Raw genomic sequence first — 280875 nt, 5'->3', positions numbered from 1 at the left:
GATTACTTTTGATAATAACATATAAAAAAAAGATATGTTAAGATTCTTCACAACAGACCAAATGACTCAGAAATTAACAACTATAGGCCATCGTATGGTTTTCAACAATGAGCATATACAAGACGAAATACTATTCAGCTATAACAGGGAACAAGATAACAAGTGGAAAACAATTCAAAGGAGAAAAATAACAGCTTAAATTAGGAAATTGCAGGCGCCTGACTTGGGACAGGCAAATACATACAGAATGTGGCGGAGTTAAATATGTTAGCGGGATTCCAGTCCTTCTCTAACCTGGGACATGCAGTGGTATAACAATACAACACACTGTTAAGCTGACTATAACTTTGTGTATTGCCTTTTGTTTGTTTATACTACATTGACTAGAGGTAAAGGGGAGGGTTGAGATATCACAAAACATGTGTAACCCCGCCGCTCTTTTCGCGCCGGTCCCAAGTCATAAACCGCTGGCGTTTGTAAGTCTTGTATGTTCTTTTAGTTTTAGCTCACTTGTTTGATTTGGAGTTAAGTGTGACGTCCAATGATACTTAACTATTCACTGATAGTAATGATACATACCCCGATATAACACACATTTCCTGGCAGAGATATCTATATTTATGCTTACATGTTGTTATATGACCATCGGCAGTCTTCTGATGTCACCTTAATTGTTAATTAGATGGCATATAGAATAAATTACATAGGAGCCTATGCATCGTAAATGGTTTTTTTTCTTTCTTTTTATAATTGAGATATACGTTTTTGGTAAATTGTAAATCAAATTTGAAAGATAGAGTCAAATAGGTGAACATGAATTTGACAGCTAATGCCCCTTTAAATTGAATGAAAATTATAAGTAGTCATATTGTTTTTAGCAAAAGTTGTTACAGTATCTTCCTGTCCAACTTATAGGTAAATTCATTGTCAAACTTGTTTACCCTTATGTTCAGTTCTTATTGGTCATTCTGGACACACCCCCTAATTTTGGAAAAGACGTGAAGGTAGTTAATTCTCAAAAATTTGAGACATAGATATTTGACATGTATATTTTATTCAATCTTCACAAAGTGAAACTTATATATAGACATTATGTATAGTGAACGTTAATACTCCCTGACGTATACGTATTTTAAAATTCCTACAATAATTGGGTTACTTTATTTATATCTAGTAAGTAACATTTTATAGATTTTTTGCAGGTATAAAAAGATGATAAAATTGTCATGCATTTACCCATTCGGATATAAGACTACGATTTCTTTTGATATGATAAAGATGTGGAAAGATTGCCACTGAGGGAATTCTTTACAAGAAACAAAATGACACAGAAATCACCAACTATAGTTGATATTATGGCCTTCAACAATGAACAAAGCCCATACCAAATATTCAGCTATAAAAGGCCTAAAATAACAAAAACAAACATAAAACAATTCAAACGAGAAAACCGACAGAATTATTTAGGTACAACAAACGATCGAAAACAAATATGTAATACAGCAACAAATTTAACGACAACTACAGAATTGGGCCATTCGAGTTAATTTCGAGGTGGGGATAGATGGGGAGAATTTTGTTCATATGTATCAGAAAAAAACATCATGAAAAACTACCTATCAGATATGAAAATTAAGACCTATCAGATATAGTTTCTGTACATATTGTGTGAATAGGCTTTCATGGGAAACAAACTTTTTACTGCTGCAAGACTCATAGAAGTTTTTGGGTATGATTGTACTTGTCAGATGAAAACAACCCAAAAATACATCCCTTAATATGTATAAATTTTACACCACTCAGAAAGGACCATCCATTCCCCTTTAGCAGACATTAACTGGAATGGCCCATCACATACTCCTGACTTGGGACAGACACATACATACAGAATGTGGCAGGGTTAATAGACATAAGAAGATGTGGTATGAGCGCTATTGAAACAGCTCTCCATCCAAATCACAGTTTGTAAAAGTAAACAATTATAGGTCATTGTACGGCCTTCGACACGAAGCCTTGACTCACACCGAACAGCAAGATATAAATGGCACCACAACCATTCAAACGGGAAATCAACGGTCTAGTCCATATAAAAGAAACCCCAAGAAACACTTAGTATATGAACCACATCAACAAGCGATAACGACTGACTTATTTGCCAATAACTGTTTATTGTTCTGTGCTATGAAAATGAAGTGTATGAACTAGTAAACAAGAAATAGGTACTGTTTTATCTTCTTCTGTGAAAAGCATAATATGCAGTGCATGCTATACAATTATATTCGTTTGTAGGTAAGTATACCATAGGTTCCATATATGATAGAAGTAAGTTAGTATGTTTATGAATCTGAGAATATATGTTTTGATTGATTTGATTTGATTTTTGGTGTTTTAACGCCAATTTTAAGACCCCCGTTCGGGCTATTTCGTGGCGGCCAGTCTTTATTGATGGAGGATGCCGGAGTGCCCGGTACTGCCGACCTTCGATAGGAAAACTGACAGTCCTAGTTAGTTAAGATTGGAGTCTAGTGCACCCGCACGTGCGGGGTTCGAACAAACAACCTCAGTGTTGACTGGCTAGTAATTACAGTAGTAACTACTTAGACCACTCGGTCACCGAGGCCCCTTAATGTTTTGAATCTGTAGTTTGGATGTAGAAAGGGAGAGTAACAAATTTTTTAAAAGTGACCTTACTTTTTAGTCATTTATAAAGGCAACCGCAGTATACAACTGTTCGATTTTAATAAATAGAATAAACGAAAACAAATCCGGGTGAAACAAACAAATCCGAGGAAATACATCAATTTTTAGAGGTAAAAAAAGACAATTGATCTATGACGACGCTTTGAAAAGTGAGCTCAGATTATTGTTATATACGATTATTGTGTGTAATAGATTGATTTTATAATAGCTGTCTTGTATAAATTGTATTTTCTTTTAGGGATTTTTGTCCCCTTAGATCCTAGAGTTATTATTTTATATTATGTTCAGGACGCATAGATTATGATGATCCTTTAAAATACTGGTTTTACTATAAAGTAGATGTTAGATATATAACCTAGTTCCACAAATTGGAAATGTTCATATTATAATGTTATTATGTATATAAGTGTTGTCACATTGACAGTCTTGACTAACCAGTTACTCGGAAAATCTGTCGTCCGACCGTTTTCTTTGAATAATTTGTCCGTCAAATTGTATTCAGACGCGACGAGTTTCCTAAAATCTTCTTTCACGACAAGAATTTCAGTGGTAAGATTTACAGCGTATCTGAACTAGTCATTTGATAAAGATAAAGTTTACACTTTACTTCAGTCTATTTTGTAACTGGTCTTCAATGGCTGTTGAATATAATTTCATGTATTCGTCAGAGATACAAGGTTGGTTAAATTCTGTAATCATGTACCGAGGTTAATGACACTGTGGATCTCATGTATTGTCGAGTTCTTGCCAACCTTTCCACGTCTCACTCCATATAACATAGCTGGTCCTGTAAAATATGAAAATTTGGAATTATTAAGAATACTTGGAATTCAGCTCCCTTTTTATCAACGAAAAACGGATCATACGGAAGGGACATTCAGACCGACAAAACCATGGCAAACAAAATGTAAACAAAAATGAAACTATGGTAAAACAACAGTTCATAAAACAAAACATAGCAACTAAACAAAATGGCAAATGACCCTATACTAAATCAAAGTAAACTGTTGCATTTAAAGTTGGAAAACCAAAGTTTGTTTTCTCACAAAGATGCCTCGATCTTTATGAGTTAATTGTTTTTTTTGGCTTCGTGTCTTTCTGATGCGTCAAGCCCTTCCAAATGTTTTGATTTTATTTTTATAAACGCCGTTTGGGAACCTGTAAATGTTTACATCCTTGTCTATTGAAACTTGTCAAATCGGTTGATTCTATTTGATTTTTTATGTTTTAACGCCACTTTTAAGCACTGCTTTTGGGGTATTTCGTGGCGGCCAATTTCTATTTGTGGAGAAAGCTGGAGTGCCCGGAGACAAACCTCCGACCATCGATAGGAAAACTGACAATCCTAGTCAATTGAGATTGAAGTCAAGTGCACCCACACAAGCGGGGTTCGAACTCACAACCTCAGTACTGTTGACTGGCTAGTGCTTACAATAGTAAATACGTAGACCGCTCGGCCGCAGAGGCAGGCCCCTTTGTCGAATCGAAAAAAAACACCATCTACTTCCATGAGCATTAAGGTGAGTGGTAACCGTTGCTTAAGGATGTACGTAGGTGATCTAAGGTGAAAGTAAATAAATCAATTATTTAAAATTGATACTATAAGCTGGAAGGGTATTAGTTATGGATCAGAATAAGCTAAAAAAACCTGATAGGTCATTGAGCTCCTTTTCAAGATATTTTATTCATGAAATATGGCAAGAAAAGGCTGACTCGGACTTTTAACTTATGTTTGCATTGGTATTATTTTGGTCTCAAATCAAAAGAAAGGAAATCAAGAATCTGCTTAAACTTTGTCAAAAGACTTGTTATGAGCTATTAAGTCTTATATTAAATGATAACTAGGTGTTTTGGGGCAAAATATTTACCTTGTATCGTTTTTTCAAAGTTTATCTTTTTTGTGTATGAGCCGTCTGAAAAAAACACCTAATCAGGGCATGTAGTCAACGACTGTTATCACAACACCTCCTACCGGTTAAAATACTCTGGGGTCATATTTTGTGAAAAAGGATAGATTGTCAGGAATTGTTTGCTTGTACTATAAACATACTTGATAACGAGTAAGCCACACTAGCTTTATGTAAACACCAAATTGCCAGATGGTATGTTGTAAAGTAAATACAGTTGTTACTAGAATCGATAGGGACACCAATTTAATTTTATCATCGAAGGTTGAATCAGTTTCCGATTATTGTAAATAAAAATACGCTATGCAGTAAAAACAAATACAACTTCCGAAATGTTCTAACCATTACACCAGATGGATATGGCCATTCGCAAGGAACTTGTTTTTTTATTACGTGTTCAAATACCTTAAAGATAATTTTACCTTTTTATTATCATTATTAGCTGCCACTGGCAATTCTATTGTAAATTTATCGTCCAGAATATCATTGCATTCTGATATGCATGTATGAAGGTCGTAATGAGGGTACCTCATGACACAATCTTTTAGAGAAAAAAAACAAACCCCGAATGATTTTGACGAATCACCTTAATTTGTTTCAAAAAAAAAAAAGAAAATTAGTAGAGACCTCTGACGAATCGCGATCAGGAAATGTTGACGAATCACGGTAAAAGTTTAACCAATTTGACTCTAACGGTAGCCGAAAATGACCGTTTGAAGGGCATTACTACCCTCATGTATATCGGATAATTTTGCAAATTGTAACAGGGTATATGAATCGCTTGATTCCTTTTTATGCAGATTAAAATCTATATATATATATAAATTGTGTTCACTGCTATTTTTATAAATCAGCGACCCACATAATAGACTGAAGCGAGGACATTTAAATATATCCTACACCTTCATTTGTTTAAACTTTAGATAATAATGCCTTGGGTAGTGAATCTTGTCTATCGAAATTGATTTGCTCTTAATCTTAGTTTATACATGTTCTATGTGGGACGTTAAAAAGGGTTTTCATATCCCTGGCATAAATCAAAGAGGCGATGTCTGAAGTTTGTCTCGCAAAAGGGATTACAAACTGCTAGAGGGTATGTATATTTAAAATTAGAAATTATACATAAACAAGGCGATAGTAATGCATAAAGTTTTGATTTTTCAATAGTTTATTGTGTACTGCTATGAGGTCTGGATTAGGTTTACAAAATGTATAACAATGGACACAAAGTGCAAAAAAAAAAAGGCAACGATAGACAAAACATGTCAATGCAATTAAGAATTTTGAAAAATAGAAAAACACAATAAAGAAAAGAGAATGCGGGGGTAGCTTACTTATAATAAATATAGAAAAAGGGGCATAAAAACTAAAGAGTAGAGAAATAGTGTCTAAAATGAAAGAATGAATTAATAAATATCTTCTCCTCCCAATCCTCCTTAGTATTTAAAGGTTGTCTCTTTTGATGGCAATTTTACATAAACTCAGAATAGAATAAAATACTATCATATCGCTATGTGTATATCTTCATTTATAAAGCAATCTGTTATGAGTAGGTGGATTCTTTTTTTCAGTTCTCGTGCGTGCAACCAAATCGTTTCTTATCCGAAATGCCACCATTAACTTTCATTTTAAAAAATGAAGTTATAAAACATTCATTGTACGAGTATATTTAAATAGTTTATCTTGTACATTTACAATCGATAAGTTAAAATAGTTTTTGAAAATAACATTTCAAGGTTTCGAAATGCAATATGGATACGATAATTTCTTTTTTCACTTTAACGCGATTCTTTTCAACGGAATTCGGAGATCCTGTATCATATTGTTTATTATTTGTGACGACAACAACATGCACATCTAGTATTACTTGTATGTTATGCTATGTATGGCTTTACCCTCTCTTTAAGTTCGTCAAAATAACAGATTTTTCGACAATCATTAGACATTTGTTAATATGTAACAACATCAGTAATATCCTGTAATGATATTCAACATACTAGTAGAACTTGAATATGGATAGTTGTCTCATTGGCACTCATACCACATCTTCCTATATCTATAGGAATACAATTCTGGTACGGGATTTTAAAGATTGAAAGAATTTGAAAAAAAAAATTAGCCGAAATAAAGTCAATGAGTTGAGAAATGAAAAGAAACATTAAAGCCATTTGATACTTCACGAATTTGGCTGTTCTCTAAATGTCTCTTAGGTCACACATCTCCTGAAGTGTTGTCATATTCATGGCTTTTTAAATTTTAGGTGTGAAGTGAATAAGAAAAGAACTCCATATGCACGAATTCATGTTGTGTTTATTTATTTACTAGAGGTGTATCGATACCTCTGCTGTTGGTATATAAGTCCCCTGAGTAATCAGTATTGACATGAACTAAAACCTACTTTCTAAAATTTCCCGTTTCTAATTAAAAATATTTTTGTGAAGTTAAAGTCGAATTTCCGCAAAGTAAGTAGACTTTATTTGTGTTCTTTTTGGTCATGTAGTTCCTAACATGTCTGCCGATTTACACATCCCTCGCTTTTAAATATTTAGGTTTGAGAGTTCCTGATGAAGGTTCATCCAGAAAAAAAAAACGATTTTCGCACGACTTTTGAGTTTTGATGTCTCTTCGGTATCTTTTGCCTCTCTTATGTAAAAGAAAAGAACGTCTGGTGTACACAATATTTATCCTGGTATCTATGATGAGTTCATTAATCAAGTGTTTTTTTCATGTAGCTATTGAATCGAATTTCTGAATCAAACATATCTAAGTATCTTCTGAAACAACTACATATCAATCAGAAGAAAGATATTTCTTCTTTGGAGGAACAAATATTATTTAAGTTTTAGGATTAATTCGATTTTCGACTGACTTATATAACAATGTTTAGAAGAAGGGTATTATCCTTCCTGCAGATAAATGTAGTTTAAATCCAATGTGGTAAACTCTTCAAATTGCCATGTTGACCTTGTCAATAAATGCAGGATCAAACTTTAAAATTCAATTTATACAGATTTATTTAGATATAATATAGTTCTCTCATTTCAGGTAATATGATTGACAAAATATTTTAAAGGTAAATATTTTTTTGTAGAGAGTGTCTTATTTCGAAACGCTTTTAAATTCTAAAATTTTATTATTAAGTTAAAGAAAACTTAATGCATTTTATTTAACTACAAAATCGTATGTTATATAATATAATGTAAGACCTACAAAATCCTATAAACAGTTTTGCATGACAGAGAACAAAGAAATAATCGTATCAATGTAGCGTTTTGAAATCTTGGAACGGCATTTCATAAACTATTTAAATATACTAAATTAATGGAATGTTTTATCACGTATGTTTTTGAAATGAGAGTTAATGTTGATACTTGGATCATTAAGGTGTACATAAATATCGGACTGAAAAAAATCCCCTTACTCGATATCTATTTTATATAAATGATCCAATTCATTATTGTATTTAAATCTAAGTAGAATTCAAAATATTTTCTATATATTCTAAGTACGTTATGATTTACATGATCGATTGTTAAATATTCTTGACTTCCTGGTATTCAACAGAGAAATACGTCATCGGAATGTGAAAATATCAATTTTCTGACAGCCTATCCTTTTCAAACCACATAAATGAAGGGAAAAAAGGGGGGATATGAATACGGAAACACATGAAATCCAAATTGCAAAAACATTGCACGAAAAATAAAAATCATGAATAATTGCTTTTAAACAAATTTTGTTCTGTTTTTTTTACTACTATAATGTATCAAAACAAGATGAAAACGACAACGAAATTATATTTGACTCGTGGAAGACACTTTTATGGATTAACTTTAAATTCACATATTTGAAATTCAGCACGTATTAGTGTTTGAAGAATTATATGACCAATTGACACTAAAAACAAAGAGTCAATTCATGGGAATATCTATGCTATTACTACTACAAGGACGATGAAGATTGCGATTTTTGATACATGTTATTTTATCGTGAGAAAATCTTAAAAAACTGCTTTAAACATTTTGCACTATATCGCTTTCGGTTCAAATATATTTTGTCAATCAATACTCATTAAATATATTTAATACAACGACAGAGGAGATATATGTATACAAAAGTTTAATTATGTGGGTGATATTTTAACCCTTTTTAAGATATGGATATAAAGTAAAATGTTAAGACGAGTAAAACGTTTCCAACATTTTATTATTGATAGCAACGATAAATATGAAAAATAGATGCGTTTGAACATTTGAAATAATTCGTTCAATTTTATTTTGTATTAAGAAGAAATTCTCTATTCAAATATAGTTTATAATACTTTAGTTTAATAACTTTAATGTATTATTACTATATCGAATTACATATCCTTTTATGCAAATGATAAAACTTATTACGTATTTTTACTATTTGTATATTTCTTACCTCAATAAGAGTTTATACGTGGGTTTAAACATGTCACACATATTACAATGAGTGATCCAAACGTCAATTTTATTGATTGTTAAAAGAAAACAAAATAACGCCTGAATGATGTTCTGCAAATTTCGACAATAAATCTAAAAGTTTAATGAAATTTTTTACCAAATGTTTCCGCTAAGTTTCTCCAGGAAATCTTTTACAAATGTTTCTGCATGGTCTCTCCAGAATTCAAGAAAATCAATAAGCATTCACCTCTCAGTGAGATTAATATGGGAGCTTTCGAAGGACAAGTAGAACTCGCATTTTTCGCTGATAAGTATTTTGTAGACGAAACGGGCGTTTGGCGCAAATATAAAATTTCAATCCTGGTATCTATCATGAGCTTATTTACAACCACTGTGTCGATACCACTGCGGATGGAATTTTAATTCCACAAGGGTATCACTGGCAAAGCAGTCAGTGTTGGTTTGACATGAGTTATCATTAATATGTTCATATTTATAATTGATCTGTTTATAAAACTTAGAATTTTTGAAATACTAAGGCTTTTTTAACTCCTGGAGGGATAAGCTTAGCTGTATTTGGAAATACTTTTAGGACATGTATGGTCCTCAATGCTCTTCATTTAGTATTTCATTTGGCCTTTTTAACATTTGTTTTATTTGAGCGTTACTGACGGAGTTATTTGTAGCTGTAAAATTTCAATCTTGGTATATATGATAAGTTCATTTTTAAGTAATTCAATACAAAATTAAATATTTTTTTTTATCCTTTTTACTTGTGATGATATTCAACAAGTTCTCAAAACGACACACAATAATTGTCTTCAAGCAAACCATTACCACCAATTCTACGTCATAGACTTTTGTTTTTCGGATTTTATGCACATGACATTCATACTATCATTTTGAAACCGACTAAATTTGAAGAAAAACAAACACATCACCAACACGATTTGAATCGGGTTTAGACAAAAAAGACCAATACTGTAGAAATTAGTGCCTGTCAAAGAGAGGTGAAAGATACTTTAAAGAGTACTCCAACTTGTCAACCCATTAATAATTTGACTGTAGAAAACTTTAGAATGTATACATTTATTTGAAAAAACTCTAGTACAAAAACAAATGACCTGAGGTGGTTCTCCCTCAAGTAAACCATACTTAAATAAATGAGACAATAGAGAATGGCCTTGACTTATGCTATATTCATCAATATACAAAGTAAGTTTATTCGCCGGTTCGCATGTTCTTGTCATAGACAATTTACTTTCCATTTCATTATGAAATAGAGGTCCATGAAACTTTGTCGACACATTCTGGACAATATTTCATTTTAAGATACTGTCCACGAGAACATTACACTGTGAAATTCCGTCCATAAAAAAATATTTGGTTGTGAAACACTGTCGTTGAAAAATCTATTTATTTTTTCCATGAGGATTTTTCTGTCATGACATTGTTGGTTTATCGGGATGTTTGTTTTATATTTTTGTGTGTTGCATCAATTAGTTATACAGGTTTGTTAAATGATACCATTACCCGAAATATTAAATGTCTATAAAATTCATCTCATGAGTTTAAATTTCATGACAATTCATCTATAAACATCATATAATATTATGCAATCTACAACATGTACAGCCTTGTATATTTTAATTCCCTTTAACAATACACAATTTCGTAATATTCATTTATAAAATAAATATGGAATTTCATCTTTCACTGCACATTATTCTAAAAAAAGAACAAAATTTCATGATACAACGCCATAAAGGGACACTGTGTTATATATATATTTCTCCTGTTAAATACTATATCATATTAAAACATATGTTTAACTTATTTCTCAAATGTAAAAAAATAATAGAAACACAGATATTTATTTATGGTGTATCCATCCATGACAAAACCTCCCAACATGTGCAGCAAAATAATAAAAACACAAACATTCTAAGAAACACAAACAAAATCAATCAAAAAAGCATTTCTACATTCTTCAGAGATTTTCTTTTTCACTGGTCATATATTCTAGTTATTAATGGAACACATAATTATACAAATGTATATTTTGCGATAGTGTTTGCAATTCTGATAGACGTTGATCACAATCTTTACTTCTACTTTTAATGTTATCTCCCCTATATTGATCCAGAAGCGCTTAGCAACACAATTAATTTCTGGGTGTCTTTTGATATTGGTCTTTCCATCTTGACTTTCCTTGCTTATAACAATGAAATCAGATGTACGCTTATTCAAGGAAATGTATCCATCAATATATAAAAAGTTTAACAGCTTCTCTACGGATAATAAATAAACCTGTCTTTCAAGTAAAAAAGTGTTAACACGAGAAAGTGACAATACATAAATGGAAACAACGATTCATTCATCAGCAAGTTTATGTTCACAGTTGTTTTGCAGCTTTGAAACCATTACTACCAAATTGGAACAATGAACCTTCAGAAAGCATTATATCCTGTTTGTTCAAAAAAACATGCGTTTTTGTGTATTATTGACATACAACTAAGATCCAAGTATATTCATATATGTTATATACCTGCTCAAAAATATCGTCCACATCAGAAACGTTAGGCTCAAATAACTGACAAAAGGACAAGAGAGAGACTATATCGAGTTGAAATCAAAACATCTTATCACTCTTTAGACGGGGAAAGGCAGTTTCTTAGAGAACTTCTGGGTGAGTTTTTTAGTTGGAAAAACAAAGGTCTTCAGCAATGAGCAGAAAAAAAATTTCAAAGTGAAGATTTTTAAATTTTGATTGTTTAAACCTCAGATTTTTTATATATTTATTCAAATCATTGAAAATCCTTAGTTCGATGTGTTTACGATGGTTAAAACATGTTCCTATGAAAGGTTTTATACACAATACAATATTTAAACAGCGCCCGCCCAATATCGCTTCAACTGATTTGATAAAGTTTGGTAATTTTAGAACTTATAAGCTTTTGAGAGGCACTCTTAGCACCATCGGCTACACTTTTTGGTTAAACCTTTTGTGGAGGACTACACTTTCAGAGCACCATTCATATATTTTGTGCAGATATGAAAGCATGGACAGGAATTTCTTCAAAATATACATTTTGGTACTTTTGTTTCATTTTTACTAGTAAGAAATGTAGATATTTATGTACGGTTATTAACTTTATTTCATTTTTGATAAAATAATCGCTGCTATTAGAATCTTGATAGAACAACTGCCTCGTCCAAAAGTCATAGATCGATCGTGTACAAAACTTAAATGAGGGAAACACATCAACTATTAATAGAAAACAAAGGAACAACAGGAACATCGAACATGACCTGAGGTGGTTCTCCCTCAAGTAAAAAATACTTAAATAAATGAGACAATAGAGAAGTACAACAAAAAACACCAACAAACATATAAACAAATAATGTGATAAGAACTGCCATATTACTGACTAGATACAAGACATTTAAAAAAAATGGTGGGTTGAACCTTGTTTAATGGCTTGTCAAACCTCCCAGCTTGATGACATGGTTAAAAAAAAACCGATAAAACGTAAACACTACATGACAGCAAGTAATAAACGTGTTTAGACTTGCATGACCAAGAGCCTAAATTGTATGTATTGCTTTAAGCTACACAAACAATGGTAAACTAAAACGGTTTTGATCTGATATGTTTATACAAATCAAAGCTATCATTACCTTGTCTCCCAACAAAACACAACGTTTGAGACTAATAATTTTCCCTTCAATGCTACAGTTACTTTTATTATATATTCAACGGTGTCAAAACTAAATGATTTATTCACTTAACTCCAATTTCACCAAGATAAATGTAAGAAAGCCTTCATAATTTCACACTAAATCCGACCAAAAACATAAAGTGGTAGTTCTTAAAAATCAGTAACAAAAATCAGCTGATGGTCGACGTAATTTTCATCCAATGCATTGAAAAAATTGTAACTCAAACGTTCGTTTTGTTTCCCTTTATTGTCTACATACTGGTTTCGCAGTGGTACAGTCGACATAGTCGATTTAGGATGAACCATGAACCGTATAAGCACTCGGATGCTTCAAATTTGTTTAAACATAACTATATAATTCAATTAAAAGACGGCCAAACAATTAGAATTTCGTCCAAACGGGAAATTACTCAAACTGTTCTTCTTAACCTTAAAGATGAATGTCAGAACCAATCTTAAATTACGGCATGCCACCATTATTTTTCTTTCCACAAAAAGGTCAAGGCATCGTGAAAAGTGGATATCGCGCTTTAGCATGCCAAAAATCCCTACAAGAAACACTGCATTTCATTCCATATATCAAGTCAGCCAATATTTTTTTTTATCAAATACCTGTTATCTCTTAGTTATTTATTGCCCAACCGTGTGACATCACAATTGTTTATTCTCAGTACTTTTTGTTTCAGTTGAATACAAAATCTTCAAAACTCAAGATGGCAGGGATTGGAAATAGACTAAAAATACATCCTAGTGATAAAAACTTGCTGGCTTTTGGAAGGCAAGATTTCAGCATTCAGTCACAGTTTGACACAGGGGGCGGGACAAGTTCACGGATGATGATGACTAGAGACGAAACTGACATTAAAAAAGCTAAAACACAGGAAAGACTTACATTAGAAGATGTCAGATTTTCAGACATGAGGAAGAAAGTTCCTTTACTCGGAAGGGTCCCACAAAGTAAAATGATGGTTTCTGATGTGGACGATATTTTTGAGCAGGTATATAACATATATGAATATACTTGGATCTTAGTTGTATGTCAATAATACACAAAAACAAGAAAAAAAAATACACCACTTGTTCAGTAAACAAAAGTAAATTGTCATAGGTCGAGGGAGAGTTGATCGCCAATAAATATGTTTAATCCCGCCACTTTTCTCATGTCACAGGCAGTCGTGTGTTGCTGAAGATCATTGAGATTTTATTGGTGCTTTTTATATAAATAACGCCATTATAGTTGTTTACCATTTATCATGTCATTTTCAAAAATCCAGATTATTTAATTTCACTTTTAGATATATTTATGATGTTCTTTCCATTAACAATTCTAATATTTCCCCAGAACTAGAAATTAAAAACACAACAGACACGGCTTCCTCCGCCTCATTTTTAGACGTATACCTCGAATTTGACATACACAGTCTTCTCAGTACCAGAATGTATGATAAACGAGACGATTTTAATTTTGAATTTATCAATTTCCCTCACCTTAGTAGCAATATATCAACTCCCCCTGCATGTGGGATATACATTTCACAACGTAAACGATTTTCAAGAGCTTGCAGATCCTACTATGACTTTGAAAATGACAGTTGTTGATCATTGGCTTGATGTGTGATGTGTTTTATCATTTGAATTTGCCATTTGATGAGGGACTTTTCGTTTTGAATTTTCCTCCGAGGTCATTATTTTTGTGATTTTACTATTTTTATAACTTAATTTTGGTTTTCAATGCTCTTCAACTTCGTACTTTATTTGGCCTTTAAAACGTTTCTGGATTCGAGCGTCACTGATGAGTCTTTTATAAACGAAACCCGCGTCTGGCATAAACACAAAATTTAATCTTGTTATCTATGATGAGTTTATTTACTAAAGACTTTAAGTAAACTGTTTGCTTTTTCAGCAAAAGAAGGTACACATCAGTTTCATCAAACTAAACTTTAGGCAGTTAGAATGTCAGCAATTTGTTCCTGCAATAAATCAACAAAAAATAGAGAAAACAGGAGCCTTAAAGTATGTGTTGTAATGAAAGTGCATGACATTATAAATATTTGTCATTAATTTAGTATTCCCCAATATCTAAAGATATGCATGATACTGTGTGGCAAATAAAATGACATATATCCCAAAAAACTGTTGATTTTTTTTTATATTTTAGTGCAATTCACGTCCACATGTATTTGTAGTATTTGTATTGGTATCCATCTGTTGAGTTAAGTCTTTTTCAACTGATTTTTAAAATTCGTTTTTATATTGTACTGTTATGCAACTGTCCCAGGTTAGAGGAGGGTTGGGATCCCACCAACATGTTTAACTCCGCCACATGCTGTATGTATGTGCTTGTCCCAAGTCAGGAGCCTGTAATTCAGTGGTTGTCGTTTGTTTATGTGTTACATATTTGTTTTCGATCATTTTTTTTACATAAATTAGGCCGTTAGTTTTCTCGTTTGAATTGTTTTACATTCTCATTTTGAGGCCTTTTATAGCTGCCTTTTAAAAACACATTGTTTGGAAAATTAGTAGTATATTTTTGAAAATCTTATTTAATATTATTTTTAGATGTCACTGTGGAGAAGTTTTAAAAAATCATATTCCATATGAATTTCATGAATCAACCCAACAAAGAAAACGTAACGTACCGGCATATAGATATGAGAACCTAATTCCACCTGGTATGTTCATGGATTAAAACATTTCTTTTGCTACAAGATAGTTAATCACATATTTATTATTAATTAAAGTTAGTTTATGATAAATCAAGAATTTGAAAGCAATATGTTCACCATTTAACAATTGTACATGTATATTAAGTGCGTTCCTAAATACAAAAACATTGTAAGAACTAACATGGTTCAAAAATCTATTTGAATGGGGAATTGGTCTTTGGTGGGGAGATGTCGCATTTTTAATCATACCACATCTTGTTGTCTTTCAATATATACAAGTCTATTAGTTGTCAGTTTTGTTTTAAAATAAAAAATAATTAAATTATGAATACTTAGTGAACAATTTTAATGTGTTTTATAGATTTAGAGCCTTTTATTGATCTCAACAACCTTGGATCTAAACCTCCTGAAAAGTTTCCTCCTGTGGAATGGAAAGCTGACCAGGCTATAAAAGTAAAAACTACGACGTCTTTTGGTAAAATAAAATTTACTGGCATGGAACAAGTCGGTGGCATGAAACCTGCAAAGGTATTAATCTAGACAGATTCAGTTTTAAATAATAATGAATAAACTCGTATAATATTTTAATGATTGAAAATTGCACTCTATATCGTTTTTATGCCCCATTTTTAAATCAATGCTTGATTCTGATGAAAAAAATGTAGGTCAAATTTTGTATTGATGATTAAGAAAAAGGCACAAAAATTTGCGGTTAAAACAAGCATAAAAACGCATCTAAATAACAGAAAACATGGTTTGGTGACAATTTGACAGCTTTCTCTTTCCATATTACAAACTATGTTTGCAGGTGTTTTTTTAATCATGATATTTGTTTTCTTCTAAAACACGCAAATGCATTTTAATTAAAAACTTAATTAACTCAAAAACTAGTAGAGTATTTTCTATCTGAATTTAATTTTGATCCTTAAATTATGTTTTCACAATTTTATTGTCATTGATTACCTCTTGACCAAAGAAAAATTATAAAAAAACAATGATTTTCCGTCATGTGATCGAATGTCTTAATTAAACCATTGAAAATTGTGTTCGTTCTAGTACTTACGTTTAACAGATGAAGAAAAACCAGATTCAGTAAGTCTTGCTATTAAGCTGATGAAAGACCACTGGAAAATAATGGAGCCGAATACACCTAGTCTGATCATATCTGTTGTTGGCGGTGCTAAAAACTTCAAGCTTAATGGTAAAATGAGAGAAACATTCCAGTCTGGTCTAATTAAAGTAAGTGAAGTGATCTGCTGTAAAATGAGAGAAACGTTCAAGTCTGTTCTTATTAAAGAAAGTATAATTGTCTTTGGTAAAATGAGGGAAACCTTCCAGTCTGGTCATATTAAAGTTTGTATGGTGATCTGTGGTAAAACGTGGGAAATTTTTCAGTCTGGTCTAATTAAAGTTAGTACAAGGGTCTGCGGTAAAATGAGAGAAACTTTCAGTTTGGTCTGATTAAAGTTAGTATAGAGATCTGCTGTAAAATGAGGGAAACTTTCCTGTCCGGTTTAATTGAAGTAAGTATAGTGATCTGCTTTAAAATTAGGAAAACGTTCCAGACTGTTCTCTAATTAAAGTAAGTATAGTGGTCTGTGGTAAAAAGAGGGAAACTTTCCACTCTGGTCTAATTAAAGTAAATATATTGGTCTGTGGTAAAAAGAGGGAAACTTGCCAGTCTAATATAATCAAAGTAAGTATAGTGATCTGCAGTAAAATGAGGAAAATTAACGTTCGAGACTGTTCTCTTATTAAAGTAAGTATAGTGGTCTGTGGTAAAAAGAGGGAAACTTTCCAGTCTGATCTATTCAAAGTAAGTATAGTGATCTGTTGTAAAATGAGGAAAATGTTTCAGTCTGGCATTAATAAAGTAAGTATAGTGATCTGCAGTAAAATGATGACGTTCCAGACTGGTCTTATTAAAGGAAGTATAGTGATCTGCTGTTAAATGAGGGAAACTTTCCAGTCTGGTCTGATTAAAGTAAGTATAGTGGTCTGCGGTAAAATTATTGAAACCTTCAAGTCTGGTCTTATTTAAGTAAGTATAGTGATCTGCGAAAAAAATTAGTGAAACCTTTTAGTCTGGTCTATTTTAAGTAAGTATAGTGATCTGCAGTAAAATGATGGAAACTTTCCAGTCTGGTCTGATTAAAATAAGTATAATGGTCTGTTATAAAATTAGGGAAACTTCAAGTCTGGTCTAATCATAGTAAGTATAGTGATCTGTTGTTAAATGAGGGGACCTGGTCCGTGTATATCTGCGTCCATTCGTTTTTCGTTTTGAAATATCAAAAACAAAAAACGAAAGTGTTTTCATTTTTCGTTTTTGATTTCATAAAAACCAAAATGTTTTCATTTTTCGTTTTTGATTTCTTAAAAACCAAAATGAAAAAACAAAAGTGTTTTCGTTTTTCGTTTTTGATTTCACAAACAAAAAACGAAAAACAAAAGTATTTTCATTTTTCAATTTTGATTTATCAAAAACTAAAATCGAAAAATGAAAGTGTTTTCATTTTTCATTTTTGATTTCACAAAAACAAAAAACGAAAAACGAAAGTGTATTTATGTCATCTTTCCAACACAGTTTAATTGTCATTCAAAAATGACAATGTTGTCATTTGTCATTCATTTAAAGGTCGTTAAAGTATACATGCACATTGGTTGTCAGATCAATACTACTTTAATTGAAGATAATGTCGACGGATGCAAAAGTCTTTATCAATCTAAACAATAAGGGTGCGTGATCTTTACTTTTAAGTTTGGAGAGGTTAATCGAAGATGATAATATTGTAGCGTAACTAGCCTCTTTTACAAATAAAGCAAACTATATATTGTTGACGAGGGAAGGGCTCAAAGACTCCAGAAGAACTGGAAAAAATGATACAAAATCTTTCACACCCTTTCTTAATCTTAAGGGCAAGTTTTAATTTATCTATTTTATTATGTTCTGGTCTCGGAGCAAAATATATAGATACAGTGTAAAACTTTTAGTATTTACATGTATGAACAATATCAAAAGACATATGTAGGATGATGAAAAAAATAATGTAATCCACAAAGTCAAGTGTGTGGCTATTGTTAGTTTAAACATATTTATTAATAGTGGATTGGAAATTTTCTCACCGGAACGGTGATCGAACCAGGAACTTATCTTTTTGTATAGTCCGATGCATTAACCTATGTTACTTTTGTATAATGAGAATCAATGGTCTAGTTCCTCGTTGAAGACCCTCCAGCTCCTTTCAAGATGAAGAACAAGCATATAAGCCCTGTTCATTAATAATTTGTATTTTTACTATATGTTGTGTGCGATTTTGTCCCGTGTACATTTACTCCACATCTCTTTATTTTCTATTTCGGACCTGGACACGGCTCAATGCTAGTTTAGACCTCCAATGTTAAAGGTCATATGTTTTTTTTTAATTATTTGATGCCGTGGGATTGGGATTTTTAGCTTTAATGTAAACCATGTCAGGTTTTTGACTTGTATTTACAGCAAAGATAGCCAGTTTTGTGTTCTGTAATATACTGTAACAGTTTAATTTTACTTGTCCGGTCGCATCGGAACTTCTCAAAACATCTTTCGAACAATATCTGGACGTCGGTGTCGTGGGCATGTACAATTGCTAAACCACACATGAACGTTCTTTACTCTACGTAGATCTATTCCAACTGGAAGTCTTTTTGAGTCTACGACAAGCAGAATATGTTATTTTATACCATTAAATATTGAAGCCATAGTCATGAAGATCGATTACTTGATTGATGTTCCGTTAACGTAGCCGCAGTACAAAAACGCGAGAGCTACTTTAGAATATTTCTACAATTTTAAGTAGTTTTCCACTCACAAACACAATAATATTTTCAACATTTATTAAAATATTTTTTTTTTACATTTTTTAACTTTTATGTTGTTTTTAAATATCAATTTGACTTGAATTTGGCATCCCGCTTACATGTTTAACCCAGCCACATTCAAAATGTATGTGCCTGTCCCAAGTCAGGAGCCTGTAATCCAGTGGTTGTCGTTTGTTTATGTGTTACATTTTTGTTTTTCGTTCAATTTTTGTGCATAAATTAGGCCGTTAGTTTTCTTGTTTGAATTATTTTACATTGTCATTTCGGGGCCTTTTATATTTGACTATGCGGTATGGGCTTTGCTCATTGTTGAAGGCCGTACGATGACCTATAGTTTATAATTTCTGTGTTATGTTGGTCTCAGGCTTGTGGAGAGTTGTCTCATTGACAATCATACCACATCTTCTTTTTTATATTTATATGAGTATATTAAATAAACATGTATATACCAAGCTAAGTCAGTTTATATCTTGTTTTTCGTCTGACTATACAAAAGGCGAGGAGAGCTACTTTGATAGATCAGGTTGACTGATAAGCTGTCTATATAAAGTAATGGGATAATGCATGGCATGAAGACATCACCAAATCACCGTATGCAATACTCAAAAACACATCCAGAGCTTACCATATAGTCAACAACTACCCACCAACAGGCTGTGAGCTTTGGTTGGCTCTTAACTCAAATCCAAGAGCACAGAAAAATGTCAAAATATTCTATTCAAACTGGGTGACCTGGTAGAAAAACATTGACATTTTCCAAAGAAACACACACACCCCTCAACTTTTAATAAGGAGATTTGGTATTAATGCAAATGAGTCAACTATCCAACAAAGTTCAAATGTAGTGGATGTAAGCAATTATATTTAGGCAACCATATAATCTTCAACAATGAGAAAAAAACATACGGTATTGTCGGCTACAATAGTTCATGAATTGAAAAATATGAAACAGTTCAATTGAGAAAAATAACAGCCTATTTTAAAACAACATGAATTACGAAAAACACATATTCTTTTAAACGAAAACCATTGAACTGCATGCTCCTGAGTTGGAGCAGGCACATGCAATATATTGTGGCGTTTAACATGCTTGTAAACAGCAGGGACAGTTTTGTTACATCACAGCATAAGAACAAACTATACAAATCAGTGGAAAAGGGCTTAACGTATGAGATCGATACAAAACAGAAGGAAAAAAAGGTCTAACAAAAACACATACCGAATGTGGCAGGGTATTTTTACCTCGTTTTCAAACAATCAAAGTACTGAAGTACTGAACATCGAATGACTGCAAGTTCTTTTGGATTGTCACAACCACTTGTCTCAGAAAAAAAATCACATCTCTATACTTGAAAGTGAAGTTAATGTACAGATATATTTTTTTTGAAACTCAGTACACATATTCTATATCATATGATCTTTTTAATTTCAATGCCAAATATAGAGTTCTGACCCTCAATTCCACGGTCCACTAGACATGGAAAATGATAGTGCGAGTGGGGCATTTATGTGGTATGGACACATTCTTATTCAAACCCTTTATTAAAGAAGTCAGTAAATTTACTACAGATAACACTACATTTGTAAATTAGACGAACTAATCTAATCAAAATGTATATCTCTGATTTCGTAATATTTATGTGTATATTTTAATAAGATTGTTGAACGAACGCGTTTAATCTTAGGATTTTATTCTTGTCAATTTTTCCGACCGAGCAGAGCGAGTCGAAAACAATTAAATAGACGTCTTTCAAGCCAAAGTTAATATGTTTGCTATACACACATATGATTTTATTAAACTTGGTTATCAATTGTTAATCAACAATACAGTCCTAGATAATAAAAAATCATGAAATATTTGGTCTAGTAATAAAAAAAAAAAAATCACACAAAAAACAGTAGTTGTCGTTTGTTGATGTCGTTATCGCTTCTCGTTTTTTAGCTCACCTGGCCCGAAGTGTCAAGTGAGCTTTTCTTATATCTTGGCGTCCGTCGTCCGTCGTCGTAGCTAATACGAAAATCTTCTCATCTGAAACTACTGAGCTAAATTCAACCAAACTTAGTCACCATCATCATTGGGATATCTAGTATAACAAATGTGTCCGGTGACCTTGCCAACTAACCAAGATGGTCGCCATTGATAAAAATAGAACATAGGAGTAAAATGAACATTTTGGCTTATATCTCAGAAATCAAAGCATTAAGAGCAAATCTGACATGGGGTAAAATTGTTTATTAGGTCATTATCTATCTGCCCTGAAATTTTCAGATGAATCAGAAAACCTGTTGTTATGTTGCTGTCCCTGAATTGGTAATTTTATGAAAATTTTGAAGCTTTTGGTTATTTTCTTGAATATTATTATAGATAGAGATAAACTGTAAAATCAATAATGTACAGCAAAGTAAGACCTACAAATAAGTCAACATGACGAAAATGGTCAATTGACCCGTTAAGGAGAAATTGCCCTTTATAGTCAATTTTTAACAATTTTCATAAAATTGTACATTTTTACAAAATATTTTCCACTGAAACTACTACTAGGCTAAGTTCATTATTGATAGAGATAATTGTAAGCATCAACAATGTTTTGTAGAGTAAGATCTACGAACACATCACCATCACCAAAAACACAGACCAAGGTGAGCGACACTGGCTCTTTAGAGCCTCTAGTTATATATAGAGTTTAGACCTTTGGTTTTCCTGTTTGAATGGTTTTACACTAGTCATTTTGGAGGATCCTTATAACTTGCTATTCGGTGTGAGCCAAGGATTCGTGTTGAAGAGGGTACTTTAACCTATAATAGTTTCCTTCTACACACTGTGACTTGGATGGAGAGTTGTCTCATTGGCACTCATACCATGCACATCTTCTTATATCTATATAGTTATTCTTTCGATATTTTTGATTGGGGTCTGGAGCTGGCATGTCAGTGACTGCTAGTAGTTCTTTGTTAATATATGAATCATATTCGTTTTGTGTAGTTTCTTTTGTTTATTATTTTGTCATCGGACTCGGATATCTTTTAAACTGAGTTTCTCTGTGCCTATTGTTGTGTGTTTGTTTATTCTACATGAGCTAGATATAATTGTATAGCGAGAGGGTTGAGATCTAACAAAGCATGTTTAGCCCCGCCGTATTTTTGCGCCTGTCCCAAGACAGTAGACTCTGATCTTTGTTAGTTTTTTATGTTTTTTGTCTAAGTTAAGTGTGACGTCCATTTTCACATTACTAGTATATATTTTTATTTAGAGACCAGCTGAAGCCCGCCTCTGGTTGCGAGATTTTCTCGTTGTGTTGAAGACTCATTGGTGGCCTTCGGCTGTGCTCTCCGGTTAGGCTGACTGTTGTTTCTTTGACACATTTTTTATTTCCATTCTCAATTTTATTGATTGATCAATTGATTGATTGATTGATTGATTGATTGATTCATTCATTGATCATTTTACTACAAGCAAAAGTCATGATCATTTGAGAATCCTTTATTTGTATTGTAGTGTTAATTTCACCAATGAAACTCGACATTAATGTTTGTCTTAATATTAAATTTCTTTGTAAACTCTAAAATTACCGTCTGATTATAATAAGACACGCAAGAATAAAAAAAAAATATTTGGCCTTCAATGTCTCAACCTTTTTTAATGTGAGTAACTTCATTGTTCACTTAGATTTCGATTTTGATATTGTTTTTGCAAGTTTCCATAATAGATTTCCGGTAATTGTTCTGCATAAAACCCTATGGGAAAGCACATTAACTAAATTTTCCAAACGTTTATTGGAACCTAATGATTTGGAAAGGTGTTGCAACCTGTAATGTAAAAAAAGTAACAGCCGATTGCACTGAGTGTGTAGTCAAAGGTAGCATATCCTTGGATAGCTTGCTTGTATTATTAGGTTAGGTAAAGTACCCTCCTTTAAGAGTAGACTAGTTTGACAAATAACCAATCAATCTGTTTGTAGGACTAGGCTCCTTCTACAGGAGGGTGGTATACCTTACCTAGTTACTTCATAGTTCAGCTAACAAACAAGCGATCCAAAGATATTACCTTTGTCTACACACTCAATGTAATCGGCTGTAATGAAAATGCGGAGTTTGTGAGACCAGGCTCAAGCAACCAGTAGGTAGCAGTCAGTTTTCAAATATATAAAAACAAATATTACATAAGACTCAAACGTACTTAAAATGTTTTTATTAATATATAACCACTATATCATGAGTTTTTAAAATATAATTAAGCAGTCAAAGACACTTTTCAATGAATTTTAAAATTTCATTTCTGGTTTATTTAAGAATTGAATGCTTTTTTTGTTGTTACGTCATTGAGGTGTAAAGCGATGACCGAAATACATTTTGTATGAAAAGCGGGAGCGCTTCATTCTGAAAATGTACGCACGGTCAACGCTTTTACAACCCTATGAAGTTACAAAAAGAAGCATTCAATATTTATAATTACATGTTTTAGCTAGGATCATAAAAACACGATTTTTATCAAGTTTTTATTAAATTCACGATTGCACTTTATTGTGGGATCCGTGTCATCCTGAATAATGATTTTCGTTGTGTAATGTAACATGAGATGTGCAGTTAGCCAATCAGAATAACGAATTATAATGAAATATACATCTTATGTTATTATTAGTTATATAAAGGCAAAATCAATCGTTTTCGATATATTACACAGCGTACTGCCCGCTTTACATTATAAATAGTCAACACTTGGAGTGTTTATAGAATCGTAAATAATTATGATTTTTTTTAATGATGGCAAAATTGCACTATTGGGTGAAATAGCTTTCCTTATTATCGGCATCCTGTCAAATAGTTCATGAAAAGTAATAATAATTCTGCATTAAAAGAAAAGAAAGTTGCACTCGTGCTTTAACTTTTTTTTTGCCACATAAAATTGTTTTTACAAAACATTCTACCTCTGAACTAGTGGATTTCGCTTATAGTCCGGCCGATCGGTGAAAAAAATGCTCAAATAATGAGGAAAGCACCATTTTTTTTATGATGGTACATTTTTGTGTACTGAGCAATATTGGCTATGGACCCACCCTCAAAATTCAATATGGCGGCTTATTTTAAGATGGCTGCCGTGCGTTCTAAAATATTTTCCAGTATTGCACAAACCACAGTGGATTTGATGCTGGAAGCACAAAAATCAACATATTTGAATGACTTTGTGTACTTAGCAAGATCTTGTTTTGATTTATCTTTGAAATACAAAATGGCGGCTATTTTCAAAATGGCCGCCTTGAAAAATAAGCAAATATTAATTTTTGAAAATTGACCTGAATATAAGAATTTTATTGACGTATAGTGTCATTTAGTATCTGTCCCAGTTCTGACCTTTTTGATTTTGCCTTGCTTGTCATTTCATACACAAAGTAGTAGCTTTCATAAAAAGCTGCAGTAGTAGCTTTCATTAAAAGCTGCACTATTTGTTGTCTTGGGCGACAAATAAAAGCTGTGATTTGGGATTCATCTTTCCCGTAAGATATTATTCAGTGCCTATCTTATTTCTTGGTTCACAATATTTTGCAATATGAGATATAATATTGTGAATTGAAAATCATTTAAACACATATCAGTGAAATTGCAGAAATTAAAGACAACAAGGACAAGAACATTAAAATGGCAGAAACTGAATCACTTGGGGATATGGAGAAACCCACAGCTGAAGACTCTTTAATAGAGGACAGCTCAGAAATGACTATTAAACAATTGTACCAAGAAATTTTAGCAGATAGAAAATCTAATGCTCAAAGAACAACTGAGATTTACCGCAATATGAAACATCGCGAAGCGCGAATTGATAAAGTATGTGTTGATCTCATTACGATTCAAGCTGAACAAAAAGAGGCAATGAATAATAACAAATAGATGGGAACAATATATCAGCAACTGCAGCAGTCTGAATACAGGATAGACCACAAGGCTAGTGGTGATTGCTTGGCGGAATTAATGGTCAGACCAATAAGATATTCAATGTTGTGGTGAAACGGATGGACAAGCTGACAACAACTGAGAAAGGAGACACAGTTCAATTTAAAAGTGCATTTAAACAGCAAGGTACCTTCCAACAACTGGCATCTGTTGTTAATGAATTAGTGGACAATCGAAATAAAGAAGTCAAAACTCGTGCAATGGACACATCATCTAAGCCAAAATTTTACCTTAGCCAGTACATTGCAAGTTTACCAAAAGTACACAACAAAATCCATGCCTTGGGTTTCCCCAATTGTAGTTCGCATGAACCATCAACCGCGCCAACTTTGTTGAAGGTGTCTTCACCTGAAGTCAAAAGTCTTATGTCATGGCCCTTAGCCCTGCATGAGACAGTTTAAATTATTAAACAACAATCCCCATTTAAGAACATACTATAAGCCTCTAGTACTAATCAAGGATACCTGCAAAAGGCTTATGTGTCTTCATACGCAAACTTACAACACTGGACACTTTAAATTTGCAAAACACTCATTTGCAAATCCGCCGCCGCCTCAAATAAGAGCTACAGAGTCATGTATATAACCAAAATGTGCAGAATTACATGGGATTCAATAATTTCATTGGTTTTCTACTGTGACTATTATATTTATTTTGCTATTTGATTTATAAAAACATGGGATTTTCAATATCCCATGGGACAGGGCAAAATCCCATGGGATTGATCATTATCCCATGGGATTTTGGTTAAATCCCATGGGATTTTTTTTGGTCCCATGGGATAATTGTAGTCCCATGGGATATTGGTTGTCCCATGGGACTATAATTATCCCATGGGATTTTAAATATCCCATGGGACAAAATAAAATCCTATGGGATTATAAATATACAGTAATGTGTATGTTACAATGTATTATATTTGGTAGTAAATTGTTATAAGATGAATCCTTTTAATGGAATATCTTTTTTTCTTTGGAAATGTTAATTCAACATATTGTTCACTAAACTTTTAAACAACAAAGCAGATAATGTAAGTATTAATAATATGTTTATTTATGAATTATAGAATACTTTCTTGACAATTATTTACCATTTGAAATCAATGAAAAACCCTATTATTAGGTTTAACGTGCTACAAAATGTAGTAGCTATTTAAGTAAATCTATTTTTTTTCACAATATCCCTCCACATAAAACATTATTGATTAATAGTTTCTCATCATTCAGCATTGTGTGATCGTATAGTCCACTTTTTGGTCATTCAGCACAGAACATTGACATTATTGTGGTTTCAAAATCTTTTGGTATTTAAAAGAACTTCAAATCATTGACCGAGTGATGAAAATAATAACTGATCCAACTTTTGTCTTTGAATTTATTCTGGTCTTGTTTCTATGTTTTCTCCATTTATTTTAGATGATGAATTTCAATCCTTCTGAAAAAGAACCAATAAAATCAGAAGTTATGTATTATACAAAATTGTTTGCATACATGTAGCATAATATGATTTTCAATAAAAATAGCTATGCGGTATGGATTTTACTGATTGTTGTGTCATCAGTTGCGAAACTTCTAGATCCTTTGGTCTCTGATGGAGAGTTGTCAAATAAGCAATATACCACATCTTCCTATTCTAATACTATATAACAATCAATTAATTTATTCTTCTTTATAACATTTGGGTATTTTCCAAAGTTATATATATAATATATGAGTACGTCTGAGTCAGTGACAACTCTACAACAGATTTATCCATCGGATCACCAGCAATGATGGTGATACATGGCTGTGTACATTATGTATATACAACTTGTCTAAACATCAACCCAACAATGTAAGATATGTAAATTTGCTTTTGCAAATTTTGCGAAGCAAATTTACAGATCTTACATTGTTGGGTTGATGTTTAGACGAGTTGTATAATATATATATATGATATATATTACATGTATAAAGATCAATGGTAAAAATGAGTGTTTTGCAAATTTAAAGTGTCCAGTGTTTTACCATCTACTATGAGTCAATAATATTTGGTTCAGGGCAGCACACTATTAAAGAAACATGCAATTGGCTGCAAGTGTATTCTATCAAGTTTTTCCAATGCTAAATACAGTGCCTACTTACGATATCATCTCCGTCGAGTCAATGGTAAATCCCACTTATATCACTCCAATTATGAAAACCTCGTCAGCTCCTGTAGCTCTAACAGGCTTTCCATAACAGGAAGCTGACTCTACTGACCGATCCAGGAAAGGACAGAGGAAACAAAAAGAGTGTGGCAACAGCTCTTCTCCAGACTCCTTATTGGAGAGAGAATATATCTGATGGCAAGAAAATCTTGGTGCAAGGGACCGGAACTAAGCATAACCGTGGAATTGGCCGATCAATATAACCCCGGTTCTTCTGATCAAATAGTCATGGAAGATCAACAGTTCAATGGAAGTTCCCCTGATCAATATACACTCGGAAGATCTCCTGAGCAACACAAACGCAGTAGATCGCCAGATAGAAATACACTCAAGCTTAATGCCTATCGATCATCAATACTCCCACTTAGCTAGAGATCGTAAAGTCCCTAAAGAAAACAGTAAGCATCTTCACGAATAAACTCCAGAAATCACGGGTATTTCAGACAACGGTCACCTTCACCAGGATACGCAGCAAATCAAAGTGTAACCCATACAATGGAGTCTTTAAACAGCAAAAGGTCGGGTCAGTAGGCCAACGCACGATTACAAAGTCTATTGGCCATGAAACATCACCTCATCACAAAATCAAACAGGGGTCCACGGACTCGTCCGATATTGTCATCAGACGAACCATTTGAAAGAGCTTAAAAGTACGAGGTACTATACATGACCAGAATAGGAGCATGATTGTGGACACTGCTGCAATGATAACATTAGTAAATGAGAAATTAATTTGGGTTTGGGTTAACAGCTTGTTATTGGGAAGATTATAAAGAAAGACTTTCGACACTAATAGAGTAAACATAAAATGGGATGTTTGCAAAGAGCCATAAACAGATGATGTTATACTTACGCTAGATATTTAGGACACAATGAGCGCGGTGATAAACCTGAGTACTCCCACAATCACCATCAACAATAAAGGGATAAATGCGGCATTTGTTAACAGTGGAAACGAGATTTCAACTCAGCGAGTTTGCATAAAACGAACCATCACAGTTCCGCCAAACTCAAAAATGACTATTACCTTTAAAACTAATAAAAGTACTGACCAGTAGTGCATTTTAGGACTATGCTCGCTGAATAGTTGCGAATTGGTTTCACACGTAGTTGGAAAGGGAAAAAGTTGCCCCTTAACCATTTTGAATTATGTCAATCGTCTAATCAGCCTGAAGAAAGGTACACCTATTGATTACATAGAATAAATTCACGATGTAGTGTAAACGGCAGATGAAAACGCGATAAGTGACGCAAGTCGTGGCATTGAAGAGACACGAGACAAGGTGCCCTCGGCACTGTCTCAAAGTTCAGATAGGTTACCTACTATTCCACCACATTTAACCGACCTATATTAACGTTCAATCGACTCGTTTCAACCTATTTCACTCCAACCATTAAAACTGAAAGCGTTTAAAGAACAATTACAATAACATGTTACATATTGATTAACATTTTGAATTTCAGTTTTTGTATATACAGTCATATTTGCAAATGTACATGTCTATGTGTTATAGAAATAATCAAATTATTTTTTTTATATCTTAAAATTAATTGATAACAATTCAAGAACATAAAGTCCATTTTTAAAGAATCATTACTTTAATTTCCGAAATTATATAGAATACCTTGAGGACTATCTTGATATTTAAACCGTTTTTCCGACATCTTGAAAATGGTAGCCATATTGGATTTTTCAGAGTGGGTCCATAGCTGAAATCAAAGGGTATATAACCAAGAACTACTATGCAAAGTTTCATGATTTCCTCATCAAGTGAGCAATTCTGCTCTATATCTGCACCAATCGGCCGGACTATTAAATATGACTGGACAAAAGGTTTATTTTTTGTATTCAAAGTATGGTGGGCAAGTAAATTATTTATTAGCTTAAAAAAGATTGATCCGTGCAGTCCGATATGCGGTTTAAATAGAACAAAAGAATTCGACCTCTTGTGTTTAGAAGGTAGAAAAGTGTAACGAACTTTGTATACAGTTGTCAAGATGTCACAAAAGTTACTTTCCGTAAAGTCATTATATTTGCATTCACGTTGTTTAATTTTCATATTGTACAATTGTTCACAATGCAACTTGCAAGCAATCGTTTTTAAAACGACCATAAGTCAAGCTGTTACGTCATTTAGGGGGTCTCCTTATAAACTGCTACTTTTTTTTGCTCGACATAGAAAAAATCTGGAAAAAATTACAAAACTTGAAAAATGAATTGTCAATCGTTTAAGACCATTCCCAAAGTGGCACACCTAAATTTGACATTTGGACGCAACTTCAAAGCTGGATGTTATATGACGGGGTTTTGTTAATTAATTTACGCATCGAACACACCCGTCCTATATATGTAACATCACATGACTTTTAAGTGATTAAAACTATTTTTAAAAAATAATATTTGCATGCTCGACATGTTTTTTTTTTTAAACAATTACAATTACATCGACAGTCATAATTTTTGTATTATTTAAAAAAAGTTTTGTTACACATTTTGTTACACCTTAGTTATACAGTAACCCGGATTGGTTGACCATTGTGAAGTTGAGTTTTTTGGGTAGCATAGATTTATATCGTTGTATTCCTTTTGTTTGTGTTAACCAATTGTCGTTCGGAATTATTTTTTATACATCATTTATTGATCTTACAATTCTTGTAATGTAGTTTGCGTCTTATTTCTTGAGTGTCATATTTTGGCTATGTTTGTGTTCGATCATACAGTATAAGTCGGTATTTGCCCGCGAATGGATTTTTTTTTAATTTCTTGCGACTCTTTGCGTCTTATTTGCTGATCGTAGTTGGTTTTTTTGTTTTGTGTCATGTGGAGATATGGTGTTATTTTGTTTTTCTTTTCATGTGTTTGCATCTTAAATTTGGATTGCACTGAATTATTTCATGATTTCTTTTGTGCTATATTTTCGATACATTTTTAGTCTATCTTATAGCATCTTACAATTGTCCGACGACATAATGTGATACTTTTTTTGTTCGCCAATATTATTCATACGTTTCATACGTTTTGAATTTACTATTTATATCTTATTTTTTTCTTAATAATAGTTTATCTACAGTCGAAAATTTGCTAGACATTAAGAGTCTTAACTTATTTAACAGTTTAACATTAGACTCAATTTTATTATATAGCCGAAAATTTGCTAGACATTAAGAGTCTTAACTTATTTAACAGTTTAACATTAGACTCAATTTTATTGTAGTAATTTTCTTGAATAACCGTCCCACTGTTAGTTGTATGTTAGTTCTTCACAACTCAGAAACAGATTCAAGGATATCAAAGTTCCCTTATATGATTTTTTACCGTATATGGTAGCTCACTCTATTTGTCTCATACATGCTCACTATTACAAGTCACAGAGTCGGATTTAGGGGGCCCATTTTCAGAAAAAATTTGGTTGGTTATATAGGGAATCACTGAAGCGTGACGGAATCCCCCTCCCCCTTTTTAGGCAGTCAGTGGGCCCCCTCTTGTGAAAATTTTATTTGATCCGCCACTGAGTCAAGTACTATAGTATACAACGGTGTCTTCATATTTCATGTACAACACATGCGTATATATATTACTTGAGTGTGAAACATGCAACAATACTCTACCAAAGCAAGCCAGGAAACAATCCATCAACAAGGAAGTAAGTTAATCCTTGAACTTCAAAGGGGGTATGGTTTTCTTGTTTGAGCGCGAACATTTATTGTCCAATTCTCCATCAATCAATTTTTTTTCTTTCAAAACTTAACACTATAAGGTTTTAGAAGATCAGAATTCATAATATTTAGACGATATTTTTTTAATGAATCTTACCCCTCACTCTTTTTCACAATTTGAAGTTAAATTTGCGTTCCCGTATGTAAATAACTAGCACAAAGACTTTCATTATTTTTTATTTTTTTATTCATTTGAAGACTTCCATCTCACTGTTAAAACCAATATTCAGTGACCGATCCAGAATTTTACATTAGAGGGGGTGGGCGCTGACTGAGCTTAAGAGAGCTCGCTCCAGTCCTGCTTCAGTGAATCCCGTTTGTTTAAGCTAACAAATTTTTCCGACTAAAGCCCCAGCTCGAATCTGCCTATATGCTTGAAAACGTTGTTCTTATACAAACTTACCTCCATGTTATTGTCTCAAGTGTACAGTCTCTGCACCGAACACTTACAATCGGCCAAGCCGTTGATAAGACGGTGCTTAAAAGAGCAGGGGCTTGGGTTAAAAATGTACTAACTAGACAGTCTACAGTTTTGTGCAAGAGTTAGTCCTTTGTTTTTTTTAATAATAACACAGAACTATTATGATATTATGGAAAATATCGAGTTTGCTTGATATTGACAAATCAAAAACTCAAGTCACATGGTAATGTTCGGGATGCTTAAACCTTTGACATGTTCTGTAAGTTTGAAAAATGAATATACTAAAGACCTTTTGGGATGTTAACATTTACGGTTGACTGGCATATTTTATGTAGAATGTACAACCTGATTCATTTAAAAAAAATGATGATTCTAAAAAATAACGAAAACTGAGCATATGTATGCTCTTTTAACTGTTCTTGGACAGGGCTCAAATTTAAAAAAAAAGTTCAGATTATCAAATTCTTTGAAGAAGTTAATTAAGAAGAAAGGGAAACCAATGGCACTGCTATATCATCTCAGAAATTGTATAAATTATTACCATCAGTATTGCAAGGCTATATAAAGGATGCATTTACATCTCTTCTAGTATGGATACGTTTGGCATATTCTGTATATAAAAAAACAAGTTCCTTTTGTGGCATAACTTTATTCATATAGATTATTTCTCCTACATATCTTTATATTTTGCTTTCTTTAGTTCAAATTGAAATCTCAGATAAGCATCTGGTACTTTAAAACCTCTCCTCTCTGTTCCATGTCTCTGGTCGACATGTGTACTTCAGAATAATTCCTGACTGTCAGATGTATAGCAGAACTTTCACATAACTTCTTGATAAAACTGCTGTCTTACTCCCTTTTCAACACTGCAAACAAAAAATCGAACAGGCAATTAAAGAGGGGGTTGCAACCACATGTTCCCCGTACAAACGGATCGGAACTAAGAGCTCTTTCCCGGATCTGGCACTGGATTTATACATCAGATGCGTCACAAAATTTAAACATGTTATTAAATATACTAGAATATGAAATAAAGAAAAATATAAATAGGAAATGGTGAATTATCATTTATGTCTACGAAACCACAAGATCCTACTTAATTGGCCATGTTTTCAAATCATATCAAATGTTTTCATTGGTCTTCACTTGTTAGAAAAATGCACTTCACTTGTTAGAAAAATGTACTGAAGTTATTGTTAGCTAAATTATCAATGTTAGGTTATTGCATATTCTTCAGAACTGTATCTTGAACTAATGATGAATTGAAAAAGAGGGAATGGGTATACGTACTAAACATTTGTCTGTATTTTCAACATGTCTAAAAAACATGTGAGAAACACTAGTTTTAGAATACGAAATATTTCTCATTCTGTAAACAGATATTAGTTTTCTCGTTTTAATTGTTCTACATTGTCTTATCGTGGCCTTTTATAGCTGACTATTCGGTATGGGCTTTGCTCATTGTTGAAGGCCGTACGGTGACCTAGAGTTGTTAATGTCTGTGTCATTTTGGTATCTTGTTGACAGGTGTCTCATTGGCATACCAAATCTTATTTTTTTTACATTGTAGGATTGTTAAGGTATTTTGGTGTTTTACCCCCCCACACACCTTTTTGTAATATACACCACAAAAAACATTTAGTTAGGATAAAGAACTAATAATCAATAGCCCAATAATGTCAGGCTTGAGAGTTTCATATCATTTACATTCAACATGCTTATCAGATTTATTTTTACTATCGATGTTGAACCATTAATTTTTATCGGATTTTTTTTTAACTACCAATGTTGAACCGTTCGACATTGAAAGTAAACAAAAAATAGGTAAACAATGTTGAATGTAAATGATATGAACCTCCAGTCTTATATTAAAGGACAAAATATAAGACTTCTGAGGTTCATATCATTTACATTCAACGGTTTTATCGGATTTTTTTTTACTATGAACCGTTTAACATCAATAGTAAAAAAAAATCCGATATAAAAACGTTGAATATAAGTGATATGAACCTCCGAAGTCTTATGTAATAGCACTACGGTAAATAGAATAATTGAAATTCAGTTAATTGAGTGTGGGAGGCTATTTTAATCCACTTTATGAGTGTGTATTATATAATGTTACAATGTAACAAACCTATCAAACACACCGTGAAAAATAACATTATCTCCCCTGGAAATGCTTAACAACAAGACACAAAAAACTGCTACCTTTTTTTGCTCTATATCACATAATTATGAAAACACATTACATAGATAGGGAATACTGTGCTTGTGTTCACGTTTGAATGTGTAGGTGGCACACTCAGAACGATCGTCTCTAGATTTTGTTTTAAAATTCGTCCCGGCCTTTCCGGGTTCACGTAGCAACACGTTTCTTTTCTTCCCAGCTATTCCTGATTATGAATTAATCCAAAACATGCATTTATCCCAATGCAACAACTATTAAACAACACACCTATACCAATGGTGATCGTCTAATTCCTAGCTGATTCCTTTAATCGTACCTTTCTTGACGATACCCATCGTTGTAGCGTCTACCATTGGAGGTAGCGAAATTACATGATTGACAGAAGAGCGAAATAAACAAGGGGAACAATTTTATCGAACCGCATTCCGGACTGCGTGCTATAAATTAACTTGTAATTTTGATCAAGTAGGCCCTAGATCTCTAGCTTACGTTCTCACCTAGAGCAGATAAAAGTATTGCCGCAGAATTTTTTTATTAACTGTCTGGTAGGGGTTTTTGTAGGGTATACGACCTCAACTTTAGACCTACTTAAAAAAAAAAACTAAGCAGAACAACAGACATCAGCTACCAAGCTCCCCTTTACACATTGTTCGGACAGAAGTATTTCCGTAGACATTTGTTTATTAACTTTTATGTATGATGGAGTAGGGTGGGTAACTGAGGTCCACTTGAAAAAAAAATGTGGTGTGGTCTATGCCGAACAATTACCGGAAATCTATAGTAGTCTTTTTTTATAATGTGATATGTAAAATGTTGGTAAATAATGAAAGCATGCTTCTTAATTAATAGACATAGAAATAAAGAGAAACCGTATGATAACCAATAGCAATCTCCCAGAGACAAACTAACGTGCATTAAGGCAACTAGTATGATGGTCTGGATTCGGGGTTCTTAATTTCCGTATTCTTTGATATTTTATGCCATATTTCTTTATTCTTTATACTTTTTGACAATTATTCTCTTATCATTACATTTTAACACCATTATTCTAGCTATTTTATTTATTTCTTCGTCCATTGTCTCTATTATTTAAATTTTTTGTCCACTATTCTCAATTCCATAATCCCCCATCAACGACCTCTTGTTAATGTCACCTTATAGTCTTCACAAATAAGCAAAATTAATACCTTATAGGCTCCTAATTACAAACCAATTTAATATCCCAGTTTGAATTGTGAAATTGCGGAAATTTTGAAAATTTGATCAAGCAAAATACATTATCGTCCTCGTAGTTCGTAAAATACTGGCAGATGGATCTTGGTCATCAATTCTAATAAATTCTATTAAACTTAAAAGTAATAAAGTTCACGTACCCATATTGTTTAGATTGATAAAGACTTTTGCATCCGTCGACATTATCTTCGATTAAAGTAATATTGATCTGACAACCGCTGTACTTTAACGACCTTTAAATGAATGACAAATAACAACATTGTCATTTTTTGAATGAAAATTAAACTGTGTTGGAAGGATAACATAAATACACTTTCGTTTTTCGTTTTTTGTGTTTGTGAAATCAAAAATGAAAAATGAAAACACTTTCATTTTTCGATTTTAGTTTTTGAGAAATCAAAATTGAAAAATGAAAATACTTTTGTTTTTCGTTTTTTGTTTGTGAAATCAAAAACAAAAAACGAAAACATTTTGTTTTTCATTTTGGTTTTTAAGCAATCAAAAACGAAAAATGAAAACACTTTCGTTTTTCAATTTGGTTTTTATGAAATCAAAAACGAAAAATGAAAACACTTTCGTTTTTTGTTTTTTGTTTTTGATTTTTCAAAACGAAAAACGAATGGACGCAGATATACACGGACCGAAACTTTCCAGTCTGGTCTATTTAAAGTAAGTATAGTGGTCTGTTGTGTATTTAGCGTTAATGTATAGAATAACATAACTAATTCCAAAATTTGAAAGCAAAAGTTGTCCACTAAGTGACTAAAAAAACGTTTCAATTCAAGAATGTCATTATGTAGATAAAGGCAACAGTAGTATACCGCTGTTCAAACTCATAAATCCATGGACAAAAAACAAAATCGGGGTAACAAACTAAAATTGAGGGAAACGCATTAAATATAAGAGGAGAACAACGACACACCACTACAATGTAACACACACAGAAACGGACCAAGCATCAGATAAAATCCCACGAGATTAACAAATATAATATCAAAACCAAATACATGGATTTGGGATAGACAAGTACTGTGATACGTCTTATCGCAATATGAATTTACACTAAAAAATAAGAGAAAACAAACGACGCAACGTTAAAATGTAACACACACAGAAACGAACTATAATATTACAATGGCCATATTCCTGACTTGGTACTATCTAATAATAATATCTAATATTATAACATTGTCGTTTTGATTATTTTTTTGATATAGGAGAAAATTATATCATATATCGTAAATCTTTTTTCACTATTGTGCAACATAACGAATACCAACTTGACAATACCAATTGTTGATTGGTGTCAGGAGAGGTAAACTGCAGAATTAAATCCCTAGTGAGAAACCAATTATATTTGACAGTTATAAAGAAATCACGGTTTGTCATTATTACCAATGCAATAAATACTTTATGTTATTTTACAGGCTTCCCAAACAACAAATGCTTGGCTGATAACATCAGGATTCAATATGGGGGCAATGAAGGAAGTAGGATTAGCAGTGAGAGAAGGCCAGTCATTTGAATGGTATAAAGACAGATTTGCCCATGGTCTGCGTTGTATTGGAATAGCTCCATGGGGATATGTTAAAAACAGAAATTGTCTGACAGACCACACTATCAAAGTAGAGGTAAATTTACACAGTAGATTCGTGACTTTTCGTTTGATACCAATTTTCAATGATTGTGTTGGTTTATATGGTGGCCAGTTAAGTACATTTCGCGTTTTCGTGTTTTCACCTTTCATATTGTTTAGGGCAAAACGTGAAAACGCGGAAATGGCGATGTCGAAAACGCGGAAATGCAAGTCGGAATTTTTTCTTTCCAATTTCTCATTTTCGACTTAGTGTTATAGCGTTTTCACGTTTTTGTCTCGGAAGTAATCTACTTGTTGTAGTTGTTCCTTTTTGCATTATTCTGCAAGCAATGTTTCCTCATTATATATTTTGGAGTTACAAATTAAGTCTAGTGATAAAATAGTAAATGTGAATTGCCACCAGAAGAAAGAGTACTCATATTCTGTCTTTGAAATTTGGATTTAGCACTCGAGAAAATAAAGTGTTTTAGAACTATTTCAAATTTGCAAAGAATTATTTAGAAAATCAGAATTCAAAGAAATATAAAAACATTATTTAAGATTTTTGTTTACAACGTCCAAGTTAGGTAATAAAATTCACCAAGTGCAGAGCAAAAACGGAAACTGCTAAGTTCTATGCACTTTTCCTTCAGTATTTCCTTTGTTGCCATGATAAATGATAAATTTGTTTTCTTTACTGAACACTTTGTACTATTTGAGCAAAATAAAGGACTTATTACCCTTCACCTTTAAAAAAAGAATGTATGTACATGTACGCTGTAAGAATTGCGTGATTTTACATAAAAAAAAATTTCCTGATCACATGATTTCCTCGTAGTAACATACCATAACTAGTGTTAGGCCAATTATATGTGTAATGCAGTTGTATTATAATTGGCTCATATTGTTGTCTATCTGATGATTTAAGCCTTTTTCAACTGATTTTTATAGTTCGTTTTTATGTTGTACTGTTATACCACTGGCGTAGGTTAGGGGGAGGGTTGGGATTCCACTAACTTGTTTAACCCCGCCACATTATTTATGTATGTGACTGTCTCAAGTAAGGATCTTGTAATTCATTGGTTGTTGTTTGTTAATGTGTTACATATTTGTTTTTCGGTCATTTTTTTATATAAATTAGGCCGTTAGTTTTCTCTTTTCAATTGTTTTACATTGTCATTTCGGGGACTTTTATAGCTGACTATGCGGTATGGGCTTTGCTCATTGTTGGTGACCTATATTTGTTAATTTCTGTGTCATTTTGGTAATTTATAGAGGGTTGTTTCATTGGGAATCATACCACATCTTCTTTTGTATATCATCACTATTCCACGGACATTATTTTGATCAGCCCTTCAGTCATGGTTTAATGACACCGAAAAGAGGTGCAAAATATACCAGAGGGATATTCAAACTGATATATCGATAATAAAGTGACAACGCCATAGCCAAAAACGAGAAAGACAAACAGACAAACAATTGTACACAATAATAACATAGAAAAATAAAGACTAATCATTACGAAACCTGAGTACAGACTAACATGTGCAGTTTGAAAGTTGCAAAAGAGGGACGAAAGATACCAAAGGGACAGTCAAACTCATAAATCTTAAACAAACTGACAACGCCATGGCTAAAAATGAAAAAGACAAACAGAAAAACAATAGTACACATGACACAACATAGAAAACTAAAGAATTAACAACACGAACCCCACCTAAAACTAGGTTTGATCTCAGGTGCTCCGGAAGGGTAAGCAGATCCTGCTCCACATGTGGAACCCGTCGTGTTGCTAATGTGATTACAAATCCGGTAAGGGTTGTTATCCATTAGATATATAAAATTTAAAAAACGGATCAACAGAAGTTCTTTCTTAAAAGGGGAGTTCATCTAGCGGAATCATTGTCTTCGTATCTATTTAGGCCTTCTCTTGCATATGTGTTGTAAATTGTATGTTTCAGGGAAAGTTTGATAAAATAGCTGAATACTTAACCAGTAATGTGATAGAACATGCAAAACCAGTGCCGCTGAATTCAGATCATACACATTTCATCTTTGTTGATGATGGATACAGAAACTTGTACAGGGGTGTGGCTAAATTTAGAGCTAGATTTGAAAAGAAGCTGTCTGATCCAATAGAAAAAGGTAAGAGTAAATGTCTAATGTTTGGAATGTGAAGTTAAATATATAATAAAAAAACAGGGACATGTGATATAGTTGTCAATGAGAAAAAAATTAACTAAAACCTAGAATTGGAAACAAAACAGATCAATGTGTATTCTTCATCAATGAGCAATACTAATTCCGAACATTAAGCTATAAAGACCATGTTTAACTTGCAAATATTACAATCCAGCTTGTGTTTTAAAACAAAATTAGATTTATAAAAAAATAAATCCAAATAGCCAGTCATTTAATTTGAAACACTGCAATTATTTATAAATTAATTACCCTATACTTTTTGAAAGAGCAAAACACTATAAATTCAGTTAACAGTACACATACATGGTTTGTGATACTGTGGATTCACAAATATTCCTAGGATACCGATGTTCATGGCTAAAGATGAACCATAAATTTATAAGCTCATGGATGTAAAATTTTCTAAAGATTTGCAGACCGAAACAACACCACAAAATTGATAAAATGATTATGAATAGAAAACTTTTCATTATAAGACTTTATTCAACAAAACAATAAGTTTCAGAGACAAACAATGCGTTAATTGGTTTGTATTAGTACATTAACTCTTGAATATTTAATAAATCGGGGCACCAAAGTCCCGTATACGCATTCTTCTTTTTTTTCTTTTTACAGGTGGAGAGGGGATACCAGTTGTATTGATTGTAGTAGAAGGAGGTCGGGATGCTATAGAAGATGCGAAAACCTCTCTAGAACATAACATTCCTGTTATATTGTGTGAGGGTACTGGTCGAGCTGCTGACATACTAGTGTATGCTTACACTAATCCAGAGAGAGGGTAAATGAATCTCTCATTACACATGTTTTAATTTAAAATGCATCCTATTCTTGCTTCTAAACCTACTACATAAGTAATTAATTGTCATTTGATTATTTTGGTGTAAATTCACATTGCGATAAAACGTGTCACGGTACTTGTCTATCCCAAATTCATGTATTTGGTTTTGATGTTATATTGGTTATTCTCGTGGTTTTTTTTCTGGTGCTTGGTCCGTTTCTGTGTGTGTTACATTGTAGTGTTGTGTCGTTGTTCTCCTCTTATATTTAATGCGTTTCCCTCAGTTTTAGTTTGTTACCCCGATTTTGTTTTTTGTCTATGGATTTATGAGTTTGAACAGCGGTATACTACCGTTGCCTTTATTTTTGTTATCTTTTAAAATCAATCAATTAATTGTTTGTTACTAATGGAAACTTTAGCAACATTAGGGTCAAGAAGATCAACATGTGAAGAATAATTTCATCATCTTTTCAAAAATATGATAATATAGATTAGCACTTCAGTATTTTGTTGGTTCGTTGTTTTCCTCTAATAGATGTGTTTTCCTTGGTTTTGTAACCAGGATTGTTTTATCTCAACCGATTTATGACTTTTGAACAAAGAAATACTATTGTTGCCTTTATAAAGGATCTAACGAAACAAACTTTTTTCGGTTTAAAGAACAAAAAAATTATAAAATGAGTTAATTGGAACACATGTTTACTTTTTCGAATTTCTTTAACTTTGTGATACAAATGAAAGTAAAAGAAAATCTTTGAGACTGATAAGAAATAACATAGAGCATGTTTTCTTTTTACTATGTTAAAGTAAAAAAAAGCACCTTGATTCCAAAAAGAACCAAAATGATGAACCAAAATGTTCTCAACCGGTCTCAAGTTGATCGTAGACTTTTAAATAAGGACAGTCATTGAAACATGAATGTTTTTATTTTCATGTTTTAATCAGGACTAAGATTCGTAAGTTGATAAAGAAGGCGTACTTTGAACTGAAGCAAGCAGACAAGGATGATCCGAAGGCTAAACAGAAGGCTGAAGATGGGATCAATAATGTGTTTGAAAGTGTCAAGAGTTGTATTGAAAAAAAAGATATGGTAAGCAGTTGATTCACACAAAATCGTTGAAAGTCTCTGTACTACTTTGTAACGAATCACTCTGATTCAAACAAATATAATCTGAAACTGGTATTATCAAGACTTGTGATTTGTTGATTGACCAAATATTTGTTACATTTGGAGGACGTGTTTTAAACAGACTGTCGGTATTCCAATAGAAACTAAGTGAGCTCTTTTTCTTGTCAACTTGTTTCTTTATTTTAATGAGGCTGACTTCATACAAGTACTTCTTAGGAAGAGAGATAAGAAGTTAGCAATATCCTTTAATTTTTATTTTCCGCTATATAGATGATGTACTCTCACTAACTAATTCAAAATTGGTTGACTTTGTTGAACACATTAATCCCATCGAACTAGAGATAAATGATACAACAGATACAGTTAAATCTGTCTCATACCTTGTCTTACATCTAGATTGACAAGAAGGGCCGGTTGAAAACAAAATTGTACGACCAGTTTTGAACTTTTCATGAAGCAACATTCAGGCAGCGCTGGTATACGGAGTATATATCTCCCAATTGATACGGTTTTCCTGGCTTGAATTTGAAATGTCGAGGTGCAATCTGCCGTTTGTACTTTTGTAAGAACGGTTTACTTTTAAACCTTGATTTTTCTCAGATACTGATCATTATGTTGAACCATATTGACAGCAAGTTTTTGTAAATTTTCTTTATTTATCAAAGTCATATTAATTTTGATTGATTTATTCATTAGTTTGTAAGAGTTAATTGTTTAATTTTAGATCAGTATATTTCATATAAACAAACACGAAGAACTTGATAATGAAATTCTGAAGATTTTACTGAAAGGTATATACATATATATATGTTTCTACATTTCATAAACAATTGACCAATTTAAAGAATGACAATATTTATAACATGCATAAAGGACTATATTTTGCTACCGAAGATTAATAAATGTTTTCATGCTGATTAATATTCAATGTCACCTTATTAATGTGATGTCACGTTTAAGATAAAAAAAATTGTAAACAGATATGGTGATGTAATTTACCAAAACAATCTACATATGAAGATACACACAAACTATACGTCAGAGTAGTTAATTTATTTCAAAGATGAATGCACTGTAGAAAAAATTTGAATATCTGAATATTTTCCGGGTACAGTAATATATAGTTGATAGTATTTTTGTACAGAAAAACGGTGTACAGAACGTTATACATGCTTTAGGTAAAGTCATGGTGAACCTGCATCAATTGCGATTATCCAATAGCTGTCTCTATAACTCCTGTACCATTTCTATTCTTTTTGATCGTTTGATCGTTTGATGTGTTTCATCATTGGTTTTGCCATTTGATTAGGGACTTCCGTTTTGAATTTTCCTCGGAGTTCAGTATTTTTGTGATTTTACTTTTTACAGCTAAAGCTGGGGAAGTAACAGAAAAACAGAGATTAGAGAGATTAAAACTGGCTCTGAAATGGGACAGGGCTGACATAGCACAGGAAGAAATATTTAGAGAAGATGCTTTATGGAGTAGAGGTTTGTTAAACATGTATAGAAAAAACATGACAACTTGAAAAATTTATACAAAATCGTTTGTGAAACAGCGCTATACAAATATACTAACTACCACTTCATCATAGTTTTTCCACATCAAATCGTTTATAACCTGAACACATCAAAACCCACAATGTATATTTACATCAGCACAATGATACACTACTCACAGCGATTCCATTACAGGATAGAAATGACTTCACAACTGTAGCTTACTGGAACGATTGACAAAAACAAAATATAATTAAGTCGAGATCATTGGAAAAAACTAATCTGTTCTCATCTATTTCTCTTTTATCGATTAAACATCAAATCAATACAATGAGATCTTTTAATTCATCATGTTTACTGAATTTTAAAGAACTCAATATTTTTCCTTTTAAATTATTGCCTATGTCACTATTTTATAGGAAGTTTTGATGAAGCGATGGAGACAGCCATACTAACTGATAACGTAAAGTTTGTCCAGATAATTTTGAACCAAGGAGTCATGATGAGAGAATTTCTCACCAGCAAAAGATTGTTAAAACTTTATGACTTGGTAATATTTCATTGTAATAATAAATTGTTTGTTTTGTTAATTTACATGAAATGTGTCAATGGAAAGTTCGTTCACGCGATCTTTGAAACAAATATCCATAGATAACTTCGTTTGGCATGCGCCTATTTGTTTTGTGTTTAATACAATTGAAATCGATTATATCATAGTTCAGATCAATTGTTAGTTGTTCATCCAAAATATGTTTTAGTTCTTTTTTTTTATATCATACATGTATTATTGAACCTAATGACTTCATATTTTGTCAGCAGTTTGATATTTTCTCTTTCAGAAAACCACTTCCTGTTTGTTGATTCTGTCAACAAATATTGAACGGGAGATAACTGACATTGAATTTTTCTAAAAATTTAGGGCAACGTTTACAAGGTTTTCTAAATAACTTAAAATTATTTTCATTTTTAGGCATTGAAAGAAATAGATATAAATAGCATGCCGTTTAAACAGTTAATCACTAAACTGGGCATGCGCGAGAATGAAGAAATGAAAATGGAGAAATTGTCGATAATTGTGATTTCGTTAATGGACAAGTTTGATTATGACATGGAAGAAGAAGAAGATATAGATGATTATGCCAATGATAATGATAATGAAAGACATAAGAATGAACCTATACACTTTAAATATCCATACAAACAATTGCTTATATGGTCAGCCCTATTACTTAGGTAAGTTTTAATAGATGTGTATACTGTTAAAAAGGAGAATTTAAATATCCATACAAACAATTGCTCATATGGTCAGCCCTACTACTTAGGTAAGTTTTAATAAACGTGTATACTGTCAAAAAGGACACTTTAATGTCCATACAAACAGTTGCTCATATGGTCAGCATTACTTCTTAGGTAAGTTTTAATAGATGTGTAAGCTGTCAAAAAGGACACTATGAATATACGTACAAACAATTGCTCATATGGGCAGCACTACTACTTAGTAAGTTTTTATAAATGTACAAAATTGTATATACCTTCAAACAGGACAATTCAAATATCCAAATACACAAATTGTGATATTGTTGGTCTTCATACTAAAGTGGACCAATTACTGTTAACATCAAAATATTAGTGTAGGGGTTATTTTCTCAAAACTTTGCTAATTCTAATGCAATAAATGAATGCAATTGAGTGTATTCATTATTGTGGCAACAGTCTAAGTAAAATGAATGCGATTCATATCTTGTTATCATAAGAAGATTACATATATTATTATCATAAGAAGATTACATATTTTATTATCATCAGAAAATTACTGATGAAGTTAGGATTGTAATTGTTTTATAATTGAAAACTTGATTCTGTCGGATTTTTTCCTGTCATTAAAACATCACATAAATTTCTGAATTTACAATATTTGTCCATTAGATGAAATGCACAATCATGTTACCCTTCACATGGTGTGTAGAAAGCGATGATTTACTGGCGGACTTTAAAACGCAAAATATATTTTGTTGATTTTATTATAACCGAATCATGATTGATCATCAAATAATAACTACTGTTCATGCTTACCATACTACTTTCTGTTCGGAAAAACTTAATAAATGACTTACCTGAGGTTATTGAACATAGCGGATTATTGAGGTTGCACAAATTTCTTAAAACGAAGACTCCGGGTGCCGGAGTTTCTCGCTTCATTGGTGGCCTTCGGCTGTTGTCTGTTCTATGGTCGGGTTGCTGTCGCTTTGACACATTCCCCATTTCCATTCTCAACTTTAGTTGAAAACGATATCTGAAGTTTTTGTCTTCGTGAAACAATCTACATTTTAATCAGTTAAAAATAGTGCATCCCCATATTGCAGACACTTAACCCTTAAGAAGGAAAACGTGTATGTGCTGTAACCAGATATTTTTTGTACTTTACCTAGGCCTGTTGATGAATTGCATATTGCAGTCCTAAGTATGAAATCGTCAAACATTTTTATCAAGTTGATCCAACCCCTTACGCGGGATTTTCCTGCTGCGATAAAGACCCATTGCTGACCGTCGGCTGTTATCTGCTCGTTGGTCGGGTTGTTGTCTCTTTGACATATTCACCATTTTTATTCTCAATCTTAATTTGACATCAACTTGTCTTACTGTTCTTCCAAAAACGATACAGCTAGACGAGATTTGTTGGTGACCACCAATGACCAGATCAATATGCAGTGACAATGTCAAGTAACAAACAATTGATAACGCATCGTCATTTACAAAACATGTTCAACTGCGAATTAAATTGCTAAATATAATGGCAGAAATATTCATGTCTAAATTTTTCCAAAAGATTTAAAAAAATGCAAAAGAATTAATAATTAGTAAAACAATTAAAATCTTAAAGTTTAAAGTTTAACTGCACAATGGCCAACATTCGCTGACATGGATGTGACATGGGCAAAATCCGAAAGTATGAAAACGGAACTCAAAACATGCCGGACAGAACTCGTTGACATTTCTGACAATTATTTTTGAAATTGATAACAGGCAGGCATTGCCTACGACGGCACATCCAATAATACGGGGGAAACATGATTAGAACTAAAGTCTTTCGAACTGTAAGACAATGAAATAAAATGAAATTCATACTCATACATTTGTTTAACAAAAACTGCATATTTTAAAAGAGATCTTAAAAAGAATAATCTAGTGTTGTCTTTATACGGTCGGTCAGTATATTAATGTAGAGTGAACATTAATTATTGATCCATGAAATTAACAAGCACACGCAAACTCAAAATATCAACCTTTAAAAATATCCTTGTTTACTGAACATGCTAAAGGTGACTGGAATTCGGGTAATTTGGTTTTTGTCTTCTCTTAATAAAGTCGTAAAGAATTGACACAGCCTATTTCCATCAATAAAATTTGGCCCTGTCCCATCAATTATGGTATATTGTATTTATAATTTTGCTGAGTTAAGTGTTAAAGTTTGAAAATAGCTCCTTTTGAGGAGAACCACCAATGGTTAGACAATGACAATAGGTATGCAGATATGTTAGCATTAGTGAATCTCCGTTCTATGAAGATACTTTGACCTCACTCCCTCCATAATGCTGAATTGCCTTTGAACAAATATACTGTTTTCATGTTAATGTTTGTAAAAGTCATTGAAAGGTATCATGAAGCCATTTTGTTATTTAAATCATATCATTGTAATAAAAGGCTCTTGAGATGTTTGCCAATGAAGGATAATAAGAATGCAAGATGTCTTTTCCTACCAACAAGATGTAATAAGCTGAATATTACCATACTCTTGTCAAAAAGGGTAAACTATGTGTAGTGAATTTCAAACAATTTACATGAAACCTGATGTTCAGTAGTTGTCCTTTGTTGATGGGGTTATAGTGTTTCTCGTTTCTTGTTTGTTTTATATATAGATTAGACTGTAAGTTTTCCCGTTGAAAATGGTTTTACACTAGTAATATTTTGGGGACCTTTATAGCTTGTTGTTCGGTGTGAGCCAAGACTCCGTGTTGAATACCGTACTTTGACCTGTAATGGTTTAATTTTATAAATTTGACTTAAATGGAGAGTTGTGCCATTGGCACTCAAACCACATCTTCATATATCTATATTTTGCATTATTTTCAGACAGCAGATGACCCACTTTGCATTAAAAATGGGAGGTGAACCAGTGACAAGTACAGTAGCAGCTTCCAGAATACATTTCTCCTTAGCCAAATATATACACAGAAATGAATTGTCTGTCAAAAATAAAGTCTTAGCATATAAAGAGTAAGTAGAAAGCGATGGAGTCTTGTGTTGTTAGATAATAAAATTTTATCCAATAAAATGGTCTAAATGGAGGTCCTTATTTGCTTCATTCTAGTCTTAATCTATTTGTCCTATTATTCTTTATTCTGAATGTTGAAGCACCTCATGATTGTCTATCATTTGTTTTTGACCATTTTCTGTACCCTGTGTCCACTATTAACCATTCTCTAAACTCCATTACATTAGTCCACATTATAGTCAATTGTACCCAAACTTATGAAGAACAGTAAAAAAGTTTTCGTCCTTCCTTTCATTGTAAGTGCATGTGTTGAATTTTGCGTTTTGTGATTCTTTTGTTTGTTTTGTTTGTCCATATTTGAGTCCCGTATAATATGTATGTTGAAGTTTTAGTTTTACAATGTAAGTCTACAAATACATTTTCTTTGGAAATATTGTTTAAAGAAAAATTGTTAAGGCTTCAAGGAATGTCTGTCTTCTCGAATAATAATTGTTCAGGTTTCGAGTGATAAAGTTGTTGGTCATATTTGGAGGAAGTTGTTTCTATTTCTAGAAAAAGGTGTCATCTTTTGAGGGCGGTATTCTTTTATAGAATTAAGAGGCACATCTTATGTAAGATCTTGATTTTTCGAATAAAAAGCCTAGTTAGATTCTGTTTGACATTGATTCTTTTCTTGATGTTTTGAAAATGAAGTATATATTCAAGTTGTATGTGTTCATTTAATGAAACTTTACCCTTATCTGGTTTTTTTTACAGCAAGCAATGTATAAAAATATCCTCGTCAATGATTTCTTGCTTTTTTTTTATGTTATCTATAATCTGTGTCAACTATGAATACCTATTTTTATTTTGGTCCCCGTCGTTGTGCGACACATTGGACATGGAAATACCGTTATCTCTCCGTCCGTGTGTATGTTTGTCCGTCCTTTTCTCCGTCCGTCCATTTGTCTGTTCTCACAGGTACAATTAATGCCAGATTTTAATGACACTTATTCTTTAGGTTAATATCAGTAATATCTAAGTTAAGTTTTATAATGGTGGACGATCAATTTTATTTTAAATGAACCTAGGAAACATCAAATTTATGGAAATGGCGTCGTTAGTGCTCTCAAGGGAATACTTATTTCCAGTTTTTGTTATGAAACTTATTTTATGGGTTAAAATCAGTAATATCGCAGACAAATTTTGTAAAGGTTGACAATCAACTTCGTTAAAAAAAACTTATATCTCTTGGAAATCGGAAATATGTGCAACGCAGGGGACATTGATTGTTTTATCTTACAGAGAGTTTGATGAATTAGCTTCAGACGTTCTAGACGAATGTCATACTAGAGATCCTACTACAGCAATGATGATTGCTGAAAGGAGATCCCCTACATGGAGTAATATGACAAGTATGCAGATGGCAGCTTCTGCCGACAATCAGGTAAAGAAATATTATTAAGTATCTAACTTGTATAATTGTGAATAATTATATGATCAAAGTTCAATACTACAAGGTTGCAAAAAGGTAAATATCATATAGATAACAGACGGGCCAAGTATATTAAAAGGAGAACAAAAATCAGAAGTCAAAGACAAACTGACAATGCCATGGCAAAAAACAACAAAACAAACATTCTATTAAACACATATAGTCCATAAAGAAATCGCATGGGAACAGACTTAATGGTTACCAATAACACATTAACATCTAGGTGCAACATGTGTTATTCATAGAACTTTTACTCTCTTCCAACATTATTCATCATCAATGGCGTTCTGCCCCTAGTGACATTTTTTTTCTGACACAACAATCGTACAAAACAAAGGAAAGAGATAAAATAGCCCATAAAAACAGGGGTGGTTCTCAGGTAATTTGTTATGTTATGCAGATCCTGCTCCACATATTGCAGTGTTTGTTACTGTTTCTAGTAAATATTCTATTATTATACCCCACGCAACGAAGTTGCGGAGGGTATAATGTTTTTGACCCGTCCGTCCGTCCGTCCGTCAGTCCGTCCGTCAGTCCTGTTTCTTGTCATCGCAACTCCTCTCAAATCACACAACAGAATTTCACGAAACCTTTTCAGATAATAAGGACAAACTATGTAGTTGTGCATATCGACGGGAAATTGCGATTCAATTTTTTTTCTAGGAGTTACGTCCCTTTGAACTTATTTACTTTAATGTACTACTGCAACAGTTTGTCATCGCAACTCCTCTCAAACCACACAACAGAATTTCACGAAACCTTTTCAGATAATAAGGACATACTATGTAGTTGTGCATATCGACGGGAAATTGCGATTCAATCTTTTTTCTAGGAGTTACGCCCCTTTGAACTTATTAACTGAATGTACTACTGCAACAGTTTGTCATCGCAACTCCTCTCAAACCACACAACAGAATTTCACGAAATCTTTTTATATGAAAAGGACATATTATGTAGTTGTGCATTTCGACGGGAAATTACGATTCAATTTTATTTCTAGGAGTTACGCCCCTTTGAACTTATTTGCTTCAATGTACTACTGCAACAGTTTGTCATCGCAACTCCTGTGAAACTACACAACAGAATTTCATGAAACCTTTTCAGATAATAAGGACATACTATGTAGTTGTGCATATCGACGGGAAATTACGATTCAATTTTATTTCTAGGAGTTACGCCCCTTTGAACTTATTTGCTTCAATGTACTTCTGCAACAGTTTGTCATCTCAACTCCTCTGAAAACACACAACAGAATTACATGAAATTTTGTAGATAATAAGGACATTCTATGTAGATGTGTATATTGACAGGAAATTATTATATTTTTTCTTATACAATTTTTTTTTCTTATACTTATTTAATTTCTCCAATGACAATGTGGGGACGTGGGGTATGTGAGCGTGCTCACTGAGGTTCTTTAATTATCAATATAAATAGGAATAGGGATTTAAATGAAAAACTTTGATATCAAATTATAGATATAAGAAGATATGGTATGAATGCCACTGAGATAACTCTCAATCCAAGTTAAAATTTGTAAACGTAAACCTTTATACGTCAACGTACGGTATTCAATACGGAGCCTTAGCTCACACCGAACATGAAAGCTATACAGGGCTCCAAAATGACTAGTATAAAACATTGAAACAGGAAAAGGGGTTTGAACGTTTAAATAGGTTCCAAACTTCACCCTTACCTGCAACAATAGTGTAACATCACAACATAGAAAGACTATAAAATATCAATTGAAATGGCTAAACCCAATCAAAAGACATATCAACAAAAACAAAACCAAAAAAAGCTTGTACAGTATTTATTATTTATTCTAATATTGAGATCAACATCGGTATTTTGCTTAAATGAAGTCTTTTTTATGACTTAAAAAAACAGACGCATCATTAGTCCATGCACAAAGATTCAAAATAATATTCAGTCTTATTTTGTCATGTTATTTGTTCCATTCCAATAAGGCAATTTTTACCTTACATAGTTTTTGGATATTTTTTACATCCGTAAATAATATAAATCAAGTTTCTTTTTTACAAAGAGAGGTTTCAAATAATAGAATTAAAGTGGTTCCGATGATGTGAGTCCGATGAAGTGACGCACCAAATCATTAAATGCAGTTTTTTCTCTCCCAAACACTTTCAGATTAACATATCCATCTACAAAAATATTTCACAATAAAAATATTATGATTCGATCCACTTGTAGCTCGTTTTGCTGCCTTAGTTTGCTATTAATAAATATTGAAATATCCATTGTTAATAAGTGCAATATCAGTATTTAGTTCAAATGTAATCTTGGGTCAGTCCTAGTTCTATCTTATTCATTCAAATGACGTCATTTTTCATTTTCTGATGATCTGTTTTACAAATTCAAATGACGTCATCATTTTTTGTCATTTTTTACAATTTCAAATATGACGTCACTTGGCGTTGAGGTTTAAACATATTCGGATGTGTCTACATATTGTGTTGCAAATGTCTGGTTATGTAATGTATTTCAGTTGTTTCCTGTGTGAATATTTTATTTAAATATATTATTAATCATGGTTGAAATCGCAGGGCAGTGATTGCATTGCAATCTTATCTGGTAACTATGTACATTGTTTATATCTCCTGCGCCTCTATATCATAACGTTATTCATATTGACCAATCAGGATGCAGCATAGGTACCCTTGATATGTCTGGCATTTCATATCAACCAATCAAGAGCTAGTATTCATATTTCCCGCCTCATTAATTAGCCAATCAGATTTAAGTAAATTATCATCGTCTGTCATCATCGGCAGTTTCAGCATTCAAAATAATAACTTGCAGCAGCGAACACCTTGTTTAAACTAAGGCTAAAGATTTTTATTCTCATACTTATTAATTATAAGTTTAACAATCGAAAGTGGACGTTCTATACAGTACGATGGAAATCTTACATTTACAGTACTATGAGATGAATTTACGATACTATTAACGAAAGTTTGATTTCATCTGTGAAAACTTCAGGAATTCGGTGATAAATCCATGGAATTCAAGATATAAACTCGCGTGGTACAGCGTAATTAATACCGATGAAACGGTGATTTATTCGCAGAATCGTATTGCATGTGCAAACCAGAACTTTTAAAGTTGAAGAGCACTAAGCTGGAACGTTCTAGACATCACAAGTTATACCATATTAGCGTAACTTCGGAAGCAGACCGGGAAATCATGTTTTGGTGCAGTAACCAATGATTGGAAATATTAACATTAACTTTGCTGTGATAACGTGCAATCAGTTAGCAAGATGACTTTGGAAGGTTCAAGCTCCAAGACCATGACAGACGTGGAACGGGTTCTAACTTGGGCAGATGCGAAAAAGCATAGCGAGGCCACGGCAAATGCAGTAATAAGCCTAGGATTTGACTCAATGGAAGCTTTGGCGCTTTTAGAAGGCGAAGATCTTCAGAAGACCAAAATACCGATTGGACAACAGAAACTACTCCTGAAGAGCATAAGGCAGTCATTTAAAGCAGAAACTGAAAACGCGCCAAAAAGCAGTAATGGTGGACTTCCGGCATGTCCGACTACAGAAGATGCGTGCGCACCGGAAGTGACAGACATTCAAGATGGCGGCAACAATAACAAAAACAATCCAACATCCGGATTGACAGACACGTGTGTTGGCAATGTTTTAAATCAATTACAACAGCAGCAATCAGCATCTGGTGTCATAAATCAAGGTAGTGCTTGTTTTAATAACATTCAGTCCTGGCAGGACCCACAAATATTTATTAAATCGTTAGGAAATAACAAAACTAACTCTAATTATTTAGACATTGTAGATTTTGTCATGTTATCAGGGGTTAACATTGGGGATAACGATGAAAGGATTGTATCAGAATCGGGTTCAGGTCAGTTAATTTTAAAATCTGGACCTTCTAAACCTAAGCTAGAGTCTTTAAATGTAAGCCAATGGTCAATGGCAAACTTGGCAATTTTATATAAGTTATTAGAAGAGGGTCATCTAGTCCAGAATAACATTCTGGACTATTTATCATATGCAACTCGTACATACCAATTGTTTCTTTCGCATGATGTAACATCAGTTTTCTTTTATGATAGAGAGTATCGCAGGTTGCAGAATTTACATAAGTTTAGATGGGGAACTGATGTACCACATATTCAAACTGTGTTTTTAAAATCAAAGGGTAGTAACTCAAACAAGTTTTCTAAACCTCCAGTTTCTACATCTAAGGGTTTTAAACCATTTTCCTCTCACACAGCTGGTGGGAAAGAAATCTGTAAAAAATTCAACTCCAGGCTAGGTTGTTCACTTAGTGGGTGCAAATTTGAACATGTGTGTAATGTCCCAGGCTGTGGACAAAGACACTCTGGCTCTGGGCATCAGTCTAGCTTTCCAAAAAAAAACGGTTAGGCCCAGTAAAACCTCTGCGTGACCTTCACCTTGATGCTTGGGTTACTGAACTAAAGTATGACTTTGACAAAGAATACTTACTTCATGGTATAGAATTTGGGTTTGACATTGTGACCTCAGCAGCTAATGAGTTACCATCAGGAATAGTTGGTAAAAACCACCCATCCGCTTCACCTAACAACCCCCTGTACGAAAAAGCTCTTTTGCAAATTCTAAATGAAATAGAACGTGGCAACTATGTTTTTGCTGAAAAAACTCCCCGCATTATAAGTCCATTAGCAGTTATACCTAAACCAGACGGGGGCGTCCGTATTATTCATGACTGTAGTAGACCAGAGGGGTCTGCAGTAAACTCCTTTGTTGGTGAAATAGAAAAACAAAGATTTCAAACTTTAGATGAAGCATCAAAATTAGTTTCTCCAAACTGTTATATGGCTAAAGTAGATTTGAAAACCGCTTATAGATCTGTGAACCTTAGCTCACAAAGTCAAGAAGTAACTGGTTTAAAATGGACCTTCCCTGATTGAACAGATTATACTTTTTATGATACAAAGCTCCCATTTGGATCAAAATTAGCACCCCATATTTTTCATAGGCTATCCCAAGCTGTCCGTCGTATGATGTCACGCAGAGGTTCTACTATCATCGCATACTTAGATGATTTTTTTATTTGTGAAACAACGAAGCAGCGTTGCATCCAAGCATTAAACATTTTGCTCGCACTTCTTCGCAAGTTGGGATTTATGATAAATTGGTCAAAAGTGGTTGACCCCACCACTAAATTGACTTTCTTAGGCATAGAAATTGACTCTACTGCAATGGAGTTAAGGCTTCCAGGGGAAAAGCTTTCCCTACTTAAGCATGAATTGGCAGAATTTAGTAAGCGTAAAAGAGCATCAAAAAAGCAATTGCAATCTATAGCAGGCAAACTTAATTGGGCATCAGCAGTGGTTCATGGCGGGAGAGTATTCCTTCGCAGAATTATTGACGCAATTACCCCTTTAAAGCATGATTGGCATAAGGCAATCCTCCATGGCGAAATACGGCATGATATTGAATGGTGGAAAAAATTCTTAGAGACTTTTAATGGAAAGTCCCTCATTTTAGGAAAGATCCCCTTGTCATCAGTATACACAGATGCATGTAAGCAGGGGGGAGGGGGTTTCTTTGGATGTGACTGGTTTTATACGAATTGGGAAAATGACTTCCCTGTAGTAAAAAATCTCCATATCAATGAGCTTGAGGCTCTTGCAGTAGTCTTGGCAGCGCAAAGATGGGGGAAATATTGGGAAAATAAAAGAGTCGTTATATTCTCAGACAATATGACCACTGTTGCATGCTTGAATAAGTGCACTTCACGCAGCAAAATTTTGATGTCTTACCTTAGGGACTTGTTTTGGCTCTCTGCAACATATAATTTTCACATAACAGCTGTCCATGTTCCAGGGAAAGTAAATATTATAGCAGACTTCATATCTAGGTTACATGAGCCAAATGCGTTTTACCAATTTATGAATTTTTATCTTCCCAAACCACTGTTTTTAAGGCATTTGGAATCCCATATGTCTAACCAAGCCCTATCCTATCTTTTATGTAGGCATTCCAAGTGCAGGGAAGGTGCAGGAGTTGGATAGCCTAGTTTTGTTTTTCCAAAGCAGGATGTTTGCAGACTCAACGAAAAAGACATATATGTTGTATTTTAGAAGTTATGAATCCTTTTGCAGAGGTTTACTAATTCCTATGGTCCCAATTAGCAAGGATAATTTGGCCAGATATATTGTTTTTCTTACACAAAGGCTTTGTTATAACTCAGTTGTCAATTATTTAAATATTGTGCGCCTCCTGCATGAAGAGGCTGAGTTGCCTTACCCTATTGATACACATTTTGTCAAAGGTGTCTTAAAAGGGGTTAAAAGAGTTCTAGGGGCTGAAAAACGCCCAAAATTACCAATAACTCCTAAAATACTGTCTGGCATTTTTACAACTATAGACTTAAATGAAAGTTTGGATATAACTTTTTGGGCAGCTTGCTTAGTAGCATTTTTTTCCTTTTTCAGGAAATCAAACCTTTTTACACCATCTTTACAGGAATTTAATCCTGATCGGCATTTAAACAGGGCATCGGTTAAGTTTTGGAAGGAGGGGGCCACTTTAACACTCAGGAAAACAAAAACCATACAAAATAGGGAAAGAGCTCTAGAAGTACCTTTACCTATAATTCCAGGTTCCCCCTTCTGTCCCTGTCAAGCTTTGAAACTATCATTTGATATATGCCCTTCCTCTCATAATTTGGTGTCAGCTTTTATGTTTTCCTCCAAGTCCAAGTTAATGCCCCTTACATATAATGGGTTTTTAGCCAGATTAAAACAGTCTTTAAAATCTCTAGGATATGATAGTTCTAAGTACTCTGGGCACAGTTTTCGTAGAGGCGGGGCAACATTTGCATTAGAATGTGGCGTTCCTTCTGAAATTATTCAGACACAGGGGGATTGGAAGAGTGATGCATACAAAAATTATTTAGATCCTTCTTTCACTCATCGACAGACTGTCATGAATGTCTTTGCAAAAGCACTTCCAAAAATGGTATAAAATGGTTTTCTAATCATAAATTTTTCAATATCATTGTAATCTTAGTTTTATTTTTCTGAGTACAAATATTTATACACTATTCCCCTACCTCTAAATACAGGTTTGGATTTCTTTTTGGAGAACCACAGTTTTTATTACACATCATTTATCTTTTGTATTCATGCATTACTTACATTTTGTATTTTCCTTAATTCATTTAGCATTATGTTCAATTATTGTATAATTGAAATAATTACATGCATACTTAATAAACTGTGGTTAGTTTTCCCAAACCTGTCTTTGTTTAAATATATAACCAACACTGCCTTATGTTCTATTCGGCCGCTGAATCCTTCGGGTGTATCCAAACTTGATTTGGGACGTTATATAAGTCATACCATATCAAGCGTTGGCAGGGAGGCTGAAAAGAGGCAGTGTTTATCACCATTGGCAAAGGGGGGAAGGGTGGGTCTCTATTTTCATAACATAAGATTAATGTGAATATTTTATTTAAATATATTATTAATCATGGTTGAAATCGCAGGGCAGTGATTGCATTGCAATCTTATCTGGTAACTATGTACATTGTTTATATCTCCTGCGCCTCTATATCATAACGTTATTCATATTGACCAATCAGGATGCAGCATAGGTACCCTTGATATGTCTGGCATTTCATATCAACCAATCAAGAGCTAGTATTCATATTTCCCGCCTCATTAATTAGCCAATCAGATTTAAGTAAATTATCATCGTCTGGCATCATCGGCAGTTTCAGCATTCAAAATAATAACTTGCAGCAGCGAACACCTTGTTTAAACTAAGGCTAAAGATTTTTATTCCCACCCTCCCGACCCTCATTCATGTATATATATGTCATGAAAATCAGTTCATGAACTGTCTTTTAAGTTTGTATTGTCATGTTTGGTTTATTCTATTATTTTTTTTGTACTGTTTACCATGTATATTGTATTCATTGTATTTTCATGTGTAGTTTAGTCTCGATGTTTGAGAACCACAGTTTTTATTACACATCATTTATCTTTTGTATTCATGCATTACTTACATTTTGTATTTGCCTTAATTCATTTAGCATTATGTTCAATTATTGTATAATTGAAATAATTACATGCATACTTAATAAACTGTGGTTAGTTTTCCCAAACCTGTCTTTGTTTAAATATATAACCAACACTGCCTTATGTTCTATTCGGCCGCTGAATCCTTCGGGTGTATCCAAACTTGATTTGGGACGTTATATAAGTCATACCATATCAAGCGTTGGCAGGGAGGCTGAAAAGAGGCAGTGTTTATCACCATTGGCAAAGGGGGGAAGGGTGGGTCTCTATTTTCAACACATAAGATTAATAATTAGTTAATATTTCAGTTCTATCATGTACAGCTTTTGTTTATTAATTTTATAAATTTACTGTTTGCAAAAGTATAAATTATTCTAAATGATAAGGATGTTCTGGTAACTAACAGAAAACCCTGGCCGTTTTTGGCACAACTTTTTTTATCTTTTAGTCATCGATTCTGTTCGACTTTGTGCTTGTTTCGGCTTTCAAACTTTTGTATCTGGGCATCACTAGTAGATCCTGTGTGGATAAAATGCACTTCTGGCGTATTAAAATTTTCAATTTGTTGCCTTTTATTGGCTGTGGTTCGTGTGTTTCTTTGTCAATTGTATTCTCCAATTTATTTATATTGTAGTCCTGTAGTGTTGAGTTGTCATCTTAATGTTATATTTCACATGGCTTTAAAATGGGAGGTTTGGCATGCCACAAAAACAGGTTCAACCCGCCATTTTTTTCTTTAAAAATGTCCTGTACCAAGTCAGGAATATGGCCATTGTTATATTATAGTTCGTTTCTGTATGTGTTACATTTTAACGTTGCGTTGTTTGTTTTCTCTTATTTTTTAGTGTAAATTCACATTGCGATAAGACGTGTCACGGTACGTGTCTATTCCAAATTCATGTATTTGGTTATGATGTTATATTTGTTATTCTCGTGGGATTTTGTCTGTTGTTTGGTCCGTTTCTGTGTGTGTTACATTGTAGTGTTGTGTCGTTGTTCTCCTCTTTTATTTAATGTGTGTCCCTCAGTTTTAGTTTGTTACCCCGATTTTGTTTTTTGCCCATGGATTTATGAGTTTGAACATCGGTATACTACTGTTGCCTTTATTTATATATGAAATATTATAAATTTATGTCGGGGTACCATAGGAATGTTAAAAAATAATATCAAAAAGGTGAACGTCTATATAATATTTTCTTAATTTAAGTTCGTTATGAGCATAACAAAACGATCATCGCTTCTACAGCGCTTTATATTACGTTTAACGATGATAAGGGAACAAGACTACAAATTTTTTATCCCGGTATATCTCATATCTACACAACACTTCACAAATGACAGGTAAATTCATAATTTTTAATATTTTTCTTTGTTTGTGTTCATATAGTGATAAGTCTCTGTGCTTATGTACTGTATGTTAAAATTGTGGACATTATAAGATGATTATTCCGAATTCAAAAAACCTTTAGGTGGTGTAAATTGCGACTAGTCACTGTTGATAATTTATATTTAGGTAAACGATTCAGGATCCTTGCAATCTGTGCTCTTCTATATATTAAGATGGTTATTTTGTGCACACAGTGCAATATGTAACCTACGTCACCGACAACTTCTTTCCATGGATTTTGCTGATACCATTTTTTTTATTGTTTAGTTCATGTAGTTACTGTGTATAAACCATTGGCATCACATGAGACTTATTTACGTGCCTGATATTTCTATTTTTGTAGACTTTTTTGGCATCAGTTGTATGCCAAAATTCTATCAATTCAACATGGAAGAGAGGAATAGGGTCATCCTGGCATAAGGTAAGCCATTTTAAAATTCACTCACAGAAGAGCAATATTTTTGGAAAATAAACCATCAAGGCACTTTATTGAAAAATGTGATACACAAGATGTTTAACAACAAAAGTAGGATCGCTTCAATGCATCATTACTATTACAAAGATGTGGATTGGTACTCAGGTTTTCCCTCTTATTTCTCGATCATGTAAAATATCTGCTGAGTGATTGGCTTGTAATATGCTGTCATTTCAAGAAATTAATGTGCATTTATTATTGCTAAATCCTTGACCCCTGGCAAAATAAAATGTCATCTTATACATGTGATTCCAAACATTCGATGAAGGAAAATCACTATTGAAACTGTGAATGTGAAATTTTATTAATGCTCACTGTTCCTTTTTTCACACTTATATATTTTTTCTTATTTATATTAATTTAAAATGGAACCTATGTTTTATCCACTTATTTAACCTAGTGCAAAATTGAATCCTTTGAAAAGCAAACCCACAAAAAATATCAATGTTAACAGTATCAATCTATGAAAAAGTATTTTTTTTTTTAGATTTTAGGTTTTTCATAAGGTTATTTATCAATCTGAATTTTTATACAGGTATTTCTGGTGAGTTTGTTCCCCTTCATAGCAGCAACACCACTACTGGAAATAGACAAACTTGGAGACAACAAGATGTCACCTACATATAAGTTCCTGACGTTTCTTACCTCACCAATAGTAAAGTTTACTTACCATTCCGTAAGTTTACGTTATTACATAAACATGATAAAAGAAAGCAGTATTTTCACTATATACTGCCAAAGTTACTTCGTTAATTTTACGGACGCCATCACGAGTTGGTTGAACGTTATGGAATAACCGTTTCACAAATGATATCGAAAATTTTCCCTACGTCGTAACTACAATCCCCTTCCCTTTCATAAATTAGACTATTTACCAGTTTTGTTATCTCATAAGCAACACGACGGTTGCCACATGTGGAGCAGGATCTGCTTTTCCTTCCGGAGCACCTGAGATCACCCCTAGTTTTTGGTGGGGTTCGTGGGGTTTATTCTTTAGTTTTCTATGTTGTGTCATGTGTACTATTGTTTGTCTGTTTGTCCTTTCCATTTTTAGCCATGGCGTTGTCAGTTTATTTTCGACTGTCCCTCTGGTATCTTTCGTCCCTCTTTTACCCAAAGGGTTTCTTAGATTTAGATATTACAATTGTGCATGGTATATTATACACAAAAGGAACGATAAGTCGTTCCTAATTGTTAATTTTTCTTTTTTTATAGTGATGTTTTTTGTCACCATGTTATGCTATCCCAGTGTCTGTTGTGTCGTTTTTTGATTTCAATGAACAAACATATGTATATTAATCACTTCTAAATTATTAAGTCAGAGGATTTCTTCCAACGCTTCAAAGATTTGGTTAAGAAGTTTGACTGTACCATAGTCAAAAATGGTCTTGTATAACGTCTTTGTAACTCTGTCGTGAAATTTCATTTTCTGTTTTGATTCCTTTGCTGTCCAGTCATATTTTAAAGCGCTCTTAACCTTTAACTTTAGAATAAGATGAATATTTACGAAGACATGACCAATGACCAAGTCTTGATATTTTTTGCTGTTTCTTTCTGTATTGTAATAATAAAAATACATTCTTTATTTAACGAAGGTAACTCATTTAACATACAATTGTTAATCTCACACAAGGCCTTCACACATTTAAATGAATAATTCATATAACAATCAATGCATATAGAACAATAATCAATAGATATGTACACAATTACAAATATATATACACACAAGCATGAAAACAGACTGTAGAAATAGCATGGCAAGAATGTCCTAAAAAAAGTTTGTCTACTCATTTTGTTTTATGATAAAGAAATTAGCACATTTCATCATAAAGCTTTCTATACGTCTTAAATCCTTTATATCATTTGGCAAATTATTCCAAAGGATTAGACCAGAATATTGAAAAGTCTTTTTGAAGTATTCAGACTTTGGCCTTGGTATATGAAGATGTCCAGATGTTGTTCACCTTAGAGAATAACTATATAGATCACTGAACGCAGTAAATTTACTTGTAAGATAATCTGGCGCTAGTCCATTCATACATTTAAACATTAAAATGGCTTGAAAATATTTTATCCGAGTTAAAATGGTCATCCAATTAAGTTCTTCAAACATTGATATTGATGGATAATCAAAAGGCTTATTCAAAATTAATCTTGCAGTACGTTTTTGTAGTTTATGATTCCGCTCAATGTTGCAATTTGCGGTAAAACCCCATTTGGTGCAACAATAATCAATTATTGGTAATATATAACTGTTATAAAAAAGGATAAGACCTTTGCGAGGTAAGTATCGTTTTAATCTTTTTAGCAGGTATAATCTGCTTGAAAATATTTCACATACTTTATCTATGTGAATTGACCATGATAGATTTTTATCAATATGGATACCAAGAAGTTTGTCCACTTCTACATTGTCAAATGCAGTTTGATTTTGCGATAATACACACAAAACATCGTTACGATTCTCAAGTTTTCTCTCAGATCCCATAAGCATACAGTTGGACTTCTTGTTATTTATTATCATATTGTTTTTAGCACACCATTCAATTACGTTTTCAAAGTCTTTATTTAAATAAGAGTTTAAGTTTGAAATAGATTTGGACGATATATTCAAAGTTGTGTCATCTGCATATAATTCAGACTCTGTGTGTTCTAATTTAAACATCACTACTTCAGTTTAATGTAACGGTTGACGCCTAATAAAACTTTCAAACCCGCTGCATTTGTTTGCACCTGACATAAGTTAGGAACCTATTGTTCAGTGGTTGTAGTTTATAGAATGATAAAGTTTTCTAAGTTTTCTCGTTTCTCTTTTATCATATAGATTAGACTTGTTTTTCCTATTTGAATTATTTTACACTAGTAATTTTGAGGCCCCTTTGAGCTTGATGTTTGTCGTGAGACAAGGTTTTCATATTAACGGCCGTTCTTTGAAATATACTGGTTTACCTTTTACTAATTGTGACTTTGATTGAGAGTTGTCTCATTAACACTCATACCACATCTGTTTATATTAATGGTATATAAATAAAGGCAACAGTAGTATACCGCTGTTCAAAACTCATAAATCCATGGACAAAAAATAAAATCAGGGTAACAAACTAAAACTGAGGGAAACGCATTAAATATAAGAGGAGAACAACGACACAACATTAAAATGTAACACACACAGAAACGGACTAAGCATTGGACAAAATCCTATGAGAATAACAAATATAACATCAAAACCAAATACATGAATTTGGGATAGATAAGTACCGTGACACGTCTTATAGTAATGTGAATTCACATTCAAAAATAAGAGAAAATATAACAATGGCCATATTCCTGACTTGGTACAGGACATTTTAAAAGGAAAATATGGTGTGTTGAACCTGGTTTTGTGACATGCCAAACCTCCCTTTTTTATGGCCAAGTGAAATATAACATTAAAATTACAACACAACATTACATGACTACAATATAAATAAATAGGAGAACACAATTCACAAAGAAACACACGAATAATAGCTAACAAAAGGCAACAAGGTATCATATAATTGAACTAGTATTTCGTAATTTCATTTAATCCAGCGAAATAAAATCACTGCAACATTCCTTGAAATTGAAGTTGTTTTGCAATATTTCTAAGTACATGAAATAAACGTGAATACATACATGCAAAATTCGTAGCAATGCATCCACTAGTACAAATATAGGACTTTTCATAATCCAACGGGTCCATTAAGCACTATCTGAAGCAATATTACAAATCTCTAATGTTACTAGACTTTCATACATAAATTAAATACAGAAGTTCATTTTCCCCTGAGGTGCACATGTTGGACATTGCAATCACAAACACTAATTGGTGACCTGGCATGGAAATTTCATTGAGTAATACGATAGTGTTATTAACTGCCTGTGTCTGTATTGGCCCTGATTCGAGGTTATTCGATATGAGCATCACTGATGAGTCTGATGTAGACGAAACGCGCGTCTGGCGTACTAAATTATAATCCTGGTACCTTTGATAACTATATTATCTGTATTGAACCTGAGACTTGAAAATCCGAAGTCCACTACAGCTGATAGATAATTTTAAACAGGGTCAATACAGAAACAGCCAGTTCATAACACTTTCATCAAATGAATTTGATTATTTTAATTAGAAAATAAATTAAGAAACTTACCGTAAAGAGGATACAGAATTTCATATCCGAACTTGTCTTTTAACATTTTTATAAAGAATATCCCTCCCGATAGTGGTTAGTATCATACCATAAAATATATGAGAAGAACATAACCCGTATCATGCCAAAGACGGGTTTAAGACTAAATGTGTTTAACGATGCAAAGACATGAAAAAAGGAATCAATAATAAAACCAAAACATGCAATAATTAATGACCTGACAATCATGACAATAGTATTGTAGCTTTATCCTTTCCGAATAAGTCTGTTTAAAGGTTAAGATTGCCAGTCGTCTCTTGTTTATCAATGCGTTGAACTTGTTACCTTCTATCTTAAAAATATAAAAGATGGATAGAAACTAAAATAAGATCCACAAGTGAGACAAATAGAGGAAATAAACCTACAACTTTCAATTGGAATTATAGCCCTTTATGACGATTTTCACCATATGTTTTGGGGTTTTGCCTTATATGACAAATTATAACAGAAATTTTTTAGTCATGATTACTATTTCATCTACAATGTTTGAGAATGTCTTTTGTTGAATATGCATATAGGCCAAGGTGAGTGACACATGCTCTTAAGAGCCTCTAGTCATATGTTCAAATAGAACATTCAAAAAACTTAATGTACAGGTTGCCAGTGTATACAAGGAGGATATAGTTCTTTTACACTTAATATTTTTTTTAGAACATCTTTTTGTGCAAGAATTCCAACAAGGATGATATATAGGTATTATATGCTATTCAAAATCAGGTAGCACATTTGTTTTTTTCGGATTTGAAATATTTGAAATTGGTATTTCAATTAAAGTGCGTTGGATTTCTGTTTGTTTTTTATTATTTTGTATGTGTTTTTCATAGATGTATTTGATATTTTTTATGCTGTTAACCTTTTTTTGCATACGTTTTTCAGTTGATGTATTTGATGCTTCTAATGCTGTTTTCATATTTTACCGATGTTTTGCAGTTGTTTATTGAATCATTCGGATTCTAATCCTAATTTTGTATTTGTATTTTGGTTTATGCTTTTTGTTTTTATGCTGTTTTTATATTTTGCAGATGTTTTTAGTTGATATATGTAATTTTTTTTATGTATTTGATGTTTTTGATTCTACTAACATACCGTAGTCGACCATGTGTAGAACTCACTTACTATTCCTTTCCAAGCCCCCCACCCCCCCCCCCCCCCAAAAAAAAGGAAAAAGTCTAGTTCAATGTGAAAAGCCTATGATATGGTCTTTATTCCATTACATCTTGTTGAAAAATATATGTATAATCAAATGATTTAATATCATGAACAATGATCTGATTGACCTGTTATCATGTAATTAACATTTATAATTTATTAAGGCAAAATTTATAATAAGTAGGGATCCCTTTTGATGTCAATAACTATCCTAGCTGGTCCAAGCTGAAATACTGCTCATATATTATAAAAGAAATACTTGCAATGTTATGAAAAAAAAAGAAAAAAAGAGATCAAACTGTTATCTTAATTGATTCGCAGTAATTGAAATTTTATAACTCTTAATCCTATATTTCTTGTTATTGACTTTAAACACTAAGTCTGGTTACGTTTATAAGCAGGGGCAAATTTATGAAAATAAGCGTCTTAAGCAGATTAAATCACTTATCGATTGAATACCAACTAAAATGTTTGATAAAGCCTTTATTCCTATTCTTTTATATGAGATTGAAACTTGGGAAAATGAAAAACTTGATACAATTTAGCGAGTGCATAAGTCGGAAGCTATAATCTCAATCTAAAACACTCGAATCCAAATTTATGGTTTATGGAAATTTATGCCAAACTACTTGTAATGAACTTTCGGTGCCACTTTCTTGGTAACTCAAATGAAAATAAATAAGCTTGAATTCTTTAGAGGCTATTATATATTAATTGTACTAATTATGGTAATGGAAATATATAGATGTCTTTTTATTAAGAAATATGTAATGATTGTTTTGTATTAAATGTTTTTTTATTATCCGGCAATGTTTTGATGTTTTAGTTGTTATTTACATATTTTGTGTTTGTTTTTCAGTTGATGTATTTGGTTTTTCTGATGCTATTTACATATTTTGTACTAGTGGAGTTTCGGATATGTGAAGTTACACGTATAGAAGGCGTGTGTATTGTTTGGATATCTACATTTATTATAGACAATGCATACACAGTAAGTTATTCCACATAAAACTTGTTTTCACTTTTGGATGTCAATTATATCAAGTAAGAAGTCAGGTAAATTCAAAGTCGACTGAATTAGTTAGCAATAGTAGCTAGATTATGACAACTGAATGCAAGAAGTATTTCAGATCACACAACTTTCCTCATTGTAAGAATCCAAGTCTAAATTCAAAGTAATTGAGATAAAGTAGAAAACAAATTATAAAATTCTGGTTTTGATAAATTATACAAAATGTAACAATGCATTTTCCGCAAAAAAAGCAAATCTTCTAAAGTCATTCACAGATATTTGGTCAAATTAAACAATCTATTTATGTTGATTACACATTCGTATAGCATTTATTTTTTTTGCATAATTTTAGATTATTATATATACATGTTTTCTATGAAAAACTGGCAGGTACCATGCAAGCCTGTAAAACTAGTAAATATTCTATGAAGATTTTTGTTTATTGTTATTAAGAGATTTCTGTTTGTTTCAGTTTCTGGCATTTCCATCCCCAACACTTAAGTGTACCATCAGAGACTGGTTTGGACTGTTAAAGTTTCTAGACATAGGAAACTGTATATTAGCTATTATAGGATTTATCATGCATGCAGAAGGAACTAAAGCTATGGAGGCAAAATCTATATTTTGTATAAATGCGGTTGTATTTTACATAAAGGTGTTGGAAATTTATACAGTAAACAGTCGATTAGGACCTAAAATGGTGATGATTAAAAAAATGGTATGTGACATTGTAAATTGATTTAGTTGATATGATTCAAAGAAGAGTTATGGTTCTGTGGATTCAGTATCATTCCTAGGAAACCAATTTTCATTGATTTTGTGTTTGTAGGTGAACCACAAATTAATGTTTTGACGAGACATAAGTTTGATATAGACTGATATGGAAACCTTGGAAAAACCACGAAATCAATTATCAATGTAAATACGATTTTCCTTCAAACAGGTACCTTTTACCACTAATCTTTACGAATCCTCAGTATGCATCATTAAAAAGCAACGTAGTGAAAAATATAACACAAACCTACAAAAAGTCATCACATTGTCTTCAATGGTTAACAGATTCAATAAAATCACCGGATATATAGAACAAGGATATTATATTATCTTACATTCTATAGATTTATAGGGATAGGATTGGTTAATCGACAACACGTGGTGACTATGTATATTTCGTATAGAGTGTCCTGAATAATACATGGTTAGTTACCATACAGGGTTAGCAACCATATGGGGTTAGTAAGGAGTTACTTCCGTTTCAAAACATAAAAGATGCCACAACCCTTTATAAAAATAAACACGATGTTGAGGAGAAATTTGAAAGAAATCAATTGACGATGAAAGTTTGAAATAAATTCATAAAACATAATTAAAGCTAACAAGTTGTTACTGTTGGCATAACGGAGTTACTTCCTTTTCAAAACATACAAAAAAGAAATCTGAAAGGATTCAACAGACAAAGAAATCAATACGTGTAATACACGATTGAAATAAATTCATACAACAAAATTAAAGCTAAAAATTTGTTATGGTTGGCTTTGTTTTCTGCATACACAAATAGAAGTATAGGATCTTCTTACTAAATATTGAAGACTTGATCACTTTGATAGGCCACTAGTCAAGTTACTGACCCCATATATCTCATGTTAGGTCAATAACACACCATGTAACTAATAATACAACACTAAAAGATAGTTTATATAAGCATGATCATGATGATATAACTTGCAATTTAAAAAAAAATAGTGGATAAAGTTCACCGATTTCCATGAAATACATAGAAATTGATATCCCATGAATAGTAGTAATCCAAAATACATATAAACATGCTTTGATTTACATAACCATGAGTTGTATGCAGTGAAAATTGATAGTAGCTATAAACAGTTTCAAATATGTATCTTTTTGTCATGCCTGAGGCACATCGTACAAAATGCAAAATATAGCTCTTAGTTATAGTTTCAGGAAGAAGAAGAGTTTGATTAAAGTGATGAACAGATACTATAAGCATAGGTCAAATAGTACTGTGTTTATGTACATGTATTGATTATTAAGTGTATATGCCAATCTTTCTTGGTTCAACTGATCCTGATATCATTTTATTATCCAGTGGTCAGCATTTTGTCCATTTCCAAGATTCTATTAACCAAATGACAACTATATCGGGTATATAAAATGATTTAAGGTGAACTTTCGAAAAGGTTCATCTGACCATGATCTCATTTTTATGCTTCATTTGTCAACATTTAGATTTTTGGTGTTTATATCAGTTTCTCGGATACTTAAAGAAATAGCTCATATGTATAAAATGATGTACAGGAGTACAAAGTCAACATAATGCTTAGGTGACTAAGTCTATGTATTGAAGATTTTTAAGGTAAAAATATCTGTCTGACCGGCTTCATCTTACGGGATTTGTTTTGTTTTTTAATACCTGCAGTGAGGTCTTCATTTAGAATACTTTCTAATCGAGATTCAACCATGATCGGGAAAGCAGTCTTTAAATAGTCATGTTTGTATAAGCAGCATTTTATATTAGTACATTGTACTTCATGATATATCACAAAACAGTTACACTTTTCAAGTAATAGAAATATCGTAGTATTACATGTCTATTTTTTTAAACTTTTTTCAGATGTTGGAATTAGTGATGTTTATTTTAGTGTTGACTATATTCTTGTTAGCTTATGGAGTAGCTAGTCAAGGATTAATGCATCTACAGAGAAAATCTGAATGGCAGATCCTTAAAGATGTTGTTTACTTCCCATACTGGCAGTTGTACGGAGAGTTGTCTTTAGAGGAAATACAGGGTATTTTAATTAGTACAATTATACTGTAGATAGCAATGACATCAGAACATCTATCTGAGCTTTATATTTTAGACGGATGAAGACCTAAATGCTTTATAATTTTTATGATTTAGGTGTCAATCTCTTTGAAATGTCTTATGCTTCAAAGTTTCTGTCTGTTTTATGTCCATAGTTCTTGACCTCATGTTAAAAGGAACCTGCACTTAAACACTATTTAAATTGTTATGAGACTGGTTTTTGAAAAGTGCTACACGTAAGACTGCAATGGTTTGAATTAACATATTGAACAGTGGAATGGACTGTACAGTAGTATTTGACTATCTGAGGTTCGACTCATCTCGGGTCAAGTTTGTCTCAATACATTTAATTGTATTAAATAATTATTATTAGATTAGTGTAAACAAGATATTTTGAAGATTGTGCCTGTTTTGATAAGATTGTTTATGTAAACTTGATTCTATCATTGGCACTACTACCACATCGTCATATATTTATATCAATATTGTTATGTACATAATGACATTTGAGCACAAGGCTCAGTTTCGAAACGTACAATTATAATATCAATATACAAATATTTACAAAGTCGCCGCTATAAATTATAGAACGAGCAAGTTATGTAAGATTACGGAAGAGTGTTTTTTTTAAAGTGGTCTGTATTGACTTAATCCTTTCAATTAATGATATTAATGCATTGTGTTAAGTGAATTTGTTTTTAAAATAAGCTTTAAGTCCCTCTTAAACGATCAACAAATGTGCAATTACCGGTCACCACAGACATGTCCTTTTGTACACACATGTATATTAAAAGAGCTTTAATCAATTACGAAAATGATTGTTTTTGTTTGTCAGTTTCATCGAGGGAATCTTTTTTCAACATATTTCGATTTTGTTAACATTCGAACTTCGAGACATAGGGTTAATTTACAAACAAAATTTAATTTATACAATACTTTGAATCGACTGCGTTCGACTCAATCGAAATTAAAATGCATTGATTAAACAATTTTTTTTCCTGGACATAATAATTACTACGAACCATCCTAGTTTTCGACACAATGGATAACGACAAAGACATGTTCGACTGAACATTCTAACTTTGTGTTTTGTGGTCGATTAGAAAACATCAGGCACCTTTTAATAGAATGCTAAAAATACATTTACATTATGGCACAAACGAATGACACTGCAAGGTTATTCCATATACCAGGCATATGTACAACATAATTAGTTATGTTTATTATAGATGATGACCACTGTGAGTATTTAAATAGGACTGATAAGGTTAATAAGACTGATATGTATGATGAATCGTACTGTAGACAGTACCATGGGCTTGTTCCTGTATTCTTAGCAGCCTATTTGATGATTGGAAATATACTGTTGCTTAACTTGCTGATAGCTATTTTCAGGTAATTTATATTGATAGCTAAGCCTGTTTGTAGAGGGCACAGTCCTTTCTCTATTATCTGTTTCCCAATTCAATTTTTACTTTTATTAGGACACTCTACTCTGCTTATAAGCTGACCTAGACTAAGACTTTCATCAATTCCAAAAACATCAAAATACGCATGTTCTGGAGCAAATATATACACATTTGTTATCGTTTATAGTTAAAAGCATCCCTGCCACCAACAAGTGATTCCAGAAATTTATTTTAGCGATTTTGAATCTGTTCTTAGTTATGATTCGTCTACCCTATATACCACTTTGCCTCTCAATCTTCACAAGGAAAAAATTCACACAACTCATTAAATGGGCCTTTAAAAAGTCAGAATGCCAATATATATAATCGAACAACAAACAAAAGAACTATGTGAGTTGGGTCTGCTTTATTACTATAACTGCCGCAAGATTTTTACTAGATAACATTTCTATTATCTATGGAGAGTCCGTATTTCGTAAAGTTATTGGAATTCTCAAAGTGACTCACTGTGCACCACATATTGCGGAACTGTTTCGACATGTCTATTTATAATTTACTAAAACCATCAAAGACCTATCGAAACACTATCAAATTATAGATTTTTAGATAATGATGATATATGGACCCTATTAATGACGACTTCAGCATTGGTGGCCTTCGACTGTTGTCTGCTCTATGGTCGGGTTGTTGTCGCTTTGACACATTCCCTATTTCCTTTCTCGATTTTATTTTACACTAGAGGGGTTTATATTGCCCCAACTGATTTTGAATAAACTTATGCTTACAATGAACACTGTAATTTCCTGGATCCCGATATCTATATCTTTAACGGGAAGGTTAGTACGTTTCTGTGTGTGTTACATTTTAATGTTGTGTCGTTGTTCTCCCTATTATATTTAATTCGTTTCCCTCAGTTTTAGTTTGTTACCCCGATTTTGTTTTTTTGTCCATGGATTTATGAGTTTTGAACAGCGGTATACTACTGTTGCCTTTATTTAATACCGAAATGTATGATGAAAGAGTTGACTTTTCATTTCCTATTGTTAATTATCCGTTTTTAGATGGTTACGTTCCCCTGTCACCATCTTATGGTATTTATATATCCCAACTAGCACGGTTGGCTTATTCTTGCATCGGACTCAGACTTCTTTAAAATCGAGTTTTCTATACGTATTGATGTGTGTATCTTTATTCTACTTTGGAAAGAGGCCTATATATAGGTATAGGGGATGGTCGAAATTTCAAATAACAAGTTTAACCTACCGTTTTTTATTGCACCTGTTCCAAATCAGTCTTTTGTTAGTCTTGTATGTTTTCAATTTTAGTTCACAAATTCTTATTAAGGAACCAACTGAGGCCCAACTCCGCTATTGGATTTTCCCGATGCGTTGACAACCCACTGGATGCATTAGTATGTAATCGAACAGAATGATCGAGTATCAGATGATCGATTTTAATATTTACATTGTATTTGCTTTCAGTAATGTATTTCATGAAGTTCAGGTCAATTCGAACAGAATTTGGAAGTATCAGATGTACTTACTGGTAATGGAATTTGATACAAAGGCTTACCTGGTACCACCACTCAGTATTTTTATACATATCTATCTGATTTTTAAATGGGTCTTCAGACACACCTGCTGCAGAAAATCTAAAGGTGTGTATGTTGTAAAGTTGATAAGACAACGCAGTTACAAAAAAGTTATAATTTACATAAAGTCTTATCCAGTGCTTTATTACATCGACGGGCTAAGGTTTGTGCTTCTATTAACATTTGAATTTATATACATTTGAAAAACCATAAAAAAACATTTGATTTTAAAGTCCAATTTATATTAAAAAAAGTTAAATTGTAAAATCATAATGAAAACGAAAAATAAAGCATGAATAATATTGTGCATTAACTCGTTAAAAAATTGTTTACCTTTGCAATTTGATTAGCCGTCAGAAGCTAGGATAGTTCTAACATTTTGTTTTTCATTTTTTCAGAAGGTAAGCTATGGACTGGTAATATATAATATAATATTATGCGGTATTTGGTTCATTATCCTTATTTTTATATTCATATTCCGTCATAAAATTGCATATCAACAATACTATGGTCACTATGGTGCATGACACATCTTCATGAATTGATTTACCTTCATACAAAATATCAAAGCTGCAGTTAAGCCTATATCAAAAGACAAACGTTACAGTTCTAGAAAAAAAGAATCATTAAATTGACCTTGAGGTCAAAGTTCAAGGTCAAAAGTCACTATTCATGGTAGTAACACAACCTTTTGAGCTGAGCTACCCTTATACCATATATCAATAGCCTACATAAAAAGACAAAAATGTTACAACCAGAACCTGATCTGAACTGATGGACTTACAGACAGACTAAACCCAAAGGTCCATGATAAGGTTTTGTTTATTTTGAATGACTGACAGAACAAACTCCCTTTCACCATACTTTTTTCATCAATTTTAGTACTGATTTATGACATTTTATCTATTAAATGGTATTTTAAGTCAATTTTCCAAATTTTGCCACTTTACTTCAATTATCAGTATAAGGTATAGACAATAAACGGGGTAAGAAATGTATGTTCATATTATGCTGAAACAATGCTTAAAGAGTAAATACCTTCAAAATGCTTGTATTTAAAAAAAATCTATTGGGTGTTTTTTTTTGTACAGGGTGACATAATTTGCATAATTGGCTCCTACAGAAGTGCTTATTTTCATCAAAATGTGTTATTTTTCCCCGTTCACAGATTGTAACTGAAAGTAAAGCACACATCCAATTATTATTATATGAAACAAATGTACTTTTTATAATTATGTAGAAAAAAAATGTTTTTACTGTAAAAAATAAAAAAATTGCCATGAAATTAGTGTTTTATTGGAAAATTGAGAAATTCATCATAAGAGGGGGTAACTCATGGTGTATCATCTCCCTTATTTACCAAGAAGGTGGTCATAATACTTTCATAATTTGCTGAGGACACCCCAATCTTATAAAATTATAAATATTGTAGAAATCTATTGGGGTTTGTTTTTTTAACGAAACATCCTTATCCACCTTAAATAAGCTGACCCGACATTTAAAATCCCACAGTAGGTTCAAAAACATTTTTTCGAACTTTCAATCGAAAGAACACCACAATAACTTATATATTTATAAGCTTCTCGACACGATATGAACCCCTGTACTACGCTCAGTTTTCAAAATGCATCATTTGGGTTTCAATGAGAATATATTTGCCTAAATGCCTTGTAAACTCCTTTGAAAGTCAACACCTCATATGGAAGAAAGAAATACATGAAAGGTGTAAGCTGGCAGATATATTTCAACATATTATAAACGAGTAAATTGGTATACTTATGTCTGTACTTTGAAATATGCAGCTGGTTTGTTTCTCTAAAAAAACAGCTATACATTGGGTATTATGTAATTTCAGGGACTTTTGTTTTATCTAACCTTTTAGTAAACGTTTTAATTTTTATTTTACTCGAAATAATTTGAAATTGAGAGGTTTTCTTTTATATTCCCTCTGAACAGATTTTTGTAAGTAATTGTATATTGAGCAATTACAGACTGCACATTTCTGTGGCTTTTACTATAGTATTACTAATTTTGACATAGTTAGATTTATATTAGACTGTTTCATTCTGCCTGGTTTTGTCACTCTGTAACTTTCGTATCACTGCTTTTGGACATTAAAATATATACATATATATTGTTATCACCAAAGTCTATATAAACTAGAGGTACTTACGTGTTTCAGCGGAGACACAGTGTAAGAGCACAACTATACACGGTAAAAATGTTAACACACCAGAATTGTTGGTGATGAGCAAAATGTATTGAGTTTTTGTGCTTGTTTGTGTGATGGTTCTTTTCACCATGGCCTTTTTATTTCAATTTAAGAATTTGAAAATCATATTTTGATTTCTCACCTGTCTTTCATGCCTTTTGATAACAATGCTTGACAATATAATCGATTGTTTGCTGAAATTTTATGTTATCGGCAATTAGAAAATTCCCCCCCTTGAACGAACTACCCGATATGTAATAGACAAGAACAGGACTTGATATTCGAAAATATCAGGAAATGTCGATATGTATCAATGCAGCCACGTCACATAATAAAGTCCATTTTCGTTAACGTTATCGATGAAAATACAAGCGTTTTCTTCATACAACCACACAACTGTCCCAACGTTTTGTTGGCGTAAAATGAAGTTTTATCACCTATTCGTTTGAATTCAAATTGCGATAAAAAGAATAATATCATGTTATTTGTATACTGGTTTTATCAGCTCCCTCTGATAAGTCAGTAGAAAAAACAAAAATGCGATTATTCTTTACGTACCAGTGTGCATAAAAACTGTTACACTTTCTTTTGGAAGAAAATGTTTAAAATATTCAACACTACAAATATTTTAATAATGTTTGCTTATTAACCTAAATATGTAACTGCTTTAGAAACGAATATAACTAGCACAGTTTGTCAATATTGAGTGCTTCCATATTTTTATTTGCTTTCAATATATAAATTTTACAATTTGTAATCTATAATCTGAAGAAGGGATGATGTATGTATGCTATAGTTAAATTATTCACTAAGGAGTTTTATTCAAAAAAAATATTTTACTTAAGTGTGTAATTAGTTATAATTTTGAGTGTGATCAATTATAATCATGCATAAAATAGGTCAGAACATTATAAATTAAAAAAACTATTGTAGACTTTTATTGTTGCGAGTAACTTGAACTGATTTGTTCTTGCCTTTCAATAAAGATATAACGCGAGATATATATTGAATTCTCTAAGGATAGTTGTGGGCAATTTTGATCGTGATAAGCTTTGAAGTTAATTAGGGGAACATTTCCGAAAAAGTGAAAAGTTAACAGACGACAAGTGATTAAAGTTACTGATACTGGTCCAAAGGAGAAAGCAAATTGTAATTCATTTTATTTTCAGGTCGCTAATACGGTTCTTGCCCTTCTAAATATTTTCAGCTGCTTGTAAAAGAACAACTATCTAACCACTTGAGGGAAAGTAGGGATATAGTTACGATACTGCTGTCAGATCATAAAAGAAGGCATATTTTGGTATTAATATTAATTCACTAATAGGGTGTTTGCACAGAAAAAACATATTTATTCGAAAGACAGTGGTTGGCCTGATACGGGTTTTGTTCTTCTCATATATTTTATGATGGCAAAATACTAAACCCATAACGGGAGGAAATATGCGTGATTTTCATATGATGAAGACATACGTTTTCAATCAATCTAATTGAGGTCTGGCACTGGCATATCAGTAACTGTTAGTAGTCCTTTGTTAATTTCTGTATCATTGTCATTTGGCTTAATTTCGTTTGTTACCTATTGTGACAACGGACCCGGACTTGTTTTAAACTGAATTTTACTGTGCGTATGGCTGTGTGTTTGTTAAATCTACATTAGGTAGAGGGGAGGGTTGATATTTCACACAAAAATTTAACACCGCCGCATTTTTATGCCTTTCTCTAAACCTTTGTTAGTCTTGTATCATTTTCAATTATGCTTATCTATATGTTTTGGAGTTTAGTATGACGTCCATTGTCACTGAACTTGTACACATTTATGACTAGGGGCCAGCTATAATCTGCCGCAGGGTGCGGGATTTTCTCGCTTTGTTGAGGGCTCGTTGGTGGCCATCAGTTTTGTGTTTTACTCTTTGGTCGGGTTGTTGTATTTTTGGCACATCCTCATATCCATTCTCAACTTACATTGTAACCAATTGTATTTTCAGGTCGTCAATACGGTTCTCGCCATTTAGAATATTTACAGCTTTTTGAGAAGGAACAATTATCTACCTACTTGAGGAAAAAGAAAGCTGAAGCTAAAAGTTCTACAGATATTAGTATCCTTAGTATGCAGAAAAGGTAAAGATCAATATTCCTGTTGTGTTTTATTTGATATTAAACACACAACTGTGCCGTGCTACACAATAAAAATGTCGTTGCTTCAATGACTGGTCTACACATCACATACATAAAATGTAAGAATTTTAAGATAAATTATCGCTTTTCAATTTTAAAACAACTAAAAAAGAATATAGTATTCAAATTAAAATCAATGATTTACGAATTTGTTTGCTTTTGAAGCTGGTTAACTGATATCTATCAAAAGAGAGGCAACATATACCAAAGGGATAGTCAAACTATGTGATGTTACTTTTCATTGTCAAAACTATGTGATCTGAATTTATCAACTATATATGTTACAGAATTGATGAGTTGTACAAGATGATAAAAGAAGAATTTGTAGATGATGAACCAGCAACAGTAGACCGGGAAACCTCCAGGGCAGGATTTGAAACGTTATACAGACCTAACACAGTAGGGGAGGCTACTATTCATAGACACATATCTAAAAAAGGATCTTTGAAGGATACTGTGGTAATAATTTTGAAATTTAATGGTAAAGCAAGTTATATGATGAATCAATCACTGTTAAAATTTCATTTCGTTACAAATGTTGATATAAAATTGATTTTAATGTTTAAGTGGTGTTTATTTTTAATCAAGCATCATCTGTTAATAGACAAGATGAGCTGAGTTGGTTTAAGTTAAAAAAAAAACAACTTAAAGGGAAAGGAAAATAACTGACAATCAGAGAAAGGACAAGGTACGATAAGGCCCGTTTTTGGCCCCCCTTTTTTCTCATTTTCTTAAATTTATTTTGGAAAGCTACTTATCACGTTAAAATATCCCCTTAGGTTTGAAGTTTGTTTGGATGAACTTCAAAAATCATTAATTTCAGAAAATGGGTGAGATAAGGGGGTTTAAGGGCATCAAAAATGTCAAAAGGGGGAAAAATAACGATTTTTGGCTATTTTTTCTTAAAAAATTCATAGGGTGCGCCTACGTGACCCAGACATACTTACGGCGATTTAGACAGCAATAAAGGGCTGCGCTTTAGCGCATGATACGCCCGTTGCTCTTTTAACTTGTCTTTTATGCTTTAAATGAATTTATATGATCAACTAGAAATATATATATACAATTCAAAAGGGATGTTACATTAATATATTCACCAAAGTTTCATAAAATCCCCCTTTTTTAAGTATAAAATTTCATTACTTAAGAAAACGTAAAATCTAAAATTTATAAAAATGGAAAGGGAGCTTATGTCAATAGATATAAACAATTTATCAAAGTTGCATAAAATTTTGTGAAAGTGTCAGTTATTGTCCCAAAATTGAAAAATCCCCCCTTTTTTAAGCATAAAAATTCATAACACGGAAATGTAAAATCTGAAATTTATAAAAATTGAAAGGGAGCTTACATCAATAGATATAAACAATTCACCAAAGTTTCATGGACATTGGTGAAAGCCTTTTTGAGTTATTGTCCGAAGTGTTGAAAATCCCCCCTTTTTTTATGAAAAAAGCCCCATAAGTCCAAAACTTAAAATCTGAAATTTATAAAAATTGAAAGGGAGCTAAGCTTCATGGACATTGGTGAAAGCCTTTTTGAGTTATTGTCCGAAGTGTTGAAAATCCACCTTTTTTTATGAATAAAGCCCCTTAAATCCAAAACTTACAATCTGAAATTTATAAAAATTGAAAGGGAGCTTACATCATAAATATAAACAATTCACCAAAGTTTCATGGACATTGGTGGAAGCCTTTTTGAGTAATTGTCCGAAGTGTTGAAAATCCCCCCTTTTAAGCTCACCTGGCCCGAAGGGCCAAGTGAGCTTTTCCCATCACTTTGCGTCCGTCGTCCGTCGTCCGTCGTCGTCCGTCGTCGTTGTTAACTTTTACAAAAATCTCTCCTCTGAAACTACTGGGCCAAATTAAACCAAACTTGGCCACAATCATGATTGGGGTATCTAGTTTAAATAAAGTGTCCGGTGATCCGGCCAACCAACCAAGATAGCCGCCATGGCTAAAAATAGAACATAGGGGTGAAATGCAGTTTTTGGCTTATAACTCAAAAACAAAAGCATTTAGAGCAAATCTGATTGGGTAATATTGTTCATCAGGTCAAGATCTATCTGCCCTGAAATTTTCAGATGAATCGGACATTCCGTTGTTGGGTTGCTGCCCCTGAAATGGTAATTTTAAGGAAATTTTGCTGTTTTTGGTTATTATCTTGAATATTATTATAGATAGAGATAAACTGTAAACAGTAATAATGTTCAGCAAAGTAAGATCTACAAATAAGTCAACTAGACCAAAATGGTCAGTTGACCACTTTAGGAGTTATTGCCCTTTATAGTAAATTTTTAACCATTTTTCGTAAATCTTAGTAATCTATTAGAAAAAACTTCTTCTCTGAAACTACTGGGCCAAATTTAACCAAACATGGCCATAATCATCATTGGGGTATCTAGTTTAAAAAATGTGTCCGGTGACCCGGCCAACTAACCAAGATTGCCGCCATGGCTAAAAATAGAACATGGGGGTAAAATGCAGTTTTTTGCTTATAACTCAAAAAAAAAGCATTTAGAGCAAATCTGATTGGGTAATATTGTTCATCAGGTCAAGATCTATCTGCCCTGAAATTTTCAGATGAATCGAACATTTCGTTGTTGGGTTGCTGCCCCTGAAATGGTAATTTTAAGGAAATTTTTCTGTTTTTGGTTATTATCTTGAATATTATTATAGATAGAGATAAACTGTAAACAGCAATAATGTTCAGCAAAGTAAGATCTACAAATAAGTCAACATGACCAAAATGGTCAGTTGACCACTTTAGGAGTTATTGCCCTTTATAGTCAATTTTTAACCATTTTTCGTAAATCTTAGTAATCTTTTAGAAAAATCTTCTCCTCTGAAACTACTGGGCCAAATTTTAACCAAACTTAGCCATAATCATCATTGGGGTATCTTGTTAAAAAAATGTGTCCGGTAACTCGGCCAACAAACCAAGATGGCCGCCATGGCTAAAAATAGAACATGGGGGTAAAATGCAGTTTTTGGCTTATAACTCAAAAACCAAAGCATTAAGAGTAAATCTGACAGGATCAGGTCACGATCTATCTGCCCTGGAATTTTCAGATGAATCGGATAATCGGTTGTTAGGTTGCTGCCCCTGAATTGGTAATTTTGAGGAAATTTTGCTGTTTTTTTGTTATTATCTTGAATATTATTATAGATAGAGATAAACTGTAAACAGCAATAATGTACAGCAAAGTAAGAACTAAAAATAAGTCAGTATGACCAAAATAGTCAATTGACCCCCTAAGGAGTTATTGCCCTTCATAGTCAATTTTTAACAATTTTCTTAAAATTTGAAGATTTTCAATAACATTTTCCACAGAAAGTACTGTTATAGATAGAGATAATTGTAAGCAGCAAGAATGTTTAGTAAAGTAAGATCTACAAACACATCACCATCACCAAAACACAATTTTGTCATGAATCCATCTGTGTCCATTGTTTAATATTCACATAGACCAAGGTGAGCGACACAGGCTCTTTAGAGCCTCTAGTTTATGAACAAAGCCCAATAAATCCAAAACTTAAAATCTGAAATTAAAAAAAATTGAAAGGGAGCTTACATCATAAATATAAACAATTCACCAAAGTTTCATGGACATCGGTGAAAGCCTTTTTGAGTTATTGTCCGAAGTGTTGAAAATCCCCCTTTTTTATGAATAAAGCCCCATAAATCCAAAACTTAAAATCTGAAATTTATAAAAATTGAAAGGGAGCTGACGTCAATAGATATAAACAATTCACTAAAGTTTCATGGAAATTGGTGAAAGTGTTTTTGAGTTATTGTCCGAAGTGTGGACGACGGACGGACGGACAACGGTATACCATCATACGTCCCGTCTAAAAGACGGGCGTATAAAAACAATTCTCATGACATTGGAATAAAAATAATCCTGGCTCACGTAGGCGCAGGCACTTAAAAAACTAAATATTTGCTGTAAAAAATTACCTGAAAAATTAATAATAATTACAAGAATCGAATAATAACAGAAATTTAACCCCTCTAACCTTACCCAGTTGCGAAAATTAGTGGTTTTGAAATTCATCCAAACAAACGTCAAACCCAAGGGAATGTTTTAACATAATAAGTAGCTTTCCAAAACAGAATTTGAAAAATGAGAAAATAGGGGGGGGGGGAAACAGGCCTTATTGTACCTTGTCCTTTGCAAATAAAGTAATACTATTGTATTATATAAAAGACTTGATAGATTCCCTTTCAAATTTGTTTGATGCAGTTAAATTGGTTGATTGCTGCTTGCTTAACATCCAGTGGTCAATTCATTTCATTCAGAACATGGAGGATCTAGAATTTACAATTCATCAAGAACTTTAAGCAAGTTACGAAAAAATCTTCACATGTATCCTAAGTTTTATTCATGGCTTGGGAGTTAAAAATCTGTATATTTTTATGCATTATTTTATTTGTTTTCATGTGAAATTGTTTTATCACAAAGTAACGTATTTATACGCACTATTGATAGTAGAATGATAAATGAAAAAACTATTTCTTTGAACGATCCCAAAAAAGTACATTTTCCATGGGGTTTATAGATTATTTGTATAAACTCCCAAGTCACTTGTCAATATTTTTTATTTAGCCAATACACACAAAGGAGGAAAACGAAAAAGAAAAGAAACCAAGAAAAAAGAAAAAGAAGAAGGCTAAAGATGATGACATCAAATTACTGCAAGCTAAAGATGATGAAGACAATTTATTTAGGGCTAAATATAACAAAGATAAATTGTTTAAGGCTAGAGATGATGAAGACATATTGTCGAAAGCTGAAGATGACGAAGACAAACTGTTCAAAGCTAAAGAAAACGAAGACAAATTGTTTAAAATTAAAGATAAGGACAAATTGCTAAACATAGACAAAGACATTGGGAAACCAGAAGCAGAGAAAAAAGTTGCGGATTTGTTGGAAGAAAACGGATCGGAGGATGAGTATGCTATGGCTCCTTCTTCATTAACTATTTCTCCGAGACGCAAATCACCGACAAAAAAGTGGACAACGGACTCTGATAGTGATGATGAGAAACCCACAAGATCGCTACGTATGAACATCCAACATGACTCAGATGATAATTCTGATTTGAACAATTTTGATCAATTCAAAAAGACGAGACGAAGTAAAAGGAGTAGAAGTCGACCAACAGATTCTTTTTCAGAGGAAGATCTAAAATACAGAGGATTAAAAATCCGCCAAAAGTTGAGAAAGAAAAGGTCGCGTAAAAATGACAGTGACTCTCACTAATGGTGCCAAACTTTTATTTGTGCTGATGGCCCTAGTATGGTAATGATATTGTTACAGGCAGTTTCAATTATTTTATAATAATCAAGACGGTTTACTATAAATAAAATGTTTTTGATACTTATTTATTAATTTTGATTATTGTTGATTTAAAAAAATAATTTTTAACATTTTCTATATTTTGAGCAAATATACTAAAAAGACGATGTTGTAGAGTGAAATGTTATTAGTGTAATACATGTATTATGTAGTTGGAGATTTTAGATGATATTAATAACTTTTTTTTACAATTAATATAGAAATCACACATATACATGTAGTAATATAAAATTGCTTTTTTAGATTAGTTTAACGATTTCAAATGATCATTTTGCAAAGAAAGATGTAATTTGATAAAAAAAAATCACCCATCATAGTAAGTTCACCCGTTGAGGTTTTAATTATGGTAGTTTACCACGATGTTTTAGTGAATTAGTTCATATTTACATTATGATACTAAATTTGTATGATCAAATACCAATTTGACGTTTATCTGAACATTGACAGAAGGATTTACTACATACACATTTTTGTATTATAAATACACACGGTATGGTGTTAGTTACTGCCATTCGTCTTCGTCTTCACTTTAATTTCAGAATTAAAAACAAAATGTAAACGATATAAATTTGTTTGACATCTTGCCGCTACCTGGAAATTCGAGAAAATCATTTGCAAAATTTTACAGTTGTTATGCTCCTCTGAAAATTGAGACATGTTTTATGATACGTTCATATGTTGATTCCATTTTTGTGTGTTGTGATACTTTCAGGTGTGTATTTTATTTTCATATTTTTGTGATACTTTCATGTGTAAATGACCTTATTATTTTTTTTTAAGATTTCATTTTTTTTTAAAACAAATGTATTTAAAAGGCATTTGTTTAGGGGCCAGCTGAAGGACGCCTCCGGGTGCGGGAATTTCTCGCTACATTGAAGACCTGTTGGTGACCCTCTGCTGTTGTTTTTTATTTGGTCGGGTTGTTGTCTCTTTGACACATTCCCCATTTCCATTCTCAATTTTATATAATTTAGTGCTCAGATGCTCCATTTATTTTTCAATATGAAATTTTTAAACAATATATCATGTATTGTTATATATGATATTTTATAAAAGTGGCTCATTAGGAAATCAGAGTATTTGTTTAAATTACATTCCGTCAGTAGTAATAGTTTTATAATGTTGTTAAGCTCACTGTGATACAATTCAAAAATAATTTCTACATTCTGTCCTATTTCTGTATGACATATCCCCCCCCTACTTTTTCAACGCGTATTCGTTTGTACATTTGTGGATACAATATTTTCAATTCAAAATTTGGAAACAATTGTGCAGGAAATTCACTTCTGATATAATGAATGCTAGTTTTTATTATTGTCTAGTCTGAATTGTTTGCATTCACGATAATCCCACAGTAATTTCTGAATATACAGTTATATCGTTTAGATTCCAGACAGATATATTTAATAGTAACCTTTACAATAGTTTGATGCTATTAAATGTTTTACTTCATTTGGAAAGAATAGTTCCAGTATACAGTAAAGACATGGGCAAATTTGGCTCTTTTGATAAGCATTTTTTACAATCAGTCAAATTCATATAATAGGTCGTTTGGCAGTGATACAAAGTAATGCTATATATATATATATATATATATATTTACTCATAGATTAAAAAGTTTTAAATTCAACACATACACAAAATTGTTCTGTTATTCACTTTTATTTATATCCATAAATGACATACCATAATGTTTATTGTAATATACCTGTTTGCTATTACTTGTTATTTTGACATTCTTATATTAACGTTCATATCAATTTTTGTATGAATTGTTGCAAGAACTATTTTATAAATCATACATTACTCAGTTGTTATAAACACATGATCCGTCCATATTTTTAATAAAATGAAGTAAAATATGTGAGTCTTTTATTATTTCTGCATGAGAATTCAAGACCATATGTGTTTTTCATGCATGCTTGCATGTGTTATTCATGTTATTGTTGGATATGGTGTGTTAAATCAGGATGCGTAAAAACATCAAACGCAATTAGAGTTACACTAGTCTGTTAATCCGACCTTTTACTTTGGTTCATACCAGAACGTACGAACACCAAAAGTTGTTTCATTTGAAATTTAAAAATGTTTTGGAAGCATAGAGCACATATCTAGATGTAGGAGAGGCTAGATTAGAGTTACATTGTTTCTGAATTTTTGTAAATTTGTTCGTGCACTTTTTCTTTGTCTTTTAAAAACAGGCGTATTATGTAAAGTCCTCAGGTACTTGTTTATACTTTTCTATTAATGATATATTTATTCTGCATTCCATGTGTTTCTATAATCAGTATTTTGTTACCCAATTCCTATATCTTTCACCAAATTTCTTTATGCTATTTCACCCATAATTTTCATTCTTTCTATCTTAATTAATTTCTATCTCTCTTCAGGATTGATTTTATCATTATCTTTTTTTCTATAATTACAATTTACCTAATCGTGGTATGTACAGTGTCCGGCTAGGATCGTGGTTTTTCGAGTGTGACCACTTATTTTTCGGGTGATATGATCAAAAATGTTAACAAACAGACTTCCTTTTACGATATTCCTTTTACGATAATCACGGGCTTGTATTTCTTATTAAGATTTCCTTGATAGAGGATTGTTACTCACAAGAAAGCTATTAAACCAAGATTTTCAATAGGTGAAGTTGAAATCATCCCTTCGTAAATTTTACGAACGCCATCACGAGTTGGCTGACCATTATGGAATAAACGTTTCACAGATGATATCGGATATGTTCCTTATGTCGTAACTACAATACCCTTCCTTTTTTACGAATGTGACTTACCGAATTAGACTATTTACCGAATTTGTAATAACATAAGCAACACGACGGGTGCCACATGTGGAGCAGGATCTGCTTACCCTTCCAGAACACCTGAGATCACCCCCAGTTGTTGGTAGGATTCGTGTTGCTTAGTCTTTAGTTTTCTATGTTGTGTTTTCTGAACTATTATTTGTCTGTTTGTCTTTTTATTTTTAGCCATAACGTTGTCAGTTTGTTGTCGATCTACGAGTTTGACTCTCCCTCTGGTGTCTTTTGTCCCTCTTTTCTGACAAGACGTTATATAGAAGTTTAATATACAATGATATACACGTTGTGTTAGTATTTGAGATCATAAAACTATCAATGTGACATTATTTTGTTTGTTAAAAATAAAGTTAAATGTAGCCTTACAATGCTTATTACATCTAATGAATTGAACTATTCATTTTTTATTGTCATTATATATATTTATGAAATTAAATTCAAATTGTATTGTCAATGAGAATAAAGCCGGATATAGGAAGATGTGGTACGCGTGCCAATGATATAACTTTCCATCCAAGTCACAATTTATAAAAGTAAACCATTATAGGTCAAGATACAGTCTTCAACACGGAACCTTGCAATTGGCTCACACCAAACAGCAAGCTATAAAGGGCCCCAACAAATTTAATGGTCCAATTTAATGTGTGTATGTTTTGGATATTAATGATTTTATTGTGTGGCAGCAGGAAGCAGACCTCGTTTAGTAGAATATTTTTTATTACATAGAATTTTTCTGAATCTTTTCTGCTGTCCAGTAAGTGTCTTACTCCGTTTTTTAATTAAAAGCTGCGCCTGTAGATTTTTCAAAGGATACAATCCATTCTCTTATGGTTGTGGCGTATTATCTATTTTTTGTTAGATATACATTACTTGTATCACACTGCACGATGTGTGATCCGAAAATCTTCGTTAATTGTATATAGTTAGCAAGCTTATAATTTGATACAACAGACACGCTCTTTGTCTTCTTAAGACTCACCAGTGACGTCCTGATCAAAAGAGTTAGAAAGCCAAAACAAGAACAAAGTCGAAAATCATTGAGGACCCAAAATTTCAAATCGTTGTGCCAAATATGGCTAAGGTAATCCATGCCTGGGATAAAAAAATCCTTAATATTTCGAATAATTCATACTTTTGAAAACAGTAAATTTTCATCTGCTTATCCAGCATCATAAGACAATTAACAGCCTTGACATTGGCTTCTCGTCTGGACATTGATGACCTTCAAAGTTTACGACGATGTACATTTCGTGTTCAAAATACTAGCCCAACGATTCCCGTACTTTTAATTTAACATAATGAGAGTGTTGACCATAAGACAAATACATTAGTTTTAACAACTTGTGAGAATGAGATGTCGCTTGATATCAACTCTCGTTATTTTATTCAAATTGTAATTATAAAATCTCCAGAGGCTGGTTTATTTTAATATTGAATTTAAATAACTCGAGTTGATATCAAGAGATATCCATTATCACTTGCTATGAAACCTATAAATAATTCTCAAAAAAAATGATGAAAAACTAAAGGGAGGTTATCTTAACTTACTAATATATAAACCAGTCACCAAAGTTTCGTGAAAAATTTTCATAGCACTTTATAAATATTGTCAAAAAACTTTAAAATGACCCCTTTTTAGCTCAACTAACCGTAATGGGTCAAGTCAACTTTTCTCATCACTTGGCTTTCGGCATTGTACGTCTTCGTCGTCCGTTAACTTTACAAAAATATTTTTCTCTGAATTAAAAGTTCATTATGAATACAGATAACTGCAAACAGCAAGAATGTTCAGTTATGTAAAACTACAAGCAAGTCACCATCACCAAAACAGAAAATTTTGTCATGATATCAATTCGTTTCATTAATATTAAAAAGTTTTCTTTATTTATTATGCACTGCAGCACATAGACCAAGGTGAGCGACACAGGCTATTTAGATCCTCTAGTTTGTTGAATAAAATCAAAATAACTCGGAAACGTAAAATCTAAAGTTTATAGAATTCGAGAGGGAGGATACCTCAATATATATCAACAATTCACCAAATTTTCATATTAATTGGTTACAGCGTTTTTTAGTTCCTTTCTAACATGCTGACGATGGACGGACGACAATTTCTGAGTTGCTCTCGAAACAACCGGACAATAATAAACACTTACTTTTTTGGGTAAATACAAGGAAATTGTTGATCAAAACATGTTTCAAAATAAGTTGGGTAGTCATGAAAAAAACCTCACCTAATTAAGAATTAGCAGTTATTGACCTTCTGGCATGTTTTTTCACTTGAAAAGCCCGAACTTCACTAGAAAAAATGGACCGATTCACTCGAAAAACCACTATCCTAGCTGGACACAATACATACCGTGGTAATAGTTATCAAAAGTACCAGGATTATAATTTTATACGCCAGACGCGCGTTTCGTCTACATAAGACTCATCAGTGACGCTCAGATCAAAATAGTTAAAAAGCCAAACAAATACAAAGTTGAAGAGCATTGAGGACTCAAAATTCCAAAAAGTTGTGACAAATATGGCTAAGGTAATCTACTCCTGGGGTAAGAAAATCCTTAGTTTTTCGAAAAATTCAAAGTTTTTATACAGAAAATCTAACATTATCTCGGTCTCCCTCCTCGTGTGATAATGTTAAAGAAATTATACAATATCAATTTCATTGTAATAGCACGATATAGTCACAGTACATTACCCATGGTCTAAGACAATCACATGTGTACGCAAGATTTAAATAATCATGGACGCTAATGAAGTGAGATATTATGAATGTCGTGACAACGGTTTTGTATAATAAATACAAATCCTTCACATGCCTAAAAATGTAAAAAATAAAATGGTAAACGTGACCAAACTTAACATTCATCATTTAAAAGAGACGAAATGCGACCTGTGCTTCCTAAATATCTGTTCAAATTGTTCCCTCCTATCCAATGGGAAACCGTTCAGGCTTTTCATTTCACAAGAATTGGATGCACCACATTATATAACATGATAAGGTCCACTACCTATTTATCAATATCTCGTATGTAGTAGTTCGTTCATGTGGTCGAAACCAGCTTGATCAAACCGATAAGTTTGAAACTGGTTTTAGTTTGACGTCTATATGTTTTGTATGAATATGACTTGTCTTATGTATACCGCTACTTATTGTAAGTTCACACATTAAACAACCATGGTCAACATGTCGGTCTAGTACAAAGCAGGTATTTCACGAAACAATAAACATAAAACAGAATTAGTCTTTAATAAATATAATAGAGGAGTCAATATCACCATAAAGACATCCAAACTCATCAATCGAAAATAACACTGACAACGCCATGGCTTTAAAAAACAAAACAAAAACAAACACAAAGGAAACAACATTTTACAAAACAGAGAAGAGTAACACGAACCACACTTTAAACCGTGGGTTATCTTTGATGCTTCGGAAGTGTAAGCAGATTCTGCTCTACATATGGTTTATTTTGACGAGTTCATCACATCACAATATTTTTATTTATATGTTTTTGTACACCAGTTTGATGTTTATCTATAAATTTGATGTGTTATCATCACATAATTTCCTACGACCGTCGGATAATGCTATACATAATTTTTCGTAAAACATATCTTCAGAGTTATACGGAGCCTCTGAATCAGATGGCCATACTATGCAGACTACTTTATACCAGATTTCTTTCAAGACCCTCGGAAGGTTGTCTTTTTTTATGTCATCCTTCAGTATCACAATAACCATAGATTCGCGACCCTCTCTGAAGGCATGCATTCTTGTCATTTCTATTTCATATGTTCCCCAGCGACTTTCAAGAAAATTCTTAGTGATAACAAATACAACCTTTCTGCTTGAATTTATTGCTTCTACGATGCACTCTGCAATAGGCATTCCCCCTTGGAAATCTTTGTGATATAAACAGAGACTGAAGTCTTTTGACTTCAATTTGTCGTAGAGTGTTTTAACCCATGGTATGTCTTTATGACTGTATGAGATAAACGCATCATGATTGAACTCTTCCGTAAGAGGCTGATAATGCCTTAGTTTCATCTTAATCCGTAGAAAAAAATATTCAAAAGCAAATCGGTAGCGATAGTATATTATTCCGAAGATTACAGCTAAAACAATAACAGAAATAATACTACTTGCCAGCATTAACCATATTTTCGATTGGCAACTGATTTCAAATGTTTTAAGATTTCGCAAGAAATGAGACAAAATTGCTAAGGTTCCATTTTGGAGGACGCATTCTACTTCATCGACATCACCTATAACACCTGAACGGTGCACCCATTTCAAAAAATTTAACGTCTTACAAGAGCATTCAATCGGATTACCACGAAGAAAAACACTTGCAGGTTTTATTATGTTAAGTTTAGCCATATTGTCTTCACTTAGACACGAAAATTTGTTGTACTTTAGACTGATGTGTTGAATAGTATTCGGTTTTGACGGAAAGTTTGGTAGTGATTGTAAGTTGTTTTTATCCAATATGATAGAAATTTTTTGTCTAAAAGGATGATTGAACAAGCCATCTGGTAATGAATGTATGCTATTCATCATGAGATCAATATGTTGTACATCTAAATTCCTCTTAAAGAATTTTGATGCAGTTTCTAGGGAGTTCAAACCGATTCCAAGTTTTGCATCTTGTGCAATGAAAGTAATTAGTTTAGGAAAATGTGAGAGAAGATGTTTACTCAATAATTTGCAGTTACATCCTGACATATCCAAATAGTCCTAGTTTTAATGCCATTAATTGTTCCATTACAATCTTAAAAAATTACAAATACCGCACAAAGAGTCAAGAGACAATATGTAAATATACAAATTAATATATATATTAGGACACAACCGTTGATCGAGTTTACCAGCAGTAAATGTGTCCCTTTTAAAGCCCCACCTACGAAAGTAGAGAGGCATAATGTGTTTCGGTCTGTGCGTATGTTACTCTGTTCGTTCGTCCGTCTGTCCCGCTTCATGATAAAGTTTTTGGTCACTTAAGTCATTGATGAAGTTAATGTCCGACCAACTTGTAACTTTAATAGTACCTATGTTTCCTATAATATAATCTTTCTCAATTTAGTGCCAGATTAGAGGTTTTACTCTTTTTAGTGGTAAACTGATTATAAAGATGATAATAGGAGTAGGGAATCTGTGTAATTTGGACTCATTATTGTTCTTTTTGTTAACGATAACAAATATTTTCATTCAATAATTTCCTGATATATAACTACCTAAGAAGCTAAGGTGAAGGTCGACTCTTTGCAATCCTTTATATTCAGTGTTTTTACGTTTTGTCATTGCTTTTTTAGGCCAAAGAGTTGAATCTAATTAACAAATCCTTTGTCACGGCATTCAAAATATCTCACTACAATTGCTCCCATGATGTTTATCCCCAGTTTTTGGTGGGGTTTGGTTTCTTAATCTTAGGTTCACTATGTTGTTTCTTCTGTACTATTTGTTGTCTGTTTGTCTTTTTTATTTTAAGCCTTTGTGTTGTCAGTTTATTTTGAATCTATGAGTTTGATGGTCTCTCTGGTATCTTTCGCTACCTCTATTATAATTTTGCTACCACTGTTATCTTTGTATAGCAGGTAGACGTGTCCTTTAATTCAAGGTCTCTTTTGTAGGAGTTCGTTTGAAGTAATTGATATCCAGCTGGATCTAATACAAGATTGAACAAACCGTTTTTTGTAGATTTGAAGAAAGAGCAAGAATTGGCTGTCTCTGAGTTGGATATGCATGCGTAATGTTATTGTCCTTTCAAATACCGTTACGTTTTATTGTTAAACACCTTTAAAAAATCAATGATAACTTGTCTAGTACAAAGTAGGTACACCAAACATAACTCATTACCAATCTTCATTAATTAAAAAGAGAAGTAAATAATACAAAAGGGACTTTCAAACACAGAAGTCGAAAATAAGACTGACAACACCAAAGTAAAAGAAAACAAAAAGAAAAAAATATGCAAAAAAAATCCACAACACAAACAGCACTTTACGAAAGACAACATAGAAAATGATGGACTGAGTAACACGAACCTAGCTTTTAACTGTGGGTGCTACGGAAAAGTAAGCATTATCTGCTCAAAATGTGGTTTATTTTTATGAGTTTATCACATAGCACTATATTTTTTTATTCAAACATTTGCTGATATATACATATCTTAAATATTTTGTACACAGGCTTGATTTTTATCTACAGATTTGAAGTGTTATCATCACATAATTTCCTGCGACCTTCTGATAATGCTATACATAATTTTTCATAAAAAATTTCTTCAGAATTATACGGAGCTTCGGTTTGAAATGGCCACACAATACAGACGACCTTATACCAGATTTCTTTCAAGGCCTTCGGAAGTTTGTCCTTGTCAATAGCATCCTTCATTATCACAATAACCATCGATTCACGACCCTCTCTGAAGGCATGCATTCTTGTCATTTCTATTTCATACGTTCCCCAACTACTTTCCAAGAAATCCTTTGTAATAACAAATACAACCTTTCTGCTTGAATTTATTGCTTCAACGATGCACTCGGCAATAGGCATTCCACCTTGGAAATCCTTGTCATATAAACAGAGGTTGAAGCCTTTTGATTTCAATTTGTCGTAGAGTGTTTTAACCCATGGTATGTCTTTGTGACTGTATGAGATAAACGCATCATGATTAAACTCTTCCAAAAGAGGCTGGTAATGCCTGAGTTTCATTTTAATTCTCAGAAAGAAATACTCAAATGCAAATTGGTAGCGATAGTATATTGTTCCGAAGATTACAGCTAAAATAATGACAGAAGTAAAACTACTTGCAAATATTAACCATATTTTCGATTCACAACTGATTTCAAATGTTTTAAGATTTCGCAAGAAATGAGACAAACTTGCTAAGGTACCATTTTGGAGGTCGCATTCTACTTCATCGACATCACCTATAATACCTGAACGGTGCACCCATTTTAGAAAACTTAACGTCTTACAAGAGCATTCAATCGGATTACCACGAAGAAAAACACTGGAAGGTTTAATAATGTCAAGTTTAGTCATATCGTCTTCACTTAGACACGAAAATTTGTTGTATTTTAGACTGATTTGTTGAATAGTATTCGGTTTTGACGGAAAGTTTGGTAGTGATTGTAAGTTGTTTTTATCCAATATGATAGAAATTTTTTGTCTAAAAGGATGATTGAACAAGCCATCTGGTAATGAATGTATGCTATTCATCATAAGATCAATATGTTGTACATCTAAATTCCTCTCAAAGAATTCTGATGCAGTTTCTAGGGAGTTCAACCCGATTCCAAGTTTTGCATCTTGTGCAATGAAAGTAATTAGTTTAGGAAAATGTGAGAGAAGATGTTCACTCAATAATTTGCAGTTAAATCCTGATATATCCAAATATTCTAAGTTTTCAATGCCATTAATCGTTCCATTACAATCTTGGACTGTCACATTAGCCATATTTAAAACTTTTAAATTTGACCCGTTGATGATAGTTAGATTGGCAACTCTCCTCCTTATATATGATTTAACGTGCAAATGAAGGTCCAATTGTTCTAATGTTGTCGGCAGGCAAAACGAGTAGGATACGTCATCTTTGGTGGATCGTTTTACTCTATTGTCTTTTACTACTTCACGTGGAATTCTGATTTTTTTTAAATGCTTAAACGCACAAAATGCAAACACATATCTATCTTTACTATCGAACAGTAAATTATCTGACAAATTTAATTCTTCTAAACAATTCTCCTTAAGTCCATATCTTAAAAAAGGATTAAACTTTACACCAAGTATACTATCACCGACCAAATTTAACTTCTGTAGACATATTTTTTCAAGTACTGCAAAGTGAGGATGGCCCAATACAAATCCGTTTCTATGTGGATTACCAGTTATGCTTAGTTCCGTCATATTTCTACCCTTGAATATCTTCAAAGAAATAAATATGCTGCTTATTACGTCGTACCTAGCACGAGCGGTGTGTATCGCTATCCTTAGCGTCTTTAAATTTGGAAAAGAAATGAACGTATTTGGTGCTAGTGAAAGCACGGAATCAAGCATTAACGTTTCTATTTTAAGACACTTTATTTTTTGAAAAATATCATCTAAATATGATTGTCCAGGCAATCCTAAAATTTCAAGGTCTTGTAGGTTTGATAAATTACAAAGACATTTATCTATTTTGTTTGGTCTACTCAGATCCATTTTCAACTTAACCAATGATTTTACTCGAGATATTACGGTTTGAAAAAAAGTATAATTATCGTAAAATTGATTATTTTGTATTACTATTTCCTGAAGAAAAATCAAACCTTGAAAAATATTCATTTTAAGTAATTTTGAAGTTAATAAATTACTTCTAAGGTTGAGAATGGAAAGTTTAACTAGTCCTGCAAACGCTCCACTTTCAATCACCTTCAGTCGATTATAGGACAGATCTATGCTTTTTAATATTCTTGATTTTTGGAAAGACCATGCAGGAACTACGTGTAAAAGATTTCTTTGAAGATTTAGATCTGTTGTAGAATTTCGCAGAACATCAGGCATTGTTGTTAAATTTTTCCTGGAACAATCTATAAGGTTGTGGATCTGGTTGTCCATTTTAACGTTAGTTGTCGTTAATAATTCTGTTTGAAAATAGATAAAAGTAAACATTCAAATATCATTCAAACGAACAAAAAACGTATGGGGTCATTGGATTCATTTTATTTTAGTCCGATATTCATTTGCACTTTACCTATAGCTATTGTTTATCGAAAACTATTTAATTTACTATTGTTAAAAAAACCCGTAATGAAACATTCTTTGTACTAGTTTATGTGTTTATGTTATATACGGTTATTTCTGTGTTCACTATCATGGAGATCTACCTGTCGTAATTTGGTTCACCTATATCTTATATTGAATACCTGTTATTTTTGATATGTTAACATCAAAATTAACTGGTATAGTAGTAGTGTTTGTATATTAAGAACATTGTACAAATTAGCATGTACCTTACGAATATTTGCCAATTATATTACATAAACATAGAGCACTCTATGCATTGACTCAACACCTACCTATGAATATATGTGTTATACAGCAAAACAACATTTACAAAACGATAGTCCTTGATGAAGAAATCCGTTAAATGTAAGATGTACGGCGAATTTACACGGCTTATTTTACTTATGTTATTACAATGTATATTTATCAAGTTGTTTTTAAATTGTCATATTCAATTGATATAATTTGACAAAATAACACAAGACTATATTCAAATGACGCGAATTGAATTTTAAAATTTTTACCTTGCACTTATAGCCGATGTCAACATAACAGTTTAACGAGTTAAACATAACAAATTTGAAATTATTTTTTATTTACTTTAAACACACCAGTTTTATCTTTTTCTGTATTTTGTTTGCTCTTTTTCTTTAAGATTTCTGTTACTTCGGACCTTTTTATAAGTAGTAAATAGATAGAAATAGGAAGATGTGGTGTGAGTGCCAATGAGACAACTCTCCATTCAAATAAAAATTTGAAAAAAGTACACCATTATAGGTCAATGTACGGTTGACTGTATCTCGTTAACCCCCCTTCAGAGTTTTATCATAGTATGTAGTAAAATATTGACAAGAAAACGTTATACATTAACACGGATATCGCACTTTTTATGTATAATTTCTAATATAATAACAAAACTACTTACCTAATTGCAGGATAACACACCAGAATACTAGGAAAACTTTAGCCATCGCCTCTCTCATATATGACAAGAATTTGAAAACCTTTTTCGAACGTCGCAATAAAATTAACAGGTATGCACTAAGAATAGGGACATTTCAATTGTAAACGCTCGGAATAACTTCCGGAATAATGATTATTTAAATAACGGAGGTGCGGGATATACTTAAATGATGCCTATCATATGGCTCACTGATTTATGGATAAACTTTACAGGATAAAAATGTGTATACAGAGTTCTTTATATTTTCTGAATACAGAATATTTACAGTGACAGGTTATGTTACAAAAAAAAATCTTCAAAATAAATACAACACATTTAAATTCTGTACTATATAACAACTTGATTATTAATATTTTTGTTAAAAATATTACCCTATATAAATATGACGTGCGTGTGTGGGGTTACTATCTAGCCATCGGTTACTAAAAATCTTGCAATTTACGTAAAGACTGACCACCAAACCGGTTAACGGCAATAGTTATACAACTTATACAAAATCCCAATTATATAAAATTTATCTTAAATCATATAATCAGAGACAAAAATGTAAATAATTAAAGGTGACTGTACGGAGTTTACCAAAATAGAATATTTAGAAGGGTGTGAAGTGTTATTTGCTAAAAAAAAGTATTTGCTAATGCGGGGTTCACACATTGCCGATTATTGCTCCCGTTTGAGATCAGACAGCAATACGACACGAAAAGTGAAAAAGTCGGATTAGTATCCTCAATTATCTGGAATGTCCTATCATTGTCTGAACGCAGTCGTTTTAGTTCGTAACAGATTCTTACGAGTCGGGAAGAGTCCGAATAGTTCGGTAAAGCACCCCGACAGTTAGGTGCGTCCCGTAACATTCGGGACAACTCAGCCGATTTTGTCTAGTCGGATTACAATCGTGGCTATGTCGTGACAGATTCTGCTGTATCGGATCGAATTCCGAACAATGTCTTGTGTATTCTGCACGGTGTCTTGTGGAACGGGAATGATCTGGAGTAATTTTTTCATTGTGATTTCAATACCCTCTCCGGGGTTTAATCGCCGAATATCAAGAGGGATAGGGAGGGCATTTAATTCATGAAAAAGAGGGATATTTTTGCCTAACATTGTATATCCTTCGTCTGACGATTTCAGTAGGTCTGTTGTGACCTCCTGACACAAACAACATTTTGTCAATCAGTTTCCCAACTATCTGCTGAAGAAGCTATTCTATTCGCCATTTCAAAACCTAAGTAACTATTATATAAACAAAAGGAATCAACAATGAACTTTTAGAACAATAACGCAAATCTTATCTGAGCAAAATATAAATGAACAGCAAAAAAGAACCGAGTGAAACCAATCAACTATTAGAGAAGTGCACGAAGAGTGTGTGTCTGTAACTTGAATACATTTACTCAACATAGAGAAACGTCACAGGTAAAATTCTAGAAATTGTATAAAATTCAAGATTACTTTTCTAATTATGTTTTTTGATGTATTAACAACATTATTATTATAGAATTGTGTTATCAATAGGGATAAAATTCCTTCAAACAATATCCGATCAGAATTGCAAATAAACTTCGTAACTAAAAATATTAACGGTGGATAGACAAGTACCGAGCCACGTCTTATAACAATGAGAACACACACTCTCAAAAAGATTAACTAGAATAAAATTGCGCCATCTATTGGCATACAACCTATCGAACCTAATGTAGCAATCGAAGATTAGTCGAAGATTTGTGGAACATAACGACTGACATTATTCGGGTTATAAAACAGTCATATTTGGAATTTTCAAAAATCAGGAGTTGGTTATCGACCGATATTAGACCGAAAGTGATACTTTATCTTATATAACAATGGTTTACTCCATTTTGTAATATTTTGGATACAATACAAGCAAAACGGGCCGTAAATATGATGTATTTTTCCTGTGAAGACGTCATTTTGAAAATCCAAGATGGCCGCCATGTTCGGATGATTTTTTTTCTTGGCTATCCCCCTAATATGAATACATACACCTAAAGGCATGTTCTTACAAAGTTTCATGCTTGAATCACCATTTGCATGATTTTTGTGGTAAGCTGCTTATTATAACTATAACTGAAAATAAGCGACCAGAAAACGGAAAAAGTGAAAGAAAAAGAGGAACAGATAAAGGTAGTTTCAATGACAATAAAAATTGAGGACCTCACCAATCCTCCGCCCAAAAAGGAAGTACTGATTTTAGAAACAGAATAACATATAAATACTTCCTGTATCATGATGTCCTATCGTGTTACAAATACTTTCAATATTGAAACAAATTAATTTGGTCATACACAAACCTCGAAGGATTTAAATACAATTTAAAAGTGTAAAAAACCTAGTCTGCTATTAATATCTGACTGACTTCTCCAACTATGATGGTATATTGAAGCTACAGATGATTGCGGTAGATAACGGTAAGAAAATTTGAATATTCTCATTCATAAAGCATTGAATATTTAAATGTAAAGCAGTAATATATTGTAAAGAAAGGTCAATCTCCCTCAATCATATTTAACTGCTTTCTTATGAGAAAACATAATCATTTATGGTCTTTAGGGGTTTTCTGTATGTGCATAATGCACATTCAAACAAAACGTAAATTTAACCTTTAAAGGGACATGTCCTCGTCACTTTGAATACATGTCGAACCTAAACAAATGCCAATCATCTTTTGTTTTAATATCAAAATGCTGTTTCTTACCCAGTCATCTCTTGGAAATTAGTTCAATCCAGCGTTTGAATAAATTACACCTAAATCAGAGGTAACACCCTCCGTATCCAAAAGCTTATTTATTAATTTCCGGTCATAATATTAAGGCACACTCTATTTCCCTTATTTTACTTCTATAACTTCTATAAACTTAGACTTCTCCTTGTGTACTTTCAAAACTTTTTCAACCCAATTCCTTCTTATTTAAAAAATGTTGATAATAATCATCTATTACTGTTTAAGATCCCCCTGTTACAAATCATTATATACCAGTTTGAATGTGATAAATTTATCTGGCAGACAATTTTGATATGATCAGTTTTTCCATTCTAATTCATACGAAAAAGGGAAGAGGATAGGGTATAAACTAATGGTGATTTTTAAGTAGACTCCTGATACAAGGTACATGTACTCCCTTTTGGTCCTTAAATCTGTATAGACATATAAATATCAGGTAACGTGCAGTAGTTTACGGATGTTCGAATCTCAAAAATTTATTAAGAATATACAAATAAAGGTTAAGATAAACCCCGGAGGTAATCTTATATATATATGTATTTAAAAAAAGAGCTAGACAGCCGCGTCAACCTGTTTAGATCTCCTGTAGACATGAATCACTCGCCCTCAAAATGTGACGTTTAGTAAACGTACAAATCGAACGACTTTTCTGGTATCTTAAAACAAGTAGCTTGAGACACAGACACATCGTATGTCAGAATATTTATTTCATATATGTATTTGCCAACGCATATCATCATAAACATCTTTTCAGTTTCTACAGATAACAGCAGACATATGCGTACTAAATTATAATCCTGGTACCTTTGATAAATATATCCACTGGATATTAGCATGAGTAAATAAAGGTAACAGTAGTATACCGCTGTTTAAAACTCATAAATCCATGGCCAAAAAACTAAATCGGGGTAACAAACTAAAACCGAGGGAAACGCATTAAATATAAGAGGAGAACAACGACATAACACTAAAATGTAACACACATAGACAAAATAAATCTGTAGGCGTTTATGTATCTACCATGGTCGTCTATAGTTCCCTGGCAACATTTACCGGTCTTTTCATAGCTAAATAGACACGAGGAGAAAGGGATAACCTTCGGATATTGATTCCTTTATTCTAAAATTAAAAATGCACATTGAAATTAAGTAAAACAGTAATTGATGACCACTGCCTTTTGAGACACCTTTGTATTTTGTCATTCTCTGTATTTAGTTTGGATTAATGTGGTACTACAGTGAGATAACTCAGCTGAACGTTTTTTAAGAATCAACAATTACATTAAATAAAGGTAACAGTAATTTATCGCTGTTCGAAATTCATAAATCGATGAGAACAAAACAACACTAAAATGTAACACACAGAGAAACGAACTTTAACATAACAATGGCCATTTACCTGACTTCGTAACATTATAACTAATACCGCATTAGATTTGCTATTTCACAACTAGAGTCTCTGCGGTTGTTTACGAGGTTGCAATATTTAAAAATCCAGAAACCAGAAATATGTTTATTTCTCAATTTTTTGCTTCATTTTGTTAATAATCAAATGATGGTTTAAGAATGTGTACGTAAACTTTTCAATTATTTTTGGATTTTAATCTAATCATTCAAGTAAGCATTATTTTTATTTTGAAGTCAATTCTATTATGTGGTTTTCACTATGTATCACAAACAGGAACATCACAACAGAATAATTGCAAACTTGTCTTATGTTAAGCAGGTCTTTTATTTTTATCAATGCTGATATTTGAATTTTTTGTAGAATGTGTATTAGACAGGATCAGGAGAACACAACCATTGCCAATTTAACTAATGTGAAAGAAATCTTTGTTGTCAATGCTGATGTTTGTATCGTCAAAGATTCTACAGGAGTCTGTGTATTTAACATAAGAAAAAACAAATGTTTGAAACTGAAATTGAAGATAAATGAAAGCATTGAAAGGTACAAAATTGTTTAGGTACAAACACGAAGAAAATGTATGTTCAATAGCCTTGTATTCTACTGAAATCATTGAGATTATTATATGAATAATGTAGTTTAAAAAGTCCCACTTAATTCCAGAACAACGACCTTAGTGTTAAAGGTGGATCTCATTGGGGTCTAAGCGTGACGCGGGATTGCCGATTATTTGTAAGCGTGACAAAAAGTCAAATAATAATGTCGTGAAAACGGGTAATGGGGTCTAGCGGGACCCGGGAAATGACAAAAAAATGAGAATTGCGTTCGTACATAGTGTAAGCGGGATGCGGGAATGTGACAAAACAGTAAGCGGAATACGGGAATATAACAAAACAGTAAGCGAGATACGGGAATCTGACAAAACAGTAAGCGGTATCCGGGATCGATACCCCCCAATGAGACCCCCTTAAAGCGGTATGGGTCTCGATTCGTTAATGGTGGTAACTGTATGATTTATGATGAGTTCAAATCAAACGCTATGTATATTAAGTAGTTGACCTCTCTGCTTTGCACCCGGCGTAAATGATGAGGACTAGTCCGATCGGAGTCCGAATTAATGTTTGGATCAGGATGTTTCCCTGTTGAATCAATATTGTTCTGATATACCAATAAAATATATATTTTAAAAAGGATTCAATACAATTTGTGGAAATCAATTATCAAATCATTAATAATGAAATTAAAGGTTATTCCAAATCAACAAATATGGGTGCAAACAGTAGAATATACAAGATCGATTTTTGTTTTATCCTTTCAAACAAAATAATGAAAATAAAAAATACTTTTCAAATTGAAAACAATTACCATATGAATTTCGAAAAGCGGTATACTACTGCCTTTATTTACCACCATCCATATTCTATTAGAGTCACTTGAATACATATTTACTTTTATGTATTAATTTTATAAAAGTTTGATATATGGGATACTAGTAACAGCTATCATGTAAATTATTTAATGCGTTTCCCTCGGTTGTAATTTGTAACTCCGATTTTGTTTTTTGTTCCTGTTTTGAACAGCGGTATACTACTGTTGCCTTTTTTTTCGTTCTTTATCTACTTCAATCACAACTGTCGATCTTTTGTGAAGTTAATATTTGATATTGTATAGATTTTTAAATATATGTAGCTATCATATTATTATTGTTTGTAGGGATATTTTAGAAAGAGAAGAATATATTATTCATGTGGCACACAACATTAAAATTCATCTATTGGTCCGAGACCACCATTGTCGTCCCTTGATTTTCGTTGTTCACAAATATAGTCCCTAGTGTTGACAGTGGGTTACTTGTCATTAATTTTTATACCCCTTCCAAATTTATTTCCCCATGTTTAATGCCTCAAATTGCAAGTAGGGGGGTGAAATTACACTGTAAAAAAATTTGGGTCCAGAATTTTAAAGGAAAGTAGTGATTTGGTCCAGCTGAAAAAGGTTTCAAATTAGTACTTCGGAAGCTGTCAAAAGATTTCAAGACGCCCAAAACATAAAATTGTCCATATTTTGAGTTAGAGACGATGAAGTTTTCTATAACTTTGATATAATTTGTCCCAAAAGTAGTACAACACACTGTAAAAGATTCTTTGAGAAAGCGCAGGTGGGATTTTTTTTTATTTTCATTTATGTTCTAAAAGAAATGCACTACGAAATAATTGTGGTCTCGGACCTAAGAGGAGACAAAGATGGCGGAAATTGATGAAAGCATTATTTATAGAATTGTACTGCATGCCGAAACCTTACTTTTGATCATTGAGATATTAGAACAACAAAGCAATCAGTAAGTAGTAAGTCATTACAACATACAATAACTTTATGATGAGAAATTCCCAGCAGAAACATACCCTCTTTTCCGCTATATGACGTTTACATATCAAACGCTCATGTATGTTATCACTAGACATACTTTATCAACAGGGTATCCTCCTTACACAAAAAGGCATCATCAGAGTTGTTAGGAAAAAGTCTGAAATCGACAATTTCAAAATTTGCCGACAACCTTCACCATTTAACTTCATGTGTTTGAATTCTCATTATTGGTGATGAATTGATAGCAGGAGACGCTTAAGGCAAATAGTAAATATGATATTTAAAATCAATGGGATGATTGAAAGATGACGGAAGGTACTTAAGGAGGCTCGCGGGTATAAGATTTTTAGAAAAAAATGCAACATTTATTTTTCATTACAAATTTTATTAATTTCCCTTCAGTAGTTGTTACTTTATCATATGGTTCAAAAATCATTCCAAAAATCATTCCGTGTTGGCCCCAGGTGACTTTTAAAATGTAGATACATTGAAAAGCTCCAAATTATCTCCCTTTAGTGCAAAAATGCCATTGTTCTGCACTAAAATTGAAATATCTTTTTTAACTCATCGGTGACCTATATTTTTTATTTTTGTTTTCGAATAAGCTGTACATAAATTATATAATTGTAAAATTCAAGCGATTTCTTAAATTTAGTTTTTTTTTTATTTCGATATTACCGCTATTTCTCCTATTAGTTCAACAGAAAAAAGGACATTGGAAAAAAAGTAAGCCTTTTTAGAAGGCAGATTGTGAGCGTAAATGAACGGTGACCCCATTTTTTTATTTCATTTTTCTATAAGGTATAAGATAAAGTTCATTTATAGAAAAATATAGAGAAATCCTATATTAAATTAAAAAAATGATTTAGACCCGTGAGCCCCCTTAAGAGGAAATTCAAAACTCAGATATTACCAGTTTAGTGCTGCATTTATAATTTGTAAATGTTAAGAGAATGTTCCTGAAACTGACAATAACCACCTCATGCCAAAGAAAACTATAACAAACAGTAGTCCTAAAATAACTACACATTTCTATTAAAAACAGTAAATTATTTATTAAATATTCAGGAACTTTCTCTAAAAATTTACAAATTTAAATGCAGTATTAAACAGTATTTAGCTCGCGCTTTCTGAGTTGCAGTATACATATTGTAATGCTGTTTTTTTTTTTATTTCTATCTGCTTTAGATTTTATGAAGCTTCTATAACTACAGCAATACGTCTGCCTGGTTATCCAACAGATTTCTGTTTTGTCAGCAGAAATGGTGAGTTTTTATTGACGTGAAACAAATGCATTTCGAATACATTCAAGCGGAGGAAATGCCAAGAATACTGTTGTTTCTGATTTTTACTAAAATTTTGTTATTTCCGAAGTTCAAATCAGTTCATATGTAAACAAATTCTCTAGTATGTCGTATATCTGTTTCTACAACCTTTCAGTATTTATGAATATTATTTCAGGAAACAAACCATCTCTATTTATGACGCAAAGCTTGTTTTGTTTTAAAAAAGTGTTGAATATGACCAAAATAAAAATATCTTAAAGCTTTTTTCCCCTAGAATATATTATATGATTTATCAAATCAATAACGTTTTAGACTATCAATAAAGTTTATCATTGTTATTTTTTTTAAACATATCAATAAGGGTGACTGTGGATTTGAAAGAAATCAGGGCACACTTGGTCTTGTTTCGACCGGATGTAAAACCCTTGGCTGTATAATATAAAGCCTTGCTCTCTGGTCAGAATGTTAACGATAAATCCGATGTTTCTTTTAGAGAGACAGGGATACGACTTCTAAATGTTAAGGTCATTTGCAACAACGGTTCAATATTTGTTTCATGTTAACTGTAAGCCTTAAATACGGTACTTATCCCTTTAACTGTCATTTTCAAGTAATAGTTTAAATAAATTTATATACCGGACGTCCTCTCTTTTGCTGTGCCCATTTTTTGTATGTATGTATTATTTTTTCTCGTCCTTAACATGTTTGTAGTATTCGCTACTGTACTTTAAACACCAACAATCAATCTAAATAGATCGAACTTAGGGGATGTCCTTATATTGAGAAAAAAATCAACAATATGACTTTGTTCATGTAATTAACTACAGCTCGCCATACAACAATTCTTAAAAAAAATAGAACACCCTTACTGTATAGAAAGTTAAAAGAGGTACCGGATTTCAATAAGAAACTATAAAAAGGCAAGAGTAACAGTCGGCTATTGTCGGGAATTGAACACTCTGGTTTAATTCACCAATAAACCTGACCGCCAAACGCGTTAAATATCCTTTCATTGATGACACTGACGTTAAACACCAATTAAATCAATAAAAAAATTGACCAGCAACTACTCATTTGCATTTGAAATGTAATCATGCCACTTTATATATCGCAATGACTAGTTAGTTTTACATTTCAGCTGGCTTTTTAGTTTCTTGGAGACACGAAAAAGAAATAAGTCATAAGTATTCAAGACAGCATTTGTTTCATTTTTCAACTGAAGATCAGTTATTAGGAACAATCCCATTCCTTGGTGATAGTCCGTTCTCATTTTCCCCAGTTTTTCTAGATGGAGATCATAACATTCAGGAAAATTATCCGGGCTACGGAACACCAGGATGGTATGTTTACATGCGGGAAGGACATGGAGGAATATAAAATTACTGGATTCGTATTAAAGGTTTTATATTAATTCTAGTTTGCATTAAATAAAAACGAAAAGGAATATAAAAAATGCAAAACCATATGTAGTATATATTGGATTGAGTTACTTGGGAATCCGTGATATAAGAATTGCATACAGGCAATTTTATTTAAATGTCTTACTGACATATGTAGTATATATTGGATTAAATTATCTGGGAATCCGTGATATAAGAATTGCATACAGATAATTTTATCTAAATGTCTTACTGACATAATTAAATTATACAATTGTTTTAGTTTGTGAATGATTCGCAAAGGAAACAATATTTAATAATAAACTCATTACAGATACTTTGATTAAATTTTGTATTACGTCAGACGCGCGTTTCGTCTACAAAAGACTCAGCAGTGATGCTCGAATCCAAAATATACAAAATGCAATACTAGAAATTGCCCTTACACTATATTACTAAGTAAAATATATATCGTTGCACCAATACTTTATAACCAGTATTTCATTAATTGCTTTCAAATTGGCCAACAACAACCATCCAATGAATTATTGTAATCAAATTAAATTGTTAAATTTGTAAACAAAATCGATCAGATGAGACCATCAACACGAAAATAAAAAGAGGTTTGTTGTAAAACAGACACTGTTTTCTTCCAATGAACACGACAAAGTAGCAAAGAAGTGTATATGGCTTTCATTTGATGCTTTTGTAAATTAAACAAACCTCAATATATGTAAATAACACAAACAATTCATTTACAAAAATGCATGTATTGCAAAAAACGCTATCACATAAACCTTATACATATGTCATTTTATGTGATCGATAAAATATTTCAAACAAATACTCTTTTATGGAGACACCTTACATGCATGTTCAAACAAAAATTACTCCACCAAAAAATACAATGTTTACCCCGCAAGTAGATTAGCTTCGGAGTATTTTGCAAAACCTTCGGAATGTTTTCTTTTCAATTTTCACTAATGAGTCTTTATCGAGTCTGACTCGCAAATAAATTGATCAGCCGTGAATCTGTGATGAGTTTTGCTAGCAACTTTCCTAAAAAATAATTTAAATGGGGGGGGGGGGGGAGGGGGTATTTCCAAAACTATAAGGCGATGCTCAAATTTACACAACGGTAACTAACCCAAGCAAAACACCATTTACAGTCAATATGTCCTGTTGGTGTCATATTATCCTTGTTAATGTTTCTTAGCATGGTTTGAAGATACGCCATGGTATCAGATTATGAAATCATATGTCTGAAGGACAGGAGACTAATACAAAAATGTCTTATATGTTCTAGTATATTCATCAAGATTAACGGGTTATGGTTCCATTGTTATAATTATATATACACAGATAGGAACCTGATTTCAAAAACAGTATTTGATTATGTGCCTTGTAATGGACTATCCCTTTTTGAATTCGACTTGAATTCAGTATTTGTTTGTCAAAGAAATGATCTACACAATGTAACAATCTAACTTCTTAAAATAATAAGGCAATTACATACCGTAACGAAGTAACTTAATACTGCAATGAGGTAAGTACAACGCACAATTTTAATGTCACTGAAAACCACTATCCATCAGTAACACAAATTTATATTAATATGCATGTAAGTGTTAAAACAAATACATCAAATAACATGAACACAAACCTAATCTCAATGTATATCTAATTTTTAGAAATTTACCTGTGACGCCTCTTTTTGTGGCGTTGATATATTCGTATGACGCATCGTTCGTAATTCTTTTATGCCGATTTTGTGTACTCTCCTAAATCATTTTTTTGTATTTTGTTGTTCTTTAAATTAGTGGTTAAGATTATGTACTATTATATTATTTGTATTATATGTCCTGATCATGATTGTGCTTGCATTTAATTTTACTGTAATTCTGGCATGTAATGTTGTCATTTGAACGGTATATTTAACATTACCATAAAGCGCAAGTTTTGGCTAGCCACAAAACTAGGTTCAACCCACTGTGTTTTCTAAAAATGTCCTGTATCAAGTTAGAAATATGGCGTTTGTTATCTCATAGTTCGGTTCAGTGTTGCTGTATTTTGTTTTATTATTTTCCTCATCTGATTTGTTTCCCTCGATTTTAGTTTTTACCTGGATTTGTTTTATAAAGGTTGTCAAAAACATGGTACTTAAAATTTATAGTTAAACTTACATGAATCTCCTTAAATGGTTGATAGACTTTTGGATATTGAACCTATGATTTAAACAATTTGAAGAGAATGAACCATACATCTTGTTAAAATGATTATCAGAAAAATATGTGACATTCATTATTGTAAGAATAAAATACGTGTAACAACGAGGACTGGAATCTATCAGTTAGTCCTTTCGTCCTATAAGAACGTTGTGACGTACTCATCACATATACTTTTTTATATTTTGTCAGAAGAAATACAATATTTAACAATTTGTAACATTTTAACATTTCTGTTCGACCCCTCACTACTCTTTGTAGACAATTTTAATATTTCAAAATGTGAAATGAAATGTATATCTTGTAACACATTTCTGCTGTACTGCTGAAGAAAATGGCTTCATACTTAATCACAAGGTTGATATGACGTCCAAAAACATATTAATTTGTCAATACCCAATTTGGTTTCGGATATTTAGAATAATGTTCTACAGAAAGACATTAAACCAAAGGCATACTTCACATTGTAAATCTAGAAAAAAAAACTAACAAACAGATACACAACTACAAAACAAAACATAATAAAAATAATGGAGCAATGATAAACACCTGGGTTGGTCTAAGCAAGTCTATATATATCAAGAGTTCAATCTCATTGGTGATAATAAAATTCATATTTTTTTAACAGAATTGCACAGTTTCATTTATGTCAGCGGTTTGTAAGCCAATGCAAGCTTAAGACGATTCAATCATGCAGTACAACATCATTGTGTTTACAGACATCTTCCTCAACATTGGATTTCACAACTGGTTTGATTGTGATTTGATATTTCTCTAGTCGAATCGATCTAATTTTCATATTTTAAACGTGATCCTTGTTACTGCCGATAGTTGTGAAATACCGTATTACGCGAGATTTAGTGGTGATATACTTACTCGGATTATATCTAGACGAAATAAGGACAAACTAAATCTTTCTATTTCAATAACCTGTACAAGATGTGTTCTTTTAAATCATCAGGCATGGTAAATGTTTTTTTTATTTTTAGTTGTATGTCATTTTTCGCAGAGGATTCAAGGTTGTGATTGGTAGGGAGAACTGTGCTATTTTAAACAGATATATCATGTTAAGGAGGGGTATTTGCGAAAAATACCAGTCGAGAGAATGTTAAATTTCGCGGGCCGTAAGTTAACAAATTTAATGTTTTATAAAATAAACATTTCTAGATAGAAACGGTCAAATAGCTTCAGAAATAGATAAAATTAAATTTGATTCTAGAGATAGAGTGCAGATTCAGGTTCAGTATTTTCAACAAAAACATATTAGTTATGCGACTTGTATAAAGTATATGAGCAAACCATCAATGTAGATCCATTAGGATCTAATAAATCGACCTCTAAAGTATTACATTTAAATATGGTAATATAACTGAACGTACACGGTATGAAGGTCAAAGGGTTATGAAGGAATATATTTTCTTAAACTATATTCTTTGTATCATGTATTATGTGATTAAGGACTTTGCGAATTGATTTTCGTCTAAATTCAGTATTTTCGTGATTTAACTTTTTGAAACACGTACAACATGTGGAATCAGACAAAAAAGCGTAAACAAGTCAGTAGGTGGAAAACTGATAACTTATTATGATTTAATCCCATGATAAAAAATCGACTTTACTGCGGAAGAATTACAACATACAAATGTAATTTTTAAAATTCAACCCGTTATGTACATTGTGTGATTTTTCGTTTTTGTTCATTATCATCCGCAATGATATGTTACCTAATTTCAATTTCGGAAGTATTTAAAAAGTATAAATGAAGTGTTAACATTTAAAGCGTTGTGGAAAGCGATATTTTGATTGGTATCACTATAAAGGAATTTAAAGGTTACCTTCAGTGAAAATATGAATCAGGAAGTTATCGCGTTTCAAATGGTGTGTACATGCACTTCCTTATTTGTTTGTTTATGATTATTAAAAACATTATATTGAAGTCTAAAACTCTTTGGCCCTGGAATTCCGAAAGTTCTCAATAAAATGCAACATGTATGATGATGTAACTCTGTGTTATGAAACACACATTCTTTTGTGAAATTAGTCGATGAAATATTCTACAAGATAATTGCTAATGAAAATTATATTCTGAAATATCATTTCTTTTGGAAAACATGTATCAATATTTTATCCTGACGGAATTAAGGGTATAGACAGTTGGAGTAGATAAAGATTTTTTTCTAATTTTATTTAGGGGGTTGAACCTCTTTTCCGAGAAACAAATAGACGTCGACAACTGGCCTTCTTTCCGAGACAACCTTAAACGAATACTTATTTTCTCGTAATTTCACAGTTATAGTATAGAAATGTTATTTTCGGAATTAGGTGCTTCTTTTGTTATTGTCATAGGGGTGTAAAACGTTGAATGTGCGCACATTTTTAGTATGAAGCGCGGTATGAATTTGATTCTATCAGAATTCTGTGAAAAATGGTATATAGATAATTTAGGGCGGTAGTTTTCTCGTTTGAAATGTTTTACGTTTTTTATTATACCCAACAATGCAGTATTTGCTCTGTTCTTTGTTGAAGGCCGTAGGGTAACATAAAGTTGTTAATTTCTGTGTAATAAGGTATTTTATGGAGAGTTTTCTCGTTGGCAAGCATACCACATCTCCTTTTTATATATATCTGTGAATCTTTAGTAACAGCAAGTATCTATTTTGTTAATTTTATAACTTATTACATGTTTAATTGGTTATAGGCAAAGGATGTGCATACATATGATTCTGACTGTTTAGAGTATATGATGTTATTCATTAGGACTCACGCAGTGGATTAAGACTTGCGAAGCATCGGCAAAGCGTTATAATATGACAGAATAATTTAAATGTATTATTTTTATTCTATTGATAACCATTTACATTATCCGTGTTGCTTGAATATGTGAAACTAGATTTACTCTAAACTTTATTGTAATATTTTGTAATATAATACAGTTCTCATACACAATTAAGCGGTATCACGTGTCTGTCGTACGTTTTAAATTATAAATGCATTTCCAGAATTTCTGAAACTTATTAAAACAAACATTAGGCAAGTCGGAATGATGTACGGAAAATGATTATTTGTTATACAACATGTACAAATACAGAAGTCATAAAAGTTCATTAAATAAATCAAATATTTCAACCTGTTGCTTCGTTCCGTAAAGCGTGTATTGACTTTGTTAATTCATCTAAACATTGTATAACTGCAATGCTGAGCTTTTATATTGAAGTGTTATCATCACGTATTCTCACACATTTGTGTACGACCGTCTGATAATGCTATAGATAGTTTCTCGTAGAAAATGTCCTCTGAATGATACGGAGTATCGGAATCGGATGGCCATATAATGCAGACGACCTTATACCAGATTTCTTTCAAGGCTTTGGGAAGTTTGTCTTTTTTAATGTCATCCTTTAGTATAACAACAACCATTGATTCACGACCCTCTCGGAAGGCATGCATTCTAGTCATTTCTACTTCGTACGTGCCCCAGCTACTCTTTAGGAAATCCTCAGTGATAACGAATATAACTTTCCTGCTTGAATTGATAGCTTTAACGACACTCTCAGCAATATCCACTCCAACCAAGAAATCCTTATCATCTAAACAGAAACTAAATCCTTTCGTCTGCAACCTGTCGTGGAGAGTTTTTACCCAAGTTTTGTCATAATGACTGTATGAAATAAACGCATCATAACTGAACTCTTCGAGAAGAGGCTGGTAATGCCTAAGTTTCATTTTAACTCTCAGAAAGAAATATTCAAATGCAAATCGGTAGCGATAGTATACTATTCCAAAGATTAATGCCAAAATTGTGAAAGAAGTAATGCAACTTGCAAACGTTATCCATAATTCCGTTTGGCAACTGATTTCATATGTTTGTAGATTTCGCAAAAAATGAGACAAAATTGCAATGGTCCCATTTTGGAGGACGCATTCAATTTCATTAACATCACTTATAAATCCCGAACGTTTCACCCATTTTATAAAACGTAATGTATTACATGAACATTCAATCGGATTTCCACGAAGAAAGACACGTGAAGGTTTTATTATGTTGAGTAAGGCCATATTGTCATCACTAAGACACGAAAATTTATTGTATTTTAGACTGATTTGTTCAATGGTATTCGGTTTCGACAGAAAGTTTGGTAACGATTGTAAGTTGTTTTTGTCCAATATGATAGAAAGTTTTTGTCTAAAAGGATGATGAAATAAGTCATTAGGAAGAGAATTTATACAATTTTTCGTCAGGTCAATCCTTTGAAGATCTAAATTCATCTTTAGAAATTCGGAGGCATTTTTAAGGGAATTCAAACCGATTCCAAGATAAGAATCTTGTGCAATGAGATTAATCAGTTTAGGAAAATGTTCCAGAAGATTATCACTCAAAACTTTGCAAATAAATCCTGAAATATCCAAATGCTCTAAATTTTCCATTCCATGAAACGTACCATCGCAATCTCGGAGTGTTATGTTAGCCATATTTACAATTTTTAAATTTGACCCGTTGATAATAGTTAGATTCGCAATTCTCCTTCTATTATATAATCTTACGTGAGAATAGAAGTCCAATTGTTCTAAGGTTTTTGGAAGGCAAAATGAGTAAGAAATGTCATTTTCACTCGATCTTTTTACTCTTTTGTCTCTTGATATCACATGTGGAATTCTGATTATTTTCAAATGTTTAAATGCACAAAATGCAAAAACATAATTATCCCTGCTGTCGAACATTAAATCAATATTCAATTCTTCTAAACAATTCTCTTTATATCCATATTTTAAAAATGGTCCCGACTTTATGCCAAGTATACTATCACCCATCAAATTTAACTTTTGTAGACATATTTCTTGAAGAACTGCGAAATGTTTATGGCCTAACACAAACCCGTAAATATGTGGATTATTAGTGATGCTTATTTCTGTCATATTTTTACCTTTGAAAATCTTCAAAGATTTAAATATACTGCCGATAGTGTCGTAATTAGCTAGCCTTGACATAATATTTATTCTCAGTGTCTTTAATGTTTGAAAAGAAATTAAAGTATCTGGTGCTAGGGAAACCACCCGATCAAGTGACAATGCTTCTATTTTTAGACACTTAAATTCTTTAAATGAATTGTCTAAGTATGCTCCCCTGTGCATTCCAAACATTTTAAGATCCTTTAACTTTGTTAAATTACAAAGACATTTATCTATTTGATGTCGTCCTCCAAGGTCAATTCCTAGCGTAGTCAATGACCTTACTCGAGATATTTCAACCTGCAAAAATGTATATTCGTCGTGGAAAAGATTATCATCTATTCCTAAATACTGAAGCGAGATCAAATCTTGAAATATTTTCTCATGAAGAGAATTTGATGCTAATTTATTAGTTCTTAGGTTTAGATATGTGAGTTCGGCTAGTCCAGCGAATGCTCCCTGTTCAATTAGCCTCAGTAAATTATTTGACAGATCTAAGCGTTTTAGGTGTTTCGATTTCTGAAAAGACCATGCGGGAACTTCTTGTAAATAATTTCCATGAAGAATAAGTTGGGTTGTAGAAATGTGCAGGAAAACAGGCATTGATGTTAAATTTTTCCTAGAACAATCTATGAGGTTGACATTCTGATTGTTTATTGTACTGCATGTGGCATTTATAAAACCTGCAGAAGTAGAAACAAAACCAATATCATAAAATATGTTTATCATTAGAATAAACAAATATATATGTTGTTCGATAGGGTATTTCTTTAAAGTTCTAAAATACATGATGATTAAAACAGATAATTTATTCTTAGAACACAATCAATTGAAAAAATCCTATATCGACTGGTTTTCTACGTCTGTGCACTCAATTTGTTTAATTTGTAATAAATTATATAAAGACTTTAGATAGTTCGGAGGTCTACCGCTATCTTGATTGTTACATATAAGTCTTAAATGAAAATTACAAATTTTCAGAGACGAATGTTATCAATAAGAAATTATTGTTTTTATTTTGATGTAGAATAATGTGTGTTTTATCATATTTTTGCAACTTACTGTTCTTTTCAAAATCAGAATATTTTTGGTAAAATTCAATTATTTCCATATAAGGAAAGATAACCTAAATAATGTTACTTTAAAAGGAATGTGTGATGAGTTTGTTTATTATGTTTTGTAGCAAGGAACCTTCTTTTAATTCACGATAGCTCATTTAAAGCACGAATAGAGCGCACCGTGAATGGAATTGGCTCTGCTTCACACGGGATGGCGATATTGAAGCGGAGAAAAACGATGACAACTTCAAGTCTCAAAATGTCTTTTTTCAGAATTGTTTGTTATGTTGTACAACATAATATATATTGCACGGAAAAAAACAAACCATAACCTTTTTCCTGCAATCAAAAGTATACGTTTTCAGTGGTCTGTTTTCTCAAACATCTTTCCCTTATTTTCCATGTTACATATGTCGAGGCTGCATATACAAGTTTTAGGATTTAATATTACTTTTGACGACATTTCCTTTATAATTTATATTGAAGTCAATTCCTGTTATATATTGAAGTCAATCCCTCTTATTCAATGTAACCAAATCCCAACTTATCAGTAAACAATTATTGGTTTATAAACTACTTTTTCATAGAAATATATTATGCATTATTTCGACCTCTATCTCATTCTTTGTAATTCAAAAACACCTTTTCTGTTCTGATAACAAATAACAAACTTAAGGATGTTCGCTACTCAGTTTCAGAATAACTTTTCATAAAACTAGTATGTATCGATAGGGAATGAATTGAGGAATCGAAAAAGCAAAAAAAAATATAGGGGTCAATGTGCTTGTTTTCGAATTTTAGCCATTGGAATTTTGGCGGGAAAATAATCTCTCTTGATTTTTTATAGATTTATTATTGACCAGTTAAAGTTCTCAAATACTATTAAAAAATAAATGAAGTTATATAAGACTTTTATAAATGACTTATAATTATAAATGTAAAATATTTATAAATAAAAAATGGGGGTTCATGGGGATTTTTTTTAAGGCATTCAGATGGATAAAACCAGAGGATTACAAAAATCTGACAAAAAATCCAAAACATGACAAGCAGACAGTCTTAACGTATTTCATTTGACACATATTTTAGTCTTTTAAAGTGTTTTTTTTTAATTTTAAAAATGACGACAATACCTCAAAGTAAGCAAATATTATAATATGAAGAGCTGTTACATGGTATTTGTCTTTGTTGTATACGTATAAAGCATACAACTGTTGAATAGCACAAATATGAATATAAAAGGGTGTACCCGATTCATGATGTACATACGTTTGTTTTCAAATTAAGTTGCATAGGAAAGATATTAAATAGTATAAACAGATACATCTTTTTATTATCTTTGTTTCAATTTCGTAAACGAAAAGGTGCAAATCTATTATTTTTTTTAAAACCCTTGGGACTCAAAATCTGAAACCCAGAACGCCACATTATAATTTGATGAAAAAGTAGTTTTTAAACCAATAACTGTTTACTAAAATGTTGTTCCGCATTAAACTGTCTGATTTTTACGAATCAAAAGGTAATATGTTTGTCACACATACGTTTACTTGTTAAATGTTCTTTGATAAACAGTGTAGTTGGTGTTCGTTTCGCAATATCAAATGAAAATAATAATTGTACCTAAATTCAATATTCTAATTAAGTATCATCACTCAATAATTTCATGAGCATTTGTTTATATCAATTTCATAAATGTAAATATGAATTTCTTTACAAGCCAGTCATTTAAATGTTTACATTATTCTTAGTTTTAAAATTATTTACCAAATTTCCTTGCATTTATAGATTTGCTTTCAAACATTTCTAACTGATTTTACCACTAGCAGTTTTAATGATTCGTAATTTATTCCGACATTTAATATGCGCAACTTAATTATTTCTAATTCGAAATACCACCAATTACTTTTATTTTAAAAAGAACTATACAAATATTTATTTAAGTATGATGTTTTTGAAAATGATACTTGAAAGCTTCAAACGGTAACATGACGGAATTATGAGGTGGTATGATTTCAACACAGACATTGTAGAATCAAATTCTACTCGTGGAAGGTGCGTTCGACGCGAAACGTAGGTGACTAGGAGTGACTTTCCTGTTTCCTGATTCAGGTCGGAGTTTTTTTTCATGTACTCTCTCATCTTCCACCAATAACAAAGTTACGCTACGCAAGTCATGCTAAGTCAAAAATGCTAAAAGTGGCATTGAACACCACCAATCAACAATTGTCCACGAATGGATCAAATTAATTAACAACAGAGAAGTGAACAATTACAAACAATTAAATAGTCATCAACATTTAACCCCAAAAAATAACAATAAAATTGGCACGGAGAGTATTTATCTTATTCCTTTCAACATTCAAATTAAAAAAGCTTTGTACCACTGATTCGATGCCACTGCTGTTGGAGATTATTTTCCCCGAGGGTATCACAAGCCCAGTAGTCAGCATTCTTTGTGCTGACATGAATTGTCATTGATATGGTTATATTTATAAATTTACTGTTTACAAATTTTAGGATATTTTTAAAATCGCAGGCTTTTCTTCCTCAGGCATAGATTACCTTAGCTGTACATGTATTTAGCAAAACTTTTAGGAATGTTAATCCTCAATGCTCTTCAACTTCGTATTTGTTTTTGGCCTTTTTAACTGTTTTGGACTCGAGCGTCAATGATGAGTCTTTTGTAGACGAAACGCGCGTCTGGCGTTTATATACTATATTTAGTCCTGTTATCTATGATGAGTTTATTTCTAGCATTTTTGTCTAGTTTGGCCTATGAATAAAATTGGTGCACCGGAAAGTGATCATTAATTGTTTTCCTTTGATAATATCGAAATCTTTGTCAACTTTAAGCAAAGTTATAAAAAAAGTCAATTTAGCAGGTGACAACACAAATACGGGATTCAAATAAGTCAGGAATATAAACATTTTATCCTCCGAGACATTTTGTAAATAACAGCCCTATTCCCCAATTCATAATAAAAGAAAGAGAACTCACCTACTAGCAGTATACATCGACACATTGCCATTAAAACTTCAGACATTTTCATCGTCTGCATGATATTTGTTACAAACTGTAGTAAACCTCTTTACAATGCTATATAACAAAACAGGTAAGATCTAAGACGAGAAACAAATTACCTAAAGTATGGTCGACAAACGTCCGGGAACACGATAAATCCGAATAAAACAGATGTGATATATGCTTCGATGAGTACGATTCCGTCGCCCACAAGTCTCTGAAAAACCCGAAATGGAATTTAAATGTGTTGTTTAGATCTTGTTCAATTTTGAAAAAAAAGAGATATTAATATTTTCCGATTATAAAAAAAAAAATGTGCTTACACATGACATTAAATATTTCAGTTTTCAAGAGTTCAATTTAAAAATGAAATATAGTTGTTTACTCAGAGATAATATGTTTTGTTGTTGTAATGTTTATGGCTTAATTTTAAAAACATTTTTGTTTCTTCTTAGTCATTTACAAATCCAAAATAATTATTCTCCAGTTATAAACACATTAATCATGTTCATGATGATAAATCGTGACTGTAATCTTTTGAAATTCAATATAAAACAGAATCCCCGAACAACAAAACATACTTGGTATAACTAAAAATAAATCGTGATACATTTTCTTGATTTCAGTCATTGAAACAGTTATAAAATTTCAACACAGATATAAATCAAGTTATATATCTCAGTCATACAAAGCACTCAATTTATTCATTGAAAACTATACCACGCAAGAAAAAAAGTTTATAAGGAAGCCAGTATTGTGGAAACCGATAATTTGTTTAAATTTTATCACATGGATAAGAATAGATAATATTGCGAAAGAAATTCAATTTGATAGGTTTAAGTTATGTTTGAAATTTGATTCTTTATATTTGGGACTTTTCATTTTTTATTTATTTGTTAACGACAACAATTTAATTTAAAACGTAATGCATCATTACAATCCCGGAAGTAATTCAGTTTTAAGTAGTGTACAAGTATTACATGTAACCTGTTCATATTTCTAAATTATGGTCAAATGTAACAGGCTTATAATTTGTTATGCTAGACGTGCGTTTCAGCTACAGAAGACTTATCAGTGAGGATCAGTTCAAAAAAGTTATAAAGCCAAACAAGTATAACGTTGAAGAGCATTAAAGACCCAAAATTCCAAAAATAATTATGCTTCGTTTATTGTTTTTGAAAAAATTTGAATCGACAATCCTGACATTTAAGTCTTGTCGATCACTTTGCTATGTAAGTTTGGTATTATAGTTTTTAAGATAATAGACAAAATTTAAAGGTTGATAATAGACAAAATTTAAAGGTTGATAAAAGAGTTAATTTAAACCAACAACTTTTATACAATGTCGATAAACCTTTCCCGCACTATTCACCTGTTAGTAGATCGAGATAAATTGTTTTTCTAACGTGAGTTACTTCTTTAAGAGTCTGCTGACAATTTCAGCCATTCAACTAATGTGTTAATTGATTGACTAGTGTTTAACCACAACAAACTGAATGTAATATTTTGCAGTGTTTATTTTTAAATGATGTAGTTACCCGAGATGCCCGGAGAGAAGGACTGACCGTCGGTTGGACAGCTCATTATGCTAGTCGTCGAGGACTCTGAATCATTTTTTAGATTTTGTTTCCGGATATTTTATGCTTGAAAGGTTTCTTATATATGATGAAAAAAAGCAGACAAAATTGTCATTTAAGGGCAAAAGCTACAATAAGTAGTAAAATGAAGATTGCTGCCAACTTCTTTTTTGATGATTTTGTTTTCCATTTTTTTCTTTTCGCAGTACCTACATGTTCATCATACATTTCAAGATGAAATGCAAAAGCAAAAAAGGAGAATAACCACTGGTAAAATTTATCTTTTAAGGCTGTCACTCCTACAAGAAGCGTTCTGAGAGTTTCTACGTAATAACAAGAAGTTATATCTCATTATTCTAAACTTTTTTGCCACATCATCGTTTCTTGATCTATAGCCAATTTTAACATGATAGACACAATTTTTATTTTAGCAGTATTTAAACCCTATCGGAAATATTGGTTGTTATGAAGGTCGGAATCATCATGCACAGTTTGAAACTTGATAACAAAATGATTATTCTGACAAAGTTTTGTTTTATTAACAGATTAAGCCAAGTAGTTTCAGAGAAGATTTTCAAAATGAAACACATACGATGGACGCCAAGTGATCCCATAAGATCACTTGAAACTTTCGGTCAGGTCAGCTGAAAATGATGAAGCGGAAGTTTTTAGAGAGGAAAAAAACCAGGAATAAGTAATAGCTGGCTGAAAGAAGGAATGCGTAAAAAGATGTTCATACTGAAAATCTGATTTGTCTATGAGTTAAAAAAAACTAAATACATTTGGTTAACAAATATGTTATAAATTAAAGATCATAAATCTATACAAAACACTAATTCGTTTATCAAACCTATACATTTGTTAAATTATATACTATTTTTGTTGTTGTTAAAAGTTGATATAAAAGCGTTCTTTTAGCACTTGTGGTTAAATATATATAATTCGGCTTTCGAAAATATATTTTTCATATCAAATTAAGCACATGCAGATGTCATGAACTACAACACTTACATCACAATTTAAGAACTTCAATGTTTTAACAAAAGTTAGGGAAGTCATTAAGGAACATATTACAATGACAAACGTTAATCAGATATTGTTTTATTACAAGCATTGCTGTTGTTTATTTTTAGAAATGTTCCCCTCTCATTCATTTCCCTATTTATCTGTACGTTTTTATCTCTACTTTTTAATTTTTTGGGGTGATATAGGCTCATCAACGTTTGAATGATTTTTGAATTTTCAAATAATTCTATTATAAATTACACTGAAAAAACATCCATTGTCAAAATGTGCATCAGTTGCAGTTAAGTTGTTACCGGTGTGTGCTTCCACTGAGTAGAAACCTCTACTGATGTACTGTCTAGTATGCAATTATCATAATCATTGTTATAATCACTACCGGAATATTTCTCAATCGGATAGAAATTATTATATATGTAATATGATTTATCACTGGTTCTGATGGGTACATAACGTTGATCTTATCAGAAAAATTATTTGAAAATAATTTCTAAAATTTTACGATGGGTCCCACATGTGTAGCAGAATCTGCCTACTATTGACATTTTCCTTAGTTTTAGGTGGGTTTGTGTGTTGCACAGTGTTTTGATTTCTATGTTGTGTTTTGTTTAATATTATTGATCTTTATTTTTTTTGTTTTTTTTTTTTGCTTTGGATTGGCAGTTTTATTTTCGACTAAAGAGTTTGAATGTCCCTTTAGTGTCGTTAACTATAATCTAGTATATATAGAACAACCGAATGTTGTCTTAAACATATATTTTATTTTGACTTGATTAGAACGAGAATGAAAGTTCTCGACAAAGCATTGTATTCTATATGAATATAAGCATCGTATACATTTATGCTTTTAGACAAATATAGTAATTATATATTGACCTTACTGTAAATGATGCTTCATGCTTTGATAAACATGATAAATGTTTCAAAGTTTTTGTCATTTTGAAATTTGATTCACTAGACAAATGTCTCGCAGACGGTCAACAGGATCAAGATTCCACACATATGTTTTTAAATTAAAATCGTTTAATGCATTAGAGGTTGAATTTCTGTAAATATAGACAATGCAATTTCCCATGGAAACTCATTTTACGGCTAAAACTGTACCACTTTTACTATGAAGTTTTGAAAAAATCTTATCCAAGAATTGAAAGTTCATATGCACTACAATCTTTTTCGCCGGTCAAAATATTGGGCTGTGCGGCATATTTTCAACGTTTATATGCCCTGAACTTCTCAGATTTTAAACAAACACTAATTTTCTTAACTACCCCTACCTCGAATGAAGGGTTACCATAGATTTCAATATAAACAATATGCACATGTTTATTTACTGGTAACGTTCCCAAGTTCTGTCTCTATGAGATGCAACATACAGATCAGAACTGGGAACCAGTATGTAAACAAAATTAATTTTCTATAAATATTCAAGATCTCCCAAAAAGAGACGTGGTTTGAGAAACAGCTGTATTTACAAAGTGCAACCTTTAATCATTCTACATCAACTATTTCTTTTTCGTCAATTTTAATACATCACTAAAAAAAGTTTGTTTTAACTATAAAATATATTTTGAAAAGTTTTATAAAATAAATCGCATACAATTATGTTAACATGTTTTTGTAACGATTTTGATATAATATATATATATATATTATTTATGTATTCGTCTTTACTTTTCAAGAGTTGGATATTTGACTTTTACATTGAAGTTTTATCAACACTTAATCTCATACTACCATTTAATAATGCTATACATAGTTTCTTGTAAAACATTTCCTCAGAGTAATACGGAGTTTCTGGAAGTGGCATGCATCAGATATGGATACTAGAAATTCTCAAAGATCTTTTAGGGTACATTTAACTTAAGATTTTTTTCATCTTGCAAAACTATTAAAACATTTGACTTTTCTTCCACCCTTGAGAAAACCTCCACAAGAGACCAAAATGAAGTTGAATCATCCCTTTGTAAATTTTACGAACGCCATCACGTGTTAGTAGACTGGTATGCAATAACCGCGTTTAACAGATGGTATCGGATTTGTTCCTTGTGTACACTTCCCTTTTCACGAATGTGATCTACCGAATTAGACTATTTACAAAATTTGTAATAAAATGAACAAAACTTGTGGAGCAGTATCCACCTGCCCTCCCGGAGCAACTTCGATTACTCTCAGTGTTTTGCGGGGTTCGTGTTACTTAGCTTGTAGTTTTCTATGTTGCATCTTGTGTTCTATAATTTGTCGGTTTGTCTTTGTCGTTTATACCCATGGCGTTGTCAGTTTATTTACGAACTTTAAGTTTGACTGTCCCTCTGGTATCTTTTGCCCCTCTTTTAAAAAGGACTTAGTTGAAATATCTTGCCAATGAATAACACGGCATGATAAGTGCTGGTAAAGTTGACGCAGGAAAGTAGTTATTACAGAAGCTACGTATTGACACATCCAAAAAGCATTGCAGTTTTAAATTTTTTAAACTTGCTTTTGAAAAACGTTAAAGCTATAAAAAGGCGGGTAATAGTTGTCAGTGAATTATAAACAACAATGGTTAGTGCTTAAAGGCATAAATATTTACTCTCTGAATGTCCAATGTTAATTTAGTTATTTGCAGACATTGGTATATGCTGATATATGATATGCATTGGCACATATATTCGCACTTTTACATATTAAATTAACAGCCTGTGGTAAAATGGTTTTGTGTCGTAACTCACTAGCAAATGTTTTGAGATACAAAATATCTGTTGTATTTGTTCGTTTTTCGATTGTGACATTTTGATGGTAGGTAGTGCATGTGTAACGGAGACTCTAAACCATGTTGACGCAGTGGTCTCGCAATTCTTTATTTCTTTATTCGTATAAAACTAACTGATGAACGAGACTTGAACATCATTAAATTACTGCACGTTGCTCGTAATATGTATACCTATACGTATTCAAAGATCAAAAGAGAGTAGCTTTTATCAGGGGCCTATAAATTACACCATTGGCTTATACCTTTTCTTTTGTCAATTAAAGATGAACTAGAATGAATAACCAAGCATATCAAAATTGTCTATCAGATAATATAATCGCATTTGAACAGGTGCAAACAGATTTGATCAAGTTCTAGATACATTTTTATCTACTTTCTCGTTATGAAGTTTGTTTAATTTAGGAAGAAACGGAGGTAAAAGATTTGACATGTTAGGAGAGTACATGTTTTTTTATATTTTTTTTGTAAAAATGATTATTTATAATGAAAGAAATAGATACGTTATTCTTGTTTACTGGAATAATGTGTCTGAAAAAGGTGGAAGTTTCACTGTTTTTGGAGCAATTCATTCAAACGCTTGATCGAACCGAATATTCGAGATAAAATTGTTGATGAGAAACAGAATTTTGATTTGAAAAAGGATTAATTGACAGTTGTTTCAAGAGATTCTAAATGAAGTGTCATCGGTATATTTTGGAATTAGTTTTTAGACAAGGGTCGATATCAATTAAAAATAACGTGGACATATTTCTTTGATAATGAAATTGATGCGTTGCTTGTATATGTATGTACATAATGTGCATACAGATAAATCCAACCCAGTTTTGACAACAGATAACTTTTTAAAGATAAAGTTTTCTAGAAAAAACAGATTTATTGGTTGAGTAATATTTTAATTTTCTCTTCATTACCTACGACAATCATTTGTTAAAGAAAAATACCCTCACGATTAAGTAAGTCAGTCAACTTTTATAAGAGGAATAGTTTGTTATCAAAATTAAATTTTGTTTACACAATTAAACCCTTGTGTATGATCACCTTATTTTTTTCACGATATCGAAAGTTATTGTAATACGATGCGACATTACGATACAGGAAGTATTTGCATTGGACACTGCTTCTATACGTAGAATTCCCTTTTTGTGTTTTGGAGGGATGGGGTCATTCATAGTTTTTCTAGCAATCTGGACTTTTATCCTGCAAGCAGGTAAGTGATTTGTTTTATTAGAAATTATAAATAAAAAGTGCGATATTGATATTAATAACGTTTTCCTGTCAATATGTTAAAGCATAATAGTATGAAGGTCTGGATGCGGTGTTCAGAATAAAAGATAGTGGTGAAATCCTATATAAAAAAGGGCCAAAGTAAAAAAGACTACAAAGAAAGACGCACAAAATATAAACAATAGATACATGTAATACTGGGGTGTTTAAACAAAAAAATAATAGACAAAACCTTAATATATTTAATGTATAAAAATTGTGAAAAATGTCCGTTATCATCTTTTGGTTTTCGTTGTCTATAAATATAGTCCCTAGTATAGACAGTGTGTTGTTTTTCTACACTTTCCATACTGATTTCTTCAATTTGTATGCGTCATATAGCATAATGGATTATGAAACTACACCTTAAATAAAAAGGTGCATGATTTTAGGTCTAGCTAAAGTAGTTTAAAAAATAATATTCCGGAAAGTGTCCAAAAAAAAAGTAAAGACCCCATTTATTTAAATTGTCTATATTTTGAGTAAGAGCTGATGACTACAGTTGAATAATATTTGTCCAAAATGTAGTACATCACACTGTAACAACTCTATTGAGAATTTCCATTTATTGTCTACTGCAAATGTCAAAGTACGGTCTTCAACACACCACACAACAGCTAGCTATAAAGGGCCCCAAATACTGACAGAGTAAAACAATCACACAGGAAAACCATTAACGATCTAATGTTTATAAAAAACGAGAAACGAGACACATTTGTAAACATTATCAACAAACGACACCACTTAACATCCGATTGGTGACTAAGGACATGTGCAATAAAATGTTCCCACCTTCAACCTTGGCTGAAACAATAGTGTATTATTATATATCACAACATAGAATATAAATATCGATAAACGAGAAACATTTATAAACAACTTCAACAAACAACACCACTTAACATCAGGTTGCTGACTAAGGACAGGTGCAATAAAATGTTCCAACCTTCAAACTTACAAGAAACAATAGTGTTACATCACAACATAGAAAGACACATCATACAATATCAAATGAAATAACTTTGTTCGATAAAAAACATATGAAAAAAAAACAAGCAAATAAACACTGAACGAATACATCTAAGTCACAATGTGTAACACGCAAACAATTGTAGGTCAAAGTACGGTCTTTCACACAGAGCATTTGCTCACAACGAACAGTAAGATACAGAGGACCCAAAATTACTAATTTTTTTTATATATTTGTGTGATATTTGTATCTGATAATTTTTTTTATAAATACAGGTTTTTTAGAGACAATGCACATTAAAATGAATGATCAGGTTATCAACCTTATAGATTTTTCCAGGAAAAATTTAACAACAATGCCTGATGTTCTGCACAATTCTACAACAGATTTATATCTTCAAGAAAATCAGTTACACGTAGTTCCCGCATGGTCTTTCCAGAAATCAAGAATATTAAAAAACATTGATTTATCTGATAATAGAATTAGGTTTATTGAACATGGCGCCTTTGATGGACTAAATGAACTTACCATTCTCAACCTTAGAAGTAACTTGTTAACTTCAAATTCTCTTGATGGGAATATTTTTCAAGGTTTAATTTCCCTTCAGGATCTATTCATACATAAAAATTATTTTTACGATAATTATACATATTTTCAAACCGTTATATCTCGAGTAAAATCATTGGTTAAGTTGAAAATCGATCTTAGCAGACAAAACCAAATAGATAAATGCCTTTGTAATTTATCAAACCTACAGGACCTGGAAATATTTGAAGTGCCTGGACTAACATTGTCAGACAATTTATTTCAAAACTTAAACTGTCTTAAAATAGAAACACTATGGATTACTTCTGTGCTTTCACTAGCACCAAACACGTTCATATCTTTGCCGAATTTAAAAACGCTAAGGATAGCAATTAACACAGATCATGCCTTGTACGACGTAATAAGCAACATATTTAATGCTTTGAAGATTTTCAAGGGAAGAAACATGACGGAACTAAGTATTACTGGAAATCCCCATAGAAACGGATTTGTGTTGGGTCATCCTCACTTTGCAATACTTGAAAACATATGTCTACAGAAATTGAACTTGGTCGGTGATAGTATACTTGGTGTAAAGTTCAATCCGTTTTTGAGATATGGACTTAAAGAGAATTGTTTAGAAGAATTAAATTTGTCCGATAATTTACTGTTCAATATCAAAGATAGATATATATTTGCATTTTGTGCGTTTAAGCATTTAAAAATTATCTCAATTCCATATGAGGTTGTAAGAGACAATAGAGTTGAACGATCCGATCAAAATGACGTATCTTTCTCGTTTTGCATTCCAAAAACATTAGAACAATTTGACCTCCATTCGCATGTTAAACTATACACTCGAAGGAGAGTTTCAAATATGACTATTATTAATGGCTCAAATTTAAAAGTTTTGAATATGGCTAATATTACATTCCGTAATTGTAATGGTACAATTAATGGCGCTGATAATTTGGAGTATTTTGATATGTCAGGATTCAACTGCAAAGTTTTGGGTGTTAATCTTCTTTCACATTTCCCTAAACTGATCACTCTCATTGCAAAAGATGCCAATCTTGGAATCGGTTTGAATGCCCTTCAAAATACCTCAGAATTTCTAAAGATGAATTTAAATCTACAACACGTAGACCTAATGAATAATAACTTAAAAACGCTACCGGATGGCCTATTTTGCCATCCTTTCAGAAATAAGCTATCTATCATATTGGACAGAAACCACTTGCAGTCACTACCAAACTTTCTGTCGAAACCATATACAATTGAACGTATCAGTCTGAAGTACAATAGATTTTCGTGTTTAAGCAAAAACGATATGGCTATGCTCAACATAATCAAGCCTTCAAGTGTATTTCTTGGTAGAAATCCGATTGAATGTTCTTGTAATACACTACGATTTCTTAAATGGGTGCAGCATTCAGGCCTTATAAGTGATGTAGATGAAATAGAATGCGTCCTCCAAACCGGGACCTTTACAACGTTGTCCAAATTCTTGCAAAATCTAAAAATATTTGAAATCAGTTGCCAAACGAAATTATGGGTAACACTGGCAAGTTGCATTACTTCCGTCACCATTTTAGCTTTGCTCTTTGGAATAATATACTATCGCTACCGATTTGCATTTGAGTATTTCTTTCTGAGAGTTAAGATGAAACTTAGGCATTACAAGCCTCTTTTGGAAGATTTTAGCCATGACGCGTTTATCTCATACAGTCATAAAGACATATCATGGGTTAAAACACTCTACGACAATTTACAGTCAAAGGGCATCAGTCTCTGTCTATATCACAAGGATTTCAAAGTTGGAATGCCTATTGCCGAGTGCATCATGGAAGCCATCAATTCAAGCAGAAAGGTCGTATTTGTTATTACAGAGGATTTTCTTGAAAGTAGCTGGGGAACGTATGAAATAGAAATGACAAGAATGCATGCATTCAGAGAGGGTCGTGAATCAATGGTTGTCGTTATACTGAAGGATGACATAAAAAAAGACAAACTTCCGAAGGCATTGAAGGAAATTTGGTATAAGGTTGTTTGTATTGTGTGGCCCACCAATCCCGACGCTCCGTATAACTCTGAGGAAAAGTTCTACGAAAAACTATGTATAGCGTTATCTGACGGTCGTACACGTCTAAATGATGATAATAATTCCAATAAAATAGTTTAATACTAAACTAGTTCAAAATTCAAATGAATGAGACAATACAGTAAAATCATTATTCATACATTACAGACATTTTGTAGTATCGTGCGAAATCAGGTGATCATTAAATGTTCTAACTATGATATTTTTTTAGACAAATCGACTTTTTTACGTTGTCAAAAGAACTATTTGATCACAAAGGAAAATAGAAATCAATGTATTGCTTTCATAAAAAAATCAGAATAGGTAAAGTATTTGCATACTCACAAAGAGGGTGACCAATGTAACATTTCACTCTTTTAAATCCTCAAGTTGAACAGGACTGACCACATAATGGTAAAAAAAACAAAGGGAACGAAAAGATAATCAATTTCCAAAAACATTTCATAAAAAACTTGAGGACCATATAACAATAAATACATATTATCTAAAATGTATTTGTGCAATGCATATAACCAATGCTTTTACGATAGTTCTATCCGACCAGTCTTGATATTATGGTTAAATGAACAATGCTTTGACTATAGTTCTATCCAAGTAGTCTGTACTCAGAGTAAATTTTGAGGTGAAAATACGGCCATTTTAGCCATAGGGTCCACGTGAAACCTTAAAAATCGTAACTTTAAAAGCGCAACTTTTAACATGTGTCTAGTAACTTTATTTTTTGTCACTAAGAAGATCATAATAAGTAAGCACACAAGTACATGTCAAGAAGTGCCACAGATTTAATGTTTTCTTTTCACCGTAAATCTTCGAATGTGTGTTTGCATAAAAGAAATGTCTTCACTGAGGTATCTAGAGCTGAAACCTGTAGTCTTCAGTTTAGCAGGAACTTAACTCTTTAGGTTCTTTTTATTCATTTTTGAAAATAGGATCTAAAGAACACACCCAGTGCAGAAAAGCTATGCTTCCAAAACAACATGTTTACTTAGATACGAAATAATTCATCAAAATAATGACTTTGCGATATATTTCTAGAAATGTTAGCAACTCTTGGACATAAAACACACCCTTTCTTATATAAAAAAAAATGTATATATAAAGGTTTCTACCTAAAGTTTTTAAACGGACCTATTATCCATTTTAAAAGCCTAATTTTGTTAAAAGTTAAATATAAAAAATCACTAACCTTAAATTATGTTAAACTGAAAGACCTGAAAATTGTATTCCCTACATATCATGCTTTTACCTTTCCAACCCTGTATGTAAGTCTAGTATAGTACGTCTTTGTCATGCACTCGCTTATGAGAAAAAAAGATGGCTAACGTTTCAAATACTTCTCATTGAATGTTTCTATTCCACAAGACATTCATGAGGAATTGCCGTTTGATGTAGCTGCGTTATGTGCAGCGACAAATATATCAATCATAATATAAAAAGATAGTACCATATATGTGTTGCAATACATTGCTTTAGTCAATTTGAAGCCCCAGTTAATAGATTCTACAAGGTATTCACAGAGAGGTGTTATTTGATGAAGCTGATTCATGTACAGCGACAAATATGCCAGCCACAATACAATAAAATAGTAATATGTATGCATGTTATGAGTTGCAAAACATTTCTTCAGTCAAAATAAAATTCAAGTTTATAGATTCTTGTTTACCCAACCAAAAATCGATGTAGGAAATGTCTAAAACACAATGCTTGATTTTATTGATATCTTGGTGTGTAATGTCACTTTCATCACTATTGGCGTTTTTAATGCGGACAGTTTTTTTATGTGGAAAATAAAATCAAATCGAAAAAAAAACTTATACAAATGGTAGCATCTGCCAAGTGAAAAGTTCGTTCGTTTATATTTTTAGTCGCTGTGATACTGTCACATTGAGGGAAACGTGCATATCCTATTTCAAATTTTAGCGTGCACATGTATTTTGATTATTTTGATTGCTAGGTTACTGTCCCTTTGACGTTTACCTCATATTCTGAATTATTTTTGCTGCACTCTGTATATTTTCAAACATGCAGTACATGTCTTATTTCATGTATTATAAAGTGAGAAAATGCCGAAGAGAAGAGCAAATGACTAAGAAGAAAAAAAAAAGAAATGATGTATTTTTTTTCGATGTCAAAGACCGACCTGTTTTGGCCGCTCGCAAATCGGCTGTCTACAAATATAGTTTCTGTCATTTTTATGAATGTAAACGACAGATTGCATTGTCGGACTTAGTGTCAGAACTTTAGAAACTCTTGGACATACAACACACCGTTTTTTATAAAGACAAAAAATTGTATATATAAAGGTGTCTACTTAAAGTTTGAAAACGGACTTATTGTCCATGTTTAAAGCTTAACTTAGTTAAAAATTAAATATAAAAGAACACCAACCTTAAATTGTGTTAGACTGTAAGACATGAAAACGTAGGCCCTACTTACCTTGCTTTTACCTTTCCAACCATGTATGCAAGTCTAGTAGAAGGTCTTTGTCATGCATTTGCTTATAAAAAAAAAGATAGCTAACATTTTCAAATATTTCTCAATACATGTTTCTATTCCACAAGACATTCATGAAGAGTTGCCATTTGATGTAGTTGTGTCATGTACAGCGACATATATATCAATCATAAAATAAAAAGATAGTACCATATATGTGTTGCAAAACATTGCTTTAGTCAATTTGAAGTCCCAGTTAATAGATTCTACATGGTGTTCACAGAGAGGTGTAATTTGATGAAGCTGATTCATGTACAGCAACAAAAATTTGTCAGCCACAATTCAATAAGATAGTAATATGCAATTTATACTATACGTTTCCCTATTATGTATATATAAAGGTACAAGCCCTGCGTGTCTGTTGTACCGATGTTTATCATATATTCATTTATGGTTTTACACTAGTAATTTTGGGGCCCTTTATAGCTTGTTGTTCGGTGTGAGCCAATGCTCCGTGTTGAAGGCCGTACTTTAACCTATAATGGTTTACTTTTTAAATTGTTGCTTGGATGGAGAATTGTCTCATTGGCACTCACACCACATCTTCCTATATCTATTTAAATTGTAACCGATTTGTAGCATAGAGGTTTCGTCGACGTCGACATGTTGATCAGAGTAGCACGCTAAAAAAATTCATGGACGGGTTCGATTCCTAGTGAGGGCATATAGAAATTATAAAAATGAAAGGTAAGTTTTAAAACAATTCAATAGTGAACAGAAATCAGTAAATTAGTCCATTAACTTAATGTAATTAATGTAATACAATTAGGCACACAAAGGAAACAAAAGAATATTAAATGTTGAGTCCATTTCAGAGACATATTTAGGAAGCGTTGATTCTAGAAAAAGAATCTACGATAAATTAATAGGCTTACGTCATCTCAATGGTTTAATTAAAAGTTATCCCACAAGAACGCGATGTGTGAGTGTAAGATCACCCCGATGGCCGGAGTCTAGAGGATGATCTTACACTGACATATACCAAGTCCGAGTGGGATAATTATATTACATCCAAGCTGCTTTAGATAAGATGAAAACCCATTTACAATTCATAAAATCTAGTTTCGAACGCCACACAATCATTATAATATACTTTATATAATACTATATGATGTATACCCTTTATGACCCCCGAACACGATGAGTAGATATCAAACAATGTCAACTCGGCCCACTTTCCAATCTCCCCACACTATCTCGCAACTATATAAAAAAAATCGCCCATTCTTGTTCACCGACTCGCCCCATTTTAAAAAAAAGTGTAAAATCAGTCTGAAAACTCATTTATTAGAGAAAAAGGTTTAAACCCACTCAATAAAGGTCTGCCAACTCGCCCAACTTATAAAAATATCTTTCTTCCCTTAAGTATGTTAAATTACTGTTAGTTCGTATCCAGTCGTCCTGGTGTAATGGTGTGTGTCGTGGCTGGATATGCTTAAGGTCTTGAGTTCAAATCCCAGCATATACACAGGATTTTTTTCTAAGTGAATGTTGATAGATAGTCTTTTCTCTATAAGTAATTATACGTTTTATAGTGGATTTGACATTCCCGCTATAATTTTACAGAACAAAGGAAAGCGTGGATAAGACAGAAACTCAAACTGGGGTGATCTGGTAGGGGTTATCCGGCTCAGATAACCCCTGTTAGAAAAAAAGGAGCTTGAATGTAATCACTTTGATAGGCCACTAGTAAAAATACCACACGAGACGATAGTCGGTAAGATAAATTCGTTACACGGCGTGCTATAGCGAGTGTTCAAATATATATTTTATGGGGTCAGTAAATACCATATGGAGTTTTGAGCTTTGCTTTACGCCATATGGAACTTTCTTACCCGATATATATCGTGTTAGGTCATTATCGCACCTTATAACTAATAATATAAGCATGCATTATATTAAGTAATTCATGTATCTAAATACAACTGTAGAACTGGCTTTTGGTGTTTTCTCGATTATTAGAAAAAGGCTCCAAAAATTATATTACGGTCTTATTAAGAAAAGAAGAGTAAATATAAATGAGGATAGCAACTATTATTATGATTTCCTCACTTTGTTCATCAAAACTTAACACTTTTCTGGTTACTTCAAAATAAAACAACTGAAGACTAGTATGAATTATGGAAGCACCGAAGCAGTTCGACAAAACACAGGAAAAAAACATTAAGCTGTAGTGTGACCATTTTCATCTCATTTCTAACGACTATCAATTCAAATATTTTGAAAGTGATAATCTTTGATTAATGTTTTCTTGTATGAACCATCTTAAGTAAAAATTGTAGTTCAACGACCGTGCGATTTTAGTAATCTTTCCAGGGGTTGATTATGTGAAGACTCTGAAACCCCGCCATTTTTTTTGAGTTTGACTTTCCCTTTGGTATCATTCGTCCCCCTTTCTTAAACCTTGAAAAGCAAATGGTTCTTTTTTACGACCTATTTCTGACAATGCGCTAAACAAAACCACTAGGGCTCGTGTATATGACAACGATATATTTTCAAAAAAAAAAAGAAAACCCCTTCATTTAAAAAACAAGAAATAGCTCTAAAGATAAACTCATCTGAAGACAGGAGAAAGTATGCCTGCTGTTCAACTTTGTACTTGTTTATCTTTTTAACTATTTTGGTCTGAGCGACATTGATGAGTCTTATGAAGACGAAACGCGCGTCTGGCATATTAAATATAATCCTACTACCTTTCATAATTAGTAACACCACGGGGTGGATACCACTGCTGGTGGACGTTTCGTCCCCGAGCGTAATACCAGCCCAATAGTGAGAAAGAAATGGAAACCGGACGGGGATCAGGATCTCGAAACCATCCAACCAAAGGTCTGCCTAATAAAGCTACGGTAATCTATCCGTGGTATAAAATGTCACATATAAAATTTACACTTTAACTTATAGCTTCCTTGTGACGTTTTTTACTTGTGCATGTAGTACTTAATTTCTCAAGGAAGTTATTAGTGTAAAAAAGATAATCTATTTCGATTGTAACACAAGAATGGAAATAGATGGTAAAAGATTTACAATATAATAGGTTTAAGTAATGTTTGAAGTTTGATTTTTAAATTTAAATATTTAGGACTTTTCATTTTTTAAATCATTTGTTAACAACAATGATCTGAAACCAAAATGTAATGCATCATCACAATCCAGGAAGTGATTTAGATTGTAAAAAGTGTATTGACCTCTGTTCAGATTCAAAACTGTTAAAGCTTTGTGCAAGGTGATATTTTTTTCCTTTTACACATTTTGTGAAAAAGATATATATTATATTTGTACACGATTCATTTTTATAAAAAAAAAAAAAAGAAGTAAAATTTGGTACACATGAAATTAATTTTGAAAAGTTTATCACATAAATCGCATACAATTATGTAAACATGAATTCGTAACGGTTTCAATATAACATTTTTATTATTTGCATATTCGTCTTTACTTTTTAATGTTTAATGTTTTATATTTGCCTTTTACATTGAAGGGTTATCATCACTCATTCTCATACGACCATCGGATAATGCTTTACTTAGTTTCTCGTAGAACATTTCCTCAGAGTTATACGGAGCCTCGGAATCAGATGGCCACACAATACATACGACTTTATACCAGATTTCTCTCAAGGCTTTGGGAAGTTTGTCCTTTTTCATGTTATCCTTCAGTATAACAACTACCATTGATTCACGACCCTCTCTGAAAGCATGCATTCTTGTCATTTCTATTTCATACGTTCCCCAACTACTCTCCAGGAAATCGTCAGTAATAACAAATACGACCTTTCAGCTTGAATTGATGGCTTCAACGATGCACTCGGCAATAGGCATTCCACCTTGAAAATCCTTGTGATATAAACAGAGGCTAAAACCTTTCGACTCCAATTTGTCGTGGAGTGTTTTTACCCATGGTATGTCTTTGTGACTGTATGAAATAAACGCATCATAATTGAAATCATCCGAAAGAGGCTGGTAATGCCTTAGTTTCATCTTAACTCTCAGAAAGAAATACTCAAATGCAAATCGGTAGCGATAGTATACTATTCCAAAGATTAATGCTACAATAGTGAAAGAAGTAATGCAACTTGCCACTGTTATCCATAATTTCGTTTGACAACTGATTTCATATGATTTTAGAGTTTGTAAGAAGTGAGACAACATTATAAGAGTTCCATTTTGGCTGATGCATTCAATGTCACTAATATCACTTATAAAGCCTGAATGGTTCACCCATTTAAGAAAACTTAGAGTATTACAAGAACATTCAATCGGATTTCCACCGAGAAAAACACTTGAAGGTTTGATAATGTTTAGCATAGCCATATCGTTTTCGCTTAAACACGACAATCTATTATATTTCAGACTGACACGTTTAATTGTATTTGGTCTTGACGGAAAGTTTGGTAGTGATTGCAAGTTGTTTCTGTCCAATATGATAGTAAGCTTTTGTCTAAATGGATGATGAAATAAACCATCTGGTAAGGAATTTATGTGATTTTGCATCAGATCAATGTGTTGTAGATCTAAATTCATTGTTAGAAATTCTGAGGCATCTGTAAGAGTATTCAAACCTAATCCAAGACTAGCATCTCGTGCAATGAGAGTAATCAATTTTGGAAATTGAGACAGAAGATGTTCACTTAAAACTTTGCAAATAAATCCTGAAATATCTAAATACTCTAGATTTTCAATGCCAAAAATCGTACCATCACAGTCCCTTAATGTAATATTAGCCAACTTTAAAGTTTTTAAATTTGACCCGTTGATAATAGTTGTATGAGCAATTCCTTTCCAAGTGTGTTCTTTTACGTTAGAATGTAAGTCTAATTCTTCTAAAGTTTTTGGAAGGCAAAACGACTCATATACGTGATTTCCAGTCGATCGTTTTCCTGTTTCTCTCACTACCATAAGCGGAATTCTAGCTATTTTCAAATGCTTAAACATACAAAATGCAAACAAATAGCTATTCTTGCTGTCGAACATTAAATTATTGGATAAATCTATTTCTTTTAAGCAATTCTCCTTATATCCGTACACTTCCAAAGGTTTAAAGTGTATGCCAAGTATACTATCATCCACCAAATTTAACTTTTGTAGACAAATGTCTTGAAGAACTGCAAAATGATTATGACCCAATACAAACCCGTTTCGATGTGGATTTTGAGTAATGCTTATTTCTGTCATATTTTTACCTTTGAAAACCTTGAAAGAATTAAAAATACTGCTTATGGCGTCGTATGCAGCTTCCCTATGCGAAATCATTATCCTTAGCGTTTTTAACGATGGAAAAGAAATGAACGTATCAGGTGCGAGAGAACTCACCACGTAAAGTGATAAAATTTCTATTTTCAGACACTTTAGGTTCTGGAATAAATTGTCTGAAAATATTTGTCCAAATGGTGCAAAAATTCCGAGGTCCTGTAACTTTAACAAATTACAAAGACTTTTGTCTATTTGGTGTCGTCTATCTAGATCAATTTGTAACTTGACCAATGATCTTACTTTTGATATTTCGGATTGGAAATATGGATAATTATCGTAGAAGTAATTCGTAGAAGTATCTAGTTTCTAAAGAGAGACCAAACCTTGAAAAATATTTTCAGGAAGGGACTTTGAAGTTAACCTGTTAGATCCAAGATTGAGATCGGTAAGTTCGACAAGTCCCTCGAATGCTCCCATTTCAATCGCTGTCAGTAGATTTTCAGATAGATCTACGCGTTTTATTTTTCTAGTTTTTTGGAAAGACCACACAGGAACTACGCGTAAAAAGTTTCCTTGAAGATATATATCTATTGTTGAATTTTGCAGGAAAATTAGCATTAATGTTAAATTTTTCCGTGAACAATCTATAAGCTTGACAATCTGGTCATTAAGTTTGCTGTGTGTGACCTTTATTGACCCTGTAGAAGTAAAAAAAGGAAATAGCATATAATTTATTTTATAATTTCCAGGCAAATATGTAGGCAAAGTTGACTCTAGATAGGTATGGCTATTATTCTAGATCCTTTTTGTTCATAGCTCTTTATATGTTGCGGTTCTTAAAAATCTTTTGCTTTAAAATATTTTGCTTTGAGCCTTCCTGACTAAGAAAAAATACGGGAAAGCGTTTCGGACGCATGTAGTTTATAAATTGTTGTTTTCATATTTTAAATAAGCAGATAATTTGTTTGATTCGGTATTTCCTAAAAGTTGAAGAAAATGATATTTGATATCGTGAATATAAAAAAGAAGATATAGTATGGTTGTCCATGAGACAACTCTCCACAAGAGACGAAATGACACAGAGATTAACAACTATAGGTCACCGTATGATCTTCAACAAGGAGCAAACGCCATATCGTATAGTCTGCAATGTCTTTTCGTGAAATATGATTATGCATGATTCTGTTACTGCACATTGTAATGATGAATTAAATCATGTATTAACACCTCCGTTTGTCATTACATTTAGAGAGTGAGATTGAATATCCGTTTATCCTTTTTGGCTGTAAAAGCTAAGGAGATAACGGTTTTTATACCGACAGTCATATCATACAGGATTTGTGTTTTAACATCATCATTGTTACAAATATTCAATACATGTATATATATATATGTTACACAAAAGTTATTTTTAATTGATTTCTTCTAAGGGAAATAAATACCTCATGGACTTTTAATCAGCGCAGATTTTTTTTTAAATGATATTGTCATGCTCTAAAGCGTAACATAAGGAAATGTAGATCTGATGTTACCTATAGGTTATGACAAAGGAGAATCGATGGCAAATAAGTATATTGGACATCTAAAGTTATCGATAAAGCCTGTCAACAGAGATGTTGTGAAATCGAACCTTGTTCGTTGCTGGTGCAATGGACTCCTTCTTAAATGACAATGACTGCTACTTAATCTGCGATTGATTATTTAAGGTCCCGAGACTTCATAATAGCTTACTAACCTTAACATTCAGTCTTTTATTGGTTTCTACAAATAAGTCATTATTTTGAATCTGTAAATGCAAAATTTACAGTGGAAAAGTATCATTAAAATGTTTGTTTTCCTTCTAATGGTACCGGTCACTTTTTATGCTAACGTTTTTTTTAAATAACTCTAGCTGAAATATTATTAAAATTTGACCAGCTTAAACATACTTGAAATTATACCACTGTTCATAAATTGATAAGAATATAAAGAATGCTCACATGCTAGCAGTATACATTGACATATTGTCAGGAAGGCGTTAGATACTGCCATCTCCTTTAAGATACTTTATAATCTTTAGTCAACTTTTTCACATCTTGTTATGAAATGAAAGCAGGTGAGCACTCATGCCTTGTACATCTCGTTATGACATGCGTAACACAGGGGAGAACTAAAATAAGTACAACGTTTAATAGGATAATGAAAAAAATAAAAATAAATTATAATGCTATAACGTTTTGTAAAGGAATTAATATCTTAAATAAATATCGTGCAGTGTCATTCAGTTAAGTTTTATAAAGAGGAAGTTTTGTTCTATTACATTATTTTGATGAATCATCACTTTCAATGTTTGAAAATACAATTATTTACAGATATATGAAGATGAAAAACAATGTTTCAAATAAATAAAATATTTCATTCAATCTGAACGATAGTTATAGATAATCGTTGGTTATCTCAACGAGATTGATTTTCTCGCTTTTTCTGGTACGGAGAAAATGAGAACAAAACAACAGAGTTGAGATGACTTATGAAACTCTGTTAATTGCTATTTTTCCAATGACGACGTTTTCATTAACATTGACAACGGCTTGTCCGTTCTTAGTTTCTAGCGATAATTGTTCATGTCACTCTACTGTGCTTAAAAAGCAAGTTATTAGTTAGATAAATGGAATAATTTGTAAAATAGCGTTAGTACATTATATGAAATTATAATGTCACAAAAACACACAATTCGTTTCACATGCACCATTATGGTGTCTAACTTGCTTATAACATAATGAAAGTATAATGCAACTACTATGTTGATGAATGTCTTAATAAGTTTTTGCTTTGACCTTTGTTGAAGGTCGCACGTCGACCCACAGTTGTTAATTTATGTTTCATTTGATCTCTTATCATGCTTATGGAGAGTTGTCTCATTGGCAACCATATCACTTTTTTTATACGTATTACTTTGAAGAAGCCGTCTGGTGTTTGGTAGGGTTCATCTTACTTTCTAACCTTTTTGTGGTTTGTTTATATGTTTTACTACCCAATAAATAATGTTCGATGAATGAGACGGTTTGGATTGAGAAAAGATAGACTGATAAGTATTTCTAGAGATGGTATACATGCATTAAATGTCGCCTTTAATAGAAAAATAAAAACTAGAAATGACCGTATACGTTTTAAGAGGTTTAGTGGGAAACATCTGTCTCGATTCAGCTAAACAAAAACAGAACATGTAACCAGAAATAAAAATAAAAGGATAACAATCGGAAAACTAATTATGTATTTGTATTCAATCATGAGATAGGAAATAGATACAAGTACAGAAGAAATACATTGTACATGATATGTTTAATCCTTAACGTATGGAACTTTTTATTTTATTGTTAACGGTATTGATGTTAATATAATAATATGTATTATTATAACCCGGGAAGTACTAGTAATGCAATATTAAATGCAGCTAAGGTGTTGTAAAACATTTAAAATTTTAAACATGGCGATATTGAATTAAAACGAAACTTACTCTTATGTTTACTTTCCGTTAAATTACGACTCGGGAAGTTCTCACAAAAAAAAACGTTATGCCTAGCGTTTTCATCTAGTAACTTTCCTTTTTTAATCAATTACATAGTCTATTATTGAGCCTTGTAAATGCAAGTACTCAAAACTCGGAAATCGTGTATTAGTTTGTTCATTTTACAATTTGGTGTTATTGTTTACTACTCTTGTAAAATTGTTGTCAAATGCATGTTATGTATGTTTATAGTTATTCAAAATACTGTAAACCAACTAACTTTTGCGAGTAGAAAAATACTGCGAACATAACACTTGATTTTTTTTTATTATTTACCTGCAACAAGTAAATTTTACAATTGCGCAATTAAATCGCCGAAAAATGGATAAGGAAGGGCTTAACGCAATATTAAGCTTAGGGAAAATAAGTTGGTGAACAGTACTGATTTAAGGCTTTACATATTGAAAAGCCTGTCATATATCTACGATTAGAGCCCAAATTACACTTACAGGTAACACCTGATTAGTTGATGGTCTCAATGTGTAGATATGAACCATAAAGATACACAAAAAACAAAGTCCCCAGACAGGTATCTTTTGTTGAACAAACACACAAATATTTATAAAAGAATTACCTCTGGCAGATTACGGTTTGTCATCTCCAGCTTTTTTTATTCCTCCTCTAGATTTTACTGCCACGTATTTGCATTTTGTACTTATATGTACACATAATTTATTGTACTTTTGGTTTTATCCATGTTGTATGTGGTGCGAATATGCTGAGTACAGACAAATGATAAAACAAAATGGCAAATCTCTTTGCATTAGCTAGGTTATGTCATTTAATTAATAAATAGTTATCAATGGTACCAGGATTATAATTTGATACGCCAGACGCGTGTTTTGTCTACATTACACTCATCAGTGACGCTCATATAAAAATAGCTATATAGCCAAACAAGTACATATTTGAAGAGCATTAAGGGACCCAAAATTCCAAAACGTTGTGCCAAATACGGCTAAAATAATCTATTCCTTGTATACTAAAATCCTGAGTTTTTCGAAAATTTGAAGTTTTGTCAACAGGAAATTTATTAAAATGACCATATAATAAAGCGATACATTTCTTTTTGGCTAGCTGAAGGACGCCTCCGGGTGTGGGAATTTCTCGCTACATTGAAGACCTGTTCGTGACCATCTGCTGTTGTTTTTTTTTCTATGGTCGGGTTGTTGTCTCTTTGGCACATTCCCCATTTCCATTCTCAATTTTACTCTTTGTATCTCGAATTATACAATTTTCATATTTTTTTTTCATTTCTTATATATTTTCGGCTTGAAACCCAAATTTATGATCTTCGTATTATTCAAAAGTTCATTACTTGTTTAATACATATTATTAAAAAAAATGTAATTATAAGTATTGTTTGCTTCTGTTTGTAATTTCACAAGGTTGTAAAAGCGTTGACCGCGCTAAAATATTAAGAATGAAAAGCTTCCGCGCTTAATGCAAAATGTATTTCGGTCAACGCTTTTACTTCGCAATAATTTACAAAAAGAAATTTTAATTCTTAAATAAAGGTTAAAAGACATCCTTTTTTTCCTAAAATACAGATGTTATGCATGTTATTCCTCATCTGATTTTTATCCTAGTATTTATAGATAAAAACAATCATAAACCCAATCTTTTACAAGCAGGGTAGAAACAATAGGTCAATGTGTACACTTTTGAATCGGAGAGATGAGTTCAACATTTTGCATGCTATCAATATTCAGTTTACAGGTGTAACTTCTTTTAATGCTACTTAGGGTTGACGCCGATGTTAATTGGGTTTTTTTTTCAGGAAAAGAACCGGTCGAAACCATAAGATTTTCAACGGTTCACAGAAGTCTGCTTTTTATGCTCCACCTAGGGGCAGTATGTTTTTCCGTCTGTGCGTCCTCTTGTGCGTTCATCCGCTTGTCCGTCCGTCAATTCTCCCGTCTGTCCCGTTTCAGGTTAAAGTAAACGGTCAATGTAGTTATTGACTGAGTCGGAGTCCAATCAACTTGAAACTTAGTACACATGTTTCATATGATTTGCTCTCTTTCATTTTAATGCCAAAAGAAGTTTTTACCCCTATTTTAGGGTCCACTGAAATTAGAAAATGATGGTTCGAGTAGGGCATACGAGAACTGTAGACATATTCTTGTTTTGGTTACTACCATAACCATCGTATATGTTTTCTGAAAATTGACGCTAGTGTTTCGACTTTCAAAGATAAAATACATACATGTTTACCTATTTAAAGAACCATATAACTGTCGAATGTATTGGCCTTCTTTTGGTGATTGGCAGGACCTACAAAGTGTACAGTAAAACCTTCCGTTTCCATCAACGAACATTCAACTGAAATGTATTGGTACATGTGATAACAAAACGATAGGAAAAATTGTTTATTTCAGGAAACATACAGTATCACTGCAGTCACACTCAAGTTGTAATATCGTACGAAGACAGTATATTTTATGTTGAGTGCAACAAAATATATCCGAACAGATACCTTATACAAGACAAATCATAGATTATGCAGGCGAAGTAAAGAAAATAAAAAAAAAAAAACATTCTTGAAGTTAAATACGTCATCGGAGTATAAAACAAATATAACGTTGTGGCGATTAAAAATTGTCATGACCATATCCGCTGCATTTGTTTCTCGTCGAAAAGACTTACATGATAAGAAGAATTAAAAAAAGTTTGATATTACTAAGTAATTCAATTTGAAGATGATCCCTCCTTTTTCGTCAACTGTAATCGAAAATGTATGTGTAATCCTAGATATAGACTAAGTTTCGGCAAATGTCTTGTCTGCAGAATTGTATATATGCAAACTTGTCTGTGACATTTCACTGTCATTAAACTGATTCTATATATTTACTTTTTACTATTAAAAAGTAAAATCACAAAATTACTGAACTCCGGGGAAATTTTAAAACGGAAAATCCCTAATTAAATGGCACAATCATAGGCCTAAACACATCAAACAAATGGATAACAACTCTTATATTCTTGACCTAGGAAATACTTAGCTACAATTGAGACACAAAACGAAATATATTAGGTTATTTTCAAAAATTTCTAAAGCGAATTATTGAAAAAATATTATCGTTTTTAGCTGTCAATTTTGTCAAAATGAGATAAACATCGATGATGTATAAATGGCTTGAAGTCAATTATTAATTTTCATTTGAAACGATTTTCATAATACCTTCAATATAAGTCCCATCTGGAGATCAGTTACGTAACTATGCGCTAACCATGGGCATTCAAAAAATCAGAATGTGAATATATATGTTCAAACTCTTTTAGGTCATTTTTTAGTAGCAATAAACAAAAAAACTATGTTAATTGGACATGCTTTGATACTATATATGCCCTTGAATTTTTACTAGATAACATTTTTGTTCGCTTTGGGGATTCCGTATATCGTCAGATTATCGGAATTCCAATGGGGACTAACTGTGCACCACTTATTGCGGACCTGTTTTTGTATTGTTATGAGTTACAATTTATGACAAAAATAAGCAAAGACCCATCGAAACAACATCTGATAAACAAATTTAATAATACTTTTAGATATTTGGATGATATTTTGGCTCTCAATAATGACGACTTCAGTATGTATATTAATGAAATTTATCCTGTTGAACTTACTTTAAATAAAGCTAATACTAACAATGACCACTGCCCTTCTCTCGATCTTGATATCTATATCACTAATGGAAAGCTGAATACTAAAATTTATGATAAAAGGGATGATTTTTCATTTCCTATCGTTAATTATCCGTTTTTAGATGGTGACGTTCCCTTGTCACCATCTTACGGTGTTTATATATCTCAACTTGTACGATTCGCTCGTGTATGTAACAATGTTTTAGATTTTAACGAGAGAAATTTATGTATTACTGAAAAATTATTACACCAGGGTTTTCGATATCACAAACTAGTCAAAACATTTACTAAATTTTATCATCGGTATAAAGACATTATTCGTAAATATAGCTCAACATGCAGATTTTTAATACGTTCAGGTATTTCACATCCAAATTTTTATGGTAATATTCTTTATAAAGCACAAAGGTGTCAGTATTCACCTCAGAAACTTACAAAACCTTTAAATAGACTTATTAAGAAGGGATATAATTACGATACTGTTGTCAAGTCATTAAAGATTGCATATTTTGGCGTTAATATTGAGTCATTGATAAGGTCTTTGCATCGGAACTAAACACATTTATTCTAAAAACAGTTGTTGGCATGACACGGGTTATGTTCTTCTCATATATGTTATGATGGTATGATACTAAACCCCTAACGGGAAGGATTGTGCCTGATGTTCATATGATGAAATCATAATCTTTCAGTCAGTTTAGTTGAAGTCTGGAGCTGGCATGTCAGTTAACTGCTAGTAGTCTGTTGTTATTTATGTATTATTGTCATTTTGTTTATTTTCTTTGGTTACATCTTCTGACATCAGACTCGGATTTCTCTTGAACTGAATTTTAATGTGCGTATTGTTATGCGTTTACTTTACTACATTGGTTAGAGGTATAGGGGGAGGGTTGAGATCTCACAAACATGTTTAACCCCGCCGCATTTTTGCGCCTGTCCCAAGTCAGGAGCCTCTGGCCTTTGTTAGTCTTGTATTATTTTAATTTTAGTTTCTTGTGTACAATTTGGAAATTAGTATGGCGTTCATTATCACTGGACTAGTATATATTTGTTTAGGGGCCAGCTGAAGGACGCCTCCGGGTGCGGGAATTTCTCGCTACATTGAAGACCTGTTGGTGACCCTCTGCTGTTGTTTTTTATTTGGGCGGGTTGTTGTCTCTTTGACACATTCCCCATTTCCATTCTCAATTTTATTGGATATTTAAAAGGAATAGAATGTTAACATGGACGCGTGGTCAACATGACCAATACAATTGTAGGGAAGAACCATTTCGTTGACAAATGGGCTAAACGACGAACCGCGTTTTATTTTTAATCATGACAAGAAGTTAAACATATTGATTGATTAATTGTTGGTTGCTGAATAGTCCAGGGGTTAAACCAAACAGACATAGAAATGTTACTATGTTTACATCAAGTCATATGAACATTGCCATTCTTCGGCTGTCATATCGGTGGGTATTTAGATGGAGTCTAGCATGACACAATGTGCTGATTAATTTTATCGAATTCGTGCATTGTAAACTGTTTCTTTTGGGGTTTTTATAATTTCAATATGCGTTTTGATATTTTATGAATCAAAGATTCGTGTCAAATTAGTGAATTTGAAGTTGAAAGTTAATTTGATTCAGTAACAGTTATGTATTATAAGGGCCGTAGAAAGTTCGTAGTCACTGCTCTTACGTCATGCGAAACACGGTTTCAATTCCTTGTTGTGTTGTGCTAATATATCAGACAATGCATAATAACCAACACTTTAGATTATTTTGATCATTCAAATTGTAATTTAGTAGATACACAAAACAGATTACAATGGCAGCAAAACACGACGACTGTTTCGTGTGTTTATTCTATTGAAAACTGCATTTGCCCACAATATTATACTATTTGTTCTCGGAAAAAACTATTGCCAAATCATTGCTTTCTTTCAGTTTCTATGCAAAGCACAAATAAATTTTGAGAAAAGATATATTAATTCTATATTTTAATTACAAAAACAAATTTTTGGAAAAGACATATTCATTCTATATGTATTGAAGTCCAGTATTTATTTCTTTCTATGTTGTATTTTGAGAAATTGCATGTCTTTTCTTCGTTTTGTAAGTAATATACAAAAACGTTGTCAGTTCTCTTCGACACACGAATTTTATATGTCCCACTGGTCTCCTTCGCAACGTTTTTGTTAATGTCTTTAACAGTCTAGTCATAATGTACGTATTCCTAAATTTTGAACACATTCACAGTTGTTTTATTCATGACATTTCACAACTTCAAATAACAAGATCCAGATTTCTCACAATTAAATCTATATTCTTATCTTCAAATGATTTTCAAGAAACTCTAAAAAAATAAAATTTGGGATTTTTTGGGTTACTAACTGTATACATCAAACTTGAAAATTGAAATGTTATCTATTTTAGCATGTTTAGTGGGATAAGAATTTTACTCGCGTCAATCAATAGTTTAAACCATATCAGTAAACAGTTAAAAAACTAAATGTAGTATTATAATCCCCGTTCCAAGTCCATAATAGAAATGATAAAGTTGGATATCCGGATTTATTTTTGTTTAATCGAATTATGGCTAATGAACCGCGGTAACCAATTGTTGTCTTTATTTACTGTCTTATGTCATTCATTAGAATTTTGCACAGGTTTGATGTTAAACTATGTCATTTGGATATTATCATCATTCATTCTAATGCGACTGTCAGATAATGCTATACATAGTTTTTCATAGAAGATTTCCTCAGAATTATACGGAGCGTCGGGATCAGATGGCCACACAATACAAACAACTTTATACCAAATTTCCGTCAATGCCTTTGGAAGTTTGTCCTTTTCTATGTCATCTTTCAGTATAACAACTACCATCGATTCAAGACCCTCTCTGAAGGCATGCATTCTTGTCATTTCTATTTCATACGTTCCCCAGCTACTCTGCAGGAAATCCTCAGTGATAACAAATACGATCTTTCTGCTTGAATTTATTGCTTCTACGATGCAATCGGCAATAGGCTTCCCTACTTTAAAATCCTTGTGGTATAAACAGAGGCTGAAGCCTTTTGACTGTAAATTGTCGTAGAGAGTTTTAACCCATGATATGTCTTTGTGACTGTATGAAATAAACGCATCATGGATAAATTCTTCCGAAAGCGGCTGGTAATGCCTAAGCTTCATCTTTATTCTTAAAAAGAAATACTCAAATGCAAATCGGTAGCGATAGTAAACTATTCCAAAAATTAAAGCCAAAATAATGAAGGCACTAATGCAACTTGCCAATGTTATCCATAGTTTCGATTGACAACTGATTTCATATGTTTTTAGGTTTTGCAAGAATTGAGACAAAATTACAAGAGTCCCATTTTGGCTGATGCATTCTATTTCATGGACATCACTTATAAGACCTGAATGTTGCACCCATGTAAGAAATGTTAATGTATTACAAGAGCATTCCATCGGATTTCCACGAAGAAATATACTTGAAGGTTTTATAATGTTAAGTTTAGCCATATCGTCTTCGCTTAGACAAGAAATTCTGTTGTATTTCAGACTGATAAGTTGAAATGTATTTGGTTTCGATGGAAAGTTTGGAAGTGATTGAAAGTTGTTTCTGTCTAAAATAATAGTAAGCTTTTGTCTAAAAGGATGATTGAACAAGCCATCTGGTAAAGATTTTATGCTATTTTTCATCAGGTCAATATGTTTTAGATCTGCATTGATCTTTAGAAATTCTGATGCATTTTTAAGGGTATTCAAACCGATTCCAAGAGTAGCATCTTGTGCAATAAGAGTAATCAATTTAGGAAAATGTGACAGGAGATGTTCACTCAAAACTCTGCAGTCAAATCCCGACATGTCCAAATACTCTAGATTTTCAATGCCATAAATTGTGCCATTGCAATCTCGGACTGTAACGTTAGCCATATTAAGAGCTTTTAAATTTGACCCATTCAGAATAGTTAGATTAGCAATTCTCCTCGTACTATATGATTTAACGTTCGAGTGGTAGTCCAATTGTTCTAAAGTTTTTGGAAGGCAAAACGAGTAAGATACATCATTTTGTGTCGATCGTTCTAGTCTGTTGTCTTTAAATATTACATGTGGAATTCCCAATATTTTCAAGTGTTTAAACGCACAAAATGCAAAAACATAACTATCTGTGCTGTCAAACATTAAATTTATGTTTAATTCTTCTAAGCAATTGTCCGTATATCCATATTTAAAAAAAGGTCCAAACTGTATGCCAAGTATACTATCAGCCATCAAATTTAATTTTTGGAGACATATTTCTTGAAGAACTGCGAAATGCCTGTGGCCTAACACAAACCCGTTTCTAAGTGGATTACCATAGATACTTATTTCTGTCATATTTTTACCTTTGAAAACCTTAAAAGAATTAAATATACTGATTATAGTGTCGTACGTAGCAAATCTATACACAATACGTATCCTTAGTGTCTTTAACGTTGGAAAGTAGATGAACGTATCTGGTGCTAGTAAAACGACAGAATCAAGTGATAATGTTTCTATTTTAAGACACTTCAAGTTTTGAAATAAATTGTCTGAATATCTCCGCAATCCAACAAGTTCAAGATCCTGTAATTCAGATAATTTACAAAAGCATTTATTTATTTGGAGTTGTCCGCGAAGATCAATTCCTAGCCTTACCAATGACTTTAAATGCGATATTTCGGACTGCAAAAAAAGTGTATATTCATAAGAGAAAAAGTTTACATGTATGTTTAAATCCTGGAGCGAGATCAAATCTTGAAATATTCCCACATGGAGAGAATTTGACGTTAACCTATTATCTCTAAGGGAGAGATATATAAGTTCTGTTAGTCCCGCGAATGCTCCCCGTTCAATCAGGTCTAGTTTATTCATAGACAAATCTAAGCTTTTTAGTTTTTTCGATTGTTGGAAAGACAATGCGGGAACTACCTGTAATAAATTTCCACGCAGATTTATATCAGTTGTAGAATTTTGCTGGAAAATAGGCATTACTGTCAAATTTTTCATGGAATAATCTATAACGTTGACGGTCTGTTCATTCATTTTACTGTATGTGGCCTTTATTAAACCTGTAGAAGCAAAAACAAATGAATATCAAAGAAAATAAGTAATCATTTACACAGACAGATATGTTATTAGAGGGATTAAGGTAAAAAAGGAATTCATTATAAAAAAAAGTCTTCTCATTACCTATGTTAACTGTTAATCGCGTCTTTGGACTAAACCTGTTAATGAGTAATAACTGATAAAGACATAGGTTGATCGGAGGTTGTCTGCCATATTGATGGTAAAATATCAGAAACAAAATCGTATAGATCAAGGATGGGCACGATTAATGACATACGCAATCGATTAATATTTTTTGGTGTATTCGATTACCGTTTTCATCTTTTCTTTATATAAAATCAGATAATTCAGATAATGTATAATGAATTGAAATAGTATGCTCAGAAGCAATAACACAAGCACATTGATCCCATTTTGATCATTTCTGAGCTCACACTATAAGAGAAGAGATATATTCCTATATCTTATCTTAAAACTCTATAGCTATCGTTTAATAACTCTGTATAAAAATAGATAAAGTAAACATTCAAATATTATTCAAATGAAAAAAACTTGTGGGGTCGTTGGATTCCTTTTATTTTAGTCCGATATTCATTTCACTCTACCTAAAGCTATTGCTTAATTATCGAAAATTCTACCATTTACTATTGTTAAAAAAACCCGTAATAAAACATTCCTTTCACTTGTTTATCTATAGTGTTTGAAAATGACATTTTTAGATTTTAAACAGCTACATGGTTTCGATTATTTCTGTGTTCACTGTGATGCAGATCTACCTGTCGTAATTTGGTGCCCCTATATCTTATATTGAATACATGTAATTTTAGATATGTTTACATCAAAATAGACTTTTATTGTAGTAGCGTTTTTATATTAAGGACGTTGTACAAATTAGCATTTAATTTATGAATATTTGTCAATAATATTACATAAAATGAGAGCATTCTATGCATTGACTGAACACATACCTATGAATAAATGATTTATATAGCAAGGCAACATTTACAAAACGATAGTCACTGATAAAGAAATCCGTCAAAAGAATGTCTCATGTACGGCAAATTGACACGGTTTATTTTACTCATGTTATTAAAATCTATATTTATAAAGTTGTTTTTAAATTGTCATAAACACAAGACTATATTCAAATGACGCGAATTGAATTTTAAAATTTTACCTTGCACTTATAGTCAATGTCAACATAACAGTTTAACGAGTTCAACATAACAAATTTGAAATTATTTATTATTTACACCCCAGTTTTCTCTTTTCTGTATTTTATTTGCTTCTTTTTCTGTAAGATTTCTTTAACTTCTGTTACTTACGACCCTTTTATAAGTATTATATGCTCACTAGTCTGTATCTCGTTAACCCCCATTCAGAGTTTTATCATAGTATGTAGTAACATATTGACAAGAAAACGTTATACATTAACATTGATATCGCATTTTTTATGTATAATTTCTAATAAAACAAAACTACTTACCTAATTGCAGGATAATACACCAGATTATTAGAAAAACTTTAGCCATCGCCTCTTTCATATATGACAAGGTTTAGAAAACCTTTTCGAACGTCGCAATAAAATGAACCGGTATGCACTAATGCTAAGAACATTTCAATTGTAAAAGCTCGGAATAACTTCCGGAATGATAATTATTTAAATAACAGAGGTGCGGGATATACAAAAATGATGCCTATCATATGGCTCACTGATTTATGGCGAAACTGTCAAAAAATCAAATGTGTATGTATAGATCTTAATATCATCTGTATACAGAATGTTCAACAGTGACAAGCTATGTTACAAAATAAAATCTTCAAAATAAATACAACACATTTAAATACTGTACTATATAACAACTTGATTACTAATATTTTTGTTAAAAAAATACCCTATATATATGACGTGCGTTTGTTTTGTTACTATTTAGTCATCGATAACCAAAAATCGTGCAATAAGCCTAAAGACTGACCACCAAACCGGTTAACGGCAATAGTTATACAACTTATGCAAAATCCCAATAATATAAAATTAATTTTAATCATATAATCAGAGAAAAAATGTGAATAATTTAGAAGGGTGTGAAGCATTATAGATGTACCAAGCCAAAATATTTACTAACAAGGTGTCAATTTAAGATTTTGTTTTGCCAGAAGTCAAATCAAAGTTGGGGTTTAGGGTTTAAACTAATTAATAAACCATATTATACTAGGATAGAGCCATTGGGAAAATGGAGAATATAGGAAAATAGTATAAACAGAAAAGATATCAAATAAGCAAAAAATTAAAAGGAGAAAATTAAAAATAATTGTTAATTGTAGTTGAGAATAACGGTAAAAGTGAAAAACAAAAACATGAAAAAGGAACGTATAAAAGTGGTTTCAATGACAAAAATTTAACCAACCCTCCGCTCAACAAGGAAGTTCTAATTTTAGAAACAGAATAACATATAAAAACTTCCTGTATCATGATGTCCTATCGTATTACAATTACTTTCAATATCGAAACAAATTAATTTGGTCATACACAAACCTCGAAGGGTTTAAATACAATTTAAAAGTGTAAACAACCTAGTCTGCTATTAATATCTGACTGACTTCTTCATCCGTGATGGTATATTGAAGTTACAGATGATTGGTCGATAACGGTAAGAAAATTTGAATATTCTCATTCATAAAGCATTAAATATTTAAACGTAAATCAGTAATACATTGTATAGAAGGTCAATCTCCTTTAATCATATTTTACTGCTTTCTTATGGGGAAACTCAATCATTTATGGTCTTTAGGGTTTTTCTGTATGTGCATAATGCACATTCGAACAAAACATAAATTTAACCATTTAAGAAACATGTCCTCGTCACTTTTGATATATGTCGACCCTAAAAAAATGCCAATCATCTTTTGTTTTCATATCAAAATGCTGTTTCTCACCCGTGTATTATCTTGGAAATTACTTCAATCCACCGTTTGAATAAATTACACCTTAATCAGAGGAAACACCCTTCGTATCTGAACACTAATTTATTCCTGTCATAAAATTTAGGCAAACTTTATTTTCCTTATTTTACATTAACTTCTATAAACTTAGACTTCTCCTTATGTACTCTTCAAAACTTTTGAAACACATTTCCTCCTGAATAAAAAAATAAAAAAGAATCATCTAGTACTATCAAAGATCTTCCTCTGTTACAAATTTTTATTTACCTGTTTGATTGTGATAAATTTATCTGGTAGATAATTTTGATATCATAGATCATACGAAAAGGGAAGAGGAAATGGTATACGCTAATCGTGTGTTTTCTGTAGGCTCCTGTTACAAGGTACTCCCTCTTGGTCCTGAATTATTTGTATACATATATATTGAATGCGGCATGCAGTAGTTTACGGATGTTTGAATCTCACGCATTAATGAAGAATATACAAATCAAGGTGAAAAAACCCCTGAGGGAATGGAAAAAATTCCAAAAAGGAGCAAGACAACTGCGTTAACTTGTTCAGGGTCTCCTGTACACATGCACCACTCGCCATCAAACTGTCACAATTAGTAAACGCTTAAATCGAACGACTTTTCTGGTATCGTAAAACAAGCAACTTTAGACACAGACACATTGCATATCGGGATATTTATTTTAAACATGTATATGCCAACGCATATTATCATAAACACGTGTTGAATTTCTGCAGATAACAACAGACATATGCACTGGATATTAGCATGAGTAAATCTGTATGCGTTTAAGTATCTACCATGGTCGTCTATAGTTCCCTGGCAAAATTTACCCGTGTTTTCATAGCTAAATAGACACGAGGGGAAAGGGGTAGCCTTCGGGTATCCATTCCTTTATTCTAAAATTAAAAATGATATAAACATGCACATTGAAATGAAGTAAGATAGGAATTTATGAATACTGCCTTTCGCGAAACCTTTGTATTTTGTCATTCTCTGTAGCTAGTAGGATTTGAAAACTCTGGAATAATATACAAAAACTGTAGTGTGCTGTTATTGGTTTAACAAAATTGCAAATACAGATTTTTATTCATCTGTATCACATGTATTTAATTTTATGATATCTCAGGTCAATGTATTGTTCTCATGAGAGGTCTTTATTTAATCAGTGATTACTGTATGTATATATAGCAAATGACTATCGTGGGCCTTAATACATACATGGTGATTCAAATATATCTAAAAATAAACCTTTTAACATTGTTGACCTTGTACTTCCGATGTTAATGTTCACATTAATATTAGTACTTAGTTTTATTCTATACAGAACTTCCTTAATTATCTTCCGAAAGCAGAATAACTGTGAATTACTGCCGACAGTGATATTGAATTATTTTCTTTGCTTAATAATGCGGAAATGAACAGACGTATACCTAAGTGGTGAGTAGATTTATAGCTTATTCTTAAATGAAGTAATAACGTGAGTAATGATGAAACGGGTGTGATATTGAAAAAATCATATAAAATTGTCTATTCATCTTATCTATAGTCCGTTTAAGATTGTCGATTTCATAACAAAACGCATTTTTCTTACAAATTCCTTTTATATAGAAAAATATAAAAAAACAAAAAACTCTAACCCGAATTGAAAACGGAGATTCCCTTATGAAATGGCAAATCACAATCTCAAATAATTGATAGCAGCTGTCATTTTCAGGACTTGGTACAGGCATTTTCTTATGTTAAAAATAGTGGATTAAAAATGATTCTGTAGCTAGCTAAACTTAATTGTATGACAATCACATCAAATTCCATTATATTGACAACAATGTGTGAACAAAACACAAAGACGTAAGTTAAAATGTCAAAATAGGGTACCGCAGTCAACACTGTCTTATAATTTAAATCACTACAAAAACAAGCAAATATGTCAAGAAAGAAAAAACAAAAAAGCATGTAGACAAAGGACATAAGCAAAAACGAAAGGCAAGAAAACAAAAATTTAACATAGCACAATAACACAATGACGGGATGTACAGGTTGCATTTTGTAAATATTGACAATGCATTTTCCCATAGAAACTCCCTTTACGGTTGAAACTGTACCACTTTTACTATGAAGTTTTGAAAAAAATCATATCATAGTATGGAAAGTTCATATGCACTACTATTTTTTTCAAACGTCAAAAATAGGGCTGTGCGGCATATTTTCAACGTTTGCCCCGAACTTCTAAGAGTTTGAACTAACACTAAATTTCTTAACTATCCCTACCTCGACTGTAGGGTTACAACAGATTTCAATATAAACAATATTCACATGTATATTTTCTGGTAACATTCCCAAGTTATGTATCTATGAGATGCAACCTACAGATCAGAACTGGGAACCAGTATGTAAATAAAATTAATTATCTATAAATATTCTAAATCTCAACAAAAGAGGCGTGGTTTGAGAAACAGATTTATTTACAAAGTGCAACATACAGTACTGAGCCAGGCCAACTAGATTTCATAAAAACATAAACTAAACAGTAAAAGTATAAAACAACGTCAGTACCTAGAATCTTAACACGACCATAGTGTTTTGTCTTTAAAGTTGTTGATAAGAAATATTTATCAACAAGCCTTGGTCTTGGTATCTTCCAATGATATGTTTTTAGAAAAAAAGACGAGACTTTCTTGGACATAGTACTCTTTCATCAATTTTCTGCTCAGACACTGGCAACGTTATACAAAGTATAAGTAGTACCTACAAGCTCTAGAGTACCGGATGAGTTGGAAAATGTATATCTGATTTTTAGGTGAAACTGGTTAATTGATTTTAAAGTGGGGGAACTGAATAATTTCAAAATAAAACTAGTCACGTCTATCGTAGATTCTGGTACTGAGATGACCGCTTATGTCAATTCAAGGTATAAGTCTAAAACTGAGTTCTAGGAGGCACTGTCTGTTGTTTCTTTAATTTCACGAAACCCCGGAAAGATTAGTGTCGTCGACAAATTGTTTAAGGTCATCAAATATGTTATTTGTATGACTTAAATTAACCCTTCTAGTGTACCAAATTTGCCTCCTCCGCGAGCATATAATGGTTGTCTTTGCAGTATTTACTAGCCTTCTCGAATATTCATGACAGTCACTGTACTGTACATGAACAGTGAATATGATAATATGGAATTATAAAAGATACCCCCCCCCCCCTTTTCCTATAAAAAGGACATATTTGAACTAAGCAAACAACTAATAAATGGAACCATAACAGAAAATGTAATGGAAAGAACATCAACAATATATCTGAATGTGCAATTGCATGATCTTACCTCCTTTTTCTTCTTGTTCTTGAAAAGTTTCTGAATTCGCTCCGACTCATAAAAAAAAGAGGTCGACAAGGAGAGGCGCACAGTTTGGTCCCATATGAATGCCGAGAATTTGTTGAAAAAGAGACAATTTGTGACCAAATTGTTTTAAATCAAACGAATACCCAAACCTCCCGAATGTCATTGTTTTGATTACTTTTTGAATATATATATCAATAGATGAAACAGTAATAATGTAGTTCACGAGTTAAACGAAATATTATATCGGTTATCGCAATAACAAATTTAGTTTATTCTTCGTATTGAAAAAAAAAAGGAAAATTGTTTGGTTCTGTAGTTTACAATGTCTTATTAAATACATATGATCTTGAATTTTCTCTAGAAATTTTAAAATCTATTTCAATTAACGTTTTTATTTATTAATTTCCTGATATATATAAAACTTTGCAAATAACACATTATTGAAGTGACATTGAATTCGTGTCAACGGATATGTTTATTTTATAAGGAAAAAGAAATAATTGAAACAAAAAAAAAAACATTTAAAAAAAACTTTGAAAGAATTAATCTCATAAAATTATGAGGATCTACTCAACCTTTGTCATTTTGATTTTTGAAGGTTTATTTGCTTACGAAATTGAAATATTGTGGTAACACTTTTTTGTTGAAGATCATTAGGCTCAACTATATATAGATGCCTTATGATTTTTTTTTAGTTAGAGGCATGTAACTGTAAACATATTTATTTATAGTGGCTTGGGAAACAAGTTATTGTAACTCATATTAACCCCTTTCCACTTTGCTGGTGCAAGTGCTATTGTGCCAATGAACCTTAACTTCCATATTTCTGTTCAGTATATATTTTAGTTATGAATTCATTCAGTTGTAACCTAACTGATTATTCAAAAAAAAAAGAAACTGTTTTAAATACATTTCATTTGCTTTTACGATTTATAATCAAAGAATACACGGATACATACGTACAGGAGATAAGAATATAAAAAAACAAATCCCCGATATACAATTCAATTTGATTTGATACAAAAATATACAAACACTTTTGGAAAAAATAGAATTTATCTGTCAGCTCTGTGTTTATTTAACAACTACATCTTTTCAAAAAAGAGGCAAACGATACCAAAAAGACAATCAAAATCATCAGTCGGAAATAGCTAGTTCAAGCATTTATATAAATCGCTTCAATGATAATGTCCATGTGTAAGTGAGGATAGAAAAAGAGTTACTCAACTGATTCGGATCTGATTCCCCCCCTAGTTATTTACTATAAGCATAGAGAATGAAGTGTTGTCAATATGATTATGACTGCCTTCAATTGCAAGTTTGAAACAGTCTTAAATTGTATGATCATTATCAGATAATAATTTATTTACTTTTGGCTATATCTATTACATTGCTGAGTATGTTACATTAAATTTTTGTTTTGTTTCAAGGTGTTTATATTCTTTCAACATCAATATTTAACCGTATATTTTTTTTCTCTAAAAAATGACAATAGAGATTCGAATTTCAATAGAAATACCGTCATTGGACAACGTGAGTTCCCAGTCAAAAAAGGTCTTATCATTTCGCATAAAATCGATATTTTTCAAAAAATTATTACGAAGTAACTGTATGCGCGTTTTTCATAATATAGATACCAAAAGATGTAGAAATGTCTGAAGTTTCATTGTTTATTTGGTTATAATATTATTCATGCTCATTTTAATTTTCTGACGAGATGAACACAAAGAAAAACGTTTCTTGAAAAGTTTGCTATTATTCTAACCAAATTAAAGTTGTAAACATTTGCGTTTGTGTTTCACTCATCAGACGATTAAAACGAAACTCCAGAAAATTATGACTAAAAAAACTATAAAACTTCAGACATTTTTACATCTTTTGGTATCTATTTTATAAAAATCGCTCGTATAGTTACTTGGTAATATTTTTTTTGAAAAACAGCCATTTTAGTTGAAATGATAGGACATTTTTTGAGTGAGATCTCACTTTTGTCCCATGACTGTATATTAGGAATATATTTAGGAGTATTACAAAGATAACATAGAAAAAATTGTTCACAATACGTTGTAATATCTGAAATCATATTATGTCCTTCCATCCATCCTTCAATATATTAACCCTAAGTTTTACACTTCAGTTATCATACCAACACACCTACTATTAATTCATTGGGTATAAAATCGTCTTTTAAAGAGTTATTAATGATGAGAATAAAACAAAACAAACGAAATATGTGAACAGTTTAGTGTGGTCAAAACTACGACATAGACATACAACAGTTACTGAGAAAGACAATTGATTTTGACATTGTTTGAAATAAAACACGTTGGCCTAAATTTATTTTTAGAATGACATTTTGTACAAGATGGATGAAGCAAGGTGTTTGGAGAGGCTGGTTGAACAGAGGTCTCACAGAATATCATATACAAGACTTTTGTCATGGGAAGAAGGCCCAGCAAAACCAACACGTCTTAGAAGGAAATGGAAAAATAGGAAACCGGAGACTTTACAGGTACAACAGGACTCGTCAGCTTGCATTGTTCAAGAAATAAGCCAAAGATCAGACAAGAGTCTTCAGCAAAGTATTGAAACTGAAAGTATGGAATATAATACAAGTGCAGAAAGTGAATCAGACGATTGGAGTGATGAAAGTGGGAAAAATGATACTGATATTGACGCAGATAGTGAAGAAAACATCAATAAATTTGATGAGATGAGTAATGAAAATGAAGAATTTCGTGCTAAGGACACTGATAGTAATTGCAGTAATTCTGATAAATTCAATTTAAAATGCAAAAGTACGCACTCATCACAGCAAACGAGAGCACCAAATAAAAAACAAAAGAGAAAAAGACGTTTTAAGAGTAAAACGTACTGGAGTGATTGTTATCCGTTACCTTATATAGATGATAACTTAGAGCTTAGTGGAGTAAAGGAGGATATACACGAGAGCGATCTTAGTGTTAGAAAAAAGGTTCCAAGTCTTGCCGAACTTTGTCTTATGAGCTCTAAAGGATTGGTTTCAGAAAGTAATACATTGTGTAAGGCATTCAGAAAATTGTATCGTGACATGTTTACAGAAACAACTCTTCACAAAAACCAGTTAAAATGGTTATTTTATGTTTTGTCTTGTTTAGAGCAAGAGGAAGAAAATCAAGTCAATGACATCAAGTGTAAACCGATCACCAGATGGGTTCATCATATTGATAAAGATGGTATGAGTGATAAAAAAGTGTTTCTTCAATGTTGTAGAAACATTTGGAACACCGAATTATACATGAAAAGATATGCTAATCCTTTAATACAACCGTTTTATTGCTGGGGTGACAACTATAACAGTTATTCACATGTAACATCGACTGTATGCCTTCCAAATTATTGTCTGTCTTCAGTTCTCACAAATCGTGATAATGATGCAAGTTACGTGAGCAGTTTACTTGGACTGTCAGGTAAAACTATTACTTTATGGATATCAAAATATGTTTCATATAATTGAAATCAAATTTGGATGCTTTACCTGCTTAAAGTTCAGTGTTTAAAAGAGATAAATATTGGTTTGTCAAAATTCAGAAATGAAGCACATATACAGAACTAAAAACAATAATTCACATTGTATGAACAGCGTTCAGTGCTATATTCTCTTTAGTTGATGACCATATTTGCTTCAGTGTAAGATCGTACGTTGTGTACAACCTTATGACGAAAATCCCATCGAAAGAATTGTCACTCCCTGTAGATTTATACGATATAAAGGATAATTTATATAAAAAAAAAAACCAAAAGATATGTGTGACTGTATATCTATTAAAACTTAGAAACAAGGAAATAGGTTAATAATATTGTTGGTATCAAGACTAGGATATATGGTTATGTGTTTGAAAATTTTGTTAGGATTTCGTAGCATAACTTATTTGAAATTCTTAATCTATGTTAAGTATATAAATTACTGCATTAAATTGAGAACAAAAATGATTCTATTCATCCTTGAATGATGTAAAAACTGTTACATTTTCATGATACTTTAATGTTTTCTGTTTAGTTTATGAGAATGACAAACATTGAATTGTTCCGAATGACTCCAATAACTTCATGTTATCTTCATTAATCATACTTTTTTCTTACAGTAAATTATGTTTTATTCTTATGCTGTTTTGTGTATCAATGTTCCTGATGGTATGACAGTCAGCGTATAATTGTCTATCTCTCTGTCAGAGAGTTAGGGAGGAAGACATTTTGAATTCCGGAATATATTGACACATAGTAATCTTCTTATTATCAAATGTATTACATGTTGTGGCCGATAAGAAGCCAGAAAAAGCCTTGTACTTACTTCACACCGAAACCAAGCATATGACGTCACGTGGTTTAGGTGCCAAAGAAGTCCATCATTCGCGGAATGTTTACACCGAAATAATGACTAAAATTGAATGTTTTTTTTCTCTCAATATAATAGAGATAACGCGTCGCCCGGAAAACTAAATTTGTTACAGTAAACTATAGCTACCGAAGCATGTCCGCATAGTTTCAATTTCATTACAGTAATCTCTTAATTTTAGTATTTGCCACATCCATTGATTCTATGATACCTCCATCGTATATTGAACCAAACAGATACAGTACCTTGAAAGGCAGAGTGAAGCATATCCTTCAGAAAAGGTATGTAGTAATAAAAATAATGACCTTGCTAATTTTTGCATAAGCAAACATAAATTATATCTTAACTTTTGAACAATAATCCCGCTTCATATGCTTTGGGGCTTAGTTTCTAAAATGCTCAATTAATAAATAATACCTTGCAGATTTCCAGTTGGAACCAAAGTCTGTTTTGATATAGCCATGCCGTATGTTTATTGGGCCAGAGGAGAATTAAAGCTTGCTACAGATCATTTCTTGGCTTTAGTGCATACAGAAAGGAGAGGTAAACTAGAGGCTTCTGATTCCAAAGAGAGAAACAATATTCGAATAGAGACCTATAAAAACAAGACAAAACACAGCAAAAAGAAAGACAAAAATTATAATAACAAAAATACTAAACTTCGAGGAAAATTCAAAACGGAAAGTCCCTTATCAAATGGCAATATCAAAAGCTCAAACACATCAAACGAATGGACACCAACTCACTGTCATATTCCTGACTTGGTACAGACAATGTAGAAAATGGTGAATTAAACATGGTTTTAAAGCTATTTAAACCTCTCACGTGTATGGTCCGAGTACACAGTTATCGTCCTTTGATTTTCGTTGTCCACGAATATAGTCCTTAGTGTGGACAGTGTGTTACTTGCCAATTTTTGTTATACCCCTTCCAAATTTATTTCTCCATGTTTTATGCCTCATATAGCAAGTTGGGGGTTAAATGACACTGTAAAAAAAATTGGGTCATAAATATTAATGTAAAGTAGTGATTAGGTCCAGCTGAAAAAGGTCAAAAATTAGCACTTCGGAAGCTGTCAAAAGATTTTAAGACCCCCTTAATTACCATAAAATTGTCCATATTTTGAGTTAGAGCTGATGAAGTTTTCTATAATTTTGATATAATTTGTCCCAAAAGTAGTACAACACACTGTAAAAATATTATTGAGAAAGCGCAGGTGGGATTTTTTTAATTTTCATTTATTGTCTAAAAGAAATGCACTACGAAATAACTGTGTACTCGGACCTAAGAGGTGAAATCAGGAAATATAGAATCTGTACTTTGGCAACTTCCCTGAATGATTTGATGGTGTCAATTTGTCAAATAGCATAAAACTAAAGGATTTAAACTTTTATTTGATAGAATTTCTGCAAAAATGACCAATTTTGGCATTATATGGTCAACATAAGCATTTCATAGCTTTTTCAATGTTGATGCATAAGTGGCATTTTGACTTTCTATCTGACATGTTTTCATGTGTCAATTTTTGTGTTTCTATGCTTTAATCCAGTTGTATTACTCATTTGTGAACTCTGAATCTACAGAAAAGAAGATTATCTCAGACAATATGAGCAAAATGTGTTGTATAAATGACCCTCGTCTAACGCCCTGTTTGGATCAAGTTAAATGTGAGGAGCATAGCACATAAAAGTTGAAGTCCATAATAAAGCCCTCACTAAATTTGTATAAAAAGCACTTAACAATGTCTTTTGTACCTGTTTTATTTCACATAATATCTTTCTTTACTTCTGTAGGATAGCATGTGGTTCAAATATAAGCCTGTTGAGACTAAAATTGCATGCAAGTTTTTTACTACAAAGTGAAAAATCATTGTATCAGACCATACTGTCTGGTAAAAAAGTTGAATGTAAGAGCCTTTTTGTGCTTAGATTTATTGTATCATGTCACCTGAGTATAGAAATGATTGAAAAGACACAAATTTTTATTTCCTATAGCTTCAATATGCATTTTTAAATGTAAATATGTGCACGGCCTAAATTGACCCTAAATTATTTTTAGTCTTACTTGGCCTAAGACCCTTTTAAACTAATATGATATGTTATTTGTAAATTTTCTTTCCATTTAAAGTACATTTAATACATATTTAAGGATTATTTATAATCAAAAAGCTTCACAAATTTAAAATTGCTGGAAAATATTACATCTTTATGTAAGGCCCCCCTTCATTGGAAAACCTTCATTTTTAGGCACAAGCTCATATAAATTTGACTTTTGAATAATTATGCTAAGTCTGATATATCAAATGAGTACTCTATTGCTTTAAATACATGATATATTATATATTAAGGCATTTTAAAAGTATTTTTTTGCAATATTTAAATTTTAAAAGCCCCAAATGTTGATATTTGAAATTTTTCAATTTTAACGTCTAAATTTAACACGCAAAGTTGAATATAGAATTAATCATATTGTCTATAATATATATCCTATTGCTATGAAACTTTGTAAGCAGTCTTATAATATATTAAGCTTTAGTCATACCAAGTTTTATTAAGATTGGTCAACTTTTTCTATCCTATTAGGTCCGAGTACACAGTTATCGTCCTTTGATTTTCGTTGTCCACGAATATAGTCCTTAGTGTGGACAGTGTGTTACTTGCCAATTTTTGTTATACCCCTTCCAAATTTATTTCTCCATGTTTTATGCCTCATATAGCAAGTTGGGGGTTGAAATGACACTGAAAAAAAAATTGGGTCATAAATATTAATGTAAAGTAGTGATTAGGTCCAGCTGAAAAAGGTAAAAAATTAGCACTTCGGAAGTTGTCAAAAGATTTTAAGACCCCCTTAGTTAACATAAAATTGTCCATATTTTGAGTTAGAGCTGATGAAGTTTTCTATAATTTTGATATAATTTGTCCCAAAAGTAGTACAACACACTGTAAAAATATTATTGAGAAAGCGCAGGTGGGATTTTTTAAATTTTCATTTATTGTCTAAAAGAAATGCACTACGAAATAACTGTGTACTCGGACCGTATGACAGTCGCATCAAATTCCAAAAAAGAAACAGGAACCCCACTAAAAACGGGTGGGATGTCAGGTGTTCCGGAAGGGTAAGAAGATCCTGCTCCACATGTCGCGTTGATTATGTTTTTACAAAGCCAGTAAATACATCTAGTGAAAAGGAAACGGGATTGTAGTTACGACATAAGGAATATATTCGATATATTCAATGCAACGGATATTCCATAACGGTCAACCAACTTGTGATGTCGGCAGTAAAATTTACGAAGTGATGGTTTCAACTTCACCATTTGGAACTTTAAATGGAAAGCTCACAATTGGAAGCTAAAATCATCTCTTTTGTCGTAAAGTTTTGTTTTTAACTCACCCTCAATTTCTAGATGTAAGTCAAGATATGAGGCAGACTTAACTGTAAAACGGAAAGTTCCTAATCAAATGGCAAAATCAAAAACTCAAACACATCAAACGAATTGATAACAAAAGAGGGACGAAAGATACCAGAGGGCATTCACACTCATAAATCGAAAATAAACTGACAACGTCATTGCTAAAAACGAATAGGACAAACAGACAAACAAAAATTTTATTTTTATCAGTTATAATTAAGCCACACAAAAGCGTAACATTATTGCCCCTAAAATAAATATATTTTTTTCTCTTAACATGGTATTACCTACTTAATTTAGTATGATATCTTATAAGGAAGTAATAGCCATTGCACTAGCTTTATTGACGGTAAATTATTCAAAATTATCAAACTTTTTCATTTACATTTGTTGCTGGAGTCACAAAAATGAATGTTATAGTTACAGTAAATTTAGTTTCAAACCGGAGGAAAGTACTAATCCGATAAACATGTATCCTTTCCCAGGGCAACGACATTTTATAAGAATGAAAGAAACACTTTCCTATTACAGAACCATAACAATCTTAGCCGTATATGGTGTTTCAAAGTTGAGGAAGGTTCTCATCTGCATTCATGACTCTGATCTAATGACACACATCAGTTTATGAGATTAATATAAATTCCCTTAATTACAGAATCATTGACCAACTATTGTTCAAAGGGACATACATTCAGAAAATGCTCAATATGAAAATTTCCAGTTTTTCAATTGTTTCTACAGAAGAGGACTTCTAACCCTACAGTTTAATAGCTACGTACATTCTGGATGGACTATTGCACGGTATCAGACTTATCTGAGGGGAAGATTTTATAAATAAAGAAATATATATAATAACCTATTTTAGATCCACGTAAGTTCAAAAATTAGCGACCGTCATGTAGATGTAACGGGTTAATGTTCCTAAATATTTCTAGAAACAGTGGTATTCTTGTACCAGTGGGTAACACGTAAAATATTTTAAATCATGTAGCGACCAAATCTTTTCGAGTTCCATTTTTTGTGGATGTCCCAACTGTTACAAAATACCAGTGTTTCTAGAGATATTACGCAACATTTCATATATTCTTTCAATAACTTATTTGTTTGTTTAAAGAAAAACAAAACGGCTGTGTCCTTTAAATGTTATCTTTGTAGTCAATTGTTTTATGTGTTAATGGTATCTGTCTTAAATCAGTTTTGATATTTGTAGGGAGAATTAAAGCATTGTATATAAATGAATTAGCCCGAATGCATGCTCAAGTGGGTGAGGGAGATCTAGCTGCTAGATTTTACAGAATGGCTAGTGATATGGCGCAGGAAAAATTCAGGGATTGTACAGCAGCAGACCAGATAAGTGGTCAGACACAGATGTTGTTGGCCAACCTGAATGACCAGGGGTAGGCAGTGACATGTCAGACATGCCAGTTGTTAATCTGATTGATAACGGGTGAATTTTCGGACTCAGTCACAAATATAGTTTCCAACCTTAGTGATTAGGTGTAGTCATCAGCCAAAGATGTAAACCAGTAATGAACATAGTGCAAAGTAGAAAATGGTCAGTCATCAACTGGCAAATCTGAATGATCATAAGCAGCTATAGGTAGTGGTCAGGAACATATGTTATTCGCCAATTGTAAATAAACCTCATTAGGTAGGTCAAATATTTCATGGCTAATATGATTGATCAGCGGTGAATAGACAGTCACCCAATGTGAGAGTTAAATTTTTAATGAAATAGGTAATGATGTGGTTTATAAACATTAGTGGCTGGTCGTTTTATAAAATTGTTTTTTTTTTTTAAAGAAAAATGAAAATAAAAATCATTTACACTGTTATTCTGACAAGTTTTCATCTTTCATTAAAATATTCCTAATGTCAATCAACTTTATTATGATATAAACAAACCATTACATAAATTAAATTTTATTTTCAAAATAAGGGATTTTTTATATAGGCAAAAGTTCAATAATTTTAATCTCCGTTATTTTCCAAGAAATATGGTTCATGTTTATTCTTGATAGCATACGATTTCATGGTAATTCTGTGTGTGATAGGTTTTTTAAGGAAATTTATCTGTTCCAAATAAGTGTGGCATGCTCGTTATTTTTGAATGATAACAAAAAAAGTTAAAATCAAGAATATATGATACATACGAAAGACAAACATGATGCCTCTGTATTCTATAGGAACCATGCATAGTCGCATTTGTTATTCTTGCTTATGATTATTCAGTTCGGGTTATTTTAAGAGAAAAACGAAAATAAAGGCGTCCGGGTATTGTTTCCGTCACCGGACAGACTTTTAGACAAGTCTTCCGTTTAGGAGCATTTTGAATTGCACATAATAGTATTTGGGAACAGGACAATTATTTCGCGTTTTTCGGTATACTATGTATACATGTATTCAGGTTTATGCTCTTATAATATACTAGATTATGGAGTGTGTGTCCGAGCGAGAACTGCTCTAATTCATTACTTTAGGAATATTTATCAAAATGGTATGATACTAAACCCCTAACGGGAAGGATTGTGCCTGATGTTCATATGATGAAATCATAATCTTTCAGTCAGTTTAATTGAAGTCTGGAGCTGGCATGTCAGTTAACTGCTAGTAGTCTGTTGTTATTTATGTATTATTGTCATTTTGTTTATTTTCTTTGGTTACATCTTTTGACATCAGACTCGGATTTCTCTTGAACTGAATTTTAATGTGCGTATTGTTATGCGTTTACTTTACTACATTGGTTAGAGGTATAGGGGGAGGGTTGAGATCTCACAAACATGTTTAACCCCGCCGCATTTTTGCGCCTGTCCCAAGTCAGGAGCCTCTGGCCTTTTTTAGTCTTGTTTTATTTTAATTTCAGTTTCTTGTGTACAATTTGGAAATAAGTATGGCGTTCATTATCACTGGACTAGTATATATTTGTTTAGGGGCCAGCTGAAGGACGCCTCCGGGTGCGGGAATTTCTCGCTACATTGAAGACCTGTTGGTGACAGAATACCAAAAATAACGGAATTTGGATAAAGGGGAGGGCTGAATAAATATGTCCAGTCCCAAAGTACCTATAACTTTTGATAACTTTCATGAAATTCTTCAGTCATTAAACATTTTACAAAACATCATCCTATAACAGTTAACATATTTCAACCACGCACTAAATGCCCGCGATATCACGTGTGTTCTAATTTATTTTAAATAACTGAATTTTGTTTGGTAACTGTGTAATTTTTTTGTGTTTAATGTTTTTTTTTTATTTCGAATTTTGTTTTAAAGGATTTTGAACGAAGAGAAAGCAAGAAAGTCCAAAAGTCACTGGAATAGTATCATATCATCCCTCTATTTCCACAAAGAGGGAAGTGAATGTGCCTTTATCGAAGCGATGTTGTGTTTCCATGGTTACTGGTGGACAGGTAACAGTAATCTTTTTAAATCTTTAAACTGCTAGGAAAGAATCCCGCTCGATCCAGTGTTAGAGGCCGAATTGGGGTTATAGTAAGGTGCTTGTGTTTCCTCTGCGCTTGAAATATCACTGTGAACCTGATTTGAAGAATTGTAATAACAGTTTTCAGCATTCTCATGTTAGAACATGAAGTAATTTTAATGTTCTGAATCTATATATCATATCAATGTATTACTATGCCCAATATATTTTAAATTATATAACATAAGAACTAGATTCATTTATCTATTTGCATTGTACCAACTATACAAATAATGAGTCTTTAGAGAATCTTGGTAAGAAATATGTATGTATCTTAAATCAAATCAAACACCTTTATACATTGAAATTGATGGTTGAAGGATTAAAAAAAACTTTGATACAATACAAGTTCAAAAGTCTGTTACGATATATTGGTGTGGTTAGTCTACTTTCGATTAATCAATTTGACTGTCCCTCTGGTATCTTTCGCCCCTCTTACCCTTCCGGAGCACCTGAGATCACCTCTAGTTTTTTGGTGGGGTTCGTGTTGTTTATTCTTTAGTTTTCTATGTTGTGTCGTGTGTGCTGTTGTTTGTTTGTCTTTTTCATTTTTAGCCATGGCGTTGTCAGTTTGTTTTAGATTTATGAGGTTGACTGTCCCTTTGGTATCTTTCGTCCCTCTTTTATACACAATCACATAGTAACTGACAATGCGGTGTGGGTTTTGATGATTTTACGGCCGTACGGTGTTATATTGTTGTAAACTTCTATGTCATTTGGTCTTCATTGGACAGTTGTCATATTGGGAATCATACCAAATTTTCTTATTTTCTTATTGTGAACCTATTTTCCGAAAAACGTTTTTCACTTTAAAAAAATCTCATTTTACTCATGTTTTAGGATTCAATTATTTTAATAACCGACAATTTACAAATTTGGTTATGTCTGATTGCTAAATATGAGTTTATTTTCAAACCAATATTCCGGGATGCCAAATCACTGAATTTTCGTATCAACATACATAATAGGAGTAACACGATGAATCAACTCCAGTTGTTGTTGGGGTTAGTGTTGCACAGTATTAAGTTTTCTATGTTGTGTTTTGGGTACTATTGTTTGTCCATTGGTCTTTTTTTCTTTTTTAGCCATGGCGTTGTCTGTTTATTATCGGCATATGAATTTGAATGTCCCTGTGGTATCTTTCGCCCCTCCTTTATGTCACAAGTGTTGCAGACTCTAGTAACCCTTCCAAAGGACCTTCAAGTTTTTGTCATGACGTCATCAATATCTCTTTGACTGAAGAGTATTGTTATCTTAGTAAATTACATCTCTTATGTAGCAATTGCCGTTATGGAAAATGATAAAGCAAATTATTAATGGTATAATATTCAGAAAAAGCTGGACTTTTATAATTTGATGTAGGTTTCCTTGTAGAATTTTTGGTGGCTATGTTATAGTTTAAATTTTTTTTCTTTACAGGTGAACATTTGTCATGGCTTCAAGTTGCTGCTGATTGTTTGAAAGAACTGGTAGAGTCTTATCCTGACCTACACTACCATTTGGCTTGTGTTTATAGCTTTATGGGAAGTTTTATTGAAGCAGAAGCTTGCATTAAGAAGTTAGTCATAACTTGTTATAAAATAATGTATAAATCGTTGGTAATAATACAGAATGAAAAGAGAATATTTTATACATAGCTGAATATTTATTTTTTAACAACAAATATATATTCTTCTTCTTCAGATTGCTTGTTTTTTCAAGCTTCAATAAAGTATCCCTGTGAAACACTTATGAAAATACACATAACATAATAAAATATAAACATTTGTTTCCATTAATTATATCAATCTTTTTAACTTTATGAAAAATACATTTTGAGATACTGTTTTGTTCTCATTCATAAAAACTACGGATTGATTTATGTTAAAATCAATAACATAATAAAGATATGTCTGATAACAACCACTATTTACCACTAAATTATAGGCTTCTGTCATGAAATATGAACGAATAGAATGTTATGAAATTTAACATTTTTGTTAGCACTCGACTCATTCTTTAAACAGGAGGCCCAACAGCATAACAAAAGAACAAACTGTTTGAAACTTTTTGGTACGGCTTGCCTCATCGGATTAAGGTGATCGTTCATGAGTATTCCAAATAAATAATTTGAATGTTTAAACTGCGGTTTGTTATTTCAACTCTTACTTATTTGCAGGAGTGACTATCAATTGCCATCTTGTAATACGATTCCAAAGGATATAACAATTTCCGTTGCAATGAGAAACTGGGGATGTTTAACCTCATTCAACACACGAGCAATTCCTCACTTGAATATCATGTGGAGGACACAGTTATGCCATCCTTCATATGTCAGTGAATGGTAACGCCTAAACAGTGATGATTAGAGTCGGTTTAGAATATATCTTTCTTAAAAAAGAGATGATTGCAGCTTTCTTATTATTTTAAACTTTTTTTTTACCAGGTTAGAGCTGTCATTGTTCTGCACTGCTTTTACCAGGGATGTCAACTCGGTCAAACTTTACTAATCGATAACTCGTTGAATTTACCGAGCGATACTCTAGTACTTGGGTCTGTGTATATCTGCGTCCATTCGTTTTTCGTTTTGAAATATATAAAAACAAAAACAAAAAACGAAAGTGTTTTCATTTTTCGTTTTTGATTTCTTAAAAACCAAAACGAAAAACGAAAGTGTTTTCATTTTTCGTTTTTGATTTCTTAAAAACCAAAACGAAAAACATAAGTGTTTTCATTTTTCGTTTTTGATTTCTTAAAAACCAAAATGAAAAACAAAAGTGTTTTCGTTTTTCGTTTTTGATTTCACAAAACAAAAAACGAAAAACAAAAGTATTTTCATTTTTCATTTTTGATTTCACAAAAACAAAAAACGAAAAACGAAAGTTTATTTATTTTATCTTTCCAACACTGTTTAATTGTCATTCAAAAAATGACAATGTTGTCATTTGTCATTCATTTAAAGGTCGTTAAAGTATACATGCACAGCGGTTGTCAGATCAATACTACTTTAATCGAAGATAATGTCGACGGCTGCAAAAGTTTTTATCAATCTAAACAATAAGGGTTCGTGATCTTTACTTTTAAGTTTGGAGAGGATAATCTAAGATGATAATACTGAAGCGTAACTAGCCTCTTTTACAAATAAAGCAAACTATATATTGTTGGCGAGGGAAGGGCTCAAGGACCCCAGAAGAACTAGAAAAAATGATACAAAATCTTTCAGACCCTTTCTTAATCTAAAGCGCAAGTTTTAATTTATCTGTTTTATTATGTTCTGGTCTCAGAGCAAAATATATAGATACAGTGTAAGACTTTTAGTATTTACATGTATGAACAATATCAAAAGACATATGTAGGATGATGAAAGAAAGGCTATTGTTAGTTTAAACATATTTATTAATAGTGGATTGGAAATTTTCTCCTCGGAACGGGGATCGAACCAGAAAATTATGTTTTTGTATAGTCCGATGCACTAACCTATGTTACTTTTGTATAATGAGGATCAATGGTCTAGTTCCTCGTTGAAGACCCTCCATCTCCTTTCAAGATGAAGAACAGAAATAAAAGCCCTGTTCATTAATAATTTGTATTTTTTCTATATATTGTGTGCGATTTTGTCCCGTGTACATTTACTCCACATCTCTTTATTTTCTATTTCGGACCTGGACACGGCTCAATGCTAGTTTAGCCCTCCAATGTTAAAGGTCATATGGTTTTTTTTTTTAAATTATTTGATGCCGTGGGATTGGGATTTTTAGCTTTAATGTAAACCATGTCCGGTTTTTAACTTGTATTTACGGCAAAGATAGCCAGTTTTGTGTTCTGTAATATACTGTAACAGTTTAATTTTACATGTCCGGTCGCATCGTAACTTCTCAAAAAATCTTCCGAACAATATTTGGACATCGGTGTCGTGGGCATGTACAATTGCTAAACCACACATGAACGTTCTTTAGTCTTCGTAGATCTATTCCAACTTGAAGTCTTTTTGAGTCTACGACAAGCAGAACATGATATTTTATACCATTAAATATTGAAGCCATAGTCATGAAGATCGATTACTTGATTGGTGTTCCGTTAACGTAGCCGCAGAACAAAAACGCGAGAGCTACTTTTGAATATTTCTACAATTTTAAGTAGTTTTCAACTCACAAACACAATAGTATTTTCAACATTTATTAAAATATTTTTTTTTACACTTTTTGACTTTTATGTTGTATCAATTTGACTTGAATTTTGTATCAATTGGACTTGAATTTTGTATCAATTGGACTTGAATTTTGAATCCCGCCACATTCAAAATGTATGTGCCTGTCCCAAGTCAGATGCCTGTAATTCAGTGGTTGTCGTTTGTTTATGTGTTACATTTTTGTTTTTCGTTCAATTTTTGTGCATAAATTAGGCCGTTAGTTTTCTTGTTTGAATTGTTTTACATTGTCATTTCGGGGCCTTTTATATCTGACTATGCGGTATGGGCTTTGCTCATTGTTGAAGGCCGTACGATGACCTATAGTTGATAATTTCTGTGTTATTTTGGTCTCTTGTGGAGAGTTGTCTCATTGACAATCATACCACATCTTCTTTTTTATATTTATATGAGTATATTAAATAAACATGTATATACTAAGCTAAGTCAGTTTATATCTTGTTTTTCGTCTGACTATACAAAAGGCGAGGAGAGCTACTTTGATAGATCATGTTGACTGACAAGCTGTCTATATAAAGTAATGGGACAATGCATGGCATGAAGAAATCACCAAATCACCGTATGCAATACTCAAAAAGACATCCATAGCTTACCATATAGTCATCAACTACCCACCGTGAGCTTTTGTTGGCTCTTAACTCAAATCCAAGAGCACAGCAAAATGTCAAAATATTCTATTCAAACTGGGTGACCTTGGGAGAAAAACATTGAAATTTTCCAAAAAATACACACACCCCTCAACTTTTAATAAGGAAATTTGGTATTAATGCAAATGAGTCAACTATCCCACAAAGTTCAAATGTAGTGGATGTAAGCAATTATATATAGGAAACCATATAATCTTCAACAATGAGAAAAACATACGGTATTGTCGGCTACAATAGTCCACGAATTGAAAAATATGAAACAGTTCAATTGAGAAAAATAACGGCCTATTTTAAAACAACATGAATTACGAAAAACACATATAAAAGACATCAACAAACAAAAACCACTGAACTACATGCTCCTGAGTTGGAGCAGGCTCATGCAATATATTGTGGCGTTTAACATGCTTGTAAACAGCCGGGACAGTTTTGTTACAGCACAGCATAAAAACAAACCATAAAAATCAGTGGAAAAGGGCTTAACGTATGAGATCGATACAAAACAGACGAAAAAAAAAGGTCTAACAAAATCACATACCGAATGTGGCAGGGTATTTTTTTCAAACAATCAAAGTACTGAAGTACTGAACATCGAATGACTGCAAGTTCTTTTGGATTGTCACAAACACTTGTCTCAGAAAAAAAATCACATCTCTATACTTGGAAGTTAAGTTAATGTATAGATATATATTTTTTGAAACTCAGTACACATATTCTATATCATATGATCTTTTTAATTTTAATGCCAAATATAGAGTTCTGACCCTCAATTCCACGATCCACTAGACATGGAAAATGATAGTGCGAGTGGGGCATTTATGTGGTATGGACACATTCTTATTCAGATCCTTTATTAAAGAAGTCAGTAAATTTACTACAGATAATACTACATTTGTAAATTAGATGAATTAATATAATGAACAGGTATATCTCTGATTTCGTTATACTTATGTGTATGAGAAAATTAATATATATATTAATTTTAATAAGATTGTTGAACGAACGCGTTCAATCTTAGGCTTTCATTCTTGTCAATTTTTCCGAGCAGAGCGAGTCCAAAACAATTAAATAGACGTCTTTCAAGCCAAAGTTAATATGTCTGCTATACACATATGATTTTATTTAATAATTGAATGCTTCTTTTTGTAAATTCATTGGGGTGTAAAAGCGTTGACCGAAGTACATTTTGTATGAAGCGCTTCATTCTAAAAATGTGCGCACGGTCAACGCTTTTACAACCCTATGAAGTTACAAAAAGAAGCATTCAATACTTATAATTACATTTTTTAGCTATGATAATGAAAAAACGAATTTTATAATTTTTTTATTTTATTCACCTGTGCACTTTAATGTGGGACAACGTGTAATCATGAACGAAAAGTTTTATTAAGTGATGCAATTGCTTACGGAATAACACGTGATGTGCAGTTAGCCAATCAGGATAAAGTATTATAATGAAACATGCATCTAATGTAATGATTATATTAATCAAAAATACAGTCCTAGATAATAAAAAATCATGAAATATTTGGTCTAGTAATAAAAAATCACACAGTAGTTGTCGTTTTTTAGCTCACCTGGCCCGAAGTGTCAAGTGAGCTTTTCTCATATCTTGGCGTCCGTCGTCCGTCGTCGTCCGTCGTCTTACTTTTTACAAAAATCTTCTCCTCTGAAACTACTGAGCCAAATTCAACCAAACTTAGCCACCATCATCATTGGGGTATCTAGTATAACAAATGTGCCCGGTGACCTGGCCAACTAACCAAGATGGTCGCCATGGACAAAAATAGAACATAGGAGTAAAATGAAGATTTTGGCTTATATCTCAGAAACCAAAGCATTAAGAGTAAATCTGACTGGAGTAAAATTGTTTATTATGTCATTATCTATCTGCCATGAAATTTATAGATGAATCAGACAACCTGTTGTTATGTTGCTGCCCCTGAATAGGTAATTTTAAGAAAATTTTGCAGCTTTTGGTTATTTTCTTGAATATTATTATAGATAGAGATAAACTGTAAACAACAATAATGTACAGCAAAGTAAGACATACAAATAAGTCAACATCACCAAAATGGTCAATTGACCCCTTAAGGATTTATTGCCCTTTATAGTCAATTTTTAATAATTTTCATAAATTTGTACATTTTTACAAAATATTTTCCACTGAAACTACTAGGCTAAGTTCATTATAGATAGAGATAATTGTAAGCATCAAAAATGTTTAGTAAAGTAAGACCTACGAACACATCACCATCACCAAAACACATAGACCAAGTTGAGCGACACAGGCTCTTTAGAGCCTCTAGTTATATATAGAGTTTAGACCTTTGGTTTTCCCGTTTGAATGCTTTTACGCTAGTCATTTTGGGAGATCCTTATAACTTGCTATTCGGTGTGAGCCAAGGATTCGTGTTGAAGAGGGTACTTTAACCTATAATGGTTTCCTTCTTCACACTGTGATTTGGATGGAGAGTTGTCTCATTGGCACTCATACCACATCTTCTTATATCTATATATCCTTTCAATATGTTTGATTGGGGTCTGGAGCTGGCATGATAGTTACTGCTAGTAGTTCTTTGTTAATTTATGAATCATATTCATTTTGTGTAGTTTCTTTTTTTTACTATTTTGTCATCGGACTCGGATTTCTTTTAAACTGAGTTTCTCTGTGCATATTGTTGTGTGTTTGTTTATTCTACATGAGCTAGATATAGTTGTATAGCGGGAGGGTTGAGATCTAACATGTTTAGCCCCGCCGTATTTTTGCGCCTGTCCCAAGACAGTAGACTCTGATCTTTGTTAGTTTTTTTCTGTTTTTTTTTTTATCTAAGTTAAGTGTGACGTCCATTTTCACATTACTAGTATATATTTTTATTTAGAGACCAGCTGAAGCCCGTCTCTGGTTGCAGGATTTTCTCGTTGTGTTGAAGACTCATTGGTGACCTTCGGCTGTGCTCTTTGGTTAGGCTAATTGTTGTTTCTTTGACACATTTTTTATTTCCATTCTCAATTTTATTGATTGATCAATTGATTGATTGATTGATTGATTGATTGATTGGTTCATTGATTCATTGAACTAAAAGCAAAAGTCATGATCATTTGAGAATCCTTTATTTGTATTGTAGTGTTAACTTCACCAATGAAACTCGACATTAATTTTTGTCTTAATATTAAATTTCTTTGTAAACTCTAAAATTACCGTCTAATTATAATAAGACACGCAAGGATAAAAAAAAAATATTTGGCCTTCAATGTCGCCACCTTTTTTAATGTGAGTAACTTCATTGTTCACTTAGATTTCGATTTTGATATTGTTTTTGCAAGTTTCCATAATAGATTTCTGGTAATTTCGCTGCATTAAACCCTTTGGAAAAGCACATTGACTTAATTTTCCAAACGTTTATTGGAACCCAATGATTTGGCAAGGTGTTGCAACCTGTAATGTAAAGAAGTTACAGCCGATTGCATTGAGTGTGTAGGCAAAAGTAGCATATCCTTGGTTAGCTTGATGTATTATTAGGTTAGGTAAACTACCCTCCTTTAAGAGTAGACTAGTTCGACAGATAACCAATCAATCTGTCTGTAGGACTAGGCTCCTTCTACAGGAGGGTGGTATACCTTACCTAGTCACTTCATAGTTCAGCTAACAAACAAGCGATACAAAGATATTACCTTTGTCTACACACTCAATGTAATCGGCTGTAATGAAAATGCGAAGTTTGTGAGACCAGGCTCAAGCAGCCAGTCGGCAGCAGTCAGTTTTCAAATATATAAACACAAATATTGCATAAGACTCAAACGTACTTCAAATGTTTTTATTAATATATAACCACTATATCATCAGTTTTTAAAATATAATTAAGCAGTCAAAGACACTATTCAATGAATTTTAAAATTTCATTTCTTGTTCATTTAAGAATTGAATGGTTTTTTTTTTGTTACTTCATTAAGGTGTAAAGCGTTGACCGAATTACATTTTGTATGAAACGCGGAAGCGCTTCATTCTGAAAATGTGCGCACCCTATGAAGTTACAAAAAGAAGCATTTAATATTTATAATTACATGTTTTAGCTAGCTTCATGAAAACACGATTTTTATCAAGTTTTTATTAAATTCACCTTTGCACTTTATTGTGGGACCTCGTGTCATCATGAATAATGATTTTCGTTGTGTAATGTAACATGAGATGTGTTTATAGAATCGTAAATAATTATGGCACCCTAAACGGAGTTTGGGTGACATATTGTTATTCTACGTTTCTTTTTTTATTATTATTTTATTTATTCTTCCACACATTTTGTCCATGCTATTTCTCAGAATTGGCTTGAACAATATTGATGGAACTATTATACCATAATGTAGACCACTATATGAAATTGTGCAATCGGGGTATGGCATCATCAAGATGGCTGCCGTTGCTGTGAAACTGATAAAATGTGAAAAAAATGCAATTTCTAAATCTTTCATTATAAGACCTAGCTGGATGAAATTTTATGGTAATGTTCCTTGGTATGCCTAGATGTTGTTACAATATTAGGAAATTCCAAAATGGCCGCTATTGTCATGGAAACAGGGCGAAAGTTTAACATTGGCCCCATGGGAAAACATATTGAAGCTGCATTTCCTGCAAGAATATTAGATCAAACCTTCTACAACTTAATGAATATGTTACATGGCATGTCCCAAAGTGGCACCTGTCTTTGGAATTTTGGAAATGGTACCCGTTACTATGGAAATAGCAAAAATTTCAAAAATTTCAAAATGCTCCAAAATTGACGAAACTTTACAAAAATGTTAATTGGCATGTGTATATGTTATCTTTGATTTTGGAATTTTCAAAATGACTGCCGCTCACCTGGCAATGGGGGAAGGGTGCTATCCGTTATTGCTAGCAATTGCAAATCTAGTTTCTTTTTATTATGGCACCCTCAACGGAGTTGGGGTGACATATTGTTATTGTTCGTTTCTTTTTTTATGGCACCCTCAACGGAGTTGGGGTGACATATTGTTATTGTTCGTTTCTTTTTGTCTTATTATTATATTTATTCTTCCACACTTTTTTGTCCATACTATTTCTCAGAATTGGCTTGAACAATATTGATGGAACTATACCATTATGTAGATCACCACATTAAATAGTGCAGTGGGGTATGGCACCATCAAGATGGCTGCCGTTGCCATAGAAACGAAACAAATGTGAAAAAATCCAGTTTTTTGTTTTCTCGAACTGTTTGGATAGACTTGAACTCAGAAACATTATATTTAAATACAATGAAGGTGCCCACTATATACAGGTATTGGATGATTTTGACACTCATTGGAACTACTATGTTGCCATGGAAACTACACCAAAAATTTAAAAAATATCAAAATGCTCCAAACTTAATGAAACTTCACAGAGTTTTTTGATGGTGCCATACCCCACTCCGTTGAGGGTGCCATAACAATAAAATAACTGAGTTGAACACACACATATCTATATATATATACAAGTAAAACTAACTAAGAGTCCCCTGTCCTCAGCTCTAAAGACTGTTTTATAAAGGAACCTGGTTTTTTTCACTTGGTTTATATTAGAAGGATTTAGTAGGACTACTAGTTTTTCAGTATCAGATAGATTTGGAAACATAGGATTATCTATTGCCATGTCATTAAAAAGTTTTATACGTAAAACATTATTAATTTGACAGTGGAGGAGAAAGTGATTTTCATCTTCTAAGGTTTTAAAAGTTGGACATGTCCTATTGTCTCGAGGTATTTTTAGATATATGCCCTTCTCAATGAGCAAATTATGGTCACTAATTCTAATTTTTGTAAATAAACGTCTAGTTTCAAAATTGTGATATTTTAGATAAAATTCTTGGTCTTGTTTGACTTTAATATTTTTGTAAAGAAAAAGTTTGTTATTTTCGTTCAAACTATCAATTTTATTTTCCAGTAGTTCTGAATAAAATTTACTTGTAATATTCTTAATCCAAGTCTTTAGTTTGTTAACTTGTTCCATATTTTGACAGGACATTACTTTTTGTATATCAATATTCATTTCTTGTGTTGAATCTTTTATAAATGTGGACCAAGTATAAACTCCTTGTGAATCAAGGTGTTTACTTAATGTATAACTTTCTTTTAGCAATGGGTTTATGTTTTCAGTATTTAATCTAGCCCAATAAAGAATTGCTTGTGTTTAATGATGGCAAAATTGCACTATTGGGTTAAATAGCTTTCCTTATTATCGGCATCCTGTCAAATAGTTCATGACAAGTAATAATAATTCTGCATTAAAAGAAAAGAAAGTTGCACTCGTGCTTTAACTTTTTTTGCCACACAAAGCTGTTTTTACAAAATATTCTACCTCTGAACTAGTGTATTTCGCTTAAATATGACTGGACAAAAGGTTTATTTTTTGTATTCAAAGTATGGTGGGCAAGTAAATTATTTATTAGCTTAAAAAAGATTGATCCGTGCTATAAATTAACTTGTAATTTTGATCAAGTAGGCCCTAGATCTCTAGCTTACGTTCTCACCTAGTGCAGATAACAGTATTGCCGCAGATTTTTGTTATTAACTGTCTGGTAAGGGTTTTTGTAGGGTATACGACCTCAACTTTAGACCTACTTTAGAAAAAAAACTAAGCAGAACAACACCCTGGATTTTTCTACTGTAGACCCCAGCTACCCAGCTTCCCTTTGCACCTAGTGAGGACAATTTTTATTACATTTTCAGTAAGGGTGGGGTTGGGTGTTCGACCCCAACTTTGGACCTATCTTTGAACAAAAAAGCTAAACAGCAACCTTGTTTTTTTTCTCCAGCAGACATCAAATACCCAGCTCCCCTTTACACATTGTGCGGACAGCTTTACACATTGTGCGGACAGAAGTATTTCCGTAGACATTTGTTTATTAACTTTTATGTAATGATGGGGTAAGGTGGGTAACTGAGGTCCACTTGAAAAAAAATTACAGGGACTCCAATGTGGTGTGGTCTATGCAGAACAATTGCCGGAAATCTATGGTAGTTTGCAAAATAATAGTCTTTTTTATAATGTGATATGTAAAATGTTTGCAAATAATGAAAGCACGCGTCTTAATTAATAGACATAGAAATAAAGAGAAACCGTATGATAACCAATAACAATCTCCCAGAGACAAACTAACGTTCATTAGGGCAACTAGTATGATGGTCTGGATTCGGGGTTCTTAATTTCTGTATTCTTTGATATTTTAAGCCATATTTCTCTATTCTTTATACTTTTTGACAATTATTCTCTTATCATTACATTTTAACACCATTAATCTAGCTATTTTATTTATTTTTTGGTCCATTGTCTCTATTATTTATATTTTTTGTCCACTATTCTCAATTCCATAATCCCCCATCAACGGCCTCTAGATAATGTCCCCTTAATTTATAGTCTTCACAAATAAGCAAAATTATTACCTTATAGGCTCCTTATGGCAAACCAATTGAAGGCTTTAATAGCCCAGTTTGAATTGTGAAATTGAAGAAATTTTGAAAATTTGATCAAGCAAAATACATTATCGTCCTCGTAGTTCGTAAAATACTGGCAGATGGATCTTGGTCCACTGTGTCTTGGTCATCAATTCTAATAATCTTTACGACCTTTCAAAACTTAAAAGTAATAAAGTTCACGCACCCATATTGTTCCGATTGATTTTGCATCCGTCGACATTATCTTCGATTAAAGTAGTATTGATCTGACAACCGCTGTGCATGTATACTTTAACGACCTTTAAATGAATGACAAATGACAACATTGTCATTTTTTGAATGACAATTAAACAGTGTTGAAAAGATAAAATAAATAGACTTTCGTTTTTCGTTTTTTGTTTTTGTAAAATCAAAAATGAAAAATGAAAATACTTTTGTTTTTCGTTTTTTGTTTTGTGAAATCAAAAATGAAAAATGAAAATACTTTTGTTTTTCGTTTTGGTTTTTAAGAAATCAAAAACGAAAAATGAAAACACTTTCGTTTTTCGTTTTTTGTTTTTTATATTTCAAAACGAAAAACGAATGGACGCAGATATACACGGACCTACTTGCTCATTAACAAAAAAATGGAAACACAACATTATACCGATTTCATGTATTGTGGGTGTTGTCTTATGATCGTAAAACCCTCAAAATTATTAAATGATAATAGTCATAGAAACTTTTTACAAAAATTAATAGCTCATTTACTACATGTACTTATTATGTAAACTGACAGTCATCTAATCAAGGAATTAATTATTATTGATAGAAAGATTATTATTCAAACAACAGTATCTGGGAACACTAAAAAAATACACATTTAATCAACAAAGGAGCAGTGATTATATTAAACTAATACCATAAATCATTTTCTGAGGGCCGACAAAGAGTGCAACGAATTTATTCTTATTTAAAAATATTGGTTTGTAAAAAATTTCTGGGACGTAGCGATTTCTCAAATTCGTTAGGTAATTAACAGTCCTGCTGATGAAAATATATGCTTTGACAGCACAGAGGTGGGGGAAGTGATTTAGATTAGCTAAAAGTGTAAGCCTTTGAAAATCTCCTTGTTCTTTTGAATTTTTAATGACAGTTAAACACAAACATTCGCATCGTTTTTTTTTTATAAATCATTATAATTTCCCGGTAGTCGCTCTCAATAAAAATATTTCTTGTTAATACATAAGAAAGCAACAACGTTCTTAAAAGAAACCGATTAGTCGAGTATCATTTTGTTAATCGATACTCAGTACTACCGACCGATACTCGGGTGGTTCCATTTTATTTTTCTTCACGTTTCAGTGGAATGGAGGTAGATGTTTGTCCTCAGTACTTACATTTTCGTCTTAATCAAGAAGGTTGTATCACAGGAGATATGCAAATGTGTTTACCACCAATCAGAGCCGTGTGTTTAAATCCATATACTGGGTATGTAGTGTTTCTAAATTTAATTAACTCTGACTTGTAATGAATTTTGTAGAATTAAAATATATATCTGCTAATCTATCGACGGCATGCAATGAATTTGTATACTCTTTCAGTAGAAGTAACACTCAGAAAATTAATGGTTGAATTAAAAATTTCACAAGGTTTGACAATGCTTTTTTTCACCTCATTTCCATGGTTTGATATTGTAATGAGGTCTATGTTAAGTTCAATAGTCGGATCATCATAGTGTCTTATTAATATTTCATATATACATGGTGCATAGATTTATTAAAATACATCTATAGGTTGTTATCAAAGGTACCAGGATTATAATTTAATACGCCAAACGCATGTTTCGTCTACATGAGACTCATCGATGACGCTCAGATCAAACTAGTTATTTAGCCAAACAAGAACAAAGTTTTAGAGCATTAAGATTAAAAATTCCAAAAAGTTGTGCCAAAGTAATATTTGCCGCGGCTGAGAAAATCCTTTGTATTTCGAAAATTTATACTTTTGTAAACAGGAAATTAATAAAATGACCATATAATTGATATCTATATCATCATCGAAGTTTTGACTACTGGGCTGGTGATACCCTCGGGGAATATAAAAATATAAGGATTGATTCAATAAACCTACTGACGACTGTTAGCTTCTGGTGATAACATCGGGTCAGTAAACAGAGCTTCAAGACTGACATGCATGACAACAAAACATATTTTTAAATTCAACGTCAATATATTTTACTTCAGAATTAAGGTTTCAAATTACTGGTTGAGACAAACATAAACTATACTTTGCATGTCATTGTATGCGGACATGTAGCTCTAAATGTATTTTTACATTTCTTGCCTTCAAATGATTTGGTTTGAATGTTCTTGTTAAAGGTGAATTACAAACGCGCTTCGGACACACGACGATTATAAATTTTTATTGTATATTATAAGTAAAGGGAAAACTAATTACTTGTACACCAATATTCATTATAACTTGAATTTATATTCGTTTTTCATTTATAATGTTGAATGAAGTAAACCTTAGTGATGACCTCAATCTAATGAACATTCAATTCATATACCAATCATGGTCAGTAAAGGAGGCACGACATTTTAATACATATTTCCTCTTTGAATAAAACATAAAAAGCAATAACAGCCAGAGATAGCTGATAAAAGCAAAATGGACGAACAACCGAATTGATAGCTAAAAATGTTGGTCGTTAATTTTGTGCTTATTCATTTGGGATGGGTCACTTGATTTGGGAGAGTGTTCTTAGATAACTTTATAAACACAAGTTTTAGAACAATGTTATTAATAAAATATAAATATTGTAGAAGAGTGACGTAAATTCTTTATACAAGTAATACTGTGACATATATCACTAGGTTTTTATCGTAAGCTGAACTAAAGATTTTTCATGTCAAAATGTAAGTGAAACATTAAAGAATAATTTCTTACTCCTTGCTGATCAGACATAATAAATATTGTGTGTATTGTCAAGATATATTGTAACTATATTTATCTTATGAAATTGAACTGAATTTGATATACCATACATTACTCTTCATTTATTTGCAACTGACATGCATATGACATTTGCAATATTTTTATACATTTTAGGTGCTTAACGTTCAATAGCATTCCAGGAAAAACTGAGAGTTGGAAATGCAAGAAAGGTACATCTTCAATAAATTCTTAAATGTCCTGTAATGATCAAGTCAATGTTTAAACAAATAATAAATCTAAATTGTATTGAAAACAGTAATAGAGCAGACATTATCTTTAACGTTCTAAAATGCATAAAATTAGAATTAAAATGCCGACGATTTTCTCAAGATTTCCTCAAGATTTTTCAAGTGGAGATAAAAAGATTCTAAAGCAATCATCTTTTGTAATGACTATTTCAATTAGATATTATCTCATATTTTGCTAAATAAATTTCACGGTTAATCTGACTCTAACTAATGAAGATGTCATAGTAGATTCTGGAATGTATACAAAAAAGTGTAAAACTTTTGATAGTTCCACACACATAAGTACGAAATTTGATTTTTAGTTGAGAAATATAATATATGATTCATTGTTCAACGTTAACCTTGATGCACAAAGCGTAGCTTTAGAGTTTGTCACAGTGACAGTCACATGTGAGAAGTGAACGAATTTTCCATTTCTAAAAATTTGTATGCCTAATTAATGAATAAAATGGAATAATTTGCCAATTTTACTTTTGAATGGAATGAACTGCTTTTTACATGACTTATATCCTACGTAAAACTTTTTTCATGTCGTGCACTTCCGCTTACCTGGATCCGCTTCGCGACATGTCGTGCACTTCTGTTTACCTGGTTCCGCTTCGCGTCATGTCGTGCACTTCCGTTTACCTGGATCCACTTCGCGTCGGTTAATAAACATAAATCTCACCTTTAAAATCTTTGTTCTACGTAGGAAAAGTGTTGATTAGATACAATTTTATTTTAAAAAATTGAAAACAAAACGTTTAATAATTTAATGCGTCCGAAGCGCTTTTTTGGATTTACCTTCATCAAGAATGCTCAAAGCCAAACATTTGAAATCCGAGTAGGTATAAGTACCGAAACCGTTGAAGAGCTATATGTTAAAAATACCTAAAATAAATAGCCAAATTCATCAAAAGTCAACTTTGCCTGAGGGAGTTGAAGCCTTAGTTTCTTAATAGTTTCAAAATTTATAAACGGACAATTTTAGAAAGGTTTGTTTAATCATGTCAGTACCGAATTACTGACTACTGAGGTGATGATACCTTCGGGGACTATTAGTCCACCAGCAGAGGTATCGATCCAGTGATGTAAAAAATTGAAAACAACACGTTTAATGATTTCAATGCGTCCGAAGCGCTTTTCTGGATTTACCTTCATCAGGAACGCTCATAGCGAAACATTTGAAATCCGAGGATGTATAAGTACCGACACCGTTGAAGAGCTATATGACAAAATTCATAAACGGACAATTTTAGAAAAATTTGTTAAATCATGTCAGTACCGAAGTACTGACTTCTGAGCTGATGATACCCTCGGGGACTGATAGTCCACATGCAGAGGTATCGACCCAGTGATGTAAAAATATGAAAACAACACGTTTAATAATTTAATGCATCCAAAATATTCTTTCTCATAATTAACTTTATGAGATTCGCTGAAAAATAGGCAACAATAAGTTTGAAAGTCACACATGAAATACCTGAGTAATCAAATCTTCAACAATTTTCCAGTGAAAGGTTGATCATTTTGTGTCCTTAACCCTTCGTCACTGCTGTTTAACGTTTCTTTTACATGTAAACTATAAACCAGGCGTCAGCACTTTTGTACTTTCATAACATATCATTGATATGGTCAATTTATCAAAAATTTAATTTTTAAAGATGTTGAAATATTCAAAACACAATGGGATTTCTAACCCAAAAATAGAGATCACCTAAAACGTATTTGAATAATTTTCGGTTGTTAATTCTCTTCAAGTTTTCATTTGATTTGACTTTCCAACTTTTGAGTGAGTGATACTCATAAGACTTATGTGACAAAACGTATGCAACTATTAACCTTATATCGTTGATGAGGTTTTACTTCTTTCAGATAACTTTTATATTCCTACTCTATGCGAACTATACAGTGATGAAGATGGAATAACAGTACATATGAAACAACAAAGTTTTTCATATTTTGAGAGTTACTACCGCAAGAATACCAATAAATTTATAACAAGAAATTCTATGGTTTTTAATTGGAAGAATAGGGAAGGACTAACAGAGAAATTCAACTTGTTTTCGAAGATTCAAGATCTTATGTACAAGGTTTGCTACATTGTAAAATAAATGACTTTTAGTAATATTGCAATATGTGTTACCTTATAAAGACTTTTTAATTACATGACTAATATAGATTAACTATTGTTTGAATCAACGAATATGTGGATTAAAAACCAATTGAACGATATCCAACTACTACAGAAAACACTGAAACTGAACTAGGATAAGTTAAAAAGCAAGACATCGGAGTTCAGTATTTTTGTGATTTTTCTTTTTACAGAAATTATAATCTAATTTGCATTTTGACAAGGACTTGAATTTTGATTGGTCTGTTAGACGTTTTTCTCCGTAATCAACACTGCGATTGACCATGTTGTCGAAACTACTTTTGTAGCCTATGTAAAATACTTAGCGATTTCAATGCGATATATCCCTTTATGATACACATGCAAAATCTTGGTTTAAGAAAGTTGAAGTTGAACTAAAATTACTTGGTTATTAGTTTTGGTTGAAAACTAAAAGGATTGAACGCATCATTTCTAGAAGTTACTGCCATGATAACTTGTTACATTGGTCGCAATGAGGTGATGTCTGAGTGAAAAAACAATTCGATAATTACACATGTAAAATAAACTCGTGTATTTCACTCCACTGAAGTCATAAAACAGTAGGTGTTTTCAAGATGTTGCCGATGACGTCGCACCAAAACAAATTATGCATGCGTAGAAAAAAATATACTTCCTTACATTTTCTACTATAATTCGGTCAATCTTATAAAAAGAATATCAAATCAAAGAATTCAAATATCGAAAAATATTCGACGCGTGACTGAACAACACTGATAATCAATTCATGCAATACGCGCATTCGTGAATTAAAATGTTCTTCGGTCTCTCGTTGAATATTTTTCTATAGTTATATTCCTTGATTTGCTATTCATTAATTAGCTGCTAACCAAAGATACTTCCATACAGGTCAATTATTCAGTTTGTGAAATATTTAAAATCCCCAGTGTACTCATTATCGTTAAAGGGAAAACGTATGTTTAGTTCTCTTATGTAATTATAACAATATGATATTCTGGTTTACAAAGGAAGTATAGAAAGAAAAAGTTGCTGATGCTAGTTGTTTTACAAATATTGAATTATTCAAAATTGTATACCTTTATAGAAAACTTTATAACATAAAAATGGAAGCTTTTAATTTTTAAACATTTCTTTTGGAATCAAGTATTATTATTTTTTTTTTCAGGAAACAAATATAGAAATTTTGCAGAAAGTTATTTTAGACGAAGATAATCCACAACAGTATAAACAAGATGCTCTCAAATACCTTGATGTTGCCTATAAACATGGACATTCTCTTACGATCAATGTATGTTAATTATTTGAAAATGTAACACACTGTAATGTCTTTTATACGTAATAAATCTCAGATGATAATCGATTTAAATAACTCTGTGTATACGCCTAGACATAATTCGATTTGTCTAACATTTGAATGTGTGTGAGTTTTATCCATGAAATTCCGAAATTTCAAGATCCAAATGTTACATACAAAACGTCTAAATAGAAAGCAAAACGTTCATTTCTTTATTCAGCATGTTATTTTAGCGACGTTATATTTTAAGTTAAAATCATCGAATAAATGCGGAATCGGTAGTGTTCCAATCTGTTATTTTCTCAGTTACACTTTGTTTACAAATGTTTATATACATATATATCCTTTCTCTAAGACCAAGCTCAATACGAGTTTTGCTCCATATATAACGGATTATCAAGTCTAATTGAGGTAAAAATGATGTTTTACTTAATGCTTAGATAATTTGAGAAGAGCACAAATGATACAAAGGAACATTTGCAAAATGAATCAAATCAAGTCATATTTGTGAGCATCTGCGATTGAATTTATTAAGCTTGTATATAAATTCTAAAATAAAATTTAAAGTAACTGATTTTCAATTTCTATTTCACCGAGACTATTAATGGTAATGTGACTTTTTGCCATCACTTGGCGTCTATCATTGTTGTCTATCGCGCTGAGCTCATTCATAGACGAACTATTTTTGATAAATGTTGTTTGCTCTGAAACATCTGATACAATTTGAAACAAACTTTGGCTGATCGCGACCCCAATAATATCTCATAAAGGGCATTATATATTTCTGCACACCAAACAACTTGGAAGCCATTATTAAAAATGAACGAAACTAATGTTGATAGTTTAATAATAGACTTCTTACAGAATCTATAACCTTGTTTGGATTTTCGTCAGCGAAAAAAAATATATTATGTCTTGAAACAGAACTAAAAAATGCAACACTGAACAAGAATATATGGCTTAGATGGCGGACTTAATTCAAAGCCGTGTTTCAACAGTGATTGTACCCGAAGATTCTTCCTTCAATACATGTTTTGCAGGAGTGTGCTACTTGTTACATTTGAAAAAAAAAAATAATATAAAATCGTTTGCACATTTTCAGGAGTGTATGCAACATGTCGCATTTCTTAGAGGTAGAAGTACTCCGGAATATTATCAAATGACATCATGTTTCAAACATGTCAAACCAAAACATGAAATATCTATATATGGAGGACCGGTTATTTATGGAAAATGTCTACTGTTTCTTATTAGGTATGGGACGGATCATAAAGACATAATACGAGTGGTAGGTATAATTTTCTATAATTACAATCCATAGCATATATCACTAGTCTTTAAAATGCTTTTTATTTCGTTAAATTTGTTACTTCCATTATTTGTTTTCTTTTTAAATGGCAAGCAGTGTTAGATGTCTTTTCGATGGACAGGTGGGTCTCTTTTGGCATTCAGATTTCCCCTACAAATATACCTGCTAAAATAGTTATGAAGACTTGAAAAAAATGATTTTCTATCCAAGGAATAAGTTTTCTTAGCAATATTTGGCAAGACCATTCGAAATGTTGGGTCCTCAATGCTCAGTTACTTCGAACTAAGTTGGCCTTTATACTTTAAAAAAAAAATTAATGAATCTTTTGTAGACGGGATGTTCGTCTAGCGTACACGATTTTACCCTGGTTTTTATGATGAGTAACATAGCTATATTTTGTATAATGTCAATATTATCATGGAAAATGTTCTCTACAATCAGGGGTCCATTAAGTAATACAAATAAGTTTCACATTTGTTTTACGATTTGAATAGCTATAAATGTATCAATTTAAGTTGCAGTATAGAAACAATATTAGGTCAATGTCATAAAAATATATACCTTTTTGTACTCGGCGCAAAACTGGGGAAGGGCTCGGTAAACAAAAGTTTATATTTCCCTGTCATTCACCTGATATTGTATATGTTCCTATAAACAAACATCTACTGGAATAAATAAATGTTTTATTCGTGTATTCTTGCAGATTATCAGATGTGCTGATAGGGAAAGCTTTAAAAGTCCAATTATACATAAACTATACATGAATCCAGGAAGAATTAGCATCGAGGGATCATACAAAACTGTTGGAGCAAAATTAGCTTGGTGTGCAGAATCTGGGTAATATTAAAATGAAAGATAAAAGTTGATACAAATGTTTCTAAAGAGGTATTTTAAAGTTGCTAACGTTCTTGTCTTAGTAAGAGATTTTTAAAAAATAATATAACAAACAACACCTCAACTTCCGCAAAACATAAATTCTGCTGGTAAGCATTACTTTCAACTTTTTTTCTTATAAAATAGTATTGAACCTTTTATAAAGCTTTGGTTTGAGAAGACATGTTTTCAAATAGCTAACGTATATCCATATCTTTTCTGATAATGAGCTGCAAATTAACAAAGTAGAACTAAACAAACAAAATCATAATTATATATAAAAATGTTAAAAAATGGACTACGATCTTCAGTATAATTTCATTTAGCTTAAGCTGTCGTTTGATATGATGTGTTCTCCGTCCGTAAACATTTCCTTTTTTTTAAGACAGTTAACACAAAGTCAAACCATTTCAATAATTTTTCCTTACATGGAAGCCTTGGCATATATTCTTGTATCTGATTGACTGGACATTAAAAAAATGTTTGTAAGAAATTCAGCTATTCGAAGACATTCCGGATGATTGTCTTCATTCGTTAGTCTTCAACAATAATTATTATGTTTGTTTGTCGGTTTAAGAAGATATCTAAAATCAAAGGATGTTTGCCAATGAGACAGCTATCCACTACAGTCCAAATGACAAAGACGTTTACAAATATAGGTCATCGTATAGCCTGCAATAGTGAACCTTCCATACCGCATAGTCAGGTATTAAAGACTCCAAAACAAATCAAACGAGAAAACAAACGGCCAGATATATGTTCCTATGGAGCAACAAACGACAACCACTAAATTGAAGGCTTCTGAATTGGAATAGGCCCATATAGAAAGTGTCTGGTTAACTCCCTTTTCCCCCTGTGGTGTAACAGTACAAAATACAGTACAAAAATACAGAACAAACTGTAAACATCAGCTAAAATAGGCTGTTCTCATCAGATCGATACAAAACATATACAGAAACAACAACTAAAAAAACCACATACCTGACGGGGTAGGGTATTTATACATCCCCACAACAACAAAAAAGACAAAAGTACAAATCTGAGAGTACTCGCAGTTACAAACACAACTAGTTCAAAGCCAATTCTAACTAATAAAATAAATGTCAATATTCAAACATCGAATGAATTTAATGAAAGACGTCATTAACAGTCAGAGATAAACACGACCTTACGCAATGCCAAGATACAGGTACATACCGATACATTTAGTAGAGCCATTAATGTGCATATGGATATAAGAATAATACATAGTTTGATTTTTTTACTGATAACCTTAGTAATATTCGTAATTAAGAAAATGATATTCAAAGATAAAAAAAAAATCAAAACAGTGTTACTGCGAATACTCTCAGATCTATGTCCTTTTGTTGTTGGATGTACAAGTACCCGGTCACGTTCAATCTGTGTTTTTGTTGGATGTTTGGTGACGAACCTAATTTACTTTTAATCTTATTCCTATTACAGACAGTCAGGTCAAATCATTTTGTTTAACCAGTATGGGGAGATTCACGAACAAATTCCCTATAGAAGCATTATAGCAAAGAAACAATCTGGGAAGGAAGACAGTTTTTGTATCATGGGAGAAAACTTTGTTTATATTGACAAGAATGACAGGTAAATTTGTTGGTTACAAATCATGAAATTTAGCTATACAGCTGAAATATATATATTGTTTTTAAATATCGCAGAAAACTTTTACTTGTACTTTGTCTGTTAATATATCTTTAAAATTTGTGTCCATTCTGTTCGTCGTTATGTGTTTTCTGTAAGTTTAACGTAACCAATGTTGATCTCTGATTAGGACTCCGATTAAACTTAACTGGGCATGTGGAATATATGTTGATGATAAATAATTTGATTGGATCGCGAATCGATAGCAGATAAACGATGCCAATCAAAGTGATTCTTATTTATATTCTATATTAATAAAACAATGCTGGTATACATGGATATTTAATGTCAACAAATTCCAAGCTACAGATGTCAGAGTTGATGCTATCCATTAATAATTCTAATGCAACAACGTTATTAACGTTCATTTTGATTGGATAACTTCACTAATTTTCATGGCATCAATTGATAATTGATGATATGGAACGTACGCACAGATTATCAATACATGTTTTAACGTTGTTTTCTGTCAGTTTCATTAGAATGGAGATCCCAATATTGTATTTTAAGCTCCACGGCATCAATTGGTGATTTGATATATAGTCGCAAATACCTGTTACTGTCTCCGCTAACGCGTCGCCAGTAATCTAAATTTGCGACCACCAAAACTACCAATTGATGCCGTTGGAGCTTCAAATACAATACTGTTATCTCCTAAATGTGCTTTCCCGAAACACTGAAACTTTATGTTGTACTCCGAATGTTGTACTAAGTGCCAAAAAAGATGACTGAGGAATATAATTATGGTCACTTTGGTCTTCTTCTGACCGCTAGTTAAACCCATGCCAAAGTGAGGCGACCGTTTGTTTGTGCAGGTTCTACAAGTACATGTACGCAGTCACATCCAGTCATTCATTATGGGGTCAATAACTTATAAGATGTCCCATGTAGTGACAGTACCACGATATTTGCACGTTATGATCCATAACAGCATCAATTTAAAGGGTTCGAAGGAGGCTTGTTGCATGATCGCAGGGACAAAAAAAGAATACAATTGTTGAATATTTTGAATGGATTACACTCAAACTCACATCATTGCAGCAAGATATGTTACGATTTTGAAGAAACAAGCAGATAATATTTAGTAACAAATCACACAAACAGACGAACACATGACTTGTTATACATGTCATAATTGTAAAACACTTAAAAATCAACAATTACATTAAATAAAAGGTAATAGTAGTTTATCGCTGTTCGAAATTCATAAATCGATAAGAAACAAAAAACAACACTAAAATGTAACACACACAGAAACGAACTATAATATAACAATGACCATTAACCTGACTTGGTAACACAATAACTAATACCGCATTAGATTTGCTATTCCACAACTAGTGTATCTCTGGTTGTTTCCGAGGTTGCAATATTTTAAAATCCAGAAACCACAAACATGTTTATTTCTCAATGTTTTACTTCATTTTGTTAATAATCAAATGATGTTTTAAGAATGTGTACATAAACTTTGCAAACTTTTTTTGGTGTTAATCTTATCATTCAAGTAAGTATTATTTTCATTTTGAAGTTAAATTTGTCGTGTGTTTTCACTTTGCATCACAGACAGGAACATCACAACAGAATAATTTCAAATTTTTCTTATGTTTAACAGGTCTTTTATTTTTTATCAATGCTGCTATTTGTATTTATTTGCAGAATGTGTATAAGACAGGAACATGAGAACACAATCATTGACAATTTAACTAATGTGAAAGAAATCTTTGTTGTTAATGCTGATATTTGTATCGTCCAAGATTCTATAGGAGTCTGTGTATTGAACATAAGGAAAACCACATGTTTGAAACTGAATTTAAAGATAAAAGAAAGCATTGAAAGGTACAAAATAGTTTAGGTAGAAGAAATGACAAAATTCAAGTTCAATAGCCTTGTAGTCAACTGAAATCATTGAGATTATTATATAATTAATATAGCTTAAAATGTCTCACTTCATTCCAGAACAACAACCTCAGTGTTAAAGCGGTATGGGTCTCGATTCGTTAACGGTGGCATGATTTATGACGGGTTCAAATCAAACGCTATGTGTATTTAGTAGTTCGACCTCTCTGCTTTCCACCCGGCGTAAATGATGAGGGCTAGTCCGCTCGGAGTCCGAATTAATGTTTCCCTGTTGAATCATTATTATTCTGGTATACCAATAAAATATAATTTTTTAAAAGGATTCAATACAATTTGTGAAAATCAATTATTAAATCAATAATAACGAAAATAAAGGTTATTCCAAATCAAAAAATATTGGTGCAAACAGTAGAAAATGCAATAATTATATCAATTTTTGTTTTGTCCTTTCAAACAAAATAATTAAAATTAAAAAAACTTTATAAAATTAAAAACAATTGCCATATGAATTTCGAACAGCGGTATACTACTGCTTTTATTTACCACCATCCATATTCTATTACAGTCACTTGAATACATGTTTACTTTTTATGTATTAATTTTATAAAAGTTTGATATATGGGTTACTAGTAACACCTATCATGTAAGTTCTACCTCAATCACAACTGTAGATCTTTTCATATCATTGAAGTTAATATTTAAGATTGTCTAAATTTTTAAATATATGTAGCTATCATATTATTATTGTTTATAGGGATATTTTAGAAAGAGATGAATATAGTATTCATTTGGCACACAACATTAATATTCACCTATTGGAGACAAAGATAACGAAAACTGATAAAAGCATTATTTATAGAATTGTACTGCATGCCGAAACCTTACTTTTGGTCATTGAGATATCAGAACAACAAAGTAATCAGTAAGTCAATACATCATAACAATAACTTTATGATGAGAAATTTTCGCAAGCATTACATTGTTTTTTTTTTTATATATTTCATAAATGTATATGAAAAGGTATATTGGCAGGTACAAGTATTTCTTTGAACACACCATGTTTTCTCCTGATGGAACATCATTTATTCTTAATAATAGTTGATTTATACGTTTAAGTAGAATTTTTAGTCAAGGTTGGGTTAAGTGCAAAGGTATTCTTATTACTGAATATTGAAAGACCCATTTTTATTTTTTGTTTTGCTCTCAAATATGCAGGATCCGTTTCATAGTGATGCTGGACCACGGTCTTCATTTGGCTACGACTGTGTACTGTCCCATTTTTTCAATTCCAATAAACGTCGACACTCTGATTTGATATTCTATATCTTTCCACAGCAATGTCCAAACAGGAGTGTTTAACAGGCACATTAAAATGTGTTTGGAATACGTCAAATTCAATTCCTTAATCTCGATTACTTTTGTTTATAACATACATGTATATACATTGTTGGACGATTATCAAAACACGAAGAACTTTGTAAAAAGCTTACGAAAAGATTGTAAAAGAGAATTTTTTAATTACTAGTATATAATTTCGCTAGATTCGTTCTTAATTTGATGGTCCTTTTAATTCCAAGGACAATAACTGCTTCTAGACTCCCCTCACTACAATTCTTTCAAATTTTCAAAAATAAGTTTTCCAATTTGATTAAATGGTCCTTTAACATTTTCATACATGAAAATAGATTTATTCCAAGCTTAAAATATATACCACACGTGATGATTTCAAATTCCCGAACGTCAAATTTTCATTTCTCAGCAGAAACTTACCCTCTTTTCCGCTATATGACGTTTACATATCAAACGTCGTGCGTTACACTCATGTATGTTATCACTAGACATACTTTATCAACAGGGTAATCTCCTTACACAAAAGGCCCCATCAGAGTTATTAGGAAAAAAGTCTGAAATCGACACTATCACAATTTGCCGACAACCTTCACAATCTGGCAGACCGATACGATGTGTCGGTGTCTCAAGTAACTAGTTTTTCTCGGTTGAGTGATATTCACATAGTAGTTACTGTGGCTAATTGTGTTCGTGGATTGCTAAAACTTGCATTTTCTTGGATATTTGAATTCGCGGTTTTGCCAATCTCTGTATTCAAAGCCTATTGAAATATGTTATTCGTTAAACATTTGAATTTGTGGTTCAATTGTACCCACAAAACCCTCAAAAACTGGTATCCAACGAATAATAATGAACCCACAATAAGTCGTTTGATCTGTAATTCTACCAATTGTGTCCCATTTCCGATTGTTTCAATTTGACTTCATGTGTGTGAATTCTCATTAGGGTTGATGTATCGATAGCAGGAGACGCTTAATGAAAATGGTGAATATGATGTTGAAACTTAATGGGATGATTGAAAGATGACGGAAGGTACTTAATAGGAAATTCAAATCTCAGATATTACCAGTTTAGGATTTTGTCTAATGCTTAGTCCGTTTCTGTGTGTGTGTGTGCGTGTGTCAGTCGTGTCAACTGGGGACACACACGTGTAGGAAACCCTTCAATTGGGGACACATATCAAACGGGGACGTCCCCAATTGTCAAAGTGCTGTAAATCGAATTTTTTTGCGTCCTTTTCTATCAGAAACAAATTTTCTTACAAAAACAATTTTATAAACATTTGTCCTCAATTCAACTATTTCAACCGGACATAGTTTGTGTGACGGCTTACATGTTGGAAACTCGCAAAGCGCGGACGTGATACACTCGGTCCCCGTTTGCACCATCTTATTCATATCATGTGACCAAGCACAAAATGGCGACCGATTAACTAGCAGCGAGGTAAAGTTTATTTGTGTTGCACTATTTCATGTATTATGATGGGCGGATCAAGGATTTTAGATTAGGGGAGGGGGACGCAAAGTTATTTTTTTTAGGTATAATTATCGAAACATTGGAATATTCTTTTAGAGAGGGTGCTTTGTAGATATCTTGCCTGCCAAGCAAAACGTGGCGAGAAATATTTTGTGGTAAATTAACACAGGAACAATGTTTCAGAAAAAATCCTATATTAAGGTATATATAGGGGGGGCGGAAATTTTGAGACAAGTGCCTTTGTAAATTAACGAGAAATAAAAGTTTCAAGCTAAAACCGCATAGATCCACCCCTGTCAATCTACAATCACCATAATTTATAACAAGAAATCTGTGAGCTTCTATTCAATGACTCACAGGAGTGGCTCACCTGACCAATTTTAGATTTTGAAAACAAATATTTCTTCTTTTGCAAGCGATTTTTAATTGTCTTTTCAAAAAAAAAAAATTATTGTTTTTTGTTGTTTTCTGACAATGTCTGAGGTCGTGCCAAACTTTTTATATACATTTTTTACTGCAAACCTAACCACTTATATCAGAATAAGATGCTTACAAAGATATTTTTATTTTAATGGGATCCTTTGTAATATGGAAATACGAGTTGGGGCCTTGACCTGTCAACGTATAGTTGTATATATATTATGATACAAACTAAACTAACCTTTTGTTTGAACCAGTATTTCTATCTTTCATTAACATGATTAAGAAAGAATCTTACCTGAACTGTTTTCTTGGCCGTACAATGATGAAATAACCAATCCAACCGCGGGTAGGGCCTTTCGCCTAATTCATTTTACTTTGTGGGAAAGTGAGGTACATATGTTGGGATGTTTTGGAACTTCGATTATCAAAGAAATTGTTTATAAAATCAGCAACTACACCATGTACACTGTCACAATTGTTTTACTTTAACTGACAGAAGCCTATCATTTTTGTCATCAAACTCAGTACCGCGTTCGACACCTTTCTTTGAAGTATAATATATTTATAGAACTTATAAATAAATCATAGGTCAGTTTGTAATATACATTTTTTGTAATCATGTTGATTCTGTTAAACTTACTGTTTTATATAATTCTTTGAATGTTAACAGATGTAATGCGACGACATTAATTTTTCGTCATCTGTTCAGATACTCTATTGAGCTGAGGACAACCAATACTTTGCAAATTTTATAGGGGGCGCACGCCTGCCAAGCCCCTGCCCGCAAAGCCCTCGCCTTAATCTGCCCCTGATTATCCATCTATGATGTCTTTTCTTTTCGACGATTTACACGTTAAGTAAAATGCCTCATATGGAGAACAGGTCCAGGAACAGATTCATACCGTCAGTTTCCATTTAACGTAATAATTCTAATCTTTAATACTTTTATATAACATGGTAAATCAGAACTATCAGTAGATTTATCTACAGTGATTTATATAGTGTGAAGCAGGGTTTCCGCTGGTGGTCGCCATTTTCGCAATTTGCGAAAAAATAATGATTGTGGCGATTAAAATTCGTCATTGGCGAAAGAAATATATATAACGATTTATTTTCAACCATCTTGTTTATTTACTTTTTACGGGTTTCTCTGATTTTACCGATCAGATAATACTCGGAATTCACCTTGAACTCGTTAAGATTTTGACAGAAAATCAATAATCAGCTGATTGCATTTATAGCTATAGACATCAAAGGACTAAATAAAAACCAGGTATTGATTGTATGATAGGACAAAATGATATGGTTAAATGGCTTCTGTCAAATGTCACAAAAGAGATTTATTAACCACTTCGCGACGCACGTGTTTGAAACAAAATGTTTACGCTTCCTCTCCTTCTTTTAGTGATAGTCCAGAAAAGAAAACTGTTGTTATGACGAAAAATGTTCAAAAGCAAGAAAGGTCTCTGATTTAAAACTTTATCATTTAAATTTCATATAGATAATTGATTTGAGTGGGTACTTTAAAGTCGTTTCAGTGACCAACGTGTTTCAAGCATATAAATTGGATCAATTTCAAGTGATAAAATGTTTTGTTTTGTTGTAAAAACCACTTCTTATTTAGGGGGGGGGGGGGGGGAGCTAGGAAAAAAAGGAAATTTTTAAAAGAAAAATATATCTGTGTTACTTGGCGAAAAAAATAATAAAGTGGCGAAAATTATATTGTTTTTGTTTTGGCGAAAGAGGTGGCAAAAAAGTAATTGACCAAGGGGAAACCCTGGTGTGGAGGGGAAGGGACCAAGGACCTTGACAATTAGGAACAAAAGATCGTAAATGTTGGCTTTGCGGAAAATATATTATGTATATATACAAGTTGATGCCGGTGTCATATGGTATTTTGAACCCCATGGTAAATTGACCCCGGGGTCAAAATACCGCTATGGTAAATTGAACCCCCCCCCCATGGTAAATTGAACCCCCCCTGTATGGAAAATTGAACCCCCCTGTTTTTTTCATCCTAGATGAATATTAGAACATTTTACATTATTCTAAAGCTTATCATAGATTAAAAAATCATTCATACAAGAAGGGGAGGTACATTTTCCATGCTCAATTACTGTAAAAGAAATATCTTTGCTTGGTATAAGTGCTCTGAAGTCTTTACCAACAAAATGTCATTCAAAATACTTATTGACACATTATAACTAGACCATATGTAGCTTGAATGCTTTAATTATTTGTAATTATAACATATGTATATATATATATAAGGGTAGTTTTGATTTTCCATGGTAAAAAGAGGGGGAGGGGGTCAAAATACCATGGCAAAGTAAAATTTAAAAAATATCTTTTCCAGCAAGTTAAATATATACAAACTACTTATTTGTGTATTCTAACTACATAAAAGAGTTCGAATTACCAGAATTTCTTAAATTAAAGGCCTAGAATAGGGGGTTCAATATACCGCAGGAGGGTCAAAATACCATGGCAAAGTAAAATTTTCAAAATATCTTTTCCATCAAAGTTAATACATACAAACTACTTGTGTGTGTATATTAACTACATAAAAGAGCTTAAATTGCCAGATTTTTTTGAATTGTCTAGAGTAAGGGGTTCAATATATCGCAGGGGGTCAAAATACCATGGCAAAGTAAAATTTTCAAAATATCTTTTCTAGCGAGTTAAATACATACAAACTACTTATTTGTGTATTCTAACTACATAAAAGAGTTTGAATTGCCAGAATTTCTGAAATTAAAGGCCTTGAGTAGGGGGTTCAATATACCGCAGAGGGGTCAAAATACCATGGCAAAGTAAAATTTTCAAAATAACTTTTCCAGCAAGGTTATTACATACAAACTGCTTATTTGTGTATTCTAACTACATTAAAAAGTTAGAAATGCCAGAACTTTTTAAATTAAAGGTCTAGAGTGAGGGGTTCAATATACCGCAGGGGGGTCAAAATACCATGGCAAAGTAAAATTTTCAAAATATCTTTTCCAGAATATTAAATACATACAATACTACCCCCCTGCGGTATATTGAACCCCCTACTATAGACCTTCAATTTCAAAAATTCAAGCTATTCTAACTCCTTAACATAGTTATAATACTCCAATAAGTGGTTTGTATGTGTTAAAAATGCTGGAAAAGATATTTTGAAAATTTAGCTTAGCCATGGTATTTTGACCCCCCTGCGGTATATTGAACCCCCTACTTAAAACCACAAATTAAAAAAAATGATAGCCAATAAATTGTAAATTAGATTATCTGCAATACTATTTATCAAAAACAGGGGGGTTCAATATACCGCAGGGGGGTTCAAAATACCATATGTGAAAAATGACCCCGGGGTCAAAATACCATGCGGTATAATGACCCCGGGGTCATTTTACCGCATGGTATTTTGACCCCGGGTTCACTTTTTAGGGGGTTCAAAATACCATATGACACCTGGGTAAAAATTTGCGTTGCAGCTCATTAGCCATTTGCAAATAATTTCTAAGCCCTCATGTTAAAATCATGTTTTCAGGACAAATAAGTGTCCTTGGGATATTATTCAATTTTAAAATACTCTGGGAAATTATGGTACCCTTTGCTTTTCAAAGTGCTGTACGGTTAATAGATTTTTTTTGGGGATCCTCTTCTATCAGAGACAAATTTCTTATAAAAACAATAATTTAAATAATTGTCCTCAGTTTAACTATTTCAACCGGACATAGTTTGTGTAACGGCTTCCATGTTTGAAACAAGCAAACCGTAGACAAGTCACACCCAGTTCGCATTTGCACCATCTTTTACATATCACTTGACTGAACCATACATGTAATGGCGACCTGTCTGCATGAAAATAGTGGTGAGGAAAACTTAGTTTATCAGTAGTCCTTTTGGGTCTCATTGGGGGGTTCTGATCCTGGATCCCGCTTACTGTTTTGACAGATTCCCGTATCCTGCATACACTATGTACTTAAGCAATTCTCATTTTTGTCGAGCCTGCAATTTTTGTTGCAGAAAGCTCGACATAGGGATAGTGATCCGGCGGCAGCGGTATTAGCTAACTTCTTAAAAGCTTTATATTTTAGAAGGTGGAAGACATGGATGCTTCATACTTTGTATATACATTTTGTAGATGCCTCATGTTACGAAGTTTCCGTCAGTCACATTTTCAATGTCCTTGACCATGTTGACCTCATTTTCATGGTTCAGTGACCACTTGAAAAAAAAGTTCAAATTTTTTGTAAAGTTGAATTCTCTCTTATTATAAGTAATAGGATAACTATATTTTATATGTGCGTACCTTGCAAGGTCCTCATGTCTGTCAGACAGTTTTCACTTGACCTCGACCTCATTTCATGGATCAGTGAACAAGGTTAAGTTTTGGTGATCAAGTCCATATCTCAGATACTATAAGCAATAGGGCTAGTATATTCAGTGTATGGAAGGACTATAAGGTGTACATGTCCAACTGGCAGGTGTCATCTGACCTTGACCTCATTTTCATGGTTCAGTGGTTATAGTTAAATTTTTGTGTTTTGGTCTGTTTTTCTCATACTATATGCAATAGGTCTACTATATTTGTTGTATGGAATGATTGTAAGGTGTACATGTCTAGCGGGCAGATGTCATGTGACCTTGACCTCATTTTCATGGTTCAGTAGTCAATGTTAAGTTTTTGAGTTTTGGTCTTTTTATCTAATACTATATGCTATAGGTCAACTATATTTGGTGTATTGAAATATTTTATGATCTTTATGTCAGTCGTGCAGGTTTTATTTGACCGTGACCTCATTTTCACGGTTCATTGCACTGTGTTAAGTTTTTGTGTTTTGGTCTATTTTTCTTAAACTATAAGTAACAAGTCAACTATATATGTTGTATAGAAGCATTGCGAGCTGTACATGTCTGTCTGGCATGGTTCATCTGACCTTGATCTCATTTTCAAGGTTCATTGGTCTTTGTTTAAATAGTTATCTTGGTTAATGTTAAGTTTATGTGACAGTTGTTATAAAGCTTAACTTTATACTTAGGACTATCAACATAATATCAATGATTAGTATAGAAGGCGAGACATTTCAGCGTGTGCACTCTTGTTTGTCATTTCCCCGGGTCCCGCTAGACTCCATTTCCCGTTTAAACGGCACAATAATTCGACTTTCACGTGTCACTCTTACAAAAAATCAGCAATCCCGTGTCACGCTTCGACCCCAATGAGACCCACGTTATTTACCAAAACCAATTGTACATAGAATGTTTTTTTAACAAAATTATGCACGTAAAAGCACCTGACGTTTTGTAAGGTGAATATGCTTATTTATTCAAAATCCCATTCATATAGAAAAACTTACTAAAATTTTATCGATATGGAATAAGAGTTTATATTTAGGATAGTAGGTATCCATTAGCACGATTAGCATGATTAGGGATTAATGAGAATTAGTTGGTAACCATTATGGATTAACATGATTAATGAGAACTAACTATATATAGTACGTATCCATTTAATGATTAGGGTTTAATGAGAACTAGTAAGTACCCATTAGAGATTAATGAGAATTAGTAGCTATACATGTAGGTACCCATTAAATATTTATGATCATGAGTATTTAAGTGAATATTCATGATATTGCGAATGAGAATTGAATTGTCAAAAGATTTAAATGTGAATGGTAGAAATATAGATTCTACAACTGCAACAAGTGTTATGATATTTCTCCACTCGAGACAGTTAAATTTTAATATTTAAAGCACGAGGCTTGCCAAGCTTTTTAAATAATTCAAGTTTAACAGTTAAGAGTGGAGAAGTATCGTAATACACTAGTTATAGTGGTGGAATCTGTTTCTCTAATGATTTTTATCCTTTCTTTTCAAAGATTTGAAGAAAGTTGTGTACTTTTTATTTGATGTCATCATGCAAGGTCGCCTTTTTAGCTCACCTGGCCCAAAGGGCCAAGTGAGCTTTTCCCATCACTTGGCGTCCGGCGTCGTCCGGTGTCGTCGTCGTTAACTTTTACAAAAATCTTCTTCTCTGAAACTACTGGGCCAAATTTAACCAAACTTGGCCACAATCATCATTGGAGTATCTACTTTAAAAATTGTGTCCGGTCACCTGTCAAAATAATCAAGATGGCCGGCATGGCTAAAAATAGAACATAGGGGTAAAATGTATATTTTGGCTTATAACTCTGAAACCAAAGCATTTAGAGCAAATCTGACTGGGGTTAAATTGTTTATTAGGTCAAGATCTATCTGCCCTGAAAATTTCAGATGAATCAGACAATAGGTTGTTGGGTTGCTGCCCCCCCCCCCCCCCCCCCCCAATTTGTAATTTTTAAAGAAATTTAGCCGTTTTTGGTTATTATCTTGAATACTATTATAGATAGAGACAAATTGTAAACAGCAATAATGTTCAGCAAATTAAGATCTACGAATAAGTCAACATTACCAAAATGGTCATTTGACCCCTTAAGGAGTTATTGCCCTTTATAGTCATTTTTTAACAATTTTCATTAATTTGGTAAATTTTGGTAAGTTTTTACGAAGTGTTTTCCTCTGTAACTAAAGGGCCAAGTTCATTACAGATAAAGAAAATTGTAAGTAACAAGAATGATCAGTAAAGTTTGATCTTCAAACACATCACCATCACCAATACACAATTTTTTGATGAATCCATCTGTTTCCTTTGTTTAATATGCACATAAACCAAGGTGAGCGACACGGGCTCTTGAGAGCCTCTAGTTTCATGAAGTCACAATAAGAAAATTCAAAACAAACCAAGAAAAGTTAACGTCACAATTAAATTTCGACCAATGATTTGCCGAGAAAAGATTTTTCACTAGTAAGGAGAAATATTTTTCTCACAACGATCAAGAAATGTGAAAATACAATGAACATGATGAAGCATGTGTTCAAAATTAAACTTGTACATTTGAAGCCAAATTTATAAAACTGTTCAACTGTAATTTTCTGAAATTGATTTAATAGATATAGGAAGATGTGGTATGAGTGCCAATGAGACAACTCTCCTTCCACATAATAATTTAAAAAAGTAAACCATTATAGGTCAAGGTACGGCCTTCAACATGGAGCCTTGGTTCACACCGAACAACAAGCTTAATAATCATGATAATACATTTTGTAGTTACTCAGCCTTCATCCTTAACATTTGAGTTCATAAGCCAGAAGATAATTTTTTGTTATAATCCTATGCCGAAGGACTTGTGGTTACGCATGAAGACTGGTTACTAGAACATTATAGATCCTTGACCTACATAATTACGCCTTATTTCAATAAAATTGCGAATGGAAATGGGGAATAGATCAAAGATACAACAACCCGACCAAAGAGTGCTCAGTCAACAGCCGAAGGCCACCAAAGGGTCTTTAACGCAGGGACAAAATCTGGCACCCGGAGGTGGTCCTCAGCTGGCCCCTAAATAAAAGTGTGTACTAGTTCAGTGAAAATGGACATCATTAGGTTAGGGGGAGGGTTGGGATCCCACTAACATGTTTAACCCTGCCACATTATTTATGTATGTGCCTGTCCCAAGTCATGATCAGGAGCCTGTAATTCAGTGGTTGTTGTTTGTTTATGTGTTGCATATTTGTTTTTCATTCATTTTTTTACATAGATAAGGCCGTTAGTTTTCTCGTTTGAATTGTTTTACATTGTCTTATCGGGGCCTTTTATAACTGACTATGCGGTATGGGCTTTGCTCATTGTTGAAGGCCGTATGGTGACCTATACTAGTTGTTAATGTCTGTGTCATTTTGGTCTTTTGTGAATAGTTGTTTCATTGGTAATCATACCACATCTTCTTTTTTATATATTTTTAGACATCTGCAAAGGACAGAAAATTAAAAAAGTCTATAAAGGCACAAAAAAGTCCTCAGAGTTCAAGAAAAGATAGGATGACATTTTTACTTGTATACATTTGTAAGTTAAAAAACATTGAAATCTAAGGAACATAACTAAGCCTATTTTTGTTTACCTATACAAGTCAATAGAATACACTTGTTTATGTAACTTATATAAGTATATAATTTACTTCTTCAAGTAAATAAAAAATACTTGTACAAGAAGGTACCCTGACTGATATACATGCCATTAAGCTTAGGGAGCTACCATTTGATTTTTATGGGGGGGGGGCTAGGATGAAATTTGAAAAAAATAGGCAGGACAGGAGTTTTGAGTAAAAAAAAGGCAGGATGTGACACTTGCAAAAAAAAAAAGTCAGGACGACAATTTAGGTAAAAAAAAGTCAGGATAAACTAAAAAAAAAAAGGCAGGACCGATAAGAGTGAAAAATAAAAAGGCAGGACAGAGATTACAGCTAAAAAAAATGCAGGACAAAATTTTTCATCCTATCCCCCCCATAAAAATCAAATAGTAGCTCCCTTAAAACATAAATTTTATGTTTTAAAAAAAATATTTGTTGGTTTATTGTTTTGCTCTTGAAGCCATTTTGTGGTCATGTAAATGTATAGGACAACAGAGTTGGTGTACGTGGGTTCGATTCCCACCCTAGGCATTCATTTATATTGGCTGGTGCAAAGTGGGCAGTTGAGCTTAGTGGCCCTGCGCTGACTCTGTTGTTCCTATATCAAAATGTCAACTTGTCATGGGGAGGGCTTGCTTGCTTTCTTTATCCGTTATTTCAAAGTCTTAAACAACCAAACCCTGGTACATTGTATATTTTGAAATTTTTTACATTCGTGACATTGTATATTGTGAAATTTGTGTTTTGGTTATTTAGATTTATACTCTGGAAGCATTACCATAAGGGTCCATTGAACAGCAAAAGGTTAATGATTAGTAACAGACCGATTTTACTTTTTGCTTTGCTCTGCTCTGCTCTGCTAATTATGATGAAATTATATTGGCTTTGGAATTTGAAAATTTCCTGAAATTAACAGTTATACGGACTTCTTTTAAAATGCCTTCAGATATTCAGCTGATATTTGTTATATATCAGTCTACTATGAGATGTTTAACAGATCAAGTAATTATGTTTCATTCTATTCTGCTGTTTTTGTTAAAACTATGGATTTTTAACCTAATGTTATGAAAATAAGACATTTCCAGAATTTCTTTCTATATATATATATTCAAATAATGGGCTGGTTTAGGTATGAGAGATAGCTATAATGAGTTACATATGTAGTATTGTTCAGTTCCACTCTGGTGATTTTTCTCAGATACATGTTCATGTATAGAGTTATTTTTTTTTCCTTAAATTGAAATGCCTTTTCATCATGTTTATGAAGTTGCCAGGTAAGAATTCTAGACAACTGGGAGTTCTTCATTGATAAAAATATCTGATGTTCAACATTAATTTCATGATCCCAACTTTTAGGATAAGGGGCTTCAAGTTTTATTAATCTTTTTTTGCTAATAATGTCTGTACATCTGTACTTTACAATATTTTTACAATATATTTTCAATATAACTTTATGACATCAATCACAATTTCTGTTGGTAATTAATGGTAAACTGATGATTGATAAAGGTCTCAAATTCTCCAGTCATGGGTGACAAAGATTTCATCATCATACCATGCACATGAGCATGCCATTACTTCTCTTATTCAGAATTTCCAAAAAATAATATCAACAAATATAGACAATTTCTCCACATTCCCACTAAAAATGTTCTCATTTAGTAGGACTCTATCATGTGTGTCCCCACTTGATGGTACTTGGTCAATCATATGTGTGCACATGTCCCTTATTGATTTTGTTACAAAATGTTAAGTTATCACTTTTACAGCTCACCTGGCATAACAGGTCAAATGAGCTTGTGCTGATGTTCAACATTTAAATAATTTCATTTCAGGGGCTTTAAAGATTTATTGGTATGTCCCAATACATTTTCAATGTATCACTTTATGCTGTCAATCACAGATCTTGTTGGTAGTGATGGTCTGATGATTCACAAAACTCAAATTCTCCAGTCATTGGAGAAAAAGATATCAGCATTATACCTTAACTTTTCTTGTCAAATAACCAGGAAAAAAAACCATATTGGCAACAAATGTAAATGAAGAATTATGATTTCTGAAAACTTCCCCTAAACAGATCACCTGGCATTAAAGGTCATGTAAGCTTGTGACTCAACTTGGTGTCTGTGGTAATCCATTACTTCTCCGATCAGAAATACCAAAAAACTATTATAAGAAAATAAAAATAAAGATTCAAGATTTCTCCCAATTTCCACTAAACATGTGTCATCATTTAGTATGACTCTATCATATGTGTGTCCCCACTTGATAGTACTTGGACAATCATATGTGTGTCACATATTGAATTTGTTAGATAATGTTGTGTTATCACCTTTCAGCTCACCTGGCATAAAAGGTCATATGAGCTTGGCTGATGTTCAACATTTCTTTTACTTCAGGAGCTTTAAAGATTAGTTATGTCTGTTCATCTGTCCGTCCAAATACATTTTCAATATATCACATTATGCTGTTAATCACTAATCTTGTTGGTAGTGATGGTCTGATGATTCACAAAAATGTCAAATTATCCAGTCATTGGTGGAAAAGATATCATTATGCTACCTTAACTTTTCTTTCCTCAAATAACCAGAAAAAACAAATTGTCAACAAATATAAATGAAGAATCATGATTTCTTCAAGTTTCCACTAAACATGTCCTCATTTAGTAGGACTCTATCATATGTGTGTCCCCACTTGATGGTACTTGGACAATCATATGTGTGTCCCATATTGAATTTGTTAGAAAATGTTGTGCTATCACCTTTCAGCTCACCTGGCATAAAAGGTCATATGAGCTTGGGTGATGTTCAACATTTCTTTTACTTCAGGAGCTTTAAAGATTAGTTATGTCTGTTCATATGTCCGTCCAAATACATTTTCAATATATCACATTATGCTGTTAATCACTAATCTTGTTGGTAGTGATGGTCTGATGATTCACAAAAATGTCAAATTATCCAGTCATTGGTGGAAAAGATATCATTATGCTACCTTAACTTTTCTTTCCTCAAATAACCAGAAAAAAACAAATTGTCAACAAATATAAATGAAGAATCATGATTTCTCAAAATTTCCACTAAACAGCTCATCTGGCATTAATGTCATGTATGCTTGTGACTCAACTTGGTGTCTGTGGTAATCCATTACTTCTCCGATTCAGAATTACCAAAAAACTATTATATGAAAAGAAAAAATAAAGATACAAGATTTCTCCAATTTTCCACTAAATATGTCCTCATTTAGTAGGACTCTATCAGGTGTATCCCCACTTGATGGTACTTGGACAATCATATGTGTGTACCATATTGAATTTGTTAGAAAATGTTGTATTATCACCTTTCAGCTCACCTGGCATAAAAGGTCATATGAGCTTGGGTGATGTTCAACATTTCTTTTATTTCAGGAGCTTTAAAGATTAGTTATGACTGTTCATCTGTCCGTCCAAATACATTTTCAATATATCACATTATGCTGTTAATCACTAATCTTGTTGGTAGTGATGGTCTGATGATTCACAAAAGTGTCAAATTATCCAGTCATTGGTGGAAAAGATATCATTATGCTACCTTAACTTTTCTTTCCTCAAATAACCAGAAAAAAAAAAAAAATTGGCAACAAATATAAATGAAGAATCATGATTTCTCAAAATTTCCACAAAACAGCTCATCTGGCATTAATGTCATGAAAGATTGTGACTCAACTTGGTGTCTGTGGTAATCCATTACTTCTCCGATCAGAATTACCAAAAAACTATTAAAATAAAATAAAAATAAAGATTCAAGATTTCTCCAAATTTCCACTAAACATGTCCTCATTTAGTAGAACTTTATCAGGTGTATCCCCACTTGATGGTACTTGGACAATCATATGTGTGTACCATATTGAATTTGTTAGAAAATGTTGTATTATCACCTTTCAGCTGACCTGGCATAAAAGGTCATATGAGCTTGGCTGATGTTCAACATTTCTTTTATTTCAGGAGCTTTAAAGATTAGTTATATCTGTTCATCTCTCCGTCCAAATACATTTTCAATATATCACATTATGCTGATAATTACTAATCTTGTTGGTAGTGATGGTCTGATGATTCACAAAAATGTCAAATTATCCAGTCATTGGTGGAAAAGATATCATTATGCTACCTTAACTTTTCTTTCCTTAAATAACCAGAAAAAAACATATTTGCAACAAATATAAATGAAGAATCATGATTTCTCAAAACTTCCCCTAAACAGCTTATCTGGCATTAAATGTCATGTGAGCTTGTGACTCAACTTGGTGTCTGTGGTAATCCACTACTTCTCCGATCAGAATTACTAAAAAAACTATTATAAGAAAATATAAATGAAGAATCATGATTTCTTAAAGTTTCCACTAAACATGTCCTCATTTAGTAGGACTCTATCATATGTGTGTCCCCACTTGATGGTACTTGGACAATCATATGTGTGTCCCATATTGAATTTGTTAGAAAATGTTGTGCTATCACCTTTCAGCTCACCTGGCATAAAAGGTCATATGAGCTTGGGTGATGTTCAACATTTCTTTTATTTCAGGAGCTTTAAAGATTAGTTATGACTGTTCATCTGTCCGTCCAAATACATTTTCAATATATCACATTATGCTATTAATCACTAATCTTGGTGGTAGTGATGGTCTGATGATTATTCACAAAAGTGTCAAATTATCCAGTCATTGGTGGAAAAGATATCATTATGCTACCTTAACTTTTCTTTCCTCAAATAACCAGAAAAAAACAAATTGGCAACAAATATAAATGAAGAATCATGATTTCTCAAAATTTCCACAAAACAGCTCATCTGGCATTAATGTCATGAAAGATTGTGACTCAACTTGGTGTCTGTGGTAATCCATTACTTCTCCGATCAGAATTACCAAAAAACTATTAAAATAAAATAAAAATAAAGATTCAAGATTTCTCCAAATTTCCACTAAACATGTCCTCATTTAGTAGGACTCTATCAGGTGTATCCCCACTTGATGGTACTTGGACAATAATATGTGTGTACCATATTGAATTTGTTAGAAAATGTTGTATTATCACCTTTCAGCTCACCTGGCATAAAAGGTCATATGAGCTTGGCTGATGTTCATCATTTCTTTTATTTCAGGAGCTTTAAAGATTAGTTATGTCTGTTCATATCTCCGTCCAAATACATTTTCAATATATCACATTATGCTGATAATCACTAATCTTGTTGGTAGTGATGGTCTGATGATTCACAAAAATGTCAAATTATCCAGTCATTGGTGGAAAAGATATCATTATGCTACCTTAACTTTTCTTTCCTCAAATAACCAGAAAAAAACAAATTGGCAACAAATATAAATGAAGAATCATGATTTCTTAAAGTTTCCACTAAACATGTCCTCATTTAGTAGGACTCTATCATATGTGTGTCCCCACTTGATGGTACTTGGACAATCATATGTGTGTCCCATATTGAATTTGTTAGAAAATGTTGTGCTATCACCTTTCAGCTCACCTGGCATAAAAGGTCATATGAGCTTGGGTGATGTTCAACATTTCTTTTATTTCAGGAGCTTTAAAGATTAGTTATGACTGTTCATCTGTCCGTCCAAATACATTTTCAATATATCACATTATGCTGTTAATCACTAATCTTGTTGGTAGTGATGGTCTGATGATTCACAAAAGTGTCAAATTATCCAGTCATTGGTGGAAAAGATATCATTATGCTACCTTAAATTTTCTTTCCTCAAATAACCAGAAAAAAACAAATTGGCAACAAATATAAATGAAGAATCATGATTTCTCAAAATTTCCACAAAACAGCTCATCTGGCATTAATGTCATGTGAGCTTGTGACTCAACTTGGTGTCTGTGGTAATCCACTACTTCTCCGATCAGAATTACTAAAAAAAACTATTATAAGAAAATAAAAATAAAGATTCAAGATTTCTCCAAATTTCCACTAAACATGTCCTCATTTAGTAGGACTCTATCATATGTGTGTCCCTACTTGATGGTACTTGGACAATCATATGTGTGTCCAATATTGAATTTGTTAGAAAATGTTGTATTATCACCTTTCAGCTGACCTGGCATAAAAGGTCATATGAGCTTGGGTGATGTTCAACATTTCTTTTATTTCAGGAGCTTTAAAGATTAGTTATGACTGTTCATCTGTCCGTCCAAATACATTTTCAATATATCACATTATGCTGTTAATCACTAATCTTGTTGGTAGTGATGGTCTGATGATTCACAAAAGTGTCAAATTATCCAGTCATTGGTGGAAAAGATATCATTATGCTACCTTAACTTTTCTTTCCTCAAATAACCAGAAAAAAAAAATTGGCAACAAATATAAATGAAGAATCATGATTTCTCAAAATTTCCACAAAACAGCTCATCTGGCATTAATGTCATGAAAGATTGTGACTCAACTTGGTGTCTGTGGTAATCCATTACTTCTCCGATCAGAATTACCAAAAAACTATTAAAATAAAATAAAAATAAAGATTCAAGATTTCTCCAAATTTCCACTAAACATGTCCTCATTTAGTAGAACTTTATCAGGTGTATCCCCACTTGATGGTACTTGGACAATCATATGTGTGTACCATATTGAATTTGTTAGAAAATGTTGTATTATCACCTTTCAGCTGACCTGGCATAAAAGGTCATATGAGCTTGGCTGATGTTCAACATTTCTTTTATTTCAGGAGCTTTAAAGATTAGTTATATCTGTTCATCTCTCCGTCCAAATACATTTTCAATATATCACATTATGCTGATAATTACTAATCTTGTTGGTAGTGATGGTCTGATGATTCACAAAAATGTCAAATTATCCAGTCATTGGTGGAAAAGATATCATTATGCTACCTTAACTTTTCTTTCCTTAAATAACCAGAAAAAAACATATTTGCAACAAATATAAATGAAGAATCATGATTTCTCAAAACTTCCCCTAAACAGCTTATCTGGCATTAAATGTCATGTGAGCTTGTGACTCAACTTGGTGTCTGTGGTAATCCACTACTTCTCCGATCAGAATTACTAAAAAAACTATTATAAAAAAATATAAATGAAGAATCATGATTTCTTAAAGTTTCCACTAAACATGTCCTCATTTAGTAGGACTCTATCATATGTGTGTCCCCACTTGATGGTACTTGGACAATCATATGTGTGTCCCATATTGAATTTGTTAGAAAATGTTGTGCTATCACCTTTCAGCTCACCTGGCATAAAAGGTCATATGAGCTTGGGTGATGTTCAACATTTCTTTTATTTCAGGAGCTTTAAAGATTAGTTATGACTGTTCATCTGTCCGTTCAAATACATTTTCAATATATCACATTATGCTATTAATCACTAATCTTGGTGGTAGTGATGGTCTGATGATTATTCACAAAAGTGTCAAATTATCCAGTCATTGGTGGAAAAGATATCATTATGCTACCTTAACTTTTCTTTCCTCAAATAACCAGAAAAAAACAAATTGGCAACAAATATAAATGAAGAATCATGATTTCTCAAAATTTCCACAAAACAGCTCATCTGGCATTAATGTCATGAAAGATTGTGACTCAACTTGGTGTCTGTGGTAATCCATTACTTCTCCGATCAGAATTACCAAAAAACTATTAAAATAAAATAAAAATAAAGATTCAAGATTTCTCCAAATTTCCACTAAACATGTCCTCATTTAGTAGGACTCTATCAGGTGTATCCCCACTTGATGGTACTTGGACAATAATATGTGTGTACCATATTGAATTTGTTAGAAAATGTTGTATTATCACCTTTCAGCTCACCTGGCATAAAAGGTCATATGAGCTTGGCTGATGTTCATCATTTCTTTTATTTCAGGAGCTTTAAAGATTAGTTATGTCTGTTCATATCTCCGTCCAAATACATTTTCAATATATCACATTATGCTGATAATCACTAATCTTGTTGGTAGTGATGGTCTGATGATTCACAAAAATGTCAAATTATCCAGTCATTGGTGGAAAAGATATCATTATGCTACCTTAACTTTTCTTTCCTCAAATAACCAGAAAAAAACAAATTGGCAACAAATATAAATGAAGAATCATGATTTCTTAAAGTTTCCACTAAACATGTCCTCATTTAGTAGGACTCTATCATATGTGTGTCCCCACTTGATGGTACTTGGACAATCATATGTGTGTCCCATATTGAATTTGTTAGAAAATGTTGTGCTATCACCTTTCAGCTCACCTGGCATAAAAGGTCATATGAGCTTGGGTGATGTTCAACATTTCTTTTATTTCAGGAGCTTTAAAGATTAGTTATGACTGTTCATCTGTCCGTCCAAATACATTTTCAATATATCACATTATGCTGTTAATCACTAATCTTGTTGGTAGTGATGGTCTGATGATTCACAAAAGTGTCAAATTATCCAGTCATTGGTGGAAAAGATATCATTATGCTACCTTAAATTTTCTTTCCTCAAATAACCAGAAAAAAACAAATTGGCAACAAATATAAATGAAGAATCATGATTTCTCAAAATTTCCACAAAACAGCTCATCTGGCATTAATGTCATGTGAGCTTGTGACTCAACTTGGTGTCTGTGGTAATCCACTACTTCTCCGATCAGAATTACTAAAAAAAACTATTATAAGAAAATAAAAATAAAGATTCAAGATTTCTCCAAATTTCCACTAAACATGTCCTCATTTAGTAGGACTCTATCATATGTGTGTCCCTACTTGATGGTACTTGGACAATCATATGTGTGTCCAATATTGAATTTGTTAGAAAATGTTGTATTATCACCTTTCAGCTGACCTGGCATAAAAGGTCATATGAGCTTGGGTGATGTTCAACATTTCTTTTATTTCAGGAGCTTTAAAGATTAGTTATGACTGTTCATCTGTCCGTCCAAATACATTTTCAATATATCACATTATGCTGTTAATCACTAATCTTGTTGGTAGTGATGGTCTGATGATTCACAAAAGTGTCAAATTATCCAGTCATTGGTGGAAAAGATATCATTATGCTACCTTAACTTTTCTTTCCTCAAATAACCAGAAAAAAACAAATTGGCAACAAATATAAATGAAGAATCATGATTTCTCAAAATTTCCACAAAACAGCTCATCTGGCATTAATGTCATGAAAGATTGTGACTCAACTTGGTGTCTGTGGTAATCCATTACTTCTCCGATCAGAATTACCAAAAAACTATTAAAAGAAAATAAAAATAAAGATTCAAGATCTCTCCAAATTTCCACTAAACATGTCCTCATTTAGTAGGACTCTATCAGGTGTATCCCCACTTGATGGTACTTGGACAATCATATGTGTGTACCATATTGAATTTGTTAGAAAATGTTGTATTATCACCTTTCAGCTCACCTGGCATAAAAGGTCATATGAGCTTGGCTGATGTTCAACATTTCTTTTATTTCAGGAGCTTTAAAGATTAGTTATGTCTGTTCATCTCTCCGTCCAAATACATTTTGAATTTATCACATTATGCTGATAATCACTAATCTTGTTGGTAGTGGACTTGGTGTCTGTGGTAATCCGTTACTTCTCCGATCAGAATTACAAAAAAAACTATTAAAAGAAAATAAAAATAAAGATTCAAGATCTCTCAAAATTTCCACTAAACATGTCCTCATTTAGTAGGACTCTATCAGGTGTATCCCCACTTGATGGTACTTGGACAATCATATGTGTGTACCATATTGAATTTGTTAGAAAATGTTGTATTATCACCTTTCAGCTCACCTGGCATAAAAGGTCATATGAGCTTGGCTGATGTTCAACATTTCTTTTATTTCAGGAGCTTTAAAGATTAGTTATGTCTGTTCATCTCTCCGTCCAAATACATTTTCAATATATCACATTATGCTGATAATCACTAATCTTGTTGGTAGTGATGGTCTGATGATTCACAAAAATGTCAAATTATCCAGTCATTGGTGGAAAAGATATCATTATGCTACCTTAACTTTTCTTTCCTTAAATAACCAGAAAAAAACCATATTTGCAACAAATATAAATGAAGAAATATGATTTCTCAAAATTTCCCCTAAAGAGCTTATCTGGCATTAAATGTCGTGTGAGCTTGTGACTCAACTTGGTGTCTGTGGTAATCAATTACTTCTCCGATCAGAATTACCAAAAAACTATTATAAGAAAATAAAAATAAAGATTCAAGATTTCTCCAAATTTCCACTAAACATGTCCTCATTTAGTAGGACTCTATCATATGTGTGTCCCCACTTGATGGTACTTGGACAATCACATGTGTGTCCAATATTGAATTTGTTAGAAAATGTTGTATTATCACCTTTCAGCTAACCTGGCATAAAAGGTCATATGAGCTTGGCTGATGTCCAACATTTCTTTTATTTCAGGAGCTTTAAAGATTAGTTATGACTGTTCATCTGTCCGTCCAAATACATTTTCAATATATCACATTATGCTGTCAATCACTAATCTTGTTGGTAGTGATGGTCTGATTATTCACAAAAGTGTCAAATTATCCAGTCATTGGTGGAAAAGATATCATTATGCTACCTTAACTTTTCTTTCCTCAAATAACCAGAAAAAAACAAATTGGCAACAAATATAAATGAAGAATCATGATTTCTCAAAGTTTCCACTAAACAGCTTATCTGGCATTAAATGTCATGTGAGCTTGTGACTCAACTTGGTGTCTGTGGTAATCCATTACTTCTCCGATCAGAATTACTAAAAACCTATTATAAGAAAATAAAAATAAAGATTCAAGATTTCTCCAAATTTCCACTAAACATGTCCTCATTTAGAAGAACTCTATCATGTGTGTCCCCACTTGATGGTACTTGGACAATCATATGTGTGTCCCATATTGAATTTGTTAGAAAATGTTGTGCTATCACCTTTCAGCTCACCTGGCATAAAAGGTCATATGAGCTTGGGTGATGTTCAACATTTCTTTTACTTCAGGAGCTTTAAAGATTAGTTATGTCTGTTCATCTGTCCGTCCAAATACATTTTCAATATATCACATTATGCTGTTAATCACTAATCTTATTGGTAGTGATGGTCTGATGATTCACAAAATTGTCAAATTATCCAGTCATTGGTGAAAAAGATATCATTATGTTACCTTAACTTTTCTTTCCTCAAATAACCAGAAAAAACAAATTGGCAACAAATATAAATGAAGAATCATGATTTCTAAAACTTTCCGCTAAATAGCTCATCTGGCATTAATGTCATGTAAGCTTGTGACTCAACTTGGTGTCTGTGGTAATCCATTACTTCTCCGATTCAGAATTACCAAAACACTATTATAAGAAAATAAAAATAAAGATTCAAGATTTCTCCCAATTTCCACTAAACATGGCCTCATTTAGTAGGACTCTATCATGTGTGTCCCCACTTGATGGTACTTGGACAATCATATGTGTGTCCCATATTGAATTTGTTAGAAAATGTTGTATTATCACCTTTCAGCTAACCTGGCATAAAAGGTCATATGAGCTTGGCTGATGTCCAACATTTCTTTTATTTCAGGAGCTTTAAAGATTAGTTATGACTGTTCATCTGTCCGTCCAAATACATTTTCAATATATCACATTATGCTGTCAATCACTAATCTTGTTGGTAGTGATGGTCTGATTATTCACAAAAGTGTCAAATTATCCAGTCATTGGTGGAAAAGATATCATTATGCTACCTTAACTTTTCTTCTCAAATAACCAGAAAAAAAACAAATTGGCAACAAATATAAATGAAGAATCATGATTTCTCAAAGTTTCCACTAAACAGCTTATCTGGCATTAAATGTCATGTGAGCTTGTGACTCAACTTGGTGTCTGTGGTAATCCATTACTTCTCCGATCAGAATTACTAAAAACCTATTATAAGAAAATAAAAATAAAGATTCAAGATTTCTCCAAATTTCCACTAAACATGTCCTCATTTAGAAGAACTCTATCATGTGTGTCCCCACTTGATGGTACTTGGACAATCGTATGTGTGTCCCATATTGAATTTGTTAGAAAATGTTGGGTTATCACCTTTCAGCTCACCTGGCATAAAAGGTCATATGAGCTTGGCTGATGGTCAACATTTCCTTTACTTCAGGAGCTTTAAAGATTAGTTATGTCTGTTCATCTGTCCGTCCAAATACATTTTCAATATATCACATTATGTTGTTAATCACTAATCTAGTTGGCAGTGATGGTGTGATGATTCACAAAAATGTCAAATTATCCAGTCATTGGTGGAAAAGATATCATTATGCTTTCTTAACTTTTCTTTCCTCAAATAACCAGAAAAAAACAAATTGTCAACAAATATAAATGAAGAATCATGATTTCTCAAAATTTCCACTAAACAGCTCATCTCGCATTAATTTCATGAAAGATTGTGACTCAACTTGGCGTCTGTGGTAATCCATTACTTCTCCGATTCAAATTTACCAAAAAACTATTATGAGAAAATAAAAATAAAGATTCAAGATTTCTCCAAATTTCCACTAAACATGTCCTCATTTAGTAGGACTCTATCATGTGTGTCCCCACTTGATGGTACTTGGACAATCATATGTGTGTCCCATATTGAATTTGTTAGAAAATGTTGTATTATCACCTTTCAGCTCACCTGGCATAAAAGATCATATGAGCTTGACTGATGTTCATCATTTCTTTTATTTCAGGAGCTTTAAAGATTAGTTATGTCTGTTCACCTGTCCGTCCAAATACATTTTCAATATATCACATTATGCTGATAATCACTAATCTTGTTGGTAGTGATGGTGTGATGATTCACAAAAGTGTCAAATTATCCAGTCATTGGTGGAAAAGATATCATTATGCTACCTTAACTTTTCTTTCCTCAAATAACCAGAAAAAACAAATTGTCAACAAATATAAATGAAGAATCATGATTTCTCAAAATTTCCACTAAACAGCTCATATGGCTAATGTCATGCAAGCTTGTGACTCAACTTGGTGTCTGTGGTAATCCACTACTTCTCCGATCAGAATTACTAAAAAAAACTATTATAATAAAATAAAAATAAAGATTCAAGATTTCTCCAAATTTCCACTAAACATGCCCTCATCTAGTAGGACTCTATCATATGTGTGTCCCCACTTGATGCTACTTGGACAATCATATGTGTGTCCCATATTGAATTTGTTAGAAAATGTTGTATTATCACCTTTCAGCTCACCTGGCATAAAAGGTCATATGAGCTTGACTGATGTTCAACATTTCTTTTATTTCAGGAGCTTTCAAGATTAGTTATGACTGTTCATCTGTTTGTCCAAATTCATTTTCAATATATCACATTATGCTGTCAATCACTAATCTTCTTGGTAGTGATGGTCTGATTATTCACAAAAGTGTCAAACAATCCAGTCATTGGTGGAAAAGATATCATTAAGCTACCTTCGCTTTTCTTTCCTCAAATAACCAGAAAAAAACAAATTGTCAACAAATATAAATGAAGAATCATGATTTCTGAAAATTTCCACTAAACAGCTCATCTGGCATTAATGTCATGCAAGCTTGTGACTCAACTTGGTGTCTGTGGTAATCCATTACTTCTCCGATTCAGAATTACCAAAAAACTAGTATAAGAAACAAAATTTCTCCAAATTTCCACAAAACATGTCCTCATTTAGTAGGACTCTATCATGTGTGTCCCCACTTGATGGTACTTGGACAATCATATGTGTGTCCCATATTGAATTTTTTTAGAAAATGTTGTGTTATCACCTTTCAGCTCACCTGGCATAAAAGGTCATATGAACTTGGCTGATGTTCAACGTTTCTTTTATTTCAGGAGCTTTAAAGATTAGTCATGTCTGTTCATTTGTCCGTCCAAATACATTTTCAATATATCACATTATGCTGATAATCACTAATCTTCTTGGTAGTGATGGTCTGATGATTCACAAAAGTGTCAAATTATCCAGTCATTGGTGGAAAAGATATCATTAAGCTACCTTCGCTTTTCTTTCCTCAAATAACCAGAAAAAAACAAATTGTCAACAAATATAAATGAAGAATCATGATTTCTGAAAATTTCCACTAAACAGCTCATCTGGCATTAATGTCATGCAAGCTTGTGACTCAACTTGGTGTCTGTGGTAATCCACTACTTCTCCGATCAGAATTACTAAAAAAACTATATAAGAAAATAAAAATAAAGATTCAAGATTTTTCCAAATTTCCACTAAACATGTCCTCATTTAGTAGGACTCTATCATATGTGTCCCCACTTGATGGTACTTGGTCAATCATATGTGTGTCCCATATTGAATTTGTTCGAAAATGTTGTGTTATCACCTGTCAGCTCACCTGGGATATAAGGTGATATGAGCTTGGCTGATGTTCAACATTTCTTTTATTTCAGGAGCTTTAAAGATTAGTTATGTCTGTTCATTTTTCCGTCCAAATACATTTTCAATATATCACATTATGCTGATAATCACTAATCTTGTTGGCAGTGATGGTGTGATGATTCACAAAAGTGTCAAATTATCCAGTCATTGGTGGAAAAGATATCATTATGCTACCATAACTTTTCTTTCCTCAAATAACCAGAAAAAACAAATTGTCAACAAATATAAATGCAGAATCATGATTTCTCAAATTTCCACTAAACAGCTCATCTGGCATTAATGTCATGCAAGCTTGAGACTCAACTTGGTGTCTGTGGTAATCCACTACTTCTCCGATCAGAATTACTAAAAAAAAAAAACTATTATAAGAAAATAAAAATAAAGGTTCAAGATTTCTCCAAATTTCCACTAAACATGTCCTCATTTAGTAGGACTCTATCATATGTGTGTCCCCACTTGATGGTACTTGGACAATCATATGTGTGTCCAATATTGAATTTGTTAGAAAATATTGTATTATCACCTTTCAGCTCACCTGGCATAAAAGGTCATATGAGCTTGGCTGATGTTCAACATTTCTTTTATTTCAGGAGCTTTAAAGATTAGTTATGTCTGTTCATTTGTACGTCCAAATACATTTTCAATATATCACATTATGCTGATAATCACTAATCTTGTTGGCAGTGATGGTGTGATGATTGACAAAAGTGTCAAATTATCCAGTCATTGGTGGAAAAGATATCATTATGCTACCATAACTTTTCTTTCCTCAAATAACCAGAAAAAACAAGTTGTCAACAAATATAAATGAAGAATCATGATTTCTCAAATTCCCACTAAACAGCTCATCTGGCATTAATGTCATGCAAGCTTGAGACTCAACTTGGTGTCTGTGGTAATCCACTACTTCTCCGATCAGAATTACTAAATAAAAAACTATTATAAGAAAATAAAAATAAAGATTCAAGATTTCTCCAAATTTCCACTAAACATGTCCTCATTTAGTAGGACTCTATCATATGTGTGTCCCCACTTGATGGTACTTGGACAATCATATGTGTGTCCAATATTGAATTTGTTAGAAAATATTGTATTATCACCTTTCAGCTCACCTGGCATAAAAGGTCATATGAGCTTGGCTGATGTTCAACATTTCTTTTATTTCAGGAGCTTTAAAGATTAGTTATGTTTGTTCGTTTGTACGTCCAAATACATTTTCAATATATCACATTATGCTGATAATTACTAATCGTGTTGGCAGTGATGGTGTGATGATTCACAAAAGTGTCAAATTATCCAGTCATTGGTGGGAAAGATATCATTATGCTACCATCACTTTTCTTTCCTCAAATAACCAGAAAAAAACAAATTGGCAACAAATATAAATGAAGAATCATGATTTCTGAAAATTTCCACTAAACAGCTCATCTGGCATTAATGTCATGCAAGCTTGTGACTCAACTTGGTGTCTGTGGTAATCCACTACTTCTCCGATCAGAATTACTAAAAAAACTATATAAGAAAATAAAAATAAAGATTCAAGATTTTTCCAAATTTCCACTAAACATGTCCTCATTTAGTAGGACTCTATCATATGTGTGTCCCCACTTGATGGTACTTGGACAATCATATGTGTGTCCCATATTGAATTTGTTAGAAAATGTTGTATTATCACCTGTCAGCTCACCTGGCATAAAACGTCATATAAGCTTGGCTGATGTTCAACATTTCTTTTATTTCAGGAGCGTTCAAGATTAGTTATGACTGTTCATCTGTCCGTCCAAATACATTTTCAATATATCACATTATGCTGTCAATCACTAATCTTGTTGGTAGTGATGGTCTGATTATTCACAAAAGTGTCAAATTATCTAGTCATTGGTTGAAAAGATATCATTATGCTACCTTAACTTTTCTTTCCTCAAATAACCAGAAAAAAAAAAAACAAATTGGCAACAAATATTTGTGAAGAATCATGATTTCTGAAAATTTCCACTAAACAGCTCATCTGGCATTAATGTCATGCAAGCTTGTGACTCAACTTGGTGTCTGTGGTAATCCACTACTTCTCCGATCAGAATTACTAAAAAAACTAGTATAAGAAAATAAAAATAAAGATTCAAGATTTCTCCAAATTTCCACTAAATATGTCCTCATTTAATAGGACTCTATCATATGTGTGTCCCCACTTGATGGTACTTGGACATTCATATGTGTGTCCCATATTGAATTTGTTACAAAATGTTGTATTATCACCTTTCAGCTCACCTGGCATAAAAGGTCATATGAGCTTGACTGATGTTCAACATTTCTTTTATTTCAGGAGCTTTAAAGATTAGTTATGACTGTTCATCTGTCCGTCCAAATACATTTTCAATATATCACATTATGCTGTCAATCACTAATCTTGTTGGTAGTGATGGTCCGATTATTCACAAAAGTGTCAAATTATCCAGTCATTGGTGGAAAAGATGTGATTATGCTACCTTAATTTTTCTTTCCTCAAATAACCAGAAAAAAACAAATTGTCAACAAATATAAATGAAGAATCATGATTTCTCAAAATTTCCACTAAACAGCTCATCTGGCATTAATTTCATGAAAGATTGTGACTCAACTTGGCGTCTGTGGTAATCCATTACTTCTCCGATTCAGATTTACCAAAAAACTAGTATAAGAAAATAAAAATAAAGATTCAAGATTTCTCCAAATTTCCCCTAAACATGTTCTCATTTAGTAGGACTCTATCATATGTGTGTCCCCTCTTGATGATACTTGGACAATCATATGTGTGTCCAATATTGAATTTGTTAGAAAATGTTGTATTATCACCTTTCAGCTCACCTGGCATAAAAGGTCATATGAGCTTGACTGATGTTCAACATTTCTTTTATTTCAGGAGCTTTAAAGATTAGTTATGACTGTTCATCTGTCCGTCCAAATTCATTTCATTTTCAATATATCACATTATGCTGTCAATCACTAATCTAGTTGGTAGTGATGGTCTGATTATTCACAAAAGTGTCAAATTATCTAGTCATTGGTGGAAAAGATATCATTATGCTACCTTAACTTTTCTTTCCTCAAATAACCAGAAAAAAAAACAAATTGTCAACAAATGTAAATGAAGAATCATGATTTCTGAAAATTTCCACTAAACAGCTCATCTGGCATTAATGTCATGAAAGATTGTGACTCAACATGGTGTCTGTGGTAATCCATTACTTCTCCGATCAGAATTACTAAAAAACTATTATAAGAAAATAAAAATAAAGATTCAAGATTTCTCCAAATTTCCACTAAACATATCCTCATTTAGTAGGACTCTATGATATGTGTGTCCCGACTTGATGGTACTTGGACAATCATATGTGTGTCCAATATTGAATTTGTTTGAAAATGTTGTATTATCACCTTTCAGCTCACCTGGCATAAAAGGTCAAATGAATTTGACTGATGTTCAACATTTCTTTTATTTCAGGAGCTTTAAAGATAAGTTATGACTGTTCATCTGTCCGTCCAAATACATTTTCAATATATCACATTATGCTGTCAATCACTAATCTTGTTGGTAGTGATGGTCTGATGATTCACAAAAATGTCAAATTATCCAGTCATTGGTGGAAAAGATATCATTGTGCTACCTTCACTTTTCTTTCCTCAAATAACCAGAAAAAAAAACAAATTGTCAACAAATATAAATGAAGAATCATGATTTCTGAAAATTTCCACTAAACAGCTCATCTGACATTAATGTCATGCAAGCTTGTGACTCAACTTGGTGTCTGTGGTAATCCACTACTTCTCCGATCAGAATTACTAAAAAAACTATATAAGAAAATAAAAAAAAAGATTCAAGATTTCTCCAAATTTCCACTAAACATGTCCTCATTTAGTAGGACTCTATCATTTGTGTCCCCACTTGGTGGTACTTGGTCAATCATATGTGTGTCCCATATTGAATTTGTTCGAAAATGTTGTGTTATCACCTGTCAGCTCACCTGGCATATAAGGTCATATGAGCTTGGCTGATGTTCAACATTTCTTTTATTTCAGGAGCTTTAAAGATTAGTTATGTCTGTTCATTTGTCCGTCCAAATACATTTTCAATATATCACATTATGCTGATAATCACTAATCTTGTTGGCAGTGATGGTGTGATTTTCTACAAAAGTGTCAAATTATCCAGTCATTGGTGGAAAAGATATCATTATGCTACCATAACTTTTCTTTCCTCAAATAACCAGAAAAAACAAATTGTCAACAAATATAAATGAAGAATCATGATTTCTCAAATTTCCACTAAACAGCTCATCTGGCATTAATGTCATGCAAGCTTGAGACTCAACTTGGTGTCTGTGGTAATCCACTACTTCTCCGATCAGAATTACTAAAAAAAACTATTATAAGAAAATAAAAATAAAGATTCAAGATTTCTCCAAATTTCCACTAAACATGTCCTCATTTAGTAGGACTCTATCATATGTGTGTCCCCACTTGATGGTACTTGGACAATCATATGTGTGTCCAATATTGAATTTGTTAGAAAATGTTGTATTATCACCTTTCAGCTCACCTGGCATAAAAGGTCATATGAGCTTGGCTGATGTTCAACATTTCTTTTATTTCAGGAGCTTTAAAGATTAGTTATGTCTGTTCATTTGTCCGTCCAAATACATTTTCTATATATCACATTATGCTGATAATCACTAATCTTGTTGGCAGTGATGGTGTGATGATTCACAAAAGTGTCAAATTATCCAGTCATTGGTGGAAAAGATATCATTATGCTACCATAACTTTTCTTTCCTCAAATAACCAGAAAAAACAAATTGTCAACAAATATAAATGAAGAATCATGATTTCTCAAATTCCCACTAAACAGCTCATCTGGCATTAATGTCATGCAAGCTTGTGACTCAACTTGGTGTCTGTGGTAATCCACTACTTCTCCGATCAGAATTACTAAAAAAAACTATTATAAGAAAATAAAAATAAAGATTCAAGATTTCTCCAAATTTCCACTAAACATGTCCTCCTTTAGTAGGACTCTTTCATATGTGTGTCCCCACTTGATGGTACTTGGACAATCATATGTGTGTCCAATATTGAATTTGTTAGAAAATGTTGTATTATCACCTTTCAGCTCACCTGGCATAAAAGGTCATATGAGCTTGGCTGATGTTCAGCATTTCTTTTATTTCAGGAGATTTAAAGATTAGTTATGTCTGTTCATCTGTCCGTCCAAATACATTTTCAATATATCACATTATGCTGATAATCACTAATCTTGTTGGTAGTGATGGTCTGATTATTCACAAAAGTGTCAAATTATCCAGTCATTGGTGGAAAAGATATAATATTATGCTACCTTAACTTTTCTTTCCTCAAATAACCAGAAAAAAACAAATTGGCAACAAATATAAATGAAGAATCATGATTTCTCAAAATTTCCACTAAACAGCTCATCTGGCATTAATGTCATGCAAGCTTGTGACTCAACTTGGTGTCTGTGGTAATCCACTACTTCTCCGATCAGAATTACTAAAAAAACTAGTATAAGAAAATAAAAATAAAGATTCAAGATTTCTCCAAATTTCCACTAAACATGTCCTCATTTAGTAGGACTCTATCATATGTGTGTCCCCACTTGATGGTACTTGGACAATCATATGTGTGTCACATATTGAATTTGTTAGAAAATGTTGTATTATCACCTTTCAGCTCACCTGGCATAAAAGGTCATATGAGCTTGGCTGATGTTCAATATTTCTTTTATTTCAGGAGCGTTCAAGATTAGTTATGACTGTTCATCTGTCCGTCCAAATACATTTTCAATATATCACATTATGCTGTCAATCACTAATCTTGTTGGTAGTGATGGTCTGATTATTCACAAAAGTGTCAAATTATCCAGTCATTGGTGTAAAAGATATCATTATGCTACCTTAACTTTTCTTTCCTCAAATAACCAGAAAAAAACAAATTGGCAACAAATATAAATGAAGAATCATGATTTCTCAAAATTTCCACTAAACAGCTCATCTGGCATTCTTGGTGTCTGTGCTAATCCATTACTTCTCCGATTCAGATTTACCAAAAAACTATTATAAGAAAATAAAAATAAAGATTCAAGATTTCTCCAAATTTCCACTAAACATGTCCTCATTTAGTAGGACTCTATCATGTGTGTCCCCACTTGATGGTACTTGGACAATCATATGTGTGTCCAATATTGAATTTGTTAGAAAATGTTGTGTTATCACCTGTCAGCTCACCTGGCATAAAAGGTCATATGAGCTTGTCTGATGTTCAACATTTCTTTTATTTCAGGAGCTTTAAAGATTAGTTATGTCTGTTCATCTGTCCGTCCAAATACATTTTCTATATATCACATTATGCTGATAATCACTAATCTTGTTGGTAGTGATGGTGTGATGACTCACAAAAGTGTCAAATTATCCAGTCATTGGTGGAAAAGATATCATTATGCTATCTTAACTTTTCTTTCTTCAAATAACCAGAAAAAACAAATTGTCAACAAATATAAATGAAGAATCATGATTTCTCAAAATTTCCACTAAACAGCTCATCTGGCATTAATGTCATGCAAGCTTGTGACTCAACTTGGTGTCTGTGGTAATCCACTACTTCTCCGATCAGAATTACTAAAAAATTTATTATAAGAAAATAAAAATAAAGATTCAAGATTTCTCCAAATTTCCACTAAACATGTCCTCCTTTAGTAGGACTCTTTCATATGTGTGTCCCCACTTGATGGTACTTGGACAATCATATGTGTGTCCAATATTGAATTTGTTAGAAAATGTTGTATTATCACCTTTCAGCTCACCTGGCATAAAAGGTCATATGAGCTTGGCTGATGTTCAGCATTTCTTTTATTTCAGGAGATTTAAAGATTAGTTATGTCTGTTCATCTGTCCGTCCAAATACATTTTCAATATATCACATTATGCTGATAATCACTAATCTTGTTGGTAGTGATGGTCTGATTATTCACAAAAGTGTCAAATTATCCAGTCATTGGTGGAAAAGATATAATATTATGCTACCTTAACTTTTCTTTCCTCAAATAACCAGAAAAAAACAAATTGGCAACAAATATAAATGAAGAATCATGATTTCTCAAAATTTCCACTAAACAGCTCATCTGGCATTAATGTCATGCAAGCTTGTGACTCAACTTGGTGTCTGTGGTAATCCACTACTTCTCCGATCAGAATTACTAAAAAAACTAGTATAAGAAAATAAAAATAAAGATTCAAGATTTCTCCAAATTTCCACTAAACATGTCCTCATTTAGTAGGACTCTATCATATGTGTGTCCCCACTTGATGGTACTTGGACAATCATATGTGTGTCACATATTGAATTTGTTAGAAAATGTTGTATTATCACCTTTCAGCTCACCTGGCATAAAAGGTCATATGAGCTTGGCTGATGTTCAATATTTCTTTTATTTCAGGAGCGTTCAAGATTAGTTATGACTGTTCATCTGTCCGTCCAAATACATTTTCAATATATCACATTATGCTGTCAATCACTAATCTTGTTGGTAGTGATGGTCTGATTATTCACAAAAGTGTCAAATTATCCAGTCATTGGTGTAAAAGATATCATTATGCTACCTTAACTTTTCTTTCCTCAAATAACCAGAAAAAAACAAATTGGCAACAAATATAAATGAAGAATCATGATTTCTCAAAATTTCCACTAAACAGCTCATCTGGCATTCTTGGTGTCTGTGCTAATCCATTACTTCTCCGATTCAGATTTACCAAAAAACTATTATAAGAAAATAAAAATAAAGATTCAAGATTTCTCCAAATTTCCACTAAACATGTCCTCATTTAGTAGGACTCTATCATGTGTGTCCCCACTTGATGGTACTTGGACAATCATATGTGTGTCCAATATTGAATTTGTTAGAAAATGTTGTGTTATCACCTGTCAGCTCACCTGGCATAAAAGGTCATATGAGCTTGTCTGATGTTCAACATTTCTTTTATTTCAGGAGCTTTAAAGATTAGTTATGTCTGTTCATCTGTCCGTCCAAATACATTTTCTATATATCACATTATGCTGATAATCACTAATCTTGTTGGTAGTGATGGTGTGATGACTCACAAAAGTGTCAAATTATCCAGTCATTGGTGGAAAAGATATCATTATGCTATCTTAACTTTTCTTTCTTCAAATAACCAGAAAAAACAAATTGTCAACAAATATAAATGAAGAATCATGATTTCTCAAAATTTCCACTAAACAGCTCATCTGGCATTAATGTCATGCAAGCTTGTGACTCAACTTGGTGTCTGTGGTAATCCACTACTTCTCCGATCAGAATTACTAAAAAATTTATTATAAGAAAATAAAAATAAAGATTCAAGATTTCTCCAAATTTCCACTAAACATGTCCTCATTTAGTAGGACTCTATCATATGTGTGTCCCCACTTGATGGTACTTGGACAATCATATGTGTGTCCAATATTGAATTTGTTAGAAAATGTTGTATTATCACCTTTCAGCTCACCTGGCATAAAAGGTCATATAAGCTTGGCTGATGTTCAACATTTCTTTTATTTCAGGAGCTTTAAAGATTAGTTATGACTGTTCATCTGTCCGTCCAAATACATTTTCGATATATCACATTATGCTGTCAATCACTAATCTTGTTGGCAGTGATGGTCTGATTATTCACAAAAGTGTCAAATTATCCAGTCATTGGTGTAAAAGATATCATTATGCTACCTTAACTTCTCTTTCCTCAAATAACCAGAAAAAATCAAATTGTCAACAAATATAAATGAAGAATCATGATTTCTCAAAATTTCCACTAAACAGCTCATCTGGCATTAATGTCATGAAAGATTGTAACTCAACTTGGTGTCTGTGGTAATCCACTACTTCTCCGATCAGAATTACTAAAAAAAACTATATAAGAAAATAAAAATAAAGATTCAATATTTCTCCAAATTTCCACTAAACATGTCCTCATTTAGTAGGACTCTATCATATGTGTGTCCCCACTTGATAGTACTTGGACAATCATATGTGTGTCCCATATTGAATTTGTTAGAAAATGTTGTATTATCACCTTTCAGCTCACCTGGCATAAGAGGTCATATGAGCTTGACTGATGTTCAACATTTGTTTTATTTCAGGAGCTTTAAAGATTAGTTGTGACTGTTCATCTCTCCGTCCAAATACATTTTCAATATATCACATTATGCTGTCAATCACTAATCTTGTTGGTAGTAATGGTCTGATTATTCACAAAAGTGTCAAATTATCCAGTCATTGGTGTAAAAGATATCATTATGCTACCTTAACTTTTCTTTCCTCGAATAACCAGAAAAAAACAAATTGGCAACAAATATAAATGAAGAATCATGATTTCTCAAAATTTCCAGTAAACAGCTCATCTGGCATTAATGTCATGAAAGATTGTGACCTAACTTGGTGTCTGTGGTAATCCATTACTTCTCCGATTCAGATTTACCAAAAAACTATTATAAGAAAATAAAAATAAAGATTCAAGATTTCTCCAAATTTCCACTAAACATGTCCTCATTTAGTAGGACTCTATCATGTGTGTCCCCACTTGATGGTATTTGGACAATCATATGTGTGTCCAATATTGAATTTGTTAGAAAATGTTGTGTTATCATCTGTCAGCTCACCTGGCATAAAAGGTCATATGAGCTTGCCTGATGTTCAACATTTCTTTTATTTCAGGAGCTTTAAAGATTAGTTATCTCTGTTCATCTGTCCGTCCAAATACATTTTCTATATATCACATTATGCTGATAATCACTAATCTTGTTGGTAGTGATGGTGTGATGATTCACAAAAGTGTCAAATTATCCAGTCATTGGTGGAAAAGATATCATTATGCTATCTTAACTTTTCTTTCTTCAAATAACCAGAAAAAACAAATTGTCAACAAATATAAATGAAGAATCATGATTTCTCAAAATTTCCCCCAAACAGCTCATCTGGCATTAATGTCATGCAAGCTTGTGACTCAACTTGGTGTCTGTGGTAATCCACTACTTCTCCGATCAGATTTACTAAAAAAAACTATTATAAGAAAATAAAAATAAAGATTCAAGATTTCTCCAAATTTCCACTAAACATGTCCTCATTTAGTAGGACTCTATCATATGTGTGTCCCCACTTGATGGTACTTGGACAATCATATGTGTGTCCAATATTGAATTTGTTAGAAAATGTTGTATTATCACCTTTCAGCTCATCTGGCATAAAAGGTCATATGAGCTTGGCTGATGTTCAACATTTCTTTTATTTCAGGAGCTTTAAAGATTAGTTATGACTGTTCATCTGTCCGTCCAAATACTTTTTCGATATATCACATTATGCTGTCAATCACTAATCTTGTTGGCAGTGATGGTCTGATTATTCACAAAAGTGTCAAATTATCCAGTCATTGGTGGAAAAGATATCATTATGCTACCTTAACTTCTCTTTCCTCAAATAACCAGAAAAAATCAAATTGTCAACAAATATAAATGAAGAATCATGATTTCTCAAAATTTCCACTAAACAGCTCATCTGGCATTAATGTCATGCAAGCTTGTGACTCAACTTGGTGTCTGTGGTAATCCACTACTTCTCCGATCAGATTTACTAAAAAAAACTATTATAAGAAAATAAAAATAAAGATTCAAGATTTCTCCAAATTTCCACTAAACATGTCCTCATTTAGTAGGACTCTATCATATGTGTGTCCCCACTTGATGGTACTTGGACAATCATATGTGTGTCCAATATTGAATTTGTTAGAAAATGTTGTATTATCATCTTTCAGCTCACCTGGCATAAAAGGTCATATGAGCTTGGCTGATGTTCAACATTTCTTTTATTTCAGGAGCTTTAAAGATTAGTTATGACTGTTCATCTGTCCGTCCAAATACATTTTCGATATATCACATTATGCTGTCAATCACTAATCTTGTTAACAGTGATGGTCTGATTATTCACAAAAGTGTCAAATTATCCAGTCATTGGTGGAAAAGATATCATTATGCTACCTTAACTTCTCTTTCCTCAAATAACCAGAAAAAATCAAATTGTCAACAAATATATAAATGAAGAATCATGATTTCTCAAAATTTCAACTAAACAGCTCATCTGGCATTAATGTCATGAAAGATTGTAACTCAACTTGGTGTCTGTGGTAATCCACTACTTCTCCGATCAGAATTACTAAAAAAAACTATATAAGAAAATAAAAATAAAGATTCAATATTTCTCCAAATTTCCACTAAACATGTCCTCATTTAGTAGGACTCTATCATATGTGTGTCCCCACTTGATAGTACTTGGACAATCATATGTGTGTCCCATATTGAATTTGTTAGAAAATGTTGTATTATCACCTTTCAGCTCACCTGGCATAAGAGGTCATATGAGCTTGACTGATGTTCAACATTTCTTTTATTTCAGGAGCTTTAAAGATTAGTTATGACTGTTCATCTCTCCGTCCAAATACATTTTCAATATATCACATTATGCTGTCAATCACTAATGTTGTTGGTAGTAATGGTCTGATTATTCACAAAAGTGTCAAATTATCCAGTCATTGGTGTAAAAGATATCATTATGCTACCTTAACTTTTCTTTCCTCAAATAACCAGAAAAAAACAAATTGTCAACAAATATAAATGAAGAATCATGATTTCTCAAAATTTCCACTAAACAGCTCATCTGGCATTAATGTCATGAAAGATTGTGACCTAACTTGGTGTCTGTGGTAATCCATTACTTCTCCGATTCAGATTTACCAAAAAACTATTATAAGAAAATAAAAATAAAGATTCAAGATTTCTCCAAATTTCCACTAAACATGTCCTCATTTAGTAGGACTCTATCATGTGTGTCCCCACTTGATGGTGCTTGGACAATCATATGTGTGTCCAATATTGAATTTGTTAGAAAATGTTGTGTTATCACCTGTCAGCTCACCTGGCATAAAAGGTCATATCAGCTTGGCTGATGTTCAACATTTCTTTTATTTCAGGAGCTTTAAAGATTAGTTATGACTGTTCATCTGTCCGTCCAAATACATTTTCTATATATCACATTATGCTGATAATCACTAATCTTGTTGGTAGTGATGGTGTGATGATTCACAAAAGTGTCAAATTATCCAGTCATTGTTGGAAAAGATATCATTATGCTATCTTAACTTTTCTTTCTTCAAATAACCAGAAAAAACAAATTGTCAACAAATATAAATGAAGAATCATGATTTCTCAAAATTTCCCCTAAACAGCTCATCTGGCATTAATGTCATGCAAGCTTGTGACTCAACTTGGTGTCTGTGGTAATCCACTACTTCTCCGATCAGATTTACTAAAAAAAACTATTATAAGAAAATAAAAATAAAGATTCAAGATTTCTCCAAATTTCCACTAAACATGTCCTCATTTAGTAGGACTCTATCATATGTGTGTCCCCACTTGATGGTACTTGGACAATCATATGTGTGTCCAATATTGAATTTGTTAGAAAATGTTGTATTATCACCTTTCAGCTCATCTGGCATAAAAGGTCATATGAGCTTGGCTGATGTTCAACATTTCTTTTATTTCAGGAGCTTTAAAGATTAGTTATGACTGTTCATCTGTCCGTCCAAATACTTTTTCGATATATCACATTATGCTGTCAATCACTAATCTTGTTGGCAGTGATGGTCTGATTATTCACAAAAGTGTCAAATTATCCAGTCATTGGTGGAAAAGATATCATTATGCTACCTTAACTTCTCTTTCCTCAAATAACCAGAAAAAATCAAATTGTCAACAAATATAAATGAAGAATCATGATTTCTCAAAATTTCCACTAAACAGCTCATCTGGCATTAATGTCATGCAAGCTTGTGACTCAACTTGGTGTCTGTGGTAATCCACTACTTCTCCGATCAGATTTACTAAAAAAAACTATTATAAGAAAATAAAAATAAAGATTCAAGATTTCTCCAAATTTCCACTAAATATGTCCTCATTTAGTAGGACTCTATCATATGTGTGTCCCCACTTGATGGTACTTGGACAATCATATGTGTGTCCAATATTGAATTTGTTAGAAAATGTTGTATTATCACCTTTCAGCTCACCTGGCATAAAAGGTCATATGAGCTTGGCTGATGTTCAACATTTCTTTTATTTCAGGAGCTTTAAAGATTAGTTATGACTGTTCATCTGTCCGTCCAAATACATTTTCGATATATCACATTATGCTGTCAATCACTAATCTTGTTGGCAGTGATGGTCTGATTATTCACAAAAGTGTCAAATTATCCAGTCATTGGTGGAAAATATATCATTATGCTACCTTAACTTCTCTTTTCATCAAATAACCAGAAAAAATCAAATTGTCAACAAATATAAATGAAGAATCATGATTTCTCAAAATTTCCACTAAACAGCTCATCTGGCATTAATGTCATGCAAGCTTGTGACTCAACTTGGTGTCTGTGGTAATCCACTACTTCTCCGATCAGATTTACTAAAAAAAACTATTATAAGAAAATAAAAATAAAGATTCAAGATTTCTCCAAATTTCCACTAAACATGTCCTCATTTAGTAGGACTCTATCATATGTGTGTCCCCACTTGATGGTACTTGGACAATCATATGTGTGTCCCATATTGAATTTGTTAGAAAATGTTGTATTATCACCTTTCAGCTCACCTGGCATAAGAGGTCATATGAGCTTGACTGATGTTCAACATTTCTTTTATTTCAGGAGCTTTAAAGATTAGTTATGACTGTTCATCTGTCCGTCCAAATACATTTTCAATATATCACATTATGCTGTCAATCACTAATCTTGTTGGTAGTAATGGTCTGATTATTCACAAAAGTGTCAAATTATCCAGTCATTGGTGTAAAAGATATCATTATGCTACCTTAACTTTTCTTTCCTCAAATAACCAGAAAAAAACAAATTGGCAACAAATATAAATGAAGAATCATGATTTCTCAAAATTTCCACTAAACAGCTCATCTGGCATTAATGTCATGAAAGATTGTGACCTAACTTGGTGTCTGTGGTAATCCATTACTTCTCCGATTCAGATTTACCAAAAAACTATTATAAGAAAATAAAAATAAAGATTCAAGATTTCTCCAAATTTCCACTAAACATGTCCTCATTTAGTAGGACTCTATCATGTGTGTCCCCACTTGATGGTGCTTGGACAATCATATGTGTGTCCAATATTGAATTTGTTAGAAAATGTTGTGTTATCACCTGTCAGCTCACCTGGCATAAAAGGTCATATGAGCTTGGCTGATGTTCAACATTTCTTTTATTTCAGGAGCTTTAAAGATTAGTTATGTCTGTTCATCTGTCCGTCCAAATACATTTTCTATATATCACATTATGCTGATAATCACTAATCTTGTTGGTAGTGATGGTGTGATGATTCACAAAAGTGTCAAATTATCCAGTCATTGTTGGAAAAGATATCATTATGCTATCTTAACTTTTCTTTCTTCAAATAACCAGAAAAAACAAATTGTCAACAAATATAAATGAAGAATCATGATTTCTCAAAATTTCCACTAAACAGCTCATCTGGCATTAATGTCATGCAAGCTTGTGACTCAACTTGGTGTCTGTTGTAATCCACTACTTCTCCGATCAGATTTACTAAAAAAAACTATTATAAGAAAATAAAAATAAAAAGATTCAAGATTTCTCCAAATTTCCACTAAACATGTCCTCATTTAGTAGGACTCTATCATATGTGTGTCCCCACTTGATGGTACTTGGACAATCATATGTGTGTCCAATATTGAATTTGTTAGAAAATGTTGTATTATCACCTTTCAGCTCATCTGGCATAAAAGGTCATATGAGCTTGGCTGATGTTCAACATTTCTTTTATTTCAGGAGCTTTAAAGATTAGTTATGACTGTTCATCTGTCCGTCCAAATACTTTTTCGATATATCACATTATGCTGTCAATCACTAATCTTGTTGGCAGTGATGGTCTGATTATTCACAAAAGTGTCAAATTATCCAGTCATTGGTGGAAAAGATATCATTATGCTACCTTAACTTCTCTTTCCTCAAATAACCAGAAAAAATCAAATTGTCAACAAATATAAATGAAGAATCATGATTTCTCAAAATTTCCACTAAACAGCTCATCTGGCATTAATGTCATGCAAGCTTGTGACTCAACTTGGTGTCTGTGGTAATCCACTACTTCTCCGATCAGATTTACTAAAAACAACTATTATAAGAAAATAAAAATAAAGATTCAAGATTTCTCCAAATTTCCACTAAACATGTCCTCATTTAGTAGGACTCTATCATATGTGTGTCCCCACTTGATGGTACTTGGACAATCATATGTGTGTCCAATATTGAATTTGTTAGAAAATGTTGTATTATCACCTTTCAGCTCACCTGGCATAAAAGGTCATATGAGCTTGGCTGATGTTCAACATTTCTTTTATTTCAGGAGCTTTAAAGATTAGTTATGACTGTTCATCTGTCCGTCCAAATACATTTTCGATATATCACATTATGCTGTCAATCACTAATCTTGTTGGCAGTGATGGTCTGATTATTCACAAAAGTGTCAAATTATCCAGTCATTGGTGGAAAAGATATCATTATGCTACCTTAACTTCTCTTTTCATCAAATAACCAGAAAAAATCAAATTGTCAACAAATATAAATGAAGAATCATGATTTCTCAAAATTTCCACTAAACAGCTCATCTGGCATTAATGTCATGCAAGCTTGTGACTCAACTTGGTGTCTGTGGTAATCCACTACTTCTCCGATCAGATTTACTAAAAAAAACTATTATAAGAAAATAAAAATAAAGATTCAAGATTTCTCCAAATTTCCACTAAACATGTCCTCATTTAGTAGGACTCTATCATATGTGTGTCCCCACTTGATGGTACTTGGACAATCATATGTGTGTCCAATATTGAATTTGTTAGAAAATGTTGTATTATCACCTTTCAGCTCACCTGGCATAAAAGGTCATATGAGCTTGGCTGATGTTCAACATTTCTTTTATTTCAGGAGCTTTAAAGATTAGTTATGACTGTTCATCTGTCCGTCCAAATACATTTTCGATATATCACATTATGCTGTCAATCACTAATCTTGTTGGCAGTGATGGTCTGATTATTCACAAAAGTGTCAAATTATCCAGTCATTGGTGGAAAAGATATAATTATGCTACCTTAACTTCTCTTTCCTCAAATAACCAGAAAAAATAAAATTGTCAACAAATATAAATGAAGAATCATGATTTCTCAAAATTTCCACTAAACAGCTCATCTGGCATTAATGTCATGCAAGCTTGTGACTCAACTTGGTGTCTGTGGTAATCCACTACTTCTCCGATCAGATTTACTAAAAAATCTATTATAAGAAAATAAAAATAAAGATTCAAGATTTCTCCAAATTTCCACTAAACATGTCCTCATTTAGTAGGACTCTATCATATGTGTGTCCCCACTTGATGGTACTTGGACAATCATATGTGTGTCCAATATTGAATTTGTTAGAAAATGTTGTATTATCACCTTTCAGCTCACCTGGCATAAAAGGTCATATGAGCTTGGCTGATGTTCAACATTTCTTTTATTTCAGGAGCTTTAAAGATTAGTTATGACTGTTCATCTGTCCGTCCAAATACATTTTCGATATATCACATTATGCTGTCAATCACTAATCTTGTTGGCAGTGATGGTCTGATTATTCACAAAAGTGTCAAATTATCCAGTCATTGGTGGAAAAGATATCATTTTGCTACCTTAACTTCTCTTTCCTCAAATAACCAGAAAAAATCAAATTGTCAACAAATATAAATGAAGAATCATGATTTCTCAAAATTTCCACTAAACAGCTCATCTGGCATCAATGTCATGAAAGATTGTAACTCAACTTGGTGTCTGTGGTAATCCACTACTTCTCCGATCAGAATTAACTAAAAAAAACTGTATAAGAAAATAAAAATAAAGATTCAATATATCTCCAAATTTCCACTAAACATGTCCTCATTTAGTAGGACTCTATCATATGTGTGTCCCCACTTGATAGTACTTGGACAATCATATGTGTGTCCCATATTGAATTTGTTAGAAAATGTTGTATTATCACCTTTCAGCTCACCTGGCATAAGAGGTCATATGAGCTTGACTGATGTTCAACATTTCTTTTATTTCAGGAGCTTTAAAGATTAGTTATGACTGTTCATCTGTCCGTCCAAATACATTTTCGATATATCACATTATGCTGTCAATCACTAATCTTGTTGGCAGTGATGGTCTGATTATTCACAAAAGTGTCAAATTATCCAGTCATTGGTGGAAAAGATATCATTTTGCTACCTTAACTTCTCTTTCCTCAAATAACCAGAAAAAATCAAATTGTCAACAAATATAAATGAAGAATCATGATTTCTCAAAATTTCCACTAAACAGCTCATCTGGCATTAATGTCATGAAAGATTGTAACTCAACTTGGTGTCTGTGGTAATCCACTACTTCTCCGATCAGAATTACTAAAAAAAACTATATAAGAAAATAAAAATAAAGATTCAATATTTCTCCAAATTTCCACTAAACATGTCCTCATTTAGTAGGACTCTATCATATGTGTGTCCCCACTTGATAGTACTTGGACAATCATATGTGTGTCCCATATTGAATTTGTTAGAAAATGTTGTATTATCACCTTTCAGCTCACCTGGCATAAGAGGTCATATGAGCTTGACTGATGTTCAACATTTCTTTTATTTCAGGAGCTTTCAAGATTAGTTATGACTGTTCATCTGTCCGTCCAAATACATTTTCTATATATCACATTATGCTGTCAATCACTAATCTTGTTGGTAGTGATGGTGTGATGATTCACAAAAGTGTCAAATTATCCAGTCATTGGTGGAAAAGATATCATTATGCTATCTTAACTTCTCTTTCCTCAAATGACCAGAAAAAACAAATTGTCATCAAATATAAATGAAAAATCATGATTTCTCAAAATTTCCACTAAACAGCTCATCTGGCATTAATGTCATGCAAGCTTGAGACTCAACTTGGTGTCTGTGGTAATCCACTACTTCTCCGATCAGATTTACTAAAAAATCTATTATAAGAAAATAAAAATAAAGATTCAAGATTTCTCCAAATTTCCACTAAACATGTCCTCATTTAGTAGGACTCTATCATATGTGTGTCCCCACTTGATGGTACTTGGACAATCATATGTGTGTCCAATATTGAATTTGTTAGAAAATGTTGTATTATCACCTTTCAGCTCACCTGGCATAAAAGGTCATATGAGCTTGGCTGATGTTCAACATTTCTTTTATTTCAGGAGCTTTAAAGATTAGTTATGACTGTTCATCTGTCCGTCCAAATACATTTTCGATATATCACATTATGCTGTCAATCACTAATCTTGTTGGCAGTGATGGTCTGATTATTCACAAAAGTGTCAAATTATCCAGTCATTGGTGGAAAAGATATCATTATGCTACCTTAACTTCTCTTTCCTCAAATAACCAGAAAAAATCAAATTGTCAACAAATATAAATGAAGAATCATGATGTCTCAAAATTTCCACTAAACAGCTCATCTGGCATTAATGTCATGAAAGATTGTAACTCAACTTGGTGTCTGTGGTAATCCACTACTTCTCCGATCAGAATTACTAAAAAAACTATATAAGAAAATAAAAATAAAGATTTAATATTTCTCCAAATTTCCACTAAACATGTCCTCATTTAGTAGGACTCTATCATATGTGTGTCCCCACTTGATAATACTTGGACAATCATATGTGTGTCCCATATTGAATTTGTTAGAAAATGTTGTATTATCACCTTTCAGCTCACCTGGCATAAGAGGTCATATGAGCTTGACTGATGTTCAACATTTCTTTTATTTCAGGAGCTTTAAAGATTAGTTATGACTGTTCATCTGTCCGTCCAAATACATTTTCAATATATCACATTATGCTGTCAATCACTAATCTTGTTGGTCGTAATGGTCTGATTATTCACAAAAGTGTCAAATTATCCAGTCATTGGTGTAAAAGATATCATTATGCTACCTTAACTTTTCTTTCCTCAAATAACCAGAAAAAAACAAATTGGCAACAAATATAAATGAAGAATCATGATTTCTCAAAATTTCCACTAAACAGCTCATCTGGCATTAATGTCATGAAAGATTGTGACCTAACTTGGTGTCTGTGGTAATCCATTACTTCTCCGATTCAGATTTACCAAAAAACTATTATGAGAAAATAAAAATAAAGATTCAAGATTTCTCCAAATTTCCACTAAACATGTCCTCATTTAGTAGGACTCTATCATGTGTGTCCCCACTTGATGGTACTTGGACAATCATATGTGTGTCCAATATTGAATTTGTTAGAAAATGTTGTGTTATCACCTGTCAGCTCACCTGGCATAAAAGGTCATATGAGCTTGTCTGATGTTAAACATTTCTTTTATTTCAGGAGCTTTAAAGATTAGTTATGTCTGTTCATCTGTCCGTCCAAATACATTTTCTATATATCACATTATGCTGATAATCACTAATCTTGTTGGTAGTGATGGTCTGATTATTCACAAAAGTGTCAAATTATCCAGTCATTGGTGGAAAAGATATCATTATGCTATCTTAACTTTTCTTTCTTCAAATAACCAGAAAAAACAAATTGTCAACAAATATAAATGAAGAATCATGATTTCTCAAAATTTCCACTAAACAGCTCATCTGGCATTAATGTCATGCAAGCTTGTGACTCAACTTGGTGTCTGTGGTAATCCACTACTTCTCCGATCAGATTTACTAAAAAAAACTATTATAAGAAAATAAAAATAAAGATTCAAGATTTCTCCAAATTTCCACTAAACATGTCCTCATTTAGTAGGACTCTATCATATGTGTGTCCCCACTTGATGGTACTTGGACAATCATATGTGTGTCCAATATTGAATTTGTTAGAAAATGTTTTATTATCACCTTTCAGCTCACCTGGCATAAAACGTCATATGAGCTTGGCTGATGTTCAACATTTCTTTTATTTCAGGAGCTTTAAAGATTAGTTATGACTGTTCATCTGTCCGTCCAAATACATTTTCAATATATCACATTATGCTGTCAATCACTAATCTTGTTGGTAGTGATGGTGTGATTATTATGTGTTTACAAGGGATATGTATTTTGAATAACATTCCTATAACATAGGTTCTGTGTTTCACAAGCGATATGAACACTAGATAAAGTTCCTATAACACAGGTCCTGTGTTTCACCAGCGATATGAACCCTACATAACGTTCCTATAACACAAGTTCTGTGTTTTACAAGGGATATAAACCCTATATAACATTCCTATAACACAGGTCCTGTGTTGTAAACGGGATATGAACCATAGATAACATTCATATCACACAGGTAATGTGTTTTACAAGGGATATGAACCCTAAATAACATTCCTATAACATAGGTCCAGTATATGAACCCTAGATAACATTCTTATCACACAGGTAATGTGTTTTACAAGGGATATGAACCCTACATAACATTCCTATAACACAGGTCCTTTGTTTGACAAGGGATAAAACCCTAGATAACATGTCTATAACACATGTTATGTATTTTACAAAAGAAATGGACCATAGATAACATTCCTAAAACCCAGGTCCTATGTTGTCCAAGGTTATGAACCCTAAATAACATTTTTATAACACAGGTCATGTGATTTACAAGGGATATGAGCCCTAGATAGCATTTTTAAACACAGGTCCTGTGAACCCTAGATAACATTCCTATAACACAGGTACCGGGTTTAACAAAAGATATGAACCATAGATAACATTCCTATAACACATGTCCTGTGTTGGACAAGGGATATAAACCCTAGATAACATTTCTATAACACAGGTTATGGGTTTTACAAGAGAAATGAACCATAGATAACATTCCTAATACCCAGGTGCTATGTTTAACAAGGGATATGAACACTAGATACTATTCATATAACACATGTCCTCTGTTTTAAAAGAGATATGAACCCTAGATAACATTTTTATAACAAAGTTTCTGTGTTTTACAAGGGATATGTACCCTAGATAACATTCCTATAATATATGTCCTGTGTTTTACAAGAGATAAAACCCTATATAACATGTCTATGACACAGGTTAAGTCTTTTATAAGAGAAATGAACCATAGATAACATTCCTAAAACCCAGGTCCTATATTTTACAAGAGATATGAACCCTAGATAATATTCCTATAACACAGGTCATGTCATGTACGAGGGATATGAACCCTAGTTAACATTCCTATAACACAGATCCTATGTTTTACAAGGGATATGGACCCTAGATAACATTCCTATAAAACATGTCCTGTGTTTGATAAGGGATATGCACCCTAGATAACTTTCCTATAGCACAGGTCCTTTGTTTTACAAGAGATATGAACTCTCGATAACATTCCTATAACACATGTCCAGTGTTTTACAAGAGAAATGAACATTTGATAACATTCCTAAAACACAGGTTCTTTGTTTTACAAGAGATATGACCCCTCGATAACATTCCTGTAACACATATCCTGTGTTTTTCAAGATATGAACAATAGATAACATTCCTATAACATAGGTCAAGTGTTTTACAAGGGATTTGAACCCTACATAACATTCCTAAAACACAGGTCCTTTGTTTTACAAGGGAAATGAACCTTAGATAACATTCTTATAACACAGTTCATGTGATTTACAAGAGATATGAACAATAGATAACATTCTAATAACACAGGTCATGTGATTTACAAGGGATATGAACCCTATATAGCATTTCTAAACACAGGTCCTGTGTTTTACAAGAGATATGAACCCTAGATAACATTCCTATAACACAGGTTTGTGTTTAACAAAAGATATGAACCCTAGATAACATTCCTATAACACAGGTCCAGTGTTTTACAAGGGAGGTGAACCCTAGAAAACATTCCTATAACACATGTCATGTGTTTTACAAGGGATATAAACCCTAGAAAACATTCCTATAACACATGTCATGTGTTTTACAAGAGATAAAACCCTATATAACATGTCTATGACACAGGTTAAGTCTTTTATAAGAAATGAACCCTAGATAACATTCCTAAAACCCAGGTCCTATGTTTTACAAGGGATATGAACCCTAGATAATGTTAGTATAACACAAGTCATGTGTTTTACAAGGGATATGAACCCTAGATAACAATCCTATAACACAGGTCCTGTGTTTTACAAGGGATATGAACCATAGAAAACACTCCTATAACATAGGTTCTTTGTTTCATAAGGAATATGAACCCTAGATAACATTCCTATAACAACGGTTCTTTGTTTCACAAGGGATATGAACCCTAGATAACATTCCTATAAGACAGGTCCTGTGTTTTACAAGGGATATGAACCATAGATAAGATTCCTATAATATATGTCCTGTGTTTTACAAGAGATAAAACCCTATATAACATGTCTATGACACAGGTTAAGTCTTTTATAAGAAATGAACCATAGATAACATTCCTAAAACCCAGGTCCTATGTTTTACAAGGGATATGAACCCTGGATAATATTCCTATAACACAGGTCATGTCATGTACGAGGGATATGAACCCTAGTTAACATTCCTATAACACAGATACTATGTTTTACAAGGGATATGAACCCTAGATAACATTCCTATAAAACATGTCCTGTGTTTGATAAGGGATATGCACCCTAGATAACTATCCTATAGCACAGGTCCTTTGTTTTACAAGAGATATGAACTCTCGATAACATTCCTATAACACATGTCCAGTGTTTTACAAGAGAAATGAACATTTGATAACATTCCTAAAACACAGGTTCTTTGTTTTACAAGAGATATGAACCCTCGATAACATTCCTATAACACATATCCTGTGTTTTTCTAGATATGAACAATAGATAACATTCCTATAACATAGGTCAAGTGTTTTACAAGGGATTTGAACCCTACATAACATTCCTAAAACACAGGTCCTTTGTTTTACAAGGGAAATGAACCTTAGATAACATTCTTATAACACAGTTCATGTGATTTACAAGGGATATGAACAATAGATAACATTCTTATAACACAGGTCATGTGATTTACAAGGGATATGAACCCTATATAGCATTTCTAAACACAGGTCCTGTGTTTTACAAGAGATATGAACCCTAGATAACATTCCTATAACACAGGTTTGTGTTTAACAAGAGATATGAACCCTAGAAAACATTATTATAACACATGTCATGTGTTTTACAAGGGATATGAACCCTAGAAAACATTCCTATAACACATGTCATGTGTTTTACAAGAGATAAAACCCTAGATAACATGTCTATGACACAGGTTAAGTCTTTTATAAGAAATGAACCATAGATAACATTCCTAAAACCCAGGTCCTATGTTTTACAAGGGATATGAACCCTGGATAATATTCCTATAACACAGGTCATGTCATGTACGAGGTATATGAACCCTAGATAACATTCCTATAACACAGATCCTGTGTTTTACAAGGGATATGAACCCTAAATAACATTCCTATAAAACATGTCCTGTGTTTGATAAGAGATATGCACCCTAGATAGCTTTCCTATAGCACAGGTCCTTTGTTTTACAAGAGATATGAACCCTCGATAACATTCCTATAACACATGTCCAGTGTTTTACAAGAGAAATGAACATTTGATAACATTCCTAAAACACAGGTTCTTTGTTTTACAAGAGATATGAACCCTCGATAACATTCCTAAAACACATATCCTGTGTTTTTCAAGATATGAACACTAGATAACATTCCTATAACATAGGTCAAGTGTTTTACAAGGGATTTGAACCCTACATAACATTCCTAAAACACAGGTCCTTTGTTTTACAAGGGAAATGAACCTTAGATAACATTCTTATAACACAGTTCATGTGATTTACAAGGGATATGAACAATAGATAACATTCTTATAACACAGGTCATGTGATTTACAGGGGATATGAACCCTATATAGCATTTCTAAACACAGGTCCTGTGTTTTAAAAGAGATATGAACCCTAGATAACATTCCTATAACACAGGTTTGTGTTTAACAAGAGATATAAACCCTAGATAACATTCCTATAACACAGGTCCAGTATTTTACAAGGGAGGTGAACCCTAGAAAACATTCCTGTAACACATGTCATGTGTTTTACAAGGGATATGAACCTTAGATAACATTCCTTTAACATAGGTTCTGTAGTTCACAAGCGATATGAACCCTAGATAATGTTCCTATAACACAAGTCATGTGTTTTACAAGGGATATGAACCCTAGAGAACAATCCTATAACACAGGTCCTGTGTTTTACAAGGGATATGAACCATAGAAAACACTCCTATAACATAGGTTCTTTCTTTCATAAGGGATATGAACCCTAGATAACATTCCTACAACACCGGATCTTTGTTTCACAAGGGATATGAACCCTAGATAACATTCCTATAACACAGGTCCTGTGTTTTACAAGGGATATGAACCATAGAAAACACTCCTATAACATAGGTTCTTTGTTTCATAAGAGATATGAACCCTAGATAACATTCCTATAACACAGGTTCTTTGTTTCACAAGGGATATGAACCCTAGATAACATTCCTATAACACAGGTCCTGTGTTTTACAAGGGATATGAACCATAGAAAACATTCCTATAACACAGGTTCTTTGTTTCACAAGGGAAATGAACCTTATATAACATTCCTACAACACAGGTAATGTGTTTTACAAGAAATATGAACCCTAAATAACATTCTTATAACATAAGTTCCTATGTTTCACAAGGTATATGAACCCTGAATAACATTCCTATAACACAGGTCTTATGTTTTACGAGGGATATGAACCCTAGATACCATTCCTAAAACACAGGTCCTTTGTTTTACAAGAGATATAAACCCTAGATAACATTCCTATAACTCAGGTCCTTTGCTTTACAAGGAATATGAACCCAAGAAACCATTCCTAAAACACAGGTTCTATGGTTTACAAGAGATATGAACCCTATATAACATTCCTATAACACGGGTCCTGTGTTTTACAAGGGATATGAACCCGAGATAACATTCCTATAACACAGGTCCTATGTTTGACAAGGGATATGAACCTCAGATAACATTCTTATAACACAGGTCATGTAATTTAAAAGGGATATGAACCCTAGATAGCATTTATAAACACAGGTCCTGTGTTTTACAAGAGATATGAACCCTAGATAACATTCCTATAACACAGGTCCCGTGTTTAACAAACGAAATGAACCCTAGATAACATTCATAAACACAGGTCCTATGTTTTACAAGGGATATGAACCCTAAATAACATTATTATCACACAGGTCAAGTTATGTACTAGGGATATGAACCCTAGATAACATTCTTATAACACAGGTCATGTGATTTAAAAGGAATATGAACCCTAGATAGCATTTCTAAACACAGGTCCTGTGTGTTACAAGGTATATGAACCCTAGATAGCATTTATAAACACAGGTCCTATGTTTTACAAGGGATATGAACCCTAAATAACATTCTTATCACACAGGTCAAGTTATGTACTAGGGATATGAACCCTAGATAACATTCTTATAACACAGGTCATGTGATTTAAAAGGAATATGAACCCTAGATAGCATTTCTAAACACAGGTCCTGTGTGTTACAAGAGATATGAACCGTAGATAGCATTCCTATAACACAGGTCCCGTGTTTTACAAGAGAAATGAACCCTAGATAACATTCCTATAACCAAGGTCCTATGTTTTACAAGGGATATGAACCCTAGATAACATTCTTATAACACAGGTCATGTGATGTACGACGGATTTGAACCCTAGATACCATTCCTATAACACAGGTCCTGTGTTCTACAAGGGAAATGAACCCTAGATAACATTCCTATAACACAGGTCCTGTGTTTTACAAGAGAAATGAGCCCTAGATAATATTGCTATAAGCAAGGTCCTATGTTTTGCAAGGGATATGAACCCTAGATAACATTTTAATAGCACAGGTCATGTGTTTTACAAGGGACATAGACCCTATATAGCATTTTTAAAACACAGTTCCTGTGTTTTGCAAGAGATATGAACCCTATATAACATTCCTATAACCCGGGTCCTGTGTTTTACAAAGGAAATGAACCCTAGATAACATTCCTATAACACAGGTCCTGTGTTTTACAAGAGAACAGAACCCTAGTTAATATTGCTATAACCAAGGTCATATGTTTTGCAAGGGATATGAACCATTGATAACATTCTAATAGCACAGGTCATGTGTTTTACAAGGGACATAAACCCTATATAGCATTTTTAAAACACAGTTCCTGTGTTTTGCAAGAGATATGAACCCTATATAACATTCCTATAACACGGGTCCTGTGTTTTACAAGGGATATGAACCCGAGATAACATTCCTATAACACAGGTCCTATGTTTGACAAGGGATATGAACCTCAGATAACATTCTTATAACACAGGTCATGTAATTTAAAAGGGATATGAACCCTAGATAGCATTTATAAACACAGGTCCTGTGTTTTACAAGAGATATGAACCCTAGATAACATTCCTATAACACAGGTCCCGTGTTTAACAAACGAAATGAACCCTAGATAACATTCATAAACACAGGTCCTATGTTTTACAAGGGATATGAACCCTAAATAACATTCTTATCACACAGGTCAAGTTATGTACTAGGGATATGAACCCAAGATAACATTCTTATAACACAGGTCATGTGATTTAAAAGGAATATGAACCCTAGATAGCATTTCTAAACACAGGTCCTGTGTGTTACAAGGTATATGAACCCTAGATAGCATTTATAAACACAGGTCCTATGTTTTACAAGGGATATGAACCCTAAATAACATTCTTATCACACAGGTCAAGTTATGTACTAGGGATATGAACCCTAGATAACATTCTTATAACACAGGTCATGTGATTTAAAAGGAATATGAACCCTAGATAGCATTTCTAAACACAGGTCCTGTGTGTTACAAGAGATATGAACCGTAGATAGCATTCCTATAACACAGGTCCCGTGTTTTACAAGAGAAATGAACCCTAGATAACATTCCTATAACCAAGGTCCTATGTTTTACAAGGGATATGAACCCTAGATAACATTCTTATAACACAGGTCATGTGATGTACGACGGATTTGAACCCTAGATACCATTCCTATAACACAGGTCCTGTGTTCTACAAGGGAAATGAACCCTAGATAACATTCCTATAACACAGGTCCTGTGTTTTACAAGAGAAATGAGCCCTAGATAATATTGCTATAAGCAAGGTCCTATGTTTTGCAAGGGATATGAACCCTAGATAACATTCTAATAGCACAGGTCATGTGTTTTACAAGGGACATAAACCCTATATAGCATTTTTAAAACACAGTTCCTGTGTTTTGCAAGAGATATGAACCCTATATAACATTCCTATAACCCGGGTCCTGTGTTTTACAAAGGAAATGAACCCTAGATAACATTCCTATAACACAGGTCCTGTGTTTTACAAGAGAACAGAACCCTAGTTAATATTGCTATAACCAAGGTCATATGTTTTGCAAGGGATATGAACCTCAGATAACATTCTTATAACACAGGTCATGTAATTTAAAAGGGATATGAACCCTAGATAGCATTTATAAACACAGGTCCTGTGTTTTACAAGATATATGAACCCTAGATAACATTCCTATAACACAGGTCCCGTGTTTAACAAACGAAATGAACCCTAGATAACATTCATAAACACAGGTCCTATGTTTTACAAGGGATATGAACCCTAAATAACATTCTTATCACACAGGTCAAGTTATGTACTAGGGATATGAACCCAAGATAACATTCTTATAACACAGGTCATGTGATTTAAAAGGAATATGAACCCTAGATAGCATTTCTAAACACAGGTCCTGTGTGTTACAAGGTATATGAACCCTAGATAGCATTTATAAACACAGGTCCTATGTTTTACAAGGGATATGAACCCTAAATAACATTCTTATCACACAGGTCAAGTTATGTACTAGGGATATGAACCCTAGATAACATTCTTATAACACAGGTCATGTGATTTAAAAGGAATATGAACCCTAGATAGCATTTCTAAACACAGGTCCTGTGTGTTACAAGAGATATGAACCGTAGATAGCATTCCTATAACACAGGTCCCGTGTTTTACAAGAGAAATGAACCCTAGATAACATTCCTATAACCAAGGTCCTATGTTTTACAAGGGATATGAACCCTAGATAACATTCTTATAACACAGGTCATGTGATGTACGACGGATTTGAACCCTAGATACCATTCCTATAACACAGGTCCTGTGTTCTACAAGGGAAATGAACCCTAGATAACATTCCTATAACACAGGTCCTGTGTTTTACAAGAGAAATGAGCCCTAGATAATATTGCTATAAGCAAGGTCCTATGTTTTGCAAGGGATATGAACCCTAGATAACATTCTAATAGCACAGGTCATGTGTTTTACAAGGGACATAAACCCTATATAGCATTTTTAAAACACAGTTCCTGTGTTTTGCAAGAGATATGAACCCTATATAACATTCCTATAACCCGGGTCCTGTGTTTTACAAAGGAAATGAACCCTAGATAACATTCCTATAACACAGGTCCTGTGTTTTACAAGAGAACAGAACCCTAGTTAATATTGCTATAACCAAGGTCATATGTTTTGCAAGGGATATGAACCATTGATAACATTCTAATAGCACAGGTCATGTGATTTACAAGGGGTATGAACCCTATATAGCATTTCTAAACACATGTCCTGTGTTTTACAAGAGATATGAACCCTAGATAACAATCCTATAACACAGGTCCCGTGTTTAACAAACGATATGAACCCTAGATAGCATTTCTAAACACAGGTCCTGCATGTGTTTTACAAGGGATATGAACCCTAGATAACATTCCTATAACACAGGTCCTGTATTTTACAAGGGATATGAACCCTAGATACATTGTAACATTCCTATTACACAGGTCATGTGTTCGACAAGCGATATGAATCCTAGACAACATTCCTATTATACAGATCGTGTGTTTCACAGACGATATGAACACTAGATAACATTCCTTTAACACAGGTCATGTGTTTCACAGGCGATATGAAACCTAGATAACATTGATATAACAAAAGTTCTATGTTTTACAAGAGACATGAACCCTAGATAACATTCCTATAACACAGGTTCTATGTTTTACAAGAGATATAAACCTTAGATAACATTCCTATAACACGGTACCTGTGTTTTACAAGGGATATGAACCCTAGATACCATTCCTATAACACAGGTCATGTGTTTCACAAGAGATATGAACCCTAGATAACATTCCTATAACACACGTTCTATGTTTTACAAGAGATATGAACCCTAGACAACATTCCTATAACACGGGTCCTGTGTTTTACAAGGGATATGAACCCTAGATAACATTTCTATAACATAGGTTCTATGTTTTACAAGAGATATGAACCCTAGATAACATTCCTATAACACAGGTCATGTGTTTGAAAAGGCATAAAAACCCAAGATAACATTCCTATAACACAGGTTTTGTGTTTCACAGACGATATGAACCCTAGATAACATTCCTTTAACACAGGTCATGTGTTTCACAGGCGATATGAAACCTAGATAACATTCTTATAACACAGGTCATGTGATTTAAAAGGAATATGAACCCTAGATAGCATTTCTAAACACAGGTCCTGTGTGTTACAAGGTATATGAACCCTAGATAGCATTTATAAACACAGGTCCTATGTTTTACAAGGGATATGAACCCTAAATAACATTCTTATCACACAGGTCAAGTTATGTACTAGGGATATGAACCCTAGATAACATTCTTATAACACAGGTCATGTGATTTAAAAGGAATATGAACCCTAGATAGCATTTCTAAACACAGGTCCTGTGTGTTACAAGAGATATGAACCGTAGATAGCATTCCTATAACACAGGTCCCGTGTTTTACAAGAGAAATGAACCCTAGATAACATTCCTATAACCAAGGTCCTATGTTTTACAAGGGATATGAACCCTAGATAACATTCTTATAACACAGGTCATGTGATGTACGACGGATTTGAACCCTAGATACCATTCCTATAACACAGGTCCTGTGTTCTACAAGGGAAATGAACCCTAGATAACATTCCTATAACACAGGTCCTGTGTTTTACAAGAGAAATGAGCCCTAGATAATATTGCTATAAGCAAGGTCCTATGTTTTGCAAGGGATATGAACCCTAGATAACATTCTAATAGCACAGGTCATGTGTTTTACAAGGGACATAAACCCTATATAGCATTTTTAAAACACAGTTCCTGTGTTTTGCAAGAGATATGAACCCTATATAACATTCCTATAACCCGGGTCCTGTGTTTTACAAAGGAAATGAACCCTAGATAACATTCCTATAACACAGGTCCTGTGTTTTACAAGAGAACAGAACCCTAGTTAATATTGCTATAACCAAGGTCATATGTTTTGCAAGGGATATGAACCATTGATAACATTCTAATAGCACAGGTCATGTGATTTACAAGGGGTATGAACCCTATATAGCATTTCTAAACACATGTCCTGTGTTTTACAAGAGATATGAACCCTAGATAACGATCCTATAACACAGGTCCCGTGTTTAACAAACGATATGAACCCTAGATAGCATTTCTAAACACAGGTCCTGCATGTGTTTTACAAGGGATATGAACCCTAGATAACATTCCTATAACACAGGTCCTGTATTTTACAAGGGATATGAACCCTAGATACATTGTAACATTCCTATTACACAGGTCATGTGTTTGACAAGCGATATGAATCCTAGACAACATTCCTATTATACAGATCGTGTGTTTCACAGACGATATGAACACTAGATAACATTCCTTTAACACAGGTCATGTGTTTCACAGGCGATATGAAACCTAGATAACATTGATATAACAAAAGTTCTATGTTTTACAAGAGACATGAACCCTAGATAACATTCCTATAACACAGGTTCTATGTTTTACAAGAGATATAAACCTTAGATAACATTCCTATAACACGGTACCTGTGTTTTACAAGGGATATGAACCCTAGATACCATTCCTATAACACAGGTCATGTGTTTCACAAGAGATATGAACCCTAGATAACATTCCTATAACACAGGTTCTATGTTTTACAAGAGATATGAACCCTAGACAACATTCCTATAACACGGGTCCTGTGTTTTACAAGGGATATGAACCCTAGATAACATTTCTATAACATAGGTTCTATGTTTTACAAGAGATATGAACCCTAGATAACATTCCTATAACACAGGTCATGTGTTTGAAAAGGCATAAAAACCCAAGATAACATTCCTATAACACAGGTTTTGTGTTTCACAGACGATATGAACCCTAGATAACATTCCTTTAACACAGGTCATGTGTTTCACAGGCGATATGAAACCTAGATAACATTGATATAACAAAAGTTCTATGTTTTACAAGAGACATGAACCCTAGATAACATTCCTATAACACAGGTTCTATGTTTTACAAGAGATATAAACCTTAGATAACATTCCTATAACACGGTTCCTGTGTTTTACAAGGGATATGAACCCTAGATACCATTCCTATAACACAGCTCATGTGTTTCACAAGAGATATGAACCCTAGATAACATTCCTATAACACAGGTTCTATGTTTTACAAGACATATGAACCCTAGACAACATTCCTATAACACGGGTCCTGTGTTTTACAAGGGATATGAACCCTAGATAACATTTCTATAACATAGGTTCTATGTTTTACAAGAGATATGAACCCTAGATAACATTCCTATAACACAGGTCATGTGTTTGAAAAGGCATATAAACCCAAGATAACATTCCTATAACACAGGTTTTGTGTTTAACAAGAGATATGAACCCTAGATAACATTCCTATAACACAGGTCCTATGTTTGACAAGGGATATAAACCCAAGATAACAATCCTATAACACAGGTTCTGTGTTTAAAAAGGGATATGAACCCTGGATAACATTCCTATAACACAGGTCCCGTGTTTTACAAGCGATATGAACCCTAGATGACATTCCTATACCACAGATAATGTGTTTGACAAGGGATATCAACCCTAGATAACGTTAATTTAACACAAGTTATGTGTTTAACAAGGGATATGAACCCTAGAAAACATCACTATAACAGAGTTCTTTTTTTCATAAGCCACATCAACCCTTGATAACATTCCTATAACACAGCTCCTGTGTTTTACAAGCGAAATGAACCCTAGATAACATTCCTATAACACAGGTCCTGTGTTTAACAAGGGATATAAACCCTAGAAAACGTTCCCATAACACATGTCATGTGTTTCACAAGAGATATGAACCATAGATAACATTCGCATAACACAGGTCCAGTGTTTTACAAGGGATATGAACCCTAGAAAACATTCCTATAACACAGTTTTTTTTGTTTCATAAGGGATATGAACCCTAGATAACATTCCTATAACACATGTCATGTGTTTTACAAGGGATATGAACCTTAGATAATATTCCTAGAACATAGGTTCTGTGTTTCACAAGCGATATGAACCCTAGATAAAGTTCTTATAACACAAGTCCTGTGTCTTACAAGGGATATGAATCCTAGGAAACATTCATATAACACAGGTTCTTTGTTTCATAAGAGATGTGAACCCTATTTAACATTCCTATAACACTGGTTCTTTGTTTTACAAAGGATATGAACCCTAGATAATTTTCCTATTACACAGGTTCTTTGTTTCATAAGAGATATGAACCCTAAAAAATATTCCTATGAAACATGTTCTTTGTTTCACAAGGCATATGAACCCTAGATAAAATTTCTACAACACAGGTAATGTTTTTTACAAGAAATATGAACCCTAAATAACATTTCTAAAACACAGGTCCTTTGTTTTACAAGAGATCTGAACCCTAGATAACATTCCTATAACACAGGTCCTTTGTTTTACAAGAGATAGAAACCCTAGATAACATTCCTATAACATAGGTCATGTGTTTTACAAGAAATATGAACCCTAAATAACATTCCTAAAACACAGGTCCTTTGTTTTACAAGAGATATGAACCCTAGATAACATTCCTATAGCACAGGTCCTTTGTTTTACAAGGAATATGAACCCTAGATATCATTCCTAAAACACAGGTAATGTGTTTTACAAGAGATATGAACCCTAGATAACATTCCTATAACACAGGTCCTTTGGTTTACAAGAGATATGAACCCTAGATAACATTCCTATAACATAGGTAATGTGTTTTACAAGAGATAAGAACCCTAGATAACATACCTGTCCTTTGCTTTACAAGAGATATGAACACTAGATTACATTCTTATAACATAGGTAGTGTGTTTTACAAAAAATATGAACCCTAGATAACATTCCTATAACACAGGTCCTTTGTTTTACAAGAGATATGATCCCTGGATAACATTCCTATAACATAGGTAATGTGTTTTACAAGAGATATGAACCATAGATAACATTAGTATAACTCAGGTCCTTTGGTTTACAAGAGATATGAACCCTCGACAACATTCCAATAACACATGTCCTGTGTTTTACAAGAGATATGAACCCTAAATAACATGTCTATAACACAAGTCCTATGTTTTACAAGAGATATGAACCCTAGATAACATTCCTATAACACAGGTCCTTTGGTTTACAAGAGATATGAACCCTCGATAACATTTCTATAACACATGTCCTGTGTTTTACAAGAGATATGAACCCTAGATAACATGTCTATAAAACAGGTCCTATGTTTTACAAGAGATATGAACCCTAGATAACATTCCTATAACATAGGTCCTTTGGTTTACAAGAGATATGAACCCTCGATAACATTCCTATAACACATGTTCTGTGTTTTACAAGAGATATGAACCCTAGATAACATGTCTATAAAACAGGTCCTATGTTTTACAAGAGATATGAACCCTAGATAACATTCCTATAACAGATGTTCTGTGTTTTACAAGAGATATGAACCCTAGATAACATTCCTATAACACATGTCCTGTGTTTTACAAGAGATATGAACCCTAGATAACATGTCTATAAAACAGGTCCTATGTTTTACAAGAGATATGAACCCTAGATAACATTCCTATAACACAGGTAATGTGTTTTAAATGGAATATGAACTATAGATAACATTCCTATACCATTGGTCCCGTGTTTTACAAGCGATATGAACCCTAGATAACATTCATATAACACAGGTCCTTTGGTTTACAAGAGATATGAACCCTCGATAACATTCCTGTAACACATGTCCTGTGTTTTACAAGAGATATGAACCCTAGATAACATGTCTATAAAACAGGTCCTATGTTTTACAAGAGATATGAACCCTAGATAACATTCCTATAACACAAGTAATGTGTTTTACAAGAGATATGAACCCTAGATAACATTCTATAACACAGGTCCTATGTTTTACAAGAGATATGAACCCTAGATAACATTCCTATAACACAGGTAATGTGTTTTAAAAGGAATATGAACTATAGATAACATTCCTATACCATTGGTCCCGTGTTTTACAAGCGATATGAACCCTAGATAACATTCCTATAACAAAGGTCCTTTGGTTTACAAGAGATATGAACCCTCGATAACATTCCTATAACACATGTCCTGTGTTTTACAAGAGATATGAACCCTAGATAACATGTCTTTCAAACAGGTCCTATGTTTTACAAGAGATATGAACCCTAGATAACATTCCTATAACACAGGTAATGTGTTTTAAAAGGAATATGTACTATAGATAACATTTCTATACCATTGGTCCCGTGTTTTACAAGCGATATGAACCCTAGATAACATTCCTATAACACAGGTCCTTTGGTTTACAAGAGATATGAACCCTCGATAACATTCCTATTACACAGGATATGTGCTTAACACGAGATATGAACCCTAGATAACTTTCATATAACATTGGTCATGAGTATTTCAAGAGATATGAAGCCTAGATAACATTCCTATAACACAGATCCTGTGTTTAACAAGAGATATGAACCTTAGATAACATTCCTATTACACAGGTCATGTGCTTAACACGAGATATGAACCCTAGATAACTTTCATATAACATTGGTCATGAGTATTTCAAGAGATATGAAGCCTAGATAACATTCCTATAACACAGGTCCCGTGTTTTACAAGCGATATGCACCCTAGATAACATTCCTATAACACAGGTCCTATATTTTACAAGCGATATAAACGATAAATAACATTTCTATAACACAGATCCTTTGTTTTACAAGAGATATGAAGCCTAGATAACTTTCATATAACATTGGTCATGAGTTTTACACGAAATATGAACCCTAGATAACTTTCATATATCATTGGTCATGAGTTTTTCAAGAGATATGCACCCTAGATAACATTTCCATAACACAGATCCTGTGTTTTACAAGAGATATGAACCCTAGATAACATGTCTATAAAACAGGTCCTATGTTTTACAAGAGATATGCACCCTAGATAACATTCCTATAACACAGGTAATGTGTTTTAAATGGAATATGAACTATAGATAACATTCCTATACCATTGGTCCCGTGTTTAACAAGCAATATGAACCCTAGATAACATTCATATAACACAGGTCCTTTGGTTTACAAGAGATATGAACCCTCGATAACATTCCTATAACACATGTCCTGTGTTTTACAAGAGATATGAACCCTAGATAACATGTCTATAAAACAGGTCCTATGTTTTACAAGAGATATGAACCCTAGATAACATTCCTATAACACATGTCCTGTGTTTTACAAGAGATATGAACCCTAGATAACATGTCTATAACACAGGTCCTATGTTTTACAAGAGATATGAACCCTAGATAACATTCCTTTAACACAGGTAATGTGTTTTAAAAGGAATATGAACTATAGATAACATTCCTATACCATTGGTCCCGTGTTTTACAAGAGATATGAACCCTAGATAACATTCCTATAACAAAGGTCCTTTGGTTTACAAGAGATATGAACCCTGGATAACATTCCTATAACACATGTCCTGTGTTTTACAAGAGATATGAACCCTAGATAACATGTCTATAAAACAGGTCCTATGTTTTACAAGAGATATGAACCCTAGATAACATTCCTATAACACAGGTAATGTGTTTTAAAAGGAATATGAACTATAGATAACATTCCTATACCATTGGTCCCGTGCTTTACAAGCGCTATGAACCCTAGATAACATTCCTATAACACAGGTCCTTTGGTTTACAAGAGATATGAACCGTCGATAACATTCCTATTACACAGGTCATGTGCTTAACACGAGATATGAACCCTAGATAACTTTCATATAACATTGGTCATGAGTATTTCAAGAGATATGAAGCCTAGATAACATTCCTATAACACAGATCCTGTGTTTTACAAGAGATATGAACCTTAGATAACATTCCTATTACACAGGTCATGTGCTTAACACGAGATATGAACCCTAGATAACTTTCATATAACATTGGTCATGAGTATTTCAAGAGATATGAAGCCTAGATAACATTCCTATAACACAGGTCCCGTGTTTTACAAGCGATATGCACCCTAGATAACATTCCTATAACACAGGTCCTATATTTTACAAGCGATATAAACGATAAATAACATTTCTATAACACAGATCCTTTGTTTTACAAGAGATATGAAGCCTAGATAACTTTCATATAACATTGGTCATGAGTTTTACACGAAATATGAACCCTAGATAACTTTCATATATCATTGGTCATGAGTTTTTCAAGAGATATACACCCTAGATAACATTTCCATAACACAGATCCTGTGTTTTACAAGAGATATGAACCCTAGATAACATGTCTATAAAACAGGTCCTATGTTTTACAAGAGATATGAACCCTAGATAACATTCCTATAACACATGTCCTGTGTTTTACAAGAGATATGAACCCTAGATAACATGTCTATAAAACAGGTCCTATGTTTTACAAGAGATATGAACCCTAGATAACATACCTATAACACAGGTAATGTGTTTTAAATGGAATATGAACTATAGATAACAATCCTATACCATTGGTCCCGTGTTTTACAAGCGATTTGAACCCTAGATAACATTCCTATAACACAGGTCCTTTGGTTTACAAGAGATATGAACCCTAGATAAAATTCCTTTAACACAGGTAATGTGTTTTAAAAGGAATATGAACTATAGATAACATTCCTATACCATTGGTCCCGTGTTTTACAAGAGATATGAACCCTAGATAACATTCCTATAACAAAGGTCCTTTGGTTTACAAGAGATATGAACCCTGGATAACATTCCTATAAAACATGTCCTGTGTTTTACAAGAGATATGAACCCTAGATAACATGTCTATAAAACAGGTCCTATGTTTTACAAGAGATATGAACCCTAGATAACATTCCTATAACACAGGTAATGTGTTTTAAAAGGAATATGAACTATAGATAACATTCCTATACCATTGGTCCCGTGCTTTACAAGCGCTATGAACCCTAGATAACATTCCTATAACACAGGTCCTTTGGTTTACAAGAGATATGAACCGTCGATAACATTCCTATTACACAGGTCATGTGCTTAACACGAGATATGAACCCTAGATAACTTTCATATAACATTGGTCATGAGTATTTCAAGAGATATGAAGCCTAGATAACATTCCTATAACACAGATCCTGTGTTTTACAAGAGATATGAACCTTAGATAACATTCCTATTACACAGGTCATGTGCTTAACACGAGATATGAACCCTAGATAACTTTCATATAACATTGGTCATGAGTATTTCAAGAGATATGAAGCCTAGATAACATTCCTATAACACAGGTCCCGTGTTTTACAAGCGATATGCACCCTAGATAACATTCCTATAACACAGGCCCTATATTTTACAAGCGATATAAACGATAAATAACATTTCTATAACACAGATCCTTTGTTTTACAAGAGATATGAAGCCTAGATAACTTTCATATAACATTGGTCATGAGTTTTACACGAAATATGAACCCTAGATAACTTTCATATATCATTGGTCATGAGTTTTTCAAGAGATATGCACCCTAGATAACATTTCCATAACACAGATCCTGTGTTTTACAAGAGATATGAACCCTAGATAACATATCTATAAAACAGGTCCTATGTTTTACAAGAGATATGAACCCTAGATAACATTCCTATAACACATGTCCTGTGTTTTACAAGAGATATGAACCCTAGATAACATGTCTATAAAACAGGTCCTATGTTTTACAAGAGATATGAACCCTAGATGACATACCTATAACACAGGTAATGTGTTTTAAATGGAATATGAACTATAGATAACATTCCTATACCATTGGTCCCGTGTTTTACAAGCGATTTGAACCCTAGATAACATTCCTATAACACAGGTCCTTTGGTTTACAAGAGATATGAATCCTCGATAACATTCCTATAACACATGTCCTGTGTTTTACAAGAGATATGAACCCTAGATAACATGTCTATAAAACAGGTCCTATGTTTTACAAGAGATATGAACCCTAGATAACATTCCTATAACACATTTCCTGTGTTTTACAAGAGATATGAACCCTAGATAACATGTCTATAACACAGGTCCTATGTTTTACAAGAGATATGAACCCTAGATAACATTCCTATAACACAGGTAATGTGTTTTTCAAGGAATATTAACTATAGATAACATTCCTATACCATTGGTCCCGTGTTTTACAAGCGATATGAACCCTAGATAACATTCCTATAACAAAGGTCCTTTGGTTTACAAGAGATATGAACCCTCGATAACATTCCTATAACACATGTCCTGTGTTTTACAAGAGATATGAACCCTAGATAACATGTCTATAAAACAGGTCCTATGTTTTACAAGAGATATGAACCCTAGATAACATTCCTATAACACAGGTAATGTGTTTTAAAAGGAATATGAACTATAGATAACATTCCTATACCATTGGTCCCGTGCTTTACAAGCGCTATGAACCCTAGATAACATTCCTATAACACAGGTCCTTTGGTTTACAAGAGATATGAACCGTCGATAACATTCCTATTACACAGGTCATGTGCTTAACACGAGATATGAACCCTAGATAACTTTCATATAACATTGGTCATGAGTATTTCAAGAGATATGAAGCCTAGTTAACATTCCTATAACACAGATCCTGTGTTTTACAAGAGATATGAACCTTAGATAACATTCCTATTACACAGGTCATGTGCTTAACACGAGATATGAACCCTAGATAACTTTCATATAACATTGGTCATGAGTATTTCAAGAGATATGAAGCCTAGATAACATTCCTATAACACAGGTCCCGTGTTTTACAAGCGATATGCACCCTAGATAACATTCCTATAACACAGGTCCTATATTTTACAAGCGATATAAACGATAAATAACATTTCTATAACACAGATCCTTTGTTTTACAAGAGATATGAAGCCTAGATAACTTTCATATAACATTGGTCATGAGTTTTACACGAAATATAAACCCTAGATAACTTTCATATATCATTGGTCATGAGTTTTTCAAGAGATATGCACCCTAGATAACATTTCCATAACACAGATCCTGTGTTTTACAAGAGATATGAACCCTAGATAACATGTCTATAAAACAGGTCCTATGTTTTACAAGAGATATGAACCCTAGATAACATTCCTATAACACATGTCCTGTGTTTTACAAGAGATATGAACCCTAGATAACATGTCTATAAAACAGGTCCTATGTTTTACAAGAGATATGAACCCTAGATAACATTCCTATAACACAGGTAATGTGTTTTAAAAGGAATATGAACTATAGATAACATTCCTATACCATTGGTCCCGTGCTTTACAAGCGCTATGAACCCTAGATAACATTCCTATAACACAGGTCCTTTGGTTAACAAGAGATATGAACCGTCGATAACATTCCTATTACACAGGTCATGTGCTTAACACGAGATATGAACCCTAGTTAACTTTCATATAACATTGGTCATGAGTATTTCAAGAGATATGAAGCCTAGATAACATTCCTATAACACAGATCCTGTGTTTTACAAGAGATATGAACCTTAGATAACATTCCTATTACACAGGTCATGTGCTTAACACGAGATATGAACCCTAGATAACTTTCATATAACATTGGTCATGAGTATTTCAAGAGATATGAAGCCTAGATAACATTCCTATAACACAGGTCCCGTGTTTTACAAGCGATATGCACCCTAGATAACATTCCTATAACACAGGTCCTATATTTTACAAGCGATATAAACGATAAATAACATTTCTATAACACAGATCCTTTGTTTTACAAGAGATATGAAGCCTAGATAACTTTCATATAACATTGGTCATGAGTTTTACACGAAATATGAACCCTAGATAACTTTCATATATCATTGGTCATGAGTTTTTCAAGAGATATGCACCCTAGATAACATTTCCATAACACAGATCCTGTGTTTTACAAGAGATACGAACCCTAGATAACATGTCTATAAAACAGGTCCTATGTTTTACAAGAGATATGAACCCTAGATAACATTCCTATAACACATGTCCTGTGTTTTACATGAGATATGAACCCTAGATAACATGTCTATAAAACAGGTCCTATATTTTACAAGAGATATGAACCCTAGATAACATTCCTATAACACAGGTAATGTGTTTTAAATGGAATATGAACTATAGATAACATTCCTATACCATTGGTCCCGTGTTTTACAAGCGATATGAACCCTAGATAACATTCCTATAACACAGGTCCTTTGGTTTACAAGAGATATGAACCCTCGATAACATTCCTATAACACATGTCCTGTGTTTTACAAGAGACATGAACCCTAGATAACATGTCTATAAAACAGGTCCTATGTTTTACAAGAGATATGAACCCTAGATAACATTCCTATAACACAAGTCCTGTGTTTTACAAGAGATATGAACCCTAGATAACATGTCTATAAGACAGGTCCTATGTTTTACAAGAGATATGAACCCTAGATAACATTCCTACAACACAGGTAATGTGTTTTAAATGGAATATGAACTATAGATAACATTCCTATACCATTGGTCCCGTGTTTTACAAGCGATATGAACCCTAGATAACATTCCTATAACACAGGTCCTTTGGTTTACAAGAGATATTAACCCTCGATAACATTCCTATTACACAGGTCATGTGCTGAACACGAGATATGAACCCTAGATAACTTTCATATAACATTGGTCATGAGTATTTCAAGAGATATGAAGCCTAGATAACATTCCTATAACACAGATCCTGTGTTTTACAAGAGATATGAACCTTACATAACATTCCTATTACACAGGTCATGTGCTTAACACGAGATATGAACCCTAGATAACTTTCATATAACATTGGTCATGAGTATTTCAAGAGATATGAAGCCTAGATAACATTCCTATAACACAGGTCCCGTGTTTTACAAGCGATATGCACCCTAGATAACATTCCTATAACACAGGTCCTATATTTTACAAGCGATATAAACGATAAATAACATTTCTATAACACAGATCCTTTGTTTTACAAGAGATATGAAGCCTAGATAACTTTCATATAACATTGGTCATGAGTTTTTCAAGAGATATGCACCCTAGATAACATTTCCATAACACAGATCCTGTGTTTTACAAGAGATATGAACCCTAGATAACATGTCTATAAAACAGGTCCTATGTTTTACAAGAGATATGAACCCTAGATAACATTCCTATAACACATGTCCTGTGTTTTACAAGAGATATGAACCCTAGATAACATGTCTATAAAACAGGTCCTATGTTTTACAAGAGATATGAACCCTAGATAACATACCTATAACACAGGTAATGTGTTTTAAAAGGAATATGAACTATAGATAACATTCCTATACCATTGGTCCCGTGTTTTACAAGCGATATGAACCCTAGATAACATTCCTATAACACAGGTCCTATGTTTTACAAGAGATATGAATCCTCGATAACATTCCTATAACACATGTCCTGTGTTTTACAAGAGATATGAACCCTAGATAACATGTCTATAAAACAGGTCCTATGTTTTACAAGAGATATGAACCCTAGATAACATTCCTATAACACATGTCCTGTGTTTTACAAGAGATATGAACCCTAGATAACATGTCTATAACACAGGTCCTATGTTTTACAAGAGATATGAACCCTAGATAACATTCCTATTATACAGGTAATGTGTTTTAAAAGGAATATTAACTATAGATAACATTCCTATACCATTGGTCCCGTGTTTTACAAGCGATGTGAACCCTAGATAACATTCCTATAACAAAGGTCCTTTGGTTTACAAGAGATATGAACCCTCGATAACATTCCTATAACACATGTCCTGTGTTTTACAAGAGATATGAACCCTAGATAACATGTCTATAAAACAGGTCCTATGTTTTACAAGAGATATGAACCCTAGATAACATTCCTATAACACAGGTAATGTGTTTTAAAAGGAATATGAACTATAGATAACATTCCTATACCATTGGTCCCGTGTTTTACAAGCGATATGAACCCTAGATAACATTCCTATAACACAGGTCCTTTGGTTTACAAGAGATATGAACCGTCGATAACATTCCTATTACACAGGTCATGTGCTTAACACGAGATATGAACCCTAGATAACTTTCATATAACATTGGTCATGAGTATTTTAAGAGATATGAAGCCTAGATAACATTCCTATAACACAGATCCTGTGTTTTACAAGAGATATGAACCTTAGATAACATTCCTATTACACAGGTCATGTGCTTAACACGAGATATGAACCCTTGATAACTTTCATATAACATTGGTCATGAGTATTTCAAGAGATATGAAGCCTAGATAACATTCCTATAACACAGATCCTGTGTTTTACAAGAGATATGAACCTTAGATAACATTCCTATTACACAGGTCATGTGCTTAACACGAGATATGAACCCTTGATAACTTTCATATAACATTGGTCATGAGTATTTCAAGAGATATGAAGCCTAGATAACATTCCTGTAACACAGATCCTGTGTTTTACAAGAGATATGAACCTTAGATAACATTCCTATTACACAGGTCATGTGCTTAACACGAGATATGAACCCTAGATAACTTTTATATAACATTGGTCATGAATATTTCAAGAGATATGAAGCCTAGGTAACATTCCTATAACACAGGTCACGTGTTTTACAAGCGATATGCACCCTAGATAACATTCCTATAACACAGGTCCTATATTTTACAAGCGATATAAACGATAAATAACATTTCTATAACACAGATCCTTTGTTTTACAAGAGATATGAAGCCTAGATAACTTTCATATAACATTGGTCATGAGTTTTACACGAAATATGAACCCTAGATAACTTTCATATATCATTGGTCATGAGTTTTTCAAGAGATATGCACCCTAGATAACATTTCCATAACACAGATCCTTTGTTTTACAAGAGATATGAACCCTAGATAACATTCATATAACATTGGTCCTGTGTTTTACACGAGATATGAACCCTAGATAACTTTCATATAACATTGGTCATGTGTTTTTCAAGGGATATGCACCCTAGATAACTTTTGTATAACATTGGTTATGAGTTTTTCAAGGGATATGCACCCTAGATAACATTCATATAACATTGGTCATAAGTTTTTCAAGAGATATGAAGCCTAAATAACATTCATATAACTTTGGTCATGAATTTTTCAAGGGATATGCACCCTAGATAACTTTCATATAACATTGGTCATGAGTTTTTCAAGGGATATGCATCCTAGATAACTTTCATATAACATTTGTCATGAGTTTTTCAAGGGATATGCACCCTAGATAACTTTCATATAACATTGGTCATGAGTTTTTCAAGGGAAATGAAGCCTAGCTAACATTCATATAACATTGGTCATGAGTTTTTCAAGGGATATGCACCCTAGATAACTTTCATATAACATTGGTCATGAGATTTTCAATGAATATGAAGCCTAGATAACATTCATATAACATTGGTCATGAGTTGTTCAAGGGATATGAAGCCTAGATAACATTCATATAACTTGGTCATGGATTTTGCAAGGGATATGCACCCTAGATAACTTTCATATAACATTGTTCATGAGTTTTGCAAGAGATATGAAGCCTAGATAACATTCATATAACATTTGTCATGAGTTTTTCAAGGGATATGCACCCTAGATAACTTTCATATAACATTGGTCATGAGTTTTTCAAGGGAAATGAAGCCTAGCTAACATTCATATAACATTGGTCATGAGTTTTTCAAGGGATATGCACCCTAGATAACTTTCATATAACATTGGTCATGAGATTTTCAATGAATATGAAGCCTAGATAACATTCATATAACATTGGTCATGAGTTGTTCAAGGGATATTAAGCCTAGATAACATTCATATAACATTGGTCATGGATTTTGCAAGGGATATGCACCCTACATAACTTTCATATAACATTGGTCATGAGTTTTTCAAGGGATATGAAGCCTAGATAACATTCATATAACATTGGTCATGAGTTTTTCAAGGGATATGAAGACTTTATAATTTTCATATAACATTGGTCATGAGTTTTTCAAGAGATATGAAGCCTAGATAACATTCATATAACATTGGTCCTGTGTTTTACACGAGATATTAAGCCTAGATAACTTTCATATAACATTGGTCATGAGTATTTCAAGGGATATGAAGCCTAGATAACTTTCATATAACATTTGTCATGAGTTTTTCAAGGTATATGCAGCCTAGATAACTTTCATATAACATTGATCATGAGTTTTTCAAGGGATATGAAGCCTAGATAACATTCATATAACATTGGTCATGAGTTTTGCAAGGGATATGAAGCCTAGATAACTTTCATATATCATTGGTCATGAGTTTTTCAAGAGATATGAAGCCTAGATAACATTCATATAACGTTGGTTGTGAGTTTTCCAAGGGATATGCCCCTAGATAACTTTCATATAACATTGGTCATGAGTTTTGCAAGGGATATGAAGCCTAGATAACATTCATATAACATTGGTCATGAGTTTTTTTCCAGGGATATGAAGCCTAGATAACATTCATATAACATTGGTCATGAGTTTTTTAAGGGATATGAAGCCTAGATAACATTCATATAACATTGGTCATGAGTTTTTAAAGGGATATGAAGCCTAGATAACATTCATATAACATTCGTTATGAGTTTTTCAAGGGATATGAAGCCTAGATAACGTGCATTAAGCACTGTTACTAGTACATATTTTTAAGAAGTATGTTGTTTGGATTATGTTTGTATAAGACTTGAATTGACTTTTATTTCAGGGCTATACATATAAATGAATTAAAATTAAGACTACGATTTCTCAAAATTTCAACAAAAAATGTCCCCATTTAGTAAGAATCTATCATGTGTGTCCCCATTAATTTTACTTTGACATGCATACGTGTCCCTACTTGATGTTATTTGGGCATTCATATTTGTGTCCCCTAGCTTACGTTTATACAACACTAGTACAGAGTTAGTCGAGGTGTATAAACACTGTTGCTGAGTTTTTCCAGGGATGCGTTAACGTTTTTAAACACTGGCACTGAGTAAATCAAGTGGTATGACCCCTAGATAGCGTTCCTATAACACTGGTTCTGTGCTTTTCAAGTGATATGGACCCTAGACAACGGTATATAACACTGATACTAAGTCTTCAAAGGGATATGAACCCTATAAAACTTTCATATAACACTGATACTAAGATATTCTAGGTGAATGACCACTGACAGCAAATATTTCCACATCACTGACAATGAGTTGTTCCAGGTTTTTATCTGTAGGGAATGTTCTGAAACACTCTTACTGAGATGTTTGAAGTTTATAACCCTAGATAACTTTCATATAACACTGATTCTGAGATGTTCTAGGTAAATGACACCTAGAACACAGGTCCGTATACATAATTTCATCTTCATCAGTTTGTTCATTTGAATAGAGACCGCTGCCAATAGTTTAATTACATAAAATGATCCCATTTTGATGCATTCCATTGAGACACTAATGTCCCCACTTAGATATCTTTGATAAGACGAAAAGTCCTCATTTAGAAATCTCATATCATACTGTGTGTCCCCAATTAATTCACGAAATAAATGCCATTAATAGTCCCCATTTAGAAAGCTGATACCATAGATGTGTGTATAATTTGTGTGTCCCCATTTAGTTCACTTAATTTATGTCATTCAAATGACGTTTCTAAGCTACCAACTGTTACATGCGATTATAATAAGTTCTTTTGTAAGCAAATCTGATATTAAATTAAACACAAGACCTACACGAAAGAAGTCCCCATTTGAGCGTGTTGTAGCAGGTGTCCCCACTTGACACCTTAGACATGTATGTGTGTGTGTGTGTGTGTGTGTTACATTTAAATGTTGTGTCGTTGTTCTCCTCATATATTTAATGCGTTTCCCTCATTTTTAGTTTGTTACCCCGATTTTGTTTTTTTTTTCTATGGATTTATGAATTTTGAACATGCGGTATACTAATGTTGCCTTTATCTAATGCTGCATTTATAATTTGTAAATGTTTAGAGAATGTTCTTGAAACTGACAATAACAACCTCATGCAAAAAAACCAAACTATGACAAACACTAGTCCTAAAATAACTACACATCTCTATTAAAAACAATAAATTATTTATTAATTATTCAGGAACTTTCTCTAAACATTTACAAATTTAAATGCAGTATTAAACTCGTTATATCTGAGTTTCAGTATACATGGTTAAATGCTGTTTTTTTTTTTATTTCTATCTGCTTTAGATTTTATGAAGCTTCTATAACTACAGCAATTCATCTGCCTGGTTATCCAACAGATTTCTGTTTTGTCAGCAGAAATGGTGAGTTTTTATTGACGTTGAAACAAATGCATTTCGAATACATAAGGAGGTAATATAAAGGATACTGTTGTCTCTGTTTTTTACTAAAATTTTGTTATTTCCGAAGTTCAAATTCAGTTCGCATGTAAAAAAATTCTCTAGTATGTCGTGTATCTGTTTCTACAACCTTTCAATATTTATGAATATTATTTGAGGAAATAAACCATCTCTATTTATGACGCAAAGCTTGTTTTGTTTTAAATAAGTGTTGAACATGACAAAAATAAAAAATATCTTAAAGTTTTTTTTCCTAGAATATATAATATGATTTATGAAATCAATAACGTTTTAGACTATCAATAAAGTTTATCATTGTTATTTTTTTTTTGAACCTATCGATAAGGGTGACTGGGGATTTGAAAGAAACCGAGGCACACTTGGTCTTCTTTCGACCGGATGTAAAATCCTTTGCTGTACAGTATATAGCCTAGCTCTCAGAATGTCGACAATAAATCCGATGTTTCTTATAGAGAGACAGGGCTACGACCTCTAAATGTTAAGCCCATTTGCAACAACGGTTCGAGATGTTTTCATGTTAACTGCAAGCCTTAGATAATTTACTGTACTCATCCCTATTACTCTCATTTTCCAGTGGCAATTTAAATTAATTTATATTCTATTATTAAGTCTTTCCACTTTTCTGTGGAAAGACTTATTGTATTTGTTCTGATTATTATTATTATTATTATTAGGTCTTTCCACCTTTCTGTGGAAAGACCTATTGTATTTCTTCTGATTATTATTATTTTTTTTTTTTTTTTTTTTTTTCTTCCGCCTAATTTTGATATTGCGACAAATGTTTGTTTCGCAATATGTCGCTTAGATATTTCTCATATTGTATCGTACAGTTTATGCGCTTTTACATTTCACCCTGCTAAGCCGAACACTTTTCTTTGTAAGAGTTATCTCCCTATTCACTGTTTATCATCAGAGTGCATCTCCTTCGTAACAAAAAAAAGATAGCGACAAAATTCTTTTTACAAATTGTTCGTTACATCCTAAGGAAAATTTGGCTTATTTGGATCGAAGCGATTCGATGAAATTTTATAGGAGTTATCTACCTTTACCAAATTATTTTCTCAATATGTGTTATTAACTAATAAACCGTCAACCATATAACCCTGGAATGTATTTATTTGAGATCCCTAGGCCCTTTATTAGAAAATGGGGTCAAGGTCAAAGGTCAAGGTCAAGTTCTAAATTCGGAATTTTCCATGTTTTTGCATTTTCTCCAACCCTTGAAAAGGTATATATTAAAGAACAAGTGCAAAATGATTGCTATATAGTTATGAAGATATTTTACATTTGGTCTGATACAATTAAATAGCATCTAATAGGAGTTAGTGCCCCTGAAATGTCTTGATATGAGGTTATTTGAATATAACTTCAACTAAGTCCATTTTAATGGCATTTGACCTTGTGCAAAAGTTTGGATGACAAATGACCTTGAAAAATGACTACCGGAAGTGACCTTGAGAAAACCGGAAGTAACCTTCTTTGCAATTTTTTCGTATAAAAGTACTCAAAATCCATATATTTTGTCATATAGATACATAAACTGATTACTGAAGACTAAAAATGACTTCCAACAAACCGGAAGTGACCATGTATCTCCCATTCTAAATACAAAAGTATATAGAAACTATATATTTTTGGAATCAGTGTGAAAGAAGCTGTCATATTAGACCGGAAGTGACATTCATTTCACCGGAAGTAGCATATTATCTCCTTTATATCACTTAAAAATATGATTAAACCATTATTTATCGTATCAGTATGAACAACTATCTTCTTATCAAAATTTCTTTGATATGGAAAGACCTTCAATTGTTCTCTGAACAATTGGTTTTTAATTATTATTAGGTCTTTCCACTTTTCTGTGGAAAGACCTATTGTTTTTCTTCTGATTATTTTTTTTTTTTTTTTCTTCCGCCTAATTTTGTTCTTGCGATAAACATTTGTTTCGCAATATGTCGCTTAGATATTTGGTATATGATATCGAACAGTTTATGCGCTTTTGAAATTTACCCTGCGTAACCGAATACTTTTCTTTGTAGGAGTTATCTCCCCAAACACTGTTTTCCTTGTTAGCGCATCTCCTTCGCAACCGTAAAAGATTACGACAAATTTATTTTATAAAATTACTCGTTATATCCTTCGCATGATTTGTCCAATTTCGACCGAAGCAATATGAACGCTCCATATGAGAGTTATTTCCCTTTTTGTATTTGAAATTTTGAAATGTATTTTAAACTGGAACACCATAAGTGATAGAGACCTAGGATCTTTTGATTTGAGGTCCTTAGTCCAAAAAAATGAAAATTAGGTCAAGGTCAAAGGTCAAGGTCATATTCTAATTTTTGAATTTGTCTTATTTTCACTCATTTTCATTAACCTTATAAGATATCGACAAATTACTTTTACTAAATTGTTAGTTGCGACATGTCGTAACATAATAATTTTGGTTGAAAGGGTGCGTAGACAATAAATGGGAGTTTTAGACCTATCATATCTAAAATTATGCGTTAAGTGATATAACTTATTTACCATACATATTAGAGACCTAGGGTCTTTTGATTTGAGATCCTCAGTTTGTGACCTTGAAATTGAGGTCAAGGTCAAAGGTCAAGGTCATATTCTAAATTTTTGATTTTGGCTTATTTTCACTCATTTTCATTAACCTTATAAGATATCGACAAATTATTTTTACTAAATTGTTAGTTGCAACATGTCGTAACATAATTATTTTGGTTGAAAGGGTGCGTAGACAATAAATATGAGTTTTAGCCCCTATCATATCTAAAATTATGCGTAAAGTGATAAAACTTATTTACCATACAAATTAGAGACCTAGGGTCTTTTGATTTGAGATCCTCAGTTTGTGACCTTGAAATTGAGGTCAAGGTCAAAGGTCAAGGTCATATTCTAAATTTTTGGTTTTGGCTTATTTTCACTCATTTTCATTAACCTTATAAGATATCGACAAATAATTTTTACTAAATTGTTAGTTGCAACATGTCGTAACTTAATAATTTTGGTTGAAAGGGTGCGTAGTCAATAAACGTGAGTTTTAGCCCATATCATATCTAAAATTATGCGTAAAGTCATATAACTTATTTACCATACATATTAGAGACCTAGGGTCTTTTGATTTGAGATCCTCAGTTTGTGACCTTGAAATTGAGGTCAAGGTCATAGGTAAATTTGACGTTCTAGATTATGACCTTTGCTTAAAATTCATATCTATACATCATAAAGCCATAGGAATTGACATTTTAGACTGATTTTTAATATTTTAATATCAAAATAGATATTTACTGGTGGAAAGACCTTCAATTGTTCTCTGAACAATTGGTTTTTAATTATTATTATTATTATTTTTTTTTTTCCGCCAACTTTTGTTCTTGCGATAAATGTTTGTTTCGCAATATGTCGCTTTGATATTTCTCAGATTGTATCGTATAGTTTATGCGCTTTTAAATTTCACCCTGCTAAGCCGAACCAATTTCTTTGTAAGAGTTATCTCCCTATTTACTGTTTATCATCAGAGTGTATCTCCTTCGTACCAAAAAGAGATAGCGACAAAATTCTTTTTACAAATTGTTCGTTACATCCTCACTAATTTTTGGCTCATTTGGATCGAAGCGATTCGATTTAATTTTAAAGGAGTTATCTACCTTTACGGAATAAATTTGTCGGTATGTTTTTTAACTCATAAACCGTTGACCGTATAATCCTGGAATGTTTTTATTTGAGTCCCCTGGATCCTAACTTAGAAAATTAGGTCAAGGTCAAAGGTCAAGGTCATATTTTAGATTTTTATAAGTTTTTCATTTCCCTATAATTCTTGAACGGTTATAGATACAAAAATATTAAGCAGTGAAAAATGCTTGGTACTTCAAGGGGCAACTTTTTTACATTATGACTATATTGATTTTACCATCATGTAAGGGACATAACTCCCATCGATGGTTTTTAAAAAGCCATTTTTAGGCAAAAGTCTTTAACAAAACGTCCTTGACCCATAGGGTCTTTTGCAATGACCTTGTGGAGCAATGATCTTGACGAAAGTCACAAGGTCAAAGGTCAAGGTCATCAAATTATGTGGTTTTGGCACTATTTAAGCAGTTTTATGTGTGTTTGAATTTCAACCAACCAACCAACCAACCAACCAACCAACCAAACAACCAACCAACCAACCAACCAACCAACCAACCAACAAATCAATCAATCAATCAATCAATCAATCAATCAATGTTTCCGTTTCATGTGTTTGATACGGGATTCAAGGTCTCTTTTTTTTCGCTTGTTTTAATTGAGCCTATCAAACGTGTTTAACCAACATATTTAACCAATATGTTTAACCAACGTGTTTAACCAACATGTTCAACCAACGTGTTTAACAAACCAACCAACAAATCAATGCATGTTTCCGTTTCATGTGTTAAATACGGGATCCAAGATGTGTTTTTTTTTTCGCTTGTTTAAATTGAGCCTATCCAACGTGTTTAACCAGCCAACGTGTTTAACCAATATGTTTAACCAACATGTTTAACCAACCAACCAACCAACCAACCAACCAACCAACCAACCAATCAATGCATGTTTCCGTTTCATGTGTTAAATACGGGATCCAAGATGTGTTTTTTTTTTCGCTTGTTTTAATTGAGCCTATCCAACGTGTTTAACCAGCCAACGTGTTTCACCAATATGTTTAACCAACGTGTTTAACCAACATGTTTAACCAACGTGTTTAACCAACCAACCAATCAATGCATGCTTCCGTTTCATGTGTTAAATACGGTATCCAAGATGTTTTTTTTCCGCTTGTTTAAATTGAGCCTATCCAACGTGTTTAACCAGCCAACGTGTTTAACCAATATGTTTAACCAACCAACCAACCAATCAATCAATCAATCAATGCATGTTTCCGTTTCATGCGTTAAATACGGGATCCAATTTTGAGCCTATCCAATGTGTTTAACCAACGTGTTTAAGCAACGTGTTTAACCAACCAACCAACCAACCAACTAATCAACCAATCAATCGATCAATCAATCAATCAATCAATCAATCATGATCATGATCAATAAATCATGTTTCATGAAAAATCGAAATTCAATATTGTTCTTGCGTCACTTCTGAAAAAAAATCCACATGTACTCTGTAACTACAAGTACAATCGACCTCAAAATTTGCAGTCAGCAGGGCATACATGTACTGAAAGTTTATAAAAAAACTTGGTGCAGATATCTCTCAAAGCTTGTCCTAGACAAAAGAAATGGCAATGCCGTAAAAATCGCTTGCTAGGTCCGTAAATCTCAGTAAAAACCTACAATAAAATGTCCGCTCCGAGATTGAAATACTAATCTGTGTTACAAACAGGTGCTGAAAAATGTACAATATCAGAAAATAATCAATAAATGTGTTTTAAAGTAACACCGGATCAATTAAATCCAAAACATGCACTGCCCGTGAACTGTCATCAAGTTGTCAATTTCCTACAATGACAAAAGAAATTACATTGTGTACATTCCATCTCCATACATGTTGTCTGTCCAAGGTCCCGACCTAAAAAGAAATTAAAAGACTAAGTTTTTCTTAATATAAACCCGCGTCACGTGATGTCTCCTCAATCTTGCGCGCGCGCTGTATCTAAAATAAAAGAAAAACTTTCCAAACTAAACATGAAACTTCTCCGGTAACATAATAATATAGACCCCATACCAAAGCAAACAAACAAACAAATAAACAAATACCCACCCCCCCCCCCTTTTCCAAATCAATCAATAAAAAAAAATCAATTATCCATTCATCAGAGGGGAAAGACTGCCTAACAATTGTTTTCAAAACAATTGCTTTATATTTGTACATATCTTTTGTTTGTATTATTAATTTGTTCTTGTAAACAACTACAGTTCACCATATAACCAATCTAAAAAAAAAAAAATTGAAAAAAATAGAAAACTTATACTGTATAATAAGTTAAAAGAGGTACCGGATTTCAATAAGAAAGAGGTACGAAAGATACCAGAGGGATAGCCAAACTCATAGATTGAAACCAAACTCATAGATTGAAACCAAACTGAGAACGCCATGGCTAAAAATAAAAAAAAACAGACAAATAATCGTACAGAAAACAAAACAAAGAAAACTAAGACTAAACAACACGAAGACTTGCCAAAAACTGGGGGAGATCTCATGGATGCTCCGGAAGGGTAATCAGATCCTGCTCCACATGTGACACAATAAAACTATAAAAAGGCAACATCAACAGTCTGAACTTTTAAATCCTGGCTTCAAGCAGCCACACGAGGAATTTTGCAGGGTAATTATACAACAAACGGAGATAGTGTATAAAAACCAATAATACAACTACTTATTTTAAATCAAATAACATGGCGGAAAGCAAATATATGTCACCTTACGGCATTCAACCATTCTATGTTTAGTCCTTACATGGACCACGTAAACCAAAGTATGACAAAAACCAACCAAAGACGACCATTTATGTACGGACTCCTGATTGGGGACAGGAATATACATGACATAAACTGGGTTTAACATTTGTGTGATTCTACATCACCACCATTAACTCGTCAAATCGTTACTTTTTTGTACTTGAAATCATTTCTGTTAAGTCTGGTTGTTCTTGTAAATGTATATTTATTTAGAAATTATTAACAAAAAATACATTTTATATCAAGTCAACTGTGTGTATTTCATTTTGAAAACATGTCAATATTCCTACTACCATGGCATTTACACTTAGATTGTAAAGTGTAGCCAGAAAAAAAATATGTTTTAATGTTTCCGTCTTATGATTCAAAATAATCAGGACTCTCTTGGTTTACTTATTATTGTTTAAAAATAACACCAATTAAAGTGTGTTTCACATAATTTTTGAAAAACTAAGCTTTTCTACCTCAGGAATAGATTACCTTAGCTCTATTTGACTAAACTTTTAGGGATTTTTGGTGGTCCTCAATGCTTTTCAACATCGTACTCTATTTGGCCTTTTAAACATATTTTGATTCGAGCGTCACTGATGAGTCTTTTGTAGACCAAACGCGCGTCTGGCGTAAATATAAAATTTTAATCCTGGTATTTATGATGAGTTTATTATTCATTACATCGTAGAGACTTTGGTGCATGAGTACTGTTCGTGTATCACTTGCTTATCAACACTGATGGTGTGAACTCGAACCCCCACACGTGGCAGATGTGCTTGACTCCGATACTAATTGGCTATGATTGTCAGTTTTCCTGTCGGAGGTCGATTGTTATAATCGCGCACTCCGGCTTACTCTACCAATGCAACAAATGAAAGTTTTAACGACCTTGACTGGCTATACAACCATTGCACGGTCGGTACACCACTTCAACTGACCACCGAACGCGTTAAATATCCTATCGTAATGACAGTGGCGTTAAACACCAATTAATAAAAAAAAATGACCAGCACCTTCTCGATTGCATTTGAAATGTAATCATGTGACTTTATATATCGCAATGACTTGTTGCTTTTACTTTTCAGCTGGCTTTTTAGTTTCTTGGAGACACGAAAAAGAAATAGTTCATAAGTATTCAAGACAGCATTTGTTTCATTTTTCCACTGATGGTCAGCTATTAGGGACAATTCCATTTCTTGGTGATAGTCCGTTCTCATTTTTCCCAGTTTTTCTTGATGGAGATCCTAACATTCAGGAAAAGTATCCGGGCTATGGAACACCAGGGTGGTATGTTTACATGCGGGATGGACACGGAGGAATATTGTGTGTAAAATTACTGGATTTTTATTAACGGCTTTGTAACAATTCTAGTTTGCATTAAACAAAAAAGAAAAGGAATATGAAAATTGCAAAACCATGTCTTATATATGTAGGACTCTAAAGTGCGATGGGGACGCTAAAGTACGATGGTCACGCTAAAGTGCGATGGTATACGCTAAAGTGCGATGCCTCTATACGCTAAAGTACGATGATCCGCAAAAGTATAGACGTAAGGAACGCAGCTGGATTATGACGTTAATTAACAGTCGTTTATACATACCAAAAATATACATACCGGAAGATGAAATAGATAATGGAAGCGAACAAAATGCATATTAATGTTTACGTTTACGTTAAAATATTGTCGCATTTAAAATAAAGCTTTACAAATAAATTGTATTTATTCCGACAATGACCGAATGTTGTATTTGCAACTGACAACTTTAAGGGGATGTGTTTACATTAATAAGCTGTGTAAAAGGCAAGCTACATTAATTATCCAATACGCCCCTCGTCCTGAACATGTATGCAATATTTGCCACTGGACGTTAAGCAACCAACAATCAATTCAATACACCCGAATTGTTAAAAAATCATTTAAAGAAAATATAGTATTTTGTGACACCTAAATAACCTTGTTAGCAATTGTTACTAGGTCAATCTTCTAAATGTAGAAAGACTTCCGGTAAAGAAAAGCCTATCGCATTATATGTTATACCATAGCAAACTAAATTTTGCAAAAAGACTTGTTTCTAACATTAGTGCCCTTGAACCTTTCTCTTTTGTTCCATCGCACTTTAGCGTGCTATACCATCGCACTTTAGCAAACAAACAACCATCGTACTTTAGCGTGATACACGATCGTACTTTAGCGTAGACCATCGCACTTTAGCGTGACCATCGCACTTTAGAGTACCATCGCACTTTAGAGTCCTACATATATATTATGTTGTTGTTCCTGCGGACAAAGCTTCAAATAATATTGTCTTTGTATGTAAATTGTTTACTACGAATGAATTGTAAAAGAACTGGGTATAAATGAGCACTCAGGTAATCCCACATACAAAGACATCATTTGACAAGGATGATATTTAAGCAAATGATAAGTCCTTCATGGCTTCAATAAACATTACATTGCACACCAAATCGGAGGACTTACCTTGTTTGTATTGGATACCAAAGCTTCATAAAATTACGTACAAACATTGGTATATTGCTGGCTCATCTTCATGTTCCCCTAAAGAATTGTCCATTAGATTGACTAAAATTCTGTCCGCCGTGAAAGAGGGTCTTCATAAATACTGTGAAACTGTTAACTCGCATAGTGGTATTAACCATTTGTGGATTCTTAAAAATTCTAGAGAGCTTCTAGATAATTTTAAATCTCGGTCTTTTTCTGAAATTAGTTCTATTAAAACTTTTGATTCTTCAACCCTGTATACCACCATTCCCAATGTGAAATTGTAAAATCGCTTAAAAGAATTATTCCACAATGTCTTTCAACATAAAAATAGTAGCATACGCTATAAGTTTATTATTTTGGGATATCATAAGGCATATTTCGTTAATAGTGACAAACAAAAAGGTAAAACATGATACACAAAAGAACAAGTGGTCAGTATGGTGGAGTTTCTTATTGACAACATATTTGTTGAGCTATGATGTAGAATTTTCCAAGAAATTGTCGGCATTCCTATGGGAACAAACTGTGCGCCTCATCTTGCCGACCTCTTCTTATTTTCATATGAATCGGAGTTCCTTCATACACTTGTTAAAAACAAGAGGATCAAAGAAGCCAGGTTATTTAATTTCACTCTTAGATATATTGATGATGTTCTTTCTATAAACAATCCGAACTTTTCTGATTGGTTTCCATATATATTTCCCCCAGAACTAGAAATTAAAGAAACAACAGACACGGCTTCCTCCGCCTCATTTTTAGACTTATATCTCGAATTTGACTTACAAAGTCATCTCAGTACCAGAATCTATGACAAACGAGACGATTAAAATTTTGAAATTCTAAAATCCCTCCACCTTAGTATCAATATACCAACTTCACCTGCATATGGGACATATATTTCCCAACTTATTCGATATTCAAGAGCTTGTAGCTCCTACTCAGACTTTGTAAAACGTCATCAGTGTCTGAGAAAAAGTTAATGAACCAGGGGTATGTCAAAGAATGTCTCGTCCTTTTTCTAAAAAAAGTTCATCGGAAGGTACCAAGACCTTGTTGATAAATATTCCGTATCAACTTCACAAATAATACATGATGGTCTTGATGTATAGATTCTGCGTACTAATGTTGTTTATCATCTTATCTTAACAATATGTGGTGTGACATACTATAAATATGTAGTTTTATGGCAATAAAGATTTGAATTGAATTGAATTATAGTAATTGCAAATGTTCAAAAGCTGATACTCTGCAATATGTTTGGATTTTTGTATTAGCTTGTTTTAAATTATGCTGTGCTTAGTACCAATTTGAGGCGTAAAAACGTTGTCAAGTACATGGAACTTTAATTTTATAGTTAAAATTACAATAATCTTATTAAATGGTCAATAAACTTCTTGATATTGAACCATGATTAAAACAATTTGACGATAATGAACCATACTTATGCGCCTGTCCCAAGTCAGGAGCCTGTAATTCAGTGGTTGTGGTTTGTTTATGTGTTATATATTTGTTTTTCGTTCATTTTTTTTTACATAAATAAGGCCTTTAGTTTTCTCGTTTGAATTGTTTTACATTGTCATATCCGGGGCTTTTATAGCTTACTATGCGGTATGGACTTTACTCATTGTTGAAGGCCGTACCGTGATCTATAGTTGTTAATTTCTGTGTCATTTTGGTCTCTTGTGAACAGTTGTCTCATTTGCAATCATACTACATCTTCTTCTTCAAATCTTTGTTGAAATGATTATCAAACATTTATGTAACATTCGATATTTTAAGAATAAAATACATGTAACAACAATGACTGGGATCTATGTTGTATGAACCTTGTTTATCAATTAGTCCTTTCGTCTAATAGAGCTTTCTTACAAATTGACGAAAGGTACGTATGCTTGATGAATCATACGTAAGACTCGTTTTAGGGATCCTTTATTTTGACATATTTAGATAATAGTCGTGGAATTTCGGACAATTATCCTACATGCAACGACAATTATAAAATTGGACTTTTCTTGAGATATATTTAGAATTTCGGGACGTACGATAGGTTAAAAAATGATACCACCAGGTCGGAGGAGATAACACTACAAAATATCCTAAATACATCTAGTAGTCAGACGAATAAAATGTCCCTAAAAGACTAAAAACCGACCCCTCCCCTACTCTTCAATATTACAATGTTGCACTGTTTAACCTCAGAAAATGTCAAAGCAAATACATTGTCTTCTTCCCTTACATAAAAATAAGAAAAAATTAAAACACAAATACTTCCTTGATTCAAAATTTTCAACGCTCAAAATAATAAAATGAAAATGAATAAAAAAGATTATCTTCATACTTTGCCATATGCTGGTGCTCGTTTAATAACTTTTGAATCATCGCCTCTCCTCTGGTATTATTCATTCCCCCCCCCCCTAAATGTGTATATATGATACACCGCAGCAATGGAACGAATAGCGTATAATTTGCGTTTTGCCTATAGTCCTGAACATTCATGAAATATTAGCCACTGGACGATAAGTGACAACTTCGCGTCTATCTTCCAAACATGTGTACTGTTAAATCGTCATTATATTAAAATCCACAATGTATATGGTGCAAAATTGTAGATTTATTTTCTTGATATACAAAATCTGTTTTTCTAGATATATTCAACATTACTTTTTAAAAACATTGTAGCATCATTTTTTTTTATCAAATCTCGATATTCCACTTTGACAATTTGCTGAAAGTGACTGTACAAAATAATAATAAATGTGAATCTTGTCGTTAAATTTAGACTAACGTACTTCAATAATGCCATTGAAAAGTTAATCGTGAAACTCGTGTTGAAAAAATTCCCGCTGAAATGTGTGTACTCGTGGTTTAACGGAAGTAACGTATCGGACGTAAGTGTATTTGACACTATTTTTCTCTGTTTGATTATATTAAAATCGTGTATTATTTGCAATATTATTATTTTTGAAAAATAAACTTGATTTAGAAAAGAATGCTGTTTTACTGGATAAAACAAAGACTCTTTTAACTGTTATTGTGGAAATGAAATACGTGCTCCCTTTACGTTCGTTCGTACCTTTCGTCAATTTGTAAGAAAGCTCTAACAAGAATGTTGTAAAGTATTCATCTCATATACTACTTCATATTTTGTCAAAAGATCAAACGATTTACAATATTGAACAATTTGTAACATTTGAAGATTTCTGTTCGAGTCCTAACGACTCTTTGCAGATAATTTGAACATTTCAATATTTTAAATAAAATGTACATCTGATCACACATTTCTGCTGTACTACTGAACAAAATGGCTTTATATTGAGGTTGATGTAATGTCAAAGAACATATTAATTTATCTTAGAATAATGATCTACAGAAAGGTATAAGACCAAAGGCATACTCCTCGTTGTAAATCGAGACAACGAAAAAAAAAAAAAACCAAAAAAAACCAGACACACAACTACAAAACAAAATCTAAAAAGGCAAAAATGTAGCAACGCCAAAAACACTGGGTTGGTCTTAGACATTCTAGATAGATAAGAGTTCAATTCCATTGTTGATATTTTAAATCATTATTTCTTGAACAGAATTGCATAGTTTTATTTATGTCAGCGATTTGGAAGCTTATGCAAGACGATTTGATCATGAAGTGCAACATCATTTTGTTTACAGACATCTTCCTCTTTCTATACTTTTTTCAACTGGATTGAATGTGATTTGATATTTGTCTAGTCGAATCGATTTAATATTTATATTTAAAACGCAAGCCTTGCTGAACTTTTTAAACATTTGTTAGTGTAACTGTCTATAGTTGATATATATCGTATTGCTCGAGATTTAGTCGTGGAATTATTTCTCGAATGATATTTTGACGAAATATCGACAAACTGAATCTTTCTATTTCAATAGCTTGCAAAATATGTGTTCTTGTATTTCTGACATCATCAGGCATGAACAACGAACGTTAGTTTATTTTTAGCTGTATGTCTATTTTTCGCAGAGTATTCGGGGTTGTAATTGGTAGGGAGAACTGTGCTGTCAGATATTTGTCGTGTTAACCTATTGAAAAATGCATGTTATATAAAGTCATTTCTTGAAAAAAAAAAAAAAAAAATTTGCCTTGGTGATAGAGAAAATTACGTTTGATTCAAGAAATGGAGTGCAGATTCAGATTTAGTATTTTCAACAAGAACATGAAGAACATGATTGTAAGTTATGCGACTTGTCCTCTGTCCGTCTAATAAGTCGACATCTAAAGTATTACATTTACATATGATAATATAACTGAACGTAAACTACAGTGCAAAGGGTTAACATGGTTAATGTAGGATTTGTTTTCTTATATATATCCTTTAAAAAATGTGGAATCAGACAAAACACGCAAAGAAGGTGGAAAACTGATAAGTTATTATTATTTTATCACATGATAAGAAATCGACTTTACTGCGGAAGAATTACAACATACAAAGGATATTTTTAAAACTCAATCTTTCATACTCTATTTTCATTTTTCGTCACTATTACATGTAACCGCAATGATATGAAATTACTGATTAAAAATTTAGGAAGTATTTTAAAGTGTGAAGTTTAGGTGAAAGAATTGAAACCTTTGTGGAAGCGATATATTAAGTTGTTTCACTATTAAGCAATAAATGTTACCTTTAGTGACAATACGATTCAGGAAGTCATCACGTTTTAAATGGTTAGTACTTCCTCATTTTATTTTTTTTTAATAATCAATAAAAACATAACATTGAAGTTTCAAACGATTTTGCCAAAGTTCTCAATAAAATGCGCGTCTGACGTAAATACAAATTTTGATCCTGGTATCTATGATGAGTTTTATATGCATCATCTATGATGATGTATCTCTGTGTCACGAAACACCAAACTCCTTTATGATATTACTAATCGATGAGATATTCTACAATATAATTTCTAATGAAAATAATATTCGGCTATATTACAATATTTGATCCTGATGGAACAAAGGGTAGAGGCAGTCCAAGCAGATAAAGCATTTTAAAAACATTTTTTGGTTGAACCTCTTTTTCGAGAAACAAATAGAAGTCGACAATGCGCATAATAACTAAGACAACGTTCAACGAATACTAAAAAAACCAACCGAAAGGCTCGTTTTTCTCGTAATTTCACGATAATTATAGTATAGACATGTTACTAAAGGAATATTATTATTATTTTCATAGGGTGTCAAAGCGTTCAACATGCGCACAGGTTTAGTATGAAGCGCGGTATCAATTTGATTCTGTGAACGCTACTACATCACAACAAAGTTACACACAGAAGCAATGGGTTCTTTAACAAACATCCTATTAAACATTGCCTGTAGATAAATTAGGCCGTTAGTTTTCTCTTTCAAATTGTTTCACATTTGTCATTTCAGGTCTTTTCATAGCTGACTATGTGGTATTGGCTCTTCTCATTATTGAAGTTCGTACGGTGACTTATAGGTGTTAATTTCTGTGTCATGTTGGTTTCTTGTGAAGAGTTGTCTCTTTGGCAATAATACCACATCTTCTTTTTTATATCTATCTGTGAATCTATGGTAAAAGCGATTATTTAATTTATTATATTGTTAATAGTACTAATCTGAGGAGTAAAGTCATTGCCATATAACTTTGATTTTTTAGTTTGTTCAAATATTAATCACGTAAAGTTACAAGACTTTATAAATTTGAATGGCTGCTGAGCTTTTAAACAATGTAATCTTTTTCTCTATTTTATGTGCCCATCCCAGGATTCAATGGTCCGGCGGATGTCGTTGACTGCACGCTGGTTATTATTATATTTGTTCGTTTATTTTAACTTAGTTTTAATTAACATATTACTTTTGGTTTTCTTTTTATCTATTTCGCATTGTGTAAATCTGAGCTATTGATACCTACCGAAAAGGTAAGGGGATTTTTCATTTTCGAAAACCGTTCGGTGACTTATTTTGTGATAATGTTTTATGGTCATATCGATCAGCAATTTCGGTTCTTCTATATTTGTTGCTTTCAAATATGATCATGTGAGCATTCCTGTTGAATCAAGAAAAGCTCTTTTGACATGAAATTTATTAGTGTTTAATCGGTTATAAGCAACGGATGAGGATACATATTATTCTGACGGTTTAGAGTATAGAATGCTATTTATTTGGACTTACACAGTGGATTTAGGCTGGCTACGAGGCGACAAAGCGTAATAAAATGACAGTATAATTTAAATGTATTCTTTTGTTTCTATTGATAAAAATTTACATTACTCGTGTTGCTTAAACATGTGAAACTTGATATATTCTAAAATTCATTGTAATATTTTACAGTTCTCACAGACAATTAAGCAGTACCACGTGTCTGCTATAAGTTTATAATTATTAATGCAAGTCCAGAATTTTTCAAAAGTTGTTTAAACAAACAATTAACAAGTTGGAATGATGAACTGATATATTTGTTATACAAATAAAGATGTCATAAAAGTTCATCAAATAAATCAAATATTTGTAATATGTTACTTCTGTCCGTAATGCGTGTATTGACTTTCTTCATTTATATCAACAGTGTATAACTGCAATGCTGAGCTTTTGGATTGAAGTGTTATCATCACTAATTCTCACACATTTGTGTACGACCGTCTGTTAATGCTATAGATAGTTTCTCGTAGAAAATTTCCTCTGAATTATACGGAGCCTCGGTATCAGATGGCCATACAATACAGACGACCTTGTACCAGATTTCTTTCAAGGCTTTGGGAAGTTTGTCTTTTTTAATGTCATACATCAGTATAACAATAACCATCGATTCACGACCCTCTCTGAAGGCATGCATTCTAGTCATTTCTACTTCGTACGTGCCCCAGCTACTCTTTAGGAAATCCTCAGTGATAACGAATATAACCTTTCTGCTTGAATTGATAGCTTTGACGACACACTCAGCAATATCCACTCCAACTAAGAAATCCTTATCATCTAGACAGAAACTGAATCCTTTCGTCTGCAACCTATCGTGCAGACTTTTAACCCAAGTTTTGTCGTAATGGCTGTATGAAATAAATGCATCATAATTGAATTCTTCCAGAAGAGGCTGGTAAAGCCTAAGTTTCATCTTAATTCGCAGAAAGAAATATTCAAATGCAAATCGGTAGCGATAGTATACTATTCCAAAGATTAATGCCAAAATTGTAAAAGAAGTAATACTACTGGCCAAAGTTATCCATAATTCCGTTTGGCAACTAATTTCATATGTTTTTAAATTTCGCAAAAAATGAGACAAAATTGCAAGGGTCCCATTTTGGAGGACGCATTCAATTTCATTAACATCACTTATAAATCCTGAACGGTTCACCCATTTAAGAAAACGTAACGTATTACATGAACATTCAATCGGATTTCCAAGAAGAAATACACGTGAAGGTTTTATTATGTTTAGTAAGGCCATATTGTCATCACTAAGACACGAAAATCTATTGTATTTTAGACTGATTTGTTGAATAGTATTCGGTTTCGGCGGAAAGTTTGGTAGCGATTGAAGGTTGTTTTTGTCCAATATGATAGAAAGTTTTTGTCTAAAAGGATGATGAAATAAGTCATTAGGAAGAGAATTTATACAATTTTTCGTCAGGTCAATCCTTTGAAGATCTAAATTCATCTTTAGAAATTCGGAGGCATTTTTAAGGGAATTCAACCCGATTCCAAGATAAGAATCTTGTGCAATGAGATTAATCAGTTTAGGAAAATGTTCCAGCAGATTAACACTCAAAACTTTGCAAATGAATCCTGACATATCCAAATGCTCTAAATTTTCCATTCCATAAATCGTACCATCGCAATCTCGGAGTGTTATGTTAGCCATATTCACAATTTTTAAATTTGACCCGTTGATAATAGTTAGATTCGCAATTCTCCTACTATTATATAATCTAACGTGCGAATGGAAGTCCAATTGTTCTAATGTTTTTGGAAGGCAAAATGAGTAAGAAACGTCATTTTCACTCGATCGTTTTACTCTTTTGTCCCTTGCTATCACATGTGGAAGTCTGATTATTTTCAAATGTTTAAATGCACAAAATGCAAAAACATAACTATCTCTGCTGTCGAACATTAGATCAATATTCAATTCTTTTAAACAATTCTCTTTATATCCATATTTTAAAAAAGGTCCAAACTGTATGCCAAGTATACTATCAGCCATCAAATTTAACTTTTGTAGACATATTTCTTGAAGAACTGCGAAATGTCTATGGCCTAACACAAACCCGTTTCTATGTGGATTACTAGTGATGCTTATTTCTGTCATATTTGTACCTTTGAAAACCTTGAAAGATTTGAATATACTGTCAATAGTGTCGTAATCAGCTAACCTTGACATAATGCTTATTCTTAGTGTCTTTAACGTTGAAAAAGAAATGAACGTATCTGGTGCTAAGGAAACCACCCGTTCAAGTGACAATGCTTCTATTTTTAGACACTTTAGTTCGTTAAATGAATTGTCTGAGTATGCTTCCCTGTGCATTCCAAAAATTTCCAGATCCTTTAACTTTGATAAATCACAAAGACATTTATTTATTTGATGTCGATCTCGAAGATCAATTCCTAGCGTATTCAAGGACCTTACTCGAGATATTTCAACCTGCAAAAATGTATATTCGTCATTGAAAAGGTTATCATATATTGCTAAATTCTGGAGCGAGATTAAATCTTGAAATATTTTCTCATGAAGAGAATTTGATGCTAACTTATTAGTTCTTAGGTTGAGATATGTGAGTTCGGCTAGTCCAGCGAATGCTCCCCGTTCAATTATTCTCAGTAAATTATTAGACAGATCTAAGCGTTTAAGGTGTTTTGATTTCTGGAAAGACCATGCAGGAACTACTTGTAAATAATTTCCACGAAGAATAAGTTGGGTTGTAGAATTGTGCAGGAATTCAGGCATTGATGTTAAATTTTTCAAAGAACAATCTATGAGGTTGACATTCTGATCGTCTATTGTACTGCATGTGGCCTTTATTAAACCTGCAAAAGTAGAAACAAAACAATATAAAAAAAATATGTTTATTATTAACATAAAGGAATATATATGTTATTCGATAGAGTATTTCTTTAAAGTTCTAAAAAAAAACCTGCTGATTAGAACAGGTAATTTCTTCTTACAACATAATCAAATGGAAAAATCCTATATCGACTGTTTTTTACGTCTTTACACTAACTTTGTTAAATTTTTCCTGAATTATATAAAGACTTTAGATAGTTCGGAGGTCTTCCACCATCTTGATTGTTACATATAAGAAAAAAATTGTATAAGTCTTAAATGAAAATTACAAATTTTCAGAGACGAATTTTATGAATAAGTAATTCTTTTTTTTTATCTTGATGTAGAAAAATATGTGTTGTTTCATGATTTTACAACATTTTTTGTTGAATGCAATTATATCCATATAAGGGAAGAGGAACTTAAATAACGTTATTTTATAAGGAATGTGTGATGAGTCTATTTATTATGTTTTCTAGCAAAAAAAACCTTTTTTTTTAATTTATGAAAGCTCATTTTAAGCATGATTAGAGCTCACCGTGCAAGAAATAGGCCCTGCTTGACACGGGAAGGCGGTTTTGAAGCGGAGAAAAACGATCACGAAAACTTCAAGTATCAAATTGATTTTTTTCAGAACCGTTAGTTCCAATATTATATTGCACGGAAGAAACGAATCATATTTTTTTTCCTGCAAGCAAAAGTAGACATTTTCAGTGGTCTGTTTTCTCAAACACCTTTCCCTTATTATCCGTGTTACATATTTCGAGGCTTCATATGCAGTTTTAGGATAAAATACTACTTTTGACGAAATTTCCTATATAATGTATATTGAAGTTAATTCCTATGATGTAATGTAACCAAATGCCAACTACTCAGAAAACAATTATTGGTTTATAAACTACTTTTTCATCAAAATATAATGTGTCGTTCGGGTTGTCAGATTATGCTTCTCAAGGGATAGAGGCTTCTATTAAAAAAAGAATTGATTTGCATTGATTTCGACCTTGATATGATTATTTGTTATTCAAATACACCTTTTCTGTTCTAATAAACAATAACGAACATAAAGTATTTCATTTGGCACATAAGTCTTTTAAGATTTTTTAAAATTTTGTTAAATGAATACACGAAGAAAACAAATATTTTAATATAAAGAGCGGCTACATGTTATTTGTCTTTGTTTTATAAGTAAAAAGCACACAACTTTTGAATAGCACAACTATGAATACAAAAGGGTGTACCCGATTCATTATGTACATGCGTTTTTTAGTTGCATAGAAAAGAAACTTAATGCTATAAACAATTCAATCTGTGATGTTACATGTATCTTTGTTTCAATGTCGTAATTGAAAAGGTTTATTCGAGATCGAAAATTATTTGCACATACCTTTTCTAGCTCAGTACTATAATGTTTGTATGAACATGATGAATGATTATGGCAGCGAATAAGGATATACAGATGCATTTCCATTTAAATGACCATAGAAACAGATATATAGCACAATCTATCTTTATATAAAAATAAGGAGATGTGGTATGATTGCTAATAAGGCAACTATCCAGCAAAGTGGATGTTAGATATTCTAGGCAACAGTACGACCTTCAACAATGATGAAAACCAACACCGTAAAGTTGACTATAAAAGGTCCTGGCATACATGAAAAAATATGAAACAGTTTGATTGAGAAAACTGACAGCCTAACTTTCATGATTTTATAACAAAACAATTACGCAAATCAAATATGTCAAACATGAACCAACAACAACCACTGAACTACAGGCTCCTGACTTGGGACAGGCACATAAAAAATGGGGTGGAGTAAACATGTTCATGACCGCTCAACCCTCCAATAACCCGGGACAAAGGTGTAGCAGTATAATAAAATATTAGACAGTACTCGCAGTAGCTAACACCTAATCCAAAGCCAATAACAACTTATGAAAAAAATCATGAATCTGAGACTGAAAGTATTTTCTACTTGCTCTAGTATAAAATTCCATTTCCAACGCACAATTGCTACTCTAAAATTTAATCAATATGTTATTCGATCGTTTTTATTAGCCCAAAGGAATTAAAAAGGTGTTTCTTTATGGTTATTTAATTATTGAGGATGAATAGAAATAATTTTTAGATAATTTTGTATTCCTGTGCGCGAAGAAAATGGCTCAAATCCGTCTCTGAGGTTTTGTAGAGTATAATTGGTTAGTAGCAATAAATTGAATTTCCTTCCTGTGCAACGTTATTTGAAACATTATAAAATCTAAAATACAATGAATCGGGTACACCCTTTTGCTTCCATACATGTGTTATTCAACAATTGTGATCTTTAAACATGTAAACAAAACAAAATAACATATTAATGGTTTACTTATAATTTTTTTCTCTAATTTTAACATTAAGTATTTACACCACTTAAAGGACTTAATATGTGCCAAAAGAAATGCATTAAGTTTGAAATGTGTCATCATAACATAGTAGGTGTTTTTGATATATCAGATTAAGGCAGAATCAAATGTAAATCTATTATTTTTTAAAAAGCCTCTACTCTTTAGGACTCAAAATCTGACACCCCGAAGGACACATTATATTTTGATGGAAAAGGTATTAGTTAAACAAATAATTGTTTACTAAGAAGTTGTTCCTCATCAAACTTTCTGACTGTTACGAATCAAAAGTCTAAAGGTCTGTTAGTCCCAAATACGTGTACTTGTTAAATGTTCTTTAATGAACAATGTAATTGGTGTTCGTTTCGCAATATCAAATGAAAATTTATAATTGTACCTCAATTCAAAAATCTAATTAAGTATACTCACTCAATAATTTCATGAGCATTGATAAATGTAAATATGAATTGTCGTACAAGCCTTGTGTAATGTTTACATAATTCTTAGTTTCAAAATCATTTACAATATTTCCTTGCATTGATAGATTTGCTTTCAAATATTTCTAAATGGTTTTACCTCTAGCAGTACTATTATTTCGTAATTTATTTCGACATTTAATATGCACAACTTAACAATTTCTAATCCGAAATACCACCCTTTACTCTCATTTAAAAAAAAACTATATAAACATTTATCAACATGATGTTTTTGAAAATAATATTTGAATGCTTCAAAGGGTAACATGACGGAATTATGATGTGGTGTGTTCGACACATACGTTGTGGAATAAAATCCTACTCGCGGCCGGTGCGTTCGACTCCTAATGTATGTGACTAGGAGTGACTTTCTTCTTTCCTGATATTCAAGTCGGAGTTTTTTTATGTACTATCTCTTCTTCCGCCAATAACAATGTTACGCAACGATAAGTCAAAGAATGCTAAAAGTGGCCTTAAACACCACCAATCAACAATTGATCACGAATGAATCAAAGTAAATAACACTAGAAGAATTAACTATTACAAACAATTGAATAGTCATCAAATTAAAAAAAAAAAAAACAATAAAATTGGTTCGGAGAGTATTTATCTTACTCCTTACATTAAATTATAGAAGCTTTGTACAACTTCGTTCTATCATTTTTGTCTAGTTCGGACCTATCCAGCGTGAATAAAATTGATGCACAGGAAAGTTATCATTCATTTTTTCTTCTTTGATAATATCGATATCTTTGTCAATTTTAAGCAAGGTTATAAAAAGGTCAAATTTAGCAGGTGAAAACACAATTACGGGAATCAAATTTGTCAGGAATATAAACATCTTATCCTCAGAGACATTTTGTAAATAACAGCCCTATTACCCAATTTATAATAATAGAAAGAGAACTCACCTACTAGCAGTACACATTGACACATTGTCATTAAAACTGCAGACATTTTCATCGTCTGTATGATATTTATACAAGCTGTAGTAAACCTCTTTACAATGTTATTTGATAAAACAGGTAGGAACTAAGACGAGAAACAAATTACCTAAAATATGGTCGATTAACCTTGTTTAAAAATATGGAATTACATATTAAATCAAAATGTATATAACTTCGATGTGGAATATGCTTCAATGGGTTCACTTCCGTCTTCAACTTCGTACTTTATTTGGCCTTTTTAACTTTTTTGGATTCGCGCGTCTGGCGTATATATAAAATTTAATACTGGTATCTAAGATGAGTTTATTTACAACCACTGGGTCGTTGCCACTGCTGGTGGAGATTTATTTCCCCGAGGGTATCAAAATCCCAGTAGTCAGCACTTTTTGTGCTGACATGAATTGTCATTGATATGGTTATATTTATAAATTTACCGTTTACAAAATATTGAATTTTTTGAAATACTAAGGCTTTTCTACCTCAGGCATAGATTATCTTAGCTGTATTTGGCAAAACTTTTAGGAATTCTGGTCCTCAATGCTCTTCAACTTCGTACTTTATTTGGCCTTTTTTACTTTTTTGGATTCGAGCGTCACTGATGAGTCTTTTGTAGACGAAACGCGCGTCTGGCGTATATATTAAATTTAGTCCTGGTATCTATGATGAGTTTATTTACAACCACTAGGTCGATGCAACTGCTGGTGGATATTTATTTCCCCGAGGGTATCACAAGGCCAGTAGTCAGCACTTTTTGTGCTAACATGAATTGTCATTGATATGGTTATATTCATAAATTTACCGTTTACTAAGGCTTTTCTACCTCAGGCATACATTAAATTAGCTGTATTTGGCAAACTCTTAGGAATGTTGGTCCTTAATGCTCTTCAACTTCGTAATTTATTTGGCCTTTTTCTCTTTTTTGGATTCGAGCGTCACTGATGAGTCTTTTGTAGACGAAACGCGCGTCTGGCGTATATATTAAATTTAGTCCTGGTATCTATGATGAATTTATTTACAACCACTGGGTCGATGCCACTGCTGCTGGAAATTTATTTCCCCGAG

The 280875-nt window shown here is 32.6% G+C and overlaps 3 protein-coding genes, 2 long non-coding RNA genes and 1 pseudogene across 8 annotated transcripts; 4 read left to right on the top strand and 2 right to left on the bottom strand.

The window, feature by feature from the left end:
* Positions 1-5525: 5525 nt before the first annotated feature.
* Positions 5526-81640, top strand: LOC143075629 (transient receptor potential cation channel subfamily M member 8-like). Of its 2 annotated transcripts, none has more exons than XM_076251116.1 (26): positions 5526-5700; positions 13443-13754; positions 14660-14769; positions 15316-15428; positions 15784-15950; positions 16479-16661; positions 36404-36607; positions 38514-38697; positions 39370-39532; positions 40478-40622; positions 41386-41452; positions 42030-42149; positions 42578-42708; positions 43129-43391; positions 46290-46433; positions 47716-47857; positions 57697-57774; positions 58364-58504; positions 64051-64182; positions 64676-64921; positions 66836-67010; positions 68257-68422; positions 69918-70093; positions 74225-74357; positions 74702-74873; positions 79021-81640. In XM_076251116.1, exons 2-26 carry the CDS (start codon positions 13470-13472, stop codon positions 79675-79677), a joined length of 4497 nt encoding a protein of 1498 aa, XP_076107231.1. In that variant the 5' UTR covers positions 5526-5700; positions 13443-13469; the 3' UTR covers positions 79678-81640. The 2 variants fall into 2 exon arrangements, with proteins under 2 accessions (XP_076107231.1, XP_076107232.1); XM_076251117.1 differs by lacking the exon at positions 5526-5700 and adding an exon at positions 7641-7680.
* On the top strand, positions 52751-54089 carry LOC143075628 (uncharacterized; annotated as a pseudogene).
* Positions 81641-96865: 15225 nt separating the features above from the next.
* On the top strand, positions 96866-101712 carry LOC143074445 (uncharacterized). Its single transcript, XR_012977863.1, has 4 exons — positions 96866-97018; positions 98189-98813; positions 100031-100107; positions 101267-101712. It is a non-coding gene; the product is annotated as an uncharacterized LOC143074445 (long non-coding RNA).
* Positions 101713-106557: 4845 nt separating this feature from the next.
* Positions 106558-109356, bottom strand: LOC143077054 (toll-like receptor 4). The gene has a single exon (XM_076252940.1). It carries the CDS (start codon positions 109280-109282, stop codon positions 106955-106957), a length of 2328 nt encoding a protein of 775 aa, XP_076109055.1. The 5' UTR covers positions 109283-109356; the 3' UTR covers positions 106558-106954.
* Positions 109357-142017: 32661 nt separating this feature from the next.
* LOC143075627 (uncharacterized) lies at positions 142018-144791 on the bottom strand. Its single transcript, XR_012978374.1, has 2 exons — positions 144415-144791; positions 142018-142930 (listed from the first exon to the last, which is right to left on the bottom strand). It is a non-coding gene; the product is annotated as an uncharacterized LOC143075627 (long non-coding RNA).
* Positions 144792-145434: 643 nt separating this feature from the next.
* LOC143075623 (uncharacterized) lies at positions 145435-268192 on the top strand. 3 transcript variants are annotated; one of them, XM_076251109.1, is made up of 20 exons: positions 145435-145579; positions 147209-147321; positions 151563-152664; positions 153772-153871; positions 154015-154133; positions 158213-158399; positions 160276-160412; positions 161903-162041; positions 162642-162806; positions 174113-174238; positions 175862-175917; positions 177850-178067; positions 179274-179396; positions 180505-180690; positions 181415-181548; positions 183049-183198; positions 184912-185091; positions 185867-186034; positions 257915-257991; positions 265568-268192. In XM_076251109.1, the coding sequence occupies exons 3-20, from the start codon at positions 151581-151583 to the stop codon at positions 265831-265833; spliced, it is 3615 nt and encodes a 1204-aa protein (XP_076107224.1). In that variant the 5' UTR covers positions 145435-145579; positions 147209-147321; positions 151563-151580; the 3' UTR covers positions 265834-268192. The 3 variants fall into 3 exon arrangements, with proteins under 3 accessions (XP_076107224.1, XP_076107225.1, XP_076107226.1); XM_076251110.1 differs by lacking the exon at positions 147209-147321; XM_076251111.1 differs by lacking the exons at positions 145435-145579; positions 147209-147321; positions 154015-154133 and having other exon boundaries at positions 152647-152664.
* The last annotated feature ends 12683 nt before the right edge of the window (positions 268193-280875 follow it).

The sequence above is a fragment of the Mytilus galloprovincialis genome, chromosome 5 (assembly GCF_965363235.1).
Source record: "Mytilus galloprovincialis chromosome 5, xbMytGall1.hap1.1, whole genome shotgun sequence".
Taxonomy (NCBI): domain Eukaryota; kingdom Metazoa; phylum Mollusca; class Bivalvia; order Mytilida; family Mytilidae; genus Mytilus; species Mytilus galloprovincialis.
Note: the sequence above shows the minus strand (reverse complement) of the source record. Positions and strands in the feature narration are given on the sequence as shown.

Bases quoted from the DNA above. Each gene is read 5' to 3' on its own strand.
- LOC143075629 (XM_076251116.1), top strand. From the start codon at position 13,470: ATGGCAGGGATTGGAAATAGACTAAAAATACATCCTAGTGATAAAAAC. The intron at 42,709-43,128 runs GTAATATTTCAT...TTTCATTTTTAG, and splicing joins TGTTAAAACTTTATGACTTG to GCATTGAAAGAAATAGATAT. The intron at 74,874-79,020 runs GTAATAATTTTG...TTTTTTATTTAG, and splicing joins GATCTTTGAAGGATACTGTG to CCAATACACACAAAGGAGGA.
- LOC143077054 (XM_076252940.1), bottom strand. From the start codon at position 109,282: ATGCCTGTTTTCCTGCACATTTCTACAACCCAACTTATTCTTCATGGA.
- LOC143075623 (XM_076251110.1), top strand. From the start codon at position 151,581: ATGGATGAAGCAAGGTGTTTGGAGAGGCTGGTTGAACAGAGGTCTCAC. The intron at 154,134-158,212 runs GTAAACTAGAGG...TGATATTTGTAG, and splicing joins AGTGCATACAGAAAGGAGAG to GGAGAATTAAAGCATTGTAT. The intron at 181,549-183,048 runs GTAATATTAAAA...TTCCTATTACAG, and splicing joins GCTTGGTGTGCAGAATCTGG to ACAGTCAGGTCAAATCATTT.